Here is a 288,358-nt window from a genome sequence, read left to right as displayed (position 1 = left end):
CTGTAGAGAGAAATGCAGCATATTTATACAGATACATTTGCCTATGGAGATAAAGTATTGAATCTGATGATAATTCCCCTTTAGGGATGCATTGTAATAAATTTATTGACTGATTTGATGTTCACTGTAGTTGACACCATTTAAATTCATTGATCTTTAAGGCTATTCTTTGTAGCTTATGTCTGGGCTATAATCAATAATTTTATATTTAGTGTGAATTTAATCATGACCAAAAGATTGAGCTCTTCTTTGTCATGGCTCTTTATTGTAAATAGAACTTATGGTTTCTATGTTGTAACCAGGATAAATGGACAAGGAAGATTTTCAAGATTCTGCCCATGTGTTCGGAAACGTTATAGTCATTTTTAGCCAGGCCAGGAAGCATAGAATTCAAGGTATTATAAGTAAGAAATATATGCTTAAATATGACGGAAATTATTTAGAAATAGTGTGTCCGTTCAGTCTAGCTCCAGCCTTTAAAAGATCTTCCATTAAACACCCTTAAGAGAAATTCATCTGTTTTCACAGTAACTTAATTATAGCAAGTTGATTCATTGGATAACAGTATATTTTGTAGCCATTCATTTATACGCTAATTTCTTCCTGCTGATATATGATTTCCTCAGATATTTAACAAATACCAGTAGAAGAAATTATGTAATTTTAATGAATTCACTTAAATTCGGTATTTATACACCCGTATTTTACCTGTATACTTTGCAGAATTCTTAATAAGACCTTCTATTTCTGTTAATAGGATCCATTTCTATCCTTTCGGATCACCCCGAGAACTCTAGTTTGGCCCACAAACACTCTCTCTATTGGCATTCCTATCCACACTTGTTTTTCTTGAGACAGGATCTCATGATGTTACCCAGAGTGATTTTAAAGTCAGTTCAAATGCTCTTTCTGCCTCAGTCTTCTGAGTAAGTAGGAATACAGATGTTGCCACAGGTACAAGCTGACACTTACATTTTGACTTGCTCTGAAATTCTCTCCATTAAAGTAATGTTGAAAAACCATGCTAAAATAAACAGATGTTATACGTAAAAGGAAAAAAGTTTTGGCTGGTGTGATATTTTGCATCTCTTATTCAGGCAATCATATTATTGAGAGGTCATGGGTGAAATATCCTCATTATGTCCAAAATGATACCATATCGTAGCAGTCCTCCTGCTCCTCTGCCTCTTAAAGTCTTCCTTCCCCCTTCCATGTTATAGCCTGAGCCTTCGGTATGGGGTTATGCTATGAAATTCTCTAAATGTTTGAATAAATAAAGTAAACAAATCAAAAAGGACCCTGTTCACCATTTTTAGCCATGTTAATGCTCATAAGATTTGTTGATTGTTACCTTGGAATACATAAATAGCTTAACTCTCAGGAGATTTACTGTATGGTGGCCAGAAAGCTCGGGGCCCTAAGACCCAACCTCTGTCTGCCTGTTACGAGCTAAGAATGTGAGCTGGCCTTGGTCACTACACTTTCTGAATCTTAATATTTCCATTTATTTATTATGGGATGCTGAATAATGTTCATTCTCAATATGCCTGTGCTCTGTTCCCTGGTAACTGACTGTTAGTTTACATGGCAAAGCAGTCAAGTCCATGTGTAGATAGCTTAAGGCTTTTGTTCTGAATTATCTGGATGAAATTGGTGTTGTCATTAAAGTCCGCAGGAGAAGGCAAGGAGACACAGAAGGGGAAAAGACTGTATGATGATGTAGAGGTTGGAATTATGTGTCTTGAAGGAACAAGGGTGTAGAAGGAGCTGCGGACTGCATCCCTGCCACCCAGCTACCGGCTGCCTGGCTAGCTTATGCCTCAAAATAATGACACATAAACTGTATTCATATAAACACTGCTTGGCCCATTTCTATTAATGTGTATAGCACCACGAGGTGCGCTTACCAGGGAGATTCTAGCCTACATCCATCCTGGGTCGGAGCTTCATCACGTCTGCCCCAGAGAGGAGAGCTATTGAGTCTGAGCTCACTTTCTCTTCCTCCCAGCATTCTGTTCTGTTTACCCCACCCACCTAAAGGCTGGCCTATCAAATGGGCCAAGGCAGTTTCTTTATTAGCCAATGACTTTCCTCCATCACAAGGGGTTATTAGTCAAGAAATTCAGGTAATCACTAGATGCTTACAGGGGTAAACAAGTGGTTAAAATGAGGGAAACAAACCAGATTGGTTTTTATCAAAAGACACAATTGTATTTCATATGACAACCTTCTTTTCTTGGTGGGGGGGAGAAGGTTTTTTCACATTATCTCTTGAATTATATGATCTATATTTTACCTTTATTCTACTTTTCCAGCCATGGACAGGAAGAATGTTTTATCATCCTCGCTAGAATAAGAAACACTAGGACAAATGCCATGACAAATGGCCCCTAATGCCATGGTAATGGCCACTACAGTGTTGGCGGGGCAATAGGGAACGGTGTGAAATGTGACTATCTAGAGAATTCATGCCCGTTCTAACGAGGACTACTTCTACTCAGCTGTGTTGTCAATAACCACCATAGGGGAACACTCCTCTAGAACTGCTATAGTTTCTGGTGGGGGGGGGGGTGGGAACCAGAACAATTGTGGTAGAGTTTTACTGCATAGCTAAGGATGCTCCTACATTCATTAGATAGCCCGGTCTGGTCGTTTAGCCTACATACCCTTACCTCTGCCGCCTCAGCTGGCACTATACCATTTGTGACCTCGCGTTTTCAAGAAAAGACAGCAATACAGATTTTTAAAGGTGACTTCACCTCCATTTTAAAGATTAGTTTTTTTTTTTAAATTACTAGGTATTGAGTGGGCCTCTAAATTGTGAGTGTGGGCATTAACATTGCATTATTTTATTTAAATAATAATTTAGCAAGTCTCATTTTTTCCCTTTATCTTTGATCACCGCCAAGGCCACATTCAAATGTCTTCATCTAAAGCAAGCGTGGGAATACAATTCAGACTCCTGTGGTGGATAAATAATGAGATGAAGGAAAGGGACATAAAGAGGACAAAAAGAAAGAAAAGAACCGAGTCACTGTTCCTACGTGTTGCCACGTAAATATTTCCAGGGTGTATCTTTCACCTAAAACAACAAGCCAGGACATATGATCTGACGGTGAGATTAAGAAGCTGACGTGAGAATGTCCAGGACAGCCTGGAACACGTGGGACACATGATAACAGAAATGACGTGCATAAGGGACACTCTCTAACCTTCGGTCTCCATGACAGTCCTCACACCTCTACTCCAAGGACTTTCTGTGCTTCTGAATGCTAATATGTTGCTAACTGAAAGCCCCCAGACAGACCTGCCTGCCTGTGAGTTGCAGATGTATAGGTACTCTGGGGTTTGCTATGACTCCCTAAACTTTCAGTTCTGGCTCTTCAGAAAGCCAAGGACCTGGCTGTCTTCACCTTGTCCTAGATCCCTGACTGTGATGGGGAGGAAGGCCTTAAGGCTTAAGACACAGTCCTCTTCAGTGTGCTTTCCTGTATCGGATGTCCTTGGGCTATGCTGACTTATAGGAGAAAGTGCAGAGGGAAGTGTGCTTCAGCTGAAATCAAGACTTCTCAGAGAATGATCTATTTCTGCTTGGGAGTCGTTTCATCTTGGACAACTATTGGAGACCAGGCTGGTGGTTGCTAACGGGGGGGGGGGGGGTAAAGAAGGCAGTAGTAGTGTCGTGGAGTCTGTTTTCTAAGTCTCAGCTCCCAAAGTGTCTGGGGGCCAGGCATCCCAGTTAAAGTCCGAGAGTGGTAGCTAACTTGAGAGCGGGAGAAATTGAGGATGCATGCTGGCCTCCCAACACGTGGGCTCAATTAGCCAAGCTTGTTACCAGCAGGGGCTTTGGCCTAGTTCCTTTCTGAAGCCCTCCAGCTCTGACCTTTCATTGTTTGCTTGTACTTTAAAAACCCAACCTTAAAGCGAAACACTTTAAATCCCCAAAAAGTGGGTGTGTGGCCAGACAACATCTAGAAAGAAAGGCCTCTTCTCTGAGAAAAATAACCTGAAGAGAAACTAAGGATGGGGGCAGACCTTCATGTGGACTCTCTCAACCTCCTCTGTCATCCCGATCCTTCCCTAACGTTTGTAGACTGATATTCATCAAGAAACACTCAGATCCAGATCCTACTGAAGACTTTAATAGTAAATGCTCACTCTTCTCGGTGGCTTTCCTTATCCACTAACAAGCCAGGTGGAATTGGATTTGAATTTATTAGTACTTACCAATTTGATACTTTTCAAAGATTGAAGGTTAAACTTGCAGTGGAGTATGATTTGAGGTGGGCTGAGTTCATGCTCATTTTTGAACTTTGAACTCATACCCAGGCCTTCCAAAAAGAACAGAGGGCAGGGCCTGTTTCACGAGGCTTTCCCTGGATGCTTACTTGGTCGTTTACTGATCTCCTCTTTCTTTTGCTCGTGCTGAAGCTGGAACCCCAGGCCTAGCACATACAGGCAAGCGCTCGACCACTGATTTACAGCCCTAGGCTGGGGACTACCATACTGAATAAATGCGTCATCGCAAGACTCAGTTTTGTTGTGCTGCCCTTCGGCCTCGGCTCCCCAGGGGAAGCACTTCTGTCCACATGCCCGTAGCTTTAGGAAATCCAATGCTGCTCAGATCTGATGTGAAGCAGCAAAAGCAAAGGGCTCTGACGATGACGCATTTTTCTAATGGCATCTGTATAGTGTACAGAGAGGCCTTAACAGATGACATTTGACCAGCAAAATATTCCAGGTCAATCCAAAGTAAAGCATCACTGTAAGGAGCCTACCTAAGTAAGCAGGAGTGGTTTTTTTTTGCCATTTGTTTATTCTGGAGCTCTTCAGTTCCTCTCACACGACCCAGGAACACTAAATGTAGAGCATCTCAAACAATCCTGCTGTTGCTAATGGGAAAAGAAAATAGACGCAGACCCTTGACTAAGTCAAGGAGTCCTCTGATGTTGCTTCATGAGAACTGAGAATTTCTGTTACAGCTTAAGTGGTAATTTAAGAATTTATGAGAATTTGAAAATTATACGTAATGCATGTTACAAAGGAAAATTATTTACTACAAATTCTTTGTCTCAAACTCCTGTTCAGAATCGTGGACTCTGTTTGTTTTCTATGGCATTCTCTGGGGTATCCAGGTCATATTATAGGAGACCCGCTTGAGAAAATTGGAACCGATATATCTGGCCCCTTGAAAGAAAGTAATGATTCTTAGCTCAGAGAAGGTATGCTCCCTTTCCTTTTATAAGTTTAAGGTAGTACGTTTCATATAGTTTTAAAAATCCCTTTCAAGTAACAGTTTCTCCAAACCAAAGCTGAAATGGAAAACCAATGTGTAAAAGAAAAAAAATGGTTTGTCAGAGCAGGGAATTGGAGTTTCAGAGGTTAGGTGCAGGAGCTCTGGGGCTTAGGAAAGAAGTTTGAAAATCTTTCCCCTGGTACATGGCCATCTGCATGCGCCAACTTTCATCTGCTCTCCATACACCCACTTAACGTGTATGAGTGACTATGCGTGCCTAGACCGGCTTTTGACCCTGCTGAGGGACACAGTGGTGAGTACAGCAGAGATACCTGCCTGCCATGATCAAACTGAAGTGTGTGTTCCTCAGCCTTCTTTTCTCAAACACCTTACACAATCCACCTAACAGGAGCGGAAATGTTTGTTTTCCTCACCGCTCTGGAATTACACTGCCAGCTTGTTTGTCCTGTAGTACCTTAGCCTGTCCTGAGGCTAATCATCATGGCTAGGGGTACGTGACAGAAAAACACCACCACCAACAACCAAACGATTCACCTCAGATAGAAAGCAAAGACAGGAGAGAGACAAAGGAAGAGACACAAAATCAGAGATAGAGAGACAGAGACAGAGAGACAGACACATAGAGTGGGGGTGGAGGAAGATCCCAATAGCAGCTTCCTGGACATATTCTAATTATCCAAATCTCATTTACGAGGGTGTCCCTTCTAAAGGTTCTATCGCCTCTCAATAACACCAACTAACTGAGTATAAAGCCTTAAACACATGGATCTTTGGAAGACATTTAAGATGGAAATCGTAGTAGAACATTTAGTGAAGGGCCAACTAACATGCTCTAGAAGAAGAAGGCATGGTTTGCTAACTAACTGTGCTTTTAAGGTGAACAATAAAATGGCAAAAGGGTGTTGGAAGAGCCTGGATATTTGCTTTGGAATTTCAGAAAGTGTGGCCACGAAAACTATCTCTAAGGGAAGTTTGAGTGAAGCTTTGAAGGAAATGGGGGTGCTCACCCTGTGGAGAGTCAGTGAAAGAGCCTTCTGTAACACATTCAAAACCTGGAGGTGGGACTGCACCCTAACACATTTCGAAAACAGCAAGGTTTTTGCTATGGGTCAAAATCAAATGTCAACGCAGAGTTTTGAGTTTGCAATGTTAATTCCGACAATATCTCCTAGGCTTCTGAGTAAACAATAGATTGGCTGAAGGTGAGAATAGAGCAGAGCGACCTGCTCGTTTTTTTCCCCAGTGATGATCATTGAACCCAGGGTCTGTGTATGCCAGGCAAAAGCTCTACCACTGAGCTTTATTCCCTAAATTTCCACCCTTGCTTTCTTGAGTCAAAGTCTTGCTATATAGCTCATGCTGTATTTGAACTTGTGATCCTGCTGTCTCTGCCTCCCAAGTCACTGGGATTATAGTCATGAACCAAATGTCCTTAAACAAGTTAGGTTTCTGTAATAATCCAGAAGGGCAATAGAATGGATTGGGACAAAATGGCAGCACTGGGATGTTATTGGTGTTCTTCTCCTATAGGAGGGCCAACCAGAATTGCTCTGGAGCGGATGAGGGGAAAGAGACACATACACACACACACACACACACACACACCATACATACACACACATAATACATAATACATACATACCATACACACACACACGGAGAGAGAGAAAGAGAGACAGAGACAGAGAGAGGGGGGAGGGTAGAAAAGACAGCAGTGCCATCAGTAACAGGTTTTTGATCTCAGGTCTTCAATGAACTAAAATGGGAAGAAGGAGGGACAAGAAGGGTTTATGCCTGAGGGTGGAATAGGTGGGGTTGGATGAGTCGAGAGAGTATGAACAAATTGAGGTGTCTGTCACACAGCCAGACAAATATGTCTGCTAAGCATTTGGGTGCGTGCATATTGAAGTCCGGACAAAGTTGAATCTGAATATTTGCATTCTCCCATGCTCTTGTAGTAGACATGTGATATGTCAGAAATCCATCCGAGAATTATCTTTGTATAGAAGGCACACGTTCAGAGGGTTTGTAGCTTCCTGGCCCAGTCACTTCACTTTTGAGTTGGCATCGAAACGCCCTTGATTTTACTCTTCACCAAGTGGGATAGATAAACATGTTCACAGTTTCTTTCAAGGGCCCTTAGGGATGCCATGTGAAAGTAGGAATTAGAGTTCCACAGAACTAAATTTCATAATCTTGGATCCAGAACATTGGATTTTAATTGTAATGACCTCCTTGGAGGGCCAAAGAAACTTGGGGATAAAGCAAAGAAAATTTGTTTGGCCACCAAGACTGCCTTTCCAGAACCAAGGGCACAACACAAAGCTGGCATTAGCCCACATTGTAAATGACTTTATCAAGAGGAAATCCTCTTCAAAGGAATGTTCGGGGCAGTTAGGAGAGGAAAAGAAGCCAAAAAGCAACAGGCAACTCTGGGAGGAGGGGCGTAAAGCAGCTCTGCCTAGACCAGAGAAGAATGTTTTCATGCCCAGACCTTCAGTGTCAGTCAGTGCCAGACGGGTAACTTGCCTCCCTGGATTCCAGTAGCCGGACCCTAGAGGAACTGCACAGTCCCGGGTTCAAAGCATGGAAACTGGAACAAGGTCACTAGTCAGTCAGTGCAAACAAAGATGCTGTCTGGAGTGCAGGAGGTGGGGAAGAAGAGGAGGTCAGACAGGAAAAGGATGTTGATAAAGTACAGGAAATAGTATTTTACTTATTTATTTTCTTTGACAAATGCATACATGTATATAATATATTTTGTTCATTTCCAATACTCATTGCTCCTTCTCATACCCCTCCCACCCCCGCCAAAGCCATTCTTCAGGAAAGGGTATTATTGGGCGTTCTCCAAGGGAGAAGTACAGTTAAAGACTCTGAGCAGTAGATGGCCTTTGAATAATGAGGTGGATTTGGCTAGGCCGAAATAGGGAAGGAGATAATCCTAATAAGGGAAATGGCATGAGCAAAAGGAGATAACTCTAGGGAATAGTAAATTAAACTGGGCAGACTTAAAGAAAGTGGAAGTGTCTGAAAATGGAGCTCATGCAGTCTGGAGTTAAATATTCTCTGGAGTCAGACTGATATTGCTTTGAAGCCTACACCTGCAATTTACTCGGTGACTTTGGGCAAGTTATTCAACCTGCTTTATCCTGTTTCCTCAATGTAAAATGGAAATAAAATAATTGCATCATATGATGTTTGTAATATCTAGGTTTTGGCACAGTTCCACTAAAGGATTTGGCACAATTCTCTCTTACCTATCAGCATGACCAATAAAGATAAAATAGTGAAAGAAATCGTATAAAGCATTTTATGCTAGTTATCCTCTTGTTGAGGGATTATGAGTAATTTGTAGCTATTCTATAAAGATTCTTACACTAGTAATTAGGGAAAACATAACAAAACTTCCTGCCTTTTAAACAATGTCTGAAAGGAAGTGGAAGACACTAAAATCACAAAAACAGATCATAACTAAGTTATTAAGCACTGCCACATTGAGAATTTCACACTGTGTGTCATGAACTTTAAGAGGCAGTGAGTGTTCTTCATTCCATGGAGCCTGGATTTAATTTTCTGTATGAAATACTCATTATAAAAGCAAATATTTTAGAACTAAGTAAATTACACGTTAGGTAGGTAAACTATAAAAATTATTACAATGGAGAGATTGAATTTATGCCGCCACTATTTTTGTCCGTAACCTTAGTGAAGTTGCTTTGCCTTCTGTGTGCATGGGTGCAAGAGGAACTGGTAAAGCTGTCTTTGTGGCTATTCAGCTGTGAGAATTTCTCTATACTTTACAAAGAGAATAGAACTGAGAATTAAACAACACAATTTCAATAAACAGCGCCCTAATTCTTGATTTCAGATTTGTGTATTTGTCAGAAGAGCCTCATGTTCCTCACTGATTTATTTTATAACACATAAATATAATTATTTGAACTTGAAAATAAATTCATGTTAATGTAATTTTGCCTGTTTTATACACCAGGATTCTGTGTTGTATCTTCTTTTGGAGAAGAGTCTGTCTGTTTTTGAAAAAATATTTAAAAAATGCTAAAAGCAAAGTGAGGGAATTGGGGGGCTTTGGACATTTTGGGATAGAGAAATATAAATGTTTGATCTGTGTTTTTGGAAATTTTATTTGGCAGAAATGTGAGAGATAGACTTGGTCTAGATAGATAGATAGATAGATAGATAGATAGATAGATAGATGTAGTCTTTGATAGAGAGAGACAACCAATTAGTAGTTAGAGATACATGTCTGTAATAGATAAGTATTTTTTTGAATTAGATTTGGGGGTGATCCAACTAGAATAGATAAAGTCTGCAAATTTATGATACAAACCATTAATAAAGATAGATTTTTTCTTTTTGAGATTATAATATAATTACATTTCTTCCTTTCCTCCCTCCAAACACTCCTATATAGCAGTCCATTTTTTTCTTTTAAATTTATGGCCTCTTATTTCATTAATTGTTATTATATGCAAATATGTGTATATATATGTGTGTGTGCATGGGTGTGTGTGCGTGCGCATCTATCTTCAAAATTATAACATGCTTAGTCTGCATAATGTTACTTGTATGTATGTTTTCAGAAATGATCATTTGGAATTAGATGTTCTTCCCTGGGGAGCCGGTATGCTCTTCCCTGGGGAAGGCTATTTTCTCTTCTCTCAGCTTCCCTTAGTTACCTATAATGCTTTGTGTAGGTTTGAGACCTCAGGGTCTTTTCCGTGTGCATATTGTCATGTCTGTTGGTACTGTTCTTACTCATGTTTTTGAGTCTCTACTGGTATGTTTTACTATGAGATTGTATGTTCCTGAATATGCTATTTATTTGGCTCAGTACTCTTTGTGTCAAATGACTTCATGATGACAACTGAAAAAAAAATTGTTTCGCCTCTTTGTTTGGGTTTTCAAGTCAGGGTTTCATAGTATAGCCCTTGGCTGTCCTGAAACTCACTCCTAGACTAGGCTGGCTTCAGACTCAGTGATCCTCTTGTCTCTGCCTCCTTTGCAGTGGGATTAAAGGTATGATGTAACTTGGTTTCTTGGTCTTTTATAGACAGTGAATTGATATTACAGGTAGTCAGGGCTTCCCAGCATAATTTTGGAATCAAGCTAGGTGAATATTGAAAGATTCATGTCAAGCACTCATTCAACTTCACCTATGTAATTAAGCAGCCACGGGCGAATCACATGTTCTAAATCTGTCATAGACTATAAAGGTTTTTGATTTTTACCAGTGGGAATACATGCCAGAGAGAAATTAATTATACCTGTAGTGCAGAAATCACAGTATGAATAAAGAAAATGGATTATATGCTCACAGAGATCTTTTACCTAACATATTTTGATATGTATACAGTTTTGAAACTGAAAAGTGATGGAATTTTAGAACTCAGCTCATATAGTTCCACCAGTTCTGACATTCAATCCTAAATTGTATTTGATATAGAAATTTAGAATTTAAGTAATGCCAGTATCCTTCCTGTGACACGGCATTTTTTAAAATAATTCCACTCAAATTTTAAACTATTGTGTTCGCTCTTCGAAATCAAGGGGATTTGACACACAGAAGGAAAAGGAACTTTACCTGTTAAAGCATGTGCGTGTGTGTGTGTGTGTGTGTGTGTGTGTGTGTAAATGCTTGAGTCTTGAGGTAAGATCAGTAAGTTGAAATTTTGCCCCACTCTTCCATGTTTGTGGTTCACACATTTCCTTGTTTTTCCTCAAATATATTTGCCTACATAGACTATACTTGTGCAATGCGGATCTGATAACTAGACCTGCAAGAAAACGATCTTTGTTAGAAGGTTACAGTGCGAAAAGTGTAAGCAGTGCTTGTTACAAAGTTGGTGTTTACGGTTGGGGTGTATGGAAACTTACACAGCAGGGCCATTTTTCTTGTTCCCTCTGTATCCTTGCCAAGCATCTCATTTATAACATTTTAGAAATGGCATCTACTTTAAATTGGTAAATGGATCTCAACATCCAGACAAACTTAAAAGATGCTCTCGCCATGAAAGTACAATTTGTAATTTTATCTCAAAAAGTCTACAACAGATTGAATATTCCTTATTTAAAAATGCTGGCGACCAGAAGTATTTGGGATTTCAAATGTTTCTAGTATTCCACATAGTTATGTGTTTAATAAGATACCTTGAGGATAGAACCAAAATTTAAACAAGAAATGTATTTATGTTTCATATATATTCATATACACAGCCTGAAAGTAATATATTACAGAATTTTTCATTCTGAATTTGAGGCATTTTGAATTTTAATTTTTTTCCCCATTTTTCGAGACGGGGTTTCTCTGTAGCTTTGGAGTCTGTCCTGGAACTAACTCTTGTAGACCATGCCGGCCTCAAACTCACAGAGATTTGCCTGCCTCTGCCTCCCGAGTGCTGGGATTAAAGATGTATGCCACCACCACCTGGCCTTAAATGTTAAATTTTAACTTCTAGAGCCATGGTTCTCAACCTTTCTAATGCTGCGACCCTTTAATACAGTTCCTCAACCATAAAGTTATTTTCAGTGCTACTTCGTAACTGTAATTTTGCTACTGTTATGAGTCATAATGTAAATATTTTTGGAAATAGAGGTTTGTCAAAGGGGTGGTGGCCTACAGGTTGAGAACCACTATTCTAGTAGAATGAGACCAAATTTTATTATGGATACCACCAAATTGGGAAAATTAAATATCATCCAGCCCTAGATAAGATTTTTAGTATAATCATTTATTTTTTCAGTGTCTCAATTTGTACCACAATCTTGAACTGAGTGGTACTAAATGTTTGTAATTGCAAAAAAAAGTTAGAAAGGCCTTAAATTTGGAATTAGATTATGTGATATCTAATATATTAAAACCTTGTCACAAAAAACCAAAAAAATTATTAAAATGTATAATCGTTGTAGACCACTTTTAGAAAATTAGAAAATACCAAAAGAAAAATAAAACACATCACAATCTCATTCCCTTGTGTGTGTTTGATGCTAAGAACTGAACCCAGGAAAGTGTATTCCATCATTGAGCTATCACTCCAGCCCAAGCATCCTATCGCTGGGCCATAGCCTCTTCCCATGGTATCTGCTTTTTAATAGTGAAAGCCCCATATGAAAGTGTTTCCTCCAAACATATAGATAGAAATCCAGAAAGTCAAAACACGACTTAACGTCACAAAGTAAAATGGTGAATTAATGAGAGTTCCATGGCTGTACCTTGCATTTAAAGTATACGAGTTGCCCATCCCAGGTCTTATTCTGTCCCACATCCCCAGGCAAAGAAGAAGCACAGTGCCAAAGCAACCAGCTAGAGAGTTGCTGATCACTTAGGCGATCTTTAGGGCTTCATGGCCCACATGATACATTGTCATCACTGAGGCTGATATGCAGCAGAGCAGGCAGCTTCTTCTCTGTAATAGAAATAGACATTCTATTCAAATAGCTGCATCAGACAAAGATGAAACGGATAATACTAAAATCTTACTGGATATGAGAAAAGGAAAATGATCTTTTCTTCATTTTTTTTATCCATTTTGCATAGCAACCACTGTCTCCCGTCCCTCCCCTCTTCCCCCTCGCCCCCCACAGTCCCTATTCCCCATGGACTCCTCAGAGAGAGCAAAGCCTTCCATGAAGAGTCAGCAAAGCTGTGCATACCAAGTTGAGGCAGGCCAGGCCCCTTCCCCCTGTAGAGTTATCCCACCATAGGCAATGGGCTCCAAAAATGGACTTCATGCCCCATGAATGAATCCTGGTTCCACTGCCAGTGGCCCCACAAACTGCCCAAGCCACACAACTGTTATCCACGTTCAGAGGGCCCAGTTAGGTCATGTGCAGGCTCCCCAACAGAGTCAGTGAGCTCCGACTAGCTTGGGTCAGCTGTCTCTGTGGGTTTCTCCATCATGATCTTGACACACACAAACACCCCCCTTGCTCATGTAATCCCTCCTCTGCCTCTGTGACTGGACTCCAGAGTTTTGGTCCAGTGCTTAGCTGTGATCTCTGCATCTGCTTCTATCAGTTACTGAATGAAGGTTCTGTGATGACAACTAGGGTGGTCACCAGTCTGATTACAGGGGAAGTCCAGTTCAGGCTCCCTCTCCACTATTGCTAGGAGTCTTAGCTGGGGTCATCCTTGTGGATTCCTGGGAGTTTCCCTAGCCCTAGCTTTCTCCATAACCCCATAATGGCTCCCTATGTCAAAATATCTCGTTCGTTCAGGCTGCTCTTTAACAAATCTCTTATCCTGTCTCTACCTTCTCTTCTTATCCTTGACTTTATCAGTAGACAGCTACTCATCACACAGAACAGAGCTAGGCCTCTAAAGAAGTATCAAAATGACGTATGTTCTCCCTTTTATGGAGGTTAAAAACCAATGAGAATAATAGGCACCAAATACCTACGCCAATGAACAGTTAGTTGTAAAAGGTATACTCCTGGAGTTGCCATTATGAATACTTTCCTTTTTATGGAATTAAAATATTGAAAGTTATATTTTGCCCGTATAACCTATAAAGTTACATGCTATTTATATAACCTAGGCTATACAGAGTATTCTGTGAATGCAATGTATTCATATGCAATGCAGTACTCACAGACTACCTATGTAGCGCCTAATGGAACATTCCATGACTGTCTGTGGCAGTCTTGGCTCTCCCCCTTTTACCTGGTCTGCTGATTTTCGACCCTGATGGGAGAGCTGGAGTTTCACTGTGATTAGGTAGGTGGTGGTGGAGCCCTGGTCCTGAGATAAACTATCTGCCCAAAGGCCACTGCTTAATCTCAGAAGGCAAGAAGGGCGCCAGGCCTCCACACCACCTATCCCTTTGAAAGTTCTTACAGCCGCTTGGTCATTATCAAGATAGAGATCAGTTGTTCTAGAATGCAGCTCTGAGGCAGGAGGGTAGCGTCTTGCAAACTAAGATAGGGGTGGAAACTTGAAGAGGCACCTCAAGCAGCGATTCTGAAGCAGTTGGAAAATGTTCCTCCTCACTCTTCCCACAGAGCTGCTCTTTGTCTCGTGGCCGATTTCTTCTACATGAATAACTCCCCTTCTTGTGGCCAGACCCAACAATCCAGCATTCATTGTTGTGATAAAAATAGAAAGTAGCAGGCATTGATTTCTCATGGCAATCATTTCTAAGTCTGTCTTCTGATTTCTTGAATACATACAAACTAAATGGGCAGGGCCATCATATGGGAGGGAGTGCCACGTGCGGATGGGAGGTGGATATTTTGGCAATAAGGAAAACTAAAGGATGGTGTGTGCCTGCTGGAGCTCGCATTATACCACCCTGTGCCCTGGGTGCCAGGCCTGGAGGTGTAGGAATAAGTGTTTGCTTTGCTGGCTGGCCTTCAGTGGTGCTTTGGTCTTAGTCTTTGTTTTCCTACTTCTCCCTCGGGGACTGGAAAGGTTTAGCTATGCCTTTGATCCTTGGATGTATGGAACTTGGTTTTGATCCGACAGGGCTCCCAGCTAAGAGGTTGCCTTAAGTCTCAGAAGGCAGTTTGCAGCTGGGCTTTTGAGCTAAGACTGTGATGACTTTGGGAGAAAGACTAAATACATTTTACCTCATGAGGTGGGTAGAGGCTTTTAGGGGGGTCAGAGGCAGCATGCTGTGGTTGTAATATACTGGCCCTGAAGGCCTGTGTATTAAAGGCTGAGTTGCCAAGGTGAGTAGGAGGAGGTGGTGAAAGTTTTAAGAAACAAGGCCTGTTTGGAGGAAGTTAGGCCACTGTGCATCAGGCCCTTAAAGGAGAAGTTTGGAACCTTGCCCTTTCCTGTCTCTGTCTTCTGTTTCCTTTCCCGCCTGCTGTGAGGTTAACATGCCTCCTTTGCCAGGTGTTCCTGCCATGTTGTCGTGTTTTACCCAAAGCTACATAACCAAATAACTGTGGACTGAAACCTCCAAAACCATGAGTGGAACACATCTTTCATCCTGAAGATGAGATTTTATGCAGTTGTGATGGGAATGTGTGCAAGCATGATTCCACAGCAAACACGATTCCACAGCAAACACGATTCCACAGCAAACACGATTCCACAGCAAGCACGATTCCACAGCAAGCACGATTCCACAGCAAACACGATTCCACAGCAAGCACGATTCCACAGCAAACACGATTCCACAGCAAACACGATTCCACAGCAAGCACGATTCCACAGCAAACACGATTCCACAGCAAGCACGATTCCACAGCAAGCACGATTCCACAGCAAGCACGATTCCACAGCAAGCACGATTCCACAGCAAGCACGATTCCACAGCAAGCACGATTCCACAGCAAGCACGATTCCACAGCAAACACGATTCCACAGCAAACACGATTCCACAGCAAACACGATTCCCTTGCAGCTGCAGTCCTCTGCTCTGGGCCTATGCAAGTCCAGGCCTGTCACCAGCTAATCATGGGCTGGGACAGGCCTCTTGGCTCCCTACCTATCTTTGCTGAGTTGTTCCTAGCTGATGGATTCTGGGGGAAGGACAGTCATTGCCTTCAGTTTTGTGCTCTATGAGGAGCCCCCAAAGCTCTCATGGATAGATTCATAGATAGGCCTCATTAAAAGCAGTGGCCCACAAGACAAAAACATGAATGTGGGAAAGAACCCTGTAGGACAGAAGGAATATAAGACAGGATGGGAATTAAGAGTGTGGGATGCACACGCCAGCTCTGAGCGATCTGCCTGGCGATGAGGAGAAAACACAGACACCCAGAGCTTGGTGGCACAGGGGGGTCTGGATTCATGGCCCTGCTGCAGTCACGGTCTGCCTTGATGTCCTTGGCTCCTCTTAACATTGAAGGTCAAGAGGATAGGGTGCAGAGGGTCAGCCCCACCCCTCCCTGGCTGCAATACCAGGGAGAACTGACCCAGCCACAGCACTTGAAAGAATGGGCCCTGTATCTCACCTGGACAACACAAGAGAGCTGACCCTGTCAAAAAGGGGTGCGGGTGAGTGTAGGGATAAGTCCCGCCCCTTAAGGGGCGTGTTCGCCTCAGGCTAATGTCTGCCTATAAATTTGGCAAGCAAGCTCCGAGCTCTCTTCTGCTGCTTTCCTGGTCTCCGCGGGAACGGTGGTTCTGTAAGTCTATTTCTAAATTAAAAATATATATATTCTTACAATCTGTCTGCATTCGTTTACGCCGCTACATTTTGGCGTCCAACGTCGGGCTATTTTGCCCCCGACTCAAGCAGGTAGCCAGCTACCTAACACAGCACCCTCCCGGGTGCTGTTTTTCAGTTCGTGACTCCGGCCCCAGTGCCGAGTCCGAGACCCACTCGGCGACACAGGCCCATTCTGCCTGCCTTGGCTAAGTTTTGCAGCGGAACCCCACTGCCTGAATTAGCAGAAGCTCAAGTACTTGCAGTTTTGCAACAAAAGCTGCCACAGCGTCAGATTTGGTCTGTTACAAAGTGACTTGGCCGGTTGTGGTGGCCCACGCCGGTAGGATTTGCTGAAGGAGGCAGAGGCAGGAGGATCACAAGTTTGAGGCCGGCCAGGCAGTAGTAGAGCACACCTTTAATCCCAGCACTTGGGAAGCAGAGGCAGGCAGATCTCTGTGAGTTTGAGGCCTGCCAGGCCTTGGTAGTGCACACCTTCAATCCCAGCACTTGGGAGGCAGAGACAGGCGGATCTCTGTGAGTTCAAGGCCAGCCTGGTCTACAAGAGCTAGTTCTAGGACAGGCTCCAAAAACACAGAGACCACCACTGGCAGGAACCGATCATTGCAGGTAAAAAAATTTTTCTTTTATAAATAAAATGTCTGAACACATTACTGTTCAAGAATTTAATGATTTTTTTAATTGTACCATGTGGGAGATTTTACAAGAGGTGTCTATCACCCCACATATATGGATCCTTCTGGGATTCGTAGTTTTCATTGGCACCAAATGGTTTGATAATAGAAATATGATAAAGTCTTTACGAGACGAATCCAGGATTCTTAAGGTAGAGATTGAACGCTTAAAAACAATTGAGAATGACAACAATCTTCTCAAGAATCAGTTTGAAGTTCTCCAGGCTGATAACAATCTTCTCAAGAATCAGGTTGAAGTTCTCCAGACTGATAACAATCTTTTCGAGAATCAGTTTGAAGTTCTCCAGGCTGATAACAATCTTCTCAAGAATCAGGTTGAAGTTCTTCAGGCTGATGTTAAGGAGAAATTCATTACTATGGAAGAGGGAACAGCTGATCTGGACCATAAGATTCAGTCCCTTTCTGTAGGAAATGAAACATTAACTGAGAGAATCAAAACTGCTGAATGTGACAATCGGATTTTGTCTAAAGCTTATGACAGATTGACGGAAAGATTGTCAATACAAGAAGGCATGGTTTATGCCATAAAAATTATGTCCAAAGATGAGATGTTATCTCTAACGGACAAACTTCATACTTTAGAATCCTCAATGAAGGCTTTGGAACATAATTCTGGACAGGAGATTCAGACATTGCAGAAGGCAATGGTGAATAGAATTGAAAAGATTGAGGAATTTCTAAATTCTGATGAGGAAGAGCAAAGTGTAGAAAGGCAAATTTTAACTACATCTGTGGGTAAGTCTCTCCAGGACAATTTCCACAAAGCTCTACCTACAGCTCTACCTGCCTTTCCAGTAATAACAACAGAGAAGGTGATTGGTTCCAAAAACCCTAGGGTCATCAAGGAGGATACATGGGAGCCTGTGCGTATGAATGATCTCAAGGAAATAAAACAGGCTGTCATGACTTTTGGGATGCAAGCCTCTTTTGTTAAAGAGATGCTAAGATCTTGGGCCACGACAAGCAGAGCAACCCCCTTAGACTGGCTCCAGCTGAGCTCTGCGGTACTCGAGAGTGGACCGCAATTGAAATGGAAATGCTTATTCAGGCAAGAGGCTAGACTCTTAGAACAACAGGAAAAAGCGAAGGGAATTGACATTTCCCTAGATCAAATTCTAGGTGAAGGGCTCTTTTCCGATCCTCAGGAACAAGCTAATTTGGATGAAAACACACTCTCCATGTGTACTACAGCAGCCTTAAGGGCTTGGGACAGGGTACAAGACCCAGGACAGAGAATGGAATCATTTGTCAGAGTTAAACAGGGTCAGAGAGAACCCTTTAGTGACTTTCTACAAAGATTAACTAAGGCTGTACAAATAGGAATATCTGACCCAGAAGCAAGACGTATAATGATTGAGTCTTTGGCTTATGAAAATGCAAATGTGGAATGCAAAAGGATTTTGGGTCCTTTAAAGCTCAGATCAGCGCCGTTGGAAGAATGGGTCTTGCATACACTCAATGTTGATACATTTGATTATGGCACTGAAGCATGGGTAGAAGAAGCAATTTCCAATGGTAAAAGGAGACACCAGAATACCAAATGTTTTAATTGTGGAAAAATGGGTCATATGAAAAGGAATTGTAGACAACGGATTTTCAGAAATAATAATAATAATAATAATAATAATAATAATAATAATAATGCATCTTTCAGAAATAATAATAATAATAATGCATCTTCTAGAAATAACAGAAATAGGAGGACTCAGCCTTCAGGTTTATGTAGAAGATGTGGAAAGGGCAGACATTGGACGAATGAATGCAGGTCTACAAGAGATAGACAAGGCAACCTGATACAGCCGGGAAACGTGAGAGGGGGGGCCTCACAGGCCCCCAGGCAAACATGGTTCAGTCATATCCAGTTTCTGCGGAGAACGTGCCTCATCAGGACAATTAGGAAGCCCCATGCCTACTGTTACAAGCAATAGTGATCAGAAAGATAAGTTACGTGTGTTTTGGCAAACTTCTATAAATGATCAAAGACCTAAACTGATAGTGTGTGTAAATGGCATTTTTATTACTGGCCTGCTGGACACAGGTGCTTATGTAAGTATCATTACCCCAGAATCTTGGAATCCGTATTGGCCTCTTCAGAATGTAAATGTTCAGCTCCTGGGAATTGGAACCCTATCTCGAGTGAGGCAGAGCACGAGATGGGTTGAATGTATAGGGCTAGAGGGACAAATAGGAAAATTAAAGCCATATGTAGCCAATATCGCAATGAATTTATGGGGTCGTGACCTATTACAACAATGGAATACTGAAATTAACATTCCTGCTAAATCTAGAGCCTATATTTCTGAGAATAATATTAAAAGATATTACAAATGGAGAAAACCGGCCATTCGGGCTGTACAAGAACAAGCAATTGATGTCCCTTCAGAGATACCAACAGCCTTGCCTCTAAAATGGTTGACTGAGAAACCAATATGGACAAAGCAATGGCCTTTAGCTGAGGAAAAGTTACAGGCTTTAGAACAGCTGGTACAAGAACAATTAGATGCAGGACATATAGAAGAATCTACCAGCCCCTGGAATTCTCCTGTATTTGTGGTTAAGAAAAAATCAGGTAAATGGAGAATGGTGACAGATCTCAGGGCCATCAACAAGGTTATTCAACCTATGGGCCCTCTGCAATCTGGAATTCCTTTGCCCTCTTTATTACCAAAAGGATGGCCTCTCATAGTTATTGATTTAAAGGATTGTTTTTTCACTATACCTTTGCAAAAAGAAGATAGAGAAAAATTTGCCTTCACAGTGCCTACTTACAACAATTCTCAACCTTCAAGGAGGTACCACTGGACCGTTCTCCCCCAGGGTATGTTAAATAGCCCCTCCCTGTGCCAATATTTTGTGAACCAACCATTGCAAATAATACGCAAGAAATTTCCCAAATCTATAGTATACCATTACATGGACGACATCTTGTTATCCGATTCAAACATGGATACCTTGAACAGACTGTTTGAAGAAATAAAGATACTTTTACCTAAATGGGGATTGCAAATAGCTCCTGAGAAGATTCAGAAGGGAGATTCTGTTAAGTATTTAGGTTATAAAATAGGTTTGCAAAAAATTAAGACACAAAAAGCACAAATTAGGAGAGATCGCCTACGGACTCTTAATGACTTTCAAAGACTGTTAGGAGACATTTCCAGTCTACGACCAGCTATTGGAATAACACCTGATCTAATAATTCATTTGAACAAAACCTTGGATGGTGATAAGGATTTAAACAGTCCCAGAGAATTAACAGCTGAAGCAGAAAAGGAACTGACAATGATTGAGGAAAAATTACAACAGGCACATGTGGACAGGGTGAATCCAGAGCTCGATTGTATTCTCATCATACTACCATCAAAAATTTCTCCTACAGGAATTTTAATGCAGAGAGATGATATTATTTTGGAATGGATCTTTTTACCACATAAACCAAGTAAGAAACTGAAAACTTATGTGGAAAAAGTCTCTGAGTTAATTATAAAAGGCAAGCTGAGACTTCGTCAACTAGCAGGCATAGACCCAGCAGAAATTATAGTGCCTTTCACTGCTGATGAACTAAAGAAATTATGGGAAGATAATGAACCATGGCAAAGAGCTTGTGCTAATTTTTTGGGAGACATTAATAACAACTATCCAAAAAGCAAGAGGCTTAACTTCATAAAGAGAACCTCTTGGATTCTTCCTCGAATCGTCCGTGATGCTCCAATAACTGGAGCCCGTACATTCTATACTGATGCCAATAAATCAGGGAAGGCAGGTTACAAATCAGAAGACTTGGATAAGGTGGAACAAAGTCCGTATAATTCTGTCCAGAAGGCGGAATTATATGCCATTCTTATGGTGCTAAGGGATTTTAAAGAACCTATTAATATAGTTACAGATTCACAATACGCAGAAAGAGTTATTTTACATATTGAAACTGCTGAATTTATACCTGATGATACTCAACTAACCTCATTGTTCCTCCAGGTTCAAGATTTGATCAGGAACAGGCTTTGCCCTATGTACATAACACACATCCGATCCCATACGGGTCTGCCAGGTCCTCTAGCACAAGGTAATGCAGAAATTGATCAATTATTGATTGGTAGTGTGCTACAAGCCTCTGAATTTCATAAAAAACATCATGTTAATAGCAAAGGTTTGAAGAAAGAGTTTTCTATTACATGGCAACAAGCTAAGGAGATTGTAAAGAAATGCCCTACTTGCTCTTTCTATAACCAAACGCCACTGCCTGCAGGGGCTAATCCAAAGGGCACCCAAAGGAATGAAATCTGGCAGATGGATGTGTTCCACTTTGCAGAATTTGGCAAATTAAAATATGTACACCACACCATAGACACGTATTCAGGTTTTCAATGGGCTACTGCCCTGAGCTCAGAAAAGGCTGATTCAGTAATCACACATTTATTGGAAGTTATGGCCATCATGGGTATACCTGCACAAATAAAGACAGATAATGGTCCAGCATATGTATCTAAGAAAATGAAACACTTTTTTGATTATTATAATATAAAACACATTACAGGTATACCAAATAATCCTACAGGTCAGGCAGTTATAGAAAGATCAAATCGTACTATAAAGGATATGCTGAACAAACAGAAAGGGACTGAAAATACCCCCAGAAATAGATTACATAATGCTTTATTAACCTTGAATTTTCTTAACGCTAATGAGAAAGGAACGACAGCAGCAGAAAGACATTGGATAATGGAAAAGTCTACTGAACTAAATCAACCGATTTATTTCAAAGATGTGCTGACCTCTCAGTGGAAGCCAGGAGATGTGCTACGTTGGGGAAGGGGTTTTGCTCTTGTTTCCACAGGAGAAGAAAAATTGTGGATACCATCAAAATTAATAAAGTTTTGATTTGAAGAGGAGAAACCTCTTAGAAAGGAGAAATGACAACTCATCCACAACGATGATATTCATACAGGTGGTAAGAAAAACATATAGAATGGGGGCAGGGTTCTGTTCTTATCTCCACAGGAAAACTCTCATCTTTGAGAAATTCAAGGGAACCTGGATGTTTGGATACTGACAGATGGAAAAATACCTGCCCAATAGGAAATATCAAGACAACTGAATGGGTTGTGTAAGTAATATTAAACCATATTTCTAAATTTATAAAGCTGGTTTTGAAGTTGGACTCTGGCTCAGTCCCTCTCCAATTCCAAGCCTGTTAGTAAGAGAAAAACCCAGAGTTTCTGGAGTTTCTGTCTCATGTCAAGAGCCATGATATGGGACAGAAAGAAATATGAGTTTAGAAAACATCTTTGCTTTTCTTCATATCTATCATACTTTTCATTGAATATATCTATCATGTCTTTCATTGAATATATATATATGTCTATATATGTCTATATGATTAATGTTAAAGTTTTTCATAATGAACAATGAGTTTTTCCTGAAGTGACATTTGAAGTTTCCAGGAAGAAGATGGGGCCCCATAACAACAACTCCACCTGGTTGATATGACGTCATGATACTGATAGCGCTACTACAAGACCTGCTTTGGGTACCAGCTGCACAAGACAGTTCCAACTTGGTTAGCTGAAATGGTGCACATCTTATACAACATTTTGGCCAGACCTGCACGAAAATACTCAGAGACTATTTGCAATTTTAAAAGACATTATCTTGAAATTTAACTATCATTTTACTTTCACAGGATCCCCCAGAAAGAACGTCGCCCCTATGACAGCTGGAAGTAATTCTAGAGAACGACGTCCCCTCTCCCAGTAAAGTTTGCCCTTGGGTTTAGGGACATCATTTAGGGGTTGATTATAATTAGTATATGATTGAGGGTTGGGGGAGGAATTTTATAAGCTCAGGGATCATTTTGAAAAAAAAAGAGGGATGATGGGATAATAGACAATTATATTGGTATAGATTGACTATTGTACGCATGCATGTTTCTACCTCTGTTTAAAACATTTTTATGTATTGACATATATTGTATTGATATATATATTGTATATATTTACCATATTGCAGTGTACATTTCTACCTCTGATTAAGATACTTATATAATATTTGTGTATTGATATATATTTACCTACTGCAATGTATATTTGTACACTGTTTATATTTGGAGGTCATTGTCTTCATTTGTTTCACAGTCGTTTATTGTCTTAGTCTTTAAGTTAGATAGATATTGAGAATTATATAGACTAATTGTCATCTAAGTTTGTCATTTATAATTAGACTAATCAGGTTCTTTAGATATATAGAGATTATACTCAGTATAGATAATCTTCAACCTCTTCAAAGAGCTGTAGAAAATGGCCTTTAATCTAACTCAGAGTTTCGTGATAGTGAGACACAATTGCTCCTGGCAACACCGCTCTATTCCTGAGAGAATGTTGAGCACCAAAAACACTCCACCTGGAGCCTTTCTATTTGGCAGAACTGGCCTTTGGGCAAAGAAATGCCCATACCTCAACCACTGACACAGATACAGAGCGTGCATCAATGGATAAAACAGGACTGTCATATCCTGCCAAGACAGGGTAAGATAGTTTTGAAAAGTTCCTTGCCTTTAATAATGGTATGTCAGTTATGTTAGGCCTTAGCCAAAATTGGTTGACTCAACGTTGCAAACGAGACTGGGTGATTGCCCAGGTAGTCAGTTGTCTCTGTCAATTGTTGCACATTTTGGATATATCTCGTTTGTTGAGTAGTGTTTATTCCCTTCTCAGATCTTTGACTGAGTTGAAGATTATATAATTGTAGTTACTCTTTACATTATTTGGACTTCTTGAGATAGAATGTTTAGCAAAGCTTTTGTTCTCAATATTGTTTGTTGTATTTATTATTTGTTGTTATTGTATGTAGTTGTATTTGGTTTAGTTCTGTCTTATTTAGACAAAAAGGGGAGATGTAGGGATAAGTCCCGCCCCTTAAGGGGCGTGTTCGCCTCGGGCTAATGTCTGCCTATAAATTTGGCGAGCAAGCTCCGAGCTCTCTTCTGCTGCTTTCCTGGTCTCCGCGGGAACGGTGGTTCTGTAAGTCTATTTCTAAATTAAAAATATATATATTCTTACAATGTGTCTGCATTCGTTTACGCCGCTACAGGTGAGCCAGCCCTTAGAATGAGAGCTTGGGAGACCTGTCCCTGCCTCTCATCTGCCATATGGTCTGGTGGGCCTCCCCACCCCAACCACCCCTCACCACCTGTGGCAGGTGGGAGAGCTGGCCATGAGGTTATGAGAGCGAGCACGAGAGCTGTCCCTGCCCTTGACCAGCTGCAACACTCAGGAGAATAGCCCCTGAGCCTGGCCAACACAGTGGTGTAATTGTGGGTGAGCTGGCCTTGGGGGCATGAAAGGAGGAGAACTGGCTCCACCCCTTGCTTTTGGCTGCACAGGGTGAAGTAGCCCCGGGGCAGTGCTGGAAAGCTTATAGTGGTGAGGTTGAGGGACAGCTGGAGGGCTAATCAACCCTGTAACCACCCAAGTTCAGAATCAGGGCTATGAGATGACTCATCCCAACATTTCCCCCATCTCTGGTCTGCTGGGGATCCAGTCCAGTCCTTCAGATTCAAATCTGCAGGATCTCTACGACACAGGGCAGTAACAGGATATCCAAAAGGAGTCCCTGTGAGGACCCCAGCATTGATAGTGTAGCAGAAACCAGAGGTCTTGAATCTGACCAATGACTCATTGCAGTGAACACTCACGAGTCAAGATGTGTGGACAAAGGGTAAACTGTCTGAGTCACTGTCACACTGCAGCTTCCATGGTGCCATTTTTCTTCTTTTTTCTTTTCTCTTCAATTTTATTTTATCTTGCGTGAAATGTTGCAAGGGCAGAGGGCAGATACGAAGGGATAGGGGGGATGAATGGGATCGAGATTCATGATGTGAAAACCAAAAAGAATAGGTAAAAAGTTAAAAACCCCAAACCACATTAATATATACACAAATTGTAAATTGTAAAAATAAAGTTAAAAAGGAAACCTTTAGAATTTAGAAAAAGAGTAGAGAACACACCATATACATGTATGAAATTGTCAAGGAACAAAATCAGTAAATACAAATGGTTATATGAATACTTTTATTTACTGTTTACGCTCAGTCTTTTCATGTTTGCCATCTCAGGTTTCATTTTCCACCCATCTGTTTGGATTGTATGAAAAGGACTTGATAAGATCAGTTCTGAAAATCTATAGAGTGGCCCTTTGTAAACTAGAAATGTTTCAGGACAAAAAGATACTACTAGTCATAATTCATCTCACAGCCATTGCTGGAGACTCTGCTCTGTGACCAGTACTGAGCGAGATGCTGGGAGAGTACACAGGACAAGGCAGGCACAGTCCAAGTCTGAGTTGCCAGGGAATCCGCACACCAGTGGAGTTGACACTCAGTGATAAGGAATATAGAATAAGTTCAATATGATATCATCTGGAGAAATTTTAATTATGTGCAAACATACAAGAGATATATGGGAATGCAATAAATACTAAGTGTTTGACAACTACAAACTACCGAAAGACCTAATGCTGCATTAATACTCAAAGCCAAATATTCCCATTACAGAATTAATTTGACTTATAAGAACAAGTCTGACAGTTTATTTTAAAGTTTAATTATTACCATACTTGCATTATGAAACATTTTAGCATTTAACAATTGTACATTCTTCTGTTCTGTTATAAAAGACTATTATTTTTAACACTGTCAACTTCTGGATTGTTCCTGTAGACAGTCAATTATAAGGGTATATGACTAAATTAGTTACCCACAGTTGACAAAAACCAGTACAATAATGTAATGCAAATAATAAAAACCCAGAGGCAGATAACGGAGTTCAACCTGAAGATCAGAAAAGCAAAAGAGCCAACCACTGCAGAGACCTTTTGCCTCTACCAAATCTTCAGAATGAAAGGACAAGATCCTGTCTCTACGAATCCTCAAACTCCACACTCCACTAAGTTCCTGTCTCTTCCCCCTTTATATTCCTCTCTCTGTCCAGCCATATTGCTTCTATCTCCACCTCCCTACTGCTGGAATTAAAGGCGAGTGAGCTCCATCTTGCTTTTAGACAGATTCAATCTTGTGAAGCCCAGGGTAGGCTTGAACTCAAAGAGGTCTGTCAGCCTCTGTCTCTCAAATTTTGCTATTAAAGTTATGTATCACCACTCCCTGGCCTGTATGGCTGACTAGTATGGCTTCTTTGCCCTATGATCTTCAGGCAAGCTTTATTTATTAAAACACAAATAATATACCATTATACAATAACAAGCTGTCTTGAAGATGCCTCAGTTTTTAAAAACATTTTCTTTCTAATTTTATTCATTGTATTTTCTACTATATATGGCATTAATGATGCAAGTCATGGATATGTCACAGTTTGCACCTAACATGTCCTCCCAAGGCACATGTGATAATGGATTGATCTCCGGGGCTGTAACACTTGGGAGATGGTGGAGCTTTTAGCAGGGGGTCCTAGTGGGAAGTGAAGTAATAAGGGCGGCAGGGCTGTATTCTCAGCACCCCCGGCCGCCTGCCCGGCTAGCTTATGCCCAAAATAATTACACAGACACTGTATTCTTTTAATCACTGCTTGGCCCTTTAGCCCTAGCCCTTACTGGCTAATTCTCACATCCTGATCAACCCAACTCTAATAATCTGTGAGAACCGGTCTTACCGGGAAGATTCTAGCCTAGTCCATCCTGGGTCGGAGCTTCATGCCGGGAGCGGGGCATGGCGTCTCTCTCAGGCGTCTGCTCCTGAGAGGAAAGCTGTGTAGTCTCTGAGCTCACTTCCTCTTCCTCCAAGCATTTTGTTCTGTTTACTCCTCCCACCTATCCTCTAACCAATAAAATGGGCCAGGGCAGTACCTTTATTAGCCAATTACCTTCCTCCATCATTTCCCCTTTTTCGGTTTAAACCAAAAAAAAGCTTTAACTTTCACATAGCAAAATTACATATAACAAAACAGTTATCAAGTAAAAGTTACAATAATCTTTATCATAACTAAGGAAAACTATAACTATAACCAACTATTTTTTAACTCCATCAAAGACTCCAGAAAGATACAATACTACATAAGCAAACAGGAAAAAAGCAACTTTTAAAACTCTAGAAATGATAGAGACATCTCGCTGCCTGGACAGTCACCCAAAGTTCCTCTGTACCGTTGGGGCATCCATCTTCAGCCTTCAGACCCATGGTATCCAGCAGACATTTCCATAAAGCAGGAAAATTCAAAGTCAGTTCAGTCACTATCTGTTGTGTCCTGCAGAATGTCTTGCAGACTCTTTCATGAATCAGGAACCCCAAAAGATCATCTCACCTTAGGCAAGTTCAGTAGTCCTCTCTCTGCGGGTTCTCTGTGTCCAGTTTATGCAATAGTCCAGGTAAGAGCAGTTTCTTGCCCAAATGGCTATCAAACTCCATAAGGATCCTCTTCGATGCCCATCTTCCTCTTGAAGTAGATTGGTGCTGCCAGGAGCAGAGTGTCTCATTGTCATGAAAAGTCCTCAGTTATTAAAACATTTAAAACGCCATATTCTATAATCTTTGAAAAATATGAAGAATGCCTATCTAAAATATATCTTTATATATCTAGAAAATCTAACTAACATGACTACAAGCTTTACTATTATCGATGATTATCCATTAACAACCTATATTTCCTAATTATACAGTACATATTTAAATGAACTACACAATCACAATACCTTAATCAAAATCAGAAACACTTATACATATAACAAAATTGACCTTAAATCTCTATCAATAAAGCAAAATCTATACTAATGCAAATTATTCATACCTATATCATATCTTCCTTTAAATGTAAAAGAACATTTATAAACATTTTTTGGGAATATGGGCGCAGTTATTTCTCTCCAAACTGCTTCCTGCTGAATGGGGGCGTCGTTAATTAGGTCTTTCATGGTATAACCTGTGTGCTAGTTTCATCTCAGTTGGCAGTTGAGCGAAGCAATTTTCTGAAGGCGTTCACACCAACCCTTCAGGAGGGCGTGGTCCATCATACCAAATCAGAGTAGAAGAAATGGACAGGGTCTCATCCTCTGTGAAAACAAAATAAAAAACTCCTTTCCAAAGTATCATGTCCTTAGATCCAAATTTCAAATTTAAGGCATTTTCAAAGTATCTATGTTGGATTAGTTCAGCAGCATTTATAAACAAATATCTTTTAGTAGTTGTTTGTCCTTCCTCAGCATTCAAACAATTCAAAGAGAGCATAATAGCATACAGTATCAAAATTCTCTGTGTATTTTCCATCTTTGTGCAGCTGTGTTTTAACCTCTATTTTGTTTATTTTTACTTTTAACTCTTTGCTTTTTGAGGCAGGTTCTCTGTATCTTTGACCTGAAGTAACTCTGTAGACCAGGCTGTCTTTGAACTCTCAGAGATCTGCCTGTCTCTGCCTCCCAGGCATTTGGGACTAAAGGTGTATACTACTACACCTTGAACTCACAGAGATCTGTTTGTCTCTGCCTTCTAGGCACTGGGATTAAAGGCGTGTGCTACCACACACAACAACTCTCTTCCTTTTTTTGTTTTTTACTTTACGAACTTCAACTTTTAGTCTGCATATATTTTTAACACACTTCAAACCATTTAGAAATTTTCTTTGTCTTTGAATCTCTCTTTACTGTATATCTCTCTTTTTCTGACCACAGGAGTCTTTAATTTACCAAGCAATATCAGTAGGATTAAAGGCGTGGCTTTGCCGGCTGGATCCAGCCCATTCCTTAGCTTTTCAGCCTCATGGCTGAGGTACTGGCTGTAGCCAGCAAGCGAGCTTCAGCAGCCTATGCTTGCAAACCGCACAAACCGCCTGCGTAAAAGTGTCAGAGTTTGTCCTGGCAGGACAGCCCAGAAAGCCGGCATTTTTAAAGGGCGCAGCTTTTTTCCTGCTATGGCTGAAAACCGAAAAGCATGCGTTCAGCTTTTCGTCAACACCGTTTAAGTGTTTTGTGGCAGCTCTTAATGAGCTGCAGGCTTTGCAGCTAAAGCTGAGTCAGGAAGCCTCTCTTAGATGAGGCACTTGCTTGCCTCTGGCAAGCAGAGCAGACCCGAGAACACAGCGAGTCTAGTTGCCATCAAACTAATCGTAGCACTTTACTCCAAATGCTCCATTGAAAAGCTCTGTCTCCCGCAGGAGCCAGACAGAGATCACAATGGCGGCACAGCCCCAGGAAGTCACGCTTTAAAATGACACAGCATTTTTTCTGCTACTGTTGCCGAATCAGGAAATCTCTCTACAGCACGCCATCAACAAACAGCAAAAATCTGTGTTAAACTCTCTCTCCCTTAGTTTTAAGCCTTCTCAGGTTTTTTAAATGGGTTTAGTTGTCCACAAGTCTGGGCGCCATATGAAGTAATAAGGGCGGCAGGGCTGTATTCTCAGCACCCCCGGCCGCCTGCCCGGCTAGCTTATGCCCAAAATAATTACACAGACACTGTATTCTTTTAATCACTGCTTGGCCCTTTAGCCCTAGCCCTTACTGGCTAATTCTCACATCCTGATCAACCCAACTCTAATAATCTGTGAGAACCGGTCTTACCGGGAAGATTCTAGCCTAGTCCATCCTGGGTCGGAGCTTCATGCCGGGAGCGGGGCATGGCGTCTCTCTCAGGCGTCTGCTCCTGAGAGGAAAGCTGTGTAGTCTCTGAGCTCACTTCCTCTTCCTCCAAGCATTTTGTTCTGTTTACTCCTCCCACCTATCCTCTAACCAATAAAATGGGCCAGGGCAGTGCCTTTATTAGCCAATGACCTTCCTCCATCAGGGAAGTCTTTAAGTTGTTGGAGGGATGTCCCCAAATGGGGTTGTAAGACTGTAGTCTCTTCGTTTTTCATATTTCCTGGCTCTGTGCTGAGTGGTGTTTCTCTGTCATGCATTCACACTATAATGGAGAACTGACTAATATACTATGATTATAACTGGGTTTCTAGTTTTTGAAACTTTTGACAGTGTGATATTCAAATGCTAATATTGCACTTAACCCCCCAGGTTATATTTCCAATAGAATTTGCTTTTTTTCTGTATATAAGGTTTTGAAGACTGAACCCAGGATCATAAACATGATAGACAAATGCTGTGACTCCTTTTTTATTGACAAGAAGCCTTTTGTTTTCTTGCAGTGCTGAGCTTAAGCTCCGCATTTACGTATAACCCACAAGCACTCAACCACTAAACTGAGCTACACCCCAACTCAGGCCATTTTATGAAAAGGCTTATTTATAGCCTAAATGAAAGTAAATATCTGAAAATTAAATTGAACACTTAAATATGATCTTGTTTTAGTTTAGAAGCATATAGGTATGTCAAATAACTAAAAGTACTAGAATTATCATATACTTTAATCTACATTATTTGGGCTGGCAGTTTTATTTATTTTTATAAACATTATTACAAAAAGTATGTATTCTTCGTACATATAAATAGTGAACATATCTTTAATATGTATATTGCTGCTTAATCTATTATACCGTTTATTTAACTATGTCACTATGTATATATGACTATCCATAGTCATGATTATTGGAAATTTAGCAACTTCTTCAATACTTATGCAATAATAAAAGTGTATTTATGTTTAAAGTGGTTAAAAATTTTAACATGAGGATAACATTAAGGTAATTATGTGGAATAATTATCTAGAGTGCTTACCTCTATTGAAAATTAATATATAGATATTAATAATAATTAAAATTGTCATGCCCTGATCATGTACAAATTCAAGCAAGTCAAAATGATATCGGTGTCACCAGTAACCATTTCATTTTCCAAAACCTTAGTTCAAATCAAAAATCAAATTAAAGGTTTGGCATAAATAGGTAGACCAAACCAGTTTCCCTTTTCCTATTTGATACATTTATAGGTGTTGAGGTTATAATTTATACATATAATGAAATTCCCTCTTAGTATGTAATATTTAATAACTAGAATTTAAAATAATTTGGATGTATTTTGAAAAATAAGAATATTGTGTAAGAATAACCTGCGTTTTAACCAATGCTTCTGCTTTCCCTTTTGTTTTTGCCACGGTTTAGGCAATTTCTTTCATGAAGCTCTCTCACGTAGCCTTTGGGTGTTCCTCCAGTTCCGACAGCCTGTCTCAACCTATCCACAGATGCTGCACTTAGCAGTATTTTTACCCAGGCTATGATCCAGTTAAGATTTTTACACTGTTTCTCCGGGCAGCACAAATGGCCCTAGGAGACATAAAGATGGACATATGGGTGTTAATAAATTTTCCTATGTCGCAAATTATTTCTAAGAAGATTTAATGCAACAAGCATGTTCATACTTAATCCTGAACACCATTTATATTTACAGTGGTCTGCCCAGAAGCAAAAGAAAATGTATGTAGGATTTGCTTGATTGCCATTGAAAAATATTAATATCCATCGGCTTATGTTTATGGGTCTCAAGACATAAACAACAAAGGGGTCAATTCTATGAGACACTGTCAATACTAGACAGCAACCTTTGCCTTATCTTTTAACTTTATTGTTGCTTTGGCAGATTATAACAAGATAAACTATCTTCATGAGCTATATGATTGATTTAGTGTTTGACAGGTGATCAGGGGACCTTTTTCCAACAAATTTCTCTGATGTAATAATAACTTGAATACACATCATCGGCAACATAAAGAACAGACTAAAAATATGTATTGGTTTTGTTATAAGTAACTGAAATAGAAATATTAACAAAATAATAGAAGAGGGTTAATTGACTGATTACAGGGATTGCAAACTGATTACAGTATTAACAGCTTGTAATACAAGAACAGGAGTGTTGGAATCAAATAGCTCTGCCATTAACTCATTTTGAGAATCAGAATAAAACACCTGTGTCTCTATGCCTTTACTTACTCTTCTCTAGCATGGAGGGTCAGATGGATCTGTTTCAAAGAATTGTCCTGAGGATCGAAAAATCAATGTTAAGTACTTAGCATGGTTTTTTTTTTTTTGGCCACAGATGCACTAAATAAACGGTTGAATCATCATTTATTATTTGTAAACTTCATTAATGACTCACTTATGGCCCTTATTACTGATGATCTTGTATCTGAGTTGTAATATAAGAGCTAAAATACTAAACACCTTGAAGAAAAATGCATGTCCTTTTCTGGCCCTATAGATCCTAATACAGTGAGGTAGCACTTATTTAGCGTAGATAATCAGACTAAACAGGTACCTTCCAAGCATTTTTATACATGGCTTATTGAGATATTATCACACATCAGCAAGCATGGATACATTTAAATATGAACATTTTAATAGCAATGTTTATTTGTGTTACTATATAAATATTTGGTCTTATATATTGTGTGTGTCTTTCTATATATTTTGTGATATTAGAGCTTGAACAAGGTATATTTTATTTCATAATCCAATGAATATTCGCAGTTGAATTGAGAAAGTTTTGAAAGACAGGCTTCACTGTGTGCAATGAACTCTGATTATTTTCTTTCCTACTCAATTTCACTTAATTGATTGTATTCACTTGGGCCTTTAAATTGATTCAGAAACTCAATAATAAATCTCAAACTATGGTATGAAAATTCCTGCGCTGTACCACCACGGAGTTCTGGATCTCCTCACAAAATTATGTTGGCAGATTAAGCTAGTAGGATGCAAACAGAAATTTTGTATGAGAGACAAATGAAAGCTGTTTTCAAAGCAGTTATGGACTGAATCTAAGTCCTAGAAATAGGCAGTTCAAGAATGGCGGGGCGGGCTGGAAATGCAACTCAGGGGTAGTAAAAAAAGGGGCTCTACATTCAACCTTGATCTAATGGCAAGAGTCAGGGGTAGAAGAAGCTGGGATGAGAAGGGAGAATTTGCTTTGCTTTTAAAATGATGAATTTTGAATGTGAAAAGATTCTAATACAAAACAAGGCTACATGGTCCATTCTATCAAAAAATCTAAAAGGAAAAATAGCACCAGGGATTTATTATCTAGAATTGAAGTTGGTAGGCCCCAGTGCTACCTAGATATGTATGTTTCTGCTACTTTAGTTACTTCAGGTTTGAGAATAGGGAATGAGGAATGGCAAAAGAATTCTGGTTGTGAAGGACAGTGTATTCAGAGCATGACAGTAACTTGGTTTCCCAGTGGTCAGAAAAGGTAAGTCATATAGTAATAAAAGGACATGGCATTTATATTATTGAATGTAGTGAAATTATCACTGCTTCTAAACCCTTTTAGTTTCAGAATTTCCTATAGACAGCAGGAAGTAAACTGAATGTTAATTTAACACAGTCTTGTTTTCTGAGTTCAAGACATATTATGAAGCTAAAATAGATAAAAAGAGCATTTCTAATGTAGAGAAATGCATAACACAATGAAATAGAATTGAGAATCAAGGCAAAAACACCAAGAATGTGGTCAAATTATATTGACAAGGATGCATCTCACAAAAAAAAAGTTCAAGGAAAACCAGATATCCACCTAATAAAGAATGAAGTTGCAACTCAATCCATGTATAAGCATCAGCTCAAAATAGACTCAAGGAATAATGATTACATCTGAAAGTATGAAACTCTGAGAAAAATACAAACGAAAGCTTCATGATATTGCATGCATTTGTCATTGATTCCTAGATATAGCACTAGAAGTACAGGGAATAAAAGGAAAAATTGACAGATGAGACTGTATCAAATTCTAAAAGGCTTTTTGTTTATCAAAATGAAAAAGCAAAACACAAAAGTGAAAATGCACCCTACAAAATGGAAGAATATATTTGAAAATTCTATATTGAACAAAGGGCTATTTATTCAGATATCAAGATACATCCTAAAGCTCAACAACAAGAAAATAATGCAATTATAAAATGATTAAATGATATGAATAGGCATTTTTTCCAAAGAAGGCATATAAGTGGCCATTAACATATTTAAAGAGGCTCAACAACACAAATCACTAGAGAAATGTGAATCAAAACCAAAATGAGATACCAGTTCATATCCACAAAAGATGACTACTTGTGAAACAGAAGTAACAAATATTGGTGATGATGTAGAGAAATTGGACTCTGTGTATTTTTGAGAACGTAAAATAATGTAGCTTAGTGGGAAATACTATCAGGAAACAGCATAATGGTTCATCAAAAAAAACTAAAAAATATAAGTACTATGATTAAGCAAACCCACTTAATGGGTTTATAAGAAAAAAATACTGAAATTAAGCTCTCTACCCAGGTGTGGTGGTGCATGCCTTTAATCCCAGCACTCAGAAGTTTGAGACATGCAGATCTCTGTGAGTTTGAGTCCAACATGGTCTACAGAGTGAGTTCCAGGACAACAGGACTACACAGAGAAACCCTGTTCCAGGGATTGGAGAATAAGAAAAAGGAGCTCTTAAAGAGGCATTTGTACCTTCCATGATTATGTTAGCTGTTTGCAATGTCTAAGAGGTGGAACTAACCCAAATCTTCATCAACAGATAAGTAAATAAAGAAAATTTGGCAACCCTAAAATGGTTTCCTTAATGAAAATATCTTCTTCCCTGCTCCTTTATCTGCCCTTCCTCCATCTCAACCCTTCCATTCCCCCAAGCTCTTTCCAATCCTTCCCTTCGCCCTTCTCTCTCCCCATCTCCCCTACCCCCCACACCCCCATGCTCCCAACTTTTGCCCAGTGATCTTTTCTGCTTCCAGTTTCCAGGAGGATCTATATATGATTTTCTTCGGGTTCACCTTTCTAGGCTTGTCTTAATGTCCTTGGTTTATGTCTAGAGTCCACTAATGAGTGAGTACATACCATATTCATCTTTTTGGGTCTGGGTTATCTCACTCAGGACAGTGTTTTCTATTTCCATCCATTTGCATGCAAAATTCAAGATGTCATTGTTTTTTTTTTTTTTTACCGCTGAGTAGTACTCTAATGTGTATATGTGCCACACTTTCTTTATCAATTCTTCCGCTTAGGGGCATCTAGGTTGTTTCCAGGTTCTGGCTATTACAAATAATGCTGCTCTGAACATAGTTGAACAAATGCTTTTGTAGTATGATTGGGCATCCCTTGGGTATATTCCCAAGAGTGGTATTGCTGGATCCTGAGGTAGGTTGACTCCCAATTTTCTGAAAAACCGCCAAACTGATTTCCAAAGTGGTTGCACAAGTTTGCATTCCCACCAGCAATGGAGGAGTGTTCCCCTTACTCCACATCATTTCCAGCATAGGTTATTATTGGTGTTTTTGATTTTAGCCATTCTGACAGGTGTAAGATAGTATCTCAAAGTTTTGATTTGCATTTCCCTGATCACTAAGGAAGTTGAGCATGACCTTAAATATCTTTTGGCCATTTGAACTTCCTCTGTTGAGAATTCTTGTTCAGTTCAGTACCCCATTTTTTTTAATTGGGTTATTTAGAACTTTAATGTCTAGTTCCTTGAGTTTATTTTATACTTTGGAGATCAGACCTTTGTCTGATGTGGGGTTGGTGAAGATCTTCTCCCATTCAGTAGGATGCCTTTTTGTCTTAATGAGAGTGTCATTTGCTTTACAGATCTAATGGGAGCTCACCAAATCCAGCTGGACTGGGACTGAACGAGCATGTGATCATACTGGACTCTCTGAATGTGGCTGACAATGTGGGCTGACTGAGAAGCCATTGATAATGGCACTGGGACTTGTTTCTACTGCATGTACTGGCTTTTTGGGATCCTAGTCTATTTGGATGCACAGCTTGCTAGGCCTGGATGGAAATGGGAGGGCTTTGGATTCCCCACAGGGCAGGGTACCCTGCCCTTTCTTAAGACTGGAGGGAGAGGGAGGAGAGTGAGTGGGGGAGTGGGAGGGGAATGGGAGGAGGTGGGGAAGTGGAAATTTTTGAATGGAAAAATAAAAATATAAAAAAACAAAGACACGCGAGCGAATAGTATTCATACCTAAAAACAAAGGAAATCTTATTATTTGCAACAACTTGAGAAGAACATGAAGATACTATGGTAAGTATGCTCAGCTAGTCTCACAAAGACAAATATGATTGATTCTACTACATACAGGAAGTATCTAGAGCCGTTGTTCTCAACCTTTGGGACATGGCTTTTTTTGCGGGCCGAGCGACCCTTTCATAGGTGTGGAATATCCTGCACGTCAGATATTTATATTAAAATTTACAAGAATGGTGAAATGAGAGTTATAAAGTAGTCACAAAAATATTATGGTGGGGTCAGCACAACATGAGGAGCTGATTAAAGGTTTGCAGCATTAGGAAGGGTGAGAACCACTGCTCTAGAATAATCAAAATCATAGAAACAGAAAGTTGGATTTTGGTTGGAGGAACTGAGAGAAGAGGCGAAAGAGCTGCTGGTCAGTTGATAATGGAGTTTCAGTTTTCTAAGATGACTAATTTATGGATATGGGTTGTGTAACAATAAGCACATACTTAATGAACTGTACAATTAAAATGGTTACATTGGGAACATATATGTGTTATATATAACATATAATATATGTTATATATTTTTACCTATATTAAAACTTTTCTAACATTTAAAGATAAACGTTATATTTTTAAAAAATAAAATTCTAAGGCCCTGAAGAGATGGTTGAGTGGTTAAGAGCACATGCTTTTCTTGAAGCTAGTTGTAGTTTGATCCAGCACCCATGTTGCAGTTGACAACTGTCTATAACTCCAGTTCCAGTGGATCCAATACTCCCTTATGGCCTCCAGACATGCATGAGATACACTGACATATATGCAGATAAAATGCTCATACGTATAATCTAAAATAAATAAATCTAAAATTTTAATAAAAAATTGGCATGTAATTGTAAATATTTACGGGATAGAGTGCAATATGATAATACATGTATATAGCGTATGATCAGATTAAGGCAACTAGCATACCCATGACCTCTATATTATTTGTATTGGTAACATTAAAAATTGTCTCTTGCTGTTTAGAAATATACAGGCAAATGTTGTCAACTATAGTCACACTACTGTGCCCTAAAACATTCCAAGATTTCCTCCTAGTCAACTAAATTTCTACACCTCTAAATTATGGTCTCTCCATTCATTCCTGGTACTCCAATATTCCGAGCCTCTGCTAACTACCATTCCATCCTTTTATCCTATGGGATCAATATTTTTTTAGCTTGTATATACAAGAGGGAATGTGTAGTATTTTTCCATGAGTAAATTTTTTTCAGAGAATGTTCTCCAGGGTCAACTATGTTGCCACCAATAACATATTTGTTCTTTTTATAGCTGAATTATGTTCTACTGTACATATATAGCATGTTCTCTCTACCAATTAATCTGACAATGGATAGCTAGGCCAATTCTATATTGTAGCTATTGTGGATGGTGCTGCAGTTGACATGGGCATGTTGCTATCTCTTCAACATACATATTTCATTTCCTTTGCCTATAAAACAGATAGTGGGGTTACTGGATCATATTGTTCTATCTTTTTCTTTTCTTTTCTTTTTTTTTTTTTTGCTGAGAGTCTGTGCTGTTTTCTATAGTGGTTGTACTAAGTTATAATCCCACCCACATTAAATGAGAATGCACCTTCCTTTGCATCCGTTTTTGCTAATATCCATTGTAGAGTGGGTGATGTGAAATCTCATAGTGGTTTGGCTTTGCAGTTCCCTGATAATCAGTGATGCTGAGCACTTTTCATATGCTTGGCGGATGTCTGAGAAATGTACCTTTCGACTAATTGACGTTTGTTTGTGTTTGTTTGGGGAGATGAAGTTTTGATAATTGACCGGGCTGGTCTCTAGTTGTGATCCTCCCATTACTTTATGAGCGTATGTCACTACAGTTACGGGCTACCATTCCTAGCTTGCCCACTTTTATATGTTTCATACCTGAATATTAATACAGTATTGGATTATTGAGTTTCCAGCTATTTTCTCCCATTACATGTGTTTTATCTTTAGTGTTTCCTTTGCTGTGTAGGAAATTTTAGTTTGTTGTCCTCTCATTTGCAAGTGTTTATTCTTCTCTGTGTTTGTAGGACTGTGTTTAAAAATCCTGGTGCAGAGAAATAGCTTGAAATGTTTACCTTAGGATTCACCTTCTTATTTAGCTTCTCTAGGAACATGAATTATAAGCTCAATGTCCTTTATTTATGGCTAGAAACCAAATATGAGTGAGTACATCCCATGTTCCTCTTTTTGTGTCTGGCTTACTTCACTCAGGATAGTGTTTTCTATTTCCATCCATTTGTATGCAAAATTCAAGAAGTCCGTGTTTTTTACTGCTGAGTAATACTCTAATATGTATATATTCCATACTTTCTTCATCCATTCTTTTGTTGAAGGGCATCTAGGTTAAGAAGGTGAATCCAAAGACAAATACATAGGCATCCTCTTGAATATTAACCTTCATCAGGCGATGAAAGGAGACAGAGACCCCCATGGGAGCACCGGACAGAAATCTCATGGTCCAAATCAGGAGCAGAAGGAGACGGAGCACGAGCAAGGAACTCAGGACCACGAGGGGTGCACCCACACACTGAGACAATGGGGATGTTCTATCGGGAACTCACCAAGGCCAGCTGGCCTAGGTCTAAAAAAGCATGGGATAAAACCGGACTCGCTGAACATAGCGGAAAATGAGGAATAATGAGAGCTCAAGAACAATCGCAGTGGGGTTCTTGGTCCTACTGCACGTACTGGCTTTGTGGGAGCCTAGGCAGTTTGGATGCTCACCTTACTAGACCTGGATAGAGGTGGGCAGTCCTTGGGCTTCCCACAGGTCAGGGAACCCTGATTGCTCTTCGAGCAGATGAGGGAGGGGGACTTGATCGGAGGAGGGGTAGGGAAATTGGAAGCGGGTGTGGGGAGGAGACAGAAATCCTAAATAAATAAATAAATAAATAAATAAATGTTTACCTTATGTTTTCTTGTAGTAATTTCACAGTTTGGAACATACATTCAAGTCAATCCATTTCATGTGATTTTTGTGACTTGTGAGAGAATGAGGTCTAATTTCATTCTTCTGAATTTGGGCATCCAATTTCCCCAGCAACATTCATTGGAGGGACTGCTATGTTCTTGATGTCTTTGTTAAAAAAAGTGTCTGTAAATATGTCCACTTATTTCTTAGTACTTTCTTCTGTCCGGTTGCTTCTATGTTTAATATCAACATTATGTTGTTTTGTTTCCCATGGCAGCATGTTTCCTCTGAGATATGGAAAAAGGCCATGTATTCCCACTTCTATTTTGATTCAGTTTAGAGAAGGGAGTCCTAGCTAGAGCAAATAGCCAAGAGAATTAAAAGAAGGGCATCCAAATTTAAAATAAGGAAGTTAAACTCTCAGTGTTTGCAGATAGTAGGATTTCATATCTAGAAAACCCGCAAGACTCCGCACACACACACACACACAAACTGAACACTAAAGTGTTAAAACTGACAGGTCCCATCCATTTGTAGTATCCCAGGCAAATATATACATCCCAGTGGTATTTCTTTATGGCAATTATTAATTAGTTGGTATAGAAACCAAAAAAAAAAACAATCCTATTAACAATAATTCAAAGAGAATACATAGGTAAAAAAAGTACTATATAATCAAAACCGTAAAGAAAAGCACTGACAAAGTAAATTCAGGAGAATGTGCAAAAAAGTGGAATCTATGTTAATAGACTAGAAGAATTAGTGTTATTGACATATCCATACCAGCTGAAGCAAAACAATGTACAATTCACTTCAGTTCCTATCAAAATACCTATAGAATTTTTTGGGGATAAGTGTTTATTTGTGTGTGTGTGTGTGCGTGTGTGTGTGCGTGCGTGCGTGCGTGTGTGTGTGTGTGTGTGTGTGTGTGTGTAAGCACTATGGCTGGGAAAAAGTGTCCTCTAAAGGTTCATGTGGTAAAGGTCTTGATTTACAACCCATGGCATTATTAGTAGGTGGTAGAACTCTTAAAAGGTATAGTGTTGTTAAGAATTAAGGTTACAGAAGGCATGACCTTGTTGAGTATGTTGGGAACCCCAGCTACTTCCTCTCTCCAGGCCAATTCTTTGCTGTCTCTTTTGTTTCCAACCTGCCATAAGGTCAGTAGTAGATTCCTCTCCCACAAAATTCTATTGTGATATAATGTCTTTCCAAAGGCTGAAAATCAACATGGCAGCCTACCCTGACCTGCGTGGTTCTACAACTGGGAATGAAAATAGACCTTTCTTGATTTTATTTATATCACTTGAAGTATTTTGTTATAATAATGAAAAGCTAACACAGAAAATAATGTGTCTCTATTTATTTTTGGTTCGGTTTCTGTGGAGAACCCTCACTAATAAAATGTCTAGTAAGAGACATTTGCCAGAAATTCACCATACTGAAGGTATCACTTGTTGATGTTGTACTTTCTTCCTAAGTATTTCATTAATTTCTACCTTTCTACTCTCTTGATTCTGCCATAAAGATAATAGAAAATATGGGGAAAGGGATACATTTGCTGGAGAGGATGTGGACTAAGGGGAACATTCATCCATTGCTGGTGGGAATGCAAACTTGTGCAACCAATTTGGAAATCAGTGTGGTGGTTTCTCAGAAAATTGGGAGTCAACCTACCTCAGGATCCAGCAATACCACTCTTGGGAATATACCCAAAAGATGCCCAATCATACTACAAAAGCATTTGTTCAACTATGTTCAGAGCAGTATTATTTGTAATAGCCAGAACCTGGAAACAACCTAGATGCCCCTCAATGGAAGAATGGATAAAGAAAGTATGGAATGTGTATGCAGTAGAGTATTACTCAGCGGTTAAAAAACAATGACATCTTGAATTTTGCATGCAAACGGATGGAAATAGAAAACACTATCTTGAGTGAGGTAACCCAGACCCAAAAAGATGAATATGGTATGTACTCACTCATAAGTGGATTCTAGCCATAAATAAAGGACATTGAGCCTATAATTTGTGACCCTAGAGAAGCTAAATAAGAAGGTGAACCCAAAGAAAAACATATAGTTATCCTCCTGGATATTGAAAGTAGACAAGATTGCTGGGCAAAAGTTGGGAACTTGGAAATCGTTATAGTAAACTACATTTTGATGGAGGAAGGTCATTGGCTAATAAAGGAACTGCCCTGGCCCATTTTATTGGTTAGAGGATAGGTGGGAGGAGAAAACAGGACAGAACACTGGGAGGAAGAGGAAGTGAGGTCAGAGACTCGACAGCTCTGCTCTGGAGCAGACGCCTGAGAGAGACGCCATGCCCTGCTCCCGGGATGAAGCTCCAACCCAGGATGGACATAGGCTAGAATCTTCCCAGTAAGCGCACCTTGGGGTGCTACACACAGATGATTAGAAATGGGCTAAATTAATATATGAGGATTAGCCTAGAAGAGAATGGGCCAAGCAGTGTTTAAATGAATACAGTTTGTGTTGTTATTTCAGAGTATAAGCTAGCTGGGCAGGCGGCCGGGGTGCTGGGAACGCAGCCCCGCCACCCCAATTACTACAAATGGCGCCCCAGGTGATGGACTAAACCCACTTAAAAAACCTGAGAAGTCTTAAAAATAAGGGAAAGAGAGTTTAATACAGATTTTTGCTGTTGGTGGCGGGCTGTAGAGAGATTTCCTGATTCGGCAACAGTAGCAGAAAAAATGCTGTGTCATTTTAAAGCGTGACTTCCTGGGGCTGTGCCGCCATTGCGATCTCTGGCTCCTGCGGGAGACAGAGCTTTTGAATAGAGCATTTGGAGTAAAGTGCTACGATTTGTTTGATGGCAACTAGACTCGCAGTGTTCTCGGGTCTGCTCTGCTTGTTAGAGGCAAGCATGTGCTTTCGTCTAAGAGAGGCTTCCTGACTCAGCTTTAGCTGCAAAGCCTGTAGCTCATTAAGAGGTCCTGCCACGAAACACTTAAACGGTGTTGACTAAAAGCTGAACGCATGCTTTTTGGTTTTCAGCCATAGCAGGAAAAAAGATGCGCCGTTTAAAAATGCCGGCTTTCTGGGCCATCCTGCCAGGGCAAACTCTGACTGTTTGAGGCAGGAGGGCCGGCTACCGAGAGAGGACTTGAGTGTTGTCTGTTGTCGCTCACTTGCTGGCAGGGACCTTGAAATGCCATACAGTTGTTGCAGTAAACATAGCTACAGCCTGTATGTCTGCCATGAGGCTGGAAAGCTAGGAAATGGACTGGATCTACCTGGCAAAGCCACGCCTTTAATCCTACTGATATTGCTTGGTAAATTAAAGACTCGTGTGGTCAGAAAAAAGAGAGATATACAGTAAAGAGAGATTCAAAGACAAAGAAAATTTTTAAATGGTTTACAGTGTGTTAAAAATATATGCAGACTAAAAGTTGAAGTTCTTAAAATAAAAAACAAAAAAAGGAAGAGAGTTGTGTGTGGTAGCACACGCCTTTAATCCCAGTGCCTAGAAGGCAGAGACAAACAGATCTCTGTGAGTTCAAGGTGTAGTAGTGTACACCTTTAATCCCGAATGCCTGGGAGGCAGAGACAGGCGGATCTCTGAGAGTTCAAAGACAGCCTGGTCTACAGAGTTACTTCAGGTCAAAGATACAGAGAACCTATCTCAAAAAGCAAAAAGTTAAAAGTAAAAATAAACTAAATAGAGGTTTAAACAAAGCTGCACAAAGATGGAAAATACACAGAGAATTTTGATACTGTATGCTATTATGCTCTCTTTGAATTGTTTGAATGCTGAGGAAGGAGCAAAAGCTACTAAAAGATATTTGTTTATAAATGCTGCTGAACTAATCCAATATTTTGAATTTGGATCTAAGGATATGATACTTTGGAAAAGAGTTTCTTATTTTGTTTTCACAGAGGATGAGACGCTGTTCATTTCTACTATTCCGATTTGGTATGATGGACCACGCCCTCCTGAATGGTTCCTGTGCACGCCTTCAAAAAATTGCTTTGCTCAACTGCCAACTGAGATGAAACTAACACACAGGTTATACCGTGAAAGACCTAATTAACAACGCCCCCATTCAGCAGGAAGCAGTTTGGAGAGAAATAACTGCGCCCATATTCCCATAAAATGTTTATAAATGTTCTTTTACATTTAAAGGGGGATATGATATAGATATGAATAATTTACATTAGTCTTGATTTTGCTTTATTGATAGAGATTTACTGTCAATTTTGTTATATGTATAAGTGTTTCTGATTTTGATTAAGGTATTGTGATTGTGTAGTTCATTTAAATATGTAATGTATAATTAGGATATATAAGTTGTTAATAGATAATCATAAATAATAGTCAAGTTTGTAGTCATGTTAGTTAATATTTTCTAGATGTGCATAGATATATTTTAGATAGACATTCTTCATGTCTTTCAAAGATTACAGAATAGGACATTTAATGTTTTAATAACTGAGGACTTTTCATGACAATGAGACACTCTGCTCCTGGCAGCACCAATGTACTTCAAGAGGAAGATGGGCATCGAAGAGGCACCTTATGGATTTTGATAGCCATTTGGGCAAGAAACTGCTCTTGCCTGGACTATTGCATAAACTGGACACAGAGAACCCGCAGAGAGAGGACTACTGAACTTGTCTAAAGGTGAGATGATCTTTCGGGGTTCCTGATTCATGAAAGAGTCTGCGAGACATTCTGCAGGACACAACAGATAGTGACTGAACTGACTTTGAATTTTCCTGCTTTATGGAAATGTCTGCTGGATACCGTGGGCCTGAAGGTTGAAGATGGATGCCCCAATGGTACAAAAGAACTTTGGGTGACTGTCCAGGCAGCGAGATGTCTTTGTCATTTCTAGAGTTTGAAGTTTCTTAGTTCTTGTTTACTTAGGTAATATTATATCTTTCTGGAGTCTTTGATGTAGTTAAGAATAGTTAGTTATAGTTTTCCTTAGTTATGATAAAGATTATTGTAACTTTTACTTGATAACTGTTTTGTTATATGTAATTTTGCTATGTTAAAGTTAAAGCCTTTTTTTTTTGTTTAAACCGAAAAAGGGGAAATGATGGAGGAAGGTCATTGGCTAATAAAGGAACTGCCCTGGCCCATTTTATTGGTTAGAGGATAGGTGGGAGGAGAAAACAGGACAGAACGCTGGGAGGAAGAGGAAGTGAGGTCAGAGACGTGACAGCTCTCCTCTCAGGAGCAGACGCCTGAGAGAGACGCCATGCCCTGCTCCCAGCATGAAGCTCCGACCCAGGATGGACATAGGCTAGAATCTTCCTGGTAAGCACATCTTGGGGTGCCATACATAGATGATTAGAAATGGGCTAAATTAATATATGAGAATTAGCCTAGAAGAGAATGGGCCAAGCAGTGCTTAAAAGAATACAGTGTCCGTGTAATTATTTCGGGGCATAAGCTAGCTGGGCAGGCGGCCGGGGTGCTGGGAATGCAGCCCCGCCGCCCTTATTACTTCAACATTTCATTCTAGTTTTATTTAAATTATTTTTATATTTTGTTTATTGTTTTTAATTGAGCTATACAGGTCCCCACTCCCTTTCCTTTTTTATTGTTTTTATACAATATGCTTGAATATATTCCCCTCAACCCACCCTAGCTCTCCTCTCTTTCCACCCAACTTCATGTTCTCCCTCTCTCTCACTCAAAAAAAGACAATTTTTTTTTAAAAAAAGACAAAAAGTGCACAAATTAATGAAACAAAATGTCCCCCTCCTTTACATGCATAAAACACAGAATCCTTTGTATGTTGGTACTCCTAGCCATGGGGCCTGCCCTGGAATGCACCTGAGATACCCAGACACTCCATTGGAGTAAGCTGATTTTCCCTTTGCCAGCAGGTATCAATATCAAATAGATTCTTGGTGTCAGAGGGCCCAATCTCCATTTCCCCTTTTACAGTGCTCAGACCCTGTCTGACTTGTTGTTCTACTGTGTTAAGAATATTTTTGCTCTTTGAAATTTTGATCCTTGCATACAATATATTTTGATTTTATCTACCCACTACTACCTCCTTCCAACTCCTGCCAGCGCTCACCAGCCTGTATCCCTCTTGACTTCAACATTGTCATCATCATCTTCTAGCACAATCTCTGTTGACCACATGTGAATGATTGGGGGGGGGGCATCCACTGAGACATGGGCAACCTAACAGTGGCTGCATCTCCAAAGAAAAGTGATTGTCCCTCCCTCAGTAGCCACCAACTGCCCATAGCTCCTCAGGTCTAGGCCTCTGGAGCCCCTCCTCTCCCCATGCTGGAAATTGGAGTGGCTTGAAAAAAATGCGAGAGGGAAAAAGATATTGGGTGAAATCGCTGGATTTAAACATCTTCCCTAGAAATAGTTGCTAACTGAATATATATGCATCACTTTGAAGTGGTTTTTATATATGCCAAGTAGATTTGGAAACTTTATGAGATTAATACTAATAAACTGAGACTTGGGTTTTTGGGGACATAGTCTCAAGTACATAGCTTAGCTTGGATAGAAATGTGTTTTGTAGCCTCGGCTGGCCTAGTACAGAGATCCACCTGTCTCTGTCTCCTAAATGCTGGGATTAAATGTATATGCCACTAGGCCTAGCTGGGACTGTTTTTTACAACTGTGTTTTTCACATTTTTGGGCCTATTTTTGAACCTATCATTTTAGGTATTCATAGGAACTACTGAAGCATACTTAATCATTTTACAAAATATAACTTTAAGTAGTTTATATATGATATTACACAAATTTTGTTAGACTTTTAACCTTATTAAATCGAGATTCCATTACAGTTAGGGAATAGCTCAATTTATATATACTAATAAATTTGAGACCCTGAGCTCCACCATCCCAAAATAAAATATATGCTTTGTAACAAGCTACTCTATCATTTAATGCCTTTAAACAGTAATTCACTTGATCTTTCTAGTGGACCCTATCTTTGTGTGCTGGTGAGTAGTGAGTCTCAGAGGTGCCAGCTGGTGAGGATGTGGCAGGTCCTGTGGAAGAGGCATTCAGTCACCAGCTGCGAGATAGAGGCCGTGCCATTGACCCAGCCTCCACCGAGAGGAGGAGAATCATTCTGCTGCAGAAGGGCCACATCTGCCACGTGCGTAATTTGTTCTCCCCGTTGAACCTACGGATTACCTTGCTGTGGGTTGAGCATAGCTGGATGCTGACTCAGAGCACCTGGATGAGCTTGCTGAGCATGTGCTGTGGTTTTCAGTTCGCGCCGGCTCAAGCTTGACTCAGGTGTGCTGAAGCAGAGAGCTAAAGGCGATGGACGAAGGTCTGGAAGGCGCAAAGCGCCAGTAACAGGATGAAACTCCTCTGAGTGGCCCTCGGTGGACAGTTGTCAGGACCCCTTGTAGCTGAGTTGACGGTGTCCTTGGAACTACAGAAAGTGAGCTCCTAAGAGGCTGTGCGCAGAGTGAGAAGATTAGCATATCAGTGACTGTGGCCCTAGGCTGCTGTACATGTGGAAGCTGCCTCTGGAGGATTACAGGATGTCTGGGGCCTATCAGGAAACTCGTGGTAGGAACCTGGAGTGTAAACAGAATCTCTGGACTCATTACTTTTATGGCTTCATAGCAGGGCTGACCTTCTCAGCTGACCAGGGAGATCTCTTCTCTTAAGTTTCTTCCCTTAGACTCTAGGAAGGATGTTTGTGTGTCTGTTTTTTCACACCACACTAAGGAGTAGAGGTTAGGGGTTGGATCACAAAGAAGTCAGTATCCCCAAACTGTTCTGAGGACACTGCTCATTAGTGACACCATTATGGAAATGCTACAGAAATGTCTGGTATAACCAACAGAAAAATATAAAAATATTTTCTCATCATTTTGGAGGCTGAAGATCCAAGATAAAATGTCCAAAAGATCGGCCTTTCTTCTTGGCTTGCAAGCAACCATTTCTTCCTGTGCACTCCCAGGATCTTTCCTGTTAGTGTCCCTGACTTCTTCGTGTGTTCTAATCTCTTTCAGGGACACTAGTTAGATTAGATTGGAGCTCCCCTAACAGCTTCCTTTTAGCCTCTTACGTTCAGAATGTGGTCTTGGGGTAGAAGTAGGAGCTGCTCCGAGTGGAACTCGGAGATCTCAGTTCTTGGGAATAACGTGGAGTGAAATAGTCCCAGATGACCCCTACAAGCAGGGCTGAAGTAGATTCCCAATTTTCCTTGGTGATCCTAGAAGAAGTTACTGATCTGCCAAGGTCCACTCTTGTGTTGATAGTAGCCGCGGCCCCATCCTTCATTTCCACAATTACTTGTAAGTTGTCATTTTTAGATTCCTGGAATAAGATGCCTTCTTGGGGTTTTAGGTAGCTAGGAGTAGCTACAGTGAAAGGATGGTGATTGGGTACAACACCTCTAAAGTCTTCTAAGCTTCTTTAGGGGCAGCGAGCCTCTAGTAGTTGTTAGTGACCTCTGTCTCTACTCCTACCCTGTGTACTTTTGCACCTTAAGTAGGGATGGCTTAACTTTTGAGGCTAGGTTACACAGTACCTGGTGACTTCCATCTTGCTCACTTGAATCTCTTATTTTGTTCCTCACGCTCTTAAGGCTATCCCCCCTTCTGGGAGGTTTCCTGAGCTTTAGGTCCAGGAGTTATGTGGTAGACGTTTCAGTTGGGGCTAGACACTGCAGAGTCGCTTGTTGAGTTTTCGTCAGTTGGGTTTTCTTGTAATGGGCTCCATCTGTTGCAAAGAGAAGCTTCTTTGTTTGGGTACGAGAGCTACAGTTAACTGTGGTTATTAGGACAAATATTTAGAATGCAGTTAAGAATCACGCTAGTTTAATAAAGTGATGGTGTTTGTGTGTTTTCCTCCATGATCTTACTAGCCCTGGGTAGTTGGCTAGTTTCCAGTACCAGGCACAATTTCCCTCTAATTAAGCAGGGAAATTGTTCCAGCTAGAGAGTTGTTGGTTACTGTCAAGATATGCATACCCCTATTGTACCCTCAGGGTTATAGTTTGGCTGAATTCTTTTTTTTTAAATTTTTATTTATTTATTTATTAAAGATTTCTGCCTCCTCCCCGCCACGGCCTCCCATTTCCCTCCCCCTCCCCCAATCAAGTCCTCCTCCCTAGTCAGCCCAAAGAGCAATCAGGGTTCCCTGCCCTGTGGGAAGTCCAAGGACCACCCTCCTCCATCCAGGTCTAGTAAAGTGAGCATCCAAACTGCCTAGGCTCCCACAAAGCCAGTACGTGCAGTAGGATCAAAACCCATTGCCATTGTTCTTGAGTTCTCAGTATTCCTCATTGTCCGCTATGTTCAGCAAGTCTGGTTTTATCCCATGCTTTTTCAGGACCCAGGCCAGCTGACCTTGGTGGGTTCCCGATAGAACATCCCCATTGTCTCAGTGTGTGGGTGCACCCCTCGCTGTGGGAACACAGAGACTATGGAAGCAGTTGTTTTTTTTTCTGTGTTTTCCCTTTCTGTTTGGATGACTTAGTTTAAGATTAAAAGCCTGAATCTATCTGGTTAGCTACCTGAGGTGATATTGCCATTCCTTTGCCAGGAAAAGGCAGTTAAACCTACAGTGACAGTATACAATGGAGAAAAATTGGTTCTCCAATTACAGGGAGTTTTTCTCAGAACCGATAATGGAAGAAATTATAGAGATTTAATGGAGGAGGGGCACAAAATAATAGTAATATTTGTGAATTACTGTGTAATTATTGCATCAGCCTTGAGTACTTGTGGATTTTAGAAAAAGAGTAAGCACTGTAGTTCATTTCATTGAACTTTACCTATTTCTTGATAAATGTGGTATTTCTACTTTCTTTTTCTATACCATGTATGAGAAAGCTGAGGCTTTGAAAAGTTCAGTAAGACTTCTGAGGATATGTGCTATTTTTTTATTCCTCTTTACTCTTTTGGCTCTTTGGGGAGGGGTCCACTATCCAGCTCCCAAATAAATACACACTCGGAGGCTTATTCTTTCTTATGAATGCCTGGCCTTAGCTTGGCTTATTTCTAGTCAGCTTTTCTTAAATTATTCCATCTCCCTCTTGCCTCTGGGCTTTATCTTTATCCTATATACCTTGCTTTACTTGTTACTCCAGAGCTTGCTGTGTAACTGGGTGGCTGGGCCTCTAGAGTCCTCCTCTCTTTCTCCTTTTCTCACTTCTTCAGCTCTTCCAAGATTCCTTCAATTTATTCTCTCTGCCTGCCAGCCTAACCTAGCCTTTCTTCCGACTTGCTATCGATCATTTACCTCTTTATTAAACCAGTCAGAATAACACGACTTTACAGAGTTAAACAAATTCAACATAAAAGAATGCAACATCTTTGCATCATTAAACAAACATTCTACAACATAAACAAATATAACACATCTTCAATTAATTTTCTACAGCATATATGGTATAAGGTAAAGCCTTATTTCAGCTCAGGCTTATAAAAATCCAGAATCCAAACATAACTATTTTTTAATGGGTGGGAGGTCATTTACTGGAGCACGAACAGCTTAGCATCATTGCAGAAAGTGACACTCCTTCCTTCATCCACCATTAACTGTCAATAGCCCTTCCCCTTTATATTATAAAATGTTGGCAAGACCAACCCCTGTGCAGATCTTAGGTGGATACAAGCTTAACTCTTAACTACTAAATGAAATCACAACTTCTGCTTCTGAAATATTGAGATTTGTTTTACAGGTAAGAATAGTGATCTATGATGTTAGTCCCAGAACTTAGGAAACGAGGTAGGAGGACAGTGAGTCCAAGGACAGCCTAGACTACAGATGGGGCTCTACCACAACAGCACCATCACCAGTGACAGTAGCAACCGCAGCATAAAACAAAAGCCAGTGCTTCAAGAAACTCACTTGTCCACATGCTCAGGGAATGTGGATGTTTTACCAAAGTGGGCAATAAACATAAGACATTGATCAACTACGACATAAATGAACTTTGATGACTTTGTGCCAAGTGAAATGTTAGTAACAGAAGAACAAATACAAGGTGAAAAGTAGAAAGATGGCAGTCAGGACAAAAGGTGGAGGCAGGAGATACAGGGGACAGTTGCATACTAGCTCTGGGATTTCATGTTGAATAAAATGTTAGCTGCTATCATCAAAATTAAAATGACCAAAACAACAATCCTTGATTTCTTACTGTTCTAGGATCTAGCAGTCTGGACTGAGTGTAGATTCGGTGACTTATCTCTGTTCAGCGTGGCATCACTCACGTGGCTGGGCTTATTTATATGCATAATGGTGGCTAGCTAGCTATCAGCAGGGATAATGGTAGTGAATGAGAGAAGTGACATTTACATTGGAGCTGGTTAACCTGAAATACTTCCCATGATTATTGGGTTCAACTAAAAGCAAGCGGAACAAGCTCTAAATGAAAAGTGCTTTTTGCATATGATCTGTTTGAGTCTGCTTATGCTCAGGCATGACTGAAGTAAGTCACTGTAGGAGGACTGATTACGGATATGGGGAGCAATGATTAGTGGTAGCCAAGATTATATCAGTCAGTTTGAAAATGTCTAAAAATTGGGATTTTTCTCTAAAAGCATTGGTAATACACAAATTCAACTCAGGACTAGAAATATATGGACAACTGAAAACAAATTCTAGGCACAGGTGTTGCTGTTCTACAATTTAAGAATTTAATACTACTTAGTATCACCCTTTATAGTATCAAGATGGCTTTAGTGCAAATCTTCTTACAATTAGAAGAGCCATCAAAATTTCTTCACTCAGCAGTCATAAGTGATTTTGCTTCTTTCTGCCTTTATGATCCCGTGATTCATCCTTTCCCCCAAATTTACCATCCTTCATCTGTAATAGTTGTTCACTTTGGGGATTTTTGCTTGTCTTTTCTGATGTGACTGTTGTCTCTGATCTTTGTTTGGATGAAGTCTCATCATTGAGGATTCTATTTAACTTTTGACTTCAAAGGAAGTCTTTCTTGTGTACCCTTTCTGAGGTAGTCTCTTCCAGCTTTTATCATGTGCTACCTATACTCCTTATAAACCATTTGCTTCTTTTCTTTGTAGCAGTGAGCATTGCCTGAAAATTACCTATTTCATTTTCACCCGAAATTAACCTACGATTAAGCTATTACATTATTACTTGATTATTATGCTCCTCATAGTATAATATATGGTCCTTATATGCATTAATTTGCCTCTATACTGTCAAGAACACATGGGAAGTACTCAATAAACACTGCCGGAACTAACTAATAACTCAGAACCTAGTCTACTCAAAGCTTAAATTAGAGGTCTTCACCCCTAGGATGGAGATGTTATATTGTCTTTCAGGCCTTTTCCACTCAAATTTTATGCTTTTCATTCATATAATTTCAATGAAATTCCACCAGATGATAAAGATGTTAATAGCAATGAATGTGGATGAATATATAACTGTTTTATGTTTGAAATAAAATTGTCTATAGTGGTTTTTAAATGCATTACATGTAGATAGTTTGGGATAAAAAAAATTGTGATGTGCCAGGGAGTGGTGGTGCATGCCTTTAATCCCAGCTCTTGAGAGGCAGAGGCAGGTGGATCTCTGTGAGTTCAAAACCAGCTGATCTATAAGAGCTAGTCTAGGACAGTATCCAAAACAGAGAAACAAAACAAAAGAGAGAGAGAGAGAGAGAGAGAGAGAGAGAGAGAGAGAGAGATTGTGGTGTAATTTAAATTGAAAAAGTTAATAGATATTATTTTATTTCTGGCTATGTGCCATTGATAAGGACAGAGAAGGCAGGATGAAGTTTTTGCTTGAGTGAAACCAGAACATCATTAAAATCATATATATAGACTCAAAAGCTTCTCTGCTTGTGACCAAAGCCCATGTTTGTCTCATGGTAGCTGTGGAGGTATAGGGACGTCATTCAAGCCCTTGTGATTCAGAGCATACTTCTGTGTAAAAGGGACAATAATAATAACACCTACTTCATTTAATTGTGTTTTAACTGTTAACATTTAGTTTTAGAAACATTCCTAGAAGAATGTATTCTACCCTGAGCACATTTTCCTCTGCTTCTTCCCCCTTTAACCCCTCATATCCCTAGTTAGTATGCTTTGTTCCCCTAGCAGCACCAAGTTTCACTTCTACTTTTAAGCCATAATTTAGTATTTCTTTATGAAATCTAGGACCCTCAGATGTGAAAAAACTTATTTATCACTTTGAGACTGGTTTAACTCACTCAATATGATTATCTCAGTAAGTTCCAATTTCCTTTAAGCAACTTTTTTCTTCTTTATGACTGAAAAAATTTCATTACATATCATGTTTATGTAGTATTTTATATATAATGTTTTACATAATTATATATAATATATATGATATTATTCTTATCCATTTTTGTTATTGGTTACCTATGTTGGTTCCATAACTTAGCTTTTATGAATAATACTACAATAAACATTGATTGTGAGTATCTCTGGTGTCTTGACTTGGAGTACTTTGGGCAAATACCCATAAAGAGTGTATTTGGGTCATATTATAGATCTGTTTTTTGAGAAACCACCATACTGACTTCCATAGTAGCTGGCCTAGTTTACATCATATTTTAGTTACTGTCCTATTACTGTGAAGAGATAACATGACCAAGGCAACATGTAAAAGAAAGAATTTAATTGTGGACTTGCTTAAATTTTCAGAGGGTGAGTCCATGATCATCCCAGAAGTGAGCATGGCAGCAGGCAAGTAGGCATGGCACTAGAGCCGTAGCTAAGAGCTTAGATCTTGATCCATAGGTAGTGTCAGACGAGACTGGCATGAGCTTTTGAAACCTCAAAAGTCTTCCCACAGTGAAACACCTCCAACAAGGCCACACTTCCTAATCCTTCCTGAATTGTCCACAACTGGGAACCAAGAAATCCAATAGATTAGTCTATGGGGGCCATTGACATTCACAGCACCACATATGACCCCCAGAAGTGTGTGAGGATTCCCTTTTGTCCACATACTTGCCAGCATTTGTTGCTGTTTGTTCTTTTTAAAATTATTTTATCTTTCAGAATTTCATACTTGTATACAATAAAATATGACTATATCCACCCTCCCATTTCCCCACTCCATCTTTTTCCATGTTGATGTGGGATTCCCCTCTGTATGCTATGAATATGTTTTATGACTGTTTGTTAGTAAGGAAGCTGCTTTGGCATTTGGCAGGGCAGAATATAGCCAGGCTGGAATAGATATAGAGTAGGAAGAGTCAGAGAGACATCATGTAGCTGCCCAAAGGAGACAGAGGTCAAAACCTTACTGGTAGGCCACAGTCTCATGGAGATACACAGATTAGTAAAAATGGGTTAATTTAAGATGTAAGAGCAATCTAGAAATACACCTAAGCTATTGGTCAATCAGTGTTGTAATTAATACAGCTTCTGAGTGACTATTTCTGGGTGTTCTGAAAGCCGTGGGGGTAGTTGCAGCAGGAAGTCATGGGAGGTGGGTAGCTCAACTGCACAGTAGGGCCATACAGTAAAACTGAGTCACGTGGGCATGGGCCCGCCAGGAAACTGCTAAGTCATGCAGCAGTAGCAAAAAGAGGGCTGTGCACACTTTCCATCTACACTTTATAGTATATAAGACCATGCCCAAAGTGGGCTTGATGGAGGAAGGTCATTGGTTAAAAAAATAAAGAAACTGCTTGGCTGGCCCTCATTGGTTAAAACATAGGCGGGAGGAGTAAACAGAACAGAATGCTGGGAGGAGGAGGAAGTGAGCTAAGACTCGACAGCTCTCCTCTCGGGAACAGAGGCCTCAGAAGAGACGCCATGCCCCGCTCTCGGGCAGACACACGCGATTCAGCTCCGACCCAGGATGGACGTAGGCTAGAATCTTCCCAGTAAGACCGGTACTCACAGATTATTAGAGATGGGTTGATTGGGATATCAGAATTAGCCAGTAAGGGCTAGAGCTAAAGGGCCAAGCAGTGTTTAAATGCATACAATTTGTGTGTTGTTATTTCGGGTAAAGCTAGCCGTGGGGGCGGCCGGTGCCGGGGACGCAGCTTGCCGCTCTTATTACTACATGGGCTGGTATTTTAAAGGCTATTGGCTGAAGAATTTCCTACAACACCACATCTCCCCAGCATATCCCCTTTGTCAATTTCACATATTCTTTTTTTTTTTAAGTGCCCACTAAATCCAATTAGTGCTTCCCATGTACATGAGAAATCCACTGGGATACAAGAAACCCATTAGTGGCCAAAGAAGAATGATGAAACCCTGTCTCAAAAAACAAAAAAAAAGAAAGAAAGAAAGGGAAAAAGAAAGGAAGAAAGAAAGGAAGAAAGAAAGAAAGAGCAGTTGAATACTTAAAGTGCTGCTTAATGGACCACACTATTAGGAACATGGAAGACAGTGGTGCTGAATATCATTTGATGAACTGGGGAGGCCTAGCTCAAGAGGTTTCAGAGGAGAAGAATATTAACATATGGCCTAGAAATTGTTCTTGTGTTATTTTGGTGACGAATGTAGCAGCTTTTTGTCCTTGTCCAAAGAGTCTTCCTGAGGCTAAAGTTTTGGATGAATCCCATTGGCAGATTCCATCTCAAAAGAGCCTAGTATAGGCTCTATCATGTGGAAAGGAAACATACAAAATGTAAAATATGAAGAAAAAGGAGCACCAGGAAGTGCAATGGAGCTAATTCCTGTGTTCGAGGAGATAAACAGATTAATAAATGAAATAAAGGGAGTGGTGACCTTAGTTCAAGATCCTACCTAGCTAAATTTTCAACTTGGAAAAAGGAATTAAAGGAAAGTTTTGAGCTTGTTATAGTGATGCACTCCTTTAATCCCAGCACTCAGAAGGCAGAGGCTGGTGAATCTCTGAGGTTGAGGCTAGTATTGTCTATGGAGCAAGTTCAAGGATAGCCAACCTTAGGCAGTGAAGGTAACCATCAAAACCGGAAAGTTGGTGAAGGTGTAACTGAACAACGGGGCCGTGTTCTAGCCCCAGCAAGCAGCAGAACTTGGAAGCTTTGGCCACATGGTTCTGGCTTTAGAGTCAAGGACAGAAGAAGGGAGTTATGGAATCTAATTCTGCGACTAAGGAAAGCCATTGAGGCCAGACATGTGTCTGGGGTGTTCATGAATGGAGGCCTAGAAAGGCCATTGCTTGAAGCTACGAAGGTGAAGCCTGGACTGCTTTGGAGATGCCAAGATCTTGGAGATGCCAGAGCCATGGGATACTTGCCAAGGAGAACTGTTAACAGAGAGTGGAACCAACCCAAGAGAGAGAAACTGAAAGGAGTTGGAGATTTGAAGAGCATTTTGACGTTAGGCATAGAGATGCAGAGTGTCGAGTTTTCCCATCTGGTTTTCTGGATCACTTTGGTCCAGTATTTCCTCACTTTGCTCCCTTCCCTATTTTTTGGACTGGTAATGTATGTTCTGTTATATTATATGTTGGAAGTATGTGGTCTGTTTTTTTATTATTATTTTGATTTTATAGGGGATTGCATGCATCTCAGAAGAGACTTTGAACTTTTAAACATTGTCGAGGTTCTGATAGACTATGGGGATTTTTGAAGTTGGACTAAATACATTTTGCATTATGATATTACAAGCGAATGGGGGCTATGGAGCGGAATGCGATAGTTCAAATATAACTGGCCCCCATAAGCTCATAGGGAGTGACATTATTAAGAAGTGTGGCTTTGTTGGTAGAAGTGTATTACTGAGGGGTGGGTTTTGAGTTCTCCTATGCTCAAGCTATGCCCAGTGACTCAGTTCATTTCCTGTTGCCTGCAGTTCAAGGTGGAAAACTCCAGGTCCCTCTCTAGCACCATGTCTGCCTACATTCTGCCATGTCCCACCATAATGATAATAGACTGAACCTCTGCAGCTGTTAGCCAGCCACCTCAATTAAATGTTTTCCTACCTAAGAGTTGCTCGGCAATGTGCTAGACTTTGTTGGCTTTCCATGGGAAGCCTTACTCTCTCTGAGGAGTGGATGGGGGTGGGGTGGGGAGGTGGTGATGGGAGTGGGAGGAGAGGAGAGGGTGGCAACTGGGATTGGTATGTAAAATGAGAAAAGATATTTTAAAATAATTAAATTAACAAAAAAGTTTCTGTGGTCATGGTGTCTCTTCACAGCAATAGAAACCTTAAAATACTAGGGGATACAATGTCACAGAAGATCCCCCTATCCTCTGATTGCTCCAATTTTTCTGCCCCCTCTTCTGCAATGCTCCCTAAGCCTTAGGTACAGGAGTTGTTTTGTAGCGAGATGTAGCCCTTGGGACTGGGCTCCAAAACTCTAATAGCATTTATTAAGTCAGATTTAAGATAGTTACAGCCCCTAAACATCTTTCTCACCTGAGAAGCCGAGAAGCTGGTAGTTACTAGGTCCTTGCTGTTGAATGCCTCAACGTTAGAAGTAGCCTCTCAATACCTGTCCCCCACTCAGAGCCAACAAATCAGTCCACAAGGTGGGTTTTCTAATAGTCTCAATCTTGTACTAGAAAGCTGGAAGGTTCCTGAATAGTCACTGATTCTTTGTGCATGAGGAAAGCTCAGAAAGGCTGGGTCTGTTATCAGTGAAAGAATCAACAACAGCAACAGGAAAAATCAACTGGGTGGCAAGAGGAAAGGCCAAGCGAGCAAAATTCAGCCGTCTTTTCTGACACACACAGTCATTTTCGCTTGTGCTGCTACCGAAAGGTTCCGTCTATGATTGGGGTGTCTTTTCCCACAACAATCAAGCTAACCAGAATGCTTCTTCAGGTGAGAAGTGGCCCACTCCCTACTCAGGTGATTCTAATTTGTGACAAGTTCACGTTAAAACCAATCATAAAAATAAGCAAGGGCAATGGCATTACCTGGTATGGTTTGGAAGAACTCTGTGGCCTCCTTCACCAATACCAAGGAGGGAGGTATCCCAAGTTTGCATTGTTATTTTCATTTAACAACCTGTGTCTTCTTGGAGCAGTATTGTCCACCCATGAAGGCAGCCTACCTTCATTTGAACGCTTTGCTTTCTTTAAGTTATATTTTGAAATTCGGTTGCTAACTAATCATTTTTCAGAAGGCCTGCACATGCATCCTTAGTTTTGATTAACCTACCCACTACCCTATTCCCTAACTCATGCCCCTCCCTCACTTCATACTGTAAACCCCAGTACTCTCCCTTTTCTTTCTTGTCATTCATATTCTACTCTCCTTCCAGTTGTATTTTTAGTTGGGTTGTCAGATAGTAGGTTTCTATCTGTTTGGTTTTTTTTTTTTTGTATTCTCCTTTCCTTTGGGGTAACCCTCATCATCCCCCAATTTCTTTCTTATTCCCATGCCTCCTCTGCTTAAGCCTTGTCACCTTTAGTATTCTACCTCTCTACTTTGGATTTACCTATGATTAACCACTTCCCCTCACTTATTCTGTCCCTCCCCAGTGGCCCCTTTCTGATTTCTTTTCTTTTATTTTAATTTATTTATTTATTAAAGATTTCTGTCTCTTCCTCACCACCGCCTCCCATTTCCCCCCCTCCCCCAATCAAGTCCCCCTCCCTCGTCAGCCCAAAGAGCAATCAGGGTTCCCTACCTTATGGATAAGGATGATGAACACATTAGACAATATCCTTAGCCATTTTATGTTTCTTCTGAGAACTCTATTTCCAGGTCCATACCCAACTTTAAATTGAATCTCTCTCTCTCTCTCTCTCTCTCTCTCTCTCTCTCTCTCTCTCTCTCTCTCTGTTTTTTCATGTATATTGTAGGCACCAATCCTCAATCAGATGTATAACAAAGATTTGTTCCCATTGATTCTATAGGCTCCCTCTTCAGTACATTAACAACTTCTTTTGCATGATAGAAACTTATGAAGCCCTATTTGTTGATTGATGTTTCTATTTTCCTGGATGACCATAGTCTTATTCAGAAAGCCCTTACCTAAGCCTGTATCTAAAGTATACCCCCAATGCTTCATTCTAGAAGTTTCAGAGTTTCAGGTCTAACATTAAAATCTTTGACCCATTTGGAACTGATTTCTGTGCAGGGTGAGAGAGACAGAATAAATTTTATTTGTCTATGTGTGGACATCCAGTTTTTTCCCCCCACACTGTTTGTTAAAGATACTGTCTTTGATCTAGTGTGTGTGTGTGTGTCTGTCAAAAATCAGGTGGTTGTATGTGTGTTATCTAGATCCTCAATTTTATTCCATTCATCAATATGTCTGTTTTGTGCCAGGGTCTTGCTCATTTTACTATTATGGCTCTGTAGTACAACTTGAAATCAGGGATGGTGATGTCTTGGTCAGGGTTTTATTGTTTGGGATTATTTGGGCTATCTGGGATCTTTTGTGTTACCATATGTCTTTTAAGATTGTCTTTCTAAATTTTTGGTGAAGATTGTGTTTTAATTTTGATGGAGATTGCATTTAATCTGTAGGTTGTTTTGGGTATTGTGGCCATTTTCACAACATTAATCCTACCAGCCCATGGGCACTGGAAGTGTTTCTGTCTTCTGCTGTCTTCTTCAATTTCTTTTTTGGTGTCTTAGTATTTTCATTTTACAAATCTTTCACTCTTTAATTAGCTTAATTCTAAGATATTTAAAAAATTTAAAGTTATCATTACTTTTTTGAACATATCATGCCCTAATCATTTATTTACTTAGCAGGAGTAGGAGTTTAACCTAGGTCTTTATGTATACTAGGCAGGCCCTCTGTGACTGGTGCTATATACCAGCCCTCTTTCAACATATAGCTACTAGAAAGCTACCTGAAGCCGATGTTTATGGCTCACATATTTCTTCTTATTAGTGTTGATCTGGTCTTTATTTTGTGTGTATAAACAAAGGCTGAGAACAGTCAGAAGAGAAAACTAACAAGTTCTGTGTTTTTCAGTGACCATCAGGAGTCATCATTGTTGGGAAACTGCTCATCATCTGTAGGTGCAATGAAAACAAAAACCTGATCAGATGCTTTTCAAGCATCACCTGATTTTAAGAGAAAGATCCTTGACAACAATATGCTTATAAAATCTAGGACTATTGTTTCAATGGGGTACCTATTGATTAATTTATTTCTGGGATCTCTAGACAAGGCCAGGAGAATGAAATGTAGTATTATATCAGAAGAAAGCTAGAATACAGAACTAGAAACTCAGATTCCTTGTAGAGAACGTTCCTATGGCATCACCAAGAATAAAGATAAGAAAGATGCCTTTCATCAAAAGTCCCTTTCATAATGGCTGCCCATGTATAGCTCAGTGGTAGACTGTCTGCCTCACACAGAGCCTGGAGTTTGATCGTAAGTCTATTAAAAAATAGAAAACAAAACACAAAACCCCCAAATGTGTAATTTAATAGCGCTGTCAATCTCAACTAGCTCACTAACTCTTGCAATTACACTGTTACGATGACCAGTGATTGCTCCTGTTTTCCTTTATGAATCAGAAAAGAGTCCATAGAGGGAAATGATTTGTGCAAATCGATTAGTGGTTGGCTTACTTGCCATGGTAGAAAAGGTTAAATATAAGTATTTTGAAAATAGTTCAGGGATAGGAGTATATCTCAATGGGACAAGGCTTGCCTAGCATGTACAAAGTCCTGGTTCAATCACTATCATGACAAAGAAAAAGCAAATAAAAAAACTGTTCTGAGTTGATCCTGAAAGAGATGCTGTAGACTGGTACATTCCCATGTTATTGGTTTTTTTTTTTTTTTTGACTAATAGAATCGAATAGTTTTATGGGAGTTTTGTAAAGTTTTAAATGTTAGAAATAAACAAGAAGAGACTAATTTATTAAGTTTGTTTTTGTAACAGTCTTCTTTGAAGACGGATCTAGTTTGTTTAGAATAGGGATTAGTGTGGGCACAGTTTGTCAACCTATTGAACACATTTTGCCAGACAGCAAGTAACTCATCATCCTTGGCCCTGGAATTTGATGGTGTAGATTGAAGTAGACTCCTAAGAAATGCCTGCAAAGCTGGGAGGTAGTGGCAGCACTCCTTTAATCCCAGCACTCCTGAGGCAGAGGCCAGTGGCTCTCTGTGAGTTCATGGTCAGCCTGGTCTACAGAGTCAGTTCCAGGACAGCCGTGTTCCAGGACAGCCGTCTAAACATAGCGAGACCCTGTTTTCAAAAAAAAAAAAAACTAAAAAAGAAAACAGAAAAAAGAAAGAAATGCCCGCATTTGCAGTGCTTTGGTAAGAGGAGTAGTCCTTAGACTTGTGTCACCCTTCTGGTACAGTTGTATATGCTCTGAAGTATAATTAATTTATTAACATGAACAGTTAGGAAAGATGAAGTATTTGTATGCGTCTGGAATTTTGGGGTTTACGTGATCCTCTTACTTTTTTAGTCTGATGAGTAGCTAGGATTACAGATACATTCCACTATGCCTGTTTAGATATAAATATAATATTTAACCTCCAGGAGAATCCCATTAGATCACATTTCTATTCTACAAATGCTATAAGTATACAAAAAAAGATGTAAGGTCTTGAGTGGTGGAGCTATTGAGACGCAGAGATTGGATTGGTATCTAATGAAACTTTTCCTTTTATTACTGGCAAGAGTTGTATGCATCTGCCACCTGGAACACATGCACACACACACACACACACACACACACACACACACACACACACTTACAACCCCCTTTCCATGTGCACACACAAGACTTCCTAGCCTCATATGGCTAGTCATTTGCATGGAGTAGATTCAATCCAAAACTGTATGAACAAGTCTTTCATCATCTTGCAAAGTATAAAATCCTAATCTGTAACAGAATAGCAAAATACCTTATATGATAATATGCAAAAAGAAAATGGAGATAATAGTCCCTTTACTCTCTGGTCCTTGATTTCAAACCATTCCTGAGCCTTTATTGTATACCTGTCTTTCTCTTTTTACAAAAAGAAAACACAATAAAGAAAATGCAGCATTTGAAAGGTATGCAACTGATTGCTTAGTATAATTGAGGGGTAGTGACAAATATTTCAAGTATACAACTTGGTTAAATATTGACATATGTATGCAACTATGAAACCATTCCTGTAAAGTCATAAGGCAAATTCCTGTCATCACTCAACATTTCTCTGTGTCCTCTTTGTCTTTTCGGTTATTTGGCCTTATTCATAGCCAGCCATCTGCTATCACTATAAGATTCATTTTAATTTCATAGGACTTTATATAACTAGAATAGCACAGTTTACCCCATTACATCATATCTAGTTAATTATTTTGATATTCATACATACAGATTGTTCTGTGCATTACATTATAATTTGTTCCTTTTATTGCAAGGCATGTATGTGCCAGTTTACTGATTACCTATTGATGGATAGTTGGATTGATTTACCTACTAAATGATCCCTCCTGAAAATACACCTGTTAAGGATATCCATATACAACTCCCATATGAACAAAGGGAAGCATGGCTATCCCTTTGTTCAAGGGGTTCTGGGTCTGAAAACTGGCTCAAGTCTGGAAATCGGTTCTCAGGCTGAGATTCACTTCAGTCATGATCCAATACAGCCCTTGTTTCATTTGTTGAGAATGTTTTCAGTTATACGGATCAAACAAAAATTCAGTAAGGTTTTTACCTATTTCATGCTTGGAAGCACCGTAATTTATTAGCCAGTACCAAAGGTCCGTACAAGTCATGCCACCATAAACATTCATTTTGCCTGCACTGACTATTACAGGTCAGGCCGTTATGGACATTACTTTGTCTACGCTGCCCATTGCAATAGCTATGATCACCTTGCCTTTGGTGATTCATTGCTGTCACCTGGCCCCTGCTACTCTGGGGCCCAATTAAACCCGTTACATATAATTCATCCAACTGAGCATCAGAATCTCCAACACTGGGTCTGACACAAGGAAAAAATGGTGACAACAGAACTCTTCAGATGTGCTGGTGTCCCTCTCATCATAGATTGTAACTTATAGGATTAATGAAGGGCACATCTTTGGGGTCTTCCCATTGTGGAGGATTGGGTTTTACACAGTGCCTCCTCTCTAGCAAGACAATTTCCCTGAGCCTTAAAACCATCAACACTAAGCCAAGGAATATCAAGCGTCTTCAACCCCTTTTCTGTAGGCCATCTTCAGCCAACCTTTCAAACAAACTTTGGACACCATTTTTTTTCAAGTGTGAAAGCTTCCATATTAAACCTGGAATCACCACTCAAAAGGCTCATATCAACAACCTCAGCCTAATCCAGTTTTATGTTCCTCCCACCATTATCCCAACACCCTTAAATCTATTCCCACACATATTCCCCAGATTTCTACTTGAGTGAATTAGCAAATTCATTAAGTTCTTTAGATCTGTAGTGCATCTCTTCATGAACTACCCTTTCTGTCTCCCGTCTAGGAGCGTTCTTGGCCTTTCATCCAGTTATAGGTCTAGAGCCAATTTGTGGAAAAATAAATAAGGAAACTGACGATGCTGGTCTGTTCCTCCTAGTATCTCTGGATAAACTGACAAAAGAAGAGAATGAGTGCTGTAATAAATTTCGCCAGCTTCTAGTATCTCAGAATGCAGTGAAAGACAACAATGAACTCAGGGAGAAAATTGACTGACTCCAGACGCTTGTCTTCAGTACATGCTTGAATCCTGAAGGAGTTAGTGAACAAATGAACTTGCCCGTGAGATAGAGAGCAAGCTTCCTTCTTCCGTGTCTTTTATATAGCTGCCAGCAGAAGATGTGGCCCAGATTAAAGGTGGATATTCCCACCCCAGAATATATGTATTAAAAGTGGGTCTGCCTAATTCAAATGATACAGTTAAGAAGACAATCCCTCACAGGTGTATCCAGCCACTTGTATTTTAGTTCATTCCAGATATAGTCATGTTGACGACCAGGAATAACCATCACAGAGATATTCTTAATGTTTTCTTTGTTGTTGTTGTTGTTGTTCGAGACAGGGTTTCTCTGTAGCTTTGGTGCCTGTCCTGGAACTAGCTCTTTTAGGCCAGGCTTACCTCAAACTCACAGAGATCCGCCTGCCTCTGCCTCCCGAGTGTTGGGATTAAAGGCATGTGTCATCACCACCTGGCTATATTCTTAATAGTTTTAAAGGTTTACTTTTATTTATGTGTATGTGCCCATGTGTGTGTGTGTGTGTGTGTGTGTGTGTGTGTGTGTGTGTTATATGTGCTTATGCCTATAGAAGCCAGGAGAGGGTATAGTCAGTTGTGAGTTCACCAACATGAGTACTGATAACTGAACTTGGATGATCTGGAAAATCCACAAGCCGTCTTAATTGCCAAGCCATGTCTCTGGTCCCACATGCTGCATTTTTATGTATAGTAGGAAGCATGGGCCTTAGTTTACATGGACATACCTGTTGAAGAGAACACTTGTTTCAGCTTGGCATGGTGGTGTATACCTTTAGTCCCAGGAATGTGTAGGCTGAGGCAGGCCAGTCTCTACTCCATGCCAGCCAGGGCTGCAAAACTAAAACAAAACAAACAGACAGGAAAACCTGTTGTTTTCTCACTGAATTTGTCAAATGGACAATCATTGTGTATATTTGTGGGGTATAATATAACATTTTGATCTATATGTTCAGTAGTCAAAGTAATTATCTACCACCTCACCAACTTACTATTTATTTTGTGGTCAGAATGCTAAAACTCTATTCTTTCTGTAGTTTTGAAAACATCACCTTGTTGCTGGAGTTTCAACTTTTCTGGTGATGAGAACTAAATATTTGTACCTATCTGTTGTTTGTATCTCTTTTGAAGAGATAAGTTATTCATAAGATCCAGACAGAAACAATCCCAGAAATTTTCCAAGTCTAGACAAAGGAAAAGTAATCAGTATATTGAAGAGGCATCAGTTTTCTTGTGTTCGTTCATTGCGCCGTAATCCACAATAATCAAGAAAGGAAACAACTTGTGTCCTACAACAGTGGACACGTTACATGCAAAGCACGCTTAGATATGCTTTTGTATTGACTAGGAATCATGAGTGAATAGAGAGAATTCAGTACTTATACAGAACCGGATATTATGTAATCTTTAAAAAGAAAGGAAATTCTGTCCTTTGTGACAACATGGGTGGAACCAGAGGATCCTAAATTGGGTGAAATAAGTCAGGTTTATTTCAGAAGACAAATACCATATTATTTCACACATGTAGAATCTCAAAAATTGAAACTTGTAGAACTAGGAAACGAAATGGTATTTACCTTAGGCAGAGAGGCAGAGGAGGCGAGGAAGAAAGGGAAATGTTGCTCAAAGACATATTCGGTCTGATTGGGGTTTAAAGATCTAGTGCATTCTGGCCAGAATTATTGTACTGCTTACTTCAAAACTACTTTTTTCCCCCAGATCAAATAAACTTTCTTATAAAAAAAACTCAAAAATCAACACAATGTCAGCAATTGTAAATGTGAGCTCAGTATCACATGAAGAGAAGAGAGTAAGAAAGGCTAAGTAGAAGGGGCCAAGGAAGAGGCGGATGCAGGGAATGGACATGAGTCATGAAAGAATATACAAAGGTACTTGGAGGTGCTGCCTGACTTACAGACAGTCACCTCACCATGTCCTCACTCATAGTCTTACTTCTATGTGCATTCATATTGGTGTGGTGACCCAATTACTTCTTTTTTGATATTTTTAATTTTTTATTTAAAAAATTATTTTCATTTATTTTATATACCAACCAGTTTCCCATCCCTTCCCTTCTCCTCCCCTTTCCCATCTAGCTCCCTTCCCAACTACTCCTCCTCCACCTCCACTCAGAAAAAAGCAGGCTCTCCATGAGCTTGCACAAAAAAAATGACCCATCAAGATGAGGCAAGGGCCAGGTAATCCAGCATGGGGATAGGTTACCAAAAGCCAGCTAAGTGCTCTCATTGTTAGAAGCCTTACTAAGAGACCAAGCTACACGATTGTCACACACATGCAAGGGCCTAGGTGGGTCTCATGCAGGTTCCTTGACTGTTGGTCCAGCCTCCATGACCTCCTGCGAGCTCAGGTCTGCTGTCTCTGTGAGTTCCCCCATCATTACCTCCCTGGCTCATACAACCCGTCTTCCCTTTCTTCCACAAGACTCTCAGAGCTCAGCACAGTGCTTGTCTGTGGATCTTTACCTCTGCTTTCATCAGTTACTAGATAGAGTATCTCTGATGGCAACTATTGAAGTTACCAATCTGCTTCCAGTAAATGGCCAGTTCAGGCACCTTCTCCACTATTGCTAAAAGTCTTAGTTGGGGTCATCCATGTAGTATTCTTCCCTTATTCTGTATGTTTAGTGTTTTGATTTTTATGTGGCAAGGGTACTTTTTTTTTGTTCCAGTCTATTTTGTGTTCTGTAAGCTTCTTGTATCTTCATAGGCATGTCCTTATTTAGGTTGGGAAAGTTATCCACGATTTTGTTGAATATATTTTCTGTGCCTCTTAGCTGCAATTCTTCTCCTTCTTCTATCCCTATTACTCTTAGCTTTGGTATTTTCATGGTGTCCCATATTTCCTGGATGTTTTGTGTTAAGAATTTGTTGGATTCATCATTTTCTTTGGCCAATGAATCTATTTCCTCTAGGGGCTGCTGATCTTGCAGGGGATGCTTGGCCAGGGGGAGTGTGATAGATTCAGTGGGTTTGGGTAGCTGGGTGGGTCTTGTAGGTTATAGTGGTCAAGGGGAGGTGGGCAGTGGTAGAGCAACCTTCAAGAAGAACTCTTAACTGCTGTTTGTCTGCAACTGCTGAGATGGAAGGGGGAGGGCAAGGAATATGCCCTGGAGTTTAGGGCCTAGAGATTGGGGCTGTTTATCTGGGAGACAGGTCACTCACCTGATGATGCAGGTGTTGTTTGTGTCTCTAGGGGCTGCTGATCGTGTAGGGTGATATTTGGCCAAGGGGAGGGTGATGGGTTCAATGGGTTTGCGCAGCAGTGGTAAAGCAACCTGTAAGAAGGACTCTTACCTGCTGGTTGCCTGCTGGTGCTCAGATGGGAGGGGTTGGTCAAGGAATCTGCCCTGGAGCAGGCCTGGCTGAGACTTTGGGGATGTTTATCTGGGAGACTCACCTGCTCTTTCAACTGGTGCAGGTGTTGTTTGTGTCTCAAAGGGCTGCTGATCTTGTTGGGGATATTTGGCCAGGGGAGGGTGATGGGTTCCGTGGGTTTGGGCGGCTGAGTGGGTCTTGTAGGGTACAATGATCAATGGGCGGCGGTGGAGGAGCAGTCTCCCCAGTTACTTCTTATAAAGACTTCAGTCATAGGGGACTCAGGCTTGCCCTAGAGAACCCTTTATGAATGTCTACCTATCTTCTAAAGACTTTACACAAGTGTGGTTAAATTCTGGTATACTAGAACATGTGAACACAGAGTGTTCTGGGGTGGGGTTAATATAATTCAACCCACAGTGACCATTTACTTGTTTTGTTTTCTTTTCATCACGATATTTTGCTTTGACTTCTTTTTTCTTAGCTCCTGAATTTGCCATACGCTCATTATTCTGCTTTCCAAAACTACGGTATTCTGAATGATTTTTGTTCTCTTTGTAGTAGTAGTCATCATTGTAGTAGTTTGGGGGCTGGAGTTGAACCCAGAACCTTGTTGAGGCTAAATACGCACTTTTCCATTGACCTCCAGCTCAGGCCTTTTCTTGTTCTTGATGATTAATAGAGATTGTCTTATATGAAACTGAAAAGTTTATGAAGTCTTCCAGGCCAGTATTATTACCATCTCCAAAGCTGAGGAAAACATATTAAGACAAAATAATGGGTGAAGTATATATCATATACATTCAGGGTCTTCTGACTCCAAGTCTAGGGTTCTAGCTGCTAGATTAACTGTGTAAAAAAGCACCTTAGCCCAAATAGCAATATTCCCGTTGATTAAGTACACTGTAGCCTCTCACTCCCAGTTCAAATGTGGAAGCCAGAGCTGTCCTCATCCTTACTAAAACTTTTCTCCTTGGGTGGGAAAACTGTTTGATCACACCAAACTAGCCCATTTTCCCGTTATTTCTCATGGAGGAATTTAAAGTAAAAATATTTGAATCTTTTGGTGGCAGGGAAAAACAGTAACTTTGACACATATTAACTGAATCTGTGTTTATTTTAAACTGTAGTCTAGGCTTTTGACACATAGTGAAATTAATTACCTTGGAAGTATCTTGATGAGATTGTAAACTAGCAGAAGCCATCTCACTGGTGGGCATTGACTGACTGGTTACATATACAATAATTATTGGATAAGCACAGTGAGGAGCGGGGAAGCCAGGGAATGCACCACCGTTAACACAGGCAGACTGGACTGAATGCACTGATAGGTAAAAAGGAATCGTGCACATTACATGTGTACTTGGAGTAACTATCATGGTGCCAGACTGATAAGTATGGTGGGCTGTCTTTAGCTCTAGCACAGTTTTAAGTAGCTGGTTATTCCTAAATTTGCCTAAAATCTATCGTGCTGCCAGAATTTCAGTGTAAGGAACTTTAAATATGAGGACAGAAATATTGAGATCTCAGACTCCAGATCAGCTTACTGGTAGGCGAACCAAGTATTGGGACACACATATCATTCCAGTCCCTAGTCTCATCACTGCTCTTAAAGCTAGGGTAAACCCGACAGCGATCAATTAGATTGGTTGCTAAGCAAGCTCCAGTATTTTTCAAGGAAAAAACTAGAAATATACAAAAAAAAAATTGGTGTGTATTTGTATGTTTGTGGGAGTGCAGGTGGCCAATGGCACTATGAAGTGCCTGCGGAGGTGAGAGGGCAACTTCCACCACATGAGACTGTGAGGCCTGGGAATCAAACTCGGGCCTTCAGGCTTGGCAGCAGATGCCTTAACCTGCCGAGCCACCTTACCTGCCTGAGACTAGACTTTGAAGTAGAAATGATGAGGGAGTCTAGAGAATAGGTAGAAAGGATGGCGGAAGAAAGAGAAGGAGGTGACCTGAAGGCTCAACTGTCAGGAAGGCGAATGATTAACAGAAGACGGGCAAGGGGCAAGCTGACTCGACTGTTTCATTTTGTTTTATTGGTTGGGGTCTAGGTTAATGGAACTAGGCAGATTTAAAACTTAGAAGAGTGGTCTCCGCAGTTTGGAATTAGTGTAGCATAGTGGTGAAGAGATTCGCCTCGCTTTACCATTTCCTTGTTCATAATCTTCACGGACCTCGTGGAGTAGCGCTGACGGTACAGCGAGTTCAAAGCACAGCGCGTAATAGTAGGTAAAATGTTAAGTGCTGTGTTTGTAGTTGTTCTTCTCTTCCCTAATATTCTGTACTCTAATAGAAAGGAGACACGGTGCACACATTCCAGATCATTTTAAGAGTGATGAACAATTAGTTGTATGTGTGCCTGGATCAGGTTTATTTCGAGTTTTGGGCCCCACTGAGGTAATGAGACATCTCTTTCTCAGTACCTCCTTTGCTTGCTCTCTGGAGTGACTTCGAAGAGGCTGGCAGGGTGCTCTTGGTAACTTCCTTGGATAAGTCCATGCTCTGCTGTCCCTTGATACTTGACAGTTTTCACTTCTGCCTCTTGGACATTAGAAGCCATGCGGGCTCACACCCAAGTGTCCTGGTTTCAAAGGCTCCCAGGCCACTTGGCAGTCATCCTGCTTCCGGGCCCAGCTTTGCCTCCCTCTTTGGCTGTGTGTTTAACTCGGACCCCACACACAGTCCTAGCCCCAGCCTCCACGCAGGCGCCGGCAGGGCCACCCCTGCCGCCATGTTTCCCCCGCCCACGCACTCCCCTCCCACCACTCTCCCTCCAGTCCCCAGCTGGGCTCCCGCTCCCCTCCCTTATCCCCCACCCCCTGGTGAGGTCAGGCGGAGGCTCTGCCGCTGCAGCCGCGGCAGCTCAGCTCCTATTCCCAGGCAGCCTGGAAGAGGGACTTTGGCAAATAACCGGAGCGGCGTTCGGGTTAGGGTAAGCGCTCTCCCTCTGCCCGAAGATCTGGAGAAGTGGCCAGGGCGACTAGGGGGTGCAGCGGTGCGGGAGTCTGTGCCTCGCGACAGAAGGGGACCCGGGCTGCACTGCGCGATTCCCTCTTTGGCCCTCGGGAGCGCAGCTGCCCGCGGAGGGGCGGCTGGGTGCAGGGACTCAGCCATCAAGGTGAGGCGGGACCCTGAAGTCCCAGGGGCTCCACGGGCTTCCCCACCCTCCGCACCCGCGGTGCGCGGCACGGAGTTGGGATCTGCGCGGGGAACTGCGAGGTGGGGAACCAGCTCCTCTCTTTGCCCACCCGGGTTTTCAGCCCCGCGCTATCGCGCGCTCAGAGCTCCGCACCTTTGCACTTTGCAGGTCCCTTTGGCTCTACCAGAAGGGTGGGTACTTCTAGGACCCCAGTCAGAACTCAGTTTTCCTGGGCTTCTTTGTCATCCTTCCAAGGTCTTCTCTGGTTTTTCCTTGTCGCTGCCGTGATCCTCTGGGGTTCCTCTGTCAACCTCAGCCTCACAGTCTCTCGTCCTCTAACAGTTTCTACTTTGTGCTTCCTAAACCATCCCGCTTTCAGAATTTTGAGAGACTCCACCGCTGGCTCCCCAGTTGAGAACACTTTTTTCCCTCCAAGCTTTTTAACTTAGTTCTGAATGTCTTCAATTGTGAATGCCTTGGCTCTTTTCACCCCCTTTTAAAACTCCCATTTGATGATTTATTTTCTTGGAGTCTTACAGGGTTCAAACCTATCATTTACAGAAAAAAAATGGAACAAATTTCTTTATTAAATATCATTTAAGAAGCATCTGTTGAGGAACTTGAGAGGTTTCTTTCTAGGTTTTAATAACTTAGTCCAAACACCAGTCACGTAAAATGTGTGTATATATGTTTGGATGAAATGTTTGTACGCGGCCCTAAACCTTCCTGGCAGTGGAGCAGGCCAGATTAAAGAGGGTCTGGTGGGGTTTGTAACCCTGCCTCCATTTCTCCATCTATAAATTAGGATGCTCAGCATTTAAGTGTAGTTGGAGGATGACCATAGAGATTTGGAGCGAGTCACTCAGGTTAGTCACTAAGCACATTGAATGGGCACTGAGAAGCTTTGGAGTCTAAAACTAGCTACCTCTGTTGGGAGGGGACCTGCCTTTTAAAGAGAAGCCACGGTTTCATATGGTACCATTTGGAAGCTCCTGGTTCTTTCAAAACAACCAGACAAAACCAAGCCCCCCACTTTTTTAGCCATTTCACTTTCTTCCCATGCTGTTGCCATGTTAGTTCCTGCGCTGAGGTGCCTTTGCTCGCTTCCATGCTGTAATTAGTGTGGGGAAATTGAATGGAGAAGCCCAAAGTGGAGGCCGATCCCCGTGAACGAGCACATGCTGACGTGTGCAACCGTGCTTCTAGAGAGAGGTTTTAGCTAGTGCTCAAACTTGAAAACTGAGCAAAATGAGCTAAAGAGCCGTGACATCATTCTGTATCTAAAAACATTAGCCCCCTTGGCCACAAGTCCTTATTAATACCCTTACACTTACCAGTGATTGATATGTTTGCTTAATGTGTGACCAGGTGCTGGCCCTGCCTCAACAGTTCACTAATTAGCAGCAGTTTCGGAAGCAAAGCAAGTTGCCCATGAAGATGGTGACAGCATTTCCCTCTCCTGGTAGCACTTAAGTTTGGTCGTGAGGCAATGAATGAGAAGAGCTTCTGCTGCAGTATCAAATGAAGCATTTGGAAGTAGACAAGAACTTCAAATGCTCAGTATTTTTAAGTTGCCATCTTTATTAGCAAAATTTAAAATGTGTGGTGTGGTTCTGTCAGTTTTAGTCAATGTTTTGAAGTAATTTTCAGAAGAGCGTAGAGGCTATCAATGATTAGGTTAGTTAGGTAACTTGCTGCAGATACTTCCTTTTGCAATGAATTTCTAGAATTTACTTTAGTTCTAGTAAAACTTGGAAGGTGATAGAGGAAAGGGTACTTACCCTAGTAGGCCCACCATGTTCATTTTTTTTGCAGCCCATTTTTGAGACATACATTTTACTTGTTTCCCTTTGAGATTATTATTCTTAAGCCTAAACTAAGATTATCACTGGTGTGACTTTCTAATTGAAAAGTATTCCTTTTTTTGGCCTGGAAGATAAAGAAAATTTGTGGGTGTGAGTTAGCCATAAGCATTTTTTCTCTGCATTTTCAATATTTGGCAGATTGTTTGATATACTTAGCGATTATCATACTGAATGTTTCTCTTTCCTTTTAAAAAAAATGAAAAAAGAGTCTCACGTGGCTCATACTTGGCCTCTGGCTTGGTATGTAGTTGAGGGAGAACGTGTGACCCTCTGATCTTCAGCTACTCGGTGCTTGGGTTACATACCACAGAACCAGCTCAGACTAAAAGGATCATTTCTGATTTTACTAAAGCTAACTTCAGGTTCTGCTACTATTCCCCTTTTATATTATATTCATTAATTTGATCTGCAGTACTGAAATGAGATTAACCTACATATTCAAATTGCTTAATTTGTGATGTTTAATATATTATTAAAACCTTTTCTGCAGTTTGTTTCTGGTGTAATTCTACTGTTTACTTCTGTAAACTAGTATAACGATTTGGCAAAAAAAATCACATTTTAAAGAAGCATAGAAAGTGTGAAAAACTAAACAGCTCTAGAGTAAGCTTTTCACAAATAGAGAAAATGGTTTTCTCAGAATGAGAGATATTTATAGCGATGAAGTTTTTAAGTATTACTAATTAATTTAGTATTTCATGGTATAAAATCAGTTTAATGTCTTCCATGTGCCAAGGCTCTATATAGTAGGCATAGTGGAAAAACTAGTAAGCCTGAGTCCTTATAGATTGTAAAAAGAGCAAGAAATAAAATACAAAGACTGTAAAAAACTAGAAAACACCTAGTTTCACAAGGGCGGTGCATGCTAGTGAATGCTGGTTGGCAATTTACCTGGACTAAAAAATCTAGCTAGTCCGGAGTTTGGGTGTGTCTGTGAGGGCGGTCCTGAGATTAATATATGAATCTGAGTGGACGCCACAGGAAAGATCTGCCCTCCGGGTGGGTGGGTACCATCCAATTGGCTGCAGAGAACACGTACAGAAGGCGGGTTGCTCTCTCCCACACTTAGGAGAGACACTCTTTCCCCTGCTATCTTGGACATCGGAACTCCGGAACTCCGGGCTCCTTTGCCTTTGGACTGAGGCTCCACTCTTAACCTGTGGCCCCTTAGGTTCTCAGGTTTTTTGGTCTCCATTAAACTGAGAGTTTCTCCGTTGGCTTCCTCAGTTCTGAGGCCTTGAGACGGAGTCTGAGCTCTACCCCAGCATCCCTTGGTATCCAGTTTTCAGACAGACTGCTGTCGGACGTCTCTGTTGTCGCGATTTGGTAAGTCAATTCCCGTAGTATATCTCCCCTCCCAGAACTACATGAATCCCCTATGTGTTCTGTGTCTCCCTGTGGAGAACTCCGGCAACTCTGGCAACTCTATCACTTCTTAGAGAAGAGGTGGTTTTTGAGTACAGCCCTAAAGAGAAGAGAGAATGCTTTTAGTTTCTCAAGAACTGGGAACAAGCTGGGCCTGGTGGTGCGTGCCTTTAATTCCAGCACTCTGGGGACAACAGGAGGCCGGACCCCGTGTGTTTGAAGCCAGCCTGGCCTATAGAGCTAGGGAGGTTCAGGACAGCCAGGGCTACACTGTTGAGTTCTGTCTCTTAAAAAAAAAAATCTGGGTTGCCAGGTGGTGGTGGCGCATGCTTTTAATCCTAGCATTTGAAAGGCAGAGGCAGGCTTATCGCAGTGAGTTCGAGGCCGGCCTGGTCTACAAGAGTTAGTTCCGGGACAGGCTCCAAAGCTACAGAGAGTTACCCTGTCTCAAAAAACAAACAAAAAAGTTGGGAACACATTCTCCGGGGAAAATTCAGACGTAGGATTCACGAAGAACAGAAAAGACAGTGTGGCAAGGTCTTTAGCAAGGTGGACCAGAGAGTGTTAGAGATAATAGATACATACGTAGAGTTTGGAAGCCCTCAGAAAGAATTTGAATTTGGTTGTCAGAACAATGGGAAGCCATTAGGGAATCTGAAATTATTGGCTGAAAAAAAACATGTTTTTCAGAGCATTAAACTGAATGCCTGGCCCAGTCATTTACGTTAATACTCAAGAATGAAAACTCTGGTAAATTCGCTAACTAGCAGTGCTTTTGTTTTTCTACTCTGTTTACAAAGGGACTAGGGAACTAGAAACTCCAGGGCCCGAACAAAGCCTGTTCAAAGCAGGCCTAGCAGTCTGCTTGCCTCCGGCAAATTTTTACCTGTGTTGCAAGGTAAGTTGTCAACAACTTTGCAAAATCCCAGCTTGTCCAGGCCTTACAGCGCACATACCTCTCATTTCAGCACTTGGGAGGCAGAGGCAGACAGATCCTTGAGTTCTAGGGCAAAGGCTACTCAGGCAGATCTCTGAAAACAACAAAACAGAGCCGAAGTCGGAAAAAAAAAAAACATCACTGCAGCATACAGATCTTGAATTTGTTTTTCCAGGACCGATCTGTTAATTTCTTACACATATCCTTCTTTTGGAAGGCTGGAAGTTCCTTTTGTGTACAAAAGAATCACTTCGATTTTAGAAACGTTGTTTGGAGATTTGTTATTCCCTTTAAGAAATTGCTTCTCTAACATTTCCGTATCACCATAGATTTACACTTTGAGTTTAGAATTGTCTTAAGGTCTGAGCCTTTAGTTGAAAGCCATCCAGATTTTATTTTATTTTTGGTCCCAAGTAGGACTTAGTATGGTTATTAACATCTCCTAAGAGCCAAAGCTGGTGTTGTAGGACATAGTTCTTGTAAAATGACCTCTAGCACCTCCTGCAGGTTCAAATTCCAATGTCTTAACTGAGCAAGCCCAGATCTTCATGACTTGACTCTATAGAATTTTTCCAACATTTTTATTATGCTAGTACAAATTTCTGTTGGTTCCACCTGTTTTTTTTCAAATATTACACTTTTGCATTTAGCATTATTTCTGGTTTAGCATTATTTCCACTATAGGAAGCCATGCCATGTAACTCTTTTTTTTTTAATTATTTTTCTCTGTCCTTTCAAATCTCAATACTATTCAGGGACCAGCTTAAATAACAGGCCCTGTTGCACCATCTGCTATTGTAAATAGCCTCCTTTCCTTTGAAACTGAAGAGTAGTTCCAAACTTGTCCCATTGGGTCATCTTTACGCTTTTGTGATAACCTGGCTGCTGGCTCTGTGAAGGTGACCTGGACCTCATCTGGTTTGCCAGTTGTTGGCATCCCAAGCACTGGGCCCATGATGTCCTTTCTAGTTACTTAATAATGAAAAAATGCTGCCCTGTGAATGTTCTCATGTTATGTTAATATAGCGCATCATTTAATACTGCATATCTCTCTGGTATTCTAAAACATTCTATGGGGGAGTTTATTTATGAAGGATAGTTGTTGAGAACATAAACACTGTAGCTAGGCAGCTTGGATTCTGATTTTCTCTAGGATACTTAGTAGCTGAGGGATGTGGAGTGAGGGAGTAGCATAAACATACCGCAGTTGCCTCATCATTTAAGTAAAGTAAACTAAACTTACCCCTTTTAGTATTTTATTTTATTTTTCTGATTTTATTTTTTTATTTTTTTTCCATGTTTTAAGTATCATTTTTTTTAATTTATTTATTTATTAAAGATTTCTGTCTCTTCCCCGCCAACGCCTCCCATTCCCCCCCCCCCCCAGTTAGGTACCCCCCCCCATCAGCCCGAAGAGCAATCAGGGTTCCCTGCCCTGTGGGAAGTCCAAGGAACCCCCACCTCCATCCAGGTCTAGTAAGTTGAGCATCCAAACTGCCTAGGCTCCCACAAAGCCAGTACGTGCAGTAGGATCAGAAACCCAGTGCCCTTTTAGTATTTTAAATGAATTGGCTAGACCCACAATTAGTTTGAAAAATTCAGACTTCCAAAGCTCTGGAAATTGATAAAAATTTCATTGGGTAAGTTAGGTATCAAAACTCAAGTGGTAACAAAATACAGTTTGAAAATATCAAAGTCCCTTTTCTCCTTAGTAGTCATCTTTATTTATATTTATTGTAAAATTTATAATAGGCTTATGGAATAGTGCCACAGACCCTCGTGGAGTATTACATAATATACACTAATACAAGCTTTGGCCCATCTGAAAAGCTGGACACTTCTGAACTGGGATTCCATCTGGCACTGAGGTTTTGAGATAAGAGACTGTACCCCTTGCCTCCTTACAGGCAAGTGCTTCAAGCACGGCTTTGCACATATTAATAGTAAGCTGTTGCTGTGGGTGCTGGAGATTAGGGAGGTAAATAAATTACTTTATCTTCTCAGTGCCTTGCTCATAATGGTTACCATGTAAATGGTTACCGTATGAATACACACTGATGTAGTCACGCAACTTTCAATAAGGAGGGCTGTCTGTCTGCTCCTTATATCAGAAGAAAGCAGATAGAGCAGGGCGAAAACAGCTGAAACTAGCTCAAACCCTGGTCTGTCGGTACTGGTACTTGGTGCTCCATCTTGTAAGACCATATTTATAGTGTATTTTTGTGCTTCTTTTGCTATTTAAACTGCCTATGGTTTTTTATCATAAGAGACCCTTTTATGTGTGTGTGTGGGTCAGTTAATATGTATTTGTTCTGATGATATACTTACTTTTGAAATTAGTAAACATTTATTCCATTCATAATTTATCTTAAGAATCTGTATTAAAAACAGAAGGAAGGTATCAGACAAAAGAGACATAATCCCTAGCCTTTAGTAATTCCAAAACCATTCATATTTACATAGGATCATGAGTGTTCAGTATAATTCTTGATTTTTTATCTTTAAATTTAAATTAATATTAAAGCATGCAAAATATAACCTAAGAGTCAACTGTTAACTGACCTTGGTATCTATTACATGGATTTCTTTAATATTACTTCCTTCTCTCATTACCTAATATCTTGGCAGCCATTTTATTCCAACTTGACTATAAAAGAAAACCACCTAGTTTTAAATTAAAGATTGTCTTCATCACTATTTGCCAATCATAATTGGTATATTTTATGCATACTTTCACTTTTGTGAAGTATCTATAATCCTGTATCTCAGTGGACTTTTTTTCTGGAAGTTTTTAGTTAAGATGGAGCCCTTCATGCCATCTTCAAATTCCTATTCTTTTTGGCTTTATTTGAGACAGGGCTTCTCTGTGTAGCTGCCCTGAATGTCCTCGAATTGCTTCTGTAGCCAAATTTGGCCTTGAATTCAGAAATCCTCCTGCCTCTGCCTCTTGAGTGCTGGGATTATAAAGCATGTGCCACCACAGCTTGGCACCCTGTTATTCTTCAGTTTGGTCTTTTCATAGTATCCCAGATTTCCTAGATGTTTTGTGTCAGGAATTTTTTATATTTAATGTTTTTTTGACTAATATATCTGTGTCTTCTGTTGTTATCTTCTACACCTGATATTCTCTCTTCCATCTTTCATGTTCTGTTGGTGACATTCGTGTCTGTAGTTCTTGTTCGTTTGCCTAGATTTTCCGTTTCCAGAATTTCCCGTTTGTGATTTCTTTATTGCTTCCTTTTCCATTTTCAGATCTTGATGAGTTTTATTTGTTTCCTTCAACAGCTTTTTTTTTACTTTCTTTAAGGGATTTATTAATTTCCTCCAATTTTTTGTTTGCTTTTCCCTCAATTTCTTTTAGTGATTTACTCATTTCTTCCTTAAGGGCCTCTATCATCTTTATAAAGCTGTTTTTAAGGTTTTCTGTGCTTCAGCTATGTCGGACTATTCAGGACTTGCTATAGTAGGATAGCTGGTTCTGGTGGTGACATAATGCCTGGCTGTGTGTTTTTACACTGTCGAAGCATCTGGGTGGGTTAGGGTAATTGTAGGTCTAGGTGCCGATTTCTGGATGGGTGCTTTTACTCTCCGTTTCTGTTTCCTCTCTGGTATTCTGGCTGGAGTGGCTCCATTCTGTCAATTCATTCAGCTAATATATATATATATATATATATTATATATATATATATATATATATAAAGTATATGTACTACATCCCAGGCATTACTCTAACCTAGTGGTTTTCAACATGTGGGTTATATATCATATCAGATATCCTGCATATCAGATATTTACATTGCAATTCACAACAGTAGCAAAGTTACAGTTAATAATTGCAACAAAATAATTTTATAGTTGGGAGTCGCAGTAACATGAGAAGCTGTATTAAAGGGTTGAAGCATTGGGAAGCTTAAGAACTGTTGCAGTCTAACCCAAACTAACAGAATCGCTATCCATTTCTCCTTCCACGACTCCAGGATCCCTCAGATCCCTCAGACTGGAGAGGCTGGACTGAGTAGTCAGAGTGGTAATGTGGTGATGTGCCCTCGAGACAGGAAATCAGTCACTTTGTATTTTAAATTTCTTTTGAGACTTTATTTTTTATTTTATGGGTATGGGTATGGATGTTTTGCCTGCATGTATGTTTATGCACCAACTTAGTGCATGGTATCTATAGAGGCCAGAAGAGGGCACTGGGGAGGCAAGAAGGGGACTTGGGGAGGCCAAAAAGCAGTCACTGAATCGTCTGTAATTCCATTACAGGTGATGGTGAGCTTCCATGTGGGTGCTGGGAATTGAATCTGGGCCCTCTAGCCCTTGACCACTGAGCCATCTCTCTAGCTACAGTTTAGATTTCACGAAGCATCTATTTTATGTCAAGAGTCAGAAGATTAACTATTTTTTAATTACATTTTTTCATGGTCTCTCCATGGACAGTTGTAAGTCTGAGATGACCCCTCAACGGTTATTGAGGCCATCTTGTATTGCTAGAATCTTTTCTTTTATTTAAACATTCATATTTTTCCTTAAATTTCCATTATGACCTGTGGGAAAGGTCACTGGTGTTTTTCTCCGTTGGGCCAAGTTCTTTTTTTTTTTTAATAATTTTTTTTATTAAGAAAAGAAGAAAAAAACATAAACAAAAAACAAGTTTCCACCTCCTCCCAGCCTCCCATTTCCCTCCCCCTCCTCCCACCCTTCTCCCCCTCCTCCCACCCTTCTCCCCCTCCCCCCACTCCTCTCCCCCTCCCTCTCCAGTCCACAGAGCAGTCCAGGTTCCCTGCCCTGTGGTAAGTCCTAGGTCCTCCCCCCTCCGTCCATATCTAGGAAGGTGAACATCCAAACTGGCTAGGCTTCCACAAAGCCAGCACATTAAGTAGGATCAAAACCCCATGCCATTGTCCTTGGCCTCTCATCAGCCCTCATTGTTCGCCATGTTCAGAGAGTCCGGTTTTATCCCATGCTTTTTCGGTCACAGTCCAGCTGGCCTTGGTGAGCTCCCAGTAGATCAGCTCCACTGTCTCAGTGGGTGGGTGCACGCCTCGTGGTCCCGACTTCTTTGCTCATGTTCTCCCTCCTTCTGCTCCTCATTGGGACCTTGGGAGCTCAGTCCAGTGCTCCAGTGTGGGTCTCTGTCTCTGTCTCCATCCATCACCAGATGAAGGTTCTATGATGATATGCAAGATATTCGTCAGTATTGTTCTCGGATAGGGTCATTTCAGGTTCCCAATCCTCAGCTACCCAAGGAACTAACTGGGAACCTCATGTTGGGCACTTGGGAGCCCCTCTAGGGTCAAATCTCTTGCTCACCCTAAAGTGGTTCCCTTAACTAAGAATTGTGGTTCCGTGCTCCCCTATCCACCTTTCCTTTATCCCAATTCTCCTGATTCCCCAAGTCCCCCCTCCTTCCCTTCTACCTTTTCTCTCCCCATCTCCCCTTACCCCCATCCCACCCCACCCCCAAGATCCTAATTTTCTCCCCGGCAATTGGGTCTACTTCCCTTAGCCAAGAGGATAACTATATGTTTTTCCTTGGGTTCACCTTCTTACTTAGCTTCTTTAGGTTCACCTATTGTAGACTCCGTGGCCCTAATTTATGGCTAGAAACCAATTATGAGCGAGTACATCCCATGTTCATCTTTTTGGGTCTGGGACACCTCACTCAGGATAGTGTTTTCTATTTCCATCCATTTGCCTGCAAAGTTCGAGAAGTCATTGTTTTTTACCGCAGCGTAGTACTCTAGCGTGTATATATTCCATACTTTCTTCATCCATTCTTCCATTGAAGGGCATCTAGGTTGTTTCCAGGTTCTGGCTATTACAAATAATACTGCTATGAACATAGTTGAACAAATGCTTTTGTCATATGATAGAGCATCTCTTGGGTATATTCCCAGGAGTGGTATTGCTGGGTCCAGGGGTAAGTTGATCCCGAATTTCCTGAGAAACCGAAACACTGACTTCCACAGTGGTTGCACAAGATGGCATTCCCACCAGCAATGGATGAGGGTACCCGTTCCTCCACAGCCTCTCCAGCAAAGGTTATCCTTGGTGTTTTTGACTTTAGCCATTCTGACAGGTGTAAGATGATATCTCAAAGTTGTTTTGATTTGCATTTCCCTGATTGCTAAGGAAGTTGAGCACGACTTTAAGTGTCTTTTGGCCATTTGAACTTCCTCTGCTGAGAATTCTCTGTTCAGTTCAGTGCCCCATTTTTTAATTGGGTTAATTAGCATTTTAAAGTCCAGTTTCTTTAGTTCTTTATATATTTTGGAGATCAGACCTTTGTCTGTTGTGGGGTTGGTGAAGATCTTCTCCCAATCAGTAGGTTGCCTTTGTGTCTTATTGACTATGTCCTTTGCTTTACAGAAGCTTCTCAGTTTAAGTAGGTCCCATTTATTCAATGTTGCCCTTAATGTCTGTGCTTCTGGGGTTATACATAGGAAGCGATCTCCTGTGCCCAGCTCCTGTAGGGTACTTCCCACTTTCTCTTCTATCAGGTTCAGTGTGTTCGGGCTGATATTGAGGTCTTTAATCCATTTGGACTTGAGTTTTGTGCACGGTGATAGATAAGGGTCTATTTTCATTCTTCTACAAGATGACATCCAGTTGTGCCAGCACCATTTGTTGAAGATGCTTTCTTTCTTCCATTTTATACTTTTAGCTCCTTTATCGAAAATCAGGTGTTCATAGGTTTGTGGGATAAAATCCGGGTCTTCTATACGATTCCATTGGTCGACTTCTCTGTTTTTATGCCAGTACCACACTGTTTTCATTACTGTAGCTCTGTAATAGAGTTTGAAGTCAGGGATGGTAATGCCTCCAGAAGATCCTTTATTGTATAGGATTGTTTTGGCTATCCTGGGTTTTTTTGTTTTTCCATATAAAGTTGATTATTGTCCTCTCCAGATCTGTGAAGAATTTTGATGGGATCTTGATGGGGATTGCATTGAATCTATAAATAGCCTTTGGTAGAATTGCCATTTTTACTATGTTGATCCTCCCAATCCAAGAGCAAGGGAGGTCCATCCATTTTTTGGTATCCTCTTCAATTTCTTTCTTCAATGCCTTAAAGTTCTTGTCAAATAGATCTTTCACTTCCTTGGTTAGATGTACCCCAAGATATTTTATGCTGTTTTTGGCTATTGTGAATGGTGAAGCTTCTCTGATTTCCCTCTCTGCTTCCATATCCTTTGTGTATAAGAGGGTGACTGATTTTTTGGAGTTGATCTTCTATCCTGCCACATTACTAAAGCCGTTTATCAGCTGTAGGAGTTCTTTGGTGGAGTTTTTGGGGTCGCTTATGTACACTATCATATCATCTGCAAATAACGAAAGTTTAACTTCTTCCTTTCCAATTCGAATCCCCTTGATTCCATTATGTTGTCTTATTGCTATTGCTAGAACTTCAAGCACTATATTGAAGAGGTATGGGGAGAGTGGACAGCCTTGTCGTGTTCCTGAGTTAAGTGGGATGGCTTTGAGTTTCTCTCCGTTTAATTTGATGTTAGCTGTCGGCTTGCTGTATATAGCTTTTATTATATTTAGGTATGACCCTTGTATCCCTAATCTCTCCAAGACTTTTAACATAAATGGATGTTGAATTTTGTCAAATGCTTTTTCAGCATCTAATGAAATGATCATATGGTTTTTTTCTTTCAGTTTATTTATATGCTGGATTACATTGATAGATTTTCGTATGTTGAACCAGCCCTGCATCTCAGGAATGAAGCCTACTTGATCATAATGGATAATTTTTCGGATGTGTTCTTGGATTCGATTTGCCAGTATTTTGTTGAGGATTTTTGCGTCGATATTCATGAGTGAGATTGGCCTGTAGTTCTCTTTCCTGGTTGAGTCTTTGAGTGGTTTTGGTATCAGAGTAATTGTGGTTTCATAAAAGGAGTTTGGTAATGACCCTTCTGTTTCTATCTTGTGGAATACATTAAGGAGTATAGGTATTAGATCTTCTTGGAAGATCTGGTAGAATTCCGCATTGAAACCATCTGGTCCTGGACTTTTTTTGGTAGGGAGGTTTTTGATAACCTCTTCTAATTCTTCGCGACTAACAGGTCTATTTAGATTGTTCACCAGGTCCTGATTTAACTTTGGTATATGATATTTATCTAAAAAAGTATCCATTTCCTTTACATTTTCCAATTTTGTGGCATATAGGCTTTTGTAGTAAGATCTAATGATTCTCTGAATTTCCTCTGTGTCTGTGGTTATTTCCCCCTTTTCATTTCTGATCTTATTAATTTGCAAATTCTCTCTCTGCCGTTTGATTAGCTTGGATAGTGGTTTGTCAATCTTGTTGATTTTCTCCAGGAACCAGCTTTTTGTTTCATTGATTTTTTGTATTGTTTTCTGTGTTTCTATTTTGTTGATTTCAGCCCTCATTTTGATTATTTCCAGTCTTCTACTCCTCCTAGGTGAGTCTGCTTCTTTTTTTTCTAGAGCTTTCAGGTGGGCTGTTAAGTCTCCAATGTGAGCTTTCTCTGTTTTCTTTAAGTGGGCACTTAGTGCTATGAACTTTCCTCTTAGGACTGCTTTCATAGTGTCCCATAAGTTTGAGTATGTTGTTTCTTTATTTTCATTGAATTCCAGGAAGACTTTAATTTCTTTCTTTATTTCTTCCTTAATCCAGCTATGGTTCAATAGTTGACTGTTCAGTTTCCATGACTTTGTATGCTTTCTGGGGGTAGCATTATTGTTGAATTCTAACTTTAATCCATGGTGATCTGATAAGACACAGGTGGTTACTAATATTTTTTTGTAACTGTGGATGTTTGCTTTGTTACCGACTATGTGGTCAATTTTCGAGAAGGTTCCATGAGCTGCAGAGAAGAAGGTATATTCTTTCCTATTTGGATGGAATGTTCTATAGATGTCTGTTAAGTCCATTTGATTCATTACCTCCACTAATTCTCTTATTTCTCTGTTAGGTTCCTGTCTGATTGACCTGTCCATTGGTGAGAGAGGAGTGTTGAAGTCTCCTACTATTAGTGTGTGCGGTTTGATGGCTGCCTTGAATTTTAGCAATGTTTCTTTTATGTACGTGGGTGCTTTTATATTAGGGGCATAGATGTTCAGGATTGAGACTTCATCCTGATGAACTGTTCCTGTTATGAGCATAAAATGCCCCTCTCCATCTCTTCTGATTGATTTAAGTTTAAAGTCAACTTTGTTAGAGATTAGTATGGCCACACCTGCCTGTTTCTTAGGTCCATTTGCTTGATAGGCCTTTTCCCAGCCCTTTACTCTGAGTAGGTGCCTGTCTTTGTGGTTGAGGTGTGTTTCTTGTAAACAGCAGAATGTTGGATCCTGTTTTCTTATCCAATCTCTTAGCCTGTGCCTTTTTATAGGTGAGTTGAGTCCATTGACATTAAGTGATATTAATGACCAGTGGTTGTTAACTCCGGTCATGTTTTTTTAGTCGTAGAGTTTGTGTGTTTCCCTTCTTTGTTTTGTGTTGGTGAAGGGTCTCTAGATGTCTGAGTTATTGTGGTCATTGTTGGACTCCTTGGTTAGTGATTTTCCTTCAATTACTTTCTGTAAGGCTGGATTTGTGGCTGCGTATTGTTTAAATTTGTTTTTATCCTGGAAAATTTTATTTTCTCCATTTATAGTGAATGAAAGCTTGGCTGGGTATAGTAATCTGGGCTTGCACCCATGGTCTCTCAGTTTCTGCAGTATATCTATCCAGGACCTTCTGGCTTTCATGGTTTCCATGGAGAAGTCAGGTGTAAGTCTGATAGGTTTACCTTTATAAGTAATTTGGCCTTTTTCCTTTGCAGCTCTTAATATTCTTTCCTTATTCTGTATGCTTTGTGTTTTGATAATTATATGGCGAGGGGATGTTTTTTTTTGATCCAGCCTATTCGGTGTTCTGTATGCTTCTTGCACCTTCATAGGAAAATCTTTCCTTAGGTTGGGAAAGTTTTCTTCTATAATTTTATTAAATAGATTTTCTGGACCATTGAGCTGCCTTTCTCCTTCTTCTACTCCTATTATTCTTAGGTTTGGTCTTTTTATTGTGTCCCATATTTCCTGAATGTTTTGTGATGAGAGTTTGTTGGACTTGCTGTTTTCTTTGATCAGTGTGTTTATTTTCTCTATGGTATCTTCAGAATCCGAGAGTCTTTCTTCTATCTCTTGTATTCTGCTGGTTATGCTTGTTTCTGTAGTCTCTATTCGTTTACCTAGATTTTCCATGTCCAGATGGCCCTCTGTTTGTGTTTTCTTCTTTGCCTCCATTTCAGTTTTCAGGTCTTGAACTGTTTCCATTATCTGTTTGATTGTTTTTCCTTGGTTTTCTAGGGTATCATTCACTGATTTATTCAATTCTTCAAACTTTCTGTTATATTTCTCATCCATTTCTATAAGGGCGTTTTTTACATGCTGTTTAAGGGTGTCAATCACTTTCATGAAGTCAATCTTTTCTCCTTCCTCTTGATTAAGGGGTTCTTGTCCTCCCATTGTGAGGTCGCTTGTTTCTGGTAGCTTCATGTTGCTTTTCAGCTTGTTGGGCGAATACTTGCCTTGACGTCGGCCCATCTCTTCTTCCAAATGCTCCCTATGGATCTTCTTTTACCGGATTAGGTCTCCTTGCCTACCAAACGCTGTCTCTCCCCAATGTTGGCTCTCCCAATGCTGGGTCTCCTGGCGCCGAAAGATCAGGCCTCCGTGCTGGTTGGGCAGCTCGCAGACAAAGCGCCTACCCCGCTTGGTGCAGGCAGGCCACAGAAACAAAGGAACTGCTGCCCGCCCGGGAGCCCCGGATACTCGGACCCTGCGCCCAGATAGGCTGGGCTGGGCGATGCCACGCGCCAAAAGAGGGCAGTGGGGGCGAAGTGGGGAGGGGTCTGGACGGAAGCTGGGTGGGCCAGGAAGAAAGAGGCAGCACCCGGGGAGTAGAGGCCCTGCAGAGAGCCCAAGCAGGACAGGGGGCCAAGAAACCCCCGAGCTCCCCGTCCCAGGCTGGCGCCGTGGGCCAGAAACTCACCCCAATGCTGGGTCTCCTGGCGCCGAAAGATCAGGCCTCCGTGCTGGTTGGGCAGCTCGCAGACAAAGCGCGTACCCCGCTTGGTGCAGGCAGGCCACAGAAACAAAGGAACTGCTGCCCCCCGGGAGCCCCGGGTACTCGGACTCCGCGCCCAGATAGGCTGGGCTGGGCGATGCCACGCGCCTAAAGAGGGCAGTGAGGGCGAAGTGGGGAGGGCTCTGGACGGAAGCTGGGTGGGCCAGGAAGAAAGAGGCAGCACCCGGGGAGTGGAGGCACCCGGGGAGTAGAGGCCCTGCAGAGAGCCCAAGCAGGACAGGGGGCCAAGAAACCCCCGAGCTCCCCGTCCCAGGCTGGCGCCGTGGGCCAGAAACTCACCCCAATGCTGGGTCTCCTGGCGCTGAAAGATCAGGCCTCCGTGCTGGTTGGGCAGCTCGCAGACAAAGCGCCTACCCCGCTTGGTGCAGGCAGGCCACAGAAACAAAGGAACTGCTGCCCCCCGGGAGCCCCGGGTACTCGGACTCAGCGCCCAGATAGGCTGGGCTGGGCGATGCCACGCGCCAAAAGAGGGCAGTGGGGGCGAAGTGGGGAGGGCTCTGGACGGAAGCTGGGTGGGCCAGGAAGAAAGAGGCAGCACCCGGGGAGTAGAGGCCCTGCAGAGAGCCCAAGCAGGACAGGGGGCCAAGAAACCCCCGAGCTCCCCGTCCCAGGCTGGCGCCGTGGGCCAGAAACTCACCCCAATGCTGGGTCTCCTGGCGCCGAAAGATCAGGCCTCCGTGCTGGTTGGGCAGCTCGCAGACAAAGCGCGTACCCCGCTTGGTGCAGGCAGGCCACAGAAACAAAGGAACTGCTGCCCCCCGGGAGCCCCGGGTACTCGGACTCCGCGCCCAGATAGGCTGGGCTGGGCGATGCCACGCGCCAAAAGAGGGCAGTGGGGGCGAAGTGGGGAGGGCTCTGGACGGAAGCTGGGTGGGCCAGGAAGAAAGAGGCAGCACCCGGGGAGTAGAGGCCCTGCAGAGAGCCCAAGCAGGACAGGGGGCCAAGAAACCCCCGAGCTCCCCGTCCCAGGCTGGCGCCGTGGGCCAGAAACTCACCCCAATGCTGGGTCTCCTGGCGCCGAAAGATCAGGCCTCCGTGCTGGTTGGGCAGCTCGCAGACAAAGCGCCTACCCCGCTTGGTGCAGGCAGGCCACAGAAACAAAGGAACTGCTGCCCCCCGGGAGCCCCGGGTACTCGGACTCCGCGCCCAGATAGGCTGGGCTGGGCGATGCCACGGGCCAAAAGAGGGCAGTGGGGGCGAAGTGGGGAGGGCTCTGGACGGAAGCTGGGTGGGCCAGGAAGAAAGAGGCAGCACCCGGGGAGTAGAGGCCCTGCAGAGAGCCCAAGCAGGACAGGGGGCCTGGGCCAAGTTCTTTTAATTCAGTGGTACACACTGTTTGCTCAGGAATGGTTGAAATGTTAAAATGTTTCAGATTCCTAGCATTGGTGGGTAAGAGTTAGACTGACATTCAGGGCTTTGCCAGGGAACTAGCATCGTCAGAAGAGAGATTCTTAGAACATAGTCATCATGAACTTAAACCTCACAGTGGAGGGGTCAGGGCTTTGCCAAGGAACCAGCATCGTCAGAAGAGAGATTCTTAGAACATAGTCATCATGAACTTAAACCTCACAGTGGAGGGGTCAGGGCTTTGCCCTATTATCTGAACACTCGCTGATTGGAGGTTGTCTTTCCAAGTTTAAATTGTCGTTTGTTTACAGTGTGTTAATTGCTGACTACTGGAAGAGTTGAGGCTAGAGCAAAGTTAAGGCAATCCTTAACTTTTTTAGAAAAGTTTTCTATCATTTTAGATGGTTTTGAAAATAGGACAACAGTGCCTGTTACAGCACAATAATTTGATTTGCTACAAATGAGAAAGATTTAAAAGAAAAAAAGGGCAAGTGAAAAAAGGGGGTTGAAAGTAAATGGGAGAAGTCAAACACTAAATCTTTCAACTGTTTTTCATCATTGCTGTCCCACTTTCATGGTTTGCTCATGCCAGATGCAGTTCCGGGGACCTGCCATTGCTGCGCTGTTGTTAGTGCTGAAAGAACATGGGCATGGGGGAGGGGGTGCAGTGATTCAGGCAAAGCCTTTGCCGTCAACAAGCAGGTGCTTTACATTCTATCCAGTAAAAGAGGGTAGGGGAATTGTAGTGCTTCTTTGAACCTGCTTTTAAAAACCAAACATTAGTAAAGAATAGTTCATTTTGAGCCTTTCCTGCTCTACTCTTGGGTATTGCTGAATGAGAAGACAGTACAGTTTAATGGCTTAGGACCGAAAAATCACACATTTGCATTGTGCATTTGAGGTAAATTGTTTTCTCTCTCTGAACCTTATTTTTCTCATGTATCTGCTGAGTATCTGATTTAGTTGAAGTGTTAAATAAGGAATGTAAACCTAGCAGTGGTGGTGCACAGCACTTGGGAGGCAGAGGCAGGTAGATCTCTGTGAGTTCGAGGCCAGCCTGGTCTGCACAGAGAGTTTCAGGACAAGTCAGGGCTACATGGAGAAACTCAACCATAAAGCGCTTGGTACAGCTCACAGCACGCACTGCATAGAGCTACTCTTTTGTTTGACTTGTTTTTATTTTCTCAAGACAGGTTTTCACTCTGCGGAGTACATGGACCTGAAATTCTTGCTATAGTCCTCGCTGTCCTTAAACTTGGGGACAGTCCTCTTGCCTCAGCCTCCTAAATGCTGTCTTTTTAGACATATACCACCTTGTCTGGTTAGCTATTATATTACTGTTAACTCTTTTCCTAGATTAGTGGCTTAATTAGTTGAAAACGTGGCCAAACACAGATGCATTGCAGTTCATACATGGAACAGAAATGTGAGAGATTTGTGTGTCTTTGTGTAAATCCTAGCTAAAATACCATTTTAATATATTTCCAATAACATGTTTACTGACAGATAGGAAGTTTATGCTAAATGTATGATACTTTAAGTATGTGTCACTGTTTTCTTTCTTTTTTATTTATTTATTTTTTAAAGAGACAGAAGAAACTATTTATTTGTGGCCAGAAACCCAAGGTAATGCTTTGGAAAGGTCCAGCCCTGTTGGTGCACATTCTTACAGCTTTGATGAGTCGGGTAATTAGTGGGTGTTCTGTGAGCTCCATGCCCACCAAAGGAATTTCTCTCACCAGCATGTTTGTAGAAATAGAATGAGCGTCTCTGCAGATCGGTGTTTTGCAGGCAGCGATAGAAGCAGCAACAGAACTCTTTGACTTTCTTCAGTTTTGAAGGTTCCATTGTCATTCTTTGTTTTTTAGTCTTTATGCTGATATTTTAAAATTTTAAAACAATGGCTTTTATTATATTTTTGTGCATGTATGTCACTGTAATGTGATTGTATTGTGTTCATATTTATCTTATATTATCCTCTCTTATCTGTTCTCTTCCCTTTCTTGCTGGTCTCCTTCCTCTTTCCAAATGGTCCCTACTTTTGATTTTATGATGTATTAAGTCTAAGTCTCATATGAGACAGAATATGTGACATTTATTTTTTTCCCCAATTACTCTTTCTTGTTCCCTCTTCCCTTCCTTTAGAACACTGCTTCTCTTTTACAGCCTTTTTACTTTTGTGTGTGTTTTCACATAAGGGAATAAATGAGACATTTTGGTTTATTTTCCTTTATGTGTATGCTTGTCTCTACATGTAAGTATGTGCATGTGTATGTGGGTACCTACAGAGATCAGAAGAGTGTCTAGCTAGGTTCCTGGAACGGGAGTTTCAGGAAGTTCTGACTCCTCCAGTTTGGGTGCTAGGAATGGAACTGTCTTTTGGAAAAGGATTAAATGTTCTTAACCACTAAGCAGCCTTTCCAGCTCCCATGGCATATTTAAGATGGTCACTTCAAGTTCCATCTGTTTTTCTTATTAATCACTTAATTTCATCCTTCTTTGTGGAATAAAACTCCATTGTGTATATATGCTACCATTTTTTTCTTACAAAGATTTTAAGTGTGTGTGTGTGGTGCGTTGGAGTTACAGGTGGTAGTGAGCTGCCAAATACGGATTTTGGGAAATGAACTTGGATCCTCTGTGAGAGAGGAATGTGTTTTTAGCTGTTGAGCCATCTTTTTAGCTCCCAGTCACCCCCATTTTGGACTGATTTTTATTGGCACGTATTCATTGCCTATCGTTATGTGTGATGCCCTAGGTTTTTATTTCCATCACTGCAAAATAAAAGTAATTTTGGAAAAATTAGTTTTATTATACTCTTAGAGAAGAGTAGTTTAAATGTTAAAAAGAGGTAATGCCTTTTATCATAGGTCATCCTTTGTTTCTGTTAAGAAGAGTTTATTGGCATTGCAAAGGGTCAGTGCGCTGGAAAGTAGACAGAATGCTACCTGTAACAGCATTTTTATTTTGAAGTATAGTTAGTTATCCTTTATTTATCCCTGCAGAATCTATATGGTGAGGTTGAGTAACTTGCTGTGAGGCACAGCTAAGAGTTGAGTATCTCTCATTTCTAAGCTAGAACTAATGCACTAATGATATAAGAAACTGTCTAATGTCGTGAGATGAGATATTTGTACACTCTGTGAAGGTGTATTGCTGGGATTGATATAATAAAAAGCTGGAGGCCCAATAGCTAGGTAGGAGGGATAGGTGGGATTTCCAGGGAGAGAAAGGGAGAGGAGGAGGAATCAAGGCACGCAGGAGATGCCAGAAGATCCAGAGAAGAAACAAGGTGCGAGATGGAAAGAGAGGTAATGTCCCCTGGTGGAACATAGATTAACAAAAATGAGTAATCTAAGTTGTAAGAGCTAGTTGAAACAAATCTAAGCTAAAGACCAAGCTTTCATAATTAATAAGAAGTCTCTGTGTTATTATTTGGGGTTGGTGGCAGAAAAAGAAAGTACATCTACACTTTAGCCCAAAGGATCTTTTATCAATAAAGTGAAAGTAAAGGAACAATAATAGAAATAGCAAGCATCATTTTTGTTTGTTTGTTTGTTTGATTGGTCTTTGGGACAGGGTTTTTCTGTAGCTTTGGAGCCTGTCCTGAAACTTTCTCTGTAGCTTAGGCTGGCCTCGAACTCACCGAGATCCGTCTGCCTCTGCCTCCCGAGTGCTGGGATTAAAGGTGTGTGCCATCACTGCCTGGCCAGATACCAGCCACCATTCTATACACATAAACTTTCTTATACAATTTGTTATTTATTAAAATGAGTTATGGATAGTCTAAGAGGGTTTCCAAGTGCCTCTTGGCATCATACAGGTACAGTATCCATTTAAACATCAATGAACAGGCATTTGTTTAACAATGATTTGTAGAGCACTAGCGGAGATTAAAATGCATCCACTATCTGGAAATAGCTTACAGGCTAACCAGGAACTGAGAACATGAAATAATTTGAGAATTCGATGCCAACCAATGCTAATGATAATGTAAATCACTGAATTGTTCCAATGTGCGTAATGAGCCTGACATTATTCCAAGTACTTTCTATACATTTGTACACTTAATTTAAACCATAGCAGTGTAATGAGGTAGGGGCTATTGTTCTGTTGGCGGAGGCTGTCTGTTTGTCTCCTGGCCACCCAGACCAGAAATAATCACACAGAAACTATATTAATTACAGCACTGTTTGGCCAATAGCTTAAGCATATTTCTAGCTAGCTCTTACATCTTAAATTAACCCATTTCTATTATTCCGTGTATCACCACAAGGTCATGGCCTGCGGACAATGTTTCCACAGGTTCTGGTGGACATTTTTCTCCTTCGACAGCTACATGGCATCTCTTTGATTCTGCCTTCTCTCTCTCTACATCTCTGTTTGGATTTTCTGCCTGGCTTTACTCTATTAAGCCATTGCCCAAAAGAAGCTTCTTTATTAACCAATGGCAATAAAACATATTCAAAGCATACAGAAGGCAATCCTACATCATTGTCCCCTTTAATAGATGAGGAAATTGAGGCATTAAAAAGTTTAGATAAATTTTTCGAAGTATTATTTTTAACAAATAGAATAGTTAGCCATAAAATCCATGCAATCTATTTTTAAGGCCCATTTCCTTTCTCTCTATGAAAGAAGACATGCAGGAGAGTGGGATAGCTAAGAAAGCATAGAAGAAATTATATTTTGGAAAAATGCAGAAGAGTGATCAGAGGAGAGGCAAGAACTTTTATTTATTTATTTTTATTAATGAAATTTTTTATTATTTTACATCCTGATCGCAGTTTCTCCTCTTCTCCCGTTCCCTCTCCCTTCCACTCTGCACCCCCATCTACTCCTCCATCTCCATTCAGAAAAGAACAGGCATCTTCTGGGAGTCAGCAAAGCATGGCACATCAAGTTGAAATAGGACAGAGTTTGCTTGCTCTTTCTTCTGTCGGAGCATTCTATCCAACGGCCTGGGGAAAGGCAGAAGCATCCACCTTCCTTGTAAGGATGTTGCTTACACACAGTCCTTTCACAGCTGTCTCTCTGGCCATTTTAGACCTGCGGTGACATCTAGCTTCAAGGGAAGCCGAAACCCTGTTGTCCTTTCCTACTGGAAGAACATGGAGTGGAGGCTGGCCAGCAGTGTCTGATCACATTTCCCTAACCTAGCCCCTGAATCATTGGTCACTTTTGTGACTTATTTGAAGATGCCATCTCTCTAACATTGGCCACCTGTTTGCCTGTTTCTGAGGCATGCGTTTGTTGGAGGTATCGCCATTGCTTTGAACCTGAAGCAATGGCAAATGCCGAGGCAGCTGAAGGGCACTGCAGCGAGCGCAGCTTACCTTATGGCAGCCAGGAATCAAGAAGAGAGAGAAGGGTGGCAAGATGTAGTCCCCCGCAGCATATCAGAAGAACCCACTTCTTCCACCTCTTCTGCTTTCTAAGTTTCCATCACTTCCCAGTAACCCACCCGATTATGAGCTTGTCAGTGGGTTAGCCCAGGTATAAGTCAGAGTTCTCACGATCCAGTTAATTCTTCAAAGCCAGACATCTGGATGTTGCTGTATTCCAAAGCAAGCATTGGCCCGTGAGCTTTTGGGGACACCTCAGACTCAAGCTATAATAGGCTTTCTGATTTCTCTTCTGGTTGTCCCTTTAACTTCTTCCTCACCGCCACTAATGTTGCAGTCTAACTTGGAGCCTTACTCGGCCTCCTTGTACTTCCTCAAACTGGCCATGCTCTCTTAGCCTGGCAAATTTGCACTTGTTTCTCTTGTGGAATGCTGACCATTTCCTGTCACTCAGAGTTCAGTTTAGATGACATCTCTTCTGGGAAGATATCCTTGAATTTCTTCTACTTCACAATTCCAGCCTGGGGTTTCTTTCACATACTCGTATAGCATCGTTTGTTGTCCCCCATAGCAGTTTTTATTACTGTTTTTGCTTCTCTGTAGTTGCCGCTGGCTTGTGAATGCATTGAGGTGAAAAAGCCAGTCAGTTGGTCTGTTGACTGCTATAGTACCTGCCTTAGATTTAAGTTTAATGTTTGCTAACTGGGGAAAACAATGAATGAATACTTTGCTTACTTTGTTGAGTCCAAACTGACAGTTTATCCCTTTTCCTCTTAAAATTTCAAGTAATACCAGTGATCCAGTAGCCAGGACTGCATAATTTTATGTTAGGCATGGTTAAAATCAGGTATGTTAACATAAGTGCAATGTTATAAGAGATATAAGAGGTGGATGTATAAAATTTTAGAATTAAAAGCTTCCCCAGGGATCCCTTAGTATCGTCCCTCTAATTTTAGAAAGATGAATAATACATGGAAAAGAGAACAAGAGAGTTCAAATGGTTCTTTATCTTTAAGGAATTTGCAGTGTCATAGAATAAATCATATTTATAGACATGAAAAAGACAATTGACAATTAGGTGCCAAAGGTGTAGAAAAGGTTTGTATGAAAGGCTTGATTTAACCAAAGAATTAAGTTGTGGAAGGAGCCTTGATAGGAGTTCAAATTTTGAAATGAATGTTCCAGGTGTGCGGAGTGTCTAAAGGTAGGAAGATGGAAATGCACGGGAGCATCAGGGAAACATGTTCATTTGACAGGTTTTGAGTAGTTAGAGGGAAAGCAGAAAATTGGAACCAGAAAGTAGAGCGCTTGGCTAAGAAGCTACTGGGGGAAACCATGGGCAGTTTCTAATGAGATAACTGATTTAGTGAAAATAGATTTTTATGTTTTAGTTGACTGATATGTGGGCAGAGTTTAGGCAGAACGGGTTATGAAACTGGCACAATGTCTAATAGGCCTATTTAAAGATTAGCGACTTAATGGGTTTTTGTTGTTTTGCTTAAAGGCAAAACATGATATACCAACAATTCCCAAGATAATGAACATAAGAATGTCAGAATTTTTCTTAATGGAAAAATAAGCTCAAGCCTCAAATTTGTAATATTAGTAATGTGCATGCATTAGTCATGACATGCTATAGATAATTGCATAAACTCTCACGTTATGCCAATCAAGTGTAAACATCCCTGAAGTAACTGAGAACATGGTAGCAGCTGCAGCGTTAGCCTGAGCTATTTTACCAGTCACCTTGAGTAGACAAAGGAACATGAAGCATGAACTTCCTTATGCATTTGGAGGCCGTTTTAAGATTTTTTTTTTTTGGATTTTCGAGACAGGGTTTCTCCATAGTTTTTTGGTTCCTGTCCTGGAACTAGCTCTTCTAGACCAGGCTGGCCTCAAACTCACAGAGTTCCGCCTGCCTCTGCCTCCCGAGTGCTGGGATTAAAGAGTGCGCCGCCACCGCCCGGCTAAGAATGGTTTTATAGCAAACTAAGAGAATGTATTATTATACGAGCTGAGTTCTGCAATATATTATAGTTCCTCTGAAACTGAAAAACATGTGGGAGAACCCTGAATTCTGACCTTGTACGGACTAATAAAAATGTAGACATATTGTGAAATATATATAATATAAGTATTATACAGAATTTGCCTTGTTAGTGATGAGTACATTTTTTTGTATAGGGTCTCATGTATCATGCTGGCCTTGAACTCGCTGTGTAGTGAAGGGTGACTAAACTCTTGAGTTTTCTGCTTTTGCCTCTGCAGTGCTAGATGCAAGAGTTAGCCGATTCCCTGCATGATACATTTTATTTTTTAAAAAAGATTTATTTATTGATTATGAGTACAGTGTTCTGTCTGCATGTATGGCTGCAGGCCAGAAGAGGGCGCCAGATCTCATTACAGATGGCTGTGAGTCACCATGTGGTTGCTTGGAATTGAACTCAGGACCTCTGGACAAACAGCTAGTGCTCTCTGCCACTAAGCCATCCATCTCTCAACCCCCGCATGATACATTTCTTTAAGGGAACAAGTACATATTTCTGGAGGAGAGACTTGGATGATTTTGGCTTTGATTTGTGAAAAATCCAAGTTTACAGCTCATATTTATCCCCCCCTTTTTTAAGATTGCAAAAAAATTAATACTAGCTTTTTAAAAAAATCTCTGTGGCGGTGGTGGCGCACGTCTTTAATCCCAGCACTCGGGAGGCAGAGGCAAGCGGATCTCTGTGAGTTCGAGGTCAGCCTGGTCTACAAGAGCTAGTGCCAGGACAGGCTCCAAAGCTACAGAGAAACCCTGTCTCAGAAAACAAAATAAAAAACCAACCAAACAAACAAAAAAACAAATAAAAAATCTCTATGTGAACAGTTTGTATCCTTTCTTTTTCACCTAAGAATTGCAAAGAACATTTGCCTTAAGTGAATGTTCACTTATGTGCTATTGGTTTCAGACTGTCATATTTTTAAAATAAGATAATTTTATTTATTATGTATGTATGTGTGCCTGAGTTATGTACGTCTACCCAGTAGATGCATGTGTCCGCAGAGCCAGAAAAATGAATTGGATCACCTGGAGCTGGAGTTGCCCATCACTGAGAGCTACCATGAGGATGCTGGGAACCAAAGCAGAGGCCTTGTAAGAGAAGCAAGTGCTCTTAATTGCTGAGCCAGCTCTCCAAACCAGAGACTGGCATATTTTAAAAATCTCTTTGAGGAAACCTATATCAAATGAGTTTAGATGACATGTAGATAAATCTTTTCTATACTGCCTTTAGACTTTAACACACTTTAATCAACTTTGTATATGCTTTTGAAAATTAAATCCATTTTACTTTCTTTTTTTTTTGAGACAGGGTTTCTCTGTGGCTTTAGAGCCTGTCCTGGAACTAGCTCTGTAGACCAGGCTCGCCCCGAACTCACAGAGATCCGCCTGCCTCTGCCTCCTGAGTGCTGGGATGAAAGGCATGCGCCACCATCGCCCGGCTCCATTTTACTTTCAAAGTAAAAAAAAAAATCTTTGATTCTCTTTTTTTACGACTCTAAGATTTAGTAAACTTTACCCCATAATATACTTCTTATTTTTGCACACCAACATAAAAATCTTTAACAAACATTTTTCTTTTTGGCGTGTATGTATTTGGCATTTGTTCATGTTTGGGGGGTTCATGTGCATTGCATGTGTGTGCAGGTGTGGAGGCCACAGGTCAACATTAGGTATCTTCTTTCTCTTGCATTTATTTATGTGTCTGTTATATGTCTATGTGTGTTTTGCCCACATGTACATGTGTGCACCATGTGTAAGTAGTACCCACAGAAGCTAGAAGAGAGCATCGGATCCCTTGGAACTGGAGTTAGAGGCAGCTGTGTGTCTCCATATGGGTCTCAGAATCAAACCTGTATAACCAAGGATGAACTTGAACATCTGATTCCCATCTTTCTGAGGAATGGCCATACTTGTTTCCATACTGTCTGTACAATTTCCCACTCCCATCATCAGTGGAGGAATGTTCCCCTTGCTCCACATCCTCTCCAACATGAGCCATCTCTTGTATTATTGATCTTAGCCATTCTGACAGGTGTGAGATGGAATCTCAAAGTAGTTTTGTGTAACAGCGTAAACGAATGCAGACAGATTGTAAAAATATATATAGCTTTAATGGAGAAATAGACTTACCGAACCACCATTCCCGCGGAGACCAGGAAAGCAGAAAGGGACGGCTGGGAGCACGCTTGCCAAATTTATAGGCAGACATTAGCCCGAGGCGAACATGCCCCCCAAGGGGCGGGACTTATCCCTACATCTCCCCTTTTTGTCTAAATAGGACAGAACTAAACCAAATACAACTATATACAATAACAACAAATAATAAATATAACAAACAATATTGAGAACAAAAGCTTTGCTAAACATTCTATCTCAAGGAGTCCAAATAATGTAGAGAGTAACTGCAATTATATAATCTTCAACTCCATCAAAGATCTGAGAAGGGAATAAACACTACTCAACAAACGAAATATATCCAAAATGTGCAACAATTGACAGAGACAACTGACTACCTGGGCAATCACCCAAAGTCTCGTTTGCAACGTTGAGTCAACCAATTTTGGCTAAGGCCTAACATAACTGACATACCATTATTAAAGGCAAGGAACTTTTCAAAACTATCTTACACTGTCTTGGCAGGATATGACAGTCCTGTTTTATCCATTGATGCACGCTCTGTATCTGTGTCAGTGGTTGAGGTATGGGCATTTCTTTGCCCAAAGGCCAGTTCTGCCAAATAGAAAGGCTCCAGGTGGAGTGTCTTTGGTGCTCAACATTCTCTCGGGAATAGAGTGGTGTTGCCAGGAGCAATTGTGTCTCACTATCACAAAACTCTGAGTTAGATTAAAGGCCATTTTCTACAGCTCTTTGAAGAGGTTGTAGATTATCTATCTATACTGAGTATAATCTCTATATATCTAGAGAACCTGTCTAATTATAAATGACAAACTTAGATGACTATTTATCTATATAATTCTCAATATCTATCTAACTTAAAGACTAAGAAAATAAACAACTGTGTAACAAATGAGGATAATGACCTCCAAATATAAACACTGTACAAATATACATTGCAATATGGTAAATATATATCAATACACAAACATTATATAAGTATCTTAATCAGAGGTAGAAATGTACACTGCAATATGGTAAATATATACAATATATATATATCAATACAATATATGTCAATACATAAAAATGTTTTAAACAGACATAGAAACATGCATGCATACAATAGTCAACATAATTTAACTTTGTATCAATATACAAGAATCGATACCAATATATTTGTCTAAAAGCAGTAACTCACAATTATAAATCTATTATCCCATCATTCCCTCTTTTTTTTTCAAAATGATCCCTGAGCTTATAAAATTCCTCCCCCAACCTCCCAACCCCTAAATGATGTCCCTAAACCCAGGGGTAAACTTTACTGGGAGAGGGGACGTTGTCCTCTCGAATTACTTCCAGCTGTCATGGGGGCGACGTTCTTTCTGGGGGATCCTGTGAAAGTAAAATGATGGTTAAATTTCAAGATCAATGTCTTTGAAAATTGGAAATAGTCTCTGAGTATTTTTGGAGGTCTGGCCAAAATGTTGTACAAGATGTGCACCATTTCAGCTAACCAAGTTGGGATCGTCTTGTGCAGCTGGTATCCAAAACAGGTCTTGTAGTAGAGCTATCAGTATCATGACGTCATATCAACCAGGTAGAATTGTTGTGGGGCCCCATCTTCTTCCTGGAAACTTCAAATGTCACTTCAGGAAAAACTCATTGTTCATTGTGAAAAACTTAAACATTAATCATATAGACATATATAGACATACATATATATATTCAATGAAAGGCATGATAGATATATTCAATGAAAAGTATGATAGATATGAAGAAAAGCAAAGATGTTTTCTAAACTCATATTTCTTTCTGTCCCATATCATGGCTCTTGACATGAGACAGAAACTCCAGAAACTCTGGGTTTTTCTCTTACTAACAGGCTTGGAATTGGAGAGGGACTGAGCCAGAGTCCAACTTCAAAACCAGCTCTACGTATTTATAAAGAAATGTTTAATAAGACATATATATATATATATATATATATAATTAATACTTACAAAAATGTGTCCATCCATCAGTAATTAAATATTCAGGGTCCCTTAATTTCTTTGAAGATGAGTATTTTCCTGTGGAGATAAGAAAAGAACCCTGCCCCCAACCTATCTGTATTTCTTACCATCAGTATGCTCACCATCCTTGTGAATGAATTGCTATTTATCTTTTCCAAGTGGCTTTTCTTCTTCAAACCGAACCTTTATTAATTTTGACGGTATCCACAATTTTTCCTCACCTGTGGAGATAAGAGCAAAACCCCTTCCCCAACGTAGCACATCTCCTGGCTTCCATTGTGAGGTCAGCACATCCTTGAAATAAAGTGGTTGATGTAGTTCAGTAGACTTTTCCATTATCCAATGTCTTTCTGCAGCTGTTGTTCCCTTCTCATTTGCGTTGAGAAAATTCAAGGTTAACAAAGCATTATGTAACCTATTTCTGGGGGTGTTTTCCACCCCTTTCTGTTTGTTCAACATATCCTTTATAGTTCGATTTGATCTTTCTATGACTGCTTGACCTGTAGGATTGTATGGTATACCTGTAACATGCTTGATATTGTAATAATCAAAAAACCGTTTCATTTTCCTAGAGACATAAGCAGGACCATTATCCGTCTTTATTTGTGTAGGTATACCCATGATAGCCATGACTTCTAATAAATGAGTGATTGCTGAATCAGCTTTTTCTGAACTTAAAGCATTTGCCCACTGAAAGCCTGAATAAGTGTCAATGATGTGATGAACATATTTTAATTTGCCAAATTCTGCAAAGTGGAACACATCCATCTGCCAGATTTCATTCCTTTGGGTGCCCTTTGGATTAGCTCCTGCAGGCAGTGGCGTTTGGTTATAGAAAGAGCAAGTAGGGCCTTTCTTTACAATCACCTTAGCTTGTTGCCATGTAATTGAAAATTCTTTCTTCAAACCTTTGCTATTAACATGATGTTTTTTATGAAATTCAGAGGCTTGTAGCACACTGCCAATCAATAATTGATCAATTTCTGCATTACCTCATGCTTGAGGACCTGGCAGACCCGTATGGGATCGGATGTGTGTTATGTACATAGGGCAAAGCCTGTTCCTGATCAAATCTTGAACCTGGAGAAACAATGAGGTTAGTTCTTTATCATCAGGTATAAATTCAGCAGTTTCAATATGTAAAATAACTCTTTCTGCGTATTGTGAATCAGTGACTATATTAATAGGTTCTTTAAAATCCTTTAGCACCATAAGAATGGCATATAATTCCGCCTTCTGGACAGAACTATACGGACTTTGTTCCACCTTACCCAAGTCTTCTGATTTGTAACCTGCCTTCCCTGATTTATTGGCATCAGTATAGAATGTACGGGCTCCAGTTATTGGAGCATCACGGACGATTCGAGGAAGAATCCAAGAAGTTCTCTTTATGAAGTTAAGCCTCTTGCTTTTTGGATAGTTGTTATTAATGTCTCCCAAAAAATTAGCACAAGCTCTTTGCCATGGTTCATTATCTTCCCATAATTTCTTTAGTTCATCAGCAGTGAAAGGCACTATAATTTCTGCTGGGTCTATGCCTGCTAGTTGACGAAGTCTCAGCTTGCCTTTTATAATTAACTCAGAGACTTTCTCCACATAAGTTTTCAGTTTCTTACTTGGTTTATGTGGTAAAAAGATCCATTCCAAAATAATATCTCTCTGCATTAAAATTCCTGTAGGAGAAATTTTTGATGGTAGTATGACGAGAATACAATCGAGCTCTGGATTCACCCTGTCCACATGTACCTGTTGTAATTTTTCCTCAATCACTGTCAGTTCCTTTTCTGCTTCAGCTGTTAATTCTCTGGGACTGTTTAAAACTTTATCACCATCCAAGGTTTTGTTCAAATGAATTATTAGATCAGGTGTTATTCCAATAGCTGGTCGTAGACTGGAAATGTCTCCTAACAGTCTTTGAAAGTCATTAAGAGTCCGTAGGCGATCTCTCCTAATTTGTGCTTTTTGTGTCTTAATTTTTTGCAAACCTATTTTATAACCTAAATACTTAACAGAATCTCCCTTCTGAATCTTCTCAGGAGCTATTTGCAATCCCCATTTAGGTAAAAGTATTTTTATTTCTTCAAACAGTCTGTTCAAGGTATCCATGTTTGAATCGGATAACAAGATGTCGTCCATGTAATGGTATACTATAGATTTGGGAAATTTCTTGCGTATTATTTGCAATGGTTGGTTCACAAAATATTGGCACAGGGAGGAGCTATTTAACATACCCTGGGGGAGAACGGTCCAGTGGTACCTCCTCGAAGGTTGATAATTGTTATAAGTAGGCACTGTGAAGGCAAATTTTTCTCTTCTTTTTGCAAAGGAATAGTAAAAAAACAATTCTTTAAATCAATAACTATGAGAGGCCATCCTTTTGGTAATAAAGAGGGCAAAGGAATTCCAGATTGCAGAGGGCCCATAGGTTGAATAACCTTGTTGATGGCCCTGAGATCTGTCACCATTCTCCATTTACCTGATTTTTTCTTAACCACAAATACAGGAGAATTCCAGGGGCTGGTAGATTCTTCTATATGTCCTGCATCTAATTGTTCTTGTACCAGCTGTTCTAAAGCCTGTAACTTTTCCTCAGCTAAAGGCCATTGCTTTGTACATATTGGTTTCTCAGTCAACCATTTTAGAGGCAAGGCTGTTGGTATCTCTGAAGGGACATCAATTGCTTGTTCTTGTACAGCCCGAATGGCCGGTTTTCTCCATTTGTAATATCTTTTAATATTATTCTCAGAAATATAGGCTTTAGAAGTAGCAGGAATGTTAATTTCGGTATTCCATTGTTGTAATAGATCACGACCCCATAAATTCATTGCGATATTGGCTACATATGGCTTTAATTTTCCTATTTGTCCCTCTGGCCCTATACATTCAACCCATCTCGTGCTCTGCCTTACGCGAGATAGGGTTCCAATTCCCAGGAGCTGAACATTTACATTCTGCAGAGGCCAATACGGATGCCAAGATTCTGGGGTAATGGTACTTACATCAGCACCTGTGTCCAGCAGGCCAGTAATAAAAATGCCATTTACACACACTCTCAGTTTAGGTCTTTGATCATTTATAGAAGTTTGCCAAAACACACGTAACTTATCTTTCTGATCATTATTGCTTGTAACAGTAGGCATGGGGCTTCCTAATTGTCCTGATGAGGCACGTTCTCTGCAGAAACTGGAAATGACTGAACCATGTTTGCCGACTGTATCGGGTTGCCTTGTCTATCTCTTGTAGACCTGCATTCATTCGCCCAATGTCTGCCTTTTCCACATCTTCTACATAAACCTGAAGGCTGAGTCCTCCTATTTCTGTTATTTCTTGAAGGTGCATTATTTTTATTATTTCTGAAAGATGCATTATTATTATTATTATTATTTCTGAAAATCCGTTGTCTACAATTCCTTTTCATATGACCCATTTTTCCACAATTAAAACATTTGGTATTCTGGTGTCTCCTTTTACCATTGGAAATTGCTTCTACTACCCATGCTTCAGTGCCATAATCAAATGTATCAACATTGAGTGTATGCAAGACCCATTCTTCCAAGGGCACTGATCTGAGCTTTAAAGGCCCCAAAATCCTTTTGCATTCCACATTTGCATTTTCATAAGCCAAAGACTCAATCATTATACATCTTGCTTCTGGGTCAGATATCCCTATTTGTACAGCCTTAGTTAATCTTTGTAAAAAGTCACTAAAGGGTTCTCTCTGTTTAACTCTGACAAATGATTCCATTCTCTGTCCTGGGTCTTGTACCCTCTCCCAAGCCCTTAAGGCTGCTGTAGTACACATGAAGAGTGTGTTTTCATCCAAATTAGCTTGTTCCTGAGGGTCAGAAAAGAGCCCTTCACCTAGAATTTGATCTAGGGAAATGTCAATTCCCTTCGCTTTTTTCCTGCTGTTCTAAGAGTCTAGCCTCTTGCCTGTATAAGCATTTCCATTTCAATTGCGGTCCACTCTCGAGTACCGCAGAGCTCAGCTGGAGCCAGTCCGAGGGTTGTTGCTCTGCTTGTCATGGCCCAAGATCTTAGCATCTCTTTAATAAAAGAGGCTTGCATCCCAAAAGTCATGACGGCCTGTTTTATTTCCTTGAGATCATTCATACGGACAGGCACCCATGTATCCTCCTTGATGACCCTAGGGTTTCTGGAACCAATCACCTTCTCTGTTGTCCAAATCTGCTGTTCCCTCTTCCATAGTAATGAATTTCTCCTTAATATCAGCCACTAATGTTTCAGTTCCTACAGAAAGGGACCGAAGCTTACGATTCAAATCTGCTGTTCCCTCGTCCATAGTAATGAATTTCTTAATATCAGCCACTAATATTTCAGTTCCTACAGAAAGGGACTGAATCTTATGATCCAGATCAGCTCTTCCCTCTTCCATAGTAATGAATTTCTCCTTAACATCAGCCTGGAGAACTTCAAACTGATTCTCAATTGTTTTTAAGCATTCAATCTCTGCCTTAAGAATCCTGGATTCATCTCGTATAAACTTTATCATTTTTCTATTATCAAACCATTTAGTGCCAATGAACACTGCGAATCTCAGAAGGATCCATAGATGTGGGGTGATAGACACCTCTTGTAAAATCTCCCACATGGTACAATTAAAAAAACTGTTAAATTCTTGAATACTAACATGTTCAGACATTTTATTTATAAAAGAAAAATTTTTTAACTGCAATGATCGGTTCCTGCCAGTGGTGGTCTCTGTGTTTTTGGAGCCTGTCCTAGAACTAGCTCTTGTAGACCAGGCTGGCCTCGAACTCACAGAGATCTGCCTGTCTCTGCCTCCCGAGTGCTGGGATTAAAGGCGTGCACCACTACCGCCTGGCTGGGCTCGAACTCACAGAGATCCACCTGCCTCTGCCTCCCAAGTGCTGGGATTAAAGGCATGTGCCACCACCGCCTGGCAGGCCTCAAACTCACAGAGATCCGCCTGCCTCTGCTTCCCAAGTGCTGGGATTAAAGGCGTGTGCTACCACTGCCTGGCCGGCCTCAAACTCACAGAGAACCACCTGACTTTGCCTCCCAAGTGCTGGTATCAAAGGCGTGTGCCACCACCACCCGGGCACTTTGTATCAGACCAAATCTGCCACTGTGGCGGCTTTTGTTGCAAAACCGCAGGTACTTGAGTTTCTGCTAATTCAGGCAGTGGGGTTCTGCTCCAAACTTAGCCAAGGCAGGCAGGGAGGGGTTAATTGCTCTGGCGAGCAGGCAGGGCAGAATGGGCCTGTGTGGCCAAGTGTGTCTCGGACTTGGCACTGGGGCCCGAGTCACGAACTAAAAAACAGCACCCAGGAGGGTGCTGTGTTAGCTAGAGGGCTACCCGCTTGAGTCGGGGGCAAAATAGCCCACTTTGGACGCCAAAATGTAAGGGCGTAAACGAATGCAAACAGATTGTAAAAATATATATAGCTTTAATGGCGAAATAGACTTACAGAACCACCGTTCCTGTGGAGACCAGGAAAGCAGAAAGAGACAGCTGGGAGCATGCTTGCCAAATTTATAGGCCAACATTAGCCTGAGGCGAACACGCCCCCTAAGGGGCGGGACTCCTACCTACAGTTTTGATTTGCATTTCCTTGATGGCTAAGGATGTTGACCATTTCCTTATGTGGCTTTTAGCCATTTGGGTTTATTCTTTTGAGAATTCTCTGTTTAGATCTGTACCCCATTTTTAAATTGGGCTATGTTTTCTGATATCTTTTTTTGAATTCTTTATGTATTTTAGATATTAGTCCTCTACCGAATGTGTAGTTGGTAAAAATATTTCCTCATTCTGCAGGCGGCGTTTTGTCCTTCTGATGGTGTCCTTTGCCTTACAAAAGATGTCCATAGGTGTGTGGATTTGTGGCTGGACCTTCAATTTAATTCCATTGACCATTTTGTCTGTTTTTGTGCTAATACTATGCTGTTCTTAGTCCTACAGCTCTGTAGTACAACTTGAAATTGGAGATGGTGATATCTTCAGCAGTTATTATTCAGCTATCTCGTGTGTGTGTGTGTTTCCATATGAAGATGAAAATTGTCCTTTCAAGAGCTCTGAAGAACTGTTGGAATTTTGATGGGGATTGCATTGAATTTGTATATTGCTTTGGTAGAATAGCAATTTTTATTATATTAGTCCCACCACTCCATGAGCATGGGAGATCTTTCGATATTCTGATATCTTCTTCAATTTCTTTCTTCATAGACTTGATTTTTTTTATCATATAAGTCTATCTCTTGCTTTATTGAAGATACTTCAAGATATTTTATATTATTTGAAGCTATTATGAAAGGTGTTGTTTCCCTTATTTCTTTCTCAGTCTGTTGATCATTTGTATATAGGAGGGGTACTTATTTTTTGCCCCATTACTAAAGGCGTTTATCAGCTGTAGGAGTTCCTTGGTAGAATTCTGGGGGTATGATGTATACTCTTATATTATCTGCAAATAAAGATACTTTGATTTCTTCCTTTCCAATTTTTCTCCCTTTGATTTCCTTTTGTTGTCTTATTGCTCTAGCTAAGACTTCAAGTACTATATTGAATAGATAGGGAGAGAGTGGACTGCCTTGTATTGTTCCTGATTTCAGTGGGATTGGTTTGTGTTTCTCTCCATTTAATTTGATGTTGACTATAGGGTTACTGTAAATTGCTTTTATTATGTTGAGGTAGTCCTTTGTATCCCTAATCTCACCAGGACTTTTATTATGAAGGAGTGTTGGATTTTGTCAAAGGCCTTTTATGCATTTAATAATATAATCATGTGGTTTTTGTCTTTTAGTTTGTTTATATGGTGAATTATCTTTATTTATGTACGTTGAACTGTCCTTGAATCTCTGGGATGAAACCTGCTTATGGTTGATGATCATTTTGATGTGTTCTTGGATTTGGATTGCAAGTATTTTATTGATAATTTTTGCATCTATGTCCACAAGCGAAGTTGGTCTGTAATTTTCTTTTTTATTGGGTCTTTATGTGGTTTGGGTATCAGGGTAACTGTGGCTTCATAAAATGAATTGGGCAATGTTACTTCCATTTTCTATTTTGTGGAATAATTTGAGGACTATGGACATTAGCTCTTATTTGAAAGTCTGGTAGAATTCTGTGCCCAAACCATCAGGCCCTGGAGTATTTTTGGTTAGGAAGCTTTTAATGATTGCTTCTATTTCACTAGGGGTTATAGGTCTGTTTAAGTTACTTATCTGATCTTGATTTCACTTCAGTAAGTTAAATGCATGGAGCAAATTGTTTTAGATTTTCCTTTTCTCTTAGATTTCTTTGAGATTTTCATTTTTTGATCATTCATTTCTTTTAGATTTTTCAATTTGGTGGAGTACAGGTTTTTAAAGTATGGCCTTATGATTCTCTGGATTTCCTTGGTATCTGTTGTTATGTCCCCCTTTTCATTTCTAATTTTGTTGATTTGTATGTTCTCTCTGCCTTTTAGTTTATTTTGAGAATGGTTTACCAATTTTACTGATGTCTTTCAAAGAACTAACACTTTGTTTCATTGGTTCTTTGTATTTTTTCCTATTTTATTGATTTCAAGGCCGAGTTTGATTATTTCTTGACATGTACTCCCTTTGAGTGTGATTTTCCTCCTTTTTCTTCTTTCCTTTATTTTTCTTCCTTCCTTCTTTCTTTCTTCCTTTGTTGTTTTTCTAGAGCTTTCAGGTGTGCTGATAAGTTACTAGTATGAAAATTCTAGAATTCTTTATGTAGGTACTTAGTGGTAATTGTTCTCCGTGAGTTTGTGCATACTGTGTCTTCATTTTCATTCATTTCTAGAAAGTCCTCCATTTCTTTCTTAATTTCTGCCTTATCCCTTTCTTCTTTCAGGAGAAAGTTGTTCTGTTTCTGTGAGTTTATAAGCTTTCTGTTGTTTCTTTTGTTGTTGGTATACAGCTTTAATTTCTGTTGGTCATATTAGATGCAGGGTGTTATTTTAATCTCTTATATAAACCAGTCTCTTATAGCTGTTGAGACTTATTTTGTGTCTGAGTATGTGGTTAATTTTAGAACTTTCCATGAGATATATGGCATATGAGAAGGAGGTTTATTTTGTGTTTGAGAGAAATGTCCTGTAAATATATGTTAGGTCCATTTGGTTCATGTCACCAGTTAGCTCCAGCATTTCTCTATTTTTTTTCTTGGTTTGGATGACCTGTGTATTGGTAAGAGTGGGATACTAAAATTACCTATTATCATTGTGTGAGAATCGATATGTATGTAGCCTGTGGCTTCTCAGGGAGTGCCTTCTGGAGATCAGGGCTGGGATAAAGCAAGGAGGGGAAGGATGTTAGGAGGGGAAGATCTGCCTGAGCCACTGAAGATGGAGGCAGAGGCGGGATAGGAAGCCTCAGTAGGTGTTCTGTTTCAGAGCTCGGCATGAGACAGGGCAGTGGATGTGTAGGAATGGAGGCAGGCATGAAGGCCAACAGTTAGCCTATCTGCTTCTCTGCTCAGAGGCTGGTTTCATTAAAAAAAAAAAAAGCAAACCTGAGAAGGCACATGAGAAAAGCTGACTAGAAATCTAAGAATGACTGTCTTTTATCTGTTCTCTATGTATTTATTTTTGTTTTAAGGCAGTCTTCTTGTGTATTCCAGTCTTACTATGTAGGCCTTAAATGTGAGGCCCAGGGCGGCCTCCAATCTGAAATTCTCCTAATTCAGCTTTCTGAATGCTGGGATTGTAGCACAGTACCACAATGCGTGGCACTTCTAATGTGCATTAATAGAATTTGTTTTAAACTTACCTTTTTTTAAACTAGGAAATAGCCTTATTTGTAGCAGACAATTTTAAAGATTTTGTTTTGTATATATTTTTGAGATAAATTTATCTTCAACTAGCCTCTAATTCACTTCATATGCAAGGATGAACTTGAATTTATAATCCTCCTGCCTCTCCCTCTCAAGTGCTGGGATTGTAGGCATGCCTCCAGGGCTTTATGCATGATAGACGGCACTTTACTAATTGAGCTATATCTCTAGACCTACAAAAGTTACTTAACATTCGACTTCGAGAGCATGTATATCCTTCAATCTTTTTTTTTTACAATGGCTATAGCTTATAGTGCATTATCAGAGCCCAGAAATGGAATTGGTACTGTGTGTGTGTGTGTTGGGGGGGGGGATTGAGTCCTGGAGGGGTGCACACGTGCATGTGGGTGCTTGCATCTGTGCATGCGTGTGTGTGTGTTTGTATGTAGTTTTGTTTAACTTACCACATTGCGGTTCACTTAGCTGCCTCCACAATGAAATGCAGTTAGTTAATCACTCTAAACATAATTTTAAGAACTCAAGAGAAGGAAAGCAAGCATTGTATTTTTCTCACTGCCGTTCTTTTCCTTCATGCTGCAGGATTCTTTTATCATTTCCTTTCAGACCAGACAACTTCATTTACTTACTCCTGCAGGGTATATGTGTTCATGAGAGACTCTTAGTTTTCGTCTTGCAAGAACGCCTTCTCGCTCCCATTTATTTCTGAAGGGCACTTTAGTTGGGTTCCGGGTTCTTGGTTGGCAATTTAAAAAAAAGATACTTAAAGTAAAATCTTCTGTCCCTTTCCTTATGGCCTTAACCCTTTCTGAGGAGAGTGTTTCTGCAGTCATGTGGATCGCTTTCCCCACATATGTTGGGTACTATTTCCCATGTGCTCAGCTTCATGACTGTGGAGTTCTTACTTCCTTAAATTGAAGAGTCTCCCTTATGTGCACATTCACTTGTCTTTGTTTTAGTAACTTATGGTTAAATTCAACCTGAAAATGTTCCATGACAAGGTTGAGACATAAACAATCCATGTTTTAAAATGTAGCCTGTTTGGAGCAATGTGCTATTCTCTCCAGGGTGTTGACTATTCCTGCTTGTGCTCATGTTAATCCTTTGTAGTGGGGGAGGACATGCACGGAACTTACTAGGGTAGATTGTTCTCATTGCTCTGATAGCTGCTCGTTCCTTTCTCTTAAAGATTCATTTATGTCTGTTTCTTTATGTGGATGTGTGTGCACCTGCATGTGGATATGTGCACTACATGTGCTCGGGTGCCCACACAGAGCAGGAGGGAGTCTTCAATGCGCTAGAAATTGGAGTTATAGCCACTTGTGAGCTGCCCTGTGGGTGATGGGAACTGAACGTGGCAAGAGCAGTAAATAATCTTAAACTGTTGAGCCTTAAACTGCTGAGCCATCTCCCTAGCTCCTAATTAGTTCCGTTCTATACTTAATTTATAAACTGGATTTTTGTGTATTTAAAGCAGACATAGGATGTATAGTATTTGATGTATGGGGGTCGCTAGTTTCAGGGCTCCACTGGGGTGTGCCTCATGCTGTACAGGGGGGAGTACTGGGGCCAGATTGCTGATGCTCCTCTCCCTTTGAATCTTTTTTTTTTTTGCCATGGATGTTTGAACTTTTGTTCTTCTTTTTCAGAAATTTCTGATAGTTGACTTTTTAAAACTTCAGCATATGTTTTCTTTGTTGTTCAAATTTGGTAATGAGTAAGGTTCTATGTCTTCCAGTTCACTCATTTTTTTCTTGCTTGCTGCCATTGTGGCACTGAACCTATCTTTTCAGCGAGTATTTTCATTTGATGATTTTGTTTTTGGACTTAAAATTTTTATGTTGTTTTTTTTTATGTCTTAAATTTCTGTTTTTTTCTTTTTAAGGCAGGATATCACTATGCAGTCCAGGCTGACCTTGAATTTGTACAGTGCTGGGATTACAGCCATGAGTCATAAGATATGGTTGTGTCTTCTATTTCATTACTTAGACATTTTGTTTTTTTATGAGCCTTAATGGACGTTTGCTCATCATTGCTTTTTCAAGTACTTTTAGGTCTGCTGCTTCGAACTTTGTCAGCTTGAACATCTCGGTCATCGTGCCATCAACAAGTGTTGATTTCTTTTCTGTGTGTAGCTTGATCTCCTAGTTCTAGGTATGGTCAATGGTTTTGTTTTGCTTTGTCTTTGGTGTGGGAACCCAGACATTTTGTATCAGGCCATGCGATGCTGGATCTGAATTGTTTTGTTTGCACTGGCATCCCCTGATATTTCTCTGCCACCAGAGGATGCTGCCTCACTACCAAATGGGTCTGGAGGCTCAGGTTCCTCAGTTGACCTCTGCTGATAACTAAATTGGTGGCTCCTCCTTACTAATAAGGTGGCACCACAGTGATATCTCCTTGTCTGCGAGGCCAGGGAAAGCCATATCATCGTCCTTGACATGGTCTCCACTGACACCATGAGAAAGGTAAGCTCTATGTAACCTATAAGATGGTGCTGAAAGTTCCAAATCGTGACTGTGTTCCATGTGCCACTATCCCAGTGGGCTCTATGCTTTTTCATTGTCACCTTGGCAATCATGTGGAGTCTAGGCTCCCTTATAGCCCTTTGGTGATACAGGTAACATGTCTTATTTTGTTTTCTGCAGGGTTTAGCTGGTTATAAAGTTGTTATTGTCTCAGGGCTTCTTCTCTGGCTCTTTTGCCTTTTTCTTCATCACTTGTCTAGATAGGACAGGGAAAACCTGTCCCTCCTTCCCTTCCTCTCTCTCTCCCTCCCTCCCTCCTTCCATTATCTTCCAATTTCTTGTTCTATTCTGGTTTTAGTCTCTGCTAACTGTCTTCTCTAGATTATCTTCTTTGACTTTATGTTTGGAATAGATGAGAAAGAAACATACACAGAGCAGCCACCACTGTGTTCTTTCTTAGGTCCCCAGGTCTCAGCCAATCTACCCTTTTTGCTGACTTTCAGAACTATGTTATTTTTTTCTTACAGTTTACATGGTTAGCTGTACTCTGTAGGAGGAATAGAGAAAAACTCCACCTACTTCATCTTCCCAGAAGCAGAAGTTTGAATTATTTTCGGCCTTGCCTGCTTTTTGTCATGATTTAATTACATTTCAGCTTGAAATGGGAGACTAATCCTTGTCTTAACCCTGAACTCCAGAGACAGTTTGTTATTTTTACAGTATTATTTAAATTTACCTTTAGACAGGCATTTCCTCCCATTTGTGAAGAAAACAAAACAAAACGAAAAGCCCCCCTCCCAAACAAAAGCATGTACCACCTAGATAAGAGTCTATCTTGAAGAAAGAACTTATTCCTTTTAAAAGAAAGCTTTCTGAGATAAAAATAACAAAAATGTATTGCTAGAAAAGATAACATAGATTGCCTAATGCATGCCATAGATTGCCTAAAGAGAAAAAGTTTCAAGCCGTAACAGGGGACTAGTGTAAAATGGAGACTGCTCTTTCATTCCCAGCTGCTGGACCCAAATAATCACACAGAAACTATATTCATTACAATAGTGTTTGGCCGATAGCTTAGACATATTCCTAGCTAGCTCTTATATCTTAAATTAACCGATTTCTATTAATCTATGTATTGCCACGAGGCTGTGGCTTACCAGAAAGGTTCTGGCATCCTTCTCCTTCAGCAGCTACATGGCATCTCCCCGACTCCATCTCCTCTCTCTATATATCTCTGTTCAGATCTCCTGCCTGGCTTTATTGTGCTCTGCCATAGGCTGAAGCAGCTTCTTTACTAACCAATGTTAATAAAACACATTCACAGCATACAGAGGGAAAGCCCACATCAGACTAGTGTCACACTTAATGTGATGGTATATGTACTGCTTAAGCAATCAGAGATGCACACGTTAGTGCAGCGCCAGTTGTTGGGTAGCAGTTTGCTCATAGATGAAAACCTTCCTTCCATCTTGGAAAATCCCAAAGACAAGATGTTTATAGGTAGGTGAAATAAAGGTTTTAGGGGCAGCAGATAGTTCAGGGGACCTCTTTAAGACAGGAAGTAAAGAATACAAAATAGCTTCAGAAAATCCTTGAAACTGATCAGATTTCCTAGGATCCTGTTGATACATGAAGAGTAAAGACTAGTCCCTCTTAGATGAGCCAAGTTGCAAAGAAGAAACAGAGAACTTCCAAATAGCCTGAAAGTAGCAGAGACCAGGCAAACTCTCAACCTTCCTAATGCTGTGATGCTTTAATATAGTTCCTCATGTTGTGGTGACCTGCAGTCATAAAATTGTTGTCATTGCTAGTTCATAACTGTGATTTTGCTACTGTTAGGAATTGTAGTGTAAATATCTGATATGCAGGATATCTGATGCGTGATCCCTGTGAAAGGGTCATTTGTGCCCCCCAAAGGGCTGTGACCCACATGTTGAGAAACACTGGCCTAGATGACAAAGACCAGCTGAGCAAATTGAACTACCTGGAAAGGACCCTTCCCCCTGGTGAGCTGCTTGCAGGCTATGGGCCTTGTGTTCCAGGTCCTCAGCTTTTGTGAGCTGTCGTCCATGCTGTGATGGGCTTTTGTGATGCTACTTTCCTTGAATCATGTCTATTCCTGCAAGTAGCCCCTCCCCCATATTCCTGGAAAGTCAGCATTTGGTGGTGGTTGGCACTTTATTCATGGTACTTTGTCCTGAACTCCCTATCTGGGATGAGTAGATGTGTTCCATTTCTGCAGGAAACGTCCGTCTCATAGCACCAGTTAACCAGCAAGCACATCGCACATCTTCAAGTCCTTCAAAGACATACTGTATTGTTCTACATTTTTGCTTACTGGACTGGTTGAAAGTGTGTCTGCTGTACATTTCCCAAGTCCTTAAATGTCATACTATGACTATGCTCCGTCCTTCCTGTTGCAGTCCTGGTGAGGCACTTGGGAGCGTGTTGCCTTACTAGTTAGGCAGTGCTAGAATTCAGAAGAGGTCTCCGATAAAGTGTGTGTGTGTGCGCGCGCGCACGTGTATGTGTATGGGTGTATTGATTGTTCCATACATAAAACTTAATTAAGAATGAGGGGACAGAGTTAAATGTAGTCCTGCTCGTTCGTTGAGATTGCATACAGAGCAGATGAGGAAATGGAGTCCAGAGATGTGCAGGTACCTGAGAGTGGTTTTCAAAGCCTACTTAGAACAACTGGAGTTTCTATTTCCTGAATCTGGGGACCCTGTGGTTTTTACTAGTTTACACGGTGAGCTGGAACTCAGACCTAGAGTCTGTCCTCGGGCATGCACTACAGCATGTGGAAGCCATTATAAGGTACCCGAAAGTAGTCTTTCTCATGAAATGGGTTCAGATAAAGTTTTTAAATTTAAATCTTCAACCATTTAAAAATATACTTCAATGCTGAACTGGAAAGGAAATAATTCAGAAATCTTAGCTCTATATTCATAAAGAAAAAGATCTGAAATGAATTTTTACTACTTTTGAGATTAAGATATGATCATTCTCTTTTCCCTTTCCTCCTTGCAAACCCTTCTGTGTAGCTCTCCCCATTCTCCTCCAGTAATTGTTATTGTATGCATATATGTATAGCCATGTATATTCCTAACTATAGCTTGTATACTTTATATAATGTTCCTTGTATGTTTATTTTCAGGGCTGACTGTTTGGCACTGGATAACCAATTAGTGTGCTCTTCCCTAGGGAAGACTACTTCTGTTTCCAGCTGAGGAAACTGAGTTGCCTATAGTTCTTCATGGCACGGTTGAATTTATTAATTTTTATTTTGAAAAATCGTATTCCTGGAACATCTGGTCTCATTTCTCAAAGTCATTGACTTCTTTTGTTTTTCGAGGCAGGGGCTCTCACTGACCTGGAACTCACCAAGGAGGCTAAGTATGCTAGCTGGTGAGCCCCAGGATCTGCCTGTCTCTGTCTCCCTAGTTCTTTGCCACAATTACTTTAACGGCTGACCTACTGCCTGGCCCTGTAACTTCTCTAGGTTTTTATAGAAACAGAGTTTAAGCTAATATACTAATTATATATGTAGAAATATATACATATATATTGTTGTTGAATTTTTTGTTACAGCAGGCATTCACATATATGAGAAGACATTAAGGAAGAACAAAGAAGTAGCTAAGAAAAATCTTCATCTCTGTAGCAGCCATTTTTGTTTGTTCATTTACAGATTTTTCCCCCCATGGAACTACAAGCAAATGCTTATATCCTCTTGTAAACAGTGTATACTGTATACTTTTCATATATATGTGAAATATCTGCCTTATGTTTTATTTCTCATACACATTTTATTCATTCATCAGTAGATGGATGTTCAGATTATTTTCTCTCTTTGCCTAATTATTTAGAACACTTCTAGGAATGTTTGTCTGCAACGTTGGTTCTCAACCTGTGGACTGTGACTGCTATGGGGGGGGGTCAAATGACCTTTCTTTCCCAGGGATCACATATCAGATACCCTGCATATTAGATATTTACATTGCTATTCTTAACAATATCAAAATTAGAGTTTTGAAGTAGCAATGATAATACTATGGTTGGGGTCACCACAACAGGAGGGACTGTATTAAAGGGTCGCAGCATAAGGAAGCTTGAGAACCAGTGCTCTACAAGTTGTGTGGCAAGTTACCTTATTACTTTTAGTGACAGCAAGAAAGCCCACACCTTGTGATGTTAACGTTCTCATCCTTCGTACAGCATGGAGACTGTACTTGTGTTTCTCCAGTCTGCCTCCTCATTCTTGATACATTCTCCTACTTTGCTGGCTACTAGGAAATAAGTACCAGCTTAGCATACCTGGACAGTCTTAGATTTAGGGATGTTAACTTTGTCTAAGCTGCGATGCAACATAGTTTCTATGTATAGTTTGAGGTAGAGTTGCTGCAGCATATAGAAGGAGAGCTGTGTTCTCATTGACCTGCAAGAAGCCTTCCTCAATTTGGGCTTCATGTACCCATTCCCCTGCAACCTTAGAAAAGATTGTCTTTTTAGTCTCTGTAATATTTAGTCCAAGCTCCCGTTATTTTGTTTTCTAATTCATTTATTTGTATATTCTCTCTGATGCTAGAAATGTAGTGTTTTGCTTATGCTAGGAAAATACTCTATCGCTGAGCTACAGCTTGATCCCATTTTAAAATGTTAAATTTCTTTTTAATTGTAAGACAGGGTCTTGCTAAGTTGCCATCTGGCCCTGATTTTGTGATACACTTCTGTCCTTCTGTAGCGGGGATTACACCGTGTCTAGCATATATGCATACTTGCACGGATCTCACTGGGCTCCTTTTCTAGCGTATGAAGCAGAAAGCTTAGTGCATCCATTTTCAGCTTTTCTTTTTTTTAATATCAGCATGTGTAAGGCTATAATCTTTTTTAAACTTTGTTTTCAGTATGCCTCACATTTTTCTGAAATTACATTTGTGTGTGCATGTGTGTGCATGTAGTCATGTGTGGAGGCATGTGTGCCAGGGTGCCTGTGTGGAGGTCAGAGGACAGCTTGCTTATTTCCTTCCACAATGTGGTTCTTAGAGATTGAAGTCACGTTATCAGGCTTGGTGGCAGGTGCCTTTACCTGCTCAGGCATCTTCCCAGTCCCACAAACTTTTCTATGTATATTATTGTTTAAAATTCTTGAGTATTTTATAATTTCCATTTTGAATTTTTTGGCACAGTGTTATTCACAAATTTAATATCTAGGTACAGCTATTATAATTTATTATTGATTTTTTTCCTTAGCAAAATTGCTTGATCGTAAAATACCACATTCAAGACTGAGTAGATAGCTCAGTCACTAAAGTGCACATATATGGAACCTGAATTTGATTATCATGAATCAGGTTTTAAAAACCCGCAGGGGAGGTGGTACATAATTGTACTCTTAGTACTGGGTAAGTGGACATGCGGGGCTTCCAGTCAGTGAGAGACCCTGTATATATAAAAAGAAAAATAATACCACCTGAGGAATAACACTTAAGGTTCTCAACGTGCATCACACATGTGCACACATGTCCACATCTAGATATCCTCGTACATGAAGATTAACACACTCACACAAACACACTCACACACTCACACACACACACACACACTCACACACTCACACACACACACACTCACACACACACACTCACACACACTCACACACACTCACACACACACACTCACACCCACACACACTCACACACTCACACACACACTCACACACACACTCACACACTCACACACACACTCACACACACACTCACACACACTCACACACACACTCACACACTCACACACTCACTCTCACACACACACTCACACACACTCACACACTCACTCTCACACACACACTCACACACACTCACACACTCACTCACTCTCACACACACACTCACACTCACACACACTCACACACACACTCACACACACACACACACTCACACACACACTCACACACACACGCACACTCACACACACACACACTCACTGATGTGGGAGTGTCATATATCAATCTGTTGATTTCATTGGTTAAGCAATAAAGAAACTGCTTGGCCCTGTGGGTGGAGTAAACAGAACAGAACGCTGGGAGGAAGAGGAAGTGAGCTCAGACTCCACAGCTCTCCTCTCGGGGGCAGACGCCTCAGAGAGACGCCATGCCCCGCTCCCGGGCAGACACACGCCATGAAGCTCCGGCCCAGGATGGACTAGGCTAGAATCTCCTGGGTAAGACCGGTTCTCACAGATTATTAGAGATGGGTTGATCGGGATATCAGAATTAGCCTGTAAGTGCCAGGGCTAAAGGGCCAAGCAGTGTTTAAATGAATACAATTTGTGTGTTGTTATTTCGGAGCATAAGCTAGCCGAGCAGGTGGCCGGGGTGCTGGGAACGCAGCCCCGCCACTCCTAATACTACAACTCACACACACACATACACTCACACACACACTCACACACACTCACACACACACACTCTCACACACACAGAGATTTTACTCTAACTCTAATTTCTTTTGCATTTTGTGGAGGGTTTGGAAAGCCTGGTCCTCCTGCCTCTACCTCCCAAGTGCTTGAGTTGCAGGTATATGCCATCACACCTCGTTTACCTGGTTTCTCGGGATGGAGACCAGGGCTTTGTGCATGCGAAGCAAACATTCTGCTAACTAAGCCACATTCCCTACCCTTAATAAATTGAAATTTTTGTGACGCACACTCACAGGGGGAGCGTTGCCCTTTCTCCTCCAGTGATAGCCTCACAGTACAGAATTGGCTATGGAAATGACAGTACACTCTCTAGGAGTCTAAACCTATTTGGAGACAAAGCTACAATATTTGTGATTCTGTTTTCCCCAAATGTGGTGTCTAATAATAAAAGAGGCAGGAAAAAAAGACGAAAATAATTCTGAAACGGATTTTGAGAAAACTCAAGTTGGAAAGTAATGGCCGATGCTGTCTAGCCATCCAGGTTTGCACTCAGACTTTAACCTCAGCTTTTCTGTATACTATTTACTCATTTCTGATAGTTTCTGTGTTTTCCAATCTCTATTTTGCCCTTGATATATTGGTCAAGGAGGTCACTGTGGTTCAAACTGTACTCTCTCAAGGCTCTGAAATACTTGGGCAAGTTTTCAGTGGCTTCTTCCCGTCCTTAACATACTTTAGAAGTAGAAACATCTTCACAGGAGAACTAAAGTTTTCACTTCTTCGTTTTGACAGAATCGAATTCTCCCCCGTTGGGTTCTCATATCACATCTCTCTAGTGTTTTTCTCCTAGGGGTTCTTCTGACAACTGCAGTGTTCTGTGTGCACACATCTAGCTGTTAAGCTGCTCCTTCTTAGGAGTCTCCTTGCTCTAAAGGGGCACTATGACCTCAGTTGAAATGCTGCTTCTGACTAACGGTTTGTTTGTGAAGTAAGTGCCTGATCATAAATCTGCCATTCCTTGCCGATTGAGGAAAAACTGGTTCTCAGTGGATTCAGAATCTCTTTCAGCGCATATTTATGAGCCTGATTTGGCAGACTAGTTTTAATAACCGTTAACCTTCCCCAGCTGCAGAGGGTCCACCACCGAGTTTCTTAGTAAACAATCTGTGTACTTACCATGCAAACTTCGAGAACAGTTTATGTGTTAGTTTCAGCTTCTTTGGATTATGCTGCTGCTTGGTGTGTGATCTGGGTGGGGACGCCTTACTGATATGGGAAGTATCCATCTTTTTCAAGCACTTCAGTGTATTTCTAAATAGGGCAAGCATTTTCCAGTGGGGATTGTTAAACAGCTTATTGTTAAATTTAAATTCCATAAACTATATAAATATATGTGATCTATATGTCTGCATGGACTCTTTTCTTTTTTTTTTTTTATTTTTCGAGACGGTTTCTCCGTAGCTTTTGGTTCCTGTCCTGGAACTAGCTCTTGTAGACCAGGCTGGCCTCGAACTCACAGAGATCCGCCTGCCTCTGCCTCCCGAGTGCTGGGATTAAAGGCGTGCGCCACCACCGCCCGGCTTGCATGGACTCTTTTCAAAGGTGTTTTGTATGTGTGTGTTTGCCTGCATGCATGCACTCACATATATATGCATGCATGTGTGAAGATCCCAATGGAGGTCACCACCTAGGGCAGTGGAACTCCTGGAACTGGTTGTGAGCCTCCTGGCATGGATGCTGGCAACTGAACTCAGGTCCTGTGTAAGATCACCAGCCCTTGAAGTGATTTGTAAGAGAATAGCAGTATTTATCAGAGTGTGATTTGTAGGACAAATTAGAAGGAGGCAACCCTTGAGGCTAGGAGGCTAGCCGACTAATGCAAATTAAGATCTAATAAAGAAAAGAGATCGAAGGGCAAATGAACAGAATGTCAGTCAAAGATTTCACACCTGGACTGGATGAAGGAGCAAGAAAGTAGAGGGGAGGGGAGCACAGGTCTCTACTTGGGGGGAGAACTGTGCTGTACCACTGCCCAAGGATGCAAGAGGCTGGGAGGGGAGAATAAGGTGCTTAGGTAATGTGAGTAGTTAAAATGTAGTTATGTTACATTTAAGGGTCTGGGCTAAGGGTGTAACTCAGTGATAGAGCATTGCTTAGTCTGTCAGAGGCCCTGGGTCAATTCACAATGAGGCAAGAAGAAAATTTGTGCGAGTTGTGTGTGCTGCACAATTAACCTTTTAATTTAAATTTTAAATTAAATTTTGTGGCGCTAGAGAGATGGCTCAGTGGTTAAATGCTCTTGCTACTCTTGCAGAAGACTCAAGTTTAGTTCCCAGAACTTCCATGGCAGCTTACAACTGCCTATAACTACAGTTCCAGGGGATTTGGTGCCCTCTTCTGGCATGATGTAAGTACTGCATGTTTGTGGTACACTTTCCATATATACAGGCAAAACACTCATATGTAATACAAAAATAAATCTTTTAAAATAATAAATAAAAATCTAAAATTATGTATTTATTATCATAATAAATTAATTAAAATAAATGATTTTCAACATAATATTTTTATTGATATTTGAGAATTCCTTTTTTAATTTTTAAAAATTTATTCTTCTCTCATATAGTATGTCTAGACTGCAATATTTCCTCCCTTCACTCCTCCCAGTATCCCCCACATCCCCTCATTCCCAGGCCCAGTGATCTTCTGTTTTCCCTAGAAAACAACATGCCTCCCAGAGAGATCAACTGATCATGCCATAACATGATACAATAAGACTAGGCACAGACCCTCATATCAAGGCTGGATGAGGCAACCCAGTAGGAGGAAAGGGGGTCCCAAGAACAGGCAAAAGAGTCAGAGACGCCCATAATACCACTGTTAGGAGTCCCACAAGAACACCAAGCTACACAACTGTAACATATATGCAGAGGGCCTAGCTCATACCCATTGAGGCTCCCTGGATGTTGGCTCAGTTTCTGGGAATCCCTTCAAGCCCAGGTTAGTTGATTCTGTGGGTTATGTTCTCATGGTTCCCTAGATCCCTCTGTCATCTACAGTCTTCCCCCCCGACTTTCTGCGGGGTCCCCAATTCTGCCTAATGTTCATCTGTGGATTTCTGCATCTGCTTCCATCAGTTGCTGGATGAAGCCTCTCTGATGGTAATTGGACTAGACACCATCTACGACTATAACAGAATATAATTAGTAATTATTTCATTAACTTTTTTGGCTAGCCATGTTTGGTTCTATGTTTGGCATCTGGGCTATCCGGCCTCTGGTTCCTAACCCTCCAGTCAGTATCAGGCATGGGCTCTCTCCTCATGGGGGCCTTGAGTTGACCCAATCATTGGTTGGCCACTCCTACAAGTCCTTTGCCACTTTTACCCTAGCACATCTTGTAGGTAGGACAAATTGCGGGTCAAAGGTCTGTAGCTGGGTTGAAGTCCCAGTCCCATCACTGGAAGTCTTGCCTGGGTTTCAGAAGATAGCTGTTTCAGGCTCCATAGCCCCCATTACTAGGAGTCTTTGCTAGGGTCACATGCACGCTCAGATTCCAAGAAGTTCCATTACACTAGGTGTTCACATCGCCCCCAAATTCCCTCTCAATCCCAGTTGGCTTTTCCAGTATTCTCTCCCTTGATCCCTCCCCACTGGATCCCTCTTGTTCCCAAGTCCCCTTGCCCCCACTCCCCCTACAAAATCTATTCTCTCTCCCCTTTCCAGGAAGTATGTCTCCCTTTGATCTGTCTGTGTTAGCTAGCCTCTCTGGGCCTGTGAGTTATTCTTTACATAACAGCTAATGTCCTCTTATAAGCGAGTACATACCAAGTTTGTCCTATTGGGTTTGGGTTACCTCACAGTGATCTTTTCTAGTTCCATCCATTTGTCTGCAAATTTCTTGAGATAATTGTTTTTCACAGCTGAGCAATACTCCATTGTGTAAAATGAACCATATTTTCTTTACCAATTCTTCTGTTGAGGGGCATCTAGGTTGTTTCCAGTTTCTGGGTAGAGTTAGCCAAGGTGTTAGCTCTTCTTTAGAAGGTCTGGTAGAATTCTGCTGTCTGACCCTGGGAGTTTTTCACTGGGAGTCTTTTAGTGACTGCTTCTGTTGTCGTAGGGATCATAGGTTTATTTAACTTGTTTATTTGATCATTATCTAACTTTGTAAGTGATACCTATCAAGAAATTTTTTATTGGTTATTTGGGAACGTCACACAGGGCACCCAGTCACACTCCTCCTATTCCTTATACTACCATTCCTCCCAGGCCTGCACTTCTAACCTTGTGTTCCCCTCAAAAACAGAGAAAACTACACCAAGTCCAGTTGGTATTGCCCGTGCACTCACTGGAGTATGGTTAAACTCCCAGTGGCCATGCCTGTAAATAATCAGCCAACAGATGTTTGAAACCAAAAGAATGCATGCAATTAATGGCACAAGGTATTGTGTATAAAAAGTGATACAGGAAGAAATTCAAGACATGGTTAAAAGACCCATCAGGATTGTAGATCGAGTTGTACAGAGGGCAGGGAGACCTGAAGCGGTGGTTTGAGGAAGCCAGGAGAGCTGTGGTGAATTGGGTCAGAAGCTGAGGAAGAGTTGCTGACCTGGAGACTAGTCATCCAGCGTCAAGCTCCAGAGAGGCCACACGAAAAGACACCACACATCCGCATTAGCTTGCATTCAGCTTTGTGGGTAGCTTGGTGACCTAGGTTGATGATAGCAGTCCATGTAATGTATTGTTTTACACTGGTGGGTATACCACTCGTTTTCATGGGAGACTGTCTGGATAACCTAACAGTCATAATAGGTACTCGGTTGACACCTGTTGCTTTAATATGTTTCAATATGCTTTTCCTTACTTCCTTAAGGAATCTAACTTACATCTCCTTATGCCTTGTGGAAGTTCATTATTTGTTGGCTACAGCAGTCTGCTAGATTCTCTTTGCATGTATGTTTATAGGGAAAGGCTATCTTAAAATAGTGATGAGTTTCTAATTTTGTTTTTATTTGAGTACTATGGATTTCAGCATCAGTAGTTACGGTACTTAGAATTTTGTTTTATAACATTTTCCCCTCTTCTGTTTCTTCTTTCTTGCTGTGTTGAGATTTCAGTTGCAGTTACTTGTAGCTTGTTTAGAAAGGAGAAAATGTGGCAAACTCGAGAATTAAGTCACAGTTAGAAAGCATCCATTCTAAAGCAGAGTTTTAAAATATGACTGCACTATAGTAAAAGAACCAAGTGTAACATAAATTATCATAGAAAATTGGGATTTATCATTTAGCTAGAATCTAGCAGGACTGTGTATAATTTGCCTTAAGGAAAACTGCTTCCCTTTGAAGGAGGTGGCTCCCACTGCAGTAGATGTACCAGGGACAGAGACTGGGAAGAAGAGGGCTAGAGAACAGTGTGTAGAGAAAAACTGAGTGTGCTGGCTAACTGCAGCTGCCAACTTGGCCATTTCGTCAAATGCCGTTGCAGATAGTCCGTGATGAGGTTCATCTCTCTTTTTTTAATATTATGTATACAATATGTATACATATTCTGTCTGTATGTATTCCTGCAGCCCAGAAGTGGGCACCAGACCTAATTACAGATGGTTGTGAGCCACCATGTGGTTGCTGGGAATTGAACTCAGGACCTTTGGAAGAGCAGGCAGTGCTCTTAACCTCTGAGCCATCTCTCCAGCCCTTTTTTTTTCTTTTTTTTAAAATATGTATTTATTTATTTATTATGTATACAATGTTCTGTCTGTGTACATGCCTGCAGGCCAGAAGAGGGCACCAGACCTCATTCCAGATGGTTGTGAGCCACCATGTGGTTGCTGGGAATTGAACTCAGGACCTTTGGAAGAGCAGGCAATGCTCTTAACCGCTGAGCCATCTCTCCAGCCCCGAGGTTCATCTCTTGAGCAGTGGGTTAAGTAGATGACTCTTCCTACTGCGAGTGGTCTTTAAGATGCTCTGAAGAGAGAGTTGTGCTGCGGCCCTTGCCCATCAGAATATGCAAACAGTGCTCCTGAAGGGTTTGGAAGTTCCCCAGGTATCCTGCTGGAGGAAGGCAAAGACTGAATCCTTGGTGTTAGTCAGTGGAAGAACTTGTCAGATCACCATGCTGAGCAGTGAGCAGCCGGACAATGAAGGGTCAGTGATGGGCAGGACCACACTAGGACCAGGAGTTTTTAGTCATACTTCTTGCTTTCTATTTAAATGCTACCTCAATTCAGAACTGAGATGGACTTGTCATAGTGTTTCACCAGAGATTTTTCTTTCTTTTTAACTTGTTCACCGTGAACAAGTCTCATTTCGCTGCTGTTTATTACTGCATGGTTTATGTGTTTGTGATGTATGGGTAAACATATATTCACCCATCTATCCTATTGACGTTTTTCTCTGCAGATTCCCAATATTGACAAACAGCATGCTTCTATTTTATTATTCTGAGTGTTTGGCTTTCCAGGTCTGCCTTTCTCCTTCCTCTTGGATTGCTGCTCTCTGGAATTGTACCCCATTCTTGGTATTGGTGTAGTTCACTGAGAGTATGGAGAACTTACTGTATGTATAGAGCATGGATGGCATTCTGCCAGCTGTGGTGGTGTTCAGAGGAACAAGGCCAAGCGCCTGTTCTTAAGGGGTGTATGACTGGAAGGGAGGAGCCATCTATGGCATACAGTGGAGCCTGCTCAGTTCTCTAGGAGATACTGATCAAATATAAAATAGAAATCCACTAAGAGTAATACCTTCTGCTTGGGTGAGTTTGGGGCTCATCCTATGTATATATGGAATTTCAATCACTACCTTGGTGTGGATGGAGTATTTGTGTAAAAGCGTGTCAGAATCAGAGGGAATATCGTGAGCAACGCTGTTGGGCTCGGAAGGGGAAAACTTGTGGGACTAAGAATCCAGAGTTTGTTCCTTTTATTTCACGTTGGTATTTTGCTGTACAATTTTCATTTGAAGAGTAATTAAGTTGCTTTGGTCTGGAGAGGCTATAAATAAGGCTACCATAATCATGTACGTGTAGATGTTCACAAAGATGACATTCCTTTTGTGTAGCAATGTTTTGGAGTGAAGTTGCACACTGTAAGTGCTTGACTTCAGAGAATGATGAAGTATGTTTTTGTAACTAAATAGACATTAGATATACCCAGTATATTAGATTTATAAGAAATGAAAATAAAAATGTCCCTTGTTTTGTGACTCTGGTGTGACGACTGGGTCTGGTAAAAGTTTATTCACATGTATGCAAGGCAAATAAATTTGAATATTTATGGAATATTATTATAACAAGGGTTATTTGAAAATGTGTATAAAATGAGGAGCCTGGATGGAGAGTTATCTCATTGTGCTAATTTGCATGTACCTAATAGCTAATAATTTTCAGCTTCTTTTCATGTATGTAGGCGTTGTATCTTTCAGGATTTCGATTTTTGCCCATTATAAACAATCAGGTTGCCAGTTAAGCCAATGTGTAGTTGTTCTTTAGATTCTGGGCACAAAATTCTGTAGCAGATGTGTGCTTTGTGCACAAAATTCTGTAGCAGATGTGTGCTTTGTGCTCGGCCTTTCCATTCTCCTGCTCGTGTCTTTGTCAGACCAAAATATTTTGACTGTTTGTTTCCTTTTCATGAGTCATGTTTTTTGTAACATTTTATAATAAAAATCTTTGCCTAATTTAGACTGATCAGCTTACTGTCGCTGAGAAATACCTGAGCTAAATCGGCCTACACAGAAGAAAGCTACACTTACTTTTCCATTTATTTTTGTTCACATATGTTACTTATACAGAATACCGGATTCCTTATGCCAGTTCCATACATGTACATAAAATTAGTATCACGTGTGATATTAGTCTGAGTGTGGCTTTTATGTTTAACATATCATCTACATTTTCATTCAATTCCTCGAAAATGCCATTAGGCTCATTCTTGTGGCCACATAAAATTTGTATACATATACATTTTCTTCTAAATTTATTGATGGGCACCTAGGCATGTTCCAGAATATGGCTGGTGTGACTTGGACTATAGTAAACATGGATGCACAAATATCTCTGTGGTGTGATGACTTGGAATTCTTTGAGTATATACACAGGAGGAGTGTACCGTACTTGTATTGCAACCCCCATACTGATGCCCATGGAATAATGAGTGTGCTGATGTAAACCTGCTCCATCCTAGGTCACGGGTATTGGCCTTTGTTGTTATTGCCAACCTGACTAGGGTAAAAAGGAGTCTAAGTGCCGTTTTAAGTTGCGTCTTGTTGGTGGCTGTGGAGACTGAACAGCTTTTCCTGTATTTATTGGTCATTTGTAATGAATTTGAGAACGCTGTTCAACTTGGTTGTCAGAAACTGATTGGATAACTTACTCTTTTGGAACTTAATTTTTTGAGTTCTTCATGTATTCTGAATATTGAATTATTGTTAGATGAGTAGACAGAAAATATTCTCCCATCCTGAAGGCTGTCTCTTGACTCTAGTGATTGTTCCATGGGTGTTTCGAATTGGATGTAGTCTCATTTGTTGACACTTAACCGTTAGGGCCCAGAATGTTGTTGCCTGTGCCTATATCTTGAAGTTTTTCCTTCTGCTTTCCTCTACTTGCTTTAAAGTTTTAGGTGTTACATTAATGTCTTAAATCCATATTGAATTGGTTTTTGTCCAGGAGTTTCACTTCATTATTTTATATATGGATAGTTGGTTTTGCCATCATCGTTTGTTGAGAATACTCTTTTCTCCAATGGATGTTTGTGACACTTTTGTCAAGAAGCAGATGATTACACTTTGTGTGTCTGCTTTTCTGACAGTGAAATGTTTTTATTACTGTGACTGTGTAATATAATTTGAATTCAGGAATTGTGATGCCTCCAGGATTACGTTTATCCCCCTCAGGATAGCTTTAGCTATTCAAGGATTTTTGTATTTCCAGATACATTTTAGAATTGATTTCCTCTTTCAGTGAAAAATGCGTTTGGAATGTTAATGGGGAGAGCTCTGAATCTGTAGATTGTTTTTCGGAATATCACCATTTTCACAGTATTAATTCTGCTGATGTATGAGCATGAGAAGACTTTCCACCTCTTAGGGTCCTCATCAGTATTGGGAGAGGTCTCCTTGCTAATGGTTTTAGAAGTTTCAGTCTGTTGACTCCATTTCATTTGGTCTGTGAAGGTACAGTGTATGGGCAGGACAAGGTTTACTTGCCTTAATGTGCCTGGAAAGGAAAAGTCAGGGAGCAGCCTCAGGAAGGTCCTTATGTCCCCGTTAGAGGCGTACCTACATTAACCTTACTTCTACTAAGCCCCACCTACCCAACATTCTACCGTCTTCCCAATAGTGCTACAGTGGACTTTGGAAGACCCTTACAATCCAAATCAGAAGATCTCACATATTTTCTCTCATATTTTCCTATTAACAATTTGATATTTTTGCCTTTTATACTTGGTTTGTGATCAATTATAGTTAATTTTTTGTAGTTTTTATTGACCTATACATTTTTCTCTGCTCCCCTCCCTTTCTCTGTCCCTCCATTCCTCCCGTTTCCCCTTCTATCCTCACCTGTGACCCCCATGCTCCCAATTTACTCAAGAGACCTTGTCTTTTTCTCCTTCCTATGTAGATCCATGCATGGTTCTCTTAGGGTCCTCCCTGTTGTCTAGGTTCTCTAGGGTTGTGGATTATAGGCTGGTTTTTCTTTGTGTTATGCCTAAAATCCACTTGTGAGTGAGTATATATTATATTTGTCTTTCTGGGTCTGGGTTACCTCACTCAATATGTTTTTTCTAGATCCATCCATTTGCCTGCAAATATCAAGATGTCATTATTTTTTCTACTGTGTAGTACTCCATTGTGTAAATGTACTACATTTTCTTTATCCATTCTTCAGTTGAGGGGCATTTAGGTCGTTTTCAGGTTCTGGCTATTATGAATAATGCTGCTATGAACATAATTGAGCACATGTCCTTGTGGTATGATTGAGTATCCTTTGAGTACATACTCAAAAATGGTATTGCTGGGTCTTGAGGAAGGTTGTTTCCTAATTTTCTGAGAAATCACCATATTGATATCTGAAGTGGCTGTACCAGCTTGCACTCCCACCAGCAATGGATGAGTGTTCGCTTTTCCCCACAACCTCTCCAGCATAAGTCATCATCAGTGTTTTTGATCTTGGCCATTTTGGCAAGTGTAAGATGGAATCTCAGAGTTGTTTTGATTTGCTTTTTTCTGATGGTTAAGGATGCTGAGCATTTCCTTAAGTGTCTTTCAGTCATTTTAGTTTCCTCTGTTGAGCGTTCTTGTTTAAATCTGTACTCCACTTTCTAAATTGAATTATTTGTTCTTTTGATGACAAGTTTCTTGAGTCCTTGTATAATTTGGAGATCGGCCCTCTGTTTGACGTGGGTTTGGTGAAAATCTTTTTTCCATTCTGTAGGCTGCCATTTTTGTTTTGTTGACCATGTCCTTTGCTTTTCAGAAGCTTCTCAGTTTCAGGAGGTCCCATTTATTAATTGTTCCTCTCAGTGTCTGTGCTACTGGGAATATATTTAGGAAGTGGTCTCCTGTGCCAATGCATTCAAGTGTACTTCCCACTTTCTCTTCTATGAGGTTCATTGTGGTTGGTTTTATATTGAGGTCTTTGATCCATTTGGACTGGAGTTTTGTGCATGGCAATAGATATGAATCTATTTTCATTTTCTACATGTTGATTTACAGTTATGCCAGCACCATTTGTTGAATATGCTTTCCCTTTTCCTTTTTATATTTTTTGCTTCTTTGTCAAAAATCAGGTGTTCATAGGTGTGTGGATTGATTGTCTTCAATTTGATTCCATTGGCCTTCCTTTCTGTTTTTATGCCAATACCAGCTGTTTTTGTTACTGTAGCTCTGTAGTACAGTTTGACCAGACATGGTGATGCCTCCAGAAGTTCCTTTATTGTACAGGACTGTTTTGGCTATCCCGTGGGTTTTTTTTTTTTTTGTATGAAGCTGAGTATTGTTCTAAAATATGTGAAGAATTTTACTGGGATTTTGCTGGGCATTGCCTTGAATTTGTAGATTTCTTTTGGTAATTGCCATTTTTACTATGTTAATTCTACCTACCCAAGAGCATGGGAGATCTTTCCATTTCTGGTGCCTTCTTCAGTTTTTTTCTTCAAAGATTTTAAATTCTTGTCATACAGGTGTTTCACTTGTTTGGTTAGAGTTACCCTAAGATATTTCATGTTATTTGTGGCTATTGTGAAGGGTTGATGTTTCTCTGATTTCTTTCTCAGCCCATTTATCATCTGTATAAAGGAGGGCTACTGCTTTTTTTTTTAGTTAATCTTGTATCCTGCTACATTAATGAAAGTGTTTATGAGTTGTAGGAGTTCCCTGGTAGAGTTTTTGGGACACTTATGTAAACTATCATATCGTCTGAAAATAGAGTTTTATTTCTTCTTTTCTGATTTATATCCCCTTTATCTTATTTTGTTGTCTTATTGCTTTAGCTAGGATTTCAAGTACTGTATTGAATAGATATGGAGAGAGTGGACAATCTTGTCTTATTCCTGTTTTCAGTGGGATCACTTTGAGTTTCTTTCCATTTAGTTTGATGTTGGCTGTTGGCTTGCTGTATATTGCCTTTATTATGTTTAGGTACGTTCCCTGTCAATTTTATTTAATTTAAAGTCTTAGTTTCTAGGCATATTTTCATTTTGTTTAAATCATGGAGTGAAGGTATTGTGGAATTATAGTACCTGTAACCTCCTGGAACCAATCTGATGCTTGAATTAGCCTAATCAGGACAGCAGAGGCCATGGACAGGCAGCTCAGATGGCTTAGTAATGTAATCAGTGGTTCTTTCAAATTTTTGTCCTGAGCTGTACTGCATCTGTCTCCTTTTTATATGACTCAGCTGTCCATCCGTCTGCCTGCCTGCCTGTCCATCTGTCCCTCCTTTCCTCCCCTCTCTCCCTTGCCCCCTCCCTCTCCTCTCCTGTCCTCTCCTCTCCTCTCCTCTCTTCTCTTTCCTCTTTTCTTCCTCCATCCTGCCTCGCCCCCCTTTCTCTCCTTCTTCCTTGCTCTGCCTCTCTCTTCAGACTGCTCTTTCTCTGATACTCCGCACATGGCTGCCCTAGAAGGAATAGTACAATTAGTTTAGTTTAGTTCCATGTGTGGTCCGTCCAGTCTGCTTCGCTCAAGGACAATGGTATTAGAAAGAAAAGAGACATGTATATTTTGTGGGTGGAAGATATGCAGTTCTTGGCGATTGGAAAGGGTATTGGATGTGCCAAAATTTCTCATAGGACTAGTTGATACACATTTTAAAACTTAATTTTAATTGGTTCTTTGCAATGGATCATAAAATGAATTGTCCTGTTTTCTGCATTATTTGAAAAAAAACTAGATTTTATGAGATGACAGAGGTTTTTGTCCCGTCTGGTCCCACAGTAGTGCAGTCCCAAAGAAATGCACAGAGGTTGGCCTATTAGCTCAGGCTTCTTATTAATTAATTCTTATATCTTTACCCATAATTCTTTTTTTAAAAATATTTATTTATTTATTATGTATACAGTATTCTGTCTGCAGGCCAGAAGAGGGCACCAGATCTCTTTACAGATGGTTGTGAGCCACCATATGGTTGCTGGGAATTGAACTCAGGACCTTTGGAAGAACAGGCAATGCTCTTAACCACTGAGCCATCTCTCCAGCCCTACCCATAATTCTTGTCTGTGTTAGCCACGTGGCTTGGAACCTTTGATCAGCAAGGCATTCTCATCTGTGTCCTCTATGCCTGGGTAATGACAGCAGACTGAATCTTTCCTCTTCCCAGAATCCTCCTGTTCTTATCACCCCACCTCTACTTCCTACCTAATTGCCCCACCTATACTTCCTGCCTGGCTACTGGCCAATCAGCATTTTATTTAACAAGTACAAGAAACAGATTTTTACAGGGTAAAACCATTGTCACGCAGTACTTCCCCCCCTTTTTTTTCCAAAACACTAACTCTGAATCTAATCTCCTTTGTTCTAGCTTTCTTCCTGACCATTATCCATACAAATTGTAACCAACGTTCTAAACAAAGAAAAACATCTATAATCCAATTTTTGGGGGGGAATGCAGGCATAGTTTTCTAGGCTACTTCCTGTTGATTAGAGGCACTGATAATCTTACAGGGACCTAAAGAAAATCTAGAATTATGGTCAAGTTGTGACAATGGTTTTATCCTGTAAAGATTTGCTTCTTGTACTTGTTTAATAAAATACTGATTGGCCAGTAGTCCTGCTGGAAGTATAGGCAGGGTGACCAGGCAGGAAGCAGAGACAGGGCAATGAGAACAGGAGAACTATGGGTAGAGAAGAGCTCAGTCTGCAGTCTTTACCCAGACACAGAGGAAGCCAGACACAGAGCAAGCAAGATGTGACTGCCTTGCTGAAAAAGGTATCAAGCCACATGGCTAACACAGACAAAAATTATGGGCTAATTATAAGTTAGAAGCATTGATAAGAAATCTGAGCTACTAGGCCAACCAGTTTATGATTAATGTAGACCTCTGTGTTTTTCTTTTTACTGTATGACTGCAGGACCTGGTGGGACAGAAACCTCTGTCAACAATAACACATAGAATTTTGGTACAATATGTTGACCATTGAGTAATATTTTGTTATTTTATTTAAAAATGCATTTATTCTTTGATAATTTTGGACACAGATACAATGCAGTTAGAACTTAGTCATCCCCCAACTGCACTTGCTCCTCTCTTTTAACTCCTCCTGGACTCTTTGTCTCTCAATTCCTGTACCAATTTCATGTCTTCTTCTTTCTCTCGCTATTTAATGAGTCATTGAGTCCAAATAGTTGTGATCATGTGCACATGAATGTAGGGCATCACCAATTGGATCATGGGCAACCTTCCATTCCAACTGTCCTGAAGAAAACTGACTCTCCTTTCTCCATTGACCACCAAATTCCCCTAGTTCTCAGCTAGGGCTGGAACTTAGTGAACCCCTTTCCTTTCCATGCTGGGGTGTTGATTGGTGTGATCTTGTACAAGTCTTGTTGATCGTATGCAGGCAACCATAGCTACTGTGAGTTCATTATTGCAATAACCTGGTCAGGCTTTTGAGACATTATTTTACAGTATTATTTCTTGACCTTTGGCTCTTGCAGTCTTTCTGCCCCCTCTTCCCAGAGGTTTCCTGAACTTTGGGTGGAGGACTCGTAATATAGGTGACAGGTAATATAGATGACAGGTATTATAGATATCCCATTCAGAGTTGAGGACTTCAAAGTTTACACTTGCTTATCCCTACTTTTTGACGAGATATGTGTCTCTATATTAGCTACTGTCCTCAGTATTAAAATCTCTGATGAGGAGCGAGAGCTTCACTAATACAAATGAATGACAAGTATTTAGAAGGCAGTTTGATAGTTTGCACTTTTAGCAAAATAATAGTAGCAGGGCTATTCTATACCAAAGGATTTTGGCCAGGTTTCCAGTACCAGGTATGAGTTCCTTCCTGAGGCCACCATTTCATATAAAGAATGTCATGTTTATCCAACAATGAAAGGAGTGGAGATTAAAGCAAAGTGATATTTGAAGTAGTAAACATTTATTACAAGCTTATGTCTTAAATAATTGTAAATTAAATACATTAAAATTCAGTTACCTGTGAATGCTGGAGACTTATTACTAAATTTTTGTTTAGGTAGCTGCTTAGTATATGTTATTTCATTCAGCTTTTACATGCACCCTTTAAGAAGTGTTATTATTTCAGAACCAGAGAAGAGAAATTAAAACACAGGCAAAACATCCAGCAAACATGTGACAAGGCTAAGGTTTGAGGTCAGGTCTGGAGTTTTTGAGTCTTTTCTCCAAGTCTACTGTTAGGAAGTATTATGAGTTTTTTTTAAAGGTTGATTAATTAATTAATAATAAATTAAATGCATGTATGCATGTATGTAAGTGCTGGGACATGAACTGGTGAAAGATCACTATGGGGTATTAACTCCTGAAGTGTCTCTCCTGCACAAGCTTATGAATAAACCCTTTTCAGAGGCCCGTAGAGTCAAGACTCCACAGCTTGTTTTCCTATCTGTGTATTTGACACTGTTAGTAATGTGTGGCAACAACTTCTCCTTATCTGGAGCAGACTGAGGGACTTGCACTAGTCTAATGGTAGCCGCTAAGCCCCTGGGCTTGTCAGGGCTCACTAAAGTGATGAATCAATGCTTAAAAATAGCAGGAGCTTCTGCATTTGGGCAAGAGACTTTTTTGGTCGATGTGTTCTAAACATTAATGCAGGCTAAATTGAGAATTGGGGGACTAGGGGAAAAGTGACCTTTCTTTTTTAGGCTAAGCAAACAGAATGAGGAAAGCAAAGACTGGCTAAACTTTGTGGAGCAGTATTTTATGCTTTTTTTGTGTTTATATACTTGAAACTTGGTATTTCCAAAGCCATATTTTTAATGTGAAAAATAAGGAGTGCCTTAGAAATTTTTGTTGAAGACCAATATTTGTAGTGTGACTTATTTTTAGTAGTTAAATAAAACAAATTTATCTAGTGTTGCTATAGAAACAAATCTATCCTTCACATACATATTTTTATCTGCGTTAATGATAGATTATTTTATAATTTATCAGCATAAATAACCTTGACCAATTCAATGAATCACTTGGCTTGTGTATTTCAGACTTAATCTGAAAATAGTAAAGCCACTACTATGGTATAAATCATAAAATTACTGATTTTGTCCTCCTGTGTGGTAAAGAAGATACATGAACGTTCTAGCAAAATATAAGATTGAGCCTTTAAATTTTTGTTGCTTGTTTGTTTGGTTTTTTACAAGACAGGGTTTCTCTGTAGCTTTGGAGCCTGTCCTGGAACTAGCTCTTGTAGACCAGGCTGGCCTCGAACTCACAGAGATCCACCTGCCTCTGCCTCCCCAGTGCTGGGATTAAAGGCGTGTGACACTACCGCCCGGCTTGTTTGTTTGTTTATGGCATGTGGGGGTACGTTACAGTGCACATGTGGAGGTCAGAGGACATTTTGAGGGGTCAGTTCTCTCCACCGTGTGGGCCTCAGGGATTGAACTCACTTTGTCAGACTTGAGAGCAAATGCCTTTATTTGCTGAGCCACCCCACTTGCCCTGATGGACCTGTTGTTAATCTGCTCAGGCTGTCTCAAGCAGGCAGCTAGGCCTGAACTACTGCCAAGTCTCAGGAAGACAACAGCCTCTCCAGGACCTGATTTCCCATTCTGAGGACACAGGTTGCTTGCGGGCAGCTTTGCACAGTGTGGTAAAATGTCTGTCTGTCTCATGAGTTGGCCTGGTTTGATTCGAATGGAATTTCACTAATGTTTTATGAAGAATTGTCAATTTTAAACGACAGTGAGTGACTGGGAGTGGTTGATGAGTTTGATCATCTAGAATTTAGATCGCAGTCCTTTCAAGGTCAGAAAGGAGAAACCCAAATCCTTTTTGCTGTGTCTTCACAGGCTGCTTTTGCACAGGATAAGCTAATTGTGTGGTATGCCACACTATGCATCAGATAGCAGTTTGGGCCAAAGAGCTCTCAGTGTTTCTTTTCAAAAAGTACCTAATCAGAAGTAAGCGTAAGTTACTGGCCAAGCAAGATACTGGCTTATGCGTAGGGACAGTGACTTCCCACTTCTAGTCAATGGGTTGAGCGCCCCGTAGTTCTTCTCAGTAGCTCTCATGCTTTCTCGTTGGCACTCCTGGAGCAGAGACAGAAGCTTCTTACTGGGAGGATTTTCTTCAGTAGTGAAGCCTTTAATATTTAATTCTTTATTAAAGTCTTTAATATTTAATTCATGTTTACAAGATTTATTTAATTTAGTTTAATTTATTATATATATATATATATATATATATATATATATATATATATGTTTATATGAGTCCAGGTGCCACAGAGGCAAGAGAGAGTGTTGGATCACGTGCAGCTGAATTATAGGTGCTTATAAGCTGCTCAGCTAGGGTGCCGAGAATCCTCTGCAAGAGTAATATGTGTTGTTAATTGGGAAGCCATCTCTCCGGCCCCTTGCAGACTTTTTGAGCAATGTTATGTGGTTCACAGACTTTATGTAACAAATTGAACTACTAAGTTAAAACTGGCTTGTTAAGAAACTTTGGGACTGAAATTCAGATTAGGCTTTCTTCCCATCGTCTGTCTCACACGCCATACTTAGATGGAAAGCCGTGACTGTTTACATTCAGACCTAGAATCATTGCAGGAATCAGCTTTACCTAGTCACAGGTGATTGTTGGTTTTTCTTCCAAACCGCTTCTCCATTTTTCTTACTACTTGAATTCTAATTTCTGGGCTAAAGTTTCTTTTTGCTGTTTAGTCAGGGGGCCAGTAATTAAAACCATGTCCCTTTTTTATACTTGACCAGTCTCGTTTTCTCTTTCTGAATCCTCATGTTTCAGGACTCTGTAAGTCACCCTATGTGGCTTTTAATCTGTTGGACCTCAGCTTCAATCCTCTAGGCATTTTGTAGTGCTTCATTTAATTAATGAGAAATAAAATTCAGACACATTGTAAGCTGCCCATAAGCATACTGAAAATACAGTGATTTGATTAGCCTGGGAAGGAAATGACAAACTAAGTATGATCAAGACTCTAGCTTTCAGGCCCACTGTAGTGGAGGATGGGAAGTGCTTGGTGCTCCCACCTGCTTTGTCGAGTAAGTGCCATTTTTGTGAGTGGGCCCCCAGGAGACCTGTGAATGCAGGTGCCTCCTCTCTAGAATACTGATTTGCTTTTTCTTGGATCCATACCTAGGTGTGAGGAAGACCCATCTGCTTTTCCATAAGGACTGTCATAATTTACATTTCCTGCGAATGGGTTCTCGTTTCTGCACATTCTTCTTGGCACTTGTTACCTTCCATCTTTTTTCTTCTTTTTCTGACACTTGTTATCCTGCTGTTGTGAAGTGATAGCTCCCCGTGGTTTTAGTATGTATTTCCCTGCTAGTTGTTGACTTTGAGTATTTCTTCATATACTGGTCAGCAATCAGTGTTCTTCAGATAGTGATTAACATGTCACCATGCTAAGTAAGATCTAGGATTCCCTAGGAGACAAGCCCTTGGTAGTTCCCCTGAGAAACTATTTAGATTAGTTGAACAGATAGAGCTGTTTACTGGCATGTGACACCATTTTGTAGACTTGGGTCCCAGACTGAAGAAAAAGGAGAAAGCAAGCTGAATACAAATAGCCATGCTCTGCTTTCTGACCGCGAATCCAGCTTGAGTACAAGTCTCATTATGCTTCTTCCTGAATTCTGCTGCCACAGTCCTTGGCTTTTTTTTGTGACTCTTCTAGTAGTTGCTGTATCAAATATGGATTGCCCGGCTTAGCAAATTAAGTGTAGTCTACTCAGTTAAATTTGGGTTTTAGATAAATAACAACATTCAGGGGCATCCTTCTACTAAAACATATTTTTTTAATTGAAATTTGAAGTTAACTCACTACATGTCCTGAGTCACCCTACTCAAAAGCAGAAAACCTCTTGGGACCAAATTTTCCGTGCCGTTTCCTTACTCGCTGTGATGTATAGGCACCAATGAAGTGCGTGTGAAAAGCAAGGCGTGGAGCTGAAGGAGCTTCGTGGTTAAGAACTGTTGCTTTTCCAGAGGGCCCGAGTTCAGTCAGGAGGCTCCCAACTGCGTGCAATTCGAGCCCCAGGGGACTGGATACCCTGCTTGGTCTCTTAAGATACTCACATACCGGTAGTACACAGACACATGAATGCATATACATAAAAATCAAAAGAAAACTTAAAAAAAATTTTACAAAGAAACACAACTTCTGTACTTGTCTTACTGGTGACCACTTACCATGCGTACCTCCTGTCTAACTGCAAGCTTTCTTCCTGCTGACTGACATTGCAACCTGAGGAACTGGGATCAGAGCCTGATCTCTGCTAACCCCCATTAAACCAGGTTCCGCCACCAGCCCTTGATAGGCTGATTCAACAAACAACAGTAAAAAGCAGAACCTGCCATGAGGCTTAGATTTCAGTGGAGGTCCAGACGTATGCATGCATAAGCAAACTTGGTCTGGGTGTAGATATACCCATTTATCTATCGTCTGGTTCTCATTGTTTCTCACAGGGTAGTCTGAGAAGGTGGTGAACCTCTGTAAACCTTTTGCCCAAAGACAAGTAGTTTTCTTCCCCCCAGAGGGAGATTCCTGTGGACCATTGTTTCAGTGGTCTGGTAGCTGAAGGGAGACACACATGTCCAAGGGATTCTCCAGGGTCTCCTCATTCTTATTAGGCTACTTGTTCTCACTCCCAATACCATCCCAGACTCGTATTTACCACCATTCTATAAGAGTTGCTCATAAGAAAACCAAGATGAATGCACTGGAAATAGTGAAGAAAAAAAAACCAACCAAACTAAACAAAAAAGATAAAAAAAAAAAACCAAAAAACAAAAAACAAATAGTCACTTGGAATTGGAATAAGCTGCGACAGCTGAGATATACTGAAGCCTAGGACAAGGGAGAAAACCAGCATTATTTTTATTGTTTATTTTATAGATTGAGTCTTTGTTCATGGATGTTTTCATTTTTAACAGCTCGCTTGAGATTTAATTCACCACCATAGGATCCACCATTTAAAGTGTAACTTTATAATTGCTAGTTTAGTCCCAGAATGAGGCAACAATTGGACAGTGCAGATTTGGTGTGTTTGTGTTACTAGAAAAATCACCTCTCTGTCTTTTACCCATTGTTACCACTCTGTCATTTTCTCTCCCGCTGCTCCATTTCTGACAGTTTACTTAGCAGCACTAATTTCATTCCTATTTTATTAATTGCCCTATTCTGAACTTTTCATATGAATGGAATTATTCTAGTTATTATTTATTTTTGTCTATTTGTTACAAGCTAGAGTCATTTGGAATGAGGGACCTCGATTGAGAAAATGTCCCTACCATAATATTGGCTCATGGGCAAGACACGCTACCAAGTATGAAGAGAGATCTCGTTGCAGTTTTGATTAGCACTTCTCTAATGATGAAAAACATGCTACAAAATTAATGTGCTTTTTGTTAATTTTTGTGGTAGCTTTATGTCTATTTTATTTTTTTCTATTGTAGATATATTTTAATTTACTTCTCAGATACATGATTTTCAAATATTTTCTCATTCCATAGTCTTGTTTTTTGTATTTTTGGCAATACCTGTTTTTGTATAAATTGTAAGTTTTATGAAGTCCTATTCATCTGTTTTATTTTGGTGTTCTTTCAGTTTTGAGATCATACATATTTGCAACTATTTTTTACTAAGTGAATTTGCTCTAATATTTAGATTTAAAGTCTTCAGGTATTTTATTAGCATGTATGAAATATACATAATAGTCTGTTTCCTTATGACATTTCAGATACATCTATGTATACTTGGCTCATATTTGCCTCCAGTTACCATTCCTGTCCACGTTCTCATGCTAACCCTTTCCTGTTTCCAAATATGTCCCACCTCATTCAGCTTTTAAGTTCCTTTTCTACTTTGATGACTCAGGAGCATGAACACGAATTTTTTTTTTTTTTTAAATAGAGGCATGATCCCTTACTAGTAACTAAACCCCTGAGGATGTCTTCCTCTTCTCCATCAACTGTTAGCTGTGTATAACTCCTCAGGAAACAGTAGGGACTCATGAGCTTCTTCTCCTTCCATAATAGGAGAGCTTGTGCAGGTAATCACAGTTGCTGTGAGACTGAGTACATGCCATGTTTAAAGGCAGCAAACACAGCTCATCTGCTTCCTTCATCACCTACATTTTCTGCTACTTCTTCTGCAATTGTTCCTCCAGCCTTGGAAGGGGTAATGTAGACTTCTCATTTTTTATAGCTAGGAATTCTACGGTCATGTTTTCTCTGTACTTTACCAGTATGCGTCTCTGAAGTCCCTACTGCAAAAGGAGGCTTCTCTGATCAGTGCTGATCTTACTATTAAACTATGAACATAAATATAGTCTTGTAGACGTCAGTTTCGTAGGTGCATTGTGTCCATTCAGCCAAGCATTAGCAATAGGCGCCTCACTCAGGCCCATGACCTCTCAGCATTTTTTGATTGGGTGCTCTTCAGTCATCATCAAATAGATCATCAAATTCAAACCGAAAGCAGTTCGTTTCCCCAAGTATTCTTCCTTTCGCTTTCAAATTCTCTCCCTTCTGCTGTGCCTTTCACCTCATTAATGAAAAAGATTTGACCGGGCGGTGGTGGTGCACGCCTTTCATTTCAACACTTGGAAGGCAGATGCTGCCGAATCTCCGTGAGTTTAAAGCCAGCCTGGTCTACAGAGCTAGTTCCAGGACAGTCAAGGCTGTTACACAGAGAAACCCTATTTCAAAAACCAATAAAAATTGCTCCTTTTAGGTTCCATTCTATGTTCTTGTGCTCTACACACACACACGCACGCGCGCGCGCAGACACACACACACACACACACACACACTTCCATTTAAATGCACATTATAAAACTTAAAAGCTGGGATTTACATATTAGAGAGTGCATGCTGCATTTGTCTCTCTGGGTCTGGATTATTACACTCATGTAATATGTTCCAGACTTCCCAATTTTATTTTTCTTTACAGCTTAATAAAATTCCACTGTGTTATGTACCACCTTTTCATTATCCCTCTATCACTTGATAGTCAATTAATTTTTCTGCTATTATGAATTGAATTGCTATAAACATGGATGTGCCAGTATCTCTGTAGTTGAATACAGAGCCCGTTGGGTATGTGCTCGGGCCAGGAATGATATAGCTGGTTATATGGCAGTTCTATTTTTAGGTTTTGAGGAGCCTTCTTCACGATTTTCAAAATGGCTGCACTGGTTTACATCTCCACCAATAGTGACTAAAGATTTCTTCTTTCTCTACATCATTGCCAACATTTGTTGTCATTTGTTTTCTTTAGGAAGCCATGCAACCTGCAGTGAGGCTAAAGTTGTTGATTTTTAATAAGTGTTTAACATCCTTAGCCATCAGGGAAATGCAAATTAACATTCAAGTTTTTCTTTAAGTTCAGAGAATTTTGTGTGTAGTATGAATTAGGTTATAAATTTACTTTGTGCATGTACTTATACATGTCTGCCAGGATCCTATGTTGAAAGGTTGACTTTTTTTCATGAGATGGTTTTTGGAACCTTTGTGGAAAAGATAATAACTCCCCCCCCCCCAGACTCTCAAGTCTGTTCTGTTGACCTGTATGTCTGTTCTTTGCAAGTTACCATTCTTTTTTGATCATCCTTGTTTTGTAGTATGTTTTGAAGTGAAAGTCTAGTATTCACATCAGTATTGGACTGCTGAGATAGCCCAGTCAGCAAAGTACTTTTTCTGCGACCATGGGGACCTGAGTTCAATACCTAGAACTCATGTTTGAACAACAATAACAACAGCACCAAAAAACCAAACCAAACCAACCCACCCACCCGTCCCCCCAAAAGATATTGTGGTGCATGACTATAACCCCAGCACTGGAGAATTGGAAATGGAAGGGTCTCTAAGGTTCACTAGCCACCTAGCATAGACTACTTGACAAACTTCAGACCGGTGAGAGATCTTTTCTCAAAAACAAAGTGGATGGGTACTTAGAAACAACACCAAGGTTGACCTCTGGCCTCTACAGGCTTATATATGAACCACCACACACTACACATACCTGTAAAAGATGAATGAATTGTTGGTCACTAAATAAATATGAACCCTTGCTGAAAATGCTTCAAGGTTAATGGACATAGAGAACATTATTTGGATGGGGAGATGAGGAAGAAATGCTCTGAGAGCTGTACTTGAAATAAGTGCGTGAAGGGAGATGATGTAAAGGAAGCAAGGAAACGGTGTATTTTGAACACCTGTTTTGTGTGTGTGTGTGTGTGTGTGTGTGTGTGTAATCTCATGTACTCCTGTATGTTCTCCTAGAAGTATTTCTCTCCCTGTTACATAGTAACTTTCTGAAAATGGGAGAGTTTAAGTAATTTCTTTGTAAAGCTACCAAGCGACAGTAGAGTTCACACCATCAGGATTCTAAGACACTAGTTCTCACCCTCCCTAATGCTGTCAACCTTTAATACAGTTCCTCATGTTGTGGTGACCCCCAACCATAAAGTTATTTTTGTTGCTACTTTGTAACTGTAATTTTGCTACTATTGTGAATCATAATGTAAATATCTGTGTTTTCAGATGGTGTTAGGGGACCCCTGTGAAAGGGTCATTCATTCCCGAAGGGTTGCGACCCACAGATTGCAAAACAGTGCTCTAAGATATATCACCATGTTCCCTTGAAAATGAGGTTAATGAAATAAATGTTTCAAGCCAAATTCTCATGAAGGAAAGAAATTACACAAGGTGTTTAATCAAAGAGAAGCTGCATATATTGTGACTTTTAAAGGTTAAGAGTTTTCTTTCAGTAGGGTTAGTGTTGTGCTGCCTTATAGTTGTATGTATGTTTTCAGTATTTCAATATGAATTTTATAATAATCAGTTTGTCCTAAGAATTCATCTGGGATTTTGATCTGCATCATGTTAAAACTACAGGTCAGTTTGGGGAATATTTCCATCTTCCCAGTAAGTCTACCAGTTCACAAATATGGGGTGCTTTTGCAATTATCATTTTCTTATTTATTTTTGTGGTGATTGAACCCAGGCAGGACCTAGCACATGCTGGACAAAACACTGTACCTGCCACTAAGCGACGTCACCAGCTCCTACTGTACACTTCTCAAGGTCTTAGCCATATGAAGAATAGCACACTGCACTTGTAATCCCAGCATTAGGGATGCATAGTCAGCTGGATCCTAAGTTTGAGACCAGATCATATTCAAGTTTACTTAGTGTTTTTTCTTCTTTTTTGTAATTAGAAGAATTAAGTTTTGGGTGGAGGTGGGGGGATTGGGCTGGAGAAGTGGCTAAGTGGTTAAGAACCACTGGCTATTCTTCCAGAAGTTCCGTGTTCCATTCCTGAGCCCACTTCAGGCAGTCCACAACAGTCTGTAACTCCAGATCCAGGGGACCTAGCACCTCTTCTGGCCTCTATAGGTATTAGCCATGTACATGTTGTGTAAACATGCATTCAGTCAGAATATCTATACACATAAAATCACAGTAATTAAAAAAATTCTAAAGAGAATTAAGTTTTGTAATTCTCAATTCTGTTTCATTTATATGTATGTAAATTCATATAGACAATTGAGTGTGATATATATATGTCATATAAACTATGAGTGTTTATTTCATGTGTATATTAATGGAATTAAATATGTTGTATATTGAATAGTTGTAGTCAGAGGGAATATCTTTCACGTCATTCCTGATCTTGGGGGACAAGAGCTTTGTCATTCATGGTTAAGAATAATGCAAATTGGTTTCCTTTATTCTTTTACTTAACACTAACTTTTAAAATTATCGTTGTTATAGAAATTTTTGACAACCCCTTAAAATTTAGAGACTGAGGTAATCTACTTCTTTATTCCACACTGGTCATAGTCCTGTGATTCTGAATTCAGATTGTTCTGTGATTGTACTTTTGTTCTGTGTATGCTTTGTTAAAAAGAACAACTCTGTAGATCACAGCTTGTACCTTTTTTGAGGTGGTGAGGTCAATTTAGGAAATAAGAGGTCACTATCTATCTAGCAGGCTTTTATGCCAAGAATGCCTTGTGGGTTTTTTTTTACATTTGGTATAAAAGCAATTATAAAGGATTCCTGTATTAACTTTTTAATTCAATGGCAAAGTTTGGAGCTGAATGTATTCTAGAAGATGACCTTTTGAGTGGTTCTAAAAGATTAAGTAAAAGATAGGGCTACATGCAGTTCCCTTTCATGCCTCTTATTTCATTTTGATCAGTTTGTCAGCATTGTGTTCTCAATTCTGAAGAACTATGATGTTTTTTCAGATTTGCATGCTTGAGTCCCCTGCACAGTACAAACACAGTGAGCTATTAGTACCGCAGAGATTTAGGTTAGAGAGCTTTGTATCCGGAGTGTTGCTTTCCTTGGAGTTCTTATTGATGAACTGTCGACCAACAGTGCTCTTTGTGTTTGAAAGCTACTCGCCAGAAAGAAGTGAAACACAGTCCTAAGTAAGTTTAAATTGCAGTAATTGTGACCAGAACAGGCTTTTCATTTAATGAATTTAAAAACCGCTTACTTACATATATGTGTGCTAGGGCGTGGTGAGTAGATACATATGTATGTTCTGAAAGGCACATTGGGTCCCCAAGAGCTGGAGTTACAGGAGGTTATAAGCCGCCTGATGTGGCGAGTGGGAGCTGAACTCAGGTTCTTGGTAAGAACAGCAAGTACTCTTTTTTTTTTTTAATTTTTTTTAATTTATTTATTTATTAAGGATTTCTGCCTCCTCCCCACCACCGCCTCCCATTTCCCTCCCCCTCCCCCGATCAAGTCCCCCTCCCTCATCTGCTCGAAGAGCAATCAGGGTTCCCTGACCTGTGGGAAGTCCAAGGACCGCCCACCTCCATCCAGGTCTAGTCAGGTGAGCATCCAAACTGCCTAGGCTCACACAAAGCCAGTACGTGCAGTAGGATCAAAAACCCACTGCGATTGTTCTTGAGTTCTCAGTATTCCTCATTGTCCGCTATGTTCAGCTAGTCGGGATTTATCCCATGCTTTTTCAGACCCAGGCCAGCTGGCCTTTGTGAGTTCCCGATAGAACATCCCCATTGTCTCTTTGTGTAGCTCAGTGGTAGAGCATTTGACTGCAAGTACTCTTTTTTTAAATTATTTTTTATTGAGCGCTACCTTTTTCTCTGTTCCTTTCCTCGCCTCTCCCCTCCCCTTCAACCCTCTCCCAACGTCCCCATGCTCCCAATTTACTCAGGAGATCCTGTCTTTTTCTACTTCCCATGTAGATTAGAGCTATGTATATCTTTCTTAGGGTCCTCATTGTTGTCTAGGTTCTCTGGGGTTGTTATTTGTGAACAGCAAGTACTTTTAACTTGTGAGCCATCTCTTCAGCCCCAACTTATTTGTTGAGGTTGGCATTGAATTTCTGAACTTAAGCAAACCTCCTGCTTCAGCTTCTTGAGTAGCAGGGCCTACCAGCACACACCATATTGTGCCAGAATGTATTTTAATTGGCATCTTTATTTAATTAGCTTATTGTAGTATGATTGAAAGGGGTTGCTACTTAGCGTTTTGTCTTTTAAAAGGGAAATTATGTGTCTTAAACATTATATTTATTTATTATTTTATGTGTATGTTTTTTTTCTGCATGAATGTGTGTTGTGTGGCACATGGATGCGGTGTCCATGGAGGACATCAGAGACCCTGGGACTGAAGTTACAAATGGTTGTGACTGGCTTAGTGTGGGTACTGGGAATTGAACCCAGGTCCTCTGGAAGAGCAACTAGTTCTCTTAAGTGCTGAAACATCTTCAGGCCTTTCTTTCTTTTTTTAATGTAACATGAAGACTTGATAAGCCTTATGAAGCCTTTTTACTGTTGAATAGATTATTTCCTCAAGATTGATTGTGCATATACATTTCTGTGTGCTATATGAAGGCTCCTCATTCATATTGGCCTAATTGGGATTGAACAATACTTTCCCCTTTTGTGAAATAAATTTTAAAGTTATAATATAATTATATCATTTTGCCCTTCTCATTCCTTCCTCCAAATCCTTCCATATAACCCTCTTGCTCTATTTCAAATTTTGACTTCTTTTTGTTTTTACATATTTATATATCATGTGTATATAAATATTTATACATAAATTATGTCATATTCATACGTAATATATAAATTATATATTATAAATTTATACTAAACAATATTGTTTCTACAAATGTGCAGTTTATACAATTATAAATATGTGAACAATGTATTTAGGAATATATATAAAATAATTGTATAACATCTATTACTAAATACATAAATATAATATGCTTAGTATATGTAATGTTATTGTATGTTTTCAAGAGTGCCCATTTGGTATTGGGTGTTCCCCACCCCAGTGAGGACTTTTTCCTATTCTCTGAATTCTGTAGTTCCCCGTAGTTCTTTGCGTAGGGTTGAGGCCTCCTGAGCTTTCCCCTTTCCACATTAGCATGTCTAATGTTGTCTTGTTCTCTTCATGTTTAGGCAGCCATGTTGGTGAGACTTCCTGGGTGTAGCTTCTGACATTCCTAGGTGATAGAGTCTCATAGCATACTCCCAGTTCCTCTGACTCTTACAGTCTTCTGTCTCCTTTTCTTCAGTGAACCTTAGGTGTAGTAGTTGTGTTTAGATGTATCAACTGAGAATGGATTCCAGAACCCTGCGTTTTATTTGGTTGTGGTTTTCTGTAAGGATTATAAAAATGGCTCAGTGCACCTAAATTTCAAGTGTCTGTTGCAGTGCAATCATATTCCCTTGCATTAGATATGTATTTTGTGCTTATATAGCTTATACATCTTAATTGGTTTTGATAAGAAGCTTTTCAATAAGGTGATTATATAGCATAAAACCACTTAAGTTTTTATCTTATGGAACAAGGGGACAAACTGAATTACGCCTGTTAGCATGAAGATGAGGTGAAAATACAATCTGAGATTGCCTGACTAATTACCCAAATTGGAGATATATATGTGTGTGTGTGTGTGTGTGTGTGTGTGTGTACGTACACATTTTATGGTTCAACATCTCTATTTTATTGAGGAGTTTTGTATCAATGTTTATGAGTGAAATTGGTCTCTAATTCTCTTTCTTTGTTGAGTCTTTGTGTGGTTTGGGTATCAGGGTGACAGTGGCATCATAAAATGAATTTGGTAATGTTCCTTCTGTCTCTTTTTGTGAAGTAATATGAAGAGTATTGACAGTATCCCTTCTTTGAAAATCTGGTAGAATTTTGCGTTAAAACTGTCTGGCCCTAGGCTATTTTTGATTGAGAGACTTTTGATGACTGCTTCTATTTCCTTAAGAGTTATAGGTCTATTTAAATTGTTTATCTAATCTTGATTTAACTCTGGTAAGTGGTATCTGTCAAGAAATTTGTCCATTTCTTTTAGATTTTTCCACTTTTGTGGAGGTCAGGTTTTTGAAGTATGACCTAATGATTCTCTGGATTTCCTCAGTCTGTTGTTATGTCCCACTTTTCATTTCTGAATTTGTTGATTTGAATATTTTCTCTGTGCCTTTTAGTTAGTTTGGATAAGGGTTTATCTAGTTTGTTGATTTTCTTGAAGGATCAACTCATTGTTTTATTGATTCTTAGGTGTGCCTGCCTTTTTATGTTCTAGATTTATTTTCGGGGTGCTGTTAAATTGCTAGTATGAGATCTCTCAAAATTCTTCATGAAGGCCCTTAGTGCTATAAACTTTCCTTTTAGTGACACTTTCATTGTGTCCCATAAGTTTGAGTATGTTGTACATTCAAGGAAGTCTTTAAGTTTTTTCTTTATTTCTTTCTTGCCCCAGTTATAACTCAGTAAGATAAAGGCTTTCTTTTTTTTTGTCGAAATTTCTGGCTCTCCAATAAATGCACAAAGACTTAATATTAATTATAAATGCTCAGCCCATAACTCAGGCTTGTTATTAGCTAACTCTTACATCTTAAATTAACTCATATTTCTTTTCTACCCTCTGCCACATGGCAGTACATTCTTTTAACAAGACATATTCACCTTGTTTCTCTCTGCTTCTCTTCGCAACTCCTGAGATTCTGACCTTATTCTTCCCAGCATCTTTTGTGTTTTTCTGTCCTGTCTATGCCTCCTGCCTAGCTGCTGACCAGTTAGCTCTTTTATTAAATCAAGCAGAGGTACCTTGGCAAAGAAACATCTTTACAGTATACCAAAAGATTTTTTGATAACAGTAGAAGAGTTGTAGACTTTCTGTTGTTGAAATCAGTCTTTAATCCGTGGTGGTCTGGTAAGATACATGGGGTTATTTCAATTTTTTTTTGTATGTGATGAGACTTTCTCTGTGGCTGAGTATATGGTTAATTTTGGAGAAGGTTCCATGTGGTGCTGAGAAGAAGGTATATTATTTTGCATTTGGGTGAAATGTTCTGTGGTTATCTGTTAGTTCCATTTGAGTCATAACATCTGTTATTTATTTTATTTCTTTGTTTAGTTTCTGCCTGAATGACTTGTCCATTTGTGAGAGTGTGGTGTTAAAACTCCCCAATATTATTGTGTGGGATTCTATTGTAACTTAAGCTTTAGTAGTGTTTCTTTTTCAAATGTGGGTGCCCTTCTATTTGGAGCATAGATATTCAGAATTGTGACTTTGTCTTGGTGGATTTGTCCTTTGATGAATATGAAATACCCATCTCTATCTCTTTTGATTAATTTTGGTTGGAAGTCTATTTTGTTAGATTGCTTCTTAGGTCCATTTGATTGGAAAATCTTTTTCCAGCCCTGTACTCTGAGGTAATGTCTATCTTTGATGTTGTGATGTGTTTCTTATGTGTAGCAGAATGATGAATCTTTTTATTTCCATTTTGTTAGCCTGTGACTTTTCATTGGCAGGTTGGGTCTAATGATATTGAGGGATATTAATTACCAATGATTATTAATTCCTGTTATTTTGGTGGTGGTGGTGGTGGTGGTGGTGGTGGTGGTGTGTGTGTGTGTCTGTGTTTCAGTTCTTTGGGTTTTGCTGGTGTGAGATTATCTATTACTTGTCTGTTTTTGTAGGTATAGTTAACTTCCTGGGGTTCAAGATTTCCTTCTAGTACCTTTTGTAGGGCTGGATTTGTGGATAGATATTGTTAAAATTTGACTTTGTAATAGCTTGTTTTCTCCATCTGTTGTGATAGACAGTTTTTCTGGGTATTGTACTCTGGGCTGTCATCCATGGTCTCTTAGAGACTGCAAGTCTGGCCTGTCTGGAATTTAGGGTCTCTGTTGAGAAGTCAGGTGTGATTCTAATATGCCTGCCTTTATATGTTACTTGCTCTTTTCCTCTTGAAGCTTTTAATATTTTTTTGTTTTGTATGTTTAGTGTTTTGATAATTATGTGACATGGGGATTTTCTTTTCTGATCCAATCTATTTGGTCTTCTGAAAGCTTCTTATACATTTATAGACATATCCTTCTTTAGGGTAGGAAAATTTTCTTCTGTGATTTTGTTAAATGTATTCTCTGTGTTTTTGAGCTGGGTTTCTTTTCCTTCTTCTATTCCTATTATTCTTATGTTTGATCTTTTCATAGTGTCCCAGATTTCCTGGATGTTTTGTTTTAGGAATTTTTTAGATTCAACATTTTCTTTGACTGATGAATCTATTCCCTCTATTGTGTCTCCAGTGCCTGAGATTCTCTCTCCCATCTCTTGTATTCTATAGACACTTGCAACTGTAGTTCCTGTTCACTTACCCAGATTTTCTGTTTCTAAGATCCCCTTCATTTATGTTTTTCTTCATTGCTTCCCTTTCCATTTTCAGTCTTGAACAGTTTCCTTTATCTGTTTGTGACTTGTTGTTGTTGTTTGACTTTCTTTTAGGGATTTGTTTATATCCTCTTTAAGAGCCTCTATCATTTTCATAAAGTCATTTTAAGGCCATTTTCTTATACTTTAACTGTGTTAGATTGTTTAGGTCTTGCTGGTGTAGAGTAGCTGGACTCTGGTGATGCCATATTGCCCTTTCTGTTATTGATTTTGTTCACACACTGGCATTTATGCGTCTGGATTTGGGGTGATTATAGGTCTAGGTGTTGATTCCTGCATTTGTCTTTGTTAAATGGTGGTTTTGTTCCTTGTTTTCTCTCTGGTCTTCTGGCCCAAATGGCCAAGGGTTCTGGTGACTAGCATGTCTTCAGGTCCTGTAGGGTTTTTTGGGACCTAGGGGTCCCTAGATCTGGCCTGGCCTTTGGTAAAGCTGAAGTCTTCTTCTGAAGTTGTAGACCCAGATATGGAGACCAGAGGAGGAAGTACAGACTAGGTTCCCTAGATCTGGTCTGGCCTCTGGAATCACTAGGGCCATTCTGGCTCTAGTATAGCTGCAGGTACTGTGGACTCTAGATCTGACCTGTGCTTCAGGTAAGCTGAAGTCTGCTTCTGAGTCATCAACCTGGGGTCCCTAGATCTAGCCTAGCCTCTGGGGTCCTTAGATACAGTCTGGTCTCTGGTAAAGAAGTCTCCTGAAGTCATAGACCAGAATATGGAGCTGGGGGTGAGGATGTGGTGGGGCAGGGAGTGTGCAGTCTGGGATTGTTGGGCAGGCTTTAAAGGGGTTTTGTTGGCAGTAAGTAATGTCTTACTTGGGGTTCCTAGGACCAGCTTGGACTCCCGTTCGGCTGCTGGGGCTGTGGCCCTAGTGTGGAGACCAGGACAGAGGATACAGTCTGGGGTTATTGGGTGGATTTTCAGGCATGTTACTGGCAGTGGATGATGTCTTACCTGGCGTTTCTAGATCCTACCTGGCCTTCGGTAAAGATGAAGACTTCTTCCAAAGTAGTAGACAGGAATGTGGTGCCCAGGGAGTGCAGTCTGGAGTTATTGGACAGGCTTAAAGGGGTTTTCAGCAGGTGGTGGGCAGTTGTTTTCACTAGGGTCCCTCTGACTACTCTGGCCTCTGGTTCAGTCATATTCAGATTCTTAATTTATTCATATTTTATGTGTATAGTGCAGTTAGTATATGAATTGCCTGTAGCCATTTTCCCAACCACTGTTTTTTGAAGGGGAGTTGCCTGGGATGGGGTTGAAACAAAGTCTTGTTGAGAAGGTGTCAAACTCACCATTTGTCCTAGGTAGTCTTCCAACTAATGATCCCCTTGCCTGCTTTTACCAAGTGTTGGGATTACCCTTACAAGCTGTTTTTCTGTTTTGTTTTGTTATTTGAAATATTCAGATTTATCCTTAACTGATTTCAACTGCCACATTTATGATAGAGCTAAGAAATAATCTGTATTTTGTATATTTTATCAAGATAAACTTGTTTGATTTCACACTACATGGTAGAGATGTTATTTTTGGTGCATTTTGATAGCAATTGGAAAGATTTTCATTTGCTCGTTTTTCCCTAATCTATAGATTCAACCTTTAAAATACCCATGCCCTCTGTATGATGGAGGAAGGTCATTGGCTAATAAAGAAACTAACTGCCTTGGCCCATTTTATTGGTTGGAACATAGGTGGGTGGAGTAAACAGAACAGAATGCTGGGAGGAAGAGGAAGTGAGCTCAGACGCGAAAGCTCTGCTCTCTGAGGCAGACGCATGAAGCTCCGACCCAGGATGGATGTAGGCTAGAATCTTTCCTGGTAAGACTGATGCTACACAGATTATTAGAGATGGGTTGATCAGGATATGAGAATTAGCCTGTAAGGGCTAGAGTTAATGGGCCAAGCAGTGTTTAAAAGAATACAGTGTCCGTGTAATTATTTCGAGGCATAAGCTAGCAGGCGGCTGGGGTGCTGGGGTCGCAGCCCCACTGCTCATATTACTACATCTGTATTTGTGCTTTCTGTTGTTGTGATAAAACACCATGACTAAGGCAACTTATAGAAGAGTTTATTTGGGTTTACGATTTCAGATGTTTAGAGTCCATGGCAGTGTATTGGAGGCAGCAGATGGCAGCAACTGCATGTTGAGAGCAAAAGCTGTAGGCTCACATCTTGAACTGTAAGCACAAAGCAGAGAAAGCCAACAAGAAATGGTGTGCGTTTCTAAGCAATCAAAGCCTGTTTCTAGTGACATACTTCCTTCAACAAGGCCACACCTCCTAATCCTTTACAAACAGTGCCACCAACTGAGGACTCAGCATTCAAATACCAAAAACTATGGGAACATCTCATTTAATTCTCCCAATTCTTCTCTCTAAGTAATTTGATTGAAATTATACTGAGGAAAAAAAACAGCTTCTGTATAAAATTGAGTCTGTCTGCCCTTGACTATGTTGTATATGCATCTAATACTTATTTTCTCAGATCCTTTATTATTTTATGTACTTATGTAAAGTTTTTAAACTTAAACCTTTCAGCATATATTGAGGTTTTCCTTAGGTATTTTTACAAATTTTGATACTTATGAGTGATTTTTTTTCATTGATGTTTACAATGTGACATTTGTGGAATAAAAGTAGTCCTTTTATTTATAGGATCAACATTCTTACATTGAGCCTCTAACTGTGCCAGATTTCCAGGTAATTTGTCTACACAATGCATAAGAAATGTTATATTAGCTGCAAATCATTAGGTCTTAGACTGTCTTCTTTGATTGTGCAGCAGCAGCATCCCTTGGGAACTTGTTAGAAACACAGTTTCTCTGGACTCATTACATCCTAAATGAATGAGAAACTGTTTGTAGCAATCTGTATTTAACATCTCTCTCGGGGCTTCTGATGGTCAAGCTTGTAGGCCGCTGATACAGAGAAATTTTCCTGTTGTTACTTATATTTTTCCCCTCTTGTATTTTTTCTTGTAATATTGTGTTATAAGAATCAGTAGAAAAAATTACTAACTTCCAAGAGTAAGAGGGAGGTAGGAATTATGGGATACATGCATTCTTTCTCACTTTTTCAGTTCCTTAATTTGAATCATCAGGAAGAGTTTCGATTTTGGTGATTAGCAGAAGTAAGTTTGATTCAAAGTGAGACATGGTAGGCAAGCAGAAGTATCAGTGTAAAATTGCAAGACATCAGGTCAGCTGGGCCTGGCATTTGACACTAAATAAATGTTTGTTAAAGAAAATTTAGCTCTTTTAATAATAGGCCAACTATTTGAAAATAATCGAGATTTTAAAAATAGGAGTGCAATATAATCATTAGTAATAATGATTACTTGCAAAAATGGCAAGTGATGTCATAAGACAACAATAGAGCCCAAGGGATTCCTAAATATATTACGAGTGACAAAATTAGAGACCATGAACGACCTTGTTGAGAAGGAAAGAGTGATACTCTAAAAAAGCACCGTGATTAAATGAATATGCCATATACTGGACAGCAAGGTGGTGCACGGTGATGACATGGGCATAGTACCTCAGTGACTAGAACAGCAACCTGAATTTCTAGAGAAGTTTGTGTCATCTATGTCATCATTCCACCAGAAAGAGCAAGAATCAGACGAATCATGGAAATCTCTTCATTCAAGTGGGAGTTTGGATCTAGAAATAGTTGTTACTGTAATTTTCTGGGCCCAGGAGATTCAATGAAGTTGACAATCAGCTGACATCATTGAAGCATCCCTAAACTTATGGTGAGAAGAAAGACGATTTGTACTATGTATCCTGAGCACCTCTTTCCAGGTTTAGTGCTCCATAAAAAGAAAGTTATATTAAAAAAAAAAGTCAGTTCCATCATGAGAATGGTTACTGACAGCCCTACTTGATTACAGTCACCAATAGATTTTTCAGACCTACAGACTTGGCTCAACAGAGGTCAGTGGGAAACCAGGCAATCTGATCACTTACTTCAGTGATGCATTATGCATTTAGGTGACATTTAGGTTAGTGTGGCTGTTCTAGTTTATGTTACACAGTTAGAAGGGGTGACTATATGGGAACATACCACTTCAGCATTCAAGTATAGATTTACTATGAGAAGGAAGTTACTACTTACTGCAGTAGTTGGTGTATAGGTGTTTGGGTTGTGCCATCTTCTATGATGCAGGTAGGAGGGAATTAGGAGCTTAAAAGATAGTTTATCATTTTGTGATTTTTTTTTTGAGATACTAAAGGGAGAGAACCCAGTGCTTCATGTATGGTAGTCAGTGTTGTTCCACTGGAATACATTAACAGTTCTTTCTGTGACATTTTAACATGTATGCTTTGCAAGTATACATGGCTTCTGGTATTGGGTGTCTAGGGGGTTCCTCTGTGTGAGCATGAATGTATATGTCTCTGCATTTATAATGTTTCTTTTGCTCTTCCTGATTTGATTGTTTTGTCATATTTGTTTTGTTTGTTTTTGGGTAATCTCTTTTAATTTTATTATCCCTTAGGAGCCTGATGTTTTCTAATAGACAGAAAGGGAGTGAATCTGGATGCGAGGGAGGTGTTGAGGAGCTGGGAGGAGTAGAGGGAGGGAAAACTGTAATCTAGTTATATTGTATAAAAATCCATTTTCAATAAAAGAGAGAGGGGAAATGTAACCTTTCATTTATTAAAGCTCAAAGAACACATTTCTGATTATTAAACTTCAGATTTCATGATTTCAAGATAATTTCATATTTTCAGTTATGTTTCTATATTTAACTTGAGTTAGAGGGATGCAGTTAAATTCGATCTTGCTTGATTTTGTAAATGTTTTGATTTCGTGGTGCTGAACATTTCCCACCAGTCCTGTCAGGATCCTTTCCTTATAGCAGGACTCATCACAATTTTACATGAAGATAGACTCTTGTAGAAACTTCTACAATTTCTTTCATATAACATCAATTTAATTCCTAAATAAGGGTTACCTTATGTGATGAAATTAACTTGGGATAACTCAAGTCTCATTATTTTTAAAGCTATTTTTTTACAGACATGGATAGAGTGATAGGGTGGTATTTAATTAAATGTAAAGTCATAGGAATTGATTTCAAATACTAGCTAACAATATGATAGGTTATTGAAACATTAGATTTGTGAGTTACTGAAATACTTATGGCAAAATCCCTTGACTTATACAAGATATCTCAACTACGAGGAGTAGTCTTGTCAGTTTTATTTCTAGTGAGCTAAGTAGAATATTTTTAAGGCAAGCTATAATAAGGTCTTTGTCAGGTGTGTTCTCTGAGTAGTGATAAATTTCCCTTTTTATTTGTCAAGTTGTCACAGGCAATGAGAAGTGTGGCTTTTTCCCTTTTTTTATCGAAGGGTTGATGAAGGTTGAGACATGGTCTCATAATGCGGCTCATATTGACTTCAAACTTAAGATCCTTTGCATTTTGAGTCCTAGGATTAAAAGGATACACCAACATTACCAGCTGAAGTATGTCTTTTTAGTTATAGTGCTTGTCTGGTTAGGTTTTTGAAAGTTTATTTTATCTTTAGAGATTATAATTTAATTGCAACATTTCTCCCTTCCCTGTTCTTATTTGATCCATCAATCCACTGGATCTTACAGTCTCTCCATACCCTTTCTACAATGTTCTCTGAGCCCAGGTGTGGGAGTGTTTTGTAGATATATTGGTACTGAGCTCCCCAACTCTGCATTTTGTGTAATGGTATTTGTCTAAAGAGAAGCTTTCTTGATGATGGGTGGAGATCATACTACCTGTATTTATAGATTTTTATAGATTGTTGTTAGAGATTATGCTGGTTTAGTAAATTAGTGGTTATTTAATTTTTTGAGATTTATGTATTTTTATTTAATGTGTATGGGTGTTTTGCCTGCATGTATGTACACCACATGTATGCAGTACCCACAGAGTTCAGAAGAGGGCATCAGTTTCCCTGCATATGGACTTAACAGAGGTTGTAAGCCAGCATGTGGGTGCTGGGAATTGAACTAGAGTCCTCTGAAAGAGCAGTTAGTATTCTTAACTGAGACATCTCTTTATTCTTGTACACTTTCTTTTTATAATATGTGAAACCTTAGGAGCATGTCTTTTTGTTTTAAGTTTGGAGGCAGAGTCATCATATCTTTCCAACTCAAAAGCATTGTCCCTACTTTGGGGTAGTGATCATGTCTACATTTTTATTTATGTATTTTATAATATTTAGATTTTATTTATTTGTGTTGTTTAAATTATTTATTTTTTATAATGTGCATAATAGGTCTGTATTATTATAGGTACATGTGTGCAGATGAGGGGACAATTTTCCAAAGTAGTTCTCTATTTCTATCTTTTTCAGGTTGGGTTTCTCTTTCTTCCAGACGATTGTTCTGTCTTCAGGGCCCATCTTGCCCTAGGAGTGTTTGTTTATTTATCTGCCTTTTTTTGTCTCTCTTTTACTTTTTTTTTTCCCAAATATTTATTTATTATTTATACAGTATTCTGTCTGTTTGTATGCCTGTAGGCCAGAAGAGGGCACCAGACCTCATTACAGATGGTTGTGAGCCACCATGTGGTTGCTGGGAATTGAACTCAGGACCTTTGGAAGAGCAGGCAGTGCTCTTAACCGCTGAGCCATCTCTCCAGCCCCTCATCTGACTTTTTACATAATCATTAGGCTTGTATAGATAATTCTTTCACTTGCTGATCCATCTCCTTCATGCTGCCCCCGCTTATTGTTTTAAATTACTTTAAAAATATTTTTCTTTTATTTTTGAAATTCTAATCCAATTATATCATTTTCCCCTAGGGAAGGGGAAACTCTTTCATATAACCCTCCTTGTTCTCTTTGAAATTCATATTCCTAAATGTAACCTGCTTGGTCTGTATGATGCTACTTGTATATATGTTTTCATGATGACTCTTTGGTATTAGAAAACCAGTTGGTATGCTCTTCCATGGGGAAGACCATTTCTCCAACTCTCGGTATTCCTTAGTTGCTTGTATTTCTTTATGTAAGGTTGAGGCCTCATAGTTGTTCCTGTCCATTTTGGTATGCCTGTTGTTGTCTTTGTTCATCTTATGGTGAGACTTCATGGGTGTAGCTTATGGTGAGACTTCATGGGTGTAGTTTCTGACATTTCTAGGATACACAGTCTCACAACAAACTTCCTGTTATCCTGGTTCCTACAGTTTTCCTGTCCCTATTTCTACAGTATTTCTTGAACTTTAGGCGCAGGAGTTGTTTTGGAGATGCATTCAGTGGGACTGCAAAGAGAAGTTGTATTGCTGAAAGGTGAGGACTGCATTTATCTCTGTATAAAGGCAAATGTACCCCAAAGCCATGCCTCAACCTCGTCCAGCCTCTCAAAAGCCATTGGCTGAAGGAGCTTCCCCATCTCCTCTGCCTTTTGTCTGAATAAGAGAGTTCAAAACCCAATACAAAACTATATATAATGAGAACAGATATTAAGTATAAAATTAGAATTACAACCATCATAAACAGTATTAAGCAAGGAACATATGCTAAATGTTTTAATAATTACTCTATCTTAAGGAGTCTAAGTCTTGTATTAGAAATGTCTTGGCTAGAATGTAAGAGGAAGGTAACTATGACTATCTAGTCTTCAACCCCATTGAAGGTGTGAGAAGTGAGATAATATTACTTGAATAGGCAGGAAGTGCAATCAAACTGCTTCCAAAATGTGCAGTAGATGACAGAGACAACTGGCTATCCGAGCAATCACCCAAAGTCTCATTTGCAGTGTGGAAACAACCAACTTTGGCTAAGGCCTAGAATAACTGACAGACATTTTTTCACAGGCAGAAAAATTTTTCAAAACTGTCTTATCCTGTCTTGGCAAGGTTTGGCAGTCTTTTTTTCTAGTATCTTGTTTGTCCAATCTGGACATCATGCATTTTGTCAGTGGTCAAGGCATGGACAGTTTTTTGCCTAAAGGCCAGTTTTGCCAAGAAGAAAACAAGCTCCAAGTGGAGTGTCTTTGGTGTTCAACATTCTCGTGGGAATAGATCAGTACTGCCAGAAGCAGTTGTACCTCACGTCAGCATAATCCTAAATTATTTAAATGCCATGTTCTACAGTTCTTTGAAGCAGTTGAAGATTACCTATCTATGCAGAATATAATCTCTATGTATCTAAAGAACCTGATTAGTCTAATTGTGACAAACATGAATGAATATTGACCTCTAATATTTAATACGTGTATAACTTAAAGACTAAGACTTCGTATTAGAATATTAAACAATCTTTAAACAACTGTGCAGCAAATGAGGACAATGACCTCAGAATGTAAACAATGTATAAGTATCTTGATCCAAAGTAGAAATATATAATGCAATATGATAAATATATCCTAAGTTTGTATCAATATGAAAAATGTTCTAAACAGAGGTAGAAACATGCATACATACAATCTGACAAAATAACTTTGCATAGGTGTACAAACATTGTAAACAGAAATAGGAGTATATTCAATATAACAAATATAATTTGAACTTTTATCAATATACAAAATCTATACCAATGTAAATTGTTGATAAATAATAGCTCACAAGTATTCACTATTACTATTATTATTAGTATAATTAGTAATAATAAGCTCACACTAATCTACCTGTTATCACATTCAATTTTCCTCTTTTTTTTCAAAGAGATCTCTGAGCCTACATAATTTCCATCCCAACCCCCAGCCCTAATCCAGTAATAACCTCTAAATGATATCCTTAACCCTGAGGACAAACTTTGTTGGGAGAAGGGACGTTGTCTTCTAAAATTACTTCCAGCTGTCATGGGAGTGCTCTTTCTATGGGATCCTGTAAATCTAAAATGATGGTTAAGTTTCAAGATTACTGTCTGGTATAATTGCAAATGGTCTCTGAGTAGTCAATACGATTTAAGGATTATGATGTTTTGTTAAAGTAGTAGTTGTAATTCTCCTCCACAAATCATGACTTTTACTGGCCCTGGGTAGTTGGCTAGGTTTCCGTATCATAAGATTTCCCTCTTGTTGAGCAGGCTTTAAGTCCAGTTAGAGAACTATTGGTTACCAACAAGCAGCGCATCCCACTACTGCAATTGGCTGCCATGTTAGTAGTTGTGGTTCATAGATGTCATAGCTGGGTAGTACTTTTGGTTGCTTCCTCCTTTGAAAACTTTCAGGGCACTACCTAATACCATGAAGTTTTGTCTTCAGGGAGAAGGCATTCAGGTCAGTTTCAGCTCAGGAATTCTAGGCCTTGTATGTATCTTCAACAAGGAACTTAACTTCCACCTCTGGGGTTGGGCAGTAAGGAAGGGAAATAGCAACAGCCTGTAATGTTTCAGGAGTCTCTCGGACAGCTCTGCCTAACAGCCAAAAGAGGGCTTCTCATTCCAGTCACTGGGGTTTTTGTAGGTGGATTTGGGCACTTAGAAGGAGCATTGTCAGCCTAGATGAAATTTTTCATTTAAACTCTATAGATATAATACACTAATTTACGTGTATTATAGGGTTGTTTTTTAGTAGATAATAATATGATTTATGACGTGGTTTCTCAGTGTAGCCTTAGCTGTCCTGGAACTAGCTCTGTAGACCAGACTGACCTTGAACTCACAGAGATCCACCTGCCTCTGCCTCCTAAGTGCTGGAATTAAAGGCGTGTACCACCACTGCCCAGCTAATTATATGGTTTTTAAACCTGGCTTTAGTTAAATTCTATGTAAATTTGATTGCATGTGTTTATCCCTTCCTAATCCCATTCAATTATAAAAAAGCAAATAAAAAAAATCAAGTTGGGGAGAATACAGTAGATGCACAGAGGAGGTTATAACTGTTTTGAACAAATTAAGTTACAGCTTAAATGAACTCCCTTTCTCTCCTTATGAGAAAAATGAACTAATTCTTTCTATGGAAATTCTAATATCTCCAGACTTGGGAGCCCTTGGTCTGTGAGAAGCAAGAACATATCAAGAGATTTAAAACATGGGTTTATTAAAAGCCTTTATGGTAAGTGGCTAGAGTTCCATATCCTGTCATACAAAGCCCTGCTTTTAAGGAACTGGAAGAGTCTGCTTTTGAATTTTAATGGGCAACCCCAGGCCGCTATCTGTGCCTATGAGACGAGTTGCTAGTGTGAAGCAGGGTATTAGTTGAAGGAGGAGGGCTGCATCACACTGTTGCAAGGACCTAATTGGATGCGACTTACATATATCTTGATTGCAATCTCTGTTTGGTGTGCTAAGTGACTCTGGCATGCATACCAGGCCTGAGAGGGAAATGTCGCTAAGGCTGTCATCCAAATGAGTTGTGCTGATACTGAGTATTTCTTCCTTACAATGGATGTGTCCATTGTTTTTAAGAAAGGGCTGGTACATTCTGCTTGGGCCATAACCTACTTTTGTCTAGCTGAGCAAATACCCCCCCCCGTTTTTTCTTTGCTGTGTGGAGATCCGCTTGTCCTGCTGCTGCTCCAGGTCGTTTTTGTCTGTAATTCCTTAGTACATTTCTCTTTGTGCGACTCTGGAGCCATCTACCTCTTTTAAATATGACATCATATTTAGCCTTTGTTGGCTTGGCCTCATATTGTTTTGTAGATTACACACTTTGAACTGTTCTAACAAAATCCCAAAGAGGGTTAAATTCATACAGAAAAGAAAACTACTTCTCCTATTCTACAGAGTAGACCTTCAGAATCAAGGTGCCAGGCTCTTCGTGCTTTATCTTCCTGTGGGAGACGATGAAAAGGAAAGGAGAAAGAGAGTGAGTGCACACATAAAAGCAAGCCAAAAGCTGGTGAGATTGCCCAGCAGATAAAGGTTCTTGCTGCCAAGTTGTATGACGTGAATTCAATCATGGGTAGTACAGGGTAAGAGAGCACTGACTCCCACAAAGTTGACCTCTGACTTCTGTGTGCACACCATCACATGTGCCTCTTCTGAGACCAAATTCAAAGACAAGCAAATGAAACATATCCTTTTATCAGGAACCCACTCCACAAGACGACCATGAATAAGGGTGTTGTCTCCACGATCCAAACATCTAACAAACCTGAATGCTTCCCAGCTCTGCCACAGTAGGGGTAAAGTTGTCCAACATAGTGCTTCTGAGTGGGACACCGCCAAGTGACAGGAAGGATTATAAGTAGGTTTGAATGCTTAGCTTCAGGACACTATAGTTTTGCCTAATTTAATTAGTATAGCAGAGCTCTATTGCTCATCTCACCCTTCTAGAGTCCTAGTCGCAATCTAGCTACATTTAGTATTTTAATGCTTTATCATATCTCCTTTAAAACACGCCATAGAGCCTGAACAAAACACAAATCTTAGAATGTAGTAGTAGCAAAGAGTTCCACAGTAGCCCAGAATGGAGTATAACAAAGGTTTACTTAGTTGGGGATGTGCTCACAGTAAGGGTAGCGATCCTCAGTCTTCTGTGCGCTGGGAACTGGGAGCCAAATCCAGCAGATAAAAGGGCCATGCATGGTTTTCATCTGCACATATAGTGCATGAGACCACGCCGAAAGTGGACCGGTATCTTAAAGGCTATTAGATGAAGGAGTTTCCACAGCATTAGAACATCTCAAAATCCTCTCACCATTTAGCCTGTGAACAGTGCCATCCCTGGGCAGGTAGGTAGGACTCTACTAGAAATTTAGCTAAGACAGCATGGAGGAGTAAACCAGAGAACAACATTCCTGCGTGGTTTCTGCTTCAGTATCTTCTTCTGGGGTCTTGTCTTGAGTTCCTGCCTGGACTTTCCTCTATGAGAGATTATAACCTGTATGCCAAGAAAACCTTTCCTTTCTTCAGGTTGGCTATGTTCCGTGTTTTATCATAGCAGTAACAACAGTATAAATCAGGACAGTTGGCACGAGCCTATCCTATAGCTGGAAGCACCACATATTTTGTTTCTGAATACACGGCCACTGTCATGGAAAGGGGCAGGAAGTTTTTCTCAGGACTCATTTTCATAGTGTCAGAAGAGGCTGTGGCAGCAGTTGGGAGAGAAAAAGCTCTAATGGTATTTCCATCCTTTGGACCTTGCATACCAGCTTGTGAGGCAAAGGGTGCTTAGTGGTTCTGAAAACAGGTGATTATTAACTTTCCACTTAAGAGGAACATCCACAACACCGTTTCCAAGGATCCAGTATTATTACTGAAGGGCAGAAAGAGTGTAAAAGCCAAATGGAAAACCATGAAGTGTATGATAGATAAGACAATAAGTGCAGCGCTTGAAATCACAAGAGATGCATCTGACTGTATATAGGGTCTATGTAAGACTCAGCCTGTAAGCTTTAAGTCACAGATGGGGAAAGTACTACTGGGGGGCAGCTAATGACACTGCAGGGGTGCGGCAGGAGAGCGCGTCCTTGTCTTTAGTGAAGAAGGCACCAGTGAATCGTTCATGCTGCAGTGGATAGCTTCACTTCAATAGCCGTAGGAATGGAACTCTTTTAATTCACTGGGACACACACACATGCGCGCGCGCGCACACACACACACACACTCACCAAAGATAGGCCAAGCAGTGGAGACTTGGTTGGATGATGATGTCTGATGAAGATGTGAGATGGAGAGAAAAAGCATAGGGATAAGAGGAAACATAATATATTCTATTCATGTATGAAACTGTCGAAGCATACATAAATTTATGAAAATAAACAGACAATAAAAAAGTTTTAAATAAAGGGTAAATACAAAGTCATTTGGCTTTGAGATGCTTTAGATTTGTAGTTTCACTTAAGGTCCTTGATTGTATGCAACAGTGGGATTATAAGCATAAAACGTGATGTGAACGTAAATATACATACTATTTAGTCTTTTTGTTTGCCTTTTCAAATTTATATAAAAAGGTCTAACAGAGTATATTTTTCTACCACTCCTATTCCATAAAAAATAAACTGGAAGAACACTAGAATAGATGAAGAGCCCCTCTTCCACTCTGTAATCATTTTTTTCTGTAATTTTTCATAGCAGACACTTTTGCAAACAAAGCTGCTTGTCACACATTGTTATCCTTCTAATGTGATAATTTGACTTTATTAACAGGAACACTAAAGTAAAATACGCATTTTTATTTCCAATATGCATAAAGAAAATATAATTTATATATAACATTATGTTATATATACTAATATAATATATACTATATAATAGATACTAATATATAACATGTTATATATACTATGTTAACATATATATGTAGAATGTTATACATTAATATATTAATATGTGTATAATGTTATATTAATATGTACATTATATAGCATTATATATAATATCTACATTTTTCTTTTTAAAATTTTTTTAAAAAGAAAATAATCCTTTAAAATTATACATACCAATCTAAGTTATATATTATATATTAATTAATATGTGTATAATGCTATATTTATATATATTAATATATAAATTATGTAGCATTGTATATAATATCTATCTTTTTAATTGACATTATTACAAAGAAACAGATGTAGGTGTAATTCAGTTTACTAAAACAAGATAACCATGAAACCAATTTTATTCATTTCAAGATAAACAAAATTGCTACCTAGTGTTTAATCCCTAAGATTTAAGATGTTATAAATTTCTGGCCTGTATTTTGTGCAAACCCCTGTAAAAGCTTTATGGGCTTCTCAAACTTTGAGTGTCCACATCACCATGGGAATTGGTGCTGTCTTTGTATAGTGAATATTTGCCCCAACCCTTTGCTTTTCATTTCTTTTATCTAACCTGATGTGGGAGTGATTTCTTATTAATAAAGAAACTGCCTAGACCCATTTGATAGGCCAACCCTTAGGTAGGCGGAGTAAACAGAACGGAATGCTGGGAGAAAGAAGCTGAGTCAGGGAGTCGCCATGATTCTCCCACTCCAGACAGATGCAGGTTAAGATCATTCCTGGTAAGCCAGCTCTTGGGCTACACAGATTAATAGAAATGGGTTAGATCAATATGTAAAAGCTAGCCAATAAGAAACTGAAACTAATGGGTCAGGCAGTGTTTAAAAGAATACAGTTTCCGTGTAATTATTTCGGGTAAAGCTAGCCGGGTGGCGGGACACAGCCCGCCGCTCCGTATTTCAACAGAGTGGCTCCCAACGTGCTAATGAACTCCACGTAAAACCTGAGAGAGCTTAATTTTTATCACAGAAAAAAACAGAGTTTAACACAGCTTTTGGCTGTTTGTTGGGGGCTTGCTGTAGAGAGAGTTCCTGATTCAGCAACAGCAGCAGAAAAAAAGCTGCGTCATTTTAAAGTGTGACTTTCTGGGCTGTGCCACCATTGCTATCTCTGTCTGGCTCCTGTGGGAGACAGAGCTTTTAAATGGAACATTTGGAGTAAAGCTCTACGGCTTGCTTGATGGCAATGTGGACTGCTGTGTGCCTGGAACTGTGTGTGGCTCAGGGGCACCAAATGGCTCTGAGGCAGGAGTGGCTTGGCTCAGCTCTGCCATGCTGAACTGTGCTGGTCTCAGGCAGAAACTACCGTAATTACCATTAAAACAGCGCATTTAAGGTTTCAACTGGGCAGGACACAGGCGGTACCGTATTACCTGTACATGATGCAACTTAAGTTTTTAAGAACTGCTTAACATTTTAAAAAATGCTCCTGGATAGTAAAAAAAATGTTACAGATTCACAATAAAACAGATTCAGACATAACAGACCTCAGTGGATCACAGTGTTGGATGAATGTACATAGGCTTGAGAGAGAGAAGAATAAGAATATAGAGAATAAAGTAAATGTCTTAAAAAAAAGGGTAAAGTCTTTAAAGAGACAGAGTACAGATAGTTAAGAGATTAAAAAAAATAAAGAAAAATAAGCCACGTAAAAATGAAAAATTCACAGAGAGTCTGGATTATGTACATTGTGTTTTCTTTAAATTTTTTGACGGTGAAGGAGCTAAGTACAGAGAGACATTTCATTATATGGGCTGCCAAGTGTAACCAGAACGGATATCATGAGGGTATGACTTCAGAATTTGGGTCTAAGGATATGATGCTTTGGAAAGGTCTTCTTTTGTTTTCACAGAGGACCAGACCCTATGGATTACATCTATCCCGATATGGTATGATAGACCACGACCTCCCGAAAAGTTCCTGTGAACACCCTCAAAAAATTACTTCACTCAACTGGCAACTGAGATAAACCTGGCACAGAGGTTACACCCTAAATGATCTGATTAACAGCGCCCCCATTCAGCAGGAAGCAGTTTGGAGAGAAAAAACTGCGCCCATGTTCCCAAAATATTGTTTGTAAATGTTCTTTTACATTTAAAGGGGGAAATGATATAGGTATGAGTAATTTGCATTGGTGTGGATTTTACAGTCAATTTTGTTATATGTATATGTATTTCTGATTTTGATTAAGGTATTGTGATTGTGTAGTTCATTTAAATATGTACTGTATAATTAAGAAATATAGGTTATGGATAATCATTAGTAATAGTCAAGCTTGTAGTCATGTTAGTTAGATTTTCTAGATATATAGAGATACATTTCAGTTAGATAGACATTCTTCATATCTTTCAAAGACTGCAGAATATGGCATTTAATGTTTTAATAACTTAGGACTTTTCATGACAATGAGACACGTCTGCTCCTGGCAGCACCAATCTACTTCGAGAGGAAGATGGGCATCGAAGAGGATCCTTATGGAGTTTGATAGCCATTTGGGCAAGAAACTGCTCTTGCCTGGACTGTTGCATAAAATGGACACAGAGAACCCGCAGAGAGAGGACTGCTAAACTTGCCTAAAGGTAAGATGGTCTTTCGGGGTTCATGACTCATGAAAGAGTCTGCGAGACATTCTGCAGGACACAGCAGATAGTGACTGAACTGTCTTTGGAATTTCCTGCTTCATGGAAATATCTGCTGGATACTTTGGGCCTGAAGGCTGAAGACGGATGCCCCAACGGTACAAAAGAACTTTGGGTGACTGTCCAGGTAGCGAGATGTCTCTGTCATTTCTAGAGTTTTCTTATTTCTTGTTTACTTAGGTAGTATTATATCCTTCTGGAGTCTTTGATGGAGTTGAAGAATGAATAGATAGTTATAGTTTTCCTTAGTTATGATAAAAGATAAAATAGATATAAATATTGTAACTGTAATTCTTGCTTGATAACTGTTTTGCTATATGTAATTTTACTATGTTAAAGTTAAAGCCTTTCTTTTTTGTTTAAACAGAAAAAGGGGAAATGATGTGGGAGTGATTTCTTATTAATAAAGAAACTGCCTAGACCCATTTGATAGGCCAACCCTTAGGTAGGCGGAGTAAACAGAACGGAATGCTGGGAGAAAGAAGCTGAGTCAGGGAGTCGCCATGATTCTCCCACTCCAGACAGACGCAGGTTAAGATCATTCCTGGTAAGCCAGCTCTTGGGCTACACAGATTAATAGAAATGGGTTAGATCAATATGTAAAAGCTAGCCAATAAGAAACTGAAACTAATGGGTCAGGCAGTGTTTAAAAGAATACAGTTTCCGTGTAATTATTTCGGGTAAAGCTAGCCGGGTGGCGGGACACAGCCCGCCGCTCCATATTTCAACACTAACCTAACTTCCCACAGACTTTTCAAGCCTACTGAATCTGTTTATATGTATCTTCAATTCCTCTATATGCATTGACTGTCTATAGACACTTGCTCGCTAATTGTAGTAGGAGCTGCGGGCCTCTTCCCACAGCCCAGCTCCTGGCCACCTGGCTTGCTTATGCCCCGAAATAACAACACACAAACTGTATTCTTTTACACACTGCTTGGCCCATTAGCTCTAGCCCTTACTGACTAATTCTCATATCCCAATCAACCCATCTCTAATAATCTGTGTAGCACCAGTCTTACCGGGAAAGATTCAGCATGTCTGACCTGGTGGCTTGCTTCATCGTGTCTGCCCCAGAGAGCAGAGCTATTGAGTCTGAGCTCACTTCCTCTTCCTCCCAGCGTTCTGTTCTGTTTACTCCACCCACCTATGTTCTAACCTATAAAATGGGCCAAGGCATTTTCTTTATTAGCCAGTGACCTTCCTCCATCAGCTAATGACTTCACATGGAATTATCAACGCTATTTTCAGTAACTATTTAATGATTCGCCATTGGGTTTTCAATATATTGTGACTATTGAACTTTGTAATATGAGTCAATTTCATAATTTCCACAGGTTTTATTATGGACACTAGATACATGGATTTATATTATAAAACTTTCCTAAATTTTAAAGATAGCACTATAGTGAATTTTGGCTTTTTTTTCTTCCTGAATAGGTCTGTTCAACTCTGAGAGGTGATGGATATTCTACACAGAGGAGAATTAGTTGCTGCGATACTCCGCAACCGGTATTTATGGAAACAATTTACTTTATAAGTTGTATGATTCCTCTATTTTATGTGCTTAACATAGAAGGTAATAAATATTTATTCAATGCCTAGCTTAAAAATAGGAATTACTTTTAAAATAAGTAAATAAGAGAAGAGCTAAGTGATCAGATACATAAGGAGTGTTGCTGACACTGTGTTCTGAGCTAATGATAAAGAGAGCGTACCTAGAAAACACACTGGATATAAAGTGTGAACAGCTGGCGTACAGTCGCTGGGGATTATGATTTCAAATTTTAGTTTTAAAAGCATTATCTCTGAATAAATACAATCATAGCTTCATGGTAAAAGTCCCAATAACATTTTTTAAGTAGTACTTCCCTGTGATTATACAGATATTTCTGTCACTAAAAATCCAGTTATACGCTTTCCACGGAGTTACTGTGAGCCATTAGAGCACTCCAAGGCAGGTTAAGAATTTAAATTAATGGTTTAAAGAAAAATAGACTTGTTTATGCATGTGTAAAAGAACATTTCTCCTTCCTAGTAGTTTGATTGCAGAGTTTGGGTGAAGCTTTGGAAATAGCATGTCCCACAGAGTTCTCTGTGTTCTGGTTATTTGCATGGTAGGAGCCTTGAGGAGTGTTCTTATCTGTTCTAAACTTCAATTTCATCCTCTGTGAAGTGGGGCCAGTAATGCCTCCATTGCATGCTGTAGTATGGTATGTGTATGCTTGTAATGGGTGTGAGGGGAAAGAGGGAGGGCACAGTTGGCAGCAGGCTTGGCAAATAGTAAATGGTATGGAAGTGCTAGTATTATTGAAATTTTAGTGTGGGACTTTAGTTATTAAAATGTGGCACAGCCATACAGGGGACATCGTTTCCATTAATAATAGATGCATATACAACTGGAGTCCTGTAAGTTTATAATGGAGGTGAAAAACCCTATGTAGTCACCCTAGCAACACAGGACAGTTTGTTAGGTGTGTATTTGTGAAGGTAGTGATAGAAGCGAACCTATTTTTCTGCATGTTGTATACAAGTTCACCTATTAGTTGTGTGGAAGATATAATAATTAATAATGATAATAAATGACTAAGTTACTGGATTGTGTGTTCATTATACTATACTTCTAATATTATTTTAGATTGTGATCCTATTCATATAAAAATGTTTGCTATAAATAATATACTGTGTTACAGTGACATTAACCTCATGTGGAATATTTTTACAATGTCTGTAAGGTCTGCCATCTAAGTTTGTGTAAATGTGTGGATGACTATATGCTATGTACACAGTGATAAACTTACCTAATGATTTATTTCGCAGAACATATTCCCATCATTAAGTGAGTCATAATGAATTTGTGATTCTGAATTCTGAGGTATTTTAAAATACAGTTGAATTGTAAGACAAAAAATGGGAATGGTTAAGACAGAAGTGGAACATATATAAAGTCATGGCTATTTGATGTATAGTATATAATGGGTTTTACATAACAATCCCATTAAGTAATCATTTAACGGATGCTGATGTATCGGGTTGTGAACTCTCAACATCTTTGGAAGGGTGTGGTATGAATCTGTACTGGGAGACTGTAAGATATATTTGCTCAATAATGCAGAAATCAGTAAAATGAGAAAAATAATCTGTGGTCATCTTTGGTGAAAAGACAGAGAAGACTCCTACCAAAGAAGCAGGTAGGTTAAGTGCAGATCTTCACCTTTTCCTTCCCTCCTCCAAACCAATCCCCCTAGTTTTCTCCCCAGCCCTGTAGCAGACCACCTACTGCGGCCTTCTATCCTCTTCCCCTGTTTTCGGTGGATCAAACAGATATTCCCCTCCAAACTTCCTCCCGGACCCCACACTCGATTCTTTTTTTTTTTTTCAATTTTGAAGATTTTATTTTTCTTTCTGACCACGTATACATGTAGCAGGAGTGGACATGCTGTGCTTGTGAGACCAGTATCTCTGGAGCCCAGAACGGGCCATTGGATGCCTTAGGACTGGAGGTACAGCAAGTTGGAAGGCATCATGAGTGCTAAGAATTGAACTCCTCAATTCTCTGCAAGGGGCCTTCTGAGTCATCTCTCCAGCCCCCTCAAACATAAATTTCACAGAACATTAAGTCAGCATGAATTCTTTGAAAGGATATGTTTTTCTTAGAAGTTTTCTTAAGCTATCTGAGAAAGATTCCTAATTACAAACTCTAGAGAAACCACTTCATTTATCACAGCCTCCAGCTCCCGCATGCATTCGTGGGAACCAGCAGGCACTGTGGATCGTCACCGCTCCTTCCTCACTCCAGATCCCATGTGCCACTCTCCCCCCAACTCTGTAGCAGACCACTGTTGCAACCTTCCTCTCCCTGCAGCCTCCACTTGTTGCAACCTTCCTCTCCCTGCAGCCTCCCGCTCCAGTGGATCACACAGATCTGATCCAAACTTCCTACCAGTTCATCCTGTGAGCTCAGCCCCCCCCCCCCTGTGTCCAGCAGGCATTCCCTAGGAACCTACCAGCTAAGCCTGCGAAAGATGCAGTATGTCAGCTAGACAGGTAGCACACTTCAGATCTTCACTCTCCCTCCTCTCCTCCACATTCGATCCTTCAGTTGCGCCCCCAGCTCTGTAACTCACTACCTCTTGTAACTTCTCATGTTCTGCCCCCTTACTAGGGCACTGAGCAGATTCTGGTAAACACGTTGCTTTCCTGCTTCCTGAGTGGGCTCCATAAGACCCATCTAGTCCTTTCCTAAGTATGAGCACTCAATACTTAGAAACACATTTTACCTGGAATTCTCATTGACCGCACCTATCAGGATCCCAAAAGAATTCCCTACCAGGCAACACAGAGCCACCACACACTCCAAAGAACCGGAGAGGGCAACAGAAACCACAAAACACTGACCCAAGAAAGATAAGACCAGATACCAACACCTAGAATTGGTATTCCCAAACCCAGGTGCCTACACCAGCATAAAAATACAATCAATCACACTCAGGACAATATGATTCCACTAGAGTCCTGCAACCCTACCATAGCGGACCCTGAGAACTGCAACACAGCTGAAGCCCAAGACAAGGACCTTAAAAGAGCCTTTATGGATATGATAGAGGCCCTTAAAGAGGAAACTAATAAATCCCTTTAAAAATCTATGAAAACACAAACAACAGTGGAAGGAAATGAGTAAAATAGTTTAAGACCTGGAAGTGCGAATCACATCAGTGAAGAACACCCAAAGTGAGAAAAAGCTGGAAATGAAAAATTTAAGAGCTTGAACAGGAGCTTCAAAGGTAAGCCTGACCAACGGAATACAAGAGATGGAAGAGAGATTCCTGGACATTGAAGAGTAGTGAGAGAAGAAATGGATACCTCAATTAAAGAAAATGTTAAATCTTTAAAAATCCTGGCACAAAACATCCAGGAGATATGGGACACTATGAAAAGACCAAATCTAAGAAAAATAGGAATGCAGGCAGGGGAAGAAACCCAGGTTAAAGGCATAGAAAATGTTTTTATCAAAATCATAGATGAAAGTTTTTCTATGCCTATCAAGGTGCAAGAAGCATACAGAACACTAGAAGACTCAGCCAGAAAAGAAAGTCCTCTCAGCACATAATAATCAAAACACTGAACACACAGAACAAAGAAAGAATATTAAAAGCTGCAAAGGAAAAAGATCAAGTAGCATGTAAAGGGAGAACTATTACAATTATATCTGACTTCTAAATAGAGACTAAAGCCAGAAGGGCCTGGACAAATGTGTTCCAGACTCTTAAGAGACCACAGATGCCAGTCCAAACTAGCAAAACTGTTGTGATTGCTATTCTTGGTTATCAGTTTGACTACATATGGAATTAAATAAAACCCCAAAATAGAGGACACACATGTGAGGGATTTTGGCTTAATTTTAATTAGGAAGATTTACTTCTAATTCAGATCTTTGAGGTAAGAAGACACATATTTTTTTTTATTGAGAAAAGGAAAAAAAACAAGTTTCCGCCTCCTCCCAGCCTCCCATTTCCCTCCCCCTCCTCCCACTCTTCTCCCCCTCCTCCCACCCTTCTCCCCCTCCCCCCACTCCTCTCCCCCTCCCTCTCCAGTCCAAAGAGCAGTCAGGGTTCCCTGCCCTGTGGTAAGAAGACACATATTTAATCCAGATATTAAAGCAAGGAGACACACCTTTAATCCAGATCTAATCTGGGCCACACCTTTTACTGGAAACCTGTATAGGGACATGGGAGGAAAAAAAGCTTTTGCTCTTTGCCCGCTTGGTCTTGCCTTGCTAGCAAGTCCTTACTTTCACTGACATTAGAACCTGCTTCTTCAGAATTACATTGTATACCGAACAATAGCTGAGACACCTAGCAGTGTAGACTGAGCAACTACTGTATTCTTGGAGTTTCTGTCTTTACCCAACTAGTGGTGGATTAGCTAGACCACAGTTTGTAAGTCATTCTAATAGATCCCCCTTCTCTCTGGACACAAAGCAGGTCTCTACAAATACAAGAAAATTGAAATAAAACCTTGCATCTTCTTTGGCCACCATCGATTAGCTGGATATCCACAACATCAGAAACAACAGAAAGTTTACAAAGCCATGGAAACTGAACAATTCACTGCTAAAGGATCAATTCATTAAAACAGAAATTCAGAAAGAAATTAAAAACGTTCTAGAAGTGAGTGAAAGTAAGTACACAGAACACCCAAACTTACAGAAAACAATGGAGGCAGTTCTAAGAGGCAAGTTATAACAGCAAGTGCCTATAGAAAAGTTTGGAGGGATCTCATACTAGTAGCAAAATATCTAAAAACTCTAGAACAAAAATAAGAAACCACACCTAAAATGAGCAGACAGCAAGAAATAAACTCTGAGCTGAAGTCAATAAAATAAATAACAAGTAACCAATACAAAGACTCAATTAGCAAAGATTTCATTCTTTTAGAAAATCAGTAAGATTTCACAATTAGCTAAGAGTCAGAGAAATAATAAAATTAGAAATGGAATGGGGTACATAACAACACACCAAGGAAATCCAGAGAAACATAAGGACACACTTTAATTTACCAAATTGGAAAAAAAATCTAAAAGAAATTTTTGTGATATATACCACTTAAAAAATTTAAATCAAGATCAAATAAACATTTTAAACAGACCTATAACCCCCTAGTGAAATAGAATCAATAACGGAAATTCTTCCTAACAAAAAGAAAAATCTAGGGCCAAATACTTTTAGCACAGAATTCTACCAGATTTCAATGGAGAGTTAATGTCTATGCTCCTCAAATTATTCCACAAAATAGTAACAGAAGGAGTATTGCGTGATTCATTTTAGGAGGCCACAGTTACCCTGATACCTAAATCACACAAAGATTCAACAAAGAAAAACTACAAAGCAATTTCCCTTATGAACATGAATGCAAAAATTCACATTATAATACTTGAAAACTGGTTCCAAGAACACATCAGAAAGTTAATCCACCATGAACAAGTAGACATCATCCCAGAGATGCAGGGATGGTTCAACATACATAAATCAATAAATATAATTCACCATATAAGCAAACTGAAAGACAAAGATCTTTGGCAAAGTCCAACACCCCTTCATGATAAAAAGTCCTGGCGAGATTAGGGATATAAGGGACATACTGCAATATAATAAAGACAATTTATTATATTAAATTAAAGCATATAGCCAATATCAAATTAAATGTAGAGAAACTCAAAGCAATTCCACTAAATTCAGGAATGAGACGAGGTTACCCACTTTCTCCTTACCTATCCAATACACTCTTTGAAGTCTCAGCTAGAGCAAAAAGACAACTTCAGGAGATTAAGGGGATACAAATAGTAACAGAAGAAGTCAAAGTATCTTTATTTACAGTTGATATGATATTATGAGTGATACTTTTCTTCTGTAAGTTCTTACTTTGAATATGTACCTATTTCCCTTGTATATTGTATTAGTTCTTTTTTGTTGCCATGGGAATATAAGATAGAAAATTAACTTAAAGAGGAAACAAAGAAAATTGCTTGGTGGGGAAACATTTGCCATTTAAGTATGAAGACATCAGTTCAAATCCCCTGTATAGCCAGGTGCCTATAATTTCAGTGCTCCTATTGAGAGATGGGACGTAGAGACAAGCAAATCCTGCAAACTCATGGTCCTGCTAGCCTTGCATAGTGATGAAGCAAAGAGACCCTGTCTCAAGCAAGATGGAAGGCAGTGACTGACTCCTGTTTTCTTCTGACTATTCATGCCGTGGCATGTACGTACCCACATTCCTACACATGAACATGTACAGACACATAGACTTGTGCCCATGTCATACTCATACAAACAAGGAAGAATGTTGTTTGGATCAGCATTTTAGAGGCTTCTTTTTGGGGTCTGCTGGCTCCATTACTCTGAGCCTCATGGGAGTTAGAGTATCATGGTACCTGTAAATAGTGTCACCTCGTTGACACCAGGAAGCAAAGGGAGAACGAAGGGTAGGGTCTCAACTGACGTACTTTCTCTAACTGGGTTCCATATCCTAACGTTTTACTAGTTGTTACAAGCAGGGCTTTATCACATGACTTTGGAGACAATAATTAAGATGCAAACCATAACAGACACAAGACCAAGAATGAAACCGCTGGGGCATGCACTCCTATATAGCACCCATTCTTGGCATTGTGATATATTTAACTGTAGGTTTTCTGTGACTAGAAAGTCATTCCTAGTTAAGGTACCCTTTTCTCATTTGTAATAATTTGGCCTTTTGTGTGTTTGTCTGCTTGAGCTCAGGAAGCTGATGTTAGGATCCCTAGCTGATAGCATAGTGACTTCATTGCTCTAGCCTAGAGCTTTTCTTGTTATGAATATGAGCACTTAGACCAAAAAAAGATAATTCTGTTTACAAAAAACTCATTCAGAACCTAGAAAATGATGAACAGCTAGCTACTCAGCTCATTTCAGAATGGTACGCAATTCAGACTCATCAAAACCTAAGGAAAAAAGGGATTCTATACATATGCAAATTATGAATAAATTTTAAATTCTAAATAAAACCAGGCACACTATGGAATGTATGAATAAGTTAACCCCTTTTATTAAGAAAGTTAGAATATTGAATAGAACTTATAAAATAGGAAAATTATTCATACTAACATTGCATCTTACAACATATTTATCTTGTAAGAAAAACAAAATGCTGAAAGTACTTGAAAAAATCAGATGTTTTAAAAAAAGAACTGTTAAAAAGATAAAGGTACAAATTTTCCCCTTTATTATATAAAACTATTTTGTCTGAAATAATTCCAACATCATTGATGGTAAAACAATTTAAGAAGGAGCAGAAAAGGCCATCACCACGATTATTTAATATAATACATACCTGTAAGTTTAGTCCAGCATGACAAAAAACAAAATAAACGACTTTGAATGCTAAATAATCCATGAAAATAGTAGACGTTGATATTCAAAGGAATGAACCTGTGCCCTATCTTGAACCAATCACAAAGATAAACCCCAGATGGATTAAAGACCTAAGCCTAAGATCTGGGCTAATAAAATTCCTAGATGGAAATGTAGAGAATGCCCTCTGTGATATTGTTGGCATTGATATTGATTTCGATGTAACATTAGAAGCTCAGGCAACGGAAGCAAAAATATACTAGTTGGAACCACCCTACAAACTTCTGTGTGGGGGCTAGAAAAATGGCTCAGTGGTTAAAAGCACTTGCAGAAGAGCCAGGTTTGGTTGCCATTATCCATATGGTGGCTTCCAAACAGTTGGATCCCAGTTCCATGCGATCCAAGATGTTCTTCAAGCCTTCAAGGACACTGGGCATTCATGTGGCACACATATATGCATGCAAGCAAAATATTCATATGCATAAAATAAAAAGAAAGAAACATTTTTTGCAAAACACTTTTGTATGACAAAGGAGTCAACAAAATGGGAAGATAGATTGTCAGAAAGTATTCAAACACAAAGGATAAGTTTTAGAAAGAATGTAGATATTATAAGCAAGCCAGTGTATACACTGGTGAAGATATATAGTCATAGAGCCAGTGCAGAAAACAGTATGTAGGTTCCTCAACAAGCAATCCAGAGCTTGTTTTGTGTTTGGCATTTGAGGAAGTGAAACGTGCAACTTGTTGAAGGAAGTATCTTTACACCCATATTCATTATAGCATCATTCACTATAGCCAAGAGATGAAAAACTACCTTTAATATATAATGAAGAAATGACTTGTTCTATACAAAATTACAGTGGAATCATGTCCAGGCTTTTTAAAAGGGATACAGCCATTTGTCACAATATGGATGAATCAGGAGACATTTTGCTAAGTGAAATGAGACAGATGTCAATCTCACTATGGGATGTAAGGGAAAAAAACAACCAACCAGCCTCAGAGGTGAAAAGTAGAAACGATGGGCAGGGAGCAGGAAAAACTGGGGTGAAGTAGGTCATGGGGTACAGATTTATACTTAGGTAATTTGCAAAGATCTGGAGATATGAAGTGGAGCTTGAGCATAGTAATTGATATGGCAGTATTTGATGAAAATTTGCCAGGAGAGTAGATTTTAGGAGCTTTCACTAAAGATGACAAATATGGAGTGTGCCAGAAATGTTTTATTTGACTATTAGTAATTGTTTCACCATGTCTACATATACTAAATCACCACGATGTATAACCTTAAATGCATACCATAAAAGATCAAATAAATTTTAGAAGTGGATATATTCATATATCTATAAAAATTACATAAGATTTTTTAAAAGATTTATTTATTTATTTATGGATACAAGTGTTTTCTGCATGTACATTTGTACACCAGAAGAAGGTACTGTATTTAATGGGACTACACCACCCTGTGGGTGCTGGGAATTGAACTTCGGACCTGTGGAAGAACAGCTAATGCTCTTAACCACTGTGCCATCTCTTTAGCCCCAAGTTATACAAGATTTTTTAAAAAAATCAATAAACAACTAGAAAAGTAATTTATAAATAAAAATTAAAATAACAATACCTTGTATTTGTATTAGTAGTGGCTCCTTCAAAGATTCAATGAAAAACATTCCATACAAAATAGCCACAAAGCATAAATATTTAGCAATAGTCTCAGCTACAACTCACAGGACCTATGTGAACATGATTTTTAAATTCTCAGAAGTAAGGCAGAGCACTTACATTGCATGCCATGATCTAATTACAAGACTAAAACTGCTGGTTAAATATAAATTCTCCCTAGATCATTGTATAGATTCTGTAGCTTTCTCTTAAGTTTAGGAAAATGCCTGCTGTTTAATCTCATCTTTCACTGCTGTTCAGGAGAGCATGCAAATCTGAAACATATTCATGGAGCTATAAGGGGAAAAAGTTAATGATTTTTGCTGTCAAGGGAAAAAGAGGAGTGGAAGAGATGGACAGAAGCCAAGTTAAGTTGGATGTGTAAAGCAATTGCTGTGTTGCACTGTGTTGTATTATATAGGTATGAATATGCCACAAACTACTTACTGAAGCTTTCAACAAGAGAACTGACATCTTGTGTAAGTTATTTGGGGAAGGAGGGTTGGAGATTTTGTGAGACCAACTGCCTACTGTTGCATCAAAGTGGGAAGTGAAAGATGACAATGGATGGCAGTGGAGATGCAGGAATGGACTATGAAATATGTAGGCTATGTCTGAAAGCACTCAATAGCCAACCGGATTAGTCACGCCCTACTCAGAATAGTTTTGAAATTCCTAGCATGGCAATGCCACCAAGGATGCCCTCTTGTCTCTGTCGGAATACAACCTATTTTTCAATATGCACATCAAATTTGATGCTCTTTGATCAGCCAGATGGTCCAGGAGAGTCTCTTGGCTTCTGAATAGTTGAATGCATTTATGATATGGCTTTTATTTTCACATTGAAGTAATTTGAGCTTGTTGATACCTATGAAATTGTTCATTGAACTGTTTCAGAGCATGGGTGACTTACCAAATGCATTTTATGTCGTTTATAGTGGGTTTTGTACTCAATAAATAATGGGCAGGTACTCAGTAAATACAGAAACTGGAGTACTGATGATCAGTCATTTGTTGCTAGTGATTTGTTTGGTTAGATAGTTTAAGGTGGTTTTCATGTATTTTTTCCAATCAATCATCATTATAATTAAGAAACTAGATGCTGGCAATCTTAAGACATGAGATGAGATAATTTAGTTTAGACTCTAGAAATAGTCCCAGGCTTGTTTTTTGTTTGTTTGTCTGTTTTGTTTTCAATTTTTTTCGCAATTTTTCCTATAGGGTCCAGCTCTTTTAACTGGTATATTAGGTAGTCACTTCTTCCCCTACCCTGTTCTGTGCCAGAACTAGACTGTTTTAACTAGTTAAACCTGATTCCAGGATGCCTTCCTGATATACTCAGACAGTAGAGAAATAAAATTTAAGGAACTTACCTAAATTATAAATTCTCACAAAATTTTAGTTTTAGTGAAATTTATATTTTCATATTAATTTTCTAATTTTCAGGTTCCTAATTTCCTGTTCAGATAGAGCTGGTTAATTTAATTGCCTTATAAATAAGATTTGATTTAATTTTTGCATCGGTCCATTAAGGAACAGTGGTTAGTTGCTTCACTCAAATTTAGAGTTTTGCTTTGTGACTTTTCTTATGTTTATGGACCTTTTGCCCAAGGCTACTATATTGAAGCATTTGGACAATCTTTCACTATTCCTTTACATTTTATATAAGAAAATTTCTAATGCATGAAACATCTATGTTGACAATCATTTTGTAATAGTGTATGATGTCAGATGAACACAGGACTAGGAATGATGTCCTGTGATGTTTTAAAATAGTCAGCATTTATTATCTTTAAAGTGTGCACATCTGTAAAATATGAAGGCTGGCAATATTAGCCCCTCCTTTTGAGTTAAAATCCAGACTCATACTTATGTATAAATATACCTATGTATATTTAGACTCATACATAGTGAGTCTAAATACAAACCTATTTGATTAACTTTATAGTAAATGAATTTAATACAGTTATTACTTAACAAAGATTTGGCCTATTACTTTTTTTATGAATTATGTTTCTGAACTGGATTGAAGATTTATTTGTGCGTTTGATTATAAGTCAAGAATTCTCCTAGAAGAGGGATACTGAGACCATTCACTTTTCATACAGTTGGCTTATTTTGATTTCGAATTCTTGTGAATTTTGGTTATTTTCTATTACTGCCATAAGATCCTACAGTAGATTCAGATTATTTTATTTTCCCATCACTGAGAAGCTGTATATTTGTATACAAATGGCATGTACACTTTAGTAATGTTGCATGTTTTATCATCTAGAGGAATTTTCCAGGATAAATTTTTTTTTGTCCTAAGGAGAAAAAAAATGCTGGTAGATCTCTTTTTCTACATGTCTTATGTTATTCATAATTTGGATCATATTCTGCACATTCATCTTGTGCAGTCTCGTCCAAAGCCATCCTGTTCATCTTTGTCTCTGTGTTGATGACTTCATATAGCATGTCTAAGCCTTTTTTCCTGAATCTCAGGCTAAAAGTGTATTGTTCTCACTTTCTATCATTTGGAATGGTAGACTGCATTATGTAACACATATTTGTTTATTATTACTATATTATGTAACACAGGGAAAAGGAAAAAGTATATATCCAAGGCAATAAAATAGCCTAAGACAATCTTTATTAAGACTTCAATGTATGTTCATTCTAGTCTTTGGTGCACTTTTGAATGTCACCCGATTATAATGGATATAATGGGGTCTGTTGTAGTGATTGATTCGGAGTAGGGGCTCTTACCACATTCAACTCAAGCCCTACTTCCTACTAGCTGTGTAAAGTATGGAAGGTTCCTTCACTTCTCTAATTCTGTTTCATCTCTAACCTAATATCACACTGTATAGGATATATGTATGTGTGTACATATATATGCGTGTGTGTATTAAATAGAATATATCTAAGACAGTTAAATTACTGCATGTAGTGAATATTTAATAATAGAAACGCTGTTTTATTACACCTCATATTATGCCTTTATCTCCTAGTTAATATCATGAAAATGTTCACATGCCAATAACATCTTATAGTACACAAAACAGATACATGCTCTAAACTATTACATGGTAAAGATAAGTTCTTAATACTAATTTTTAGGTTTGAAGTGTTACTAGTTTCAGATGTCATAATTTCTCATTTTGCTTTTCTTCTGTTATTGATTTGTTATGCACTGTGACACCTATAGCTATGGTTTGCATGTGGATTGCTCAACTAACGTTCAAAAAAAGTAAATGAATTAAGCCTCAAACCCCCATCCTCTTGGATACTAGCCCCACCCCTGTCTTAGAATTAGTCACTAGTGATTATAGAGCCTTAAAAAAGTATAAAGTTCTTCTGGGGCAAGGCAGCTTCCTTTAAGCTTTCCCGGTGTTAACAATTAGGAAACCTCTGAGTTTCTACATTCATGTTCATTCAGTCATATCAATTCTTTCAACATCAACGACACTTCAGTGACACTTGGTCCAGCCTTGTGCATCCTTCTAATTTGTACTGTAATGACAATTTCAGTGTTCAACCTGAAAGTCTGCTGTCGGTTGGCTTTAAAATGACCACTAGCTCTTGCTTCATAAATCTATCTACAGTCTACAGGAGTCATGGGATCATTTCTCATTCATGTCCCATAACACCAGGCCTGCTCAGAATACAAAGGGTTCCTAGGGTCATCTTTGGAATGCCGTCATCCCATAGGATGCTTTTCAATGGTAATATTCTGTCATGTCCATGTCAGTTAACAAAGGTCTGTAGTACAGTATAAAAATGGACCATTTGATATTTTCTCGGAAATCTAACTTCAGTGTTTATAAAAGTTGTCTAGCCTTTTTCTGAGATTATTTTTACTTGGCGGCTCCCTAAATCCTACTGATTCGGTGAAACCATAGAAATGAATGGTTGTGGATCTATATCCATTGTCCAAAAAGCTTGACTTGAGGTTTGTTTTGAAATCTACATTCATTTTGGGTTTCTGAAAGCTGATAAGATCCATAGCCTGTCTTCTATGTAATAAGAGGCCTCGAAGGGTTTACTATGGCGTGTCCCTATCAGCTACTGTGATGTCTCCAGGTGCCACTTAGGGACCCTTACACTGAGTGAGAGAAGAAGACTGTGACTAGCCTCATGCCAGGACAAGTCAGGATTCACTGTCAACTAAGTTCAGATCAGCTCAGATTCTGGTACCAAATAAATTACAAGAAAGAAAAGAAGGTGCCTTCAATTTTCGAATATCTGTATTTTCAAATTGTTGATAAGGGTTGCCTTTTAAAAATGTTCTTGCTTAAGGTGTAGTAGCAGTGTCTTTAATTCCAGCACTTAGGAGGCAGAAACAGGTACATCTATGTAAGTTTGAAGCCAACTTGGTCTAGATACTGTGTTCTAGGACAGCCAGGGCTACATAGTGAGACCCTGTCTCAAACACTGGAAAAAAGTTATTGTTTTGTGAAACAAAGTTGCTACCCTAATAAATTAGTCTTTCTTCTCCTTCCCCTCCTTTTCTCTCTTTCTGTTTTTCAATTTGACTGCTTCACAAAATCCAAACTCATGGGAAACATTCCCTTGATAGCTATTGAGTGCGACTTGAATTTCAGACTCATTCCTAGCCAATAAAGATGCCCTTTTCTGCTTTGTTGAAAGGAAGTGCATTGTTAGACATAATTTTGAGTATCACAATATTCCACAAATATATTTTTAATCTAAGTAGATGAAATGTATTTGATCTTACAGTATTTGTGGACTTCTGGAGCAGGAGATAATTTTGCAGCCTAAAAACATCCACAATATCTAACTATGGTTAGGATTCTTTGACACGGATGGATTCTGGCCTGGAACATCTTCTTGATGACTTAAGGCCCTGCATGAAGGCTGATCTGTGTTGAGGAAGGGCTGTGTCAAAAACTGAAGTGAGCCAGCATTGGTGTTTGTTGTTGGTGTTCCTATCCATTACATGAAGCGAATAATCCCCCTATCACAAGTATAAAATAAATTATTATTTACAAACCAACTTTGATGAGGATGAACCCAATGGCACATGTCATTTTGATGAACAATTTATATAGCATGGAGTAATCTAATACAAGCAATAGAGGTGCAAGGCCTAGCAAGTATGTCTAGAAAATGGACTTTGTAAAAACAAGTGTTTGACATAGCTGGATTGTTTCTTAAAAAACAATCTAGCTTTTCTGTATAAACTGTGGATCAATTACTTATGCTCTTTCAATTTCAAATTAACCTTTTTATTGTTTTGCTTTGAAAAAATGCACTGGGCCCCTTTAAATGTTCCTTTTTTTATTTTCAAGACAGGGTTTCTCTGTAGCTTTGGAGCCTGTCCTGGAACTCACTCTGTCACTTTGTAGACCAGGCTGACCTCGAACTCACAGATATCTGCCAGCCTCTGCTTTTCGAGTGCTGGGATTAAAGGTGTGCACCACCACCCCCTGGCTAAATGTTCTTTTTCTTTACCTCTTAGCCACTAAAGTTGTGCCAATAGAGGTACTTGGAAGTTAAGTCAGGAAGCAGTGGCTTGGTTGCTGTTGTCTTTTCCTTTTTCTCAGCAGGCTTTTTCAAGGACATCTTCAGTGGTATTTATCTTCTCCATCCAGTAGTGTGTAGCATTTCCTCATGTCCACAGAAACAGATTTATTGCAGAGTACTTCTAGTGATATTGTCTAGGCATTCCAAATGTTCAAAATGATAAATCTCTGGGAAATTCTACTGGATGAACAACACAGAAACTTCTGTCCCCTTCATTGAGCCAGATGTTTGTCCTCTCCAGTCCTGTGTGGAAAACACTTCCTTGGTCATTTAATCTAGATCTTAGGGGTGCTTGTTGCTTCTGGTAGCTATGATTCTTGAGCTTAGAATTCATTTTATGCACTGCTAATCAGTTTCTCATGACTCCATTTTTATGCCATTCCAGTCCTCTGATGTTGTGGAGTCTTTTTAACCTTCAGGAATTAGATTAAGACAGGTGAAGGCAATTTAAAGTCTCCGTTGTCCATTCGAGTGTCACTTTTATTGTGTTTGTAGTTGAACAAGATAAAATAACACATTTCAAGTCTCCTTGAAGGTGATGCTTTACAATCCCATAAAGATGAGCATTTCTTCCTGTTGGGGCTCTATGTGTTGTGTTTTTGTCTCTTGTCTTTGTCTCCATGCCTAGCTACCGCCTTTATTACTACGAATGTGTGTGTTCTTATTCTTCTCAATCTGTTTCTATTAGTCTTTATAAACTTGGTTTCCTTTTTTTTTATAAAGTTACTTCTTAGTCACAGCTTTGCTGATAGCAAACTATCGTTTGACTTCCGTGGGTCTCAGCTTCCCTTGTTGGCACCATAGAGCTATAAAAGATGACAAATGAATGAAATCACAAAATATAAAGGTGCTCTGCAATTAATATGGTGCTATAAAGAGGCAAGATGATATTTTGTTTATTGCATAGATGTTTTTCCCTTTTATATGCTTAGTGGTTTAGTTATCATTTATTTTACAAGCGTTGTTGTACACTCAATGATGTTTATAACCCAATAAAATTTATTAAAAAATACATAGGATTATGAAATGGGGTTGAATGTACTGGGTGCTAAAATAGGTGAGAAAATCAGACTAAAGTAAACCTGATAATTAAAATTTAATTATGGCTTCAAGATCCATGGTTTAGTTACATGGAGAGCCACCTGATCTTGAAGGATCTAAGCTGTCATCTGCTAAATGGCTGTGATGTTCATGGGACTTCTGCTAGGAACTTTACATATATTATCATTGTTAACCCTTATATTTATTTTATAATCACTTTATTCTCTTGGAACGATTTTCAAAATATTTTGTTTGTGGACAGATTTGTGTTTGTTTTTTTTTTTTTTTTTTTTTTTTTTTTTGGTTTTTCGAGACAGGGTTTCTCTGTGGTTTTGGAGCTTGTCCTGGAACTAGCTCTTGTAGACCAGGCTGGTCTCGAACTCACAGAGATCCGCCTGCCTCTGCCTCCCGAGTGCTGGGATTAAAGGCGTGCGCCACCACCGCCCAGCCTGTTTTTGAACAAACTTAAGTTGTGTGGATCAATGGCAATACAATCTCCACATAGAAAATTTAACTTTTAATGTAGCTTATCAATTTTATACTACTTGTATATATTAATGGGTACTTGCATTCTAAAGTGGTTTAAATTTCACTTTACTTAAGAAGAATAAATGCAAAGATTTTTATGATAGTCTGTATATCATAAGAATTAAATTATACTTGCAATTAGATGAAGAATAATCTAGAAGATGACATGCTTGGTTATATATAGAAAGAAATGGAGCATGCAATTTAAAGTAGTGATTATTATTTGAACCAAAGTGTCCTGTTAAATGAAAGGATGACTGCATTCTCCTTAGTGGAAATTATTACGAATTTAAATGAATGTGTGTCCTTTCTTTAGTTTTTGCCTATAGCTTGGTTTATATACAGTGCCCACCAGACTCAACTTTTCTCAGGGGATGTTAAAGACATTTGTCAGAAAGCTTTCTTTAGTGCTCCCTTGCGCCCCCCCGCCCCGTGTGTGTGTGTGTGTGTGTGTGTGTGTGTGTGTGTGTGTGAGAGAGAGAGAGAGAGACAGAGACAGAGAGAGATAGAGACAGAGAGGGGGGAATCCATGCATTGTTAGTATTGCTAGTTTGAAGATAAGTTTTAAGCTTCTTTTGGGGGGGCAATGCAATATCTGAGGATAAGATCCTATTAGGTCAGAGGTTTCTAGAGGGTGCTGTGTTTTGTACTGGATATACAAAGCACAATTTGAATAGAGTCTCTATTTATTTTAATGATTGATGAAAGAAGAAAACCATGCTGTATCACACTTATCACTTTAATGGATGTTATTGTTTAAATCAAGACTAGGACAGGTACCACTACCTCCTTCAGACCCATGCATTACCAGTGCAATGCTCTGGCATGCTCAAGAATACATTTCTGCATGGTTTACATGGATACTTCAAACCCTCCTTTATTAGAAGAAACAAGTCTTTATAATATAATAATGGTGAAGTGCGTGATCTGTGGTTTTTTTTCTATTTTATTGTTTGAAGTCATCATGTTTCAGTAAATAAAAACTGAATTTAAAAAACAGATCTATGCAGTGAGGTTATGGCAATATTAAGGAATGGTTTTAATGAACTTAGTGATGTATCATTTGATTGTATATGGAGACAAAATTAGGTATGTGTTCAAATTATTTGCTGCTGTTATAGAATAATAAATTTTATACAAAACAAGTATTCCATAAATATGATGAAATAATTTGAAATTTCTAGTTTATATGCATAATGGGAATGATTTTTTTCTTTGCATGCCATATGTATAGAAACACATTTTGGTGTGAAAATTTTCAATGACAGTGCTTCTTTGAAACATACAAAAACACAAAAAAGGCTACCCAAAACCTATCTGAGAAGTTTAGTCTTTTAATGGTCATTGTGGTGTTACCTTATGAATCAGAAATACCATTTATAGGTATATCTCTGAAAGAATGGAAGACTCGTGCTCAAACCAGTGTATGCTCATGTGCAGGACATCCCTATTCACTCTAGCCAAAATGTAAAAAGGGGTGATGGGAAGCAAGTCTTTCATGGATATAAATTTTATCTGGGGGAATAAACTCATTTTGCAACAATTTTGGTGAAATGACTCCACAACATTCTGAAAACACTAGATGCCTCTAAAATGTTCACTGAAGTCATTAATTTTATTTCATATGAATGTCAGCTCAAAAAATAAACAACTATCAACAATGAAGCCTACTCAGTAGTGAGGTGTTTGTGGTACTGTGTGCGAGGATATTAGGTTGGTCACAAATACTACCTGTTATAGGAGCCATCTATCTCTTTTGATGAATTGTTTTTATCAAAGGTAAATTATATTCTTTTTCTTGTCACAGTCACAGGAATTTTGTTTTAAAATAAATGTTCAGTTTTAGTATTGATTTAAAACAAAAGTAAACAATAAAGTTTCCCCTGAGATGACAAATGAGGACGAGTCACAGATGACTGGAAAATGGAAACTTCAAGAAACGCTATTTTCTGTGCTCAAGGGAATTTATTTTTAATGAGTACATATTGAACATTAGTTTAAGCTCATCAAAATTGAACAAAGACATGGTTTTTGCCTTTGGAGCTCTCATCCTAAGAAAGGTGAAAAGTCGGACTTATCAATAATTCCAAGAATCTAAATGTGCCAAGTTCTTGAACAGAGGACAAAGTGGGTTCATAACATGGTACCTGATTGGCTAGCAATACGATACAGAGGAAATAAACTGAAGTTGAAGAGCCTCGGCTTAACTTAGGCACTGTTGCTGTCTCTGTTAGAAGCTCCTTCTACCTCTACCTTTTTCTTTGTCAATAAACTGAATGTCATCTAGATTCCGCCTCTCCTTTATCCCCTCACATATGGAGATAATATATCAGGGGCTTAAGAATATATGACTTTTGGAGCTAGACTGCTTTGTTCCGAATTCTAGGTCCAGTATTTATATTCTGTGTAACAGTAGCCATATTGCTTTGTTACCCTGTCTTAGTTTTGTATTTTGGAAAGGATATTATCAAAATTTACATTATAAAAATATAGTAAATTCAGTGATCAAGTAGGCGAAACATTTTTAATATTCTTTGGCACATAATAAGTGATAAACATTTGCTAATTAGACTTGTATATTCTATTCCATAAAAATCTCTTTGACTGTCTTCCAGTACTGCTATCTTACTTTGACCTGATTTGGTCCCAGTTGGAATTGTGCCCTAACTAGTGTTGTATCCTCCTCCCTCTCTGCTCCCCCCTGACTTGATGCTTTACATGCTCTTGCGTGTTTATAAATACTCAGGTCTGTTGTCATCTCTGTCAAGCGTTCTCCGATTTCCTGCTCTAGTACAGTTAAGGCTATCTGTGGTTTGCTCATTTATTCCAGCTAGAGACTACTGCATTTACTTCACATCTCATGTCACTTAGACCATTCTCACATTGAAAGCAGGGGCCTGAATTTATTGTGTTGATGTAGCAGCCTAAGCACAGGCCCTGGTTACAAAGTAGATGCTTACTGAACACTTAAGTAGTTGAATGAAGGACCTCTGCCTGTAGGTGCTTGGCTTACAGTCTTTGTTTCGAATGCCGAAATGAGCACATGTAAGGAGAAGCAGCTACACATGTGTGGTGAGTGCTGGGGGAGTTTAAAAAAGGGCATTTGGTTACCTTTAGAATAACCAGATTTGAATATTTGAAACTCAAGAAAAGGCAAAACTTCTGTGAAAACAGGAGGTCATCCACAATCTTTACAAGAGATTTTTTTTTTTTTTGGAATTTTTCTCAAAGTCTACTTGCAAATCAGTTTTTTAACCATTGCATATCACATCTGTGATGGTGAAATGTGTATGCCAGATCCAATAACTACAATTACTATAGTTAATCTGCGTGCGTAGTCAATGTCAGTGTGTCCCTTGGACAGTACTAGCCTGAGACTCAGAGCCACGTAGAAACAACATCAGGAAAGAAGTGCTTGACTTTGACCAGAAGCCAGAGTTGTAGAGGAAGATGAGCTTTGTTGTTTTTGTATGACCTTTTGAACGTCCCGTTTCCCTGTTCTACAACACACTTTCTATCCTTGTCTTCCCTCTAAATTGTCAGATATACTACCTCCTTGCTCTATTTCACATTCATGGCTTCTTTTTCTATAATGGTTGTTACACATGTGTGTATGTACGTGTATATTTCTAAATATATAAATCTGCTTATCTGTGTAGGCATGTGTGAGTGCCATGGTACACTTGTGGAGGTCAAATGACAACAACTAGGAGTGAGTTCCCAGACATGGAACTTAGGTTATCAGGGTTCAAGGTTGGAAGGGACTTTATCCACTGAGCCCCATTTCCTTGATTCCTACTACCTTCCAAAGTCCCTTTGTGCTGCTTACATTCATGAAATAGCACCCTGCCCAATATTGCCAGGGTCACAGAAGTTTTCCATCTAGTCCAGCCAGCTTCAGTCCCTCAGGGCAAAAGCTCTTTGCTCTTTGAAGAGACTTGCTTGAACTAATCCACACTAATGTGTGAATATCTGCTAGCCTCCTCATCTCAGAAGCTAGAGTTATTATAATCTCGGCAGGCTCCCGGTTAGCTCACATGAACCTGTAATCTCTGTAAATTCTGATAGTACTACAGAGCAAACAGTGGGGCAGGAGGAAGCGAGATTGGAGATTAGTGGGAGTTTCACAACAGCAGAAGCTATTTTGAGACTGCACACTTCTTGCTTCAAACCATTCCTTAGTTTCCCTTCTTGGCCTCCCCCCTTACATTGGTCTTGTATATTCTCATGTACAGGCTTGCTATATGCATCAGGTTGTGTCATTTTTTTCTTCATGGCTACATGGCATTTCTGGGCAAGGTGGTGCTGTTAAGTAGTTGTACTGGGAAATAGAATTGCATTGAAAAAGAGGCTCCTACAATCATGTAGCTTGGTCTCTTAGGAAGACTTCTAACAGTGGGACCAGGACCTCTCCCTGGCACTTAGCTGGCTCTTGGTAACCTGTTCCCCATGCTGGATTACCCGACCCTGCCTCAAGGTAAGGGGAGGAACTCAGTTTTGCCTCAACTTGATGTGGCATGCTTGTGCAAGGCCATGGTAGGCCTGTCCCTTTCTGAATGGAGATGGAAGGAGAGTGAATGGGGAGGGGAAGCTGGTTGGTATGTAAAATAAATGAAAAAAGTTATTTAAATAAAATTAAAAAGGAAAAGAGGCTCCTGAAGATTACAAGCGGTAGGGTGTTTAAGCTCAGCCTTGGCTTATGATTTGTTAGTGCAGGGTCACATCTTGGCTTCTGTATTTCATTGTCCAGGACCTTCTTCCTTTAATTGGTAGTGTATGCATTCCTGGCTGGCTGATTGTTCTTTGTGGCTCCCGGTCTGCCCTTTCTTTAGGCTCGGATTCCTAATAGCCTTTATGCTTCTTATACTCTCAACCAGGCTCGAAGGCCTTGCATGCTAAATTGCTGTTCTCAAATTTGAGTCCAATGTTAGCAAAATCCAAAGATCACATTATAAGAACACATTTTTTTCTTCTTCTTGGTGAAAGCCAACAGGCCTCCCAGCCATTTCCCAAGACACCCTGGAGATAGTGGCTAATGATCCGCTTCCGCCCTCACTGCCCGTACTCCATGGTAATCCGGTTTGCAAATAGGCTCTTTCTCTTGGGAAATCCAGTTGTATTTTATTTTTATATTGTTCCCTGTGTTGATGTCCTTGATATTTGTTCCCTGCCAGTCTGCGTGAAAGAAGAGACAAGGAAATGTGGAGCTAAAGAACAGAGATTCATTCGTAAATCTAAATAAGCTTCTAATTGGATAAGGTTTCTTAGCTCTTTAATCAAAATTCTGTATTCCTTTATTTTGAAAGTTGAGGTCATGTTAGCATTATGCCCTCCTGGGTTTCAGTTCTCTACTTAATCGTGTTTTGTTCATTGGGATGTATCAATTGTGCATGCTGCTGGGTTGCATTAAGACAGATTCCTTTGAGTATATGATATGCTTTGACTGTATCCTCCATCCCCCCACTGCTTGACTCCTTCCCATCGTTCTGCTAGTCTCCTTCCTCCTCCCAGCCTCCCGTTTGCTTGTATAGTTTCCTTTTGACTGCCCTCCATACCGTTTGTGTTACTGGGTATTGGCAATGTGCAGCAGCTTGCTTGATTGAACCTACTGTTTAATATTTTTGCTCCATCTAGTGAAGCATTGATTGCCAATATTGGGTTTCAGAATGTGTTCTTTCATCAACACTGGTGGAAATAAGAATTTAATAGAATCTAGCAATCCACAGAATAGACTTCTATCATTTTTAATTACTAGTCTGTGGAAATGACTAGCTTTAGAAGGTGCGCCTTCATTTTTTCAGCATTCACTAGATTAGCTGGTGACAAGCCTGTGAAACACATTTCTTCACTCTCTCAGCTTTACCAATTTTGCCTTTACTTAGAAAATTGACAATGAGCACTGTTTTTATTCTAGCTAAGCATTTCCTTTTCTCAATACAGTTCATTAGTCATTTAGTGAGTCACCCCCACATCCATCTCTTCCATGGTTATTTATCTGCTATGCTGAGCGTGCTGCCAGTCACAGGGTCTATCATGCAAGCATCGAACAGAAGCACTTTCAGTGTGCTGCTTGTTACTACAGTCTTTTGTTTGCGGCTTGTGACTCATATTTTACTTTGGGGAGGATAAAACTCCTTTAATGATTTCTTATTTAACTATCAAAAATTAGGATTAGAAAGAAAAGAAGAACCTACCTCTGCTGACATGAGTTTTACAAAATTTATCTTTTTTTTATCAAGTTGATATTTGTGAGGCACTGATTTAGGGATTATAAAAACATAAAATCTAACCTTATATGAGTAGGATTTGGTGTGTGTGTGTGTAGAAAGATGGGGAGGGAAAAGAAACAAGCAGCTATAATACAAAGAGATAGGAGATATATTCCTCAGGAAACTAGAACCCGGCACCTGGTAAGGAATTGTGGGAGGGTTTCATGAAAGGGGTATTCATGAATACTTAAGCATGGCTAGACGTTTCTTTGGTTGACAGGGAGCATGGAATTCCAAATGGAATCATCTATGAAAGTAGTTGGGCACAATAAAATATGGGATGTTTAAAATGTATGACAAAAAAATGCTGATTTATAGGTAAAAGGAAACCTCAAATTGACATTGGGAAGATATTTCTGGCACAGGTATAGATCGACACTTCTGCAACTTTTGTTTGTTTATTTGTATGTTTTGGTATAGTGAAACTTTCACGAGTTACTCTCTATTCCTCCCCATCACTATGTGAAAACTTAAGGAGGATAGTGTGCTTAGTATTTGTAGTTTGCAGTTTTCCTTAAAATAAACAACACTGTGTGTGTACCCACGTGTGTGCATGTGTGTGTGCCCCTCATAAACACTGAATTAGATGTCAGAGGCCTGATTCTTGTTTTCCGTTTATCTCAGCAGCTGTTACCAAGTGCATCATTTAACGATGTTGTTTTCTCACTGGTAGAATGATGAGAACATTGCCTTCTTGAGGACCAGGTTAACATGAAAATGAAAATGAGATACTTAAGAATTAAGAAGTATAATAAAATACTAGAATTTTTTCTGGTTGAGATTAAGCTGGTACTTAACACAAGTAAATATCTTACTTAGTATCTAGCTAGGAAAATCAGATCCACAAGTAATTGACAGATGGGGATGTTTTTGTTTATTAATCTAAAAGGTTTGAGCTTGTGTTTGGGGAGTTCAGTTAGTTTATTTTTATTTTTCAAATTAAAATGATAACGGGGCTGGAGAGATGGCTCAGCAGTTAAGAGCACTGGCTGCTCTTCCAGAGGATCTGAGTTCAATTCTCAGCACCCACATGGTGGCTCACAGCTGTCTATAATGGGATCTGATGCCCTCTTCTGGCCTGCAGGTATATGTGCAGAACACTCAGACATAAAATACAAATAAAATAAAATAGAATGATAAAAAATTAAACTTAACCAATATCCTAGCACATATATTCTAACCCCTTTTAGGTTCTTTATGTTAGTAAAATATGTATATTTATGGTCAACTTTGAATAATTAATATTGGTTAAGTAGTGTTAATTTCCATCTGTTGTATTGCTGTGTAGTCAGTTATATGCTATGAATTTTGTTCCTTGCTATTGTTAATAGATTTATTTTACATTTCAGCCACAGTTTTCCCTCCCTCCTCTCCTCCCAATTCATCCCTCCTGTCCTCCTTTGTTTCCGTCCCACCCCAATCTACTCCTCTTCTACGTCTGTTTAAGAAAGGCAGGTCTCTCATGATCAGCCAGCCTTGGCATATCAAGTTGCAGTGAGACTAAGCACCTCCCCATGTATTAAGGGTGTGCAAGGTGACCGAGTATGAGAAGTAAAGTCCCAAAAGCCAATGAAAGAGTCAGAGACAGCCCTTGCTCCCATTGTTAGGGGTCCCACAAGAAGACCAAAATACACAACTGTGATGTATATACAGCAGACCTAGGTCAGTCCTGTGCAGGCTCCCTGGTTGTCAGTTCAGCCTCTGGGAGCCCCTATGAGCCCATGTTAGTTGATTCTGTGAGTTTTCCTGTGGTGTCCTTGACCCCTGGCCATCACATTTGACCAGATTGAGAGACCAACTGGTGGAAACAGATGCAGACCCACAGCCAAACATTAGGCAGAGTTTTGGAAATTCTTTAGAAGAAGGGGAGAAAAGATTGCAGGATCTATACGATTTTTTTTTTAACGAAGAGATTCATTGACCTATCCAACGCATAGGAATGTTTCACCTTAATGTATGTGCAGCATGCATGTCCCTGTTTAATGATGGAGGCGAGAAGAGAACATCTCTCCCTCCAGAACTGAAGTTACAGATAGTTGTGAGTCACCAGGTTTGGTCAGGAAACTGAACCTGGTTCTCTGCAAGAACAGCCATTACTCCTAACCACTGAGCCATCCCTACTGCCCTGAGTTGTGACCTATTCTAAGGATATCTAAGACACTTCAGATTTTGTTCTGTAGGATTGGAATGCTACGAAACCCTAGTCTTTGCTTTCTTTCCCATTTCTCTCCTAATCCACAGACAAGTTATCAGTAGCAGTAAAAGCCTTCTTTGCCATTCCCTTTCCTTTGCTCCATAGTATTGAATGCCAATACTACTGAAATCTGGTAATTCTCCTGTAGTATGAACTTGAGAGCTATAGGAATATGAATAATTTCTTTTAATATAAAACATTAATAGTGTTCCAAAAAGCCAGTAAAAGAGTCAGGGACAGCTCCTATTCCCACTATTAGGAGTCCTACAAAAAGACCAAGCTACACAACTGTAATATGGGCACAGAGGACCTAGATCAGTCAGAACCTAAGTGCAGGCTTCCTGGTTGTCGGCTGTCAGCTCCTAGACTAACCCTTCTTTATACCAATGATTTTCCAAATATGCCATACATAGACTTAAGGACAGAAAGCTCTATAAACAACCTCCCTTCAACCATGTTCTGAGCGATCTTACATCGCAGCAGCCAGAAAGCTGTCATGAAGGTGATAAGAAGATGATATTTAATGTGAAATTGGAGTGAATTATCGTAAGCCTAGTAGACACTTGTTACAACTAATCACAGATATCCGATACTTATTAATGGGCTTTCATTGGTAGATTTTTGTAATCACGCCTCTCCCCCATTCCCTTTACAACCTTGAAATTATCTAGCTAGAATAATTTCAGTAAAATATCTATTCTAATGAAATGATAATGTAAACTTGATCTGTCTTTCCTGTCTGGTCTAAAGAAAATACTAGAATAGTTACTCTGTTGTCTGTTATACTAAACGGGTGAATGGTCTGACTTACTTTGTTTTCAGTCCCTGATATCATTAATGTGCAGTTTTAAAACATTATTCTGGAGACAAATGAAGCAGTTTTTATGTCCTCCTAACTACTAATCCTTCCTGAAGATTATTTGAGAAGATGTGGCACATTTCCAAAGTTACATACCCTCTGTATTTTCCTCTGTATTTAATTATTTTCTTAAAAATTAGTATAAAGCTCTCAATGAAAGAAAAGGGTATGTAGACAACTCTTATCTTGGAAATCTTAAGTCAGAGAGCATACACTTTCAATTATTAGCTATGTTTTGAAATTATTAGCCTCTTCCTCTTCATTCATTTGAACATAAAAGCAATGATTATGATGAAAAGACTTTCATTATTGACATAAATGAAAACATCATGGCTTTTGTATCCTTGAATAAATCTTAAGATAAACAGGGTGAAACAAAGCTCGAATACTTACTGAGTATTCGACATTGGGCATAATGAGATGTGATTCCATAGAGTGAAAATACTGATATTCACAAGCTTAAGGACACCTCTTTCTATATTAATCTCCCAGCAAAACAGTTAACCCTTTAAAAACTACAGCTCTCTTCTTACACGCAGGTATTCTCCTTTAACAGCCTGTTCCTGAAGATATTGAAGCAGGATCAAATAATTCACCCTGTTTCCCATCTCTTTCTGTGCTCCTCATGAATTCCTTTAGTTTATTGAACGCCTTCAAGGTGAATACTTTTGCTTTACTGCTCGTGATAAAAGATAGTCACAGTTTCCCCCAACTTAACAGCTGTTTTCTAAAGGTCACTTGTCCATCTTTGAGCTATTCTGTTGGCATCTTTCATCTGTCCTCTGTAATTTTGGAACTAGAGGTACGACATACCTAGCAATAAAGTGAAGCTCCTGTCTAACAGGGCTCATCTCCCCACCATTTTTATATTCTCCTTGGAGGTTTGAGCATGGTTTAGGAAGTTATTAGAAGAGCTATGTACTTTGAAATCTGGAAAAGTGGGTTTCTTGAGCTCATGCGGCCCCATTCTCTGCCTTCTGCCCTTATTGTCACCCTTTTGTTCAATTCTGTTTCATGTAATGAGCATAGGATCAAAGTGATTTCTTATGTATCGCATGCTAAACATTAGAATAACGCAAGCCCCTCTTAAGAAAAATTGGACGATATTACAGAAAAGAGTACAATTTAGGGTAAATCTACAAGGGTGGGTTTCTCTCAGAAAAGGAGGTGGAGGGGGTAAAAATGCATGCCAGGAGGACCTGTGGAGCAAAAGCAAGAAAGAACAAAGAAAACTGGTTATGACGGAGGGAACGACAGCCTGCTGTTTCTGGGCTGCTACAGCCGTGAGCTGAAAGAGCCAGCCAGCCACTGTGGAGTGGATCCTTGCTGCACTTACTGCCTGGTTAATTCTGCTGTTGATCCATCCACTCACTCAACAAATGGTTTCTCATAACACAAAGGATACAATGCAGATCTTTTCACTGTCATGCATTGTCTTCTGCTCTGTGGTCCTTTGTATGCCTTAAAATGCACGTCCCTCAACACTGCCACTTTCTTTGCAGCCACTCAGCCACCGCCAGCTGTGAGTCAGTTGCAGCACGGTTTTCATTCTTCCTCTGCTCTGGCACCCTGGTTCTGTGCCACGAAAGCTTCTTCACCATGTTTTTCTGCCTCATTCCCCCCTCAGGCAGGAGCTTCTTGAGATTAAAAAAGCTGTCTCTCTGGTTCACTTGTCTATCAGTATCAGTACACATAGTATATAACACAGGTAATTCCAAGAGTAAATGAATTTTGAGTACTCACTGAATACTAAAATTTTATCGCATGTAGCTTTATTCAAAAGAGTGATCTAGAAATACTATGATTAAAGCATTAAAATGGGAGATGCGGGGAGAACAGTTACAGTCGTTTCTTTTGAAGTAGCTTGTTTGTTTAGACAAACCAATAGGAGGTAGATTCCTGGAAAATTGATGTAAGAGAAAAAATACAATATTTAATGACTGGCTAAGATTTAATACTATCTGTGGTATATAGGAAAGTGTGAAAGATAATAAAGATTTAAGACCATTTTACAAATAATGAACCCTGATCCTGGCAAAAATAAGCTTATTTTGAGGTAAACATGTTTTGTCTGAGGCAGAGCTCCTGATGCATCATCTCACTCTGCCTCTGCTGGGAGAGGAGCGTTTTCTTCCTCTTCAGCTTTCTAAGCTCTGGATTCACTCAGTTCCCATTTTCATTTCTGATCAGGAGATTAGATGTGAAATATAAGTAGTTCAACTGCACTGACTAATTTTTTTTATCAAGGCAAGATGTGCGGGACATGGACTTTTGTATTTGCAAGGCTTGTTTCTTTTTCTGGGAGCCACAGCTGAAGTGTTATACCAGGCTGAGGCACTAGGGTGCGCTACTGTGTAGTAGCAGAGCCTAGCTGTGCATCACAGCTCTTAACTTTAAAACTCCAGAGAATTTGATGAGAGAGGGATCCACAAGAACATGACAAATGATGAGAGTTCAAACCTTAAGAGAAAAATGGGCTTACTGGTAAGAAACCTTTCTTTTCCTTTATTTACTACTCTTACTTATTCATTAAAATGGCATGCCTGTTATTTTGAGATGTGGCTGTGTAACAGTATATAAAAATCAATTTTATATGTATTGTAGAATTCAGGAGACATATTGGTAACCATGTAACAATCATAGGGTGCGTGTGTAAAGCTTGATTTCCTTTTACAAAACCTCTAAGGAATTTTTATTTTACTTCACACTTTGGAATGGATTTATTTATATAGCATAAATGTAATGCAGGTTGAGAAATACGTATTTTTAAAAGTTAAAATAAAGAATAGGGACTTGTGTAGAGATAGATAATTTCACTTAGTCACCAGAAGGTGGCACACCAGATTGTTCTTATATACACAAAGAAAAGGAATAATATTAATAAGAATATAAAATAACCTGTATTTAAAGATATTTTAGTATATTATATACATAGGAGAAATAGAATTGGCATTTGCTTGACAAGGCTTAATAAGAAGTAATGACAAATGTGAATTTAACCTATTATACCTTTTTCTTATTTAACCATAATATTTTTGTGTATAGCATTTTTAAAGTAAGCTTTGAAATAGTATTTCCATTAAAGAGACACTGTCTTTAATATATCATTTTCACAAAGAAATAAAATTCTCAACAGCGTCATTTTTTGTAGAGAGCCCTTTGACTTAAGAGGATATTTGGATAATGTCTTTGTCATGGTCTTTCTAAAGATTCTCTAGACTTTAATCTAGTTATGACTTTAATAATGCACTAATGCTTGTGAAATGATCCAGAAAAAAAGTTCCGAGATGGCTTATTTTGAGGAAAATATTAGGGAAGGCTAATGTTTGTTTTGTATAAGCTGATAGCAACATCAATGAAATAAATGCAAATAAATTATGCATTGTGTTGGAGTGCCTCAAACATCTGCCAGCAAATTGTCATCTTTTTAAGGATATTTGACTGTCAGCAGCATATACTGCAGTGTTTCTGGTAGTGGTCTCTATTTTTAAAACTGCATTCCGGAGGCAGTACCAGAAGAATGTCTGTCCAATGTTGAGATGTATGCGTGTGTGTGTGTGTGTGTGTGTGTGTGTGAGTGTGTGTGTGTATGTGTGTGTGTTTGTGTGTGTGTGCGTGTGTGTGCTTGCTTGTATGTATTCCGAAGGAGCTGGCTATATTAGAAAACTTCACAGAAAAAATCCCCGAAATTTACTGTACAGGGGATTGTACATCTATTTAGCTGTTTTTATTAATTATAGGCAGTATGGAAATAAGAAAAAAGGTAGTAAATTAACCTAGAAGAACATGAGCCATTTGTTCTCTGAATGATTAAAATGTCTGTCATTTGCTTTCTGGTCTTCATGACAAAGCAGTGTATCAGAAAAGAGCTGACCTTTAAGTGTAAAAAGCTAAAAAACTGACAAATCATTCCAAAGGCTGAAGTTTATCTACTGGAAAAAAAAACCGTTTCCTTCTATGCTAATTTGATTAGCTTGGCCTTATAGATCAGCTGCAAACCAATGTAGTACTTAATGCCAATCTGAATTTTATAGTTTCTGAAATATTAAGAAAGCTTCTAAAAACAAATTGAATCTTATGACTTTCTGTTACATTTTGTAAAACTAATTTATATTGTGGCAAACTGTTCTGTATGGCCTTAAGTGTTTAGATTTTACAAATATGGCCTATTAAATTACATTAAATATTTTCAGGTTGTGCATTGAAAATTTTGAACCAGATACAATAAAGTCACAATTAACCAGATTTTTTTTTTTTTTGCACTCCACTTTCAGGAGACGGAGGCAATTGTCTTTAAAACAAGCCGATTTCAAGGATTTATTCAAAAAATCAACTTCAGGGTATGTCTAAGGGTCTACATTTTTCTGTACCTGTTTTTTTCTGATAAGAATTTATTTAATAAGAGACCCTGAGGTATTTGAAGACATTCAGTTATCAATTAATCTTCCATTGATGTCTAGGGTGTGTTGATTAAGAACTGTGTTAATAATATTTGCATTGTTGTGTTGTTTTGTATTTTGCAGTTTCAGTTCACAAAGCTAAGTTCATTTGGCTTTCTTATTATTGCTGTGGGATAACCAAGGGAAGCAGCATTTTCCTCTAATTTACAGAAGTGAAAAATAGCACTTGAGGTCATTAAGCTAATTAGTGTCAGAGCTGCAGCCAGTCCACGGGTCTCTTGTTCTGTCCAATTTTGCTAATGGACAAAGTTTAAAACCAGTGGCTAACTTTGAAACCGGATTGCATAATCAGCCTGACTCCCACTGTTTTCTCGTTCCTGTACTTCACACTTTTTGCCACTGTGCCTCTGTCTGTCTGCCTCTGTCATCTGGGCATCTTGCTCTCAGACTCTCCCTGACCTGAGACGCTTTTGAATGTGGGAGGGCATGATAAGGGCTGTGGATACTGGTTTGGCAGTGGTGAGCAGCCAATGTAATGTGCTAAGGGGGTCGGTCCATTGATGGAGAGGAACCTGAACATTACTGTGGCTTGCGTATCTTGGGCAGGGGTAGGTTACCTTGATTTTAAGGCAGCCTTTCCCCAAGCCTATTAGACCTGGTGTGATAATATGTCTGAGTACTTGTTTAAAATGCAAAGTATGAGTCCCCGCCCCCAGACTTTGACATTTTATTCACCCCAGGTGATTCTTCAAACACTAATGTTTGAGAGCGTTTGCCTTAAAGGTATAAAAGTTTGCTGTGCCTCGCTATTGCCTCTTGAAGAGCCAAGGGAAGAATATCTTTCTCTCAGCAGAATCTATGCTTTATGTCAAAGCATATCAGCTAAGCCAGTTGGGACGAGGGGCAGACAGGGGTGAGGAATGAAAGGCAGCGTTTGTGCACATTTCTGTGTCTATGCCTGAGGTGGATCACCGTGGCTTTTGTGACTTTTGAAGGCTGAGGTATTTTAGAAAGGCTTGTGTCTCTGTTTTAAACTTAAGGAAGGTAAAAGGCAGAGGAAAATGTCACTAAGACATGAAAAATAAGTTTTGGTATTTTAATTATTTTGAGTTTTGGTATTTTAATAGCTAAATTTTGCCAGATTTTTAATTTGAAAATATTTTTAAAGAACGTCCGAAAAAGTAGGCTGTCCAGACTGCTGTGTGGTCAGAGCTTCACAACATCCCTGTATCCCTCCTCCTTTGGATGTGTCGGGTGAGACTGAGAGCACCATGCAGTCTGGTCACGTGTGCTCTTCTGTGTATTTGAAACATTAGCAAAGTTTTCCATGCTTACTCATGACAACCAATTCATCATGCTGATTCTCTCAAGGGGGGTTTGACTAAACAGTAAATTATTGATTTTGATATTTGTGATTTATAAAGCCTTTATATGACACTATGTACAGTGACTAATATATTAAAGAGGCCATGGTAGAAAGATGCATTTAGTTGACATGAATGCATGGTCTTAAATAAATTTGCTAATGTTTTCCCTATCTTCTGCAGGAGCAGTTTAAGCTCAGTCTGGCTACTTCTTCAAGTTTTGTTGTTTACAATTTTTTTTTATACTTTACAAATCTGAATCGTGAAAAAATGTATCTCTGGAAACCTCCAAGCACAAATATTTGGTTTTAATATGTTGCAATTTCTTGGGAACTTGCTCAAACCCTTTAGTGGATGACTGCTAAAAACGTTCAGCAGTATCTAACTTAGATTAAACTGAAGAAGGAATCGTGACTGCTAGCCAGTACTAGCCAATAGGAAAATGTGCTTTCGTGAAGTTGTCCATAGCTTCAGAATGCTGTGGGGAGTAAGCGATTATTTTAGGCACTAAGTATTTGAAGATACTAAGTAGTTCTGAATGTGTTAGTGGCTATAGACAATCTTAGACATGCAAGTAGAAAACCAAAATTTAGGTTACATTTAGCTTAAATGTAGGGTAAACTTAGAAGATGTGTTCTATTTTTACTCAAAATTGCAATAGAACATGAGATAAAGGACAAGAAATAAATTCTGTAGTGTCTAAACCTGCCCCTGTAATTTAGACCAAACACCATATATTTGTCATATTTCAGTACTTTTTTGGTATCCTTTTACCTGTTTTGGAGTGCTCAAAATCACAAAAGAGAAGAATTCTAAATTAGAAAATGAGAAGACTCTAGAAATAGTCACAAAAATAGAGATCTTGACTAAGTTACTAAGTCTTCAGGACTTTCCATAGAAGGCAAATGATGGGAAATGTTGGGATTCATGTTATGGCAATGGGTCGTAGGGTCCAGGTTTGAGATGGAGTTGTTGTTGAAGATTTTTTTTTCTCTTTTTTTAATACAATTAAATCTTTGTTTATTTATTTATTAGAGACCTGGTCTTGTTCCTCTGTAGCCCAGCTAGCCTCAAATCCTCCTGTCTCCGATGCCCAAGGTCTGGGACTAGAGAGGCATATGCCCCCATACACAAATGAACTTTTCTTTTCTTTTTTTGTTTTGGTTTCTCTGTGTATCTATGGCTGACCCGGAACTTGATAGACCGGGGAGGCCTTGAACCCAAAGACCCAGCTGCCTCTGTCTGGTGAGTCTGGGATTAAAGGCATGCGCCACCACTGCCAAGTGAACTTTCAGTTTTTGACAGTAGCAGTTTCAGTCGATATATGTATAGGGAATTTAAAGTTTTAATGAATAAATTTAGAAAACAGTAATAGTAAACCATAGCACTTTTATTGCAGCTTAATATAGTATTTTATAATTTTAATGACTCATTGGAATCAGTTTACTTGGAAAGGATTTCCTGCTGGCAACCCCAAAAATGTAGTTGCACTATAACCCCGGATTAATAAACAGGGAAAGGAAGAGATGAAATAATCAGGTAATCTTCCAATCTCAGTTTTAGCCAAAACAGCAATTTTTTCACGGGAATCTTTGCATTTAAGTATTTATTTTCCAAAGGAGTAATAGTAGGTCATTAATTAAAATTGGAATGTTGAAGCAAATCTACTGTTTGAAAGGTTTATAAATGACTGGCTATTTCGAATACAGAATATAGGAAGTGTTGGCTTTCTTTGATTGGCACTCTTTATGTTTGCTATACAGTGTGCTTATTACTGAAATTTTCCAACCGTCATAAGTAATCATTATTATGAATTAGTTTACTTTTACCCAGATGGTACAAATATAAAGATTGCTGTATTTTCTCCATTTAACTTGGTTGGTTCTGCTTCTATATAAAGTTACCAAAATAAAAACAAAGTCCTGCAACGTTAAAAGTGCAAATACTTTTATTTAACAGAGACATAAATGTTCGTCCAAATTTACTGTGGATTTTTATTTTAATTATTAATCCCGTTAGCTCGTGCATGCTAATGTTCTCTCACAGAGTCACACCCTACCCCATGCTGTGCATTTACTGTGGATTTTTATTTTAATTATTTACTTATTAATCCCGTTAGCTCGAACATGCTAATGTTCTCTCACAGAGCCATGCTGTGCATTTTCAAATGGTTTTGATTTTGGATAAGCGTTGAAGCTTAATGTCTTATTTCTCTCAAAGTAATTTAAAGATATCTTTAGAAAGTTGCTGAGAGGTATTTACCCAGATAAATGATTATTATTTAAGGTGACAACACAGCTTTTTCAATAGATTATTTTAGCTCCATAAGTATATATCATGGACGATTTTATTTAACATGTACTTACTTTTATCCAGATGGTATCTGAGCTGGTCAACTTTTCATCAATGTGGCAAATACCTCAGTCAAACCGTTTCATCTCAGAGGTTTTAGTTCAAGGTCAGCTGAATTCTGTACGTCGAAGGCAAGGTAGACTATCACGGTGCTGGGAGCATCTGATAGACACTGCTTACATCACAGTGTCTAAGAGCAGGGGAGAGACTGGTGCCAAGGTATATTTTCCAGTGGACACCTCAGTGACCTCCTTCCATCATTTCTTTCTACTACTACTCGCCCCTAGTAAATACAGACATTCTAGTTTGGAATTAAAGTAATTCTGAACAGATGGGAATACTTTAAAAGACTGAAGGGTAGAAAAAAGAAAGATATAATGTAGACACTACCAGAAGGTAGGCAGCAGGGAAGGCAAGGACTTCGGAACTTACCATTCAACATTAATCATTTTTAGCTTTAGCAGCAGAGTGAGTACATTCAGAATCTCTGGGTCCTTTGGTTCTTCAATAACTGGAACTTTCTTCTTTGCTTAATATAGTCCCTGGGTATCTTTGTCCACCCACTCCTACTCCTGTCCTAAACCTGTGGCTTCTTTGATACATTTTAGCAATTAATTAGTAAAAGTATGTAGATAGCAGTCAAGTAGGACTTCCAACTATAAACATTTTATGTGAAAATCAGGACGTTCTTTCCATTCCCCTGCCAGCCATTGCCTCTCTTGCCAACAAATTTCTTTTTTCATCTTCGGTTCCATATGTTGCGTGTCATTATATTTTTTCAAGACAAGGTTTTTGTGTAGCCTTGGGTGTCCTGGAACTTGCAATGAAGACCAGATTGGCATCTAACTCAGAGATCTACCCGCCTCTGCCCCCCGAGAGCTGGGATTAAAGGTGTGCACCACCACTGCCTGGCGCGTTCTCCAGTTTTTAGTCTACTAGCTGTTTACATTACTGTTCTACCACTGCATAACATATTACTCTCAGCCACTGGAGCTATTAGAGAATCCTGCCCTTCATATTACTTATACTACCATGGAGTATGGATTTTTCTGTGCTTGCATATGAATATGAACATAAGACAGTGGTTCTATGTCAGAAGTGGTCATAGCTGTAATTGTTCATATCTCTATAGATATGTTGTCAGACCATATGTATCTATGTAGCTCTGTTAGGGAAATTTTCAAAATAGACTATTACAATGTAGTAATCTGTGAGCAACATTTGAGATGGATTATAACAAGGCTGTATATGTGAGTTATCTACGAAGAAATATATTGCATATTTTGTATTCAAGTTTATAGAAACAAACTAAGAAGATACACAAGTCCATATAATCTTACTGTGTGAAAGATACTTGCATACATGTATATAACTACACATGTGAAGCGTTATTTCCCTAGAGAAATGTGTTGTTCACATTGTTGTGTTTTTTTCTTACTTGGCCAGATTTCAGATTTGGTTGCCATCTACATACATTAACATACATAAATGAAGTATGTAACTTAGTATACAGTGTCTACTGCTATCAGTCTTTAGCTGTAACTTCCACAAGGTTAAACAGAAATTGGTAGGAAAAGAGGTGTTTTTAGGCCTACCAAGAAATAGAAAAATTATACACCCAAGTATCAGTGAATTCATTTGATGAACTCATACGACAGCCTGTAGTAGTCAGTAAGAAAATGTCTATAAGTTATTAGGAATATTTATACTAAGAATAAGAATCAAGAAGATTATCTATGTCATCTCTGTTGTCCTATACTAAGACTGCCTTCAGTTGTGCTTAGGTGATTTTCCACCGGACCGTTTTTCTCCATGTTCTAGACTTAGAGTTTCAGATGTGGTTCTGGATATAATACACCTTTCCCTTTGGGTGATGCCGTCCCATTTCTGTCCTCCAGGGACATCCAATAGGAGGATTAAATATCTCTTAGCTGTCCTTGTTTCTTTGGAATATACTGAGGTCATTATAGGATGTGGCTCACTTCGAATAGAAGCATGAATCTAATGGAAATTCTGAATGAAAATAGTTTAGGAACACTACGGAAGTAATCCTGGACTAGGAGACTGAGAGCAATTTTTACTACTCAGCACTATGAAACTAGATTAATCAACTTCTCTGAGTTCCGATTTTTTAATCTCTGCGATGAGAATACTGGAAAAGATAGTTTCTAGGGAATCTACCAGTTCTAAAAATCATGTTTTCCTCCCAGGCAGTGGTAGTTCATGCTTTTAATTCCAGCAATCGTGAGGCAAACACAGGCCAGCCTAGTCTACAGAGTGAGTTCCAGAACGGGCGCCAAAGCTACACAGAGAAACCCTGTCTCGAAAAAGCAAACAGACGAACAAAAAAAATCTTTTCCTACTTTTGAAGCCATAGAATTCTGTGTTGTAGGAGTTGTCCAAGAATGTTCTTTCTCTATGTTGCCTTGACCAAGAACCTTCATTGTCTTCTGGCTATTTTGTCTCTGAGATGCACATTTCATAGTTACTTAAGTAATTAATGTTCATAAAATACTTGGAATATCCTTTAGATACATTGTCCTTCTGTCTTATACAGTGCTATATAATAACATTCAAGTGTTCTGTAAATGAAATTAAGTCTTTCTGTGATAGGATTGAGGAACATTTACGAATCTCAGTATTAAAATAGTGCTTTGCTGAATCTTATTAAAATTATGTTTTGAAAGCATATTTAATAATTTTCTTTCCTTTATATAGATGTATTTTTTTGGTTCTGGGATATAATGCTAATTATAACTATGCTCAATATTTGCTATTAGACTCTCTGCTAAGAGAGTGAAATCTAGTAAACTTTGATACTGCTAATTTGTAATGGGGCAATTTTAACTGAGTGAAGTTTATTTCCAAATGATATATGAGAAAATGGTGTTGTTTAGTAGATTAAAATAGACAATAATTCACAGACCATATTTCTACTTAAAGTAATCATTTCTTATGTCCTTGGGATAATGCTTATTTGCGTGTGACAGTTACAAAGTTTATTGGAACTTATTAAATCCAAAACCTAGAACTGAATGTAAATAAATGCTCACATTATATCTAACAAGTTGTGGGTTTAGAGTCTTAAAGAATGGTAAAAATGGGATGTAAGGAAACAGTTTCAGTTGGTTTCTTCTCACTTTGAAAAACTATTAAAATAATTCTATTTAACACAAGTCTCTCAGAAATCTAGATTGAAAATTGACACAGTTGATTTTGATTGGCTTCTTGGCACTTAGTGATATTAGACAACAGTGTCTGTTTGCCAAGTTTTTTTTTTTTTAGTCAGTTGATTATTGAGAGTAAAATGATACCTCGAGGAGATTTGTGAGAAAGTGATCATCAACTGTATACTTTAGAAAGTTGTAAAACTCTCATCCTATTTTCGATTTGGCAACCTTAAGGTGTCTTTCTGGGCAGATAACTACTAGAAGAACTGGTTTGGTACAATTCTGGGAGTAACTGTTCTCAGAAGGTGAAATCACATTTGCAATTATTGCTTCGTAGAATTGTCATAAGCATAAAATTCCAAATCGCCTTTCTAAAATATACTTCTCTTAACTACATACAGCTAATATATTGCTACTTTTGTTTAATGTTTTGAAATGTCTGCACGTGCTTCAGATTTTGCAAATTTGTTAGAAACTCATTTTGGAATGAGGCATTCCAAGGTGGATGTGTACATGTATATGTGTCTCTATCCATGCTTGTCTGTGCATGTTTTTTCATGTGCTTTCCCTTCTCTCACTTTCTAACAACTTGCCTTGCCGTTTCTGAGGCCTTTTTGCTAGATACCTTAAAATTTTCCAAAGTGCGATACTGACTAGGATATATTTGTATTTGTGAATTTTTTAAAAATCAAGTATGTTTTGGCTGCTAAGATGTTGAGGAACATTCTTTTCTTTGATTCATTTAAAGATTTCTCTGAGAGAGTTTTGTGTTGAGTTCTAAAAGAAGTTGGAAATATAATTTTCTGGCTTTTTTTGAGAAGTAGTTAATGTGTTATAGAATAAAAATTACACAGAAGGTATTGATGGCTGATGTTAATTTAATATTTATAAGGTTTGTGGATTACTGGTCAGTTCTTCAAAATAAACCTTATCTTTCCAGATACTAATATACATGTAAATATCACTTCTATGTCTGTATTTATACCTCATAGAAAATGAATTTTGCTTCTATAATGAACTATATTTTAAAAAGGAGTTGTGATTATTCTAGTTGATTTTATGCTGTCTTTCTGGTGTATTAGATGATGTGATTAGGATTTTTGAAAATAGTTTTTTATTATAGAAAAATTCATCTGTAGTTTTTTGGTTTGTTTGTTTGTTTTTATACAAAAGAAAAATCTTTTTAAAGGACTTAGTCTTGGTCCTTAGAAACCAGGGGCAATTTAGAAAGAATCTCTGAAAGTCAAAATTTTGGGCTGGAGGTATAAGTTTATTGTTCATTGTTGGGAACTGAATATAAGAATAAATATGAGCTCTTTGTTGTGGTGGTTATTGTTTTTAAAAGGTAGTGACTTTTATGTTATTGGTGGTCTGCCTTTAGTAAGTATGCATTGATAGAGACAAGATAATTTTATTTTTAGTAGAAATGGGTGATAGGAAGGTAGATATTTAGAGACAGCAACTTGCTCATGTGAGAAGTAATATTTTGCAGCTTGTAAAAAAGAGTCTCACATAGTATTAATTTATCCTCTTTTTACTTTTGAAAATCACACAGAAAATTGGTGAATTTATTTTGCTGCTTTCACTAAAAGCGCAAAATAACCAATCACTTTGGGATTATTTACAACACTGTTTTCAGGCGGTATTTTAAAACAATGTAGATGAACCCTTTCTTTGACATTGCTTTCATGAAATCCCTCAAGCTGCTTTTACAGCAGCTTTAATTTTTGGAACCTCTTTGACACTTGCTAATCCCAAGAGGTTACTGGACCGCTGCTGAGCTGTGGAGTGGTCCCTGCTGGACACCTGCTTGGCCAGCAGTGTCGGTCTTTCCGCTAGACAATTTGTGAGCTGTTTGGGGGAGGAGGAGGAGTAAGGGGGGTGAGCAGGAGGAGAAAAGGGGAAAAAGGGGAGGGCAGTATTGAATTCGATTGTTGATAGCGTCCCCTCCGAGGGCTGCTATTAAGAGCACGCTATTCTGTACTTCTGCTGCAGAAGCTAGAGAGATACTTGTGTTACCACAGCATGCTGTAGATGTATGAGGTTTTGCTCATCCCGGCTTGGAAATAAAAATAGGAAAGGAGTGCAACTTGAATCAGAAGCTACTAGAAGAGTGCGCAGAGTTCTTCAGCAGTTTATATTTGCTCTGACATTTTGCTTTCTTCTAACTGGAAAACAGAGGACCTGGCATTTTTTTAACTGGGCTTTTCCCATAATGGCATTCTTGTATTGTGTGGTCAGAGCTTGCACAGAAGGAAAGCAGGCTGCTGAACTTACTCACTGATCTCTATTAGCTGTGGCCTAAGGCTATGCTCAGGTTTATATCCCATTTGTATTGTTGCAGCTCAAAAGAAGAATGTTCAGAGGATGACAAATGTATTCTGAGTAGGTATGTTGTTTCATTCTTATATGGAACCCATCTATTTTTTTCCTGCTACTATTGGTCAGAAATCAGGTTAATAGGTGCAGAACATAGTACAATGCTGCAGTATCCCTGTTAAGGTAGAACAATGGTATTGCAAGCTTTTTTAAAGCACCATAGCTGCTTTTATTAAGTAAAGCTGCATTGTGTACTATGCACAGTACAGGGCGCGCACACACACACACACACACACACACACACACACACACACATGCTGCAGTCAACACTTTCCTAACAAGGTGGCACTATTGTGAGTTGGAAGGATAGAATCATCTTATTGCTTTAGGGGACAGTAGGATTTAAAGGATGTACCTTTCAGTCCTATTGTAGAGATTGGAAGCGTCGGTTTAGGGGCACTGGCAGAATCTTTCGCTTGTTCTCCGCGGCTGCCGTGTCAGTCCACGGTGGAATGGAAGTGCTAGTTGGAAGCGCTGTTTACTGTTATTGTAATACCGTGGTGACAACATGCCTTTGAAATGGAAAGCGAGCTCTCCTGCTCTCTGGAAATTCTCAGTTCCTGTGCTTAAAACATCCAGGTCAACTCCACTTTCTCCAGCATACATGTAAGTGAGAGAAAATAGGATGTTAAAGTGGGATTTCATTCATGAATCTGCCGTGTGGTAAAATGTGGGATGGGGATTGCAAATGCACCATCCCCCAACTGACAAGATTGAGAAACAAAAAAAGAAAAACAAACAAACAAACAAACAAAAAACCACCCTCAAGCTTGCTTGCATGTAAAGATTCTGGCATGCCCACATTACCATTGTTTTTGTTTTCTAGAGTTTGTTTTTACTTAAAGTGTTATAAATGCAAATCTAATCATTGCTCTGCAGATATAGCCAAGGGATTGTATAAGGAAACTAATGTTTAGCCTGTGATATTTGAGATTTTTATATATTTGAAATACTGTGATTTCTTTTGTGTGATGGCTTAAAATCTGCTGATGTTTGATGTTTGTGATATGCTAAGTATGAAAATGTTTGTGTATTATTTTGGATGGATTTGAAACATTTATAGTTCATCAAATGAGTCTTTCAGCCAAGACTTTTGCTTTCTAGTTCTGTATAAATATTAATGAATGAGTGATATTACATCTTTCTCAATTTTCATTCATGTTGTGATAAGTTCAGATTCGGGTGGCCCTTGCTTCTATGGCAGTTTCTCCTACATTCAGAGGTTGAAAAGTGTGTTCTACAAACAGCTGTTCTGGAAATGTATTTTAATTAAATAGCTAGAGAAGCGCATTGAAAAATATGTTTGGACTTAAAAAATACTTTAAATCTTTAAACTGTAGCTTAAAAACAAAATCCAGGAGATAGGATGAAGTGTTCTTTGGAAGTATTGTTCGGAATCCTGTTCTTCTAGAGGAGGGATGAGTGAAGGAAATCTTTTGGTTAATAGCGGTGTTTGAACTCTGAAAGTTCCCTTCAAAATCTTTTTAGCAGTCATAATGTGAAAATCCTTGCTTTAGGGGAAACCTGTGTTTAGAAGGCTGTTGTGAGTTGCCATTTTTAAACTTAGTTTCTTGAGAAACTCAGATAGATACAGTGGCCAGCTCCTTGGAAAGATACTCCTCAGCTGCTGAGGAAGTATGTTCCTGTCTCCCCTGGACCCGAACTGCTTCCCTAGAAAGCAAGGAAAGAAATGAGGATCTTTGAGAATCATTATTAGATCATTTTTCATGAGCCTCCATGTTTGTGTTCGAATTATTTTATCGGGTTGGGTTGTAAACTCCTTTTTCCTTTGGTGAAGTGCAGTCATGTAGGGGATGCTTGTGAAAAGACAGCAGCTATGTTTGTTTTTCACAAACTAATGGAAGGCGACAATTAGTGGAGCTCCTTCCAATTATTTGAGAAAACAGGATGGCTTCCTGATTTTAAGAATCTTAACTAATGAGAAATGATTAAATGTAAACCAAAAGCCACTTGACTATATACAAAACAAAACCCTGCAAAGATTGCTAGGTTACAAATGAATAATAGTAATTAATGTTTATAGTATTTTTGCTTTACTTCACTGTTCAGATGAAAAAAAATATATTTCCTTTTGTAGGTGGTTTGCCCTTTTTTGAGATGTTATATATGAATACATGCCCATATTTTATTAATTCTTACTAGCCAGAAGCTCAGATACAAAGTAATACAAAATTTTAATGAATGTCATTCTTCCATTAAGAATTCATTTATCTGTTTGACCTGGTGTAGAAAGGAAAACTAGAAAATACTGTGATCTTACAGTGGTGAGTGCTATTTACTAGTAGTACGCCTGGGTAGGATGGATTGATATGTTTGAAGAGCTAAAGGTTAGGCTAGACTATTTGGACTGGTACCAGAAAATATTATTAAATTGATCCCAGCTTGCTTTTCTTTATAAATGCATTATTACCACATATTAACTGAATATACATGGAGAGAAAGAATGTTTGATATGGAAAAGACTCACTTGGGGAGTCTGTAAGTTGTTTACCTTTTAACTTTTAGGTCACAATTCATTGACTCATTTGGCCCAAAATAAGAAGCCATCTTGGTTACTTTGTGTTTTTAATCAGTGCTTTATACTCTAAAATCTTTTCTGTACACAAATGATGTTTAAGTTTATCATAAACTTTAACCCTCCAAATTATAAAAAAATAAGTTAAATTACTGGATCAGGTACCAATATTTGTTCTTAGACTTGTTTGACTGGCATTAAATCCTGGGTTTTGTTGCCGTAGCTCTTTAAAGTCTTTGTATTGCAATGGAATAGTTAAATTCTGACACATTGGTGTATTGTGATCTATTGGACATTGAGCTATAAAATCCTATCTTAGAATTTCAGGTAATATTTTGATTAATCTGGAATCTAGAATTATTCACAGTTGATGGACAGTCTCTTCATACGTGCGCCTGTGCAACCCAAACAATGCTTTTCAATGTTCTATCATTATGTAGTGGGATTTGTCAAATACATTTTACATGACGTTGATTGGAAACAAGTGTTTTCACCAAGAATTGAACTGCTAAAACCAGGTGTCCTTAGTTCTAGTGCCAATGTACTGTAGGAGTTCAGCAGGTATATCAGAAAGTGAAGGCTCTACCATTGTCTTTCCAAACCCAGCTTCAGTGCTGTTTAGCTCCAGCTTTGCTTTGGTGCTGGTCAAAGCTGCTATGCCAGCATCAGCTACAGTACAGAGCATTTAATTCATTGTAAACATTGAACAGAAATAGTGGTTTTATTCCTTGTAGATTTTGTAGTTCATGTTTGTTATCCTTTTGTAGATAGTTGAAATGTTTTATGTAGCATAAAATACATTTTCAACTGCGTTGTAATATGTTGGGTGGAGACAAGAGATTTAGGATAATTATTTGGCCCTGTATACTGAATAGACATAGTCTTCCTCTAGCTTCATGTTTGAACATGTGCAGAGTGATATGCCAAACATCTGGATGTCTGGAGGGATTGTCTTAATAGACACTGAGTCCTTGGTGTCATATTTGTGCTACTCGTCTGTTCAGCAATAAGTTGAAGTTCAACCTTAGCCTCAGGGAGGTTCTCCTGGTCAGTGGAAAGTGCATTAGTAGAGACTCTGCTCCTGGCAGGTGCACACCATATAAATTCCCTTATCATTTGCCTTAAATGAATAAAGCTGAAAGAGCAACCACATCTAAGGGGTTTGCCAGTGTTTTGGTATTCATTGTTTTAAGATAGCGAATGGCTCCTTCAGGCCAGTGTTATAGGATTAATGCATTGTTAAATTCTGAAGGCACACTGAAACAGTATTAGTTCTAGCAATGTTTTCTTCTTTTCTTCACAAACAGCAAGTTTTATCAGTAACAGAAGTATGGCCAGAAGGAGGAAAATAATTAGGTAAGAATTAGATGGTGCATTGTAACAGTGTATTTTGGCAAGATGGATACTATGAGATCCTTTCCTTAGATTTTTACCTTTCTCAGGATAAAAGGTGACAGATATAAGTAAACTAATTTAAACAAGAATAAATCTTATTTTCCCTTTGTCCCTATAATTGTAATTAGTTAGCTTTCTGTTTAAAATTGGTTGAATATGTAAACTGTTGTAATTCTTAGCAATTTCTTTAATCAATAAAATTCAGTCCTTAGATTTCCTGAGGAAAACAGTTTACATACTATGTTAATTTGCCCCATTTCTGGATGATTCAAAAGACAGATATAACAAAAACATATATTTTATACTTTTGATATTTTCTTTCTTTTCTTTGCCCTAAGATTGTCCTCTACTAATTTGTAATACAAACCAAAACTTGGAGTTTGAGAACACTTTCTTAGCTACTGAAATACATAAAATAGTCTCAAATTAAGAAAGAATATTTAGAGGCAGGTGGATCTCTGTGAGTTCAAGGCTAGCATGGCCTACAAGAGCTAGTTCCAGGACAGGTTTCAAAATAACACAGAGGAAACCCTGTCTCAAAAACGTAAACAAAAATAAAAACCAGAAAACTAAGAAAGATTATTTAATTGCTCTCACAGTTAGCACATAAACTTTTCTTATGTATCTGCTTGATTTGTTTTTGCCACATAACAAAATGATGTTAATAGATAATGTAACTAATGCATTAGACTAATTTGTGTTGCTTTGTAACTCATGTGGCATGGTTGTTAGGGATTTGCAATGTCTTGATTTGCAGAGCGATTACCTTATCATTTATTAATAGAAACCCCCAGTGACCTTTGAGGTTATTTGGAGAAGTGACACTCCCTTTAATTGGTGCAGGAATCCCTCCAGTGATACTTCTCAAAGATGGCCCTCCATGTCCTCCTTGTCCATCGTCCCCAGAGCAGCACCTTCATTCATAGATGGCTCTTCTTTGTATTGTACAAATCAGTTTCTCATGCCAGTGGAACCTCATGGAGCTAGGAGAGTTAAAGTATTTCTTGAATGCAGCCAAGCTTGGAAACTGTCAGGTGTGTCATGGTTTCCAGGCACTTTGTGCTCCAGTTGTTCTCGGGGTTTCTTTCTTTCTTTCTTTCTTTTTTTTTTTTTTTTTTTTTTTTGGTTTTGGTTTTGGTTTTGGTTTTTCGAGACAGGGTTTCTCTGTGGTTTTTGGAGCCTGTCCTGGAACTAGCTCTGTAGACCAGGCTGGTCTCGAACTCACAGAGAACCGCCTCCCTCTGCCTCCCGAGTGCTGGGATTAAAGGCGTGCACCACCACCGCCCGGCTTATGTTCTCAGGGTTTCTATGCTAGGCTGTATTGGGGGTCCTGGGAACAGGATGCAGTTCATGTAGTCCCGCTCGGGCAAGGCCGCCCTCTGCTTTAATGTTCGCAAACTTTTCTTTTCGGAGGTTTATGATTAGACTGCATCTCCTCTTTATCAACATTTATTCTTTTAGCTACTTAAGATATTTCAGTCTCGCGTGTACCAGTAAGGCTAAAATTTTCTTGTCAATCCCATTGTGCATTTTTAAAGAAACATCTCAAAGCCTTTTAACGAACTTGTGAGCAATACTGCACATAAACAATGTATAAAAAGCTATCTTTCTTTCACTTTCAGATGTTTCGAAGAATTTTAATTGCTAAGAATTTATTTTGCTTCATTATTTTTATTCTTAAAGGATGCTGCTGCCCAGAACCCCTCCCTGCAAAGTGGCTGCCCATAATGGGGCCAGAGGCAGAATTGAAAATCTCCACACTGTCATGGAAAATCACAGTTACTAGGAATTACATCCATTCGTCTTTACAGAATATTTAGGCAAGATGTGTGTAGATCCAAATTTGAGAGAGGGAGGAATGAGAAAGTAGTAAGAGACTGGCACATATCTGTGTAAATAACTTTACTGCAGTTAAAGTTAACAGATAAGCACTGCAGGCGATATTTTCAGTTGAAAAGGCAGTGGGTGTATTACTGTATGTTTATCCAAGTCTATCCCCAAAAGGGCATATAGCTGTTATTCTAGGTATTCAAAATACATACGACTTTTTCAGTCATCTTATAAGTTGAAACTATCACAAGTAAAAAAAAAAATAACTTCAGTACAGCTAACTCACATCTCTGACTACCATCACAGCACACTGTGAGGTCTGTAATGTGTCAATGTGAGCTGTAACTCTTGATTCTCCAGGCGTCCCAAGAGACAGTCATATTGCATGTGGTTAATATAGGAAAAGGTCAAAATTTGGAATGTTCACTTCTGAATGTATATTCTGAATGTGTGTGTGTGTAAATCAGGAGCCACCATATTCTACATTAGTAGCACTCAGCAGTCACTGAGTGTGTTGCATGCCAAGAACAACTACTGAGTATTAGACAGATACAGTCCTTGTAGTCAATCAGAACGACTATCCTTCATCTTCCATTCTGTTTTTATTCATGTTTTACGTCTGTGAAAAATCTGAACCAAGATAAGCATTAAGTGCTTTCAATTTTGGTAAACTGATTTGAAGGCAATAAAAACACTACTGAAGAAAAATGGGTATGAGTCTAATGGGCCACAAAGTAGAGATAGGTACAAAATTTTAAGATGCATACTGCATAGTATTCAAAATAAATCAATTTATGCTTAAACCAGATACTATCATTTTAAACAACAAAATGGAAAGCCATCCTTCATGTTAGACAGGAAATAATTTATTGGTCAGATGCTTTTTATAACATAGTAGTAATCATAGCTTTCCAAGCAGCAATAGTTTCGTCTAAATTATGTAATGGAATTTTTGTTTAAAGTGACATTATATCATTTTCCATTACAGTAAAATATTTTTACTGACATAACTCACTATGATGAAGGTATCTATTTTTTACTCAGATTTTGACATTTCTGGTCTACTAAGGTGAGAGCATGCCCAACTTGTTTCAGAGTGCTGGGTAAAATGTGGTTCGGTGGAGAAGTGAAATAATATCCCTCATTAAGACAATAAAAATAGTTTAAAACTTTATCATGTATATCAGATGCTCTGAATTTCATATGAGAATTTATCCCATTTAAAAAATCCTAGTTTAGTATGGTTAATAGAATTTATTGAGCGCTACTGTGAAAGTGCTAAGCCCCTTCCATGACTCTTCTCTTAAACGGCATACATAGATGTATTCTCTCCTTCTTACAGTCAGAGACACAGAGTTTCAAGTAAGGTAATTAGCTTGTTCAGTATGATTTATCAAAATGCTAAATGAAGCCATGATTTAAACCCAGGGATACCTGAGTTCATAGCTTTTGTGAAGGCTTTCACATCTTCTAAATTAAGTTTCATGGTCTTTGTGGTGCTTGGTATGGGATGCAGGCTTTGAAGATGCTGGGCAAGGTCTGTACCACTGAACTACCCCTCCAGACAATGTGCTTGCTCCCTTTTATTTCTTACTTTAATTGGATAGTGCCTTAGTAGAATCAAAAGAAAGAAGCAGCCTGGTAACTGAGAGAACTTACCCACAGATTGCCAGCTAGAAAAGCTGTAGGAAAATACTGGGTAAACTTCCACTACTTGCTATTCTGATCTGTATTAACTATTGTCTCTTGTATTTCTTTGCTAAAACTGTTCACTTGGGTTTGGGTTTGTTTTTGAGACAGGGTCTCTTGGTGTAGCCCTGGTTAACCTGGAACTTAACAATGTAGAACAAACTGGCCTGGAACTCACAAAGTTCTGCCTCCCAAGTGCTGAGATTACAGGTGTGTGCCACCACACTTGGCCTGTGTAATTTCTTAATGTGCTAGTCTACCCCAGTTCCCCGTGGAAACTAGCTACCATGGACAGTGCTGTAGCTAGCATGCTCCTTTCAGCACTCTCCATGGGTACTTCTCTACTCAGGATGTTTAATATTTTCTTGAGGATAGTATTATCCTCTTGCTCAGTTATATACAAGCACTCAATAAAGATTAAAACTCCCCATTTATTAGTTTTTTATTGCTTTACTATTGAGTCAATGTGTACTGGTGGCCTCAAGCATCACAAATGTATTATTTTACGATTTAGTAGATCATAAGTTTGGGACTGGTCTCAGCAGGCTAAAATGCAAGTGTCAACAGGGCTGAGACTCTGGGGGAAACCTGTTCCTGTTCATTTCCTGTCAGTGATTAAATGAAGTTCTCTGTGGGTGTAGGGCTAAGATCTCCATTGTCTTGCTGGCCATAGCTAAAGGAGAATTGCAGCTTCTGGAGGGGGAGGGAACGGCATTCCTTTGTTTTTGACTGTCCTCCATCTTAAAAGTCAACAAGTTGAATTCCTTTTTTATTACTCTATGACCTACTCTGTTTCTTCATTTAAGTACCTATGTAATTAAATTTGGCCATCTGAGCAATACAAGACAGTTTTGATATATCAAGGTCCAGAATATTAGTTTGTTTTTTTTTTTTTGGCCTTGAACATGTCCACATCCTCCTTTTATCTTTAACATGTTCACAAGTTTCTGGGATGTAAATCTTTTCAAGTGTCTACTCTAATGAATCTAGATCAATAGTCATACTAGGCTTGTATAGGGATTGTAAGAAATTATTCTATTTAACCCAAGTGATATGCACTTTGCATTCTTACAACTAAGCTCTTTTAATCTGAATAAGCTATATTTATCTCTGGGTAAATAATTTTCTTCCTGTGTATTACAGTAAGTTAGATGTAACATAGGCAGCTCTCAAACCCTTGCAATAAGACTTAATGAAATTATTATTGAAAATAGAATTGTTCAGTTATAGCCTTATAATCTGGATTTGTGTTGAAAGCATCATGAGAACACTACACAAGAACTTTTTTCTGTACTGATTCTTGCAAACATTGGAAAAATATTGATGACATCAATTTTTCAAGTAGACATAGTCACATAAAATGCAGATAAGAATATGAACATAAAATGCTAGTCATTAGAATTATATTATTTATTGGACGTCATAAAAAAAGACTATGGTGAAAAGATTTCCACACCTCATGTCTCATTTTTAAAATTAAGTAAGCAGTAGTCGTATATCTTGGATTAAATAGTGCAACTCATTTCCTTAATAAGATTTGATTTAAGAAACAGAAGCATACAAAATGATTCTGTTGACATCAGTGCTGTTGAGAAATTCTTAGAGTGAGGGCATGGTGCAAGTCGGTTGATGTAGCTGCATTATTTCCTTGACAACCTAAACTATTCCACATTTCTAGTTGCCTTGAAAAAGCATTTAATGTTTTTCAATGAATTGTTCAAAATTGGTAGAAATAAAAAGTTTGGTGGAAAACAATCACAACTAGAAGATTCTTACACATCTCTCGAAAGACATAAACCAGGGTTGCCGAGAGCCTTTTGGAAGGCCTTTATACGTGTCAGTTAAAAACACACTTACTTTGGGTTAAGACTCAACAAAATTGAATGTAATTAAAAAATTTTAATGTATTTTAGAATTGCCAAGCAACAGCATGTGTGATTGATAGTCTTTTTTATGCCCTTTAGTGCTAGGTCTCCAGTAGGAAAATGAGAAAGTATTGAAATTTGAGTGCTCTTTAATTACCAATTATTGAATGAAGTTATAGCAGTGAAATAACAGCAGGAGAGTATAATCTGTCCTTTTGTTGCTGAGTTTTAAACCTGATTTTTCAAGTTGCTAAGGCCTGAAAAGTACTGTTACTAAACTTGAAGTCAAATGAAGAGACGTTCTGTACTCAGATCCAGTTACCTAGCCCTCTAGACACCTGTTGTAAGGAGGCTACTATGACCGCCCTGACCGAAATAATCACACAGAAACTATATTATCTGCAATACTATTTGGCCAATAGCTTAAGCATATTTTTAGCTTGCTCTTATATCTTAAACCCATCTCCATTAATCTAAGTAATTTGTTATCCTATATACTTTAAAATAATCATGTTTACTCTATTTCTGTTAATGCTTTAACCTAGCACTGATTTTTTTCTACAATTTTTAGATCTTATTTTCTTGACTGTATTACAGTTAATGTTAAAGGCTAGTTCACAACAAAGCCTCGAATAGATCTCTCTTTATAGATATTCTCTCGTGTTGTATTCTCACTTGTATTCTCTCATGCTATAGTAAAATATTGTCCCAATTAAGTTGTTCTACCTTGTTTTGAGTAGAAATGCAAGATAATTGAGAATGAAGTTTGAAGAATATATGCATGCTCTAAGTTGTAAACAGATTATCCCATTCATGATCTCTTAGCACAACTCCCTATAAAAGTGTTTCTGCATAATCATTTCTGAAAGGTTTATGACTCTAAAGAAGTTTGTGGACCTGTAACCAAAGTTTCATTTGAAATAGACTGGACATCTGGCTCATATTTTTCCATTGTTATATTGTCAGAGTATATTTAAATTGATGCAGTTAGAGCCTGCTGCTTTGGAAATGTTGTGTTATATTGCCATATCATTATAAATTTTGGCTTTGTTTCATGTAATTATAATTTCAGGTTACATTTTTTAATAACTACTATTGTTTATTTATCAATGTATCTTTGGAGATGGCCAGACCTAGAACAAATAATCATTTTTTAAATTGATGTTTTATATGCTGAATAAGAATGAATACCCACAGGGCTGGAGAAAAGACTCATAGGTTAAGATCAGTTGTTGCTCTTCTAGAGGGCCTGAGTTAGATTCTCAGTATTCACATGGTAGCTAACAACCATCTGTAACTCCAGTTCAAGGTGTTGTATTGCCTTTTCTGACCTCTGTAGGTACCAGGCACTCAAGTAGTGCACAGACATACCTGTAGGCAAAACACCCATACAGATTTTTTGAAGGAAGGAAGGAAGGGAGGGAGGGAGGGGAGGATACCCTTAGGGACTAGGGAACAAATTTCAACTAAGGTTGTGGTGCGGGAGAATTGTCTGTATTTTGTCAATCATGTTTTAAATAAACATTGAGTGGCCAGGCAGGAAGTACAGGCAGGTCAACCAGATAGGAAGTAGAGGCGGGGCAATGAGAACAGGAGAATGCTAGGAAGGAGGAAACTCTCTCCTCCCACTACTGCCCAGATACTGAAGAAGCAACATGTGATCTGCCCTACTGTGAAAGGTACTGAGCCACATGGCTAACATAGATCAGAATAATGGGTTAATAGAAGCTACAAGAGCTAATAAGTAGCCTGAGCTAATGGGCCAATTAGTTTATAATCTTATGGAATCCTCTGTGTGATTTTCTTTGGGGCTTGCCAGCTGTGGGGAACTGGGCAGGACATAAACCCCAACAAACAGGCCCCTTCATGTTACAAGGTTGGGTGTTGGTTTACGTGAATTATACATAAAATTCATTGGTAGAAAATAGTAAGCATCTATTATAATTTTATGTAATTTAATCAACTAGTAATTATTTGTCTGACTATGATGACTTAGCAAGAAACTACCCTGTCTGATATTTGTGTTTCTATTTCTTAATATGGAGATGCTCCATAAATGCTGAATATATGGCTGACCTTAGAGAGAATAGTTTTTGGACTGTAACCCCATATAGTTCCTCTTTACATCATAGTGTTGAACATATCCATTGGAGTATGTAGTACTACATCATTGTCTTATTAGATGATAAGTTGTGGCTCTCTTGTCTAGGAAAGAGACTACCCCCAAATCTGTATTCTGTGCATCATTGATAGAAAATTCCATGGTGCTGACCCAGATTGACAGTAGTTTCAATAAATGCAATTAGCCAAGGACCAAAATATGTTACCATATTGTATCAGGTTGTGATTTGGTTAAAAAAAAGAAAAATAAAGTTATAGTCTTTTTAAGATTGCAAGTACTCTTATCTTTAAAGGTTATTTGACCTATTTCATACCTTTTGTCTTTACTGGGAAAACTTTTTCAGACAGATTGATATTTTTTTACTAGTATAGATACATTTAAATAATGATTTGTTTTGTGTGTACAGTCTAGCAGACGTTAAAATGAATCTGAATAATACTTAAGAGAAAATATAGTTTTGTACTAAGAAATCATCCATATTTTCTTATGTTATAAATTTTATACACAGAAGAGCTTCTTAGTAATCACAGAAGCTTGGCAGACACCAGATAGAAATTAAATGAATTTCTTCTTAAAATACTTGTATTCTTAGAAAACTTCATATATTTACACAATGTATCTTGATCTTATGAACCCCTCACTCCTCACTACACCTTCCAGTATCCAGGTCCACTCTCAGCACATCATCCTCTCAACTTTGTGTTCTTTTTTTAATTGATGTTTTTATAACCCAATGAATACAACTAATGCACTGCCTGAATATTGTATAGGGCCCTCCACTGACATATAGGAAATCTACCTGCTCACACCCTTCAGAAAAAAGTGACTTGTCTTTCCTCTAGCTGCTGTCAATTCCTAGTAGCTCCGCAACTAGGGATGAGGCCTTGGTAACCCTTCCCACATCTTCCCTGGAAATTTTACTTGTCCTGATCTTCTGCAGCCAGTGGCAGCTGGTGTGAATTCATGAGTGTAGCAAGCATGCCATGGCCAGAGGACAGCCTTTCCCAGCGCTCTTCCCTGTCCTTCCGCTCTTACATCCTTTCCATCCCTTCTTCTGTAATGTTCCCCAGGCCGTGGGTGGGGGAGAACTTGTTAAGTGGCCTCTCTGTTGCTGAGAACTCAAGTCACTCTTCTTAGCACTCTGAACAGACTCATCCCATACTGTGATAAGAAACTTTTTTGACCAAGGTTGAGATGCGTGCAAACCGATGTGAGTCTAAACATCCAATCTTTTCAAAATAGTTTGACGACGTTACCATTTAAAACAACAGCAGGTTCCCCTCTAGGACCTATGATTTCCCTAACCTTGAATTTTTCATCAGGTTTATAGTACCAGGCATGAAATGCTTCATGTGGAACATGCTTCTCAAATCCAATCAAGAGAGAAATTGGTTATCCCATAATAGTCATGCCGCTATTGCACCAGAGGGCACATATTTCCTGGCAGGTTTGCATTGCAATATTGGGCAAGTCCACTGATGTCTTTTCTCCTCCTAGAAACCTCGAAAGCACCTTATGGCACTATAAAAGCTAACCAGAAGTAAGGAAATCTCCCAGTTAGTTTGAGGTTGATTTTTTTTAACCAAAGTGTGTGGTATATCTTCAGTAGTAGTGGTTCTAGTAGGCAAAAAAGAGCAGTGGCAATAGCCTGTGTTGTTGTAAGTGTCCTCTGGGGTCTCCATGATCAATAATAATAACTCAAAGGGTAGTAAACTGTTCTTGGCAATGAGACCTTTATTTAACCACCCATTTTTTTGTGTGTGTGTGTGTATGTGTTGCTTTTTTATTTTTTTTTATTTTTTTTATTGAGAAAAGGAGAAAAAAAAACAAGTTTCCACCTCCTCCCAGCCTCCCATTTCCCTCCCCCTCCTCCCCCCCTACGCCCCCTCCTCCCAACCTTCTCCCCCTCCTCCCACTCCTTTCCCCCTCCCTCTCCAGTCCAAAGAGCAGTCAGGGTTTTCTGCCCTGTGGTAAGACCTAGGACCTCCCACCTCCGTCCATATCTAGGAAGGTGAACATCCAAACTGGCTGGGCTCCCACAAAGCCATCACATTTCGTAGGATCAAACCCCCGTGCCATTGTCCTTTGCGTCTCATCAGCCCTCATAGTTCGCCATGTTCAGAGAGTCCAGTTTTATCCCATGCTTTTTCAGTCACAGTCCAGCTGGTCTTGGTGAGCTCTCAATAGATCAGCTCCACTGTCTCAGTGGGTGGGTGCATCCCTCGTGGTCCCGACTTCTTTGCTCATGTTCTCCCTCCTTCTGCTCCTCATTGGGACTTTGGGAAACCTCCCTACCAAAAAAAAAGCCCAGGACCAGATGGTTTCAATGCGGAATTCTACCAGAACTTCCAAGAAGAGCTAATACCCATACTCCTTAATGTATTCCACAATATAGAAACAGAAGGGTCATTACCTAATTCCTTTTATGAAGCTACAGTTACTCTGATACCAAAACCACACAAAGACTCAACCAGGAAAGAGAATTACAGGCCAATCTCACTCATGAACATCGACGCACAAATCCTCAACAAAATACTGGCAAACCGAATCCAAGAACACATTAGGAAAATTATCCATTATGATCAAGTAGGCTTCATTCCTGAGATGCAGGGCTGGTTCAACATACGAAAATCTATCAATCTAATCCAGCATATAAATAAACTGAAGGAAAATAACCATATGATCATCTCATTAGATGCTGAAAAAGCATTCGACAAAATTCAACATCCATTTATGTTAAAAGTCTTGGAGAGATTAGGGATACAAGGGTCATACCTAAATATAATAAAAGCTATATACAGCAAGCCGACAGCTAACATCAAATTAAACGGAGAGAAACTCAAAGCCATCCCGCTTAACTCAGGAACACGACAAGGATGTCCATTCTCTCCATACCTCTTCAATATAGTACTTGAAGTTCTAGCAATAGCAATAAGACAACATAATGGGATCAAGGGGATTCGAATTGGAAAGGAAGAAGTTAAACTTTCGTTATTCACATTTTTTTTGTGGGAGCATTATCTACTCCTGGGGGATACCTCTGGAGAAAGGTTTTTAAATAAATATAATATATATAATCTTTAAAAGCTAATAGATTTTCATGGTCTGGAGAGATGCCTTACTGATTAAGAAGCACTAAGGACCCAGGTTCAATTACTAACACCCACATGATGTTTCAAAACCATCTGTAATGCCTTCATCTGGCCTTCACAGCCACCTAACATGCTCATGGCATATAGATGTACAGGAAGACAAAACACTCATACACATATTAAAAAACTAGTAAGTTTTCATAAGGCTTCTTCATATCTCTTTCCAGGTTAACCCATGTCCTATCCCTCTTTCTTTCATTTCCCTGCTCTATCCCTGAACATGTGATGGGAAAGACCAGTGCTGAAAATTGTAAATTAAGTGAATTATTTCCTAAAATGTTGAAGATTGTTTTTCCATGCTACATCACTAAATGGAGACGAAAGGCATAGCAGTACCTGATAAAAACAAAATATCTCTTAATTTATAATATAAATTTAAAGTTTCTTTATCCTCTAATCAATACTCTTCATTAGGAGCTAGTTGGGATACTCAGTTAAGGAGGACTAGTCCCAGATATCTTGAAGCAAAGAATGTAGAGGTGAGTTTTTCTTTAACAAATTATGCTTAACTGAATAATAACTTTGAGCTATGAGATAGTTTTCTGAGCTGGAAGAACAGTTATCTGTGAAAATACTAAACAATAATACATATCAAAATTGATCATTATAAATATAGAAAATGGGGATGATAGAAATGTTTTGGTGATGGCAGTTGCCTTTTAGCATCCAAAATATTTAATCTTGTGTCACTTGGTTGCATCATAACAGGATATATTTGAGATTCCTGACATTTGTTCTGATTGACTAGGTTTCCAGAAAGAATCATTGGGAACTATGTAATCGAATTCATTTCCTTCTAAAATACTGTAGGCATGTGAAAAGATTTGAAACTATTACTTCAGAGAATAGCTCATGAAGATATAGCGAAGGTAGTAGGTACTGTAGTAGGTACCATTTTCTGACCAGTGGGCAAACTTTTAACCCCTCATTAGTATTCCCACTTCCTTAATGATTCGTTTCTTTCTGTGTGCTTCTCACCTACTTTGAGAGTCATACATTATAATTTGCATAAAAATCCGGTTTAATGTTCTGTATATAAAGGAGTGAAAGAAGATTCTGGCCCATTATCTTAAATTAAGGTGGTATTTTATTAGTACTTTACAGCATGCAAGCAAAAGATATATGCACATAAAATAATGAAATAATAAAAATAAGTTGAATTGCCCGGCAGTGGTGGCGCACGCCTTTAATCCCAGCACTCGGGAGGCAGAGGCAGGCGGATCTCTGTGAGTTCGAGGCCAGCCTCGTCTACAAGAGCTAGTTCCAGGACAGGAACCAAAAGCTACGGAGAAACCCTGTCTCGAAAAATCAAAAAAAAAAATAAGTTGAATATAACTGGACAATCCAGAAAATTAGGTTAGGCTTTTCACTTTTTTTTTCTACTAGACTGATGATTGGTTGTAATTTGATTTTGGTTTATGGGGTCCGATTTCTAAATAAATATTGCAGTTGTATAACTTGAGTGTTTGAATAGTTAATAAATGAATTCTAGGCAGGTAAAACCCAATTTATTCATAGTATGGATCTCTTATTTAAATATGTCATAACATAATAGTCAAATTTCAGAATTGGCGAGCTACCAATAATGGGGTAAAATGACACTAGGTGACAAATCCTCAATAAGAAAGGAGTTTCAGAGCAAGTTGGCTTGATATTGAAGCAGTTGGATGTGCTTTCTACTTTATTCATTGGGAATTGATAGAAGAGAAGCTAAGTTCATAGTTGCAAGTGTAGTGAGGCCTTTTGATAGCCAGGCCTGATTGACTAGTGGCTGGAGATTAGAACATTCTGCCAATAGATTTGTGTATTACTAGAGACTAAATTCTGTGCCTCTGTATTGTATACCTCTGTGTATGATAATTGGAGTAGTTGCTGTTTCTCCCAACTGACTTGTACATACCGCCATTTTTTTATACACATACCCCTGTCTTATTTAGGGTCTCTTCTGCTGTGAAGAGACACAATGACCATGACAACTCTTATAAAGGAAAACATTTAATTGGAGTGACTTATAGTTTCAGAGGTTTAGTCCATTATCATCATGACAGGACATGGCAGCACACAGGCCAACATGGTGTTGGAGAAGGAAAGGAGAGTTCTACATCTGGCTTTTCAGACCTCAAAGCTCACGCCAGTGACACACTTCTTCCAACAAGGCCAGACCTCCTCCTAATAGTGCCACTCCCTATGCGTTCCAACATAGGAGTCTATGTCGACCATTCTTCTCAAACCACCACAACCCTTATGTGCAATCTCTCCGGGTTTATGGCTATCTAAAGTTGATGGGCCCTCTGGATGAAATGCTTTCTGTGTGTCAGGAATGGGATGAACAGTCACTAATTCATTTCTTCACTTCCTGTTTTATTTTTACTTCAAGCTATATAGTAAATTCTACCTATTCCCTGTCATCTACAATCCACCCACCCACACCCACTCATTCATCTGTTTTTCCACCTAGTCACCCACTATCGACCTATATGCTCATCTTTTTGTCTCCAAAATATTATAAATGTGAAGAATAAAAATAATATAAGAACCAAACTTCTCAAATAGAAGAAATGTTTGTCAAGGTATATGAAATGATGTAATTTAAAAAGTGTTTGTGTTTTAAATGATAAGAGCAGCACAAAGTCTTAAAATATGGTAGGTTGAGAGCAAAACCATTAATTTTAGAGTTGCTCAAGGACAGGATTGAAATATTCAGTGCAAATGCTTTTTGGTTTGGATAATTAACTTTCATCCTGTTACAGTTATCTAATGGAGTATCATTTGTCATTCCATTTGTCTAGCCCAATTCCCTCATCTGTGTCATAGTGCTATTTTTGGGATTATGATAGTCAGCATTGGAATTCAAAATCTGTTCTCTTCAATGCTGGTATGTTCTTTTAAATGTAGTAATGTAAAAATCTCCCAAACTTGTTCAGAATTATGATCCAGGAAGTAGTACTCCTTACTAATTTTTAAAAGATTTATTTTATTTTCTTATTTATGAGTGTGTGTGTGTGTGTGTGTGTGTGTGTGTGTGTGTAGGTGCAGGTGCTCTGGGAGGCAAAAAGGGGTGTTGAATTCTCTGGATCTGGAGTTATAGGAAAGCTTTGCTGTTTCTCCTGTGGATGCTGGAAATCACACTCAGGTTGTCTGGAAGAGCAGCAAATGCTCTTAATTACTAAGCTATTTCTCTAGTCTTGTTTGTTACCTTTTCTGTGAGAGGGGAACGAGGCCTTTCTGTGTTGTCCAGACTACTCTCGAATGCCTAGGCTCAAGACATTCTCCTATTTCAGCATCCCAAGTAATTAAGACAACAAGCATGCTTCACTGAAGTTGGTTTATTGTTAGTGTTATAAAATGGCATATTACTAATTTTTGCACATATGTAGGGTTCACTGTGGTATCCCTATACACACATATAATGTACAATAACCAGATCAATGAAATTGGTATATCTAACCCTGGATATTTATTGTGTCTTTATTTTGAGAATATTAAAAAAAAAACCTCACTAGCTATTTTTAAGTCTTCAGTTAACCCCCATCAGCCATAGTTATCCTATATTAGGAATCATCTTGGACCTGTTAACTGTTCTCTCACCATCATCCTCTCCCACACCCAAAGCAGGGGATTTTGGATGCATGTAATTAAACCAGAAAATTCCTTTCCTCCAACAGAATGTATTATTATGATATCTTTCTTGTATTTATAATAAAAGCCTTTAAATACGAATCATTGTACAGTCTCTACTCTCTATTTTTAACTTTTAGCCCTTGTGTAATGGAAACAATGTTGGCTCTAGGTTTAGGCATGGGTTTGGATACATAGTTATGATATGTATGTGAAGCATTAAACTCCCTGGGCTTCAGTTCCCAGTCTTGAAAGTGGGATTGTCCTGAGGATTAAGTACCACATGAGAAATGTGCCTGGCACAGTGCCTAGTACACAGCAGGTGCTGGGTGAATGATCTTATTCCTATGTTATTATGGACATCAGCTACTTGTTAGTGTAATTCTATTCTGAATGTGATGGATATATGCATGTGAGAAGCTTGCACTATAGTCTCTTTAATTTGAAATGCCATTTTCACATATGCTTATTACTTTGGTTATTTTTCTTTTTCTGGATGCTTGTATTATCACGGCAGAAACAGAATATTGAAAACACAGCAACCATTGATAAAAATGAAAATGTTGCCTATGCAAAAAGTTTTAGTAGAAACATTTCTGATCATTAATAATAGATCTCACATATAGTCATAAAAATAGAAATAACTCATTAAAGTTTTGCTCTTATGATTTCTTTTGTGCCTAACCTTATTAAGGAGATATGTTGTCCATATATTTCTTAGCCAGCAATTAATGTATGCCTTGTTCATACAGGCTGTCATGATATTTGTAGTTTCCTCATGTAATGATACTTTAAGTGATATGTTAGTTAGTAGACTAATATTTCAATTCTTGAAGTAGTATGGATTTTTCCCCTTTTAAACAACTGTATCAGACTTACTTATTTTATTTCAGAAGCTGAAATTTTTGTTTCTGATTTTAATTTTGTATTTCTCTAATTTTTATAATGGTGAAAGCTAAAGTGAATGAGTATGAATACCCAAACATGTCTGATTTATTATTTAGTTTTTGTTTGGATGGGTAGAGGAGGAAAATATTTATTAATATTTTTAACACCCAATTCATACTTCGAATCTATCTGACAACTAGTGGGAAATGGATCCTATCATCTTAAGTTTTTGATTCATTTCTTAAGGGTGGAAGGAAATACCTTGACAGATTTAGCTCTCAAATTCAAATGAGTATGAGAACAGGTGGCAAAATTTCTCCTCCACCTGCCATGCAACTTTATCACAAGAAACGTTTCATTTAGCAAATGCTGCTGTGAGCAGACACTTCTCCACCTCAGAGCAGACAAACAAATGGAAGGAGAGTACTTCTTTGAAGAAAACCCCTTTCTTGATTTTCTTTTAAAACTGTGAGTTTGAAATCTGTCTTTTCTTTTCCTGAGGGTTGGGTTTGGAAAGGGTGAGTTGTTGACTTGATTAACTGGTCTGCTGTATGGTACTGTCAAAACATGTATGGCTGTCTTGGTTGTCTTGTTGGTGTTGCCATTCTTCTATGCAGTAACTTTTGGGTATGATAATATTATTGACCTGTGAACTTCAGATATTTGTGTTATACTTTCGGCACTAACTGAATCTTAAATCAAGTGCTTTGTTGTAGTGAAACTGTGTGATTACAATACATGTTAGATTTTATATGTATAAGGAAATGATGGCAAGCCAAAAGTTGCCCTGTGAAACTAACCAGTAACTGAGTAGAGAGAATCAAGAAAACTGTTGTTCATGTACTTTAATTTTTTTCTGATTCATGTTTTTTTTCTGACAAATTCCAAGAAATGCAGGAATGTATAAGGCAAAATATTTCCTCCCAATGTCAGTGTGCTATTCTTTAGGTGATGTAAGTTAAAAGTGAGCCGCCAGTGTATAAGTTGGCATATATAACTTCCATACCAGGAAAAAGCATCTGGTTTTAATGTATTCTCATGATAATAATTTCAAAAGACACTAAACTATTCTTTTTTTCCTCGACATGACAGTGAAATGTCACCTTCCTCAGCATTTGCATTTAAAATGGATCTGTGTTTGTAGTGATAGAAACCACGAGAATGAAATGTGAATTTTATAACTTACGAAGATGCTACCTCAATTTCCAACACAATAGGATTGGTTTCAGTAGTTAGTCTTTTGGATGTAGAGACTGAGGACTGTTCAGAGGGAGTTTGTGAGCTTGGTCTAAATAAATGCAAATTAGACGTGCCCTCCCCTGGAGCATATTTGTGATTGGTATAGCACAATGTGATTGGTATAGCCATTTTTAAGAATACTCTGTTACTTACAGAACTTTGGACAAATGAACTTACTCGTCACTGTTCTGTCTAGGAAACATTTTAACAAGAGTCACAGGGCCTTCATTTGGTTGCATTCTCCTAGGACCCAGATGTAGTGCGCAATCCTTCATTATCATAAAAAAGGAGAAAAAAACTGGTCTAGTAGTAGTTTTTAGATGCCTTTTGTCAAATATCCATTTATATGAACAGCTCCACGTAGACCCCAGGGACTTCATGCATGTCTGCACTAGTGAATTTGAGAGTGTGTCTTTGATAATTTATAGGTTTAAAAAATAGACACTTTGCATTGATTTGCATGTTCTTGAATACTGAAGACATTGAACAATTTTATCTGTTAACTATTTATACATCTGCCTATATGAATTTGTATGTTTGTATTTATTTACATATGTTTTCCTTGAGGTTCTTGTAAAATATGGAAAGTTTGAGACAAGATTACAATGTTGGTATTGCTTAGCAAAATACCAGTTGCTTAGGATTTTTTTCTTTCTTCAAACAACAGTGTAAGTAAATGCTGTTATACGTTTAGTTTTTCACGTCTGTGGAGGTCTTAGTAAAATGACATAGAGAACGCCTCCTCTCTAACCCACAGCTCTCAACAACAGCAGCAGCAACAACAAAACTGTGATAATTTTCTTCGCACAAGCACATTTGGCTGGTTCATGCACATTTTGTGAAAGATTAGTTTTACGTTCGGTGGTTCACTGCTGTTTTGAAAATAAAATGTATTCAGTGTGCAGGGTTAGTTTGGTAGTCATACATAGATTCTAATGTTATAGCAGGAAGATTTAAGTTTTAGAAAAACTGATGAAGACATTGTCTCCTCTAAATAAAATAACCTTTTAGTATTTATAAAATGGCAGGATTTGCTCAAGATTTACAAGACTGTAACTTTCTATGTTAAGGTGAATTCAGTGAACAGTTGTTTTAAGCAGAATTAAGATATTGTTTTTGTTATATAAAATATAAAAATCTTTTTTACATAATTATCATAGAAACATCAGTGCTATTATCTACTGATCTGTTGTAAACACTTGAGTTTTCAGGTGTTAGGAATGAGGAGAGCTGAGGTATTCTGTTAAAATGGCTTTAGCAGATTTAGTGGTAATTAGTAATCCCCACTGTGTTTTTGTATTGCTAACATTACTTCGTGGAGTCAATCCAAGGATTGGCAAATATTTAAAAGATGAAATTACTGGATAAACACTTCATGTGAATGCAATCCCTCTGTCCCAGGGTTTTTCAACCTTAGTACCATTGACATTTTTTGCCTGAGAACATCCTTGACATACATAATTGTCCTGTGTACTGTGCTATGCCTAGCAGCATCCCAAGAGATGACAGTAATTGCCTACCCCTCCCGCACTTAGTTCAGTGGAAAATGTCCACAAACATTGTCAAGGGACGTGTGTATGGTAAGGGGCAGGGATTGGAAGAAAATTTCCTTCCTTTCCTCTGCCCATTGAGAACCGCTGGCATGCATATTGTTTTAACTATGTGACTTGATAATATTTTTTTTTAAAAAAATAGTTTTTGGTCTGGAATTTTTCTGATAAACAGCCCCTTAACATAATAACATGCTGTAATTGTAGCCTGGGCTTTCCAGAAAGAGAAAGCTATTAGTTCCTTACAGAGCTGAAGAAGAATGCACTTTCCTTGTAGTCTGTAAGTTTAATAAAAAAGAAACTAGACGGGCATATTGAGTCTCCGAAGAAGGTTGATATGACATGTGTTGTTACTGGCACAAAAATGATAGGGAGTGTTTTGAATGTTAAAGAGTCAGTCTCCCCGGTATTCCAGAAGCCAAGTATGAGGGCTTCTCCAGCTTTTTAAGTAATTAACCAGAAAGCCAGCTATCTCCTAATGCAACGAAAGGGTTGCATTTTCATATAAACCTTCTCAATTTTGAGAGCAAGGACCAAATGACAAGTAAACAAGTTGTTACTTGTAGTTTATTCAAAGAAACGACTTCTAGGGTGTGTCATAAGGACAGAGCAGCTGCGGCTTTACTCCTGTCCTTGTTGGGAAAATGATAATTGATGGCCATTTAAGCCCTGCATGATAAAGAGATGTCTTTGGAATGATTCACAGAAATGAGATTCCATATTCAGTCACAGGACATAAATTAAGCCTCTCATACCAGGCTGTGTGTAGGGAATATAGAAATTAATAGCACAGTCTGCTTGAATTTTCTATTAAAATAATTTTAGATGGATAGATATATTCTGGGTAGCGACGTGCCTCACCATCTATTTCTGACTTTCCCAATTGGTGCTATAAATTCCAGTGCCTGTCTACAAACATGTGTATGAGTATTTTGCACACTATGTAAATTATATATATAGTATATCATTCCTTTTAAAGCTATTTCTGAAACTTTAATGGAAGGCTATGTTCATTTTCTTTTATGCTTGTCACAATCTTATTTGAATTATTCTCTATTAAATATCTATGAGAGATGAATAAAACATGGTTATATTTTATTAATTCATTTTTCATTATACTATGGCTCTAATACTGTTCAGAAGAATTGATGTCACCCTTAAGGCAAGAATTCCTGCTAATTAGTGCAGGATTTAAAAGCACTTGATTGGTGCTAGTATTCAAAAAGCAACATCGTTGTGTAGAAAGTAGCTATCGTCTTAAAACTCGTATGAAAACTGAGAAGCTCGGGTTATAGATATTATAGGAAAAGGGTGAAATCTTTGATACTGGATATAGTCCAGCTAAGAAATCACATAATTTAAATTTCAGAAAATTATAGATAAGGGAAATTCTGATCGAAATTCTTTCTTTTCCTAATAACCATTTAACAGTATCTATCATGAATGCACAAACCAAACCAATTCAGAGCCAAGGACTCCTTGTTCTTAGGCACATGATCCAGAATCCACTTTAGCTATGTAGAGTTAAGGGTACAAAAGGCCCTTTGTAAGAAATAATGACAGATCATTCTAGGGTGGTCATTTTTAGTATAATCTAAGGAAAGCCCTGTAACTATCAACGGTTTCATTAGAGTTTCTGGTAATGAAGTGTCTTGGTGACTCCACATTCTGCATTCCTTTCTTATGGTCCTTGGGAAAAAGCTATTAGTTTAACGTATTTTATTTACTTATATTATCCATGTCTTTGAAAAGATGGAAATACTAGTAGGAAACAGTTGTTTCTCCAAACAATCCCAAATTGCGAAAAGAAAGCTAAAAAAGAGATAGGGGCTGCAAAGATAGTTGAATGGTTAAGAGCATTTATTGCTCTTGCAGAGGACCAAAATTTGGTTCCCAGTGTTCACATGGTAACCCCCAAGCATCAGTAATTCTCTTTGCAGGGGATCTGATTCCCTCTTCTGACCTCTGTGGGCACCAGGCACGCTTGTGATGTATAGACCTCCATGCAGGCAGACATTCATACACAATAAATAAAACATAAAAAGAAAAGAAAGTGAAGCTAATAATAAGAACTTTTGTATTGGGTTGTCTTAAAGTAAAAGCACTCATGATGTGGGAGTGTCATATATCAATCTGTTGATTTCATTGGCTAAGTAATAAACAAACTGCTTGGGCTCATAGCTTAGAACATAGGTGGGAGGAGTAAACAGAACAGAATGCTGGGAGGAAGAGGAAGTGAGCTCAGACTCGACAGCTCTCCTCTTGGGGGCAGATGCCTCAGAGAGACACCATGCTCCCCGCTCCCGGGAAGATGCACGCGATGAAGCTCCGACCCAGGATGGACGTAGGCTAGAATCTTCCCAGTAAGCGCACCTAGCTGTGCTACATAGAATATTAGAAATGGGCTAGTCCAGGTGTGAGAGTTAGCCTAGAAGAGGCTAGATAGAAAGAATACAGTGTCCGTGTAATTATTTCAGGGCATAAGCCTAAGCTAGCCAGGCAGCCGGGGTGCCAGGGATGCAGCCCCGCCGCTCCTATTACTATACACTCACATGTGTAAAGTTCTTGGCAAGTACTTGATAGAGAGCAGTGATTGAATACATCAGTTGCTAGTTTTCTCTTTCTAAAATTAGGTACTTAAAATTCAACATAACCAGGAAGGATATAATTTGATAGCATTGCTATCTGAATAGCAAAATACACAAAGCAAATATTGTCACCCTAAAAGTTCCTTGAGACTATACCTTAAAACTATCTTTTGATTGATTTCTCAGTTTATTTCTACATTTTCTGTTCTTGAAAACCTTTTTTTTTTTGGTTTTCAAGAAAGGGTTTATTGTGTGTGTGTGTGTGTGTGTGTGTGTGTGTGTGTGTGTGTGTATTTCTGTAGGCATGACTCTCTTGGAATTAGCTCTGTAGAGCAGGCTGGCCTTGAACTCACAGAGATCTGCTTGCCTCTCTCTCCCTCATAAGTGCTAGGATTAAAGGTGTGTGACACCACTGCCTGGATAGAAAGCATTTTAAACATGTGGATTTCTTCTATGCTACCAACGGGTAGGATTAGAAGGCAGTGAAAGGAGCCTCCGTATATTCTGTAGACAGATGATTGTCAGCAGGAGCTATTTACCTAAATAATTTCGTTGCTGTGAATTATGCACATTTTCATTTTTCTTTCCTTCTCATTTAAAAACTCTTTCAGATCTCTTGTGGAAGAGGAAGACCAGCATATGAGACTGTCCTTTGGATGCAGCAAAATGGGGTTCTCTGCCCATTTGCATTCTTCCAAGGCAGGAAACACCCGCATCTTTACCAGCAATACCCACAGTTCTGTGGTGTTACAGGTAATGTCAACTACCTCTTTGGCGGGATTTGTAAAGTTATGAACCTTTCAGTAGCTGTTGCTGTTGTTTTGAAGTATGGGATAGCAATAACTGGGGAGGCTGTTATTATGTGGGGATCGAGAGGGAAGGTGCATGGCAAATCTCTCTTTTCGGATCAGCTACTGTTGTTAACATAAAATTTCTCAGAAATAGAATCTGTTACTTAGAAAAACAAATAAAACCCTACCAGTATAGAAATCTTGACCAAAAATGCATTCTTGAGTTTAAAACCATTCCCACAGTTTATTGTTTTATTTGTGTACAGAGTATTTTGATAGTATGTCACTTGATTTTTAAATTTATTATTTTAATTTCATATATGTATACTGTTTTTTTATATCATTACCTCCTGTTTCTTTTCCTTTCTCCATAAAGTACATCCTGTTTGCCAACATTGACTCTAAAGTCTATTATGTCAAAGCCAGAGGGAAAAAAAAATCACAGGTTTCCTATTGTTAATATTCTAGTTTCTTATCTGTTGGGCAATCATCTTTATCATAGTCCTAAATAGCATACTTACTTGATATCTCAATTCTCATTCGGCCATAGTAGGTGTGGTAGTAGGGATGGAGGCTACTGCATACAATCCCACTGATAGATGTAAGAATGAATATCTAACATGAAAGGAGGGGACCGGAAGTCAAAGGATTCCAAAGGCCAGGGATCTGGGACTATTTTGCACAAACATTGACATTCTAAGTGACCTTACTGATCCCTGTGGTCATTGATGAATGAGAGAACAGTAGAGTCCTTGATGGCCTTAAGTGCCTTCAGACAGGTTTAAATTCTGTTCGTCTTTTTGCTTTTTTATTATATTTATATATGCATATATAAATGTATCATAAAATGAAATCTTCCTATGTCGATATTATGAATCTATTTGATCAAGAACAACTACCCTGAAGTAGTACATATTATAATGAAAGATGATGCTTATAATTATTGTATAATCTCTCTTTGGTGTAATGTCTCAGGGCTTCATTTTCCTTATCTAGAAAATGTGACTACTGATCAGGGCAACTTTATATTGCCTTTTCTTTCCAATCTATAAATCCTGAGAGATGAGTTCTAAAGTTAGTTGTTCTTTGGGTGGTCCTCAGTGGAAATATAAGGGTTCAGTCTTTTGGCATCTTTACACTATATGTAATGTAAATGTTGACTTTTCCAACCCATGTGAGGAGATAATAAGGGGTTAAGTAAATATCAAGAACATACAAGAAAGTAACATACTACTTTAATATCCTTGTACTTAAGAACAGTTTTAAAATACTGGGGGGAGCCCAGTTGTGGTGTCGCACACCTTTAATCCCAACACTCAGGAGGCAGAGGCAGACGGATCTCTGTGAGTTCGAGACCAGCCTGGTCTACAAGAGCTAGTTCCAGGACAGGCTCCAAAGCTACAGAGAAACCTTGTCTCAAAACAAACAAACAAAATGCTTGGGAGAAAACCAGAGGCATCCATACTGCGCTTGTGAACCTGCTATTTTAAAGCGTTAAGCTGAACAGTGATCACTACTGTAGTTCATAGCTGTGATTCTCAAATTTTAGTGCGTGTTAGGATCATCAGAAGGACTTGTTAAAACACTGAGCACTGACTCCCAACCTAGGGATAGTGAATCAAAAAATGGGGTGTCCTAATAATCCCCATTTCTAGCAAGTCCCGGGGTGATGCTCTACTCCAGAGAGTATATATGCAGTCTTCACCCACCACAGGAAATTTGTTCCAGAACTCATCCCAGGGACCAAAATCTTCTCATGTTCTTTATGAAAAGTAGCATAATCTTTCCCTATGACCTAAATATATCCTCTGTATACTTAAAAGCATCTCTAGATTATTGACTTAATACACTACAAACACTACATAAATAGGTACTGTACCGAATTATTTCGGGACAGATGACAAGATTGAAATTACCGGAATGCCATGTTCAGTATATATGCAGCCATTCTAGGGTAGACTTAACTATACATTTCATCCTAGGTTGTTGAATTTTCAGATAAGGGACCCACACAGCATACTGAGAGTCAACTGTACTGTTTCACCACGGTATGCAGACTAGAATCCTCTTCCACCAACAACCATGGATTCTTTTCTCCATGTATGGATAGATGAGATGATAGATACATTATAAATCATTGTTACAGCAAGGAAACATTTAAAGTAGCTTAAATGTTTTCCCGTTATCTTTTTGTCATTTAATTGTATACGCCCTGCACTCAATACACAGATCTATCCTAATTTTTTGTTTGTTTATTTGTTTTCAGACAAGATCTTGTTCTGTAGCCGAGGATGGTCTGAAGCTCACTATGTAGTCTAAGCTGACTTTGAATTTAGGCAATCAGTTCTGTCTCAGCTCCCTAAACAAAATTCTCAAAAGATAAATACAAATGTCCGAGGAGCATTTTCAAAATGCTCAACATCTTTAGTCATAAGTGAAATGCAAATTAAAACTACTTTGAGATTTCATCTTAACCCAGTTAAAATGGCCAAAATCAAGAAAACAAATGGCACCAGATGCTGGTGGGATTACAGACTGGCCCAGCCACTGTAGAAACAGTATAGAGATTTCCCAAGAAGCTTCAAGTCAATATACCATATAATCCAGCTATTCTTCTTGGGTACTCTTACTACAGGGATGCTTGCTCCTCAGTGTTCATTAATGCACTATTCATAATTGCCAGGAAATATAATGCACAACAAAAATTGTGCATTTGCACAATGGAATATTATTTAACTGTTCAGAAACTGCCTTTAATCCCAGCATTCAGGAGGCAGGGGCAGGTGGATGTCTAAATTCGAGACCAGCTAGTCTACAGAGTGAGTTCCAAAAGAGTCAGGGATACACAGAGACATGCTACTATTATTCTGCTAAATTGACTATTATTCTGCTAAATTTTGTACTAAAACAACTTCTAATCGCCTATTGCTATACTCATAGATTAAGTGTATCTCTCAATCCTTACCAGAAAAGCTACTTTATGTACTGTTGGCGATTAGCACAGAGACTAACAACTGGTCAATGTGCACCTAAAAGGGGACTAAAAACTCTTCAGACCTAAATTGGAAATCTACGTCACACCCCTCCCCTGAGTTTCAAGGATTATCCTGAAAGATGTGGACAGGCAGAGTGTAAAAGCCAGAGGCAGGCGTGGTGGAAGAAGTAGTGTTTTCCAGACACAGTAGGACAAATGCGCATGTGAATTTACAGCAGTTGTGAAGGTGTGCCCAAGACTGGTGCAAACTCAAGAAAGACAATATCCCAGTATGTGGGTGGGTGGGTGGTGGTGGGAGTCAGCACCAAGTCTCACCCCTAGCTGAGATGCTATTAGCATTTGATAGCTGCTGGGAGAGAGGGACCTTTGGGTAAGTCAGCTGCTCTCCTGAGCAATGCAAGTGCAAATTGAAGTTGAGGAGTTAAAGGGGAACAAAAGCAAAAGAAGAGACAAGAAAGGAAAAGCGAAGTCAGGAGGGTAGAGAGGTGGGGATAGTTTGGAGAGGGTTGCAGGTGATCAGCATACATTCTGTGGAATTCTCAAAGAATTCATAAAAATATTATTTGTAAAAAGTTATATTCCCACAAACAGATTTTTTAAAACCAATCACTAACAGGGAGAACCTTTTTCTAATTTTGGATGCATGGTTGTCAAGGGAATAAGCCAGAGAAGTGTTTAATATATAAATGGTATCATTGTGTTAAAATTAACAACAACACAAAACCGGCTTGAACAGGCATCAAAAGTACCGCCAAGGGGAATGATCCATGGGGAACAACCAACTGTTTTAGGGAGTCTCATCCTGAATGATTACCCATTTCCTAACTGTAGTGAGAATATCTTGGTCCTTCAAATTCAGCCCAAACTAGAGTTCCCATTATAGTACACTGGATAGTGATGTGACTTTGAGAAAGTCACTTATCCTCTCTGGACCACTTTCCTTATTTGTAATCTAGGTGAAAGATATGAAGATTAAATGTCACAGTTTATGGAAAAATAAGGTGTGTGACAAATGGTTCTTTTCCTCTCACCCAAGCTAAGGAGAGAGGTTGTCAGGGGAAGAATGTAGCTGATCAGAAGTGATGGGTACACCAAATAAAGTATCCATCTGGTTGGCCTGAGTGACTCTAGGAGATTAGTCATCTTTATTAAATAGGCTGCAACAAATTAGGCTGTCACAGTGCCTAGAAAGACATTTGATATGTAATCAGCTTGGATTCCTAGATCCTTAGACAGAGCCCAGGAGAATCCATGATGGAGTTAGCAGTACAAATTGCATGTGCGAAGTAAGAAGATTACCCAACATTAACTTAAGGAGTGATTGTTCAAAGTGGAGGCTAATTTCATTGCCCCCCTTTCCTTGACTGCTACTGTATCTGTGCTTGCTTCTCATAGAGCCTTTGGTTCTTTGATTTTTCCTTATTATCCCAGGTTGACAATGCCTCTCTTTTACTATGCAGTCCTTTGATGATAATTCTCGGTATCATATGCCTTCAGGTATATTTAATTTTTAAATAAGAGCTTTTATTGAGATGCAATTCATACACCGTATAATTCACCTAGTTAAAGTGTGTAAGTGGGCTTTAGACTCTTCATAGGATTTTGCAGCTATCATTATTCCTGGAAAATTATCATCTCAAAATAAGAAAACCTGTATCTGCTAGCAGGTACTCCCCCTCTGCTGACAGCCCCCTCCTTATCCCTAGGTAGCTCTGTCTAGTCTAAGCATTTCACACACACGAAGTTATCAAATATGTGGTCTTTGTGACTAGTGTCTTTACTTATTATAAAGTTTTCAAGGCTCATTCATGTTATAGCATGCAGCATACTTCCTTTCTACGACCAGACTGTATTCCCATTGCATGGATGTATTTTGCATGGATGAATTTTGTTCACCCATTTGTTCATTGATGGGTACCTGGTGACTTCCAGCTTTCTGCTTATGGGCAATGCTGATAGGATTATACATTTTCAAATATTTTTATTTCTTTTTTTATGAGTTTAGGAACAGAGTTGCTTGGTCCTGTGGTAATTTTATGCTCAATCTTTTGAAGAATTGGCGGGGTGTGTGCTAATGTATCTGCACTATCTTATACTTACACTGAATTGTGGGTAGTGCTGGTTTCTTTATAGTAAAGAATATATGTAGCACATGCTCTTTGACATATAATACAGTCAAAGAAAGCACACAGTACATGCTCCTTGACAATTGTTTAGTGTTTTTTTTTAACATGGCCATCCAAGGAGGTATGAAGTTCTACTTATGGTTTTTATTTGCATTTGTCCAATTTTTAATTATGTTGAACAGATTTTCATTTGTGCTTATGGTCATTTGTATGCCATCTTTGGCAAAATGTCTATTTAGAATTTTGACCCAGTTTTTAATTGGGCCATTTATTTTTCCAATATTCAATAATAAGTGTTCTCTTATATAATGTAGATACAAATCCTTATTTCATAATTAGTTAGCTGGCATTTCTCAAAATACCTTCAGTTTTATGTTCTTTCATTGTTCTGTTATGTTAATTTCTAATCATTTGTCCATTCAGCCACATACCCCTTTGCTTGGCATTTGCTTAGCAGAGTTAATAGAAAAGAGGGTCAAAGAAAATGCGAGCATGACTTTCATCATCCTGAAAAGTTATACCATTCTTTCATGTATCATTGTTCTTACACCTCTTTCCTCTCCTGGAACACCCTTTCTTTTCTTTATCTGTCTCCCATTTTTTCATAATGACTCACCTTAAATGATCCCTTTTGGTAACATATTGTTTCCCTATTTGGCAGATATTTGTTAAATTTATATTTACCTGACACATAAAACATCAAGGTAAGCGTATTAATGATTGGCGTGATGTTTTGGTACATGGTAGGTTGTATAATGTTTAAATAAAGCTAAATATACTTGTTCCCTCAAATAGTTACCATTTCTTTATGATAAAAAGTTTTAAGATTCTCTCTTCTAGCTTTTCAAACTTTGTGATACATGCTTGTTATCTAGAGGCACTCCTCTAGGCAATAGCATATCAGAACCATATTCATTCTTACATAACTGTAGCTTACCAATCATTGATAGATTTCTCCCATGTAAGATATTTTATTCCTAAAGCGGTTATTAGATTCTATTATATCCACATAATTCAGTCCTTAATGAATGTTCACTCTTAGAAAGATTCTCCAGACCTGGAATCTAAGCATGTTCTTTCTGTATGCCCTTTATCTAGTGCTGGGGTATGAGAGTATTCTCCATAAATATCCAGCTTTAATTTTTTAATATTGTAAGTACCATTAAAAGAGTTAATGCATGTGAAGAGCTTAGCCTAATACTTGACATAAAGGAACCACTCATGCCTTTTGCTCTTTTTGTGGAGATTATTTATGGAATTGAATGAATTTAGATGGCAGTATATGATGCATTTACATATAATCTTCCTTCATTGATACTTGAAAACATGTCATGAGACAGAGATGGCAAGAATTGTTATATCCACCATATATATAGGGACTGACTATCTCAGAAGTTAGGAGGCCTGCAAAAATTCATATAACCACTTAGATGACACTAGGACTTGACCCAGGTTTTCTGACTCTGTCTGTGCATTTATATTATAATTTTGTTCTAAACAGTTTTACCTTTTAAAATATAAGCTCTATAAATATTAACTGCCCATTAGCCATAATTGTAAATATATCTCAATAGAAGCTTACAATTTACATGAATAATATTATTAATAGAAATAGTAACAGTACACAGATTATTTCCTTCTTTGCCTGTTCTTCTCTATATTTGCCAAAAAAGTAAATAAACCAAAAGCAAAGAGGCAAAATATAAATTGGCATTTCATTGGTAGTCCCATTGTTTAGGACAAGGAGACCATAGCTAGGGTAGCAGGCTCCAAGTGGTAGCTATACATGCAAGTTGTCATTGAATATAAACCTTATACACCATTTCTTAGATATTGGCTATACTTTAAACTCATGGAAACTTAAAGAACCTTTCTGTTCTTCCATTGAGACTGGTAATTGACACTTTCCCATCTTAATAACCAGTGCCTGTCACTCTGATCTTTCCATGTTTTTCTCCATTTTGGCTATTTCTTTTCTGTGCCTAATTTTAGTGCTAAAGTCGCTGTAAGGTATAATTTTATAACCTTCAGTTATTACCTAGCTAATAGAATGTTTAAAAGTAGGTTGTTTGAAAGCTTAGGCAAATTAATGTGTCTTGCTTTCTACTGGTTTAGCTTCATGGCATGTTAATGCTAAAGTTGATGTTTGGGTTGTTGGTCTTGGGATGTTGATGACCTTTATCTCATTTCAAAACTTTATAATTATAAAAGGAACAGTTTTAAAAAGGTGTTGATGAGCCCAGTTTGTCACTGAACACCTTTGATCCCAGCACTCAGGAGTCAGGTGGATCTCTGTGTTTGAAGCCAGGCTGGTCTACAGAGCAAGTTCTAGGGTTGCATAGAGAGACCCTGTATCAAAAAAAGTTAATATAAACATAATGAAAAGTTACATGTTATGAAATAGCTCTAGTAATTTAGATTACTATCTAGTTAAGATATTACAAATTAAGATTCTATCAAAATCATACTTTTTATTTATTTTCTGTTCCTTCCTGCCAACTAGAATAGAAAGAACTCATTTAGTATCTTTCCTGGGGGAAGCACTTCTTAGTTCTCCCAGGGTAGAGTATAATGAACCATTCTTATGCTTCTAATTGATAAATATCTTGAAGCTGTGTCTAAGACATTCCCTTTCAGTTGTGTTATTATCCAATCCTTCCTTTTCTTTTTCTCTTTTCTTCCTTTCCTTTTCTTTTTTTTCATTTTTTTTGTGATAGGGTTTCTTCACCCTCAAGTATTTTCTTTAGTTTTTAGATTTATTTTATGTATAAACATGTTTTGCCTGCATGCATGTATGTATGTATGTATGTGCACTGTGTACTTGGCCAGGTGCCCGAGGAAGTGAGAAGCAGGTGTCAGAGCTGGAGTGACAGAAAGTTCTGAGCCACATGGGGGTGCTTCCACTTGATTATTTCTTTCCGTGACTTATTGCACTGGCGGATCCGGAGAAAAATGTTGAGTAGAAATTTGTAGCATGTACATACTGTGTCTTCTTGATTTTAAAGGAAAGCTGTTGTTAGCTATGACATTATGGGACTTCTCAGTTGGGTTTTTTGTTTATATTTTTTTTCCTTGTTCAATTCTTTTTTACTTTAAATTTTGTATTCTTTTTACCTATCAACCACAATTCCCCCTTTCCTCCCTTCCCCTGGCCTACCCATTTTCTCAATCCCCCATCCACTCCTCAGAGAGGGTAATGCCTCGCATGAGGAGTAAACTAAGCTTGGCATATCTAGTTCAGGCAGAACCAAGTTCTTCACCCCTTCATCAAGGCTGAGCAAGATATCCCACCATAGGAAATAGGCTCCAGAAATACCAATTCATGCACTGGATAGATCCTGGTTCCACTGCCAGGCTCCCCACAAAAGACCAAGTCCCACAACTGTCACTCACATTCAGAGGACCTAGTTAGGTAATGTGCAAGCTCCCCAGCTGTCAGTCCAGAGTCAGTGAGCTCCCACTAACTTCGGTCAGCTGTCCCTGTGGGTTTCCCCATAATGATCTTGACCCCCCACCCTTACTCATATAATCCCTCTTCCCTTGTCAGTCGGACCCAGTAGAGCTTGGCCCAGTGTTTGACTGTAGATCTTTGCATCTGCTTCCATAAGTTACTGGATGAAGGTTCAGTGCTGACAATTAGGGTAATGACCAATCAGATTACAGGAGAAAGCCAGTGCAGGCACCCTCTCCACTATTGCTAGTAGTCTTATTTGGGGCTATCCTTGTGTGTTCCTGGGAATTTTCCTAGCACCAGGTTTCTCCCTAATCCTATAATAGCTACCTCTATCAAGATGCTTCTTTTATTGCTTTCCTATCTACCCCTTCTCCAACTCAACCATCTCATTCTCTCATGTCTATTTATCTATTTCCCTTTCCTAGGGTCATCTATGCATGTCCCTCTTAGGGTCCTCCTTGATACCTAGCTTTTCTGGGGCTGTGGATTATACCCTGGTTATCCTTTGCTTTACATCTGATATCCACTTAGGAGTGAGTACGTACCATGTTTGTCTTTCTGAGTCTGAGTTACCTCACTCAGGATGATTTTTTTCTAGTTTCATTCATTTGCCTGCAAATTTCATGATGTCATTGTTTTTTTTAACCACTGAATGATACTCTGTTGTATAAATGTACCACATTTTTTAATCCATTCTTAGGTTTGGGTCATCTAGGTTGTTTTCGGATTCTATTACGAATAATGCTGCTATGAACATAATTGAGCAAATGTCTTTGTAGTATAATTGAGCATCCTTTGGGTATATGCTCAAGTGTGGTATTGCTGGATCTTGAGGTAGATTGATTCCCAATTTTCTAAGAAATTGCTCATTAAGATTTTAGTAATTTGTTTTATTCCTTAATCCCAACTCGATATTGGGCTTTCCCCATGCTTTCTTATAACTGTTAAGACGATCTTTCTTTCCAAGTCTATTAATATGACAACTTTTTTAAAAATTAGATTTTCATTGCTAAGGCTACTTTTACTTGGAGAGATTGGCCATACTATACTGCTTTTTACGTTGTTAAATTTGGCATGTTATGACTTATTTGTATATTTATGATCTTAATGAATTTGTTTTTATTCTTTCTTTATGAGTCATTGTCTCTCTGTGTAGTTTAAGCTTACCTCAAACTCACAATTCTCTGACCTCAACTTCCTGGGCATGAATATTAGGATTACAGTAATGTACCACCATAATGGGCATGTCTTGATGGATTTTAATGTTATATTTCTTTAGTTACATTTGTCTGGTTTGAGTGTTAAGGTAATGACTGGGGCTGGATAAGGTACTACATACCTGTATACTATCAAACAGGAAATAGAGGCTAGAGAATTATGAGTTCAAGGCCAACCTCACTCACATAAGTAGTTGGAGACTACTTGTACTCCATGATACACTTTCACAGAAAAAAAAAAACAGTAAAGAGAAAAACTGACAAACCAAATAACAATGCTATAGATAGCATGTATAAAATTCAAGAAGGCTATAGATAGCATGTATAAAATCCAGGAATTCGTACCTGACACTGTACCCTAACATGGAGATATTTAGTCACAAAACTCAAGTTTTGACTTACATGCAACTCTGCTTTTAGAATAGAAAAAAAATATTTTATATTCTCATTCAATTGATGCCTGTGTCACAAAATGACTCACATTATCCCTGCTAATAGTCCCTGCTCTTAAATCTGTTTTGTCTGACACTATGTTTATGCCAGCTGTATTTTAGTTTTTGTCAACTCAGTATATTTTACCATCTTCTTACTTATTATTTTATAAATTGGAACATACAGTGAAAGTGATTTTTACTTGGATATAATCCAAGTATGTGCATTGCAAATATGTCATTTCACTTAATCATCATAATTATGAAATGGAATTATTACGTGACTCCAACTTACTTCTTATTACCTTTGGTATATCCTCCTAAATCTTGGGAACTACAATCTATTTTCGGTCACATTATTTCTGTGATTTTGGAAAAAAAACTCCAAAGTATCATGTAACCTATAAGATACTGAGATTAGTTTCTTTTACATAGTCCAGTCTTTTAGATCCATTCACTTTGCCGTTTATGTTTAGTTTGCCCCCTTTTAATTGTTGAACAGTGTTTCACAGTGTGACTCTGTGGTGTTTCTTGGCTATACTGCACGTTGACCATCTTCCCAATACTTTCCACTCACCAGGGCTCTAATACCATACCATACATCACAGTTACTTTTTTACTTTTTTTATTTTTTGGTTTTTTGAGACAGGGTTTCTCTGTAGCTTTGGTGTCTGTCCTGGAACTTACTCTGTAGAACAGGCTGGCCTCGAACTCACAGAGATCCGCCTGCCTCTGCCTCCTAAGTGCTGGGAATAAAGGCATGCGCCACCACCGCCCGGCTCAGAGTTGTTTTCTGCATGATGGTATTATATTTTATTTGGATCTAATGCTCTCCAGCCAGCTTTTAAAGTAATTTATTTTTGATTTTTCTATATTAGAATTTGATAACATCAACTTATTCTTTCCTCTTATACAATAATTTTGAAAATTGTTAGGTTGAGTTAATTTTGTGTCTGTCTTTTAGGTTATTTATATATATGCCTCTTTGTAATATTTGAAAAATTGATTCATTGGTTAATTTCAAGAAGATAAAAACCTTTTAGTGGCTTTTTGTTCCTAAAGAATATAGAAGAAATAGAAAAAATATGTAGGGGGAGTTATAGAAGGGGGAAGAGTAAATATTCAGGTCCTGAGAACAAACAAGTTCTTACATCAGAACCAAGGCCCAGAAGAAATGAAGTAGTAGAGATGTAAGATAGGTGCTAACACTGAAAGGTGAAATTAAATTAATGGAAGGAGTTTTAAGAACATGCTTAAAGTTAACTAGAAGCTAAGCACGGTCCATAAAACAGAACTCTCTATGTGGAGAGCAGTGGGCAACATAAGTTCATAGAAATAATAGAAAAGGAGTACAAAGTTGTGGGAGAAGATTAATTTTATAAAGAAAGGACACACTTTGTGCAGGATCTCTACGATGATTATTCTAAAGTTGAGTGGAGGAAAGGTTGGTGAGAAAACTGGTCAAGTGGTAAGAGGAGACTGTAAGATGCCAACCCGTATTTGACACGTCTACAAGGGCAACCCCTAAGCCAAAGGCTCAGGGGAAATCACAGAAGAGAAGGTGGGGAGATTGTAAGAGCTGGAAAACCAACTGGAAAGTCTGCTTTAAAATAATGTCTCCTATATAGGACATGAAATCTGCAACCATAAAATCTCAACAATATAGTTGCCTAAACATGACCTGTGTAATGACATCAGCTGACATTCCAATGTAGATGGGGAATTCTCTCAAGGCCACACCACTAGATGAAGAACTACAAACCATCAGTGGCTGTTGGGAGAGAGAATGAGTCTTCTCTGAGGACAAGCCCTCTGATAAATTATCCACTCCTGAGTGGTACAGCCCTGAACACAAAAACTGCTCTAAAATGGATTCAATGGGGGGGGTTGTGAAGAAGAGATCAGTAATTTCAGAGAGAGTCAGTGGGAGGAAAACAGGAGGAATTGGTAAACAAGATGTAAATACGGTACTTGCATATGAAATTCTCAAATAAAAAAAATAAGTGTGAGAATGAGAACAAAAAGTAGATATATTGATGGCAGATTCAAATCTCCCTCATGACACCAAATTACTGAGAAAGGGTTGACTTTTTCCATGATAGTGTAAATAGATTCAAAATGATTTACTTTGTGATAAGGATAAAGTCTCTTGATCCCTTTGCTGAGCTGAGCCAAACTGTCCATATGTGAAGGAATGAGCCATCTGTCCACAGGAAGTTCTTCACTGCATCAATTGTAATTGCTGTGCTGTCTCCACATGAGATAGTATACAACCTCTAAGAATGAAGTTTGTCTTTGCACATTGAGATACAAGGCTATTCATTGCTATGTAGACATGTGCCAGTACACCTGTGCTTTTCCGTATGGATTTTGACTTTTTTTTAAATTTATTTATTTATTAAGGATTTCTGCCTCGTCCCCACAACCGCTTCCCATTTCCCTCCCCCTCCCCCGATCAAGTCCCCCTCCCTCATCTGCTCGAAGAGCAATCAGGGTTCCCTGACCTGTGGGAAGCCCAAGGACTGCCCACCTCTATCCAGGTCTCGTAAGGTGTGCATTCAAACTGCCTAGGCTCCCACAAAGCCAGTACGTGCAGTAGGGTCAAAAACCCACTGCAATTGTTCTTGAATTCTCAGTATTCCTCATTGTCTGCTATGTTCAGCTAGTCCGGATTTATCCCATGCTTTTTCAGACCTAGGCCAGCTGGCCTTGGTGAGATCCCAATAGAACATCCCCATTGTCTTAGTGTGTGGGTGCACCCCTTGTGGTCCTGAGTTCCTTGCTCGTGGTCTCTCTCCTTCTGCTCCTGATTTGGACCTTGAGATTTCTGTCCGGTGCTCCCGTGTGGGTCTCTGTCTCTGTCTCCTTTCATCGTCTGATGAAGGTTAATGTTCCTGAGGATGCCTATGTGTTTGTCTTTTGATTCACCTTATTTAGCTTCTCTAGGAACATGAATTATAAGCTCAATGTCCTTTATTTATGGCTAGAAACCAAATATGAGTGAGTACATCCCATGTTCCTCTTTTTGGGTCTGGCTTACCTCACTCAGGATAGTGTTTTCTATTTCCATCCATTTGTATGCAAAATTCAAGAAGTCCTTGTTTTTTACTGCTGAGTAATACTCTAATATGTATATATTCCATACTTTCTTCATCCATTCTTCCGTTGAAGGGCATCTAGGTTGTTTCCAGGTTCTGGCTATTACAAACAATGCTGCCATGAACATAGTTGAGCATATACTTTTGTTGTATGATAGGGCCTCTCTTGGGTATATTCCCAAGAGTGGTATTGCTGGATACAGGGGTAGGTTGATCCCGAATTTCCTGAGAAACCGAAACACTGCTTAAAAAAGTATATATCTATAATTTTTAACGTCAAGTTTATTTGTGGATGAAAGGGAAAACAAGCTAAGCCATTGGATCCAACCTTTTATTCCTAAACACTGGGCTTAATTCCATTTTTACTCTCATGTTCAACCTTTACACTCTTTGAGAAGCAAGCACTATCAGCACATTCCATTTCCCTCTTAGGAGAAGCTAAGCTTCTAGTTCCTAATTAATATGACAAAAGGCTAATGTTTTCCCCACCATGATGACATGACTTTAAAGTACTAATTGACAGCTTCTGAGTGAAATGGAGTTTTGTGAATATCCTAACTTGAACACTTACTACAAAGTATATGCCAAAGCACTCAATTCAATTCAAAGGTTCTGGGCCTGAACAGTGCTAGCCAAGGGCATCTCCTTATCTCAGATGATTGACAGTCTTACCCCTACTGAAGTGTGCTCATTCAGTACTTATGCATACTTACATAATTTTTAAAGTACCTCCCATAAACTTACTGAGCTTTTTACACCTTACATGAGTAATAAGGAACAGTCTTAAATATTGAGAACACTTTCTCCAAGTTGACATTGCTTTGGCTAGATGCATTGTTCCTCATTTACATCTGCTTTTCTGACTAAGAGAGGCAAGGGATGAATTATAGAGCTAGGGTGTGGAGTATTTGTGTTTTCAAAGGAAGGAGGACATTTATGAGCAGTTTCATAATTATGAACAATCCATGCCATTCATTGGCGGAGATGCACAAATATAATACACAACCCTGTCCTAAAGTATGTGTATAATGTGTAACTATTTTTTTCTCCCTAGAGGGGTAGTAGTTGGATCAGATAATTTCGTTGCCATTTTAGTTCTACTAAACCACATATTTACTTTTAAAAGCAATCTTAAAATTATGATGGGGAGTTTAGATTGTGGTTTGTATTATAGTTATGTGTAGAATCTTTTCAGAATTGCATTCTTAGTAAATTATACCTTTCGCTTCTTAAGTCTGTGAAACATGACTTTATTTTACGTTTTAATATCGTTAAAATACAAAGAGAGCAGCATAATCCTTTATATTGGCTCTTATTGTGTTTATTATAATCTGAGAAAGTGGTCTGTGTTAGTTTCGACCACCTCTGATTTGTTTTATAAATGAATGTTTCTATGAAACTACAGATTGAGTCTTGCCAAATTCTTCCTTTTTGCCTGGCTATTAAATTCTGAATAGTTCCCCATTAGATGCTTGCTGTGACCTTTTCCCATTTTAATAAAGCAAATTATATAATTCCTCTTGTAAAACATGCTGTGTGGTACACATACATCGTTCCATCTGTCCATTGTACTCTTCAAAGCATTTCATTCTCCTAAGAGTAGACAAGCCTGAACTCCTTGTTTGAGGTTCAGAAGAAGGAGTTAATCAATAGGTACTTTTCTCACTGGGACTTGTCTCTCCTCTCCCCTGCAGGGGCTAGCCTGTTCATCCTCTGCTAATCCTTTAAGCCCTTGGAGACAATTAAGCCTCCTGTTGGGACTCCTTACACTCCTTTTTATCAAAGATAATTAAATCTCTGACTTGAAAGATAATTGGCCAAACAGCAGCAGCACTAAGCTGAATATTGGAATATTTAAAGCTAAAGCGTTAATTCTCAAAGAGGGTAAAGAATTCAGGTGATAGAATCAATTCCAGTCTTGCACTTGATACAGATAGATACCCTCTCCTGTATGTCTCAAGGAGGGAAAAGCCATCAAAATGCAAAAGATTCTCTGAAAGTCCTGTTGCAGTACTATCTATGTAATTATGGGAAGGGCTTTATTTTACATATGGGGAAAACAAGTTTAAATGATCTTTTTTTTTTCTTCGAGCAGGGGAAATAGATAGATAGATAGATAAATTCACATATTTCCCTTCGTTGTTCTTAATGTAAATTAGCCTTAATATTCTATTTTTCGTGCTGTGAAATATATACACACATCAACAAAGCAGTTTTGATTCTTTCTGAGCACTCCTTTGGCTCTGTTTTCCAAATACACTGGCCCTATGAGCGCAAACAGAAGCTTAGCACACAGGGATTGTGATGTTCCTTTCCCCCTTGATTCCTGGCTCAATTTATGTGCTTGTTATAGGGTTTTGACCAGCTTCGCCTTGATGGACTGCTATGTGACGTGACCCTGATGCCAGGTGATACAGATGATGCCTACCCTGTGCACAGAGTCATGATGGCATCTGCAAGTGACTACTTCAAAGCTATGTTCACAGGTAGGTTGCCTTTTGACACCCTGCATTCACTTTAAGACATCAGAAGAAAGCCTTGTCTAATTATTTTATTGTTATTATTTCTAACCTCAAATCCAGTATTTAGCTCTGCGTCATTGAAAAAATATTTTCAAAAAAAAAAAATCTTCACCAGTCTGTGTGGTTGTTTGCTGCTGCTCTGGCAAGGGAAATTGAAGCGTGTTTTGTACCATCCCTTGCACTTCATAGCCTTTCTTTCTTTAATATCAGAGACTCTGTGCTCCTATAATGTGGCCTTTAATCCATCAAAAGTGACAGGAAGTGACAGGAGACCATTTTAAAGGACTGTATTATATATGATCTCCATCAGTATAGACAGAATTTCCTTCAAGTGCTCTTTGAACTGTGAAAACGTGCAAATACCCAACTGTGGCATGGATGCGTACTTGGAGTAAGACTTTCCCTTGCTTTTTTTTTTTTAATTTTTTCTGGAGTTAGGGAAGAGGAGCTGGCAGGGTGTGTGAGCAAGCCTCAGTCTGTAGCTGGGCATCCTCATTCACAGGGTTCCTTCGGGGACTGGAGAGGATCCCTCCCCAGTCAGTATACAGGGAAACCATACTGCAGACTGGCTGGTGCATGAGGATGCAGGGGTGGGGAGTGAAGGTAAGGGGGTGGGGGGATAGGGGGCGGCACTTTGTTTTGGCCAGCCCCTTCTCTCCTTTGGGAGCTCAAGGAGCATAGATCCCTTGCTTTTACTGCATCTAATTAGCAATAGAAGTGAGTTTGACTTGGGTTACCTACCTTCATTGAATTGACTGTCTTAGCAATAGATGTGAGTTTGACCGGAGACCCACCTTCATTGAATTGACTGTCTTAGCAATAGAAGTGAGTTTGACTGGAGACCCACCTTCACTGAACTGACTGTCTTTTCATTTAAGGTGGAATGAAAGAACAAGAATTAATGTGCATCAAGCTTCATGGCGTGAGCAAAGTGGGTCTAAGGAAAATTATTGACTTCATCTATACTGCGAAACTCTCTCTCAACATGGACACCCTTCAAGACACGCTGGAAGCTGCCAGCTTTCTTCAGATTCTACCAGTTTTGGACTTCTGTAAAGTGTTCCTCATATCAGGGGTAAGATGTTTTCAAATCTTCTTTTTCCTGTGGTAGATGCTCATAGAGAGTTCGAGAAAGGCTCCTAAAGTCAATTCTATAGACACGTGAAACTTGTGAGAAGAAGAAGCTGTCATATAACATGTGGTGTGGGAGTAAATGGAAAATAAAACAGGTGAATTTTTTTAAACAGGTGAATTTTACAAAGTAGGATTACTTAAGAGAAGGCTTCCATATGATCAAATGATGTGTAATACTAATACATTTGAAAATATAACTTGTTTTATAATTTTGTATACTTTAATTTTGGTTTATTCATTTCAGTGATTTTATGTAACATTTGACTTACTTTTACACAGTAGTCCTTTATAGAATTAAATTGGAAAATAATCTGAGCTTCTAGAATTCTATTGAAACTAGCTTTACATTTTTTCTTCTTTGATTCTTGATCTTAAGAACTAGCAGTTAAGTGCTAACTTTCGCAAAGATGTGACTCTTGACTCCTTAGAACATATCACACTGTGTAGTGGTTAGCTTTTTTTTCTAATCATCTAATAACTTAACTAGTAACTTAACAGTCACTGTGATCCTACAGATATTTTATTCTAGTCAAGGAAACTTAAACATTTCCTGGCTTACACAGACATAACAAGATTTCTCCAGTTCCTGGAGCCTGCTTTTGTCATTAAAATTATACTGATAATAAAATTTTATTTATTTTCTAATTCATTATTTGATAGATAATATATTTTCCTATAATTGGTTTTAACTAATGTCACCTTAATATTGGTAAATTGCTCTTAGGCCTTTTAGAAATTTTGAACAAGAAATCTTCCTTAAAACACTAAGTTTGGGGAAAATATTTACCTAATTATTTTATTAATAAGGTGCTTCTTATCTGTCAACAGATGAATCAATAATCAATGATATAAGTACACAAGGGAATGATGGAAAGAAAGCTTTTCTATCATTCACAGTTACAAGGATAAGTCTGGACTATAGTATATTAAGTGACATAAGCCACACATAGGAAAAAGAATACTACCTGTTCACACTCACATGTGGAAGCTAGAAAAGTGGATCTCACAGAAGCAGGCAAAGAGTGATTACCAGACCCTGGGGACTGTAGGACTAAAGGAAGTTTAGGGAGAAATTGGTTAGTAGATGCAGAAATAGAGTTCCATGGGCATATTCTGGTGTTCTACAACAGCACATTGGAGTGACTATTTCTAATAATGTTTCATATATCAACATAATTATAAAAGAATATTATAACTGTCTTTACAATGAAGAAATGATGAATAATTAAGATAAATGATACTAATTACTCTATTGCGTAAGATATATGTGTTGAAACATCATATTGTACCAGCAAATTTAAATAAGCAATATATGTGTTAATTCAAAATAAGATAAACAATTAAGCATATTAAACAAAAACATTTCGATAAGACAGTCAATGCCCATTTAATTATACTATTAAAATCTGCTTTTTAAAATATATTTCTTTCTATCACAGAGTACTGAAATGAGTGTCATAATTACTTGTAAAATTGAAGCTAATTGTTATTTTAAAGATTTCATGGCTGTGTGGTGCTATATTATTGACTCTTAGCACTGCTGTGCAGTAGTCTAAATGAAGTTTATTAGTCTCTCATGTTACTAAATTTGGTCTCAAGTTTCATTTCAATCCTGCTATGCAAAGCCCATACTCTTAGCAACTAGTTTTCCTCTGTTTGTTTTGTCACCAACAGCATGTGTCAACTTCAAATAAACTGTGGATGTATTGAATATATTTTCATAATGTCACAAGTTCAAGAATTAATTTAGTAGTAACCCTTAAAGCTTATGTTGACAGACTCTCTACCATTGCTTTCCTCTGAGCTTAACAGCTCATCTTGAAACAAACTAGGGAAAGCGCTATGATTTCATTAGAAATAGTGATTATCAAGAAGCATAGTTGACCTGTTATCTAATAGAAGTTTGGCATATATAACTTCACATATTATGATCAATCACTTTACTTGAAAGAAGACTAAATTGAGAGAGAGAGAGAGAGAATTTATGTATATTTTTATATATACATACATTTTTTTGAGACACAGTCTCACTATGTAGGTCTAACTGGCCTAGAACTCTCTGTGTGAATCAAACTGTCCTAACACTCAATAGAGGCCTCTCCCTTCTAAATGTTGGGATTAAAAGCATGAACCACCACACCCAACAGTAAACAGTATTATCTATCTATCATCTGTCTGTCTGTCTATCTATCTATCTATCTATCTATCTATCCATCCATCCATCCATCAATCCATCCATTTGTTTTTTTGAGACAGGGTCCTTCTGAGTAGCTTTGGCTGCTCTGGAACTCACTTTGTAGACCAGGCCAGCCTTGAACTCATTATTTGCCTAATGCCTCCCCAGTGCTGGTATTAAGGGTGTGTGCCACCAATGCCCAACTAAACCAACTGTATTTAGTGTTAATATATTTCTATCAGAATAGTGCAGAAGAATGTTTCAAGATTACTCTATTTAAAAACCATCTTATTTAAAGATGGGATGATAGTGGTTTTATATGTTTACACCTTTCCAGCAATTCATAAGTTGTTTCTTTAATTGCTTGAAATGCTTGCTACAACTAAGGCTTTTAGCCTTGAGGTGCCTTCATTACCACAAACAGTTAATATTGTCTTCAGGATTATATTCTTTGCTCTTAGTATCTTTAGCAGAGACCCTGCACCATATCCAGTGAGGGGGCTTGATAGGAGCGATGTTTCCTTGTGCTACGCTCCATTCTTCTGCCTCTGCATTGCAGATATCATCTTCTGTGACCTTCTAGGAGATTCATCTTTTTTAGAACATCATTCTACTTTGTTTATGCTTCATCTTGCTTACTGAGAATGTGGCTGTGTTCTTTTATGGTGGCAATCTCCTCTCTCATGGTCTTTGAATTACTTTTTAGAAAACTGGTAGATGCTTAGTGCCAGGATCGTCTTTTCTTCTGATGCTTTGTTTCTTAGTTAAACTACTCTTCCTTCACCTTTGAGCTCTTTCTCCCTTCCTTCTCAGCAAGGGAAACTGAAAAAGGCACTACATACCTTTTCTACTTAGAACTTTAAGTCTCAACATATTATGACTATTTCACATAGGAGGACTTTTTTTTTAAGATTTATTATGTATACAACATTACTTCCATGTATGCCTGCAGGCCAGAAGAGGGCACCAGACCCCATTACAGATGGCTGTGAGCCACCATGTGGTTGCTGGGAATTGAACTCAGGACCTCTGGAAGAGCAGTCAGTGCTCTTAACCTCTGAGCCATCTCTCTAGCCTAGGAGGACTTGTTTTTTAGTTATTCCCTGAGCTAAATTATTATGAGTAATTTCTTAAGATGATCTTATATCTTAAAAACTGTGCTGAAAACAAATGATTTGGAGGAAATAGACTTCATGTTTTTAATGACACACTGAAATATTAGCTCAAATAACTGAAGTGTCAATTGAGTTGGAACCTTGAAAAAGAAACATTGCTTTTAATTCTTAACCATGTGTGTGGATGAAGAACAGTGGCTAGTAAAATGTGAATTGGCAAAATTAGATCCAGAAAGAATTTATGTAGTAGTTTTGAATGATAGCTTTACATATGATAGCAAAATCATTTTTTCATGTTTGTTAGGAATTCCACTTCTGTGTAACAGAGCCTGAGGCTCAGTAGAAGAAAGTCAGCCTTCTGTCCAACTTCATTGTCATTTATAATGATGGCTTTTCCCTTGGGCTAATAATTAGTATTTTATTTTATTGGTTTTTCGAAAGGAGGTTTCTCTGTAGCTTTGGAGCCTGTCCTGAAACTAGCTCCTGTAATTAGACTGGCCTCGAACTCACAGAGGTCTGCCTGCCTCTGCCTCCCGAGTGCTGGAATTAAAGGCATGTGCCACCACTGCCCAGCTAGTATTATCTTTTATAGGATCCAGCATTTTTGTTAGTGCTGTATCATTTTCTTAGTTGTCATTGGAAAGAGAACTATGAAATGAACACAGAATACTGATGATTAAAGCTGTTAATCAGATTAGATAAACTTATTTATAAAATTAAAAAAATACTTTCACATGTTATGGATGTAATGATTTTAGTTGCATACTTGAAAAAAATTACATTAGGGCTTTTAAGTCTACATCCTGTGCCAGATCTCTGGCACCTTCACTTTCTCTGGAGTCCTTTTCTCTTCTTCAATAAACTCTATTTCTATCACTGAAAAATAAAAGTAAGTGGCTGGAGAGATGGCTCAGTGGTTCAGAGCCCCAGCTGCTCTTCCAGACAAGTCAGGTTTGGGTCTCAGCACCACATGGTGGCTCACAAGCACCTGTAACTCCAGTCCCAGGGGCTCTGCTGCCCTCTTCTTTTTTTTTCTTTTTCTTTTTTATTTATTTATTAAAAATGTCCACCTCCTCTCCTCCCATTTCTCTCCCACTCCCCCGATGCCCCCTCCTCCCCCTTCTACAGTCCTAAGAGCAGTCAGGGTTCCCTGCCCTGTGGGAAGTCCAAGGTCCTCCCCTCCATCCAAGTCTAGGAAGGTGAGCATCCAAATAGACTAGGCTCCCACAAGGCCAGTCCATGCAGTAGAATCAAGACTCGGTGCCATTGTCCTTGGCTTCTCAGTCATCCCTCATGCTGCCCTCTTCTAACCTCAGCAGGACCCAGGCGTGCATTCAGTGCATATACATAGATTCAGGCAGAACACACACATACACACACAATTAATGAGAAAAAGATAAATTATATTACTTTTTTTGTCCCTATGACATTACAACATTATGATATTTGGTAGCCATTCCCCAGTTTACAAACTGACTTAAATCAAGATTTTCATTCATTATTTTTTCAGTTTGAAGTATTTGTCATCTGCTGTTTTCCCTGAAAAATGATTATTATGAAGAATAGCAGGCTTGTCCAAAAAAACAAATTAATTTAATATTAGGTTACTGAAATAGCATACTTGGAAATGAAAAAAATTACAACATATATATATATATATATATATATATACACACACACACATATGTGTGTGCATATGTTATACTATTTTATTATATACATTATATTATATGCCACATATGTTAAGTATTATATTAAGAATAAGCAATATACAATAAATAAGAGAAAAATTGTTTTCTTTATTTTACATAAGCATACTAAGTACAGTATTTCTAAATTTTAACTTCTATATATAAATGGACAGATATTTGTCTTTTTTGGTTTGTTTCACTTTGCACGATAGCCTCCAATATCATCCATTTTCCTGAAAATGACATATTTCATTTTACCATGCTTTATCTGTTCATCTGTTATTGTACATCCAGGCTGATTCCCTGCCATGGCTATTGTGCATGCCGTTGTAAAACATGGATGAACATACGTCTCTGTGCTAAGTGACATAGATTGCCTTGGGTATATACCTGGGATTGGCATTGCGAGGTCATGTGGTAGAAAGCTCTATCTTTAGTTTTTGAAGAGCTTCTACACTGACTTCTGGAGTGGTGGGGCTAGTTAGTGTACATCCATCCCCACCAATAGTGTGTGAGTTCCTAACCAACATCTGTTGTCATTTGTTTTCCTGATGATTGTGCTATGCTGTTTGGGGTGAGAAATAATCTCAGGTAGTTTTGTTACTGAACTTGGAGGTCACAACTTGTGCCCAAAGCCAAGTCTGCCCACAGGTGCATAATAGTCATTTTAAAGGGAAAGCAGAAAAAGGAGATTTATTCAATGTAGCCGAATTGAGCAAGGAGCAAGGAGATACATCAAGTCCCTCCACCATTTTGGGGTCTGAAGGTGAGATTAAAGTTTAAATAGAGTACACATTTAAGTAGTCCCAATTGACCCCGCCCACCTTTAAGCCAAGGTTTTCATTCCTGCTGCGGTCTCCTACTGTAAGGTGGTCTGGCAAGTTGTTGAAAATGTGGAAAATTTCTTTTCTAGAGATAAAATTTCCCTCTGGCTGGCCTTTCTTTTCTCCCAGCATGAAATTCCGTAGGAAATTTCAATGACTTTGGTGTCCGTTGTCCAGTAATCTGGTAGCTTGAGAGACACAAGTGTCTCTTTGGAGCATCCTGATTTCTCCTTGCCTCTTACGGTTTGATTTTCATTTTCCCCATGGCTAAGAATGTTGAATGTTGTTTGATACATTTATTGATCATGGTTAAGAATGTTGAACATTGCTTGATATATTTATTGATCCTCGGGTCTTTTGTCTACAACTGGATTGGTTCTCTTAATAGTTTTATGAATTTCTTTATTATCCCTTTGTTCTTATCCAAAAGTTCTTTAACTTGTGTCTTGTGTCTTGCAAGGGAAACCTGGCAGGAAATGAATTTTACATCTTCTGTTCCCCTATTAGCTTCTTCAATTACATATGCTTCCATTTTCCAAGTTGGTTGAACTTGCCTTTGGGTTGTTTTTTTAACAGACTAGAAAGCACCAATAAGAATTTCAGATATGGAATGGGTTTTGTTGAAGAAGCTGAAGTGATAGAATTGGTGTTTATAAAGGACTTACTAATAAACTTGCTTAGAAAACATAAGTCACACAAGTGGAATTTCACTAAAGGAGCACTGCCTCCAGAGCACCCCAGAGATAAGTTAGCATGCTTACTGGGCCTATTTGGGTTACACAAAATTTAGGGTGCTAGGGTGAAAATGTTTACTCATCAGGATTGAGCAGCCATTAGGCTCTGATTCTCATAACAAAGGAGACAACCCTGACTTAAAACCAGCCACCAGTCACTGATCCCATACCAAAGAAGGGACAGCTGGGAATGGGAGGCAGGTCTGCCATTAATCCCCTGTGCTCTTATCAGGAAAATGTAATTCTGCCAGGTGCCCCAGTAACAAACTATTTGAAAAAGAACAACACCAGCATAGTTAAAATAATTCTGGCAATATGCAGTATCATTGCTGTGTACATCTCTCATCTGCGTCAGTGGCCAGACTTCCAGTCTCCTGTCTCTGTTTTTAAATTGTTTGAAATGTAAGCTGGGGTTGGGACCCGAAAGAGATTTAAGGATGACAGCAGCATATAGAAAATGCATCAACCGAAGGTGGATCTTTTGGGTGTCGACTCTTATTTGGGCATTAGCTAAAGAGCTTTACTTCATTTCCGCCTGGCTCTAGAAAAATTCCCGCTAAAACCCTAAGCAATAGAGGAGAGGGTGCCTGAACTGGCCTTACCTATAGTCAAACTGGTGAATCTTAAATATCACCTGAAGTAATAAGGGTGGCGGCGGGGCTGCGTCCCCAACACCCTGGCCGCTTGCCCAGCTAGCTTATGCCCCGAAATAATTACACGGAAACTGTATTCTTTTAATCACTGCTTGGCCCATTCTCTTCTAGGCTAATTCTCACATATTAATTTAGCCCATTTCTAATCATCTGTGTGTATCACCCCAAGGTGCACTTACAGGGAAGATTCTAGCCTATGTCCATCCTGGGTCGGAGCTTCATTCCGGGAGCGGGGCATGGCGTCTCTCTCAGGCGTCTGCTCCCGAGAGGAGAGCTGTCGAGACTCCGAGCTCACTTCCTCTTCCTCCCAGCATTTTGTTCTGTTTACTCCTCCCACCTATCCTCTAACCAATAAAATGGGCCAGGGCAGTGCCTTTATTAGCCAATGACCTTCCTCCATCATTTCCCCTTTTTCAGTTTAAACAAAAAAAAGGCTTTAACATAGCAAAATTACATATAACAAAACAGTTATCAAGTAAAAGTTACAATAATCTTTATCATAACTAAGGAAAACTATAACTATAACTAACTATTCTTAACTCCATCAAAGACTCCAGAAAGATATAATATTACCTAAGTAAACAAGAACTAAGAAACTTCAAACTCTAGAAATGACAAAGACATCTCGCTGCCTGGACAGTCACCCAAAGTTCTTTTGTACCGTTGGGGCATCCATCTTCAGCCTTCAGGCCCATGGTACCCAGCAGATATTTCCATAAAGCAGGAAAATTCAAAGTCAGTTCAGTCACTATCTGTTGTGTCCTGCAGAATGTCTCGCAGACTCTTTCATGAATCAGGAACCCCGAAAGATCATCTCACCTTAGGCAAGTTCAGTAGTCCCCTCTCTGCGGGTTCTCTGTGTCCAGTTTATGCAATAGTCCAGGCAAGAGCAGTTTCTTGCCCAAATGGCTATCAAACTCCATAAGGTGCCTCTTCGATGCCCATCTTCCTCTTGAAGTACATTGGTGCTGCCAGGAGCAGTGTCTCATTGTCATGAAAAGTCCTTAGTTATTAAAACATTTAAAATGCCATATTCTATAATCTTTAAAAAATATGAAGAATGCCTATCTAAAATATATCTACGCACATCTAGAAAATATTAACTAACATGACTACAAACTTGACTATTATTTATGATTATCCATCAACAACCTATATTTCCTAATTATACATTACATTTTTAAATGAACTACACAATCACAATACCTTAATCAAAATCAGAAACACTTATATGTATATATAACAAAATTGACCTTAAATCTCTATCAATAAAGCAAAATCTATACTAATGCAAATTATTCATATCTATATCATATCCCCCTTTAAATGTAAAAGAACATTTATAAACATTTTTTGGGAATATGGGCGCAGTTATTTCTCTCCAAACTGCTTCCTGCTGAATGGGGGCGTCGTTAATTAGGTCTTTCATGGTATAACCTGTGTGCTAGTTTCATCTCAGTTGGCAGTTGAGTGAAGCAATTTTTTGAAGGCGTTCACACCAACCCTTCAGGAGGGCGTGGTCCATCATACCAAATCGGAATAGAAGAAATGAACAGGGTCTCATCCTCTGTGAAAACAAAACAAGAAACTCCTTTCCAAAGCATCATGTCCTTAGATCCAAATTTCAAATTCAAGGCATTTTCAAAATATCTATGTTGGATTAGTTCAGCAGCATTTATAAATAAATATCTTTTAGCAGCTGTCACTCCTTCCTCAGCATTCAAACAATTCAAAGAGAGCATAATAGCATACAGTATCAAGATTCTCTGTGTATTTTCCATCTTTGTGCAGCTTTGTTTTAACCTCTATTTCGTTTATTTTTACTTTTAACTTTTTGCTTTTTGAGACAGGTTCTCTGTATCTTTGACCTGAAGTAACTCTGTAGACCAGGCTGTCTTTGAACTCTCAGAGATCTGCCTGTCTCTGCCTCCCAGGCATTTGGGATTAAAGGTGTACACTACTACACCTTGAACTCACAGAGATCTGTTTGTCTCTGCCTTCTAGGCACTGGGATTAAAGGCGTGTGTTACCACACACAACAACTCTCTTCCTTTTTTTGTTTTTTATTTTAAGAACTTCAACTTTTAGTCTGCATATATTTTTAACACACTTCAAACCATTTAGAAATTTTCTTTGTCTTTGAATCTCTCTTTACTGTATATCTTTCTTTTTCTGACCACATGAATCTTTAATTTACCAAGCAATCTCAGTAGGACTAAAGGCGTGGCTTTGCCAGCTAGATCCAGTCCATTCCTTAGCTTTCCAGCCTCATGGCAGATATACAAGCTGTAGCCATGTTTACTGCAACAACTGCATGGCATTTCAAGGTCCCTGCCAGCAAGTGAGCTACAACAGACAACACTCAAGTCCTCTCGGTAGCCGGCTCTCCTGCCTCAAACAGTCAGAGTTTGCCCTGGCAGGACAGCCCAGAAAGCCGGCATTTTTAAATGGCGCAGCTTTTTTCCTCCTGCGGCTGAAAACCGAAAAGCATGTGTTCAGCTTTTCGTCAACACTGTTTAAGTGTTTCGTGGCAGGACCTCTTAATGAGCTGCAGGCTTTGCAGCTAAAGCTGAGTCAGGAAGCCTCTCTTAGATGAGGCGCTTGCTTGCCTCTAGCAAGCAGAGTAGAACTGAGAAATTGCTGCTACCAAGAAACGAGGCACAATGCTTTCCTTTTGTTCTAGAATTACTTCCCAAGCTGTCTCAGGCTTTATCTGGAAGCAGTTGTCCACGTTGGGCGCCATATAAAGTAATAAGGGCGGCGGCGGGGCTGCGTCCCCAACACCCCGGCCGCCTGCCCAGCTAGCTTATGCCCCGAAATAATTACACGGAAACTGTATTCTTTTAATCACTGCTTGGCCCATTCTCTTCTAGGCTAATTCTCACATATTAATTTAGCCCAATCACCATAGAACTTTAGTCCAGCAACTGATAGAAGCAGAGGCAGAGACCTGCAGCAGAGCACTGGGCTGAGCTCCCAAAATCCATTTGAAGAGTGGGAGGAGTGAGAATATGAGCAGAGAGGTCAAGACTATGATGGGAACACCCACTGAGACAGTTTTTCTTTTCTTTTTTTTAATTAATTAATTAATTTATTTATTAAAGATTTCTGCCTCCTCCCTCATCAGCTCTAAGAGCAATCAGGGTTCCCTGCCCTGTGGGAAGTCCAAGGACCACCCACCTCCATCCAGGTCTAGTAAGATGAGCATCCAAACTGCCTAGGCTCCCCCAAAGCCAGTACCCAATCAGGAGACAGTTTTTCTGAGCTAAGGGGAGCTCACCAACTGTAGCCAGACAGGGAAGGAATCAGCATAGGTCCAAAATAGACCCTCTGAATGTGGGTGACAGTTGTATGGCTGGGGCAGATTGAGGGGCCACTGGCATTGGCACCAGAATTTATCCTTACTGCTTATAGTGGCTCTTTGGGATCCCATTCTCTTTGGATGGATAACTTCCTCAGCCTGGGTATAGTAGGGAGGGCCTTGGACCTTTCACAAAGCAATGTGCCTTACCCTCTCTGAGGAGTGGATGGGGGGAAGGTTCTGGGGTAGTTGGAGAGATTTCAACTCTTATCCCTATATTCTGCACATATTTGATAAAAATTATTTCTTAATACATGTTTCCCCTGTGTCCCACTTATAATGAATAAGTTTCTAGGAATTTTCTGTCCTAACAGAAAATTGTGTTATTGCGTCTTGAAATATTTGTAATACTGATTTTACTGGGTCTTTACATTGCTGTGTGCCCGTAGTGTGGTGCCTGTTGTATAGAGGCTGTAGAAAATAGTCCTTTGATAAAGATGATGACAATTCAAAAATTTGTAGAAATTTCTCTGGCATTATTTCAGGTAGGAACTATTTGTATTGATTAGGTTTTCTGCTCAAGTCTTTTCCAGTCCTCTGGGATACCGATATCTAGAAGGCATTCTCTCAGTGCCCTAAGGAAGAGGTACATTTCCTTTCTCCTGTCATTTTAGTAATGTTTTTTTCTCATTGGGTATTATTGAAGATGGAGGGGGCAGTAGACAAAGAATTAAATGTCCTAATCTTGTTTCTGTTTCTTCTTCTTCTTCTTTCTCCTCCTCCTCCTCCTCCTCCTCCTCCTCCTCCTCCTCCTCCTCCTCCTTTTTCTCCATGAGATAAGGTGTCATTCTGTAGCCCATGGCAATCCTCCTGCTAGTCCACAGAGACCCATGTAATAGGATTATAGTTGGACACCAGCCTCCTAGACTCTATTAAACATTTATGTAGCTTGTTTTTTTCGTCTCTATTGTTGAACTATTTTACCTTCTATTTAAATTCTTTCATTTTTATTTTGTTTTTGGGGAGATAGGGAATCTCATCTTGTAGCTCAAGTTCGCCATGAGCTTGTGAGCCACTTCTCCTTCCCAAATGCTAGGCACATACCACCACGCTTGCCACATGCTCTAATTTTAGATTTAATTGAGTAACTAATTGGTGGTATTGTTTTAACATCTTAAATACCCATTTTTTGTTGTTTTTACTAGTGGTCATATCAATAATGATAGAAATCTTCATTTTTGAGAATTTTGTTCTATCATTACTTTTCATTTTTGCTTATCCCTACTGGTAAATAGTTGCAAAAGCACAAATTACCTTAATTTCTTACTTGCCTTAGGAAGCAGATTCATCACTTTAAACAGTAATGCCTTCCACCTAGTACTATTTGGATAGTCAAATATGGAACACTACTCTACTCAATGCTATTTAAGGTTTTTATGACACATCAGCCTTCCACTTCTACAGTAGTGTTAAAATATATTGTATATTAGAAATCAAAGGTATTGGTACATTGTTAAACTGTGCATTTCTAGAGCACCAGGATTAATTTGCATTGTTTTGTGTTGGTTTATTTTAAATATATAACTACCAAATAAAATAAACAATTAGACATGATGATGAATTTTATTTATTTTTTTCTTTTTTTTCCATTTTTTTATTGAGAAAAGGAGAAAAAAAACAAGTTTCCAACTCCTCCCAGCCTTCCATTTCCCTCCCCCTCCTCCCCCCCTACGCCCCCTCCTCCCACCCTTCTCCCCCTCCCCCCACTCCTCTCCCCATCCCTCTCCAGTCCAAAGAGCAGTCAGGGTTCCCTGCCCTGTGGTAAGTCCTAGGTCCTCCCCTCTCCATCCATTTCTAAGAAGGTGAACATCCAAATTGGCTAGGCTCCCACAAAGCCAGCACATTATGTAGCTTCAAAACCCCGTGCCATTGTCCTTGGCTTCTCATCAGCCCTCATTGTTCGCCATGCTCAGAGAGTCCAGTTTTATCCCATGCTTTTTCAGTCACAGTCCAGCTTTCCTTGGTGAGCTCCCAATAGATCAGCTCCACTGTCTCAGTGGGTGGGTGCACCCTTCGTGGTCCCGACTTCTTTGCTCATGTTCTCCCTCCTTCTGCTCCTCATTGGGACCTTGGGAGCTCAGTCCACATGATGATGAATTTTAAACCAATCAGTTTTCTTCAGGCAAACATTACCATCAGCTCTCTGCCCACTGCCAAGCCTTCCAGGCTGGAAGGCCATGCTCACATAGAAGACCCTGGTAAAACCCAAGCTTCTGTTAAACCCCACAAGCCACAAAAAGATTCCTGGACAGAAGACAGGTGGCCACGGGTGAAACAAAAGATGAGAAAAAGTGGAGTGAGATTTATCAGTGTGAATTGTATACATATAATAAATTGGCTATACAACTGATTTTAATTTAATTAAGTTACTAAACAAAATCGAACAAATAACTTGACTATAATTGAGTAACACGGTTTTCCTAAAATTTCTACCTAGCAGTAATTTCATCAGCATTTGGGAGAAGGAAACTTTTTTGAGGAAGAAAAACTTCATTATTTTGGACATAGTCAATGTGAAATGTTTCTTAGGTTAATTAATCAGTTTCGCTTAGTAAACTTTTTGCTGAATCAAGTGAAGGTTGTTTGGACCTTCTTCACATCTTTATTCACTTCAATGAGAATCTTTATTTGCTTCTCTATGGACTTGACAAAACACTCTTCCTCTGAAACAAGACTTTCTGTGATCAATGTAGCTGTCTAGAAAGCAGCCATATCTTTAATTTTCCTATTGGATTCCTAGGTTAACTTGGATAACTGTGTTGAAGTTGGACGCATTGCCAACACCTACCATCTGACAGAAGTGGATAAATATGTCAACAGCTTCGTCTTGAAGAATTTTTCCGCATTGCTGAGCACTGGGGAGTTCCTGAAACTCCCCTTTGAGCGTCTTTCCTTTGCGCTTTCCAGCAACAGCCTTAAGCATTGCTCTGAGCTAGAGCTCTTCAAAGCTACCTGTCGCTGGCTTCTCCTGGAAGAGCCCAGAATGGACTGTGGCCCCAAGTTGATGAAGAGCATCCAATTTCCGCTGATGACACCACAGGAGCTCCTTAATTACGTGCAAACGGTAGATTTCATGAGAACTGATAATACTTGTGTCAACTTGCTTCTGGAAGCCAGCAATTACCAAATGATGCCGTTTATGCAGCCGGTTATGCAGTCAGACAGGACTGCCATTCGGTCTGACACCACTCATTTGGTTACACTCGGCGGAGTCCTGAGACAGCAGCTGGTTGTCAGTAAGGAATTGCGCATGTATGATGAAAAGACCCAGGAGTGGAAATCTCTAGCCCCCATGGATGCCCCAAGATACCAGCATGGCATTGCTGTCATTGGCAATTTTCTCTATGTCGTTGGCGGGCAGAGCAATTACGACACAAAAGGAAAAACGGCTGTCGATACGGTGTTTAGATTTGATCCTCGCTACAACAAATGGATACAAGTTGCATCTTTAAATGAGAAGCGCACCTTCTTCCACCTCAGCGCTCTCAAAGGATTTCTGTACGCAGTTGGAGGGCGAAACGCTGCTGGAGAATTGCGTAAGTCTGCCTACTTATTGTTTTTAAATTTCTTTTTTTAATTGATTTTTATTGAGCTCTACATTTTTTCTCTGCTCCCCTCCCTGCCTTTCCCCTCTCCCCTTCAGTCCTCCCCCAAGGTTCCCATGCTCCCAAGTTTACTCAGGAGATCTTGTCTTTTTCTACTTATACATAGAATACATTTTTTTTAACCCAGAAATTAGTTTTAGGTCACAAAATAAACAGTTCTAGAAATTTAAAGACAAAAATATACCCAGGGTTGCATTTGTAAACTATTTTTTTCTACGAAAATATCAGATATCGTCTATATATCTTATTTCAGCACATACTGTTGGCCAAGGTCAAAATTATCTCTAATACGTAGTTTGCTGTATTGCAACAACTGTAACACACATACAGACACACACACACACACACAAACACACAGAGTTTTCATATTGAAAGGTCAATTGGAATGTATATTCAATAAATTTATATTCTAATAGCACCTAGGCAGAAGTTTGGCCTAATTCTTCATTCTCCACCTTTAAAAGCCATAAGCTATGGCACTTACTAGGTCAAGTTCCTTTACTGAGGCCTGGCTCTTATTTCTTCATTTCTACAATTGATACCTAGTAGAGGTCACATAGTCAGATGATGTTCTTCCCAGAGTAAATATGAACAGTTCATTTAGAATTAGGTGAAATTGATTAACTTTGATAATTAAGGTCTGTGACCGCTAGTTTCCATTGTACACTTCTTCTGTCTTCCTAACTTCACATTGGTTACGAGTCTATTTTAACAGAAATATTTTGGCTAAATAAATTAACCCCGTAAGTTATATTTTTCTTACTTTGTATTCAATGTGAATAATACAATTTTTCCTATAGTGAATGCCAGGGACACCACATTTTCTCTCTGTCAGCACTGTTATTGTTTAATTTCTTTTATTTTCTAACAATATATATTTTTTAAAGTGTCTACAAAGAGTTTTTGTTGGTTTAAAGTTGTTTGGTGGGTTTTATTTGTTAGTTGTTGTTGCTGCTGCCCCAGTGTGGGATCTTGAACTCAAGAGTATTGTGTATGGTAGCCAAGCACTGTACTACTGTGAGGTAGAGTCCTTGAGGTATCCCAAGCTCCATATTGTCTGTCATGGCTTTAAATACTTACCAGAATCTTTTTTCCTAATATTGTAAGAAATAAAAGAGACTTTCGTAGTCTATAGAGTAAGCTATTTATTGGAGAGAACAACTACTCTCACTTCTGTACTGTCCTATGTATTGAGCACTTTCGTATTAGTGACATGGCCTTAATGTTACCGAGCTTTTTGCTCTGATTTCTCTCTTTTCAAGTTATGATAGTTTTCATAGGACCAAGCTCTATAGATTTGGGAGGGCCTAGATAGCATGATTATTAACTGTGCTGGTTTCCCAATTTATTTCATGCCCTTAGTATAGGGCTGTCACGTCAGGTCTCCGTAGTTTAACCACACACCTTATCTTCATTGTAGTGTTGTAAGTTTATGCGATCTGAAAATGTCTGGACAGTACAAGTGCTGATTTTATGATTTATTGGAAAAGTAACTACGATAGAGATAGTCTTCAAGAGGTGACAGAACTCTAGATAGCTAACCGTGGCAATTTGTGGTCATTTTGAAAAGTCTATTTGCAGACGAGATGGGTCCATTTTTTAGTACTTTCTTGATAATGTGATCATTCCTATGAATTTGCGGCCACTTCATTTTCATTGCATTGCCCCTAATATTAATTAGAAGTATTCTTCTTCTGGGAATTATACTCTGTAAGCCAAGGTGTATCATTATATAAAACTAAGACACTAGAAGCTTCCTTTTTGTCATGCATCCTGCGTTCTGTTTCTCTTATGTTGTGCCTGGATAGTAACAAGAAATAAGTGAATGTATTGGGCAAATGGCATATGAATAGACTACCTTGAACATGCTCTGTACCTCTAATTAGAGAAGGTTGCATTGATGTATTTATAAATACGTATATAGACACACACACATATACGAACAGTTAAAGAGCTAAAGGCCATGAATTTGAAAGCAAGATGGGGTGAATGGAATAGGTTAGAAGGAAGACATGGGAGAAAAAAGATGTAATTATATTTGCTTTAAAAATGATTTTGAAAATAGGCCTGTTGGTGTTGCTAGACTATGATGAGGCTGAATGACACGTACTTGAAGTCTTTGCTCTTGAGATGCTGAGGAAGGATGATCCAGAGGTCAAGACCAAACTAGATCACATAGTGAGACCCTTTCTTTTTCTTTGTTTTCAAAACATGGTTTCTTTTTGTAGCTTTGGAGCCTGTCGTGGACCTCTCTTTTGTAGAGCAGGGTGGCTTTGAACTCACAGAGATTTGCCTGCCTCTGCCTTCCAAGTGCTGGGTGCACCACCACACCTGGCTGAGACCCTGTCTTTAAAAAAGTTTCATAAAGCTTAACCTAAGGATAGATAACTACTTTAAAACATATTATATTGTATTATCTACTTGAGATGCTATAGATTAATTTTAGTTTTATTTCACAAATTGCAATTTTTACAACTGTTTGTCTGGTTACAATACAGGTATTAACCTGCCTTGTTACAAGACTGCTCTAGTTGTAATTTAAGATCTCTCCCTTAGCTGGGCATAGTAGTGGGTGGCTTCAATCCCAGGCAAAGACAGGTAGATATTTATGAGTTCGAGGCTAGCTTGATCTACAGAGAGAATTCTAGGATACAGAGAAAGGACAGACAGGACAGACATGGAAACCAGGGCGTGGGGCATGGAGATAGAGAAATCTCCCATCATTTATAACTTATAAAATTATTCCTAAACTTTTGTAGGAAATGATTATTTTCCAATCAGTATCAATGTCAAATACATTTTTTAATTAAATATTTTAAGGTACAGTATATTGGAGTTTTTAAATTTGTATGATTGATACACTAAGTGCATTTAAATTGAGAGTCTTGCTTCCAGAAAAGACTTCAGACCAGAAAGATTTTCTAAAGCTAAACTCACGATTTCCCTCATTTTCTGCCCCTAACTAGCACTCCTTTGGAGCTCCACCTATAATCTTTAAGTGAGCGGGAGAGTAGACTGCCTCCTGTTGTCCTCTGTCGTTCTGTGGAGGTAGCCAAACTAGATCTGTTTGTCCTTGGTTTTCCTCTTCCCCGTGAATATAGTGAGTTCTCCTGAATTCTATCCATTAACAATTATCCCTTTATATGAATCCAAATACGACTTGTATTGGTTGCCCTGTCTAGTTTTGCTGCTAGCATTGTTTTTGCACCAAAGACGTCTAAAGAAAGTCTTATATAAACTTCTGATATTTCATTCAGAGACTGGATGGGTTTTATTGTTCTTTGTTGGAATTCCCCTTATACAGACTTGCCAGCATCTTTTCCTGTAAATGAGCATCTCCTCTTTAACTCATTAAATTTCCACACTCACATGCCTATGTAAATAGAAAAGGTGATGGGAAGAGGATGGCAGACTCAGGGATTGGTGGGGAAAGTCTCTTAATGATTTAATGTGTTCATTAGTGCCAGTGCATTTTGTATTCTTCATAGACACAATATCCATTGCCCATGCATAATTATAAAATGAAAACAGTGGCAAACTTTGTAAGTCATGTTAGATCGTTTTAATATACTGGACCTTTTAAATTTCTCTCATGAAGTGTGTAGGGGCTGGCTAAGGAGAAAATTATCTAAGCCTGTAGTACACAAAACAAAGACAGTATACCTGCATGTCTGTTATATTGCTGGATTATAATTTCTTGGACATTCTGCTTTCCCTGATATTGGTTGCAATAGGAAAGTAGGATCAGTGTATAGGAGCTGCCACTTAAGTGAAAAGGGATTCTTTTATTTCTGGCATCTTTCAGAACAGTCCTTTGGTTCTTCTTTTCCAACCTTTTAAACATGTAATGTCCTATAAGAAATTGGCCTTTCATTGAGGTTTTCCGTTTTGAAGAAGACTATAATGGTTCAGATTCTTTCATTTAAATTACATATTTTAAAGAAGTTTTCAAATGATGAATTAACAGGAAAAACATGTTAAAATTTCAAATAAATATGCAGTAAAATTACTAAAATGTATTCAATGAGCCCTGTATCCTGATTACTAAACAATATCCTCAGGCTCTGGATCCAGAATCTGTTAGGGCTTGCCCTGCATCTTGAGAGAATCATCTCAGAAAATGAGGGTCTCTGAGAGAAAGGAAATAAGCATCCTAATTATAGTTATACAACAGAACCTCAGACCACTGAAGTAGAGTTTCTAGTTTAGGGGTCAGGACACTTCTGTCCAGTCCCGGAAACACTATTTATAGCTTAGCTTTGTGGGATATCAATTAGTCACAACTAATGAGCGTCACTCTTGTAGAGCAAAGCACCTGTAGACAATTTATAACCAAATATTTGAGCCTCGGTTCCAATAAAACTTTGTTTATGACCACCAAAATTGTAATTTCATATCATTTTTATGTTTCAAAATAATCCTTTGGTTCATTTTTCCAATCCTTTAAAATATCTATCCGTCTGTCTGTTTATCTAGATATCTATGTTTTTTAAGATAGGGTTTCTCATTATAGCCTTGGCTGTCCTGGAACTAGGTCTGTAGACCAGGCTAGCCTTGAACTCACAGAGATCCACCTGCCTCTGCCTCCCGAGTTCTGCGATTAAAGGCGTGAATCACCACCACCCAGCTCCCAACCTTTAAAACATTTTAAAGTCATTTATATTGCTGCATTGTAGGCCATACAGAGATGGGCAGGGATTGAATTTTGCTGACAACTACCTTGCATTCCCCGGGTGCTTATGGTTGTAACCATTACTTTATGGTTCAAGCCCCTTGCCTTCTGCTAACTCTGCCGTCCTCCGCTTGTCAGTCTTAGGGTAGTATCTGTATTTACTTATTGCACAAAAGTGGAAGACAAAAACGAGGACAATGTACATCAGATTTTGAATCAGCTGCATTTTATTTTCATAATGAACACTGATTGATTTTCCTAATAAAAACAGTTGCACACAGAAGAACTTTAAAGTTTGATAGTAAAGCTAAGGGAATTTAAATATATAAAGGAAATTGATGGCTCAGCTGAAAAAAAAAAGGAAGTTTCGGGTTGATGGGCAGTTACCCAGTTACTGAGATGAATTCCCATCATGCAGTGAGAGGCTCCTGAATGAGAAACTATGGATGGATTCTTACAACCCCTATTAGAAAAATGCAATTAACTTACGGACAGAGGAACAGCATTATCTCATCATGTAAGAGAATATTAACAACCACAGATTAGCTATTTAATTTCTAACACTACCATAAAAAGAATAAGAGAAAATAACAGAAACTGCATCAAGACAGGTAGAATTAGATATTGGAGAGGGTGGTTATGATGGAGAAGCTTCAAAGTTCAAGGAAAAAGTGTTGCATTAAGAGAAGTATATAGCTACTCGGGAGAAGGTGATACCTGGAAGTCTTTTTTAAATCCCCTGCTTGTCTGTAAGATTAGATGGCTTTCTCATAGAAATCTGTCCATTTATTACTTTTCTAATGTTGCATGGTGCACAATCCATTAAGTTCCCTTGTGTATGCGTGAGAGGGTCAGAAAGCTGGGAGAGAACAGTGTACACTCAGTGTGTTTGCTTGCCCAGGTGACAGTCCCTGTGAAATTAGTTTTTCATATTTTGATGTTTCTTCCTGTGTACTATGTCAAAATAGGTACTCAGAGTTGATTGGTTATTCCTTGTTTGTGATTTTTTTCCTTTTCTGTATTTTTAGAGCAAAGAAATTTAAGAAATGTCAAATTAAAAAGTTACAAACAAATGGCAGAAAAGAATCCTTAGTGATTTTTACAGTTCTATGATGTGTTAAATATTATATTGTATAGTCTAATATAGCATGTTTCATATGAACATAGTCTCAAAAATTATAAAAGCCCCTCTGAGGTCTCTCATTGATTTATGCATTTTCAGAAATTAGTATATTATTACCCTACTAAAAAGGAAAAAACTTGAGATAAAAATCATTGTATCTCTTTTTCTTAACAGCTACAGTAGAATGTTACAATCCAAGAACAAACGAATGGACCTATGTTGCCAAAATGAACGAACCTCACTATGGCCATGCTGGAACCGTGTATGGAGGAGTCATGTATATTTCAGGTAGATAATTACACAACATAATACTATCTATACTTTTAACTAAATGATCTCTCCATATAGTGCCAGTAACAATAACAATTCTTAGAAAATACTAGGCAAAAGATAATTAATATTTTAGGAGTAATTTTGTGTGTACATTTGCATGTAAATGCTTTGAGCATTCTGAACACATAAGCTAACAGCAAACCAATTCAGCTATACACGTATAATTTATAAGAAACTGGAAAGCATTTAGACTTGCCAGTTCATTTTTTTTAAAGCCTCAATACTTTGTATTCTAGTAAACATCAATCATTCTTTGTTAATATGTAGTAATTTGTTTTCCTTAATATTTGCCTAAGTCATGTTAGGAAATATTTCATTATGTAATATATAAGCCCTGTTGTGCATAAAACATGCATAATACTCTGTTTTAGTGTAACCCATCACACACACATACAAACATATATATGTATATACATGTACATATATATCACATAAACACACAATATTCCCTTAGTATTATAATGGAGTTCTACTGTGGTGCCATTATTTGCAGAGATATAGTTCTATAAAAATGCTAAAATGGCCCAAGTTTGTTCAGAATTCAATTGATAACTTTCATTCTCAAATGGTTTGTGCCTGAATTGGCCTTCTATAGAATTCAGAAGTATGTCTTAACCTAATGATCACCTTTGATACTGACATTTAAGTTTTTAGACAATTTTATTTATCTTCCCCTTTTCTCTTTCTCTCTCTCTCCCTTCCTTCCTTTCTTCCTTTCTTTCTTCCTTCTCTCCCTCCCTCCCTTCCTTTATTTTTCTTTTCTTTTTTCATTCTTTCTTCCCTAGTTCAGTCTGCCTCTGACAGCCTGCTCCCCCAGGGAAGCAGTTATGTTCTTAGAAGAACAAAATTGTTAAGGGGATGATAAGTCACAGAGCGCTGCATTGTGATGTCTGTAATCAAAAGGGGTTAGTGAAAGGCCTGTAGCATTTGATCAGCAGGTTTCCAGGGTTCAATTCACGAGTGACCATGGAGCGAGCATCTTCTATCGACAGAGTCATAAAGGAGATCATATTGCATGACCTACCTGTTTCGTGTGTTTCAGTTCTCTACTGCCAGAACAAGAGCTCCCAGTTCTCAGGGGCAAAGCTGACATTTGAATGGTTTCAGGAGCACTTTTCTGTAACTGGTGTATGTTTCAAAGAAAAATCATCTTCCACATTGATATCAGACTAGGAACCAACCAAGCTAGTTTTATAACCCAAAAGAAAACTAACAAAAAAAAAAACCACGAAAACAATGATTTGCTGTCTAGTAGGCTTTAAATCATAGAAAGCTATGCTTCATTGATTGTTGCCTTGCTGCTTGATAACTCTTCAAATGGTACAGCTAAAGATTAGCATAGCTCTGCTCCTTGTCTGCCGAAGGTAGAGACTGATACCTTCATTCCATAGGTTGGATTATGTAGCTTAGTCTTAATCAGTTTGTAGGTTATAAAGACCTAATATACCAACAACCAGCTGATATATATATATATATATATATATATATATATTTCTCATAATGTTCAGAATTCTAATGTTTTTGCTTTGCAAAGCAGATAGCAGATGTCACCTTCTTCCTGCTCACCCCAAACTATAAAACCAACAATTTTGTGTAGTCTTCCTGGTTGGTGTGCTACTGGCGTGAGACTTTCAACACTTTTTAGTAACTATTTTGCTTCATATTCCTAATCCTAATGTGTTAACTAGAATGGGTATTCTGATTTGGAAAAGGAATTCATGAGTACCCAGATTTTGAAGGGCTCTAGCCTGGTGCTTAGTCTACCCACTAAAATGTCACAACTGACTGATTCTTTTTAGTTCAGATTTACTACTAACTCAACTCTAATGGTTGCCAAAATATATTTCCATTCGTTGAAGCTTCTTTAGTATGATCAATCTCCATTTGAGAAAGTTATTGTAATAATATAAGACCTTTTTCATTTGTCTTAAAATTTTGAGAATGATATTTTCTTTATTTTTTGTTAAAAGAATATAGAGTGACGATATTTATGAATTTACTATTTGTAAGCCGCGATCTGTTGTAAAAGGTAGCTAAAAGTTAATTATCTATGGGAGAACCTTACTATTACATTTTAATGACCTCTTTGCCTCATACCTATTATTTTCATTCTCTAGGAGGCATTACCCATGACACTTTCCAAAAGGAGCTCATGTGCTTTGACACTGATACTGACAAGTGGACCCAGAAGGCACCAATGACCACTGTCCGAGGCCTCCACTGCATGTGTACAGTAGGAGATAGGCTCTATGTCATTGGGGGTAACCATTTCCGGGGAACCAGTGATTATGACGATGTCCTGAGCTGTGAATACTACTCACCTATCCTTGACCAGTGGACCCCAATCGCTGCCATGTTAAGAGGGCAGAGTGATGTTGGGGTCGCTGTCTTTCAGAATAAGATCTATGTGGTTGGTGGATATTCGTGGAATAATCGCTGTATGGTTGAGATAGTGCAGAAATATGATCCAGAGAAAGATGAATGGCATAAGGTTTTCGACCTTCCGGAGTCCCTTGGGGGTATTCGAGCTTGTACGCTCACAGTTTTTCCACCTGAGGAAACCACACCCTCACCTTCTAGAGAGTCCCCTCTTTCTGCACCCTGATCATCCTTCCAGTTAAAATGCTATATTCCTCTCTTTGCAGTGTGTCACGATTATCTTCTCCCCCCCTTAAGTAGTGTATCTGTTAGAATTAGCCTCCAGTAATTGATACAGATATTTGAAAAATTGATATTGATGTTACTTGTGATGTTTGTATGGCCTAGAATGTTTATAAAGTGGTAACAAACCATCCTGGAAATATCTCCCATAGAAGCTGATGCTTAACATGAAAAAAAAGAGTATTGTCTATAAAATGTTTCTTCAGTACTTTCTTCATGCTGTGTGCTGGGCATAAAGTATTCGTCATCTTACATTATAATAAGCTAAGTTAAAGGTGGATTATAGTCAGTGTACATCTGTGCTCACTAGGCTTCAGAGTAAAAACCTTTTCTTTCATCTTTAACTGTAAGATGTCAAAGGGAGGCAACCTGCTCCAGCAAGAAACAATGCGCGAAAGGTTGCCAGCTCGCATGAGCTACTCCCTCTTTTCATAAAGTATTTTTGACACATCTGTCAACCCACCTGACTGTGTGGGTGCATTGAGAACACACCAAGTTTCTTAGACACACAGGAGAAATAACAGAAATTCACAACACTAATTTTGTGAGAGGGAAGCATGACCCCTCTGCTTATAAGACTCAATTAGGGGTTTTTTTTAAGTGTGTATAAATATACATCCACAAACTTATATCAAACACAAATTTTTAAAAATTGAGTATCAGGTCAAATAAACGTGAAATTAAAAAATCTTCTAAAAAGCAGCTTCAATGAAAAATGGGGATTCAGTATGTCCATATCGAATGCATATATGTAGAACCATACTGAATTTAGGTGGATAAGGGCTAGAAATTTTGAGCAACTAAATTTGTCACTTGACCAAATTTTATCTTAAAAATCTGTATTCTCTTCCTTCTCCTTTGCTGTTGAGGTAACTTACCTATTCTGTGTATTCTGTGTACTCTCGGTTCATGAGGTTATTTAGCACAAAGTGTAGCAGCTTCTCCAGAAAAGCTGCCTTTGCTCTATGATGTTCATGTTTTCCCTTCTTTATTCAATAAAAAAATCAGTGTTGCTCTGCTCCGTGCTGTCCCGTTATTCTCTGATTTGACTTCCATTTATTAAAAAAAACTTCCGAGGGACAAGAATGAGGAAGTTGTGTGTGTGTGTGTGACATTTATTCAAAGAGGAAAGACTTGGGCCAGCCCTCGCCTCACTGTGAAGACACTGCTTGTGGCCTTTGAGGAATTAGTTTGTGAAGAAGCTAATTGGCTGTTACTCAGCTCCAGTGCCATGCCTGGGTAAACTACAGAAGCAATTACATGCCCCCCTCACTTTCTTTTACCTTCTCTTCCTTCCCTGCTGTGAACTACAAAATTAGGTCCAGAAACCATGACCCGGTCGGTGAGGGAAATGTAGCTATGACAGACACAGTCACAGGAATGCTGGCTTCTGGTGAGGTGTTGCCACTCTGGTGGAGTGGCGTTTGCTTGTGTTGTACTTCAAGCGTGTTAGTATGTACAGCATGGGAAAAGGGAGTCGTCTGGGTAGGTGCTATCTATAGGCGAGCAGGCTCAGGCTGCAAGCATCTGAAAAGAGGGAATTGCAGTGGGTAGTTTTGAATAATACTGGTCGATTGTTCATAAACACTTGTACTTGAGTCAGAGGAAGAAGTCTTTGCCAATTTCAAGCTTGGCCCCTATGGGGAAAGGCTTTGCCAATTTCCCATGGTTCTGAGGCCTTCATTCTTGTCATGGCTGTGTCCATGTCAACACTATGCATTCACTCAGGACTTTACTAACTCAGGGTTCTTTTGTTCCCTACACCCCCTGTCCCATCCCTTTCCTTTTTCCTTGCTTGAGAAGTTATTTCTTAATATATTGCTCAGGTTGCCCTTAAATTTCTGGGCTCAAGCCATCTTACTGCTTCAGCATTCTAGAAGCCCAGGCTCATGCTACCTTACTGGGATAAAGGGCAGTTCTGTTTCTGAGAATAATTTCTCTGGTGCTCAAGACCCATCTTGTCCACTCAAGTGGAACTATGTAAAACAACTTCTTTTTTATTTATTTTTATTTTAAAAAAGAAAACCAACTATCTTTTTTTTTTCACTATATGGAAAAAAACTTCTAAGATTTTTTTTCCTAACCTAGGGTTTTAAGGAAAAAAAATTACCATCTCTTCTACTTCATCTACAAATGGTTGAATGTAAACTGAACCCAAACCTTAGGGCTATTCCAAAACACAACTAATGAGTCATCCAATTTCTTACCCAGAGGGATAGATTGGCAGCATTGATTTCATCACTTCCATCTTGAGTTAAATATAGTTAAGGAAACGAATTTCCCATCAGTGGTACTTTTGGATATTGTTAGAAGAAACTAGCATAAATTGGAAAGATTCCTCCCCTCAGGCAAGGTTTTTCCTAAGGGAGCACAACTTCTCTGGGGATTTTAGTTTTTCTCTACACGGGCAGATTCTGCAACATTTATTTTAGCTAATACCTCCCTGAAAGTGGAGTTGTATAAAACACAACTAATGATCCTGAAGGATTCCAGGTGGGTATTCCCATTCGGGTCACTACATTCCAAGAAGGAATATTCCAGGATTCTTTGCATCCTGAGGCTATCCATCCCTGATTCCACAGAGTCCTCCCTTGCGTTGGTAGGAGGAGAATGGAGCGTTACAGGTGTGAGTGCTGGATGGTCAATCTGAGAAGAGGCATGCATCCCTTCTACTCACATGCTATTGGCTGGCCAGCAGGCTTGTGGCTGCAGTGGTTCATCTGGAAAGAGGCATGCATCACTTCTAGCCGTATTTTACTGGCCAGAAGCCCTTTAGTTACATAACAACACAAAGGGAATTGGAAAGAAAGAAGAGGAAGTGAGGTTGGTGATCTCCTAGCAGCCTGTCACAGGGACTAATGTAGAGCATATGCAGTTCTCTTTTCTGCAGCCATGCCATGTGTTATTTAGAAGCAATTAATTTCACACGTTACTGTAATAGCTATTATTAGTTCAAACAGCTGGGGAATCATTACACCTTTCTTTGTCAGCACGTTAACTATTTTCTCTTTCGAAAGGAATCTTTGCCACTGGTCATTGGTCATTTACAGGCATTTCTTGCCCTTGACTGTTGTCCTAATTCGAGTTAATACTGTTGTGACCAAACACCATTACCAAAGCAATTTGGGGAGCAAAGGACCTCTTTGGCTCACACTTCATCACACTGTTCATCTTTGGTGGAAATCAGGACAGGAACTCGAACAGGGCAGAAACCTGGAGGCAGGAGCTGATGCAGAGGCCATGGAGGAGAGCTGCTTACTGGCTTGCTTCCCATGGCTCACTCAGCCTCCTTTATTAGAGAACCCAGGGCTACCAGCCCAGGATTGGTCCTACTCACAATGGCCTGCCCCATCAATCACTAATTAAGAAAATGCCCTACGTCTGCGTCTCCTGGAGGCATTGTCTCAACTGAAGCTGAAAGGGTGCCTCTTTTCAGAGCCCTCTAACTTGTGTCAAGTTGACATGAGACCAGCCAGCATACTATATCTTTGTAGGCTCTTGCTATACTTGAATTTTCAAAAGGCTCATGTTTTTCTTGGACAAAATAGCTGGGGTCTAAAAGGCAAGATATTGTTTGTTTGTTTCTATAATTTTTACAATATTCATGTGATTAGTGTTTTCCTAAAAAGGTAGAATTATGTCTTTAAAACTTTTCCTTATTTTACAGTCACTGGTGGAGATGAAACCCAAATAAAAGGAGTCAGCATTTTGAAAGTGTTTCTGAACTTATCTCTCAGAGTCTAGAGGGCAGTTAAATAGTGGCTTATTGTTATTAATTAATTCCCAGCCTGATCACAGTTTCCCCTCCCTCCTCCCTTTTCAGTCCCTCCCCAACTTCTTAACCTCCCCCCACATCCACTTCTACTCCTTTCTCAGAAAAGGGCAGGGCTCCCATGACCATCAGTCAGTCACGGTATATCAAGTTGCAGTGAGACTAGGCACTTCCTCTCCTGTTAAGGCTGGATGAGGCAACCCAACAGAAGGAAAGGTGATGTAGGAGGGTCATCTGCCTATGTGTTACTTTCATTGGTTAATAAAGACACTGCCTAGGCTTTTTGATAGGACAGGATTTACATAGGTAGAGTAGATTGAACAGAATGCTGGGAGAGAAAAACAGAGTCAGTCAGACGCCACTCTTCTTCTACCCAGGACAGACGCTGGTTAGACTCATGCCGGTAAACCACAGTCAAGTGGTGATACACATTAATAAAAATGGGTTAATCAAGATGTGAGGGTTAGCCAGTAAGAGGCTAGAGCTAATGGGCCAGGCAGTGTTTAAATGAATACAATTTGTGTGTTGTAATTTTGGGTGTAAAGCTAGTCGTGCGGGAGCCGGGCGGGACAAAAAGCAGGCCTGCCCACAGCTCCTTCTACAGAAAGGGTCTCAAGAGCATGTAACAAAGTCAGAGACAGCCCCTGTTCCCTCTGTTAGGATTCCCAAGAAGAAAACCAAGCTATACAGCTATAATATATATGCAGAGGCCTAGATCAGTTCCATGCAAGTTCTCTGGTTGGCGGTTGAGTTTCTGCGAACCCCTATGAGCCCAGGTTAATTGATTCTGTGGGTTTTTCTATGCTGCTTTTGGCCGCTTGTGCTCACATAACTCTTCCTCACCTTCTTTCCCAGGATTCCCTAAAGTTCATCTAATGTTTGGCTGTGGGTTTCTGCATCTATTTCCATCAGTCTCTGGGTGAAGTTTGATGACAATGGGCTAGGCAATGATCTATGAATATAACAGGATATCATTAGGAATCATTTCAATTATGCTGATTTCTCAGAAAATTGGAAATCGACCTACATCAACACCCAGCTAAACCACTCTTGAGCATATACCCAAAGGATGTTCAATCATACCACAATGACACTTGCTCAACTATGTTCATATTAGCTTTATTCCTAATAGCCAGAAAGTGGAAACAACCTAGATGTTTCTCAACCAAAGAATAGATAAGGAAAATGTGCTCCATCTGTACAGTGGAGCATTACTCATCTGTAAAACATGATGTCCTCATGAAACTTGCAGGCAAATGGATGGAACTAGAAAAAAAATCACCCTGAGTGAGGTAACCCAGTCCCAGAAAGACAAACATTGTATATACTCACCCATAAGTGAATATTTGCCTTAAAGTAAAGGATAACCAGAGTACAATCCACAGACCCAAAGAAGCTAAGTAACAAGGAAGAATCAAGGTGAGTAGGCATGAATCCCACTGTTAAGGGAAAATAGAACAGATATCACAGGTGGATGGGGAGGGATCTAGATGGGGGGTCAGCATGGGAACAAGAGGGATCAGGTAGGGAGAGGATAGAGGGAGGGACAGTAGGGGCATCTCTGGGATGAGATAGAAACCTAGAGCAATGAAAACTCCCAGATATCTATGAGAGTGACCGTAGCTATGACTCCTAAAAATGGTGTTTTATTGAATCGCATGCACTTTTTTTTTTGTTTTTCATTTTAAGACATTTCTGTGGAAATTCAGCTATGGTTCTTTTTTATTTTAGACCTGAGATTTTTATTTACTGGCATCTCTAGGTTGAGCCCTTTGCACATCACATTGCTTTTAGTGAAGAAAATCCATGCAATCTAAAGGATTCCTAAAGCATCATTTTTAAGTTGATCAAATAATTCAGTAGTTAAAAATTTGGGTAATTATGAAAATGTAAAGTATTTTAAAAATTGAAAAATATAAGAAGAAAAGTTATCCATCTTCCTTGTACTACAAAGAAATATTACATCAAAGTATAAAAACCTCTAATATCAGTACAGTTTTGCATATCCTGTGGATAGTATGATTTAAAGTATTAATACTAATTTTTTTTTGATATATCAATAGATTGGCATTTAAAGCATGACACATCAGTGAGAATTTGAAGAAAATGTTTTCTGACCTATCCTAAGTGAAATTTAATGATCAGGAAATATGTTGAGCTTTTTCTAGTTAAAAACTATTTAATATTGTTGGGGCTATATAGAATACAATTTAAATATTTTTCTAGTGACCCTATTTCATGTGATTCATTTCTTACAGTCAGTGGATATTCTATCTCTAAATGTCTCCACTACCCAATTTTCACAGTTTGTAGTAGGAGCTGCGGGCCTGCTTTTCGTCCCACCCGGCTCCCGCCCAGCTAGCTTTACACAAGAAATAACAACACACAAACTGTATTCTTTTAAACACTGCATGGCCCATTATATCTAGCCTCTTCTCGGCTAACTCTCGCACCTGGACTAGCCCATTTCTAATAATGTGTGTAGCACCCCAAGGTGCGCTTACCGGGAAGATTCTAGCCTACGTCCATCCTGGCAGCTTGCTTCATGGCGTCTGGCCAGGAGAGGGGAGCATGGCCTCTGAGCTCACTTCCTCTTCCTCCCAGCATTCTGTTCTGTTTACTCCTCCCACCTATGTTTTAACCTATCAACGCCGAGCAGTTTCTTTATTACTTAACCAATGAAATCAACAGATTGATATATGACACTCCCACATCAACAGTTATTTATTTTACATATGTTATTTGATTATGTGCTTAAAATAAAAGTGAGATGGAGAAAAGTGAGATTAAAGAACATACCTCCATGGAAAGAAAAAAGAACAAAATACTAGGAAGTTTGGCATACATGTTGTGCATGGAGCCAGTGAGTATTTTAGTCCTTGTGAATTACAGGGTATCTATCAAAATTACTCACTGTCACTCCTGTGATGTGTTATCCCAGCAACATGATTTATCATGGATGCAACTTTATTTAAAGACATTTACCGTTGGAATTTCATGTAATTTGGGGTATTGTAAAACATTACTCTTACCTTGGTTTTTTCAACAATTTAAAAACATGACAGCCATTTTTTAAACTCATAGGCTATGCACAAAAGGGCCACAGGTTTGCTGTCTCCTGCCTTATCTGAGTACTTACATTATATGGCCTATTTCATATCCATGGGCGAGAAGTTCTGGTGTCCTGGTTACAGTTCTATTGCTGTAAGGAGTCAGCTTGAACAGGCATCTAATAAAAGAAAAGCATATAATTGGGGCTTGCTTACAATCTCAGCGAGTTAAGTTGTCCTCGATCACTGTGGAGGACAGTTTGTGACAGCTGGGAGGATGTAGTGGGTATGGTGTTGAGATCTCACAGCTGATCTCCAAAGTTTAGGCAAAGAGAGAGACCTCCTAGAACTGGGAAAGGTTTGGTCTTTTGAGCTTTCCAAGCCACATCTAGGGGCACACACCTTCTCCCACAAGGCCGTGCCTACTAATCCTTCTTAAACAGTCTACCAGTTGGGAACCAAACATTTAAATATATGAAGCTGTGGGGGCCATTCATATTCAAGCCACTAGACCTGGGCTACAATGATGAATACAACAAGCTGGAGCTCCGTTAATCATGTGATAGCCATTGCCACGGAAGTATGCTAAAGGAGGCGTCATCTGAACAATGGCACAAGAGGAGGTATTTGCAAAGTGGATGAAAGGAAAGCTATAAACGAGGGCTTTCCTAAATAACATACATAGCCCGTGGCTCCAAATGTCAAAAGACAGCAGCATGGCGAAAAATGTAGCCAATCTTTTAAGTTATTGCTGCTCCGGTCTGCTGTGATGGAACATCACGCAGATTGCTTACAACCATTCCCCGTCAACCACCAACACTTTTTTCCATGCAGAAAGGGTCGTACACAACTTACCCTTTAAAATACATTACAACCCAGGATGAAATATTTCACAAGGCTTCGTTCAAATGTCATTGTGCAAGTTTGTTTCTTTAGTACACAGAACTGAAACCCAATGGTAACAATAAGGAAAAATTCCTTCTTAAAGTACTGTAAAGCTTCTTTGGAGGTAAAGGAAGCCCCAGGCACCCCATAATTAGCTCAGTGTTATGGAACACCCATTTTTAAATATTTTTATTTTTTCCTCCTTTCATGTATTGTTTTCCCAGTAGGCTGCCTAATTCATACCAGAAAGAAAACCTTTCTGGGTATGGTGGCACAAGCCTTTAATCCTTGCACTTAGGAGGCAAAGGCAGGCCAATCTCTTTGAGTTCAAGGCCAGCCTGGTCTACATTCAGAGAGTCCGGTTTTATCCCATGCTTTTTCAGTCCCAGTCCAGCTGGCCTTGGTGAGCTCCCATTAGATCAGCCCCACCGTCTCAGTGGGTGGACGCACCCCTGGCAGTCCTGACTTCCCTGCTCATGTTCTCCCTCCTTCTGCTCCTCCTTTGGGCCTTGGGAGCTCAGTCCAATGCTCCAATGTGGGTCTCTGTCTCTATCTCCATCCTTGATGGAGATATTGTATGCTGTCAAAGTAAATCATCTTTTGTAGCAAGACTGACTAAGCACTAACATGCTTCGTTAGATTTTCCCACCAACAGCAGCACATTCCATAACCTTAATGTTTGAAATTTGGAAATGACATACTTTATTTGTGTGTGAGTATGTATGTGTGTGGGTGTGCACATGCCATGATGGGCATATGGAAGACCACTTGAAGGAGTTAGTTCTCTCCCTCTACCATACGCTCCCTGGAACTCAAACTTGGTTTGTTAGGCTTGTGGCACAGGCCTTTACCTTCTGTATTAGTCAGGGATCTCTAAAGGAACAAAACTGTTAAAGTGTGTGTGTGTGTGTGTGTGTGTGTGTGTGTGTGTGTGTGTGGTGGGATTTATGTAGACTGGCCTACAACATGCTGTCTTAAAGTGGAAAGGCCAAGAACCTGGTGGGTGTTAAGTCATGAGGCTGGATGTCTCTGTTGCTGAACGCTTGGAGAATTCCTGGAAAGCTGCTGATATTCAGTCTACCTTGAAATCCTGAAGAAGTCCTAATCGCAGTGAAGGAATTCCAGTGTGGCAAAAAGAGATGAACTTGCCATCGAGAGTAGAGGCAAGCAGGCAAACAAGCAATGCTTCCTTCTTCTACGTTCTTTTATCCAGGCTGTACCCACACATTTAAGTAATCTGACCCAAAAACTTTTCACGGGAGTGTCTGACAGCTTGAGCTTTAGTTGATTCCACATGCAGTCAAGTTGACAGATAAGACTGACCATCGCATCTGCGGAGCCATTTTTCTGGACCACTTAAGACTCAGATTGTGTGTGTGTGTGTGTGTGCACATGTGTGTGCGCACATACCTGCATGCTCACTCACATGCCTGCATACCTGTGTGTCTGTGTATGCCATGGTGCAGATGTGGCCATCAGATGACAATTATCAGAGGCGTAGGTTCTCTGCTCTCACCAGGTGGCCGCTAGGGACTCACCTGCAGTTGGTGGGCTTGTTGGCTAGTTCTTTTACTCACTGAGCCCGTTTGTAGGCCCAGCCTTCATTTAGTTTTGATTAGGGGCTACCACTCCCCTGGCCTTCAATGGACCTACTAAACAGGAGTCCCTCTGCTTTTCCACTTTGCCTTCATGGACGCTGTATCTTGGCTGACTCCATTCTTTAGGCCCCTTGCCTTCTTTCTATTTCTGATTAATTGGAAGTCTCATTTTCTTTGCAACTCTTAGTTCCCTGACCTGAAGGAACAGTTGTCCTTTGAGGAATCTGCTTTTTCTTACTAACTTTCCTTAGGACAAAATGACAACAGGAAATGAAGGCTCTCACCAGTATAAATGACCATGTGTTTGTCCTTAATATGGCTGAAGGCATTTAAAACAATTAATTGACCTGTGTTACTTTCATTAGTAAGATTTTTTTCTAACATGACCCAAACTCATGTTGTAACCAACAAGAGGACCCCTTTCCTAACAATTACTGCTACTGCAGTTTTTAGTCACATGACACTGTGACACTTGAGACCAGCTGACTTTCCTTTGGACCACATCCCCTCTTTTTAGAGCAAGTTCTGAGGAGTTAAAATCCTAATGTCCAAAGGAAAGTCTTTTGGGAATCACTGACCTGAGAAGTCCTTCATCTCAGCTGTTTGCTCGTGCAGTGTGTATGCAAATGCTCAGGCTCAAGGTCCGGGTACCTCTCTGAGGTGAGAAGGCATTGGTAGCTTCTGTTGCACATTGTGTGGGTACATTTGTTCCCTCTGCAAGTCCTCTAGGATGAGTAGTGCAACTCTTCTTCAGCTGGGACTGAACTAAACACCTATGCAGAAGAGGATTGTAATTGACAGGGCAGTTAGACTTCCACATGCAGCTTTAAGAAGTATTTTGTTAGTCCTCCTGTGGTCCTCAAGTCTGTAATAGCATCCCTTAAGAGGCCTAGAACTCACTATGTAGCTGATGCTGGCTTCAAACTTAAGGGCAATTCTCATGCTTCAGCTTCCCAAGTGCTGTCTTAAACTAACAGAAAAGTGTCTTTTCATGTTTAGAGGTGGAGCATGTGGCTCTTGGCCACCAGGACGCACAGTCCCTAGGTGTGACAAAGTCTGCTACATGAGTAGACTCATTGAGAAGACTCTTCTTGGGAGGAAGGCAGTCAAGGACAGCACTGCTGAGGATGTGTCCTTCGGAGGTCTGAGAGGGCAATCCCGACAAATGAGACCCAATTGTCCCATGGACCCAGGGGAGTCTCGTGAGGGAATGGAGCTGACACTGGTCCTCCAGCTGCTGTACAAAGTGTTTGTCCTGAGGAGGAAACCAGTGCTTTAGGCTTTCTGAATGGGGGGGGGAGACAACAAAACATTTTTCTTGGCGGACTAATTAAAATGTCACTTGTGGGAAAGTGTAAATGAAAAATAGCCCAATTTCCCTCCCTTCAATCTTTTTTTTTTTTTTTTTGGTTTTTCGAGACAGGGTTTCTCTGTGGTTTTGGAGCCTGTCCTGGAACTAGCTCTTGTAGACCAGGCTGGTCTCGAACTCACAGAGATCCGCCTGCCTCTGCCTCCCGAGTGCTGGGATTAAAGGCGTGCGCCACCACCACCCGGCTCCCTCCAATCTTTTTATAGTGAGAGGGAAAATCGTATTTTAATAAAGACTAGTGCTGTGCAATTAATTAAAGCACACACCTGGCATGAATTCGCTTTCAGAGTTTTTTTCATTGAGGATCACAGATTTTACACTTTAAAAAATTTAAATATGAGCCCCATACTTAATTGACTTTGAGTTCTGTGATTCCAATACTCCCTCAAGAAATCCCTTACTCATGATTAGTCACTTAGCATCAGCTTAGCTCACAGCCACTGACTGAGAATTATTCTGTTTTCTTTCTATATGGGTACCTGTGTTTTGGATATGTAACATAAATGGATTGCAAAAAGGTCACACAAACAATGTGTGCCAACTTAGCATCCTTTTAAAACTTACGTTCTCCCAGGTATCTATAGTTAATTTTTCATTGTAGCATAGTATTCCATTTTTTAGACAACTTAAAACACATCTTGAAGGGACCTAACCCACTTGAGCATTTGACTTTAGCAGGCCTTGCCTTCCCCAATTCCTTCTGCCTTTCTAAAAGAACATTAGATTACATTCCTAAAGCTAGCCCCCGAGGTCCATTCCCTTATTCCATCAATCCCTCCTGCTAGGGCAGACTACCAAGGTCCAGTTATCAAAGTATTGAAATGAGGCAATCAAAAATTCCCTTTGACTCACCTAAGTAACGTGCCCAACTAAAATTACCACCTCATTCTAACCCAAGGTTTCCCCTTGTATGGTTATAAATTTTATATACCATTTTCCTTTGGACTACATCTATCTCCTCTCTATTCACATTCATACATAAATACATAGACAGATATTTGTCTTCTAGGACAAATATCCCTGCCCCTCTCCCTTGTTCCCTTCCTCTTCTCCCTCATTCTCTATCTCCTGTCTTTGTCTCTTTTTCCCTGCCCTCTGTCTCTCTGGAACAAATAAATCTCCTCTGAGGCTGGGTAATGGTGGATCACGCCTTTAATCCCAGCACTCAGGAGGCAGAGGTAGAAGAATCTTTGTGAGTTCGAGGCCAGCCTGGGCAAGTTCCAGGACAGGCTCCAAAGCTACATAGAGAAACTCTGTCTTGAAAAACCAAAACCATTATAAAATATCTCCTTTGTACTGAGGATGTGGTCCTGGGGATCCTGGGGGTCCTGAGCCTATACTTTTCCTCTCACATCTTGCTTATCTGTTCATCACTCGATGGATCCTTGCCTTATTTCTGCTCTTATGTTTCCTCTCTAATAATGCTTCCTTGACCGTTTCTGTGTAAGTCTGTATGAGGACATTTGGCTTAATTCTCTTGAATTTCCAGTTCAGAGTGGATCGGCTGAGTCACATAGTGATTCAGTGACAGTCCTTTTGAAATGATACCAAATTGAAAAAAAAATAAGTAGAATTATTGTTTTGGCGACAGTTTTCTCTTCTTCCTTCATATAAGTGTTTACATGTGTTGACCAACATTAGTAATAGGATACAGTTTCGGGTCACTTTTCTACCTTGTCTTTCAGACTAATGTTTATTCAGATTGATAACTATCAAGATTAAATCATGGCTTGAATTAAATTGGGTAGTGACCTGGAACAGAAGACTTCTCTGGTATTTCTGTTTTTAGTTTTTCTTACTTTATTACAACCCCAAACCTTGCCATAGTTCTAGCCACATATCTGTTCTTTCCCTGTGCCACCCGCCTCCTCATTCTATCACAAGCAGAATAAATTCTTTGATATGATACCCATATGTCACTTAATTATCTGTTGCAAAGAGCGGTTAGTGGAACATACAGAATCCATATTATAAAATAAAAAAGATAAATAAACATAAGGCTAAAAAGCACGAAGAAGTCAGCCCTATGTGTTCACAGGACTAGAAGTCAACCTACTATTCCTGCAATCTGTGTTTATTATGGAACCATCCACAATGATCAACTTATGTAATCAGTCTAAGCATCTGGCAATAGATGAGGAGATAAGGAAAATGTGACAAGTATACTTGTAAATATTTATTTATTATTTCTTTATTCCATGAAGAAATATAAACTTCAGTGATTTGGAATTATGCATTATCATGTTAAGCAAAATTAACCAGTATGTTGGGTAATCTCAGCTATCAATTTGGTAGGTTCCAGAATCATATAGGAGTCAATGCCTGAGAAGGATTATATAGATTATGCAAACCTCTGGGCATGCTTGTGAGAGATTACTTACATTCGTTTAATAGAGGTGGGGAAATCCACCCACCGTGGGCAACACCACTCCATTGGCTGGAGTCCCTGACTGCATGGAGAAGAGAAAGCTAGCATTCATTAATCTCTGCCTCCTAACTGCAGACACAACGTGGAGAGCTGCCTCAAATGGAGTTCCCCACCAATCGGACGGTACCTTCAACTGTGAGCCAAAACCAGCCCTTTCTCCTTCCAGTGGCTTTGTCAGGATATTTTTTCACAGCATCAGAAAAGGAGCTGAAATGAAAATAACATATGTTTTATCTTTTTAAAAAGAAACAAACTGTCTTTTTTTCATTATACATACCCTATCCAAGCTCCCACTCCCTCCCCTCCTCCCATTCCCTCCACTTACCCCATCCCCCACCTGCTATCCACTCCTCAGAGAGGGTAAGGCACATTGTTTTGGAGAAGGCCCAAAGCCATCCCTACTATATCTAGGCTGAGCAAGGTATCCATCCAAAGAGAATGGTTGAAAATACCATATTTTTTCATATATGAAGTCTACATGTACATTTATATATACATGTGTGTATGTGTTATGTATATGTGTATAATGTATATATATATATATATATATATATATATATATATATATGACAGTAGAAGAGGAAGGGTACTAATATTAAGGGAGTAGAGGCTGATGAGGTTAATGGGGAAGCAGTAAAATCAAAGTACATACTATACTTGAACAAAAATATTATGAAGTCCATCGCTATGTAAAACAAATATACATCGATAATTTTTTGGTTTCTTTTTTTGAGACATGGATTCTCAGTGTAGCCTTACCTGTCCTGGAACTAGCTCTTGTAGGCCAGGCTGGCCTTAAACTCACAGAGATCCGCCTGCCTCTGCCTCTTGAGTGCTGGGATTAAAGGCGTGCACCACCACCACCTGGTAATAATTTAGTTAGTTATAAAGTCTTATCTTTGAAACAGAAGCCAAGAAAAATCCACATAGTCAAAGCAGTGTGTCCCCTATCTACTTTAAGTCTTGATTGGCATGGCAACTAACGATCATTCTTTCTTTATCAGCAATAGCCTCTGAGGGATCTACCTTCTATAGACCAGTTCATTTCCAGAAATTTCTGCTTCCATTCCTCCTCCTGCAGAGAAACACCCAGGTGAGAACATTTAGTTGAATTCTCCTTTAACGAATCACATTCTGACCCTGTCTTCTACTGTTTTGCTTCTTCCAAAATGTTCTTTCTGTCTTTCTTACTTATGCTTTTTCAGAAATTCCCAGAGAAGGGACTCCTACTCAACTGTCCTTCAGTGGATGCTATTCTGAGCCTGTCCTCTTAACACTTTCTTTAGGTTAGCCCTCTCAACCAGTCCTGCAGACTTTTGCTCTTCCCAATGACAAATCAGCCTGGCCTTCGGTGCAGAACTCTGAGGCCTGATGGAGGAAGGTCATTGGCTAATAAAGAAACTGCCTTGGCCCATCTGATAGGGCAGAATTTAGATAGGCGGAGTAAACAGAACAGAATGCTGGGAGGAAGAGGAAGTGAACTCAGACTTGATAGCTCTCCTCTCTGGGGCAGACACAATGAAGCTCCAACCCAAGATGGACATAGGTTAAGATCTTCCCTGGTAAGCCACCTCGTGGACTACACAGATTATTAGAAATGGGCTAGTCCAGGTGCGAGAGTTAGCCGAGAAGAGGCTAGATAAAATGGGCCAGGCAGTGTTTAAATGAATACAGTTTGTGTGTTATTATTTTGGGGTATAAGCTAGCCAGGTGGCCAGGAGCCGGGCAGCAGGAACGCAGCCGCAGCTCCTTCAAGAGACGCCAGACAAAGCTCTGAGGTGATAGGAACATGATCATGTTAGACCTTTTGCTACCCATTTCTTCATCAGCAGTCAGCACATCTAAATTCCAGTGGTGGCATCTGCAAACTCAGCTGCTTAGGGTCAGAGGGAAATGGCATCGTGGGCCTGCAAATGTCATAGTTGCCATTTCCTTTCTATATCCTGCACCATACCTGCCCTCTTTATCCTGTTGTCTTCACCATAGCTGTTGTCCAACATCTTCTGCTTGCCCATCTTCTGATACCCTTGAAGACTCTTTGAGTTCGCTGTCCCAGGCTTAGTGTGGCATGGGACAAATTTCATTTCCCCAGGTTTAGCAGTGTGAAGATCAACTGTCATGTGATCTCAAAATTTAAATTGTCTTATTTTTCTCATTAAAGTGGAAATAATGTCCACGCTGCTTGCTTTTCTGGGTTATTGGAAGGATTGAATTAGATAAGTAAAGCAATATGACCATCATTTGACCAGCACTGACCAAGTGCTGTCCCTACAGCAGCCTGGCTCTCTCCTCTCAGTAGTGGTTAGCAGAGACAGAGAGGAGTAGGGGGAGTTGAATGGGTATGGAGATGAGGAGGATCTGTGAGGAGCTGGGAGAAGGGCAAGAATGTGATAAAAGTCTATTGTATGTAAAAGCAAAATTGTAAATAAAAAGTCACAGCTAGAAAGGGAGGGTTTTAGAGAGATCAAGAAAAGAACGATGAAAGCAGAGAAGAGCCCAAACAGCCCCACGACAGAGCAAGCCTTCACTGGCAACATGATCTCTAAAGTAGAAACCTTGCAGTTGTGTTGCTGAGTAGATGCATCAGAAGAGTGGCTTTTTGGCAACGTCAATATTGCCATCAAATCATTCTGTGGAGTTTTGCAGCATGAAGTCTTTTTCAATGTCCAGTGCTTTTTACTTTAAGCTGTATTGTGCCTGCTTCCATCCCCATGCTCACTGTCAACAGACATTGGAGGTAAGTGCAGATGGCTCTATTATCCCCTATTATAGGGCGGGAACCCAAGTCCAGTATTAAGAGATTTTTAAAGGTTGATTTTCCAGGCACTGCCTTTTCTCTATTTTATGGTGGGGCAGGCAGTGTCCACGCCTTTCATCGTGGCCAGCAATTCTCAGAACTTGGAAGGTTCTCTTATCTTCGGATAGGACTGGCTTGAATTAACATTGTCTGGTTATCTTGTGCCTTGCATTTCCATGGCTTTTCATGTAGCGCATACATTATTGACTCTTGACTGCACCGCTGTACCCTGTTGTTCAGCTCTGCCACAGTCCTCTGTCATAATTAAACTAGGCAAGCTAACACAGATGCATGATTACCATATCAATGAGCTTCCCGGTTTCTGTCCTGACGGCGTCCTCATTACTCACAGCACATCACAAAGTGATTCTCCAGAGGCAGCCAAAGAACAGCAAACCTCATTTTGGCTGAAGAGTGGTGACAAATTGGAGGTGGGCATAAGTGGAAACAAGTATGTAGGCGGCACTTAACTAGAGACAAGTGTTAAAGCATAAACCTGACCAAGATGCCCAGGGAGAGTTATAGAATGACCTGAGGTAATTGAGAAACATCCAACAAAATAATTGAACAATCCTCATCAAAAGCGTCCATGTGAGGACAAAGTCAGTCCCATATTGGGGAAGGCCAAAGTGTTGCAACAACTATTACAGTCTAGGAACTGGGTTGAATTCGGGAACAGAAAATGAAGATTAGTGTAAGAAGCTCTGTAACATTCCTGTAAGGTCTGCGTTTTGTTGTACTGAGCCAATGTGGTGTCCTTGCTTTGCCCATTTTGCCAAGGTACTGCAAGCTGTTAGCATTAAGGGAATCAAGCAAAGGGTAGTAAAGGTACTGCTGGGCTAGTTGGGTAAATATTCTGCGATTTAAAAAAAGTATGATAGGACAAGTTAGTTAAAATATGTAGATATAGCTTACTGATTATATTGGAGCTAAGTCCACCGTTTGCCTTGCTACAAGGCTGAAAATGATGAAATCTGAAAAGTCCACCCCCAACACACACACACACACACACACACACACACACACACACACACACACACTCATATCTTATAATGCTTGGCTACCAAATTGTGGCACCATTTTGAAGGCTGTGGGGCAATTGAGAGGTGGTGCCTGGCTTGTAAAAGTAGCTCACTAGGTATTGCCCTTGAATGCTATTGCCATTTGTTTCTTCCCTGTGCTCTGTCTCCGCTTCCTGTTTGAGCCATGTAAAGAAGTCACCTCCACATGCCTCCCCACCATAGACTGTGCTACTCAGACATGCCTTCTCTGCCATGACGGACTGTAATCCTCTGAAGTGGTCAACCAAAATAAGAATTCCCTCCTTCAGGTTGTTTAGGTTAGGTGTTTTGCCATGAGGACAAGAAAAGTAATCAACACGCTGACCTGTGTTTCCTCTTGGGCCTTGGCAACCAGTCTGTTTTTGTGGGAATTTGAACACATGGTTAGTGAGAACCCCAGGCCATCCTGGGGAATGATTGAGAGAGATGAATGTGATTGTGAAACTGAGTTCTATTATCCTAACCTCTTTAGAAAAAATCAGATTGGTTAATTTTTACACTTTACAGCTTAGACATGTTACACGATAGTTCTAACACAAGGGTGCATATTGCGGAAATGGCACCCTGGGGAGACCCGAGACAAAGAGAGCAGATAAAGGACAACCTCCTCAGAGGCAGCAAGACTTGGAACGAATTCGGGAGACAGTGGTAGTTTTTGAGAGCGATTTGCAAAATATTTAGGGATGGTATTACCTTTGCCAGCACATATGTCATTCTTTTAGATATAAGGACTAAAGAATAATACAGGGTGTTATAATTATCTGTTGGGAATGAATAGTCAAGAACCCCTCATTGTTTGGGTATCACTTCCTAGTAGAGCTGATGGATGTCTTTTTACTAAAAGCAATATTGTTCAGAAAAGTAGAAATTATTCATTGCATCTAACACTTTATTCTGGAATCATATTTCTGTAGTGGCATTTCATTTGTATTTTAATAAATAAAACTTCCCTGAGGATCAGAAAAGTAAAGCAGTCACACTGACCAGCCTTACAGACAAGGCAGCAATAACACACACCTATAATCCCAGTAGCTATACTAGTTTTCCATAGATACCAGGCAGTAGTGGTGCACTCCTTTAATCCTAGAACTAGAGAGGATTATAAAACGGGAGGAGACAGCTCTCAGACACAATCTCATTCTGAGATTCCAGGAGGGAGGATCACGGGTCGAGGTAAGAGCCAGTGGCTGGCTGCTTTGCTTTTCTGATCTTCAGACTGAACTCCAATTACTGTCTGTGAGTTTTTATTAATTGTACATCAATATTCCTTGAATGATGATGAAAGTGCAGCATATATCCACATGCCTCTGCCTGAGGAAACTGAGAATCCAGTGAAGTGGGTGTTCCCTTTCTGTTCAGGTGACACAGTCATCGCCCCTCATTCTCATAGTACTTTTAGCCATTCCAATGGCATTCAAGTCAGTGGTAGCTGGTTTATTTGTTTGTTTGTTTTATTGTTTTCTTCCTGACCTGCTGATCCTGAAGTAGATGGCGAAAGGCGATAGACATGGTTATTTATCCAAGAGGAGGAGGCATGAAACCTTGATCCATAGACTTGCTTCTAGAAGAAGGGCAGGAGTTCTCCAAGGGAAGAGGTTTAGTGGTGGGTTTTGAACCTATCATCTGTGGACATTCTGGCTGCATTAATGTTCTCATTCGTTTACCATTTCAATGTTTTCTTAATTAGGAAGATCCATTTAGAAGGGTTTTGTTCTCTCCCACGCTTTCTTTTTTTTCTGACCCGCCAAACCTTCCCATGGCCCCTTCCAAATTCATGGCCTCATTTTCTTTATTCTTGATGTTTATTTGTTTATCTGTATGGGTTCTGGTACCTATAGGAGCCAGAAGAGTTTCAGATCTCCTGAAGCTGGAGTTACAGGCAGGTGTGAATCACCTGACATGGCTGCTGGGAACTGGACTCTGGTCCTTTGGAAGAGTAGCAAATGTTCTTGACGACTCTTCATCTCTCCCTTCTTTACTCTTGTTGTTTTACACACACACACACACACACACACACACACACACACACACTCACTCTACAGAGTTGTTTTTTTTTTACCGTTACTCATATGTACATTTGTCCAGGACTGACCACTTAGGTTTGAAGCACCTATGTTGGAGCCATCTCTGGAGGAAGCTGATTGCTGCTTATCCCTCCTTCAACAGCCATTGAGTACCCGTAAGAAGCTCTTCATACAGCAGTGTTGTTGTTATGCCAACACAGACAAGGAAACATCCATGAAGTCAAAGCACACTCTTAAAATTTTGTTTTTATTACGTGTGTGTGTGTGTGTGTGTGTGTGTGTGTGTGAGAGAGAGAGAGAGAGAGAGAGAGAGAGAGAGAGAGAGAGAGATTCTGTGTGTCATGGAAATATGTGCCCGTCCACATTGGATCCTCCTGGAACTGGAGTTACAGGAACTTGCGAACTACCTGATGTAGGTATGGAAATCAAGCTTGTTTTCTTTGCAAGAGAAGTGTGTACTTTTAACCACTGTACCATCTATCTCTCTAGTCTCATATTCAGCTTTTGTTAAAAGAACATCCCCTTACACTTCTAGGGTAGTCTAAGTTTTAATAACTGTTTCACATATGAAATCACAAAGGAGAACATGGTGATTAGTTTTTGTCACCTTGGCATATAGACATACCTGGGAAGAGGGGCTCTCAATTGAGGAACTGTCTTGAGCACACTGGGCTGTAAGTATACCTGGGGGGCATTTTTTAGATGCTAATTGTTGGAATACCCAGCCCATTGTGGGCAGTGTCATCCCAGGGCAGGTGGGCCTCAGGTGTATAAGAAAGTTAACCAAACAAGCCAGAGGAAGCAAGCCAGTAAGTAGCAGTCGTTTGTGGTTTCAGTTGCAAGCCTGTCCATGTTCCTGACTTCCTTCTATAATGGACTATGAACAATAAGAAATAGGTTCTGTCTTCCCCAGGTTGGTTTTGGTCAGGATTTTATCACAGCAGCAAAAGCAAGCTAGGACAGAGGGAAATGTGGTCAGTGTTTTGGTGGTGTTGCTGCTGGTTTGTTTTGATTTTGTTGTTGTTGTTGTTGTTGTTGTTGGTGGTGGTGGTGGTGGTGGTGGTGTGTGTGTGTGAAATTTCGCAAATGTAAAGGAAGAATTGGATAAGAGTTGTGGAAAGCCATCATTTTATATTGGTACTAAACGTAGCATGATATATGCCTTATAGTTTAGTCACATAGAGCTGTTCCCATTTAAACTCTCTTTAGACTAAACTTTCTAATTGAACATAAGTTTAGCACATGGTAGTACCATTAAATAATTGTGATTATTCTAGTCTCTTTGACCCATGAATTGGAGGGAAAGAGAATTGTTAATTATTGAGTTTTGGCTTTATTCCTGTGTCTGTCTCTAGAAGGCCTCAAACTACTCTTATTCAAATTATCAAGTTTTGGTTGGAATTATGCTTTGGAAATGTTTGCTGCTGAGGTGATACCTCTTTTTGCAGAACCCAAAGGAAGATATTACCAGGGTCTAAGAGTTCTCTGGAAAACATGAGTGTTGTAGATACATTGGAATAGGGGAAATCTTTTGTGGTTGGTTAAATTCTAAGATGGTTCACCTGCACTGCTCACCATTGCCCACAGACTGTAACTATTCCTACAAAGAAGATTTTGTAAGAAGCATTAAAACCACGGTGGTTACCAGATGGGACCAATGTAATTATACCAGCCTTTTAAAGTAGGTGTTCTGAGTTTCTAGAGGCCTATAACAAACAACCCAGACCAGATTGATTTCAGCCTTGTGAATTGCAGAGCACGCAACCCACTTGAATCCAATCTCCTCCGATCTTTAGAACCATGAGATAATAAAAGTCTGTCTTTGTTATCTATAGAAGGTCCTAAAGATCTTAATATTTTAGTAGCTTGTCACCGTAGCTATAGGAACTAGATCACTCTTCCAAAGTTGGAACTGGGCCACCATTTTCTCTTTCTTTCTTTCTTTCTTTCTTTCTTTCTTTTCTCTCTCTCTCTCTCTCTCTCTCTCTCCTCCTCTTCCTCCCTCCCTCCTCTCTCTCTCTTTTTTTTCCTTTCTTTTTTTGAGACAGGGTTTCTCTGTGTAGCCCTGGCTGTCCTGTCCTGGAACTCACTCTGTAGGCCGAGCTGGTCTCAAATTCAGAGATTCTGCCTGTTCTGCCTCCCCAAGCACTGGGATTAAAGGCATGCACCCCCACCTCCCAGCCTAATAAAACTTTTTGAGATAATGAAAACATTCAGTGGGTACAGTGTTCAACAAGGAAGCTGCTATGTGAAACCCACAAATGGCTACTGAGCACTTGATAAATAGCTACAGCTTCTGTGGTACTGTGATTTACATTTAATTTCTTATTTGATTGAATGACTAGGTTCAAATGTCAGCATCTGACTGCTGGTTGCTGAGTTGGATAAAACAGCTTTAGAAGGTTTAAAGCAAGAAAAGAATCATAGAAGTAGCAGAATCAATATCTTTCTGCCAATTAGATCTGTGGACACAGGATGGCAGGATGAATGAGATGAACTCAATGAGTTCCCTGTTAGGGGCATGCTCAAGAGAAGCTGGATGCCATGTTGAGGATGCTAC

The 288,358-nt window shown here is 39.2% G+C and overlaps 1 protein-coding gene across 6 annotated transcripts; it reads left to right on the top strand.

Moving 5' to 3' along the window:
• The first annotated feature begins 68,643 nt into the window (after positions 1 to 68,643).
• LOC121439861 (kelch-like protein 13) lies at positions 68,644 to 266,820 on the top strand. 6 transcript variants are annotated; one of them, XM_041640477.1, is made up of 10 exons: positions 68,644 to 68,775; positions 72,075 to 72,173; positions 162,426 to 162,497; positions 192,236 to 192,301; positions 226,710 to 226,851; positions 242,564 to 242,696; positions 243,611 to 243,807; positions 257,161 to 257,956; positions 263,995 to 264,108; positions 266,271 to 266,820. In XM_041640477.1, the coding sequence occupies exons 3-10, from the start codon at positions 162,448 to 162,450 to the stop codon at positions 266,756 to 266,758; spliced, it is 1,986 nt and encodes a 661-aa protein (XP_041496411.1). In that variant the 5' UTR covers positions 68,644 to 68,775; positions 72,075 to 72,173; positions 162,426 to 162,447; the 3' UTR covers positions 266,759 to 266,820. The 6 variants fall into 6 exon arrangements, with proteins under 6 accessions (XP_041496411.1, XP_041496412.1, XP_041496415.1 ...); XM_041640478.1 differs by lacking the exons at positions 68,644 to 68,775; positions 72,075 to 72,173; positions 162,426 to 162,497 and adding an exon at positions 190,330 to 190,445; XM_041640481.1 differs by lacking the exons at positions 68,644 to 68,775; positions 72,075 to 72,173; positions 162,426 to 162,497; positions 192,236 to 192,301 and adding an exon at positions 201,557 to 201,636 and having other exon boundaries at positions 264,004 to 264,108.
• The last annotated feature ends 21,538 nt before the right edge of the window (positions 266,821 to 288,358 follow it).

The sequence above is a fragment of the Microtus oregoni genome, unplaced genomic scaffold (assembly GCF_018167655.1).
Source record: "Microtus oregoni isolate MIOR12 unplaced genomic scaffold, Mior012 000063F_ref0000156, whole genome shotgun sequence".
NCBI lineage: Eukaryota > Metazoa > Chordata > Mammalia > Rodentia > Cricetidae > Microtus > Microtus oregoni.
The sequence above is the reverse complement of the archived record's forward strand: the minus strand, read 5'-3'. Positions and strand labels throughout refer to the sequence as shown.

Coding starts and splice junctions, on each gene's coding strand:
- LOC121439861 (XM_041640477.1), top strand. CDS start 162,448: ATGGATATTCTACACAGAGGAGAATTAGTTGCTGCGATACTCCGCAAC. Junction 192,302..226,709: donor TTCAAAAAATCAACTTCAGG/GTATGTCTAAGG, acceptor AAACTCTTTCAG/ATCTCTTGTGGAAGAGGAAG. Junction 264,109..266,270: donor AGGAGTCATGTATATTTCAG/GTAGATAATTAC, acceptor TTCATTCTCTAG/GAGGCATTACCCATGACACT.